At 45.0% G+C, this 283,177-nt stretch overlaps 10 protein-coding genes, 2 long non-coding RNA genes and 5 other non-coding genes across 38 annotated transcripts in view; 5 read left to right on the top strand and 12 right to left on the bottom strand.

Moving 5' to 3' along the window:
* Nucleotides 1-12,179, bottom strand: part of Adipoq (adiponectin, C1Q and collagen domain containing) — a 14,038-nt gene extending 1,859 nt beyond the window's left edge. The window contains exons 1-4 of one of the 2 annotated variants that reach the window (XM_060370137.1): nucleotides 12,142-12,168; nucleotides 5,604-5,706; nucleotides 3,858-4,085; nucleotides 1-2,573 (exon numbers count right to left, since the gene is read on the bottom strand). The exon at nucleotides 1-2,573 is cut by the window's left edge and continues 1,859 nt beyond it. In XM_060370137.1, coding sequence (XP_060226120.1) covers nucleotides 2,053-2,573; nucleotides 3,858-4,071 — 735 coding nt within the window. In that variant the 5' untranslated portion in view covers nucleotides 4,072-4,085; nucleotides 5,604-5,706; nucleotides 12,142-12,168 and the 3' untranslated portion in view covers nucleotides 1-2,052. Of the gene's footprint in view, nucleotides 2,574-3,857; nucleotides 4,086-5,603; nucleotides 5,707-12,141 lie in introns of both variants that reach the window. The other variant, XM_021636166.2, reaches the window with a different exon arrangement.
* A 16,533-nt stretch (nucleotides 12,180-28,712) lies between these two features.
* On the top strand, nucleotides 28,713-43,200 carry Rfc4 (replication factor C subunit 4). The gene is made up of 11 exons (XM_021636146.2): nucleotides 28,713-29,031; nucleotides 29,962-30,103; nucleotides 33,167-33,245; nucleotides 35,334-35,413; nucleotides 38,099-38,218; nucleotides 41,110-41,253; nucleotides 41,449-41,569; nucleotides 42,024-42,149; nucleotides 42,239-42,319; nucleotides 42,602-42,718; nucleotides 42,806-43,200. The coding sequence occupies exons 2-11, from the start codon at nucleotides 29,973-29,975 to the stop codon at nucleotides 42,896-42,898; spliced, it is 1,092 nt and encodes a 363-aa protein (XP_021491821.1). The 5' UTR covers nucleotides 28,713-29,031; nucleotides 29,962-29,972; the 3' UTR covers nucleotides 42,899-43,200.
* Eif4a2 (eukaryotic translation initiation factor 4A2) lies at nucleotides 42,963-49,421 on the bottom strand. Of its 7 annotated transcripts, none has more exons than XR_002476380.2 (12): nucleotides 49,067-49,421; nucleotides 48,257-48,302; nucleotides 48,043-48,175; nucleotides 47,631-47,770; nucleotides 46,742-46,910; nucleotides 46,545-46,654; nucleotides 46,171-46,314; nucleotides 45,632-45,769; nucleotides 45,316-45,405; nucleotides 45,006-45,085; nucleotides 44,444-44,554; nucleotides 43,651-43,735 (listed from the first exon to the last, which is right to left on the bottom strand). XR_002476380.2 is itself a non-coding variant. In XM_021636142.2 (11 exons), the coding sequence occupies exons 1-11, from the start codon at nucleotides 49,093-49,095 to the stop codon at nucleotides 43,591-43,593; spliced, it is 1,227 nt and encodes a 408-aa protein (XP_021491817.1). In that variant the 5' UTR covers nucleotides 49,096-49,421; the 3' UTR covers nucleotides 42,963-43,590. The 7 variants fall into 7 exon arrangements, 4 of the variants coding, with proteins under 4 accessions (XP_021491817.1, XP_021491818.1, XP_021491819.1 ...); XR_002476378.2 differs by having other exon boundaries at nucleotides 48,257-48,305; nucleotides 49,067-49,241; XR_002476379.2 differs by having other exon boundaries at nucleotides 44,448-44,554; nucleotides 48,257-48,305; nucleotides 49,067-49,241.
* Nucleotides 45,144-45,286, bottom strand: LOC132648817 (small nucleolar RNA SNORA4). The gene has a single exon (XR_009587220.1). It is a non-coding gene; the product is annotated as a small nucleolar RNA SNORA4 (small nucleolar RNA).
* LOC132648812 (small nucleolar RNA SNORA63) lies at nucleotides 45,468-45,594 on the bottom strand. The gene has a single exon (XR_009587215.1). It is a non-coding gene; the product is annotated as a small nucleolar RNA SNORA63 (small nucleolar RNA).
* On the bottom strand, nucleotides 45,957-46,135 carry LOC132648874 (small nucleolar RNA SNORA81). Its single transcript, XR_009587260.1, has one exon. It is a non-coding gene; the product is annotated as a small nucleolar RNA SNORA81 (small nucleolar RNA).
* LOC132648813 (small nucleolar RNA SNORA63) lies at nucleotides 46,386-46,510 on the bottom strand. The gene has a single exon (XR_009587216.1). It is a non-coding gene; the product is annotated as a small nucleolar RNA SNORA63 (small nucleolar RNA).
* Nucleotides 47,869-47,937, bottom strand: LOC132648875 (small nucleolar RNA SNORD2). The gene has a single exon (XR_009587261.1). It is a non-coding gene; the product is annotated as a small nucleolar RNA SNORD2 (small nucleolar RNA).
* A 27,650-nt stretch (nucleotides 49,422-77,071) lies between the features above and the next one.
* Nucleotides 77,072-104,399, bottom strand: Kng1 (kininogen 1). Of its 2 annotated transcripts, none has more exons than XM_021636148.2 (11): nucleotides 104,056-104,399; nucleotides 101,450-101,560; nucleotides 98,607-98,691; nucleotides 94,137-94,309; nucleotides 92,778-92,885; nucleotides 89,822-89,906; nucleotides 89,167-89,339; nucleotides 81,111-81,218; nucleotides 80,919-81,005; nucleotides 79,867-79,944; nucleotides 77,072-77,286 (listed from the first exon to the last, which is right to left on the bottom strand). In XM_021636148.2, the coding sequence occupies exons 1-11, from the start codon at nucleotides 104,251-104,253 to the stop codon at nucleotides 77,170-77,172; spliced, it is 1,323 nt and encodes a 440-aa protein (XP_021491823.1). In that variant the 5' UTR covers nucleotides 104,254-104,399; the 3' UTR covers nucleotides 77,072-77,169. The 2 variants fall into 2 exon arrangements, with proteins under 2 accessions (XP_021491823.1, XP_021491822.1); XM_021636147.2 differs by lacking the exon at nucleotides 77,072-77,286 and adding an exon at nucleotides 78,946-79,364.
* Nucleotides 104,400-109,163: 4,764 nt separating this feature from the next.
* Hrg (histidine rich glycoprotein) lies at nucleotides 109,164-119,496 on the bottom strand. The gene is made up of 7 exons (XM_021636163.2): nucleotides 119,254-119,496; nucleotides 116,960-117,070; nucleotides 116,154-116,244; nucleotides 113,266-113,432; nucleotides 112,992-113,072; nucleotides 111,397-111,498; nucleotides 109,164-109,830 (listed from the first exon to the last, which is right to left on the bottom strand). Exons 1-7 carry the CDS (start codon nucleotides 119,467-119,469, stop codon nucleotides 109,228-109,230), a joined length of 1,371 nt encoding a protein of 456 aa, XP_021491838.1. The 5' UTR covers nucleotides 119,470-119,496; the 3' UTR covers nucleotides 109,164-109,227.
* A 5,911-nt stretch (nucleotides 119,497-125,407) lies between these two features.
* On the bottom strand, nucleotides 125,408-141,200 carry Fetub (fetuin B). Of its 2 annotated transcripts, none has more exons than XM_021636129.2 (8): nucleotides 140,950-141,200; nucleotides 134,454-134,682; nucleotides 134,010-134,120; nucleotides 132,507-132,594; nucleotides 130,209-130,372; nucleotides 129,425-129,523; nucleotides 127,055-127,141; nucleotides 125,408-125,891 (listed from the first exon to the last, which is right to left on the bottom strand). In XM_021636129.2, exons 2-8 carry the CDS (start codon nucleotides 134,679-134,681, stop codon nucleotides 125,517-125,519), a joined length of 1,152 nt encoding a protein of 383 aa, XP_021491804.1. In that variant the 5' UTR covers nucleotide 134,682; nucleotides 140,950-141,200; the 3' UTR covers nucleotides 125,408-125,516. The 2 variants fall into 2 exon arrangements, with proteins under 2 accessions (XP_021491804.1, XP_021491803.1); XM_021636128.2 differs by lacking the exon at nucleotides 140,950-141,200 and adding an exon at nucleotides 137,265-137,416.
* A 73-nt stretch (nucleotides 141,201-141,273) lies between these two features.
* LOC110548124 (uncharacterized) lies at nucleotides 141,274-164,758 on the top strand. Of its 5 annotated transcripts, XR_009586902.1 has the most exons (7): nucleotides 141,274-141,486; nucleotides 143,868-143,976; nucleotides 144,079-144,184; nucleotides 150,602-150,681; nucleotides 151,105-151,576; nucleotides 155,233-155,775; nucleotides 164,339-164,758. It is a non-coding gene; the product is annotated as an uncharacterized LOC110548124 (long non-coding RNA). The 5 variants fall into 5 exon arrangements; XR_009586900.1 differs by lacking the exon at nucleotides 150,602-150,681; XR_009586901.1 differs by lacking the exons at nucleotides 150,602-150,681; nucleotides 155,233-155,775.
* Nucleotides 157,601-164,713, bottom strand: Ahsg (alpha 2-HS glycoprotein). Its single transcript, XM_021636162.2, has 7 exons — nucleotides 164,501-164,713; nucleotides 162,838-162,948; nucleotides 162,422-162,506; nucleotides 161,742-161,905; nucleotides 160,489-160,590; nucleotides 158,821-158,904; nucleotides 157,601-158,256 (listed from the first exon to the last, which is right to left on the bottom strand). Exons 1-7 carry the CDS (start codon nucleotides 164,711-164,713, stop codon nucleotides 157,969-157,971), a joined length of 1,047 nt encoding a protein of 348 aa, XP_021491837.1. The 3' UTR covers nucleotides 157,601-157,968.
* Nucleotides 164,759-173,360: 8,602 nt separating the features above from the next.
* Nucleotides 173,361-178,022, top strand: LOC132648512 (uncharacterized). The gene is made up of 2 exons (XR_009586898.1): nucleotides 173,361-173,495; nucleotides 175,003-178,022. It is a non-coding gene; the product is annotated as an uncharacterized LOC132648512 (long non-coding RNA).
* A 4,518-nt stretch (nucleotides 178,023-182,540) lies between these two features.
* On the bottom strand, nucleotides 182,541-199,209 carry Dnajb11 (DnaJ heat shock protein family (Hsp40) member B11). The gene is made up of 10 exons (XM_021636154.2): nucleotides 198,950-199,209; nucleotides 193,472-193,628; nucleotides 190,788-190,885; nucleotides 189,187-189,319; nucleotides 186,275-186,417; nucleotides 185,804-185,886; nucleotides 185,535-185,592; nucleotides 184,269-184,380; nucleotides 183,813-183,972; nucleotides 182,541-183,242 (listed from the first exon to the last, which is right to left on the bottom strand). Exons 1-10 carry the CDS (start codon nucleotides 199,015-199,017, stop codon nucleotides 183,178-183,180), a joined length of 1,077 nt encoding a protein of 358 aa, XP_021491829.1. The 5' UTR covers nucleotides 199,018-199,209; the 3' UTR covers nucleotides 182,541-183,177.
* A 144-nt stretch (nucleotides 199,210-199,353) lies between these two features.
* On the top strand, nucleotides 199,354-239,689 carry Tbccd1 (TBCC domain containing 1). 9 transcript variants are annotated; one of them, XM_021636153.2, is made up of 8 exons: nucleotides 199,354-199,473; nucleotides 213,681-214,059; nucleotides 224,819-224,974; nucleotides 228,547-228,913; nucleotides 231,149-231,335; nucleotides 231,639-232,136; nucleotides 235,613-235,760; nucleotides 239,038-239,689. In XM_021636153.2, the coding sequence occupies exons 2-7, from the start codon at nucleotides 213,724-213,726 to the stop codon at nucleotides 235,740-235,742; spliced, it is 1,674 nt and encodes a 557-aa protein (XP_021491828.1). In that variant the 5' UTR covers nucleotides 199,354-199,473; nucleotides 213,681-213,723; the 3' UTR covers nucleotides 235,743-235,760; nucleotides 239,038-239,689. The 9 variants fall into 9 exon arrangements, with proteins under 9 accessions (XP_021491828.1, XP_021491827.1, XP_021491824.1 ...); XM_021636152.2 differs by having other exon boundaries at nucleotides 199,451-199,565; XM_021636149.2 differs by lacking the exon at nucleotides 199,354-199,473 and adding an exon at nucleotides 199,572-199,717.
* Nucleotides 239,690-241,377: 1,688 nt separating this feature from the next.
* Nucleotides 241,378-247,262, top strand: Crygs (crystallin gamma S). The gene is made up of 3 exons (XM_021636165.2): nucleotides 241,378-241,526; nucleotides 246,016-246,258; nucleotides 246,891-247,262. Exons 1-3 carry the CDS (start codon nucleotides 241,506-241,508, stop codon nucleotides 247,161-247,163), a joined length of 537 nt encoding a protein of 178 aa, XP_021491840.1. The 5' UTR covers nucleotides 241,378-241,505; the 3' UTR covers nucleotides 247,164-247,262.
* The last annotated feature ends 35,915 nt before the right edge of the window (nucleotides 247,263-283,177 follow it).

Genomic DNA, 283,177 nt, shown 5'->3' with positions numbered 1-283,177 from the left:
ACATCATTTACTCTTTTTCTAAGCCTTTAAAGTGTTTTACTTAAGCAGTTTTCTCCCGAGGGTACGAGGGTACGTTTACCACTGTGAGCCACTTGTAACTCTTTTTTTTAAAAAATAATTTATACAAAAGACTTTTGTTAATGGCTGTAAGCTAAGTCATTTGAAAAAAAAAAAAAAAGCATCATTGTGTTTTTCAATTTCCAAGCATCTCTTGGCTTTGAGGGTCAGTTTTAAAATATCCCAATTCAGGGCTTGAGTTATGGCTCAGTGGTGAGCGCTTGACTACTGTGTAGAGGTTCTAGGTCTGATCCCAAGTAACACTTTTGCATCAGCCACATGTATCTGCCTGAGGGCTGCACGTGCCCACTGCTCACAGATAGAAAGAATGAAGAACTGTAAGACTGTGGGGGAGCCAGGGAATCCTATTCACAATCTTAGCACACATGAGGGCCAGGCAGTGTGTGTTGAGGTGATCCTTTCTTAAAGGCCTCATTAATCAAGGTCTTGGGCTAAGTATATTTAACCAGCTCCTATGGTAGAGTTAGCAGAGGGCTTTGCCTCTTATAAAGAGCGATCTGTAGCTTAAGATTTTTTTTTTTTGTTTATTTTATGTGTTTGTGTGTGTGCCTGGGTATATTTACCAGCACCGTGTTCATGCGATGCCTGAAGAAGCCAGGAGTTGCCCTGTAACTGAAGTCACAGGTAGCTGCGAGCTGTCAGGTGTGGGTGCTGGCAACAGAGCCCGGGTCCTCTCTAAGAACAGCTAGATCTCTTAAACACAAAGCCATCTCCCAGCGCTTCTGTCTGTAATCCTTGGAAAACAAGAATCAATTCAGGACCCTCAACTCTTCCTCCACTTTGTTGGTGCTCACAGAAAGAATGAGGTCCATTCCTCTATACTTTTTGTTCCAAGGCGAAATTACTTTTTTTGAGGGAGAATTCTGCTGGTGTTATGGAAAGCACTGTCATCCTTCACCTCAGTGGGAAAGGTGAAGCCGTCCCTTCGAACAGGAATTGGGTGCTTAAGACCACAGGGTTCCTCAATGGGATGGTTCTTTAGATAAGACTGAGTATTGTAGAAAGTGAAGTAAACTACAAATAACGATGGGATTCAGGAGATTGCTGGTGTTGAAGCACTTGTCAAAGCGTTCCTGAGGAGTCAGAGGGGAAGGAAGTTCAGCAACTGTTCCTAGGCTAAAAACATGTCTCACACAGAGACTTTTATCTGTGGAAAAACACAGGGAGTTGGGATGAGGCCACGTCAGAAAATCTCCCATCCAGGTGGCCTTGAGGGACAGGGAACAACGTACTTGTAGAAGTGGATGGAATTTCCCTAACTGGGAGTAAGAGCGTGAGCAGAGTCACAGAGAGGAGGATGTCAAAGTGGGGAAGGAGCCAGTGAGTATCAGTCCAGATGGAATAGGGCCTAGACAGAAGACCACCTTCTCTGAGAGAGCTCGGCTGGGGCAAACTCTGGATGGATGTAAATTGAGAACCTTAAATGAGGTGGGTTAAGAGACCTCCGCCAACACCCCAAACAAGCATGTGCTTTTGAAAACTGGTGCCATCCAATGGGAACAGACCATACTCTGGCTTCACTCTCAGCTCTGCCGCCTTCAAACACGTGAGACTTCAGACAATCACAAACTCAGCCTGAAGACCTCAGCTGTAAAATGAGTAGATGCTGCATTTCATATGTGCCTACAGGATTTGGGTGAAGATCAAGAGAGACAGTGAGCATAAAATAGCATCATCTACTTCCTATAGCCATGAGAGTGTTCCGAGGCTCCCTCACTGAAGGTTATTTTCATTCTGCTTTGCTATAATGTAAGACTAGTGGAGACCAGGAAATGCTTCTTTTTCTGCACTAGGAACACAGAAACTATTTTCTTATATATAAAGGTGACTTCATGAATGAATGAGGACACGTGTGGGTAATATTCAGAACCCTCAAACTAACCAATGAAATCAGTCTATCAAACTACGCTAAAAGCTTGTTGACTATTCTTTGATTCTCAGGTGCTTAGTTTAGAAGCTCTGAGCTAGTGGCCATCAGTTGGTATCATGGTAGAGAAGGAAGCCCGTGAAGGTAGAGTCGTTGACGTTATCTGCGTAGAGTCCATTGTGGTCCCCATCCCCATACACCTGGAGCCAGACTTGGTCGCCCACCTCCAGATGGAGGAGCACAGAGCCAGAGGCCTGGTCCACATTCTTCTCCTGATACTGGTCGTAGGTGAAGAGAACAGCCTTGTCCTTCTTGAAGAGGCTCACCTTCACATCCTTCATGTACACTGTGATATGGTAGGAGAAATAGTAAAGGCCAGGAATGTTGCAGTAGAATTTGCCGGTGCTGGCATCATAATGATTCTGTTGGTTGTAGAAGATCTTAGTGAAGCGAATGGGGACGCTGGGGACAGTGACTCGGGTCTCCAGCCCCACGCTAAACGCAGAACGATACACATAAGCACCTTCCCCGGGCTCTCCTTTCCTGCCAGGAATTCCGGGGAAGCCTCGGGGCCCTTCAGTTCCAGTCATTCCAACATCTCCTGTCTCACCCTTAGGACCAAGAAGACCTAGAAAGCGAGAAGAACTCTGTGACTACTGTGAAACTGCCCAGGCTGTTTCCATCCAAAGCCATTGTTTCCAGGGCCTCTACCACAATCCCTTTGACACGCCAAAGAAAGATGCCATCTCCACTTCCCACACTCCTCAAAGCCTGACAGATTCCCATAACTTCATCTCCAACCTTATTTTTGAAAGTCTCTATGAGCCGGACATGGTGGTGCAGGTCTTTAATCCCAGCTCTTGGGAGGCAGAGGCAGGTGGATCTCTGAGTTAGAAGCCAGCCTGGTCTACAGACTGAGTTCCAGGAGAGCCAGGGCTACACAGAGACCCTGTCTCAAAAACCAAACTCGGGGGGAAAAGCCTCTATGAGTGAATTAAAAGATGAATGAGCAAATTGATGATAATATTTGGAATTTTTGAGCTAGATAATACATCTTTGTTCATAGTTCTCTGCTTCACATGTGAATAACTTGGCCTGATAATTAACAGTGGTCAGTTGGGGTCAGAAGATGTTCTGAATGTGATGTATCCATCTACTCACTCATCTATTCCTCCCTTCATCTCATGCCTTTTCATATGCCCCATATATGGAACAGCAGGTTTCTAGAAATTAACATCCCATAAGTGTCCACCATAGATACTCTACCAACCAATGCTTTGTGTACTGGCTAACCAGCCACTGTGTTACCTTCTATTTCCTATGTCTATATGTCCTCCCACTTCTATTTTCCAAAACCATCCTTTGAGGTATGGCTCAAGCCCCCCCCCCCCCCAAGTGCAGCTTCATCCTTAATCTTTCTGTGTCCCATGCCTTCAGCATTTACAGACATTCAGACCGGCATGTTGCATGCTGGAAGACACCTTCCCTTAGGAAGCACTTCCTGGAGGCTGCTACATTAGACGTGTCTTCTTGACTAAACCAAGCATTCTCTAAAAGCTCATGAGCATTTTAGGAGTACAGGAAAAGTGATGATGAATGCTAATGGATAGAGCAAGAATTAATGCATGAGAAGTGTTTATATATACCAATGGATAGAGCAAGAATTAAGGGGGAAATGAAGAACATGAATACATTGGGAATATGGACAGGGGTAGAAGGAGATGCAGACAGAATAAGGTCATGGATACCTCAGTATGTTGCCACCTAATCTCACTCAAGGAGGACATCTCAAGCTGCAGGATGCTCATGAACCACATTAAAAAGGGTTTATTTCTTGCCCACATCTAGGCCTTCGTTAATAACTGGCATCACATATTCCACAAAGCCCCCCTCTACCCAGGACTCTTCTTACCTGCGTCTCCTTTCTCACCCTTCTCTCCAGGAGTGCCATCTCTGCCATCACGACCTGGTGTCCCATTGTGGCCAGGGTGTCCTGGGATACCAGCCATCCAACCTGCACAGGTTCCTTTGGGCGGAGGGGCAGGGACTACAGGTCCTTCGGGTATGGTTTCCTCAGCATGACTGGGCAGGATTAAGAGAAACAGGACAGCTTGCAGCAGTAGCATCCTGAGCCCTGGAACTGACAAGTGTATAGCCGTGAGAGGGGCAGATCCACATAGTACGTCCAGTCAGGACCCTTATCTTATTCTGGCCATCTCAGCAGAGTCCACCCCAAAGGCCTGCGCCCTTACTCTTCACCTCTCTCAGAAAGCCTTCAGTGGCTATCCCAATCCTTATCCCTCCCAGAAAGCCTTTACGTAGACATCCTTTTTCTCTGAAATCTGCAATGCATAGCAAAATCTCCTGCATACAATTTCCTTTCATCTTCAGGATTGTAAATTCACAGATGGCACGGATGATCTGCCCTGAGCACAGGACGAGACTCATGGAATATTCTAAGATCCTGCCCTCGGCTTTTCTGGTTCTTCCATTCGACTCTAAACAGCTTCTCACTCCCTGGCTCTTCTTTTCTCCCTCTTTTTCATATATACACGCACACTTTGTGAGCATGTGTATGCAAGCATTCACACACTCACACACACACACACATACACACACACATAAGCACTTACACACAAAATCTTTGGAGAGTACAGGAGAAAAGCAACTCTAATTCCAAAGAACCTGTTTATTCTTTAAAAATGGTTGAAATCATTCCTCACCTAAACTCTTCTCCTCTGTTTCGGTTTTGTCATTTCCTAGTTTCTGTAATCATCGTTTAGAATATATACAATGCAGTCCATCAAGTGGATACGGCCAAGATAACTGTGATTGTTTCTAACTCAGCTGACTCCTTTTTCAGCTCATTGCCATTTCAAAATATTATTTTATATCCAGCAACAAATTATCTTATATATTGATTTTAAAATAATATTGAAATGTCCTTAGGCAGACAGCCTTTCTAAAAGCATCTATTATGACATGTTACCAGATACAAGTTTTTGGGCCCAACAATCTCAACTTTTTGTTGAGATTGGTTTTTTTGAAACAGAGTTGCTCTAGGTGGCTCTGGCTGTTCTGGAACTCGCTTTGCAATCCAGGCTGTCCTAGAACTCAGAGATCCACCTGCCTCTGCCTCTCAAGTGCAGGGATTAAAGGCGTGTGCCACTATACCCAGCTAAATCTCTTTTTTAAAAAGACTTATTTTATTTTTATCTGTGTGAGAGTGTGTGTGTTTACAGGAACCTGAAGAGGCCGGAGGAAGATAACAAATCTGATAGAGCTGGGGTTACAGGCTGATGTGAGCTGCCTACTGTAAGTGCTGGGAACCGAACTCGGGTCCTCAAGAAGAACAGTGTGCTCCCTAAACCACTGAGCCCCGCCTTCAGGCCCCTCTTTAAATCTTTTAACAAACATACCAACACTGCAATATACCATGCTGCCACCCAACGGAGCAATAGCATGCACAGAAGGACCTCTCTCTGGCTGAGGGTGCAGCTCTGTCACAGAGCACCTGCCAAGCACACAAAAGGACCCGGGTTGCGTCCTCCACACAGCAAAGACCAAATAAATGAGCAGTTTTAGCTGAATTCGCCTGGCCAAACTTGGGTAGTCTCAGTTTTAGAAGTATATGTCTAGCCAAGAAAGTGGCACAAACCTTTAATCCCAGCACTGGGAGGCAGAGGCAGGTAGATCTTTGAGTCTGAAACCAGTCAGGTCTACTCAGTGAGTTCCGGGACAGCAAGAACTGCACAGAGACCCTGTCTCAGAAACAAAACAAACAAAAAAGATAAGTTGTTTTAAGTTGTTAAGTTTAGTGAGCAAAACAAATGGTTTTCATTCTTTAGTCATCAATAAACTGTGTATTTGATTGAAAGGGCTGTTTCTTAATTTCCTCATTATGTATCTCTGTAAGTATTCTCTGTCAGCTGGGCGTGGTGATGCACGCCTGTAATCCTAGGACTTGAAGGGGCAGAGGCAGGTGGATCTCTGTGCGTTCCAGTTCAGCCTGGTCTACAAAGTGAGTCCAGGACAGCCAGGGCTACACAGAGAAACCCCGTCTCAGAGAAAGTGTTCTCTGTTGGCTAATGTGTTTCTTCTGCACTGTTGTTGCTTTGATCTGTTTTGGTTTGGGTTTTTGTTTTTGTTTTTTTTTGTTGTTGTTGTTTTTTGTTTTTTGTTTTTCCCGGAGAGGTAATGTCCTGGAACCCAGCCTGGCCTCAAACACCTCATCTTTTTTTGATAGAGTCTTAGTATGTAGCTCAAATTAGTCTCAACCTCAAGGCACTCCTCCCGCCTCCTACTTCCCCAAAACTGAGATTGCTTCAGTGTATCGGCATATCCAGCTTGTGTAACTCTTGGCTGTTTTTATCTGGATGCTATTGTCCCCACTCCCCTATAATGCTGAGACTCAAACCCATTACCCACATCCACCCCTTATTAACATCTCTTCAAGCAATGGTGTGAGCCTGTGTCACCGGTCTGTTTTCTGGCATCACGCTGTTAAGACTGCTCTGGTGAGCAAACCATCCTTCCATTTGTTAATCCTCATTGTTAGGTGCACAGGAATTTTAGCATTTCCATGGTCAGCTCTGTTGACACTTTCTTTGCATCTAAGCATCAAACAGTTCTTATCATTCGGAAGGATTTGGTAATATCCCATATTCTTTCTGTTTTTCTTTCTGCTCTATGTATTTAAGACACCGCTCTTTAGTTTATCTATTACTTTTTTTTACTGTTGCTGTAAACTGTGATGTAAGATCATTTTAAACACCTTTAACTAAATCCATCTTTACATTCCTTGTTGCTCCGACGTGTCATTTTCTAAATACGCAATTCTAGAGTAACTGTACATGAACTGAAACTAGCAGGTGTGAGTAGGAGAGGGCTCTTGGAAAGTAGCCTGCCCAGGGCTGGCTTAGAGTGACTCTGTGTGCCTTTGTCGCCATCTACTGATCGGGAGTGCTCAGGAGCAGATTCTCAACTACTGCTCCAATAAAGCGAGGCAGAGATTAGGTAAAAACCCAGAGTAAGAAATAGGCAAACTAGAGAGAACCAGAGGAAAGTCCCCAAATACCCCTCTTGTATTTTGGAAGAATGCTTGTCCTGAAACTTTTTTGTTACAGTTAGTTGGTTGGTTGGTTGGTTGGTTGGTTGGTTGGGCTAGCTAGTTGGCTAGCTAGCTAGCTAGTTAGTCCACTGGTTGATTGGTTGGTTAACTAGCAAGTCTGTGTGTATATGCCTGTGGGTATATACCTACAGAAGTCAGAGAACACCTTGTGGGCAACAGTTCTCTCCTTCCACCAACTGGGTCCTGGGGAATGAACTCAGGTCATTAAATTCAGCACCTTTACCCACTGAGTTATCTATCTCGCTGGCCATTGCTTGGAGACGCTTAAGATTTTGTCTGTCTTGTGTCAACTCTGCCCTTTCTTCCTTCAGCTTCGGCAACTGAACTCCTGAGAATCTCAACCCTGCTTTCCACCTCCCAAGCAGTGAAGCAGAAAGAATCTATGAAGTGTTAATCTTTTCCATAGGAAAATGAAGAATCCAGAAAGTGTGAACTAATACAGGCAGTTAAGGAAGACCCCAAAGATACAGGTTGGCCCAGGGCTTAGCCCAAATGCTAGGAAAGAAGGCAAAGACAGACTTCTAGAGTTTCCTATTTGTCCCTTTCTGCTGGAAAACCAACAGCCTTCTTCATCTAAAAGAACACACTCTTCCCACACACCTCCATGTTCTCAACACTTTCCTCTGCTCACAGATGTGGTTGCTCTGGGATCCCCGAGAAGTGGCGTGGGGACAGACGTACTAAGCTGTACGCATCCTCAGTTGTTTCCTTTTGTAAACACTGATTTCATTTTTTTAATTATTTGAATGTGCATGGAGGCGTGCACCTGTGTACACACACCCATGGAGTGCAGAAGGCCTTAGACCCCCTGGACCTGGACTCACAGACAGTTGTGAATCAGGTCCTTTGCAAGATGTCCTCTGTCTGCACATGCTGTTAACTGCTGATGAGCTATCTCTCCAGCCCCTAAGCATCTGGGTGCCAAGGGCAGATGCTAATTGAAAAGGGCTTCATTTTTACCTAATTCTGGTTGTGAAGTCCGCTATAGATAGTCACTGAAGGACAACACAGAATGCCTCTTTAAAAAATAATAATAATTTGAAATTATTTCTGTCCTTTATGTAGACAAAGGAATTGTTACACTTTGATCCTGAAATACTATTGAATTGAATCGAGTCCTGTACATAATCTACAGCGAGAGCATGCTACTGAGGAAATGTTTTGGATAGGTCTTGAAGCTAGATGGCAAGAATCAAGTACAATGCTTTACATTTGGAAAGTCTTTGTCTCGCCCTCTCATTGAATCATCAAAGCCATTTCGGAGACGCTATGGGAAACACATGCTCAGGTACAAATAATTAGCTCTCAACCATTACGTGTTTGGTGGAAGATAAATGGCGTAACCCACAAACCATGCTTGGTGGGTGTCTGGAGTGAGCTGGTGAGCAATGACCGCCATTTACGATGACTGCACCTGACTTAGGGGTGACGAAAGGGGGCTGCTGAGTGGTTAAGTGATCATCCAGGACCCCAAAACGAAACATGGAGGAGACAGAAGTGGACCTCTGGCATAATGACACTCTATCACAGAAAGCACTACAGTTACAAATCCTGCCTTTTAAGACCCCTCTCCATGGGGAGGGAGGGGGACCAGAAGACCATGAACCAAATGACCTGGCTTCCCAGCCCCTCCTCCTAGCTGCCCCCAGCTGCCCCCCAGGCTTTATGCTCTTTGCCTAGAAATGTGGTTTCACAATATTATCGTGAGACCCAGTTGGCAGAAAGCGTAGAATGGTTTATAAACTTATGACATGATGCACACAAACGTGAGAGTAGGGAGGCAAACGTTTATGGCTCACCCACTGTGGAGAGCTGTTGCCTTTCATTTCACCCACACAGCCCCAGGAGGGAGACCTCCACGTAAGACATCTGGGAGCCAGAGAGGTTCAGTCATTTCTGCCCAGGGCTAAGAAGGAAACAAGGTGGCGCCGGAAGCACCACATGGGCCCCCCTGGAGCCGCCTTTCTAGCAGACCCCCCCAGGAGTTAGTTAGCAGATGGACGGCTTCCACGCTCCTAAAGGACCACAGTGTAGAGAAGTGGATGTGAAATTCCACTTTGACCTGCTGCTGGCACTTCAGCAGCAGCAGCAAGCAGCAGAATCTTGTGAAATGCAAAACTGGCGTTTCCTCTGGGACTGGCAGAGATGGCTACATTGAGAGGTTACTAAATACGATCTCAACACCCCCCAGCCAGGAAAGGCAACAGAGCACACAAGAAATGCCAGGGCCAAGAGAGACCCCAGGAATCCTCCCATCGTTGCCCTTAGAAACAGAAAGGCTGGGTGTGTGTTTCCTACACCCTAATGGAGGGAACTGCTCCATGCTCAAACTCTCGACATATCCGGTATTTTCACCTTGATGAGACTCCAAGGAAGGACCACGACTGTATAACAGGGGAGGGAGTTGAGAAAGGAGGAAAATGAGGCTTGAGAGGTTTCTGGCTTACAGAGCAGCACGGCTTGCAGCACGGCCTCTAAAGTTACCCACAGAGCTCGGGCTCAGTATGCTAAGCTGCTTAGTGGGGTCACGTGAGATGAGGAGCTTGAGAACACTTTTGACGCTGGTGACAATTCTGTGCAGTAGCATTTGCATAAGATATTTTTGGTTGTTTTTTGTGTTATGAGACTTGGGGTGCATATGGGGGAGCAATCCTGTCTGTCCTGGAACTCTATGTAGACTGGGCTGGCCTTGAACTCATAGAGCTGCACCTGCCTCTGCCTCCTGAATACTAAGTTTAAAGGTGTGCACCATCAAAGTACTTTTAGACCTTATCTCACTTAACTGTCACATACCTTTACTTCTCACTGTGCTGAACAAGAGAGCCTGAGACTTGCAGAGGCCAAGATGCTAGTTTAAGATCATGCAGTCTTTGGGTTGAATGACATGAAACAACTGTTCTTGAAAATCAAAGTGGTTGCTGAGGATAGAGCTCAGCGGTGGAGCACTCTCCTAGTGTGTGCAAAACCCAAAGTTCAATTCTCAGTAGCACAAAAAGAGAGAGAGAGAAAGATAAAAAAGGAAAATGAGTTTAATATTGGCAACAGTAAAACCCAATCATAAATGGCAGAACCAGGAGCTGAGCTATCTCTGTTTAGCTCCTAAGATTATCTGGAAGGTTTCACCACTCAGCCTTTGGAGAGCTGTTAGCATTCTCATGTCCATTACACACATGCACATTACATGCACATACATGCGTGCACAGATGCACACTCAAGAAACTGGCAAAGCAGAGCATCCATCCATGAAGTTTTCAGGACGAGTTCATGATTAAAGCCTTTGCTTTCCAAAAGCTATCACCTCCTGGCTTCAGCAGAGTCCATGGGGGCTGCTGGTCCTCTGGGTTGACAAATAAATAGAATGTCTGTCTCTGTAACTTCCTTTCAAAAAGACAGAAATGAGGTGGCTCAATAAAAGCACTTCCTGCGCAAGGGTGACAACCTGAATTCAACCCCTAGGACCCACATAAGAAGCAGGATGCAGTGGCACACGTCTGTAATCACAGCACTCCCCGGGCTCACCCCAAAGCTCACAGACCAGGCAGCCTGGAGTACACAGAGTGGAAGAAATGTGAGGGAGCTGCCTCAAGCAAAGTGGGAGGAGAGAGAGGGCTCCCCAAAATTGTCCTCTCACCTCCGCATGCCTGCCGCAGGGGGAGTGTGTCTACGCGCGTGCAACTTATGCACAAATGCACGCACAGCGATAAACAAATAAATAAGTTAGTTTTAAGAGATGGCCCAGCTGATAGAGTGCTTTCTGTGTAAGCACGAGGACCTGAAACCTGTCAGTCTTAAGCCCAACACTGGGGTGGGAGATGTCAGAGATGAGGGCTTCCCCGGAGGTCCATGACCCGTCAATCTAGCCTCCTTCATCAAGCGCTAGGTTCAGGAAAGACCTTGTCTCAAAAAAATAAAGGTGGAGATTAAGAAAGACACCTCGTACGGAGAGACACCACTGCCTTCCAATGCACGCGCTCACATGCTCACACATGCGCACAAGCCAAGAAGCAAGCCCCCTGTCTCAGGGAGGGAGGCATCAATGATTTCTCATTAAGCTTGGGGGACCACGCTGCTCCAAGAGCCAAGCTACACGCTCATGCTCCTCTGGCCTATTCTGCTAGCCTTCTTGCTCCCCAAATCACTCTAACCTAACGACTTGCCCTCGTTTTTAATGAAGTCCCAAGGAGTGAGATGACTCTTGTGAGGCTTGATTCAAAAACCAGCTCTCAGCACTAGCTAGCGAGGCAGGTGGACTCCTGTGACTTCAGTAACAGCCTGGTCTCTGTCGTGAATTCCAGGCCAATCAGAAATGTAGAGTGAGACCCTGTCTCCATTTTTTTTTCCCTCCAGATCAAGGACTTACATATCATAATACACAAGAGGCTGCCTTGACTTCCAAATCCCTCCCTCCTTCATCCCTTCTACCACTAGGGTTCCAACGCAGCGTTCATGGGGCAAGGATTGAATCTGGCAAAGATCAAGCAGGTCTAGTGCCTCGGTCAGAAAATATCTTTCGAAATACAGCTTTCCAGCCTTGCTGCAGTGGTGCACACCTTTAATTCCAGCACTTGGGAGGCAGAGGCAGACGGAACTCTGTGAGCTTGCCACCAGCCTTGTCTACAGAGTGAGTTCCAGGCCAGCCACGGCTACACAGAGAAACGAAGCGTTTCTACAGCATACGCTCCGCACCACGTATGTGCTGTGCAGAACGAAGTGGTTGAAGTGGATTCCAAACTCAAGCCCGAGGTCTGACATCATCTTGGCTTCCTCCAGCTGCCTCTGCCTGCCTCTTCTATCGTCTTAACTCACTAAAGCTACACATCCTTTTTCTCCAAACTGAATTTCGTCTGCAGCTACACCCTCCCACAGATTCTTTTCTCAGTGGTCAAATGAGCCAGGGAGATTTCAGGTCGGTCTTTAGCATTTGGACCAAACGAGAGAATTCTTTTCCTGTTGGAGCTTTGAGGAATTGAAGAAGAGCTCCCATGCTAACAAAATCTAAACACATCCCAGCCAGGACTGGGCATTCACACCCATCCAGGCAGGAATTTAGTAGAATTGTTCTTACCTTTTGGTGTAGTCAGGTCCACTGCTACCATACGAATAAAAATGAGGACAAAATGACTTGGTCTCATGAGTCTGGTACTCATGGGGACAGGCAGTCCCCATCTTGCCATTGGACAGTCCAGTGAGGGCCAGTAGCCAGTGAGTGGGCCCGTTGACCCTGGCAGCTGCCTTGAGGCTCCGCCCTGAGGAACCTGGCTTAGTCCAGCTTGGGTCTGGGAAGCCAAGTAGAGCTTCAGTCAAGCCCTCCTGTTCCCAGGCTTTGGCCATACTCAACCAGAGCAAGAGATGGGGCAAGGGTAAAGACAATAATAAAGAAAAACAAGATGTTTCTGAATGTAATGAAAAAACTCTCAAGTGAAATGAATTGTGCAGAGGTCAGGAGACCTCCTTCTCCCTTAAGTTTGCTCTGGTAAGTCAACAACATTAATTCTCACATAGTACCCCCGTTCTTTGTGTGAGGCTGTGTGGTTCAGACATTAATATTTCAGCATGAACTCAGGGGGACGGTACCAGGATAAGAAATAGAAAGTATCCTCCCCTCAAGAGCTGGGATCCCATACTGAAGAGAGACCATGGACACGAACCCTGAGAGCTGAGGTGCAGCAAAGTTCCTGATGTGGTATGGGACAGGTTCGAGGCTCTTAGCAGGTCCAGATTCTAAAATCTATGGTCCCTACATGATTCAAGCCCACTGTCACAGAAAACTTACCTAGATATTGGAGCACCCTTGTTAAAGACTTGCTGGCTCCAAGTATCAAGCTAATGTTTTGAAAACTAACTTTCTCTGTATAGATAAACCTCACCTTCCCAGCCCCCTGTGAACAGACCTCTCCTGTCTACAGGGAAGCCCAGCTGTGTGCACTAGACATCGCTACCCACTAAGCTACTCCTAGAAGGGTTGAGGTTGGAAAGATAATACCTTGGGACCGTTCGGCAAACTCGTGTCTTATTTTTGAAAGATCAGAGCCAAGGAGCACAAATCTGATGAATTAAATCGTGATTCCAAACAAGAGCACTGGATGCCAGCAGTAGCTTCAATGAGACACTCAGGGGCAGAATGCTCCCAGGCACAGGCTGGGCAAGCGTCTGCTGCCTCCAACTATCACTTTCCATTGGCCACATGGGGCCCAAGAGTCTTGCCTTTACTGGTGGATAAGACCAGCAGCACCAAGCCCCCCAAGAAGGAAAAGTCAAAGTCTGATCTTCCATCTTGTCTTCCTATTAATACATAGATGTTTGTAGAGAAATCACATTAGGTCATGAAGAATAAAGACATGAGCTTGTTTCCAAGAGCTGTTAGGTATGAATATGTGGATCTGGAAGTTTCCCAGGCAAACTGTATCAATCAAAGGAGAGAGGATCTACAGTAACTCAAAGCTAGATCACTATTTATCTTTACCATAGCATTTTTCTTACTTGTTTTGTGTCTGTGTGTGTGTGTGCGCATGCGCGTTGTAGCGTTTTCCTACTTATTTTGTATGTATGTTGCTGTGTTTTGCTCCTTATTAGAATGCAAACATGCTGGATCAGGGCTTTGCCTATTTGAGGTTATTTTCCCTAGCCCCTAGAGTAGTATCTTGTACAAAGTAAGTAAGAACCAGCCAGGCTTTGTGGGGCATGCCTGTAATCCCAGCACTCAGGGAGGCAGAGGCAGTTGGATTGCTGTGAGTTCAAGGCCAGCCTGGTCTACAAATCGAATCCAGGACAGCCAAGGCTACACAGAAAAAAAAAAGGTCTAGAAAAAAAGAAAGGAAGGAAAAGGAAAAAAGAAAAGAAACAAAGTAAATGAGAAGCAACGTTGAATAAAGGAATAAATGAATGGCCATGTTCAGTCTTCCCTTGGAGATAGCTATGGTTGTCTTCCACACAATGAAGAATCCAGTAAGAGTGAGAGAGAGACACACACCCAAGGCTTGAACCTGACCTCTTTGACCACAAAGGGCATACCCTCTCTAACTCCTCATGGTCTTCACCTCTCCTCAGTTCTACACTCCAGAGTAGCTTTGGACCCCTGCCCCATATAGGAGCGTTGCTGGTTTCAGCAGATTATAACAATTGCACAAGATAAAGGGACTTTTACCCCAAAACCACACCAATACTTTGCTGGGCCTGGTGGTCAGCCAGAAGCATTGTGAAAGCCTGTCATGCAGAGGCCCCAGAAGAATCCGCCTCCACCACAGAGGGCCTTCTGTGGAAAGCAACACTCGCCTTGAGACTAGAAGTGAAAACGTTCAACCACACATGTCTTGAGGCTGGTCTTTACCCAGGATGGAGGTATTCCTGTGCAGAATGAAAAAGCCACAGAAAGTTTATCACTTCCTTCAGGCGCTTATGTCCCCACTTTAACCCTCTGTCTACGTGTGAAGGGAGATATTTAAGCAAAAGGCCAGATTTTCCCCAAAACCCTGAGTTTCCCTTTAGTGTGGTTAAGTTTTACTGTGTGTCATTGCTTAGTCATGACAATTTTACTGCAATAACTAAGCATAAAATCATATCTTAAGACATAATACTAACGGAGGAAAAGTGAGTCTATCCTGCAGTACCCCAAATCCTTGGACATTGAAGAAAGGCAACATGCCTTTGATTTAGAAGTGTGACTTGGTGATAGAGTGTTCTACATTGACTCCTGACCTCTATTCCTGGAACCAGAATAGAAGAATGAAATAACAGCCAATGTGTTAGCCAAAAACAGATCCACAGTTGGTCTTCATCCAAGGCAGGCCAACAGCCACCCACTTCCACTGCTAACACTATGGATGATCTTGCCTGCGTGGTCTAGATGGACAACCTCAGGCTTACCCACTGAAACTCCATGTCCCTGGACCACCCTCACTTTTAAAATTCCGCATGCAGGTGTATGTTATTCTTTGAGCATGTTCCCTTTCTTGCTCTCCTACCCTCCCTTTTCTCATGACTCCCCCTTCCCAGTTGTGCTCTGGTCCCCCTAGATGCTTTCTCTTGTGTTTTCATTTTATATACACGTGCAGGATGTTGTTTATAAAGTCCAGGAACCACAGGTGAGGGAACACAATCTGTCTTTCTGAGTCTGGCTCCACTCACGATGATTATCTCCAGTTAAATACATTTTTCTGCACACAACGTGACCTAACTGTTCCTTAGGGCTGAAAAAACTCTACCGAGCATGTATGCAATCTATTCACGCATTCTCTGTTGTTGTTCACCAGACTAGAGCTGCAGTAAATGTCAATACGCAAATACCCCTGTGGTATGCTGACAGGTTAATACCCAGCAGTAGTTGAGTCGGGTTCTGTGTGGCAGGTCTAGTTTTTCATTTTTTGAGAACCTTCCAGACTGATTTCCACTGAAGATGGACTAGTTTTCATTCCCATCGGCACGTATAAGGGTTCCTATTTGTCTACATCCTTGACAGAATTTATTCTTACTTGTTTTCTTATGAAATGTTTTTGGTTTATATGACCTTACGACTGGAGTAAGATGGAACCACAGTTCGGTTTTGATTTGCATTTCTCTGATTCGCTACTGTGTCAGAGTCATTTGGGAAGAGAGCCTCAATTGAGGGAATGCTCCCACCAGACTGCACTCGTGGGCAAGCCTGTGGAGCGTTTACCTGCTTGATGATTGAGGTGGGAAGGCCCCGCCCATCGAGGGTAGTCCACCTCTAGACAGGTGCTCATGGATGGCATAACAAGCCCTGAGGAGCAATCCACTGAGCAGCACTCCTCCGTAGCTTCTGCTTCAGTTCCTGCTTCCAGGTTCCTGCCTTGACTTCCTGTCCTGACTTCCTGCAGTGGCCTGAGAGTTATAAGCTGAAATAAACCTTTCCTCTCCAAGTTGCTTTCGGTCATGGCTTTGTGTTTGTTTGTGTGTTTGTTCATTTGTTTGAGACAGGGTTTCTCTCTGCAGCCTTGGCTGTCGTGGACTTGCTTTGTAGACTAAGCTGGCCTCGGACTCACAAAGATCCGCCTGTCTCTGTCTCCCTGAGCGCTTGGGATTAAAGTTGTGCACTAACCATGCCCGGCTTGGTCATGGGATTTTATGTAAGCAATAGAAACTCTAACTGAAACAAGCCACGTAAAGACAGTGTTCCAGGGATGGTGGAGAAAGCAGATAAGGAAACCAAGAAATCCTGAATAACTCTGGAGTATTTCTTCTTATATATCCTACATGTCATGAGAGATAGAAATACACTTTTTTGTTTAAGGCATCCCATCATTGGGTCTTCGTTACAGCCAATTACTAATATACATGGCATATGACTTTGTACAAAGAAAAGAATTTTGCATTCGAAGGGTTAGATAGATAAAAGGGATTTTTTTTTTTTAACATAGAAGGGTTCTGGTAGAACTCAGAAGTTGAGCTCTTGTCCTCTATATGCAAGGCTTGCGCTACATCCTTACCCAGGAGAGGATAAGAGAAAAATGCAGAGAGGGGAGGAGATGATAAGGAAGGGATGGGACAGAATCTCTATCTCTGTGTGTGTGTGTGTGTGTGTGTGTGTGTGTGTGTGTGTGTGTGTGTTCCTTGGGGTGATATAGGAGAAAAACCACTGCTTTCTTGTGTTCTCAGGCTGGTTCTGAAAAGCTCTGGGAATGTTAATTTGGTTGATTTTTATCTAAATTCTGCACAACACAGCACTTAGTATGCATTCAAAACACCAAATTGCACAGAATTGGGGCTTTCTTCACGTTCTCTACTTCCTCTTGAGAGCAGTAAAGTTACTTACAGTAATATTGCAAAGCTGTAAAGGGTCTGATCTGTAACAAGCTCCCAGGATTTAAGAGGGCCTCAGACCTTAGCACAACTGGAGCCATGATGGAAGCGCCTTTCAGACCTTAGAAGCCAGCATGTAGGCAGCAACACCTGCCAATATGAGAACAAAGACCGAATCTGTCAGTCTTTAAGTATACTTACCTTGTTTTTTGGCTTCTGTAGTTCTGCTTCTGGCAAATTGTTCTTGCTAATGGAAGTGTCTTAGCCCAGGATATGTTCTTTTGGCTTGAAAGCCCACCCTGTAAAAGACTTGGAACTGAACTCAGGTAACAAACACCCAGCATAGTTAGTCACTGGCAGGCTTTCTGTTGCCTTGAACGCATGCCTGAGCACTCTTCCCTGGTGTATACCGCCCAACAGAATAATTCTTCCAAAAGTTTTAAGTGACTTATATCTCACTTTCCTGTGTTATTTTTCATTTTTTTTTAAATTGAAAAAATGGCAAAAGTTTTATTCACAGAGTTGTCTTTTCATCTCATTTACAAGCTGTTTTAACAATGTACCACAACAACAGCTCAGCAGACAACTTCTTTCTGAATGGTTATCATGCTCAAGACCTTAGAGATGAGGGCCAGATGTCTAATAGGCCAGAGTGGGGTGTGTCTCAGAGCACTTGATGAAGTACGTAGGGACATCTAGCAATGGCAGGTGCTGAAGAGGCTCCCCTAATCACATTACCTGTGACACGTGAGCATCAGAGACTCTCTGCTTGGTTGGTTCAGGCACCATGCCTTCTGCAAGCATTACCAAGCATGGACACTTTCATGGATTCAGGGAAAGGCTGAGGTTTAAAGTATTCTGTATTGTATTTCTATAGTAAGCAATTCAATGGCCAAAACAAACGATCCAAGCAGTTATTTCCTAAAGCAAATAAATATTCAGAATCCCTGAAGATTTTTCTCCCAAAGTAGCATATCCGCTAATGGAGCATGTCACATAAAAGGGGATACATTGTGCTCAACAGAGTAAGTAGATGGGCTGTCTTAGCCAATTTAGGCTGTTGCAACAATACACTGTAAACTGAGTAGCTTACAAAACACAAAGTTGCATTACCAACCAAAGGACTAGAAATTCAAAGGTCATGGTATCTGGGTAGAGACTGCTTTCTAGACTGTGGCAACTTGCTGTGTTCTCACATAATGGAAGGTCTAAAGGAGTCTCTCGGCCATCTACATGGGCACTGTCCCGTCCTAAAGACCCACCTTACATGTTAGGATTCCAGCCTATAAATTATGAAGATGAATTTATTATGATGGTGAAAGAAAAACCTCAGTGTACCCAGTGGGTAATTCCCTCCCCACTATGTGGGGGGGGGGGTTGTGTGTGTGTGTGTACATATATAATTGAGATACACAGTGTGAGTATATATTATAAAAACTGTGAAAATACGTCATCATCGATTGTGTGGGGTACACTGTTGACTTGACAGATGTGTCCATGTTAACACAGCAAAGGACTCTGTGTTTTCCTGACCTGGTGAATTCTTAAGCTGAGTTGGATCCTGTTGATTGGGATTGATGGAGGCGACGTGGGCATAAAGGACAAACAGTGTCTCCAGAAATAGAACCGTTTCTTTAATTATGTCTGAAGGGCCACAGTTTCCCTGTGGAAGAGGAGGCTGTGGGCATCTGGAGCTGATGAGGGGAGTGAGGGAGGGGCGGCATTTAATAGGAGAGGCTTTTAGGTAATTCACCCTTTAGATCCCAAGAACTTCCTTTGAGGATGGCACACCCTACACCCCAGTCTTCCAAAGCTTCCTTAATGTAGCTCAGAGGAGAGCATGTGTGGTTCAAGCCATCACTCCACTCCCCCCAAGAGGTTCTCACAGCAACACTCCTCTGGCCCTCTCATCTCTATGCGCCTGCTGGTTGCTATTTATCTGCACCGCACAGCTGGCTGGTCTCAGCGTACCTCCATCTCTACAGATGTGTGAGGAAACAGGGATGAAGAGGTGACGAGGACAAATAAACATGCAGGTGGGAGAAGGAAGGAGCTGGGGGGAAAGAAGTCTCCAAAGCTTGTTGGGAAAGCAGGAACTCCGGTCTCCTGAGTGGCCTCCCACTGTCTGCAGACTTGCACACAGAACCATGAGGTGCAGCATCGGCCACATTCCAGGCCAGCCGTTCATGTCTGTGCTACCCATGGTGCCTTTGTGCTCCTGTCCCTGAGCACATGCTATTACCAAAAGTCAGGTCCCGTCAGGTCCCATCCTCCCTCTTCGCCTGGAGAAAGCCTGCCTACATCCATTTCATACATCATCCCTTCCCAGTGTCCCCAGGGGATTTGTCACACTGCGCTGCGATTCTGGGTTTCCATAGCTGTCTCCAGAAGGAAAGGCCTCTCGTTCATCTTCATACATCTGTCTGCTCACGTGAGGCCGTACCTCCCCTAGGAGAGAAGCGCTCTGAGAACAAGTGCCCAGTGAGCGAACGCAGAGACATAAAAGCTCTTATTGTCACAGTGGGGCAATGTCACTTGCAAGGAGTGAGAAGAGGCCATGGTTATTGATTTGGGGAGAACTTTATTTTATTTTGCTGTGCAAATAGTCCAAAAATTTAAAACATATGTTATCACAAAAATTACTTTATTGCTAGGGAATGGGACAGAAAGACACAGTTTCATGGTCACGAAATTTTCAGACCTGCTCTGTGGACAGCAAATGATGGGAAGCACCTCCCTCATGGTCTGCCCTTTAATCACAACAGAGTTTTTAAAACATTTATTCGATTGTTTATTTGTGTGTGTGTGTGTGTGTGTGTGTGTGTGTGTGTTTCTGTGTGGGTGTGTGTATGTAGAAGTCAGAGTACAATTTTCAATATTTTCAGGAGTGGGTTTTTCTCCTCCGTCTTGTGGATTGTAGGACCTCAAACTCTGATTGTCAGACACCGTGGCAAGCAGCTTTCCCTGCTGGGTCATCTCACCAACTCTGATCTCTGCCATTTGGGGGGCCACTATCCTGGCTAGTTTTATGTCAACTTGATACAAGCCAGAATCATCTGAGAGGAGGGAACTTCAATTAAGAAAATGCCTCCATAAGATACAGCCTTAGGGCACTTTCCTAGGGATTGAGAGGGAGGGCCCAGCCCACGGTGGGTGGTTCCAGCCCTGGCCTGGTTGTCCTGGGGTCTATAAGAAAGCAGGATGAGCAAGTCTTGAGGAGCAAGGTAGTAAGCAACACTCCTCTATGGCCCCTGCATCATCAGCTCCTGCCTCAAGGTTCCTTGTTTGAGTTCCTGTCCTGACTTCCTTCCATGATGAACAATGATTTGGAAGTGTAAACAAAAGAAACGCTTTCCTTCCTGGGTTGCTTTTTGGTAATGGGGTTTCAGCGCAGCAGTAGTGACCTGAAGAGAACCACCTAGTCAAAGGTGCGCTTACGAGCGAAGCGAGGTACTTTTTGTTTTCTCAGTGGTGATGGTTTGGGGGAGTTTTGTTTTAGTGTTTGTTTGTTGAGATAGAGCTCTCTCTATGTAGACCCAGATGACCTGACCGGAGAGCCTTCTGCTGAGATTGTTAAGTAGGAGCCAACATGCCCACCTGCCAGTTATTGCTGGCCCACTCCAATCCAGAAACTGTCAGGAGGCTAACAAATGAACCAATTCCGCATCTAGGAAAAAACCTAAAACTAAGTCACCTAATGATTCCAAATAAACCACATTCCAAATTAATGCTAAAATTAACAGCAGGGCCTGGGGACACAGGCCAGTTGCTAGACTGTTATCTAGCGTTACAAGGCCCTCGGTTCCACCCCTAGTCCCACACAAACTGGATGGGTGGCCTGTGCCTGTAATCCTAGCACTTGGGAGGTGATGTCATAAGGATCAAAAGCTCAAGGTCATGCTCAACTACACAATGAGTTTGAGATCAGCATTAACTACATGAGACTCCATCACTAAATTAATTAATTAGTTAGCTAATTTAAAAAACAAACTCTCTCCAAAGCTGATGTCATTGGCTACAAGCTCCGGTTTGGCTCTCACTTCTGTCCTCCAGCGGTGGCCACAGAAAACACCAGGAAGTGTCTCTTTGGGGCATTCAGGCCCTAGAATTTCCTTACAGTAATGTGGTAGGGCTAACAATCTTACCATCTGTGAAGGAGATGTGGAGGGGTGGAGAGAACCCCTTGGTTACTCTCTGTATGAACCGAAAAGAGCCATATCTCCAGGGTCAGTAGCTTCAGTCTCCCAGATGCTGCCAAGGACCATAGAGCCACCACGTACAACTCTCCTCCATTTAATTCTGCAGGAAAGGAAATAGACTCATGAGAGTCCAACAGCCCAGTCACTGAAATTCTCCACGCAGGGATGAACACATCTGAGATGCTCCCCCAAAAGGACAAGAGGCCCTGTTCTTATTCCTAAGGTGAGGACAACTCTACTTGGACAATGGGAAGATCACAAAAAAACGCATGTGACAGCATCTGGCACCTCAAGAAGCTGGGGAAGGCAAGCAGCTCCTGCCAGTGCTGTTAATGGCCAGAGCCATCCCCCATGCATCACCAGATACTAAGTATGCTGCTTCTCCTACCATTTGGGAGAGATTTGGCTACCAACGCCTTCATCCCGGGAAGTACAGAATTCTTAGGGGCACTAAGGAAGGGGCCTTAGGGATCAAGACACAGGTCTCGTGCCCTAACAATTCAACTTTGTTTGTTACGCCAATATTTTAGAGGTTTGTAATTTTGTTTGGTTGGTTTGTTTGGTTTTTGGGACCCAGTTTCTCTGTGTAGCCTTGGCTGTCCTGGAACTTGGTTTGTAGACCAGGCCGGCCTCAAATTCAACAGAGAGCCACCTGTCTCTGTCTCCTGAGTGCAGGAAGGATTAAAGGTGTGTGCTGCCACCGTCTGGAGGATTTGGAATCTTTTTAAGTGTAATAGTTTTGTTTACAGTTTTGCTCAGTGTATTGGGAAAGTCATGACCCTCAAGGGCTCCAGGCGATTTCTAGTCTAGGGACTAATAAAAATGTGGGAAATGTCAGGAAAGAGGAAGGCTAGAATGCTTCCTCTCTCTCCCCATTTCCTGGCTGTGAATGCAATCTAAACAGCTCCATTTCATCCCTGCCACCGTGTCTTGCCTGCCATCATGAACTATACTTTCAAAATTCAAAGGGAAATAAGCCTTTCCTTCATAGAAGGAGGGGGACAGGAGGAAAAGAAGCATCAAGAGCAAATACTTCTACAGTCTTTAAGCTTTGAAACTCCAAAGTACTTGAAGAACTTGAAGAACTTGGTTTGGGAGCCTTGGGGCTTAGAATAGTTCTTTCCAAACTTCAGCTTAGTAAAGGGATTAGTAAAGGTTTAACCTACGCTAATCAGAAAACACCTGATAAAATGACGATGCCAGCGAAATCGTGACAAAACAATTTTGGTCTGGCCTGGCTTTTCTCTTCCCGCCCACTAGATGGCAGAATGAAGCCACATTAGAGTACACCTGCAAATCTTCCCAAGTTCTTATTAAACTGTTTTTGTTTTGTTCCTCTTTTGTCTGGTGGGAAAGGGAAGTAGAGCAAAGGTCCTATGTACAAATACAGGGCCCTTTTCTACTATATGAACGAGACAGTTTGACTGAGTGAGCTGGAGCCGCCTTAAAGATCCTTCTCATGGTAGCATAACACCTAAATACCCGCAGCATTTAGGAGTCTGAGGCAGGAGGGTGGTGATTACAACACTCACCTGGGCTAAATAGCAACTTTAAGGCCAGCTTCTTTAGACAGACCATTAGACTGTCTAAAGAGAACCCCACCACCTTCTCCAAAACTTATTAATACTACGTAACGATAATAGCATTTAGAGAGTGAGTTAAATGAAGTCCCAGACAGAGGACTCTGGGATAGAATGTTTTGTGTGTTCAAAGAAGAAAATAGCCCTGAATGAAGAAACAAATCAACAGCTGAATGAAATAAGGTGGACAGTACAAGAAGTGAAATAGAAATTCAATAAGATATAGAAATATTGAAAAAAAAAACATCTAAAGTAAAAACCAATAAGTCAAATTAAAAAATCTCCTGTGGAACATTTCCTCAATAGACTGTATCAAGAAAAAAGACTGTCCAAGCTTGAAGAAATGGTAAAGGAATTGGAGCAATCAAGCAAGGACCAGTATAGAATAAGGTAGCAGCAAGGATTCTAAGATATACACAACACTCTCACAAAACCAAATCTATGTGTTACAGGCATAGAAAAAAAAATCTTGTTCTAAGTGAACTGACAATATTTTCAAGAGAATTGTAATATAAAATTCCCTAGAGATAGGAAGAGCTACAACAGGCATTTAGGACAGCAAACAGAAACAACATCTCCTCATCATAGCATCATTACAACACTGAGTATATGAAACAACGAGAGTATATTGGAAGCAGCAGAAGATAAACACTAAATCACACATAAAGGCAGGCTCAGGGAGCTGAAGAGATGGCTCGGTGGTTAAGAGGACTTGCTGATCCTGAAGAGGACCCTGGTTCAGTGACCAAAGCCCCCATGGTGGCTCACAACCACCCATAACTCCATTGTCAGGGGATGCAACACGGGTGCACACATAACGTTCACATGTGCCTGCAGGCAAAGAGCTCCTAAAACAATAAAGCTGAAAGATTTCTAAGGCAGGTCTGTCAGACTAAAGGCAAATTAGTTTGATCACTAGCTCAAACTCAAACTTTAAAGGCCAGAAGATCTCGGAATGATGTATTTCAAATTCTGATCTAAATGCTTTTAAAGAAATTTCGAGGAAAAATAGATGGAGAATGGAGAATATTATACTAAATGAGATAGCTCAGGCCCAGAAGGACAAATGCCACATGCTTACTTACATGTGTGGATCTCAGCTGCCAATTTTAGAGTTGTGTGTTTAACTTAGAGCGCCTGTAAAGGTCAGGTAACAGAAGAGGCACATGAAAATGAAGAGGGGGTGGGGAACCTTAAAGAGGAAGTAGTGTAGCACGTGTTATGAAAGGGAGGGGAAATACTGGGAGTTAATGGTTTAAACAAGGACGGGACAAGGGATGGGAGGAGGTGAGGCGGCTAAGCAAAACTAAGGATCTATAAAAAGTCTTTGTGGAAACCCACTATTTGTACGCTAATTTAAAAATACAATTAAAAAGCTGGAGCGGGGTGCACACCTTTAATCGGGAGACAGTGGCAATGAATCTCTGTGAGTTCAAGGCCAGCCTGGCCTGCAGAGCTAGTTCTAGGACAGCCGAGGCTACACAGAGAAACCCTGTCTCAGTGTGTGTGTGTGTCTGTAAATTTAAAAATGGAAGTTTGAACACAGGTTCCCTTAATGGGTAGACAATGCTTTCCTCAGAAGAAATGAGTTATTAACCAAAAATAAGCACCTGCCATAAGATATCTCTCTATGAGTTATTGACCAGAAAGTCCCCAGCAGTACCCTAGATGGCAAGACCTGACTGCTAAAGACACAACGCTTTGGTTGCGGGTCACAGAGCATCAAACAGGAACTGGCATGGAAATTCCTTCCCTGCTGACTATCTTTCAGGGTGCTGGAGATAGAGCGCTGAAGGAGAAAAAAAAAAAAATGATCAAGTGAATTCACCCAACAGTGGACAATGAATGCTGACCTGCCAGGCAAGATACACCTGGTGGTGCAATTATGGCATGGCTGTCCTGAAGGTTCTTCATCACTCTCGGATGGGATTTGAGGCCTGCTCAGAGGAGGAAATGTATGCCTGGTATTACAAACATAGTCAAAAGCATATGGTTCAGGAGTTTATGGATCCTAGAGAGGAACCGATTACTGTTTTGTTGTTATTGTTGTTAAGTGTGTTTTCAAACTGCCTTCTAAATAATTATGTCCATAGACTAGTGTAGCTTTCAACCTTGGTCAGAGAAGCTTCTTTTTACAGTGAGCAACAGTCAATGCAGACGTGGAATTGGTTGAAATGCTGAGGATAAGCAACTGTTGAGTCTTCGGCCCTAAATGGAAGCACACACCAACACCGCACATGAGCCAAAGTTCATGAAACATCGTAGAAAAGAGAGGATAACAGGGATGGAGAGGAAGTGTGCTGAGAAATGCTTTCTGGATATGACACGGTCATTGCAGTCATGAACCCATAGCAGCTGGGGTTACCTGCATAAGATCTGAACAAGATCAAACCAGTCAACAAGCCAGCATCCTCGAGAAAGCTCATGCAGCTCTAATCCGAGCTGAGGAGCTATTTGCAACGGAGGTGGATTAATCCTGCTTGAGTATGGCCCTAGAGGTTGTCGTATGTTTGGGTGGATGGCCCCCACACCTGTGCATATGTGAGTACCACTAGTCGGACTCAACGACTTATCTTAAAAAAAAAATAAAAGAAAGAATGAAAGAAAAGGAGAAGAAGGTGAGAGGAGTAAGTATTGGAAGGGCCTGGGGTGTGAAGAATTTGATTGTAAACGTGTACAAAACTGTCAAAGGATACATTTAAAACAGTCAAAAGAGAAAACCCAATATGGAAACTTACTAATTTGTAAGCCACCTAAAAAAACAACTTTTAAGAAATGAAAATTAAAGTAAAAATATTAAAATAACAGAAATAAAGATGAACAATAAAATTAGATAGAAGGAATTATGCCATTAGGCAATGCGTCCTCCTGACTGGAAGGTCCCATCCTCTTGTGTTTACTGTGTCTGTCTGCCAGATTGCTGCAAGCTCCATCACACACTTCCTTTGATCTCAAGGCAGCTTCACAGTCGTCACCAACTGTGCTTACTTAAAGGCAGCTCTGTGATCTTCAGGGATTCCCGGGATCATCCAATTATTCATGTGACTGCTACAGGTTGAACAGCTGCAGCAAGAGGGTAAGCTGACTAATTTCTGCCTGCATTGGGGCCTTGCCTTGAACCCCACCTAGGTTGTTGACCCCGCATAGTTGCCCATTCCCAAGGCCTTTCCTCTTAACCTCTCTCTACCCTCCCCACAGATGGTCCATGTCACAAATGAAAAGACTGTAATGAGCTCCAATGCCCACCATCTTCCTTGACTGCACAGCTGTATCCCAACCATCAGTTTTCATGTGCCCAAATCTCAGCACAGTACCGTGCTTTCTTCTTCTGGGCTGTCTCCTGGAGGCCCTGTTACTTCTAAGAATTAATTTAGGTAGGTAGGTAAGTAGATGATAGATGCATAAACAGATTATATATATATATATATACATATATATATATATATGACAGAGAGATATAGATGATAGATAGATGCATAAACAGATAAACAGATAATATATATATGACAGATAGATAGATATAGATGATTGATAGATAGATAGATAGATAGATAGATGATAGAGTTATGTGTTTGTGTGTGCACACACACATATGCTTGATGTTGGAGGGATGATGCATGTGCCATGGTGCATCCATGGATATCAAAGGACAACTTTGTTGAGTCAGTTTTCTCCTCCCACCTTTCCATGGATACCAGAGATTGAACTCACTTTCATTCCATGAGCCACCTCACTAGCCCTTTCTACTGTCAATCCCTATGGGCCTAAGGTTCTTCTATAGGATGTGCCCAGTATAACTATGCCAACAATCCCCACAGCTGGAAAGCAGTCTAGAGTGATATAAGAATGACCTGAGTGATGCTCGTGAGTTAGGGCTTTGCAAAGTGCTAGAAAGATCTGGGGTGTTGCTATTCTTGATTAGAGTACTTAGGGAATCACCATCTCTCTGTTCCCATCCCATCACAGGGGCCAACCTTAGCTACTGGCATTCACGGTCGTGTGACCCTCTCTAGATTCCTATAATCCTGTTTGCATTGCTCCTGGTGACATTTCCTATTTGGCTGGAGCTTCCAAGTGTGAAACTGACCCTTGCCTAGACAGACAGATAAATAGACAGACAGACAAGTAGGCAGGCAGACAAAGAGACAGACAGACAGGTAGACACATAGCTAGATCTGCAAAATGAAGGGGCTGACACATTCTCTTGGTTCTAACATTATATGCTTATTTTCCTCTATAGCTAACCTTTATGTTTCTCGAAGTTCTCAACCTGTGAGGTCACCACACCTTTGGGAGTCAAAACGTTTTCACAGGGGTTATGTATCCTATATCCTATGTATCAGATACTTACAATTCCTAACAGTAGCAAAATTACAGTTATAAAGTAGCAGCAAAATAATTTTATAGTTGGGGTTCACCACAACAGGAGGAACTGTACTAAAAGATCACAGTGTTAGGGAGGTTGAGAACCCCTGGCCTAGAGTGTATTGCCAGGCTCACATGGGCCTCTTGTACATGTAGTTTTCTATTTCTTCATAAGCAGTGGGCTTTTCCTACTAACATGGTATCAGAACACAGCTCAAAAATGAAGTCATGGGAGAATTCTGAGTGCTTGTGGAACACTCCAAAAGAACAAGACAAGAGTTTTGTGGCTATTCTTCAGAACACTGAATTGTTCTCGGAATGTGCTTCCATGCCTCTCCCCGGTGTACCAGTTAGGAGTTCGTTTACTTCAGATTATTCATTACAGCTGGTTATTTGTTTATAAGCCTTTATGGCAAAACAGGTTTTTGCCACGTGTGGCTTATCCTTGTAATTGTTCACATTACTCGTGTGATTCTTCTTAACCCTCCTAGTATAAACTATCTAATTCTCTGACTAAAGTTAGTTGTTGCATGAGACTCATTTTTAGGCTCCATTCTCCCAGGCTCCAACACCTTGAGGGTGGTAAACAACATGGTGAAAAAAAATTTTTTTTCCAGATAGGATGTTCCTGTATAGTTTGTATTCTCATCCCCATTCATCATAACTGGGCTATTTTCTGGAGGAAATTCAGTTAGGATATCAAATAGTGTAGTGAAAAGCAACTTAGCCTGCTTTGTGCTGCGTAATTTATAATGAATGGATGCTTGCTTAGTTCTTGAACCTGTTAAGTTTACTCTTAAGGTGCCATTAGCTAGTGAGGACCCCCTGCTGAGCCACCTCAAGAACACACTCTTTTATTACAGTATTAACCCTAGAATTACTGAGGACAACACTGGGGATGGCTTACATTGGGGTTCTCCACCTGAGTTTGGCAGGAAGCAAAAACATAACGTCCACTAGCCAAAAACCTTACGTGACAAACACATGTAGATCTGTGTAAGGACTGAAAATGTACTTCTGCCAAACCCGTCACGTTCTTCTGATGAAATCCGGCCTTTGAGAATTGTGGTTCTAGAAAATGAGCATGATTAGACAAATCTAGAAACATTTTATCTCTGGAAACAATGACACTTCTTCTACTGCGGGGCAAAGGTTGGTTGATCCCCTTGAAGGATGGTAGGCCCAGGAAGGGTAATTACCTCTCATTCCTGTAGACGGCACGTCCGACTCCCAGAAATGCAGTAACTAGAGCAGTCCTTGCTGTAGGATGTAGGTAGGGACCATCTCTGCTAACATGGCTGCTCTTTGTGAACTTTACTGTGTTAACGTGAGGTCAACTGCAGACAGAGGCTGGCTAAGAAGTGATAGGTTCATTTGGGCTAGTAAATCCACAGGATATGCTGTCTGTTGACATATGCTACAAAGATATTCGTATCCCTTTCTCTTTGGTTTAGCCCACCGAAACTGTTGTTTTTTTTCAGGGCGCTGAGAAGCCAACTCGTGTGTGTGTGTGTTTGTGTCATCAAACTCATGTCCTCCACAAAAGCAGACAATGCTCTTAACAGCTCTAACTTCAGACGCCGTTATTTCTGAAGGCACTTTGCCCTGTACTTATGGATGGGGTTGGGGAGGTGGGGAGGAGTAGTCCTTTCCCCTTCTGGCAAAAGGTCGAGCAAGCACATCCGGCCCCGACCTTTCGGGGGACTGTGCCAGCAAACCCAAGAAGCTGCTTGCTTTAATTAAAGCAGCTCCCAGCCCCGGCCCGCACTAGACCAGATCCTTCGAGCCCTTCCTCGCAGAGCATGCCGGGTCCGCGACCGCGCCATCCCCGCCGCACTTGGCAGTGACTGGCAAGCCGGATCTGGCCGCGCGGTCTGCACAGGACCAGAGCTCCGCGGAGCCCAGCAGCTGGCCCCAGGACTTCACGCCAAGCCAAGAGGGCGCGCGTCCCTCTGACCCGCGCGCCGGAAGTGACGTCACGCGCGGCGCACTCCCGCCTTGCCTTTCGTCGCCGTCCTGTGGCGGGAACCGAAGCACCCGGGGACGGCGGCGACTGTAAGTGTCGGTTCTGGGTGATCCCAGCCTGGGTGAAGGCTGGCGGGGACCGGGCTGTGTCCTTCGCCTCCGCGATGGTCACTGCGAACCGCGGCGCGGCGGGAGGCAGCCCGCAGCGGGAGGCGGCAGTCCAGCGAGGTGTAAAGAAACTGGCCTTTTCCCTGACAGTGACCGCGTAGTGTGTTTTCTCTGTGTGCAAGCTCAGAGCTACGTGTTTGAAGTCATTTACGTAATGCATTTGCTTTACGGAATCGGCTTTAGCTGCTTTCACCTTTCATGCGGTAACACGTACGCCAAATGTTGTGAAGTCATACGTGTCTAAGCATCGACTGTACAGCAGTGGGGGGAAAGAGAAGAACGTTGCCATCGTCGCTGAGAGTTATCAGAGAAACTGGTGATAGAGGAGAGGTGATGGTTTTGAAGCCCCTGAAAACAGCCTGGAAATGCGCTTATGTATTGGTAGTTAGGTTTTGTGTGAATCTTCACATTTTCTCATTTTGATTTCTTATTTTGAGTTTATCAGAACAGTAGATAGCAACACGCTTCTTCAAAGGCCTCACTTTTCCCTCCCTGCCCCCAAATCTCTGAAGACCAGCATTGGCTTTGCCAGTACAACTGGCCATAAAGAATAGTGAAGGTGATCTTAACACTCCTTGCTAAAGTGGAGGAGAGTAGTGCTTAGTGACTTGATCTTGGTCAGCTGTTTATATTTGTCCCAGAATTCCTAACCTATAGACAGATATAAGGCCTTTGAGGACTTTAGCTTCTCTTATTGTGAATCTGAATAGCCTCGTTCAGAGCATCCTAAACCATGAAGTGACACAGTTTATTCAGTCATTGTTGAATGCCTTTGCTCAAGGTTAGGTGTCCTTTCAAGGGGAACTTCCTCACAATGGTTTCTTTTTTTCTTTTTCTTTTGTCTTCCACCAGGAGAAGAAACCATGCAGGCTTTTCTGAAAGGTGCATCCGTCAGTACTAAGCCACAGTTGACCAAGGACAGGGGGACACCTGCCACTGCTGGAAGCAGTGGAGAAACCAAGAAAGTCAAACCGGTTCCTTGGGTAGAAAAATAGTAAGAACTACTTGTACTTTTGTTGAAATAACTAATAAGTTTTCTCTCTAATCAGTTCTAGTCGCTTTTTTTCCTAATGTAAGAGGGAACTTGCTGTGTTTTGATGCTGTCTTTGGCAGGGGAGTCACCTAAACATAAGTCATGGGACCTTGAACCTATACAGTAGCCTAGTTTAATTCTCTTATTTTTTTGGTTGTGAGCCTATCCTTTAATGGCTGAGCCATCTCTCAGCTCTAATTCTCTCTATTTTGTAGATGAGCTAAGATTTTTTAAAAGTGTACAGTTTTTGAGTTTTAGATACAGAAATGAAGAAAGCAATATTTGTATAAGGCTGGCTATAAACAGTTCTACTGAAATTTAGATTTTACCTTTTATTACTATGCAGTGAAAACTGTTGGTTTTTTTTTAAGATTTATTTATTTATTATTTATACAGCATTCTGCTTGCTCACCAGAAGACAATACCAGATCTTACTGTAGTAGATGGTTATGAGCCACCACATGGTTGCTGGGAATTGAACTCAGGATCTTTGAAAGAACAGCCAGTGCTTTTAACCTCTGAGCCAGCCCCAACTGTTGGGTTTTTTGTTTGTTTGTTTTTTAGCATAAAAAAAGTAAAGCACCGCTAAGTTGTCATCACCTAAATGATACTAGAAGTATTCATAACCATTAGCTAGATGTAGCTTCTGTGATTACCAAGGATTTTCAGGTTATTTATAAGCCAAACAAGACCTTCATGTGTTATTTTGCTGTTCTAATTTTATTGAGAAAATTAAATGTGTAACCCTTCTTGCCCTCAACTCATTCCATCCCCCAAAGCCAGTGCTTATATAGCAATCTAGATTTTGATCCTTCCTGTGCATTCTGGAGAGTAAAGGTGCGTGTGTGTGCTGTGGCCTGCATGTGGGAGTTGTCACCTTCCACCTTGCTGAGGCAGGGTCTGTTGTTTCTCTTGCTGTGCTGTAGTCCAGGCTAGCTGGCTTGTGAGCCTCCAGGCAATTCTCCCGCCCCTCCAATCTCACTGGAGGAGTGTTAGTATTACAGATTTGCACCACTAAATTTGACGCAGTTACGTGGGTTCTGTTGATCAGGTTCAGATCATCAGAGTTTGAAGGCTAGTACTTTGACCTGTTGGGCCATCTCCCTGACCCTAATCTAGCTTTTTTAATTTACTTATTATTAATGAGCTGGCCATTCTACATGCTAGGCAAACACTACCACTGAATGGGCTGTTGTGGCTCGCTATGCTATACTCCAGCCCGTAATCCTACATTTTTCCACATTTGTAAAATTCATTGTTGAAAAAGGAGGATGCATGCCATAGAAAGCGAGCCTCGACTCACATGTGTATTCCACGTATCTAACTTGAGTCTTCAAACTTGGGGGATAAGTGCCTTTGCCTGCTGAGTCACCTCACTGATGCAAAACTAGATTTATTTATTTATTTATTTATTTTTAATTAAAAAGTATGTGGGGAAGGGAGGAATCTAGATTTCCAGCTTCTCTGATCAGACATAGCTCTGGCTATGAGCTCTTTCGTGGTGCTCAGACTTGCACACTGCTCCTCCTCTGCAGAAGGCTTTACCTCATCATATATCTGTCATACAACCTTGGCAGTTTCATTGTTATCTGTCTAATCCTTGCAGGTTTTTGGATGAAATTCTGACTTTTATAGCGCGCGCGCGCACACACACACACACACACACACACACACACAACCATTCTTGCCCAGTATTAACCCGATTAAGGATCAAAGAATTTGGGGGGCTGCGTGGGTAGAGACTTGCTGTGTAAATCTGACAACATGAGTCTCTTCCCTGAACACCCCAGTGAAGAGAGAAGTGACCCCTGAAAGTTGTCCCCTTGCATCCTCTGTGTGCCTGTGACATACATATGTACACACACACACACTACAAATAGAAATTTTCAATTGTCTTTAGTTTATGAGTGTTTACTCTGTGTATATGCCTGTGTGCTCTGTGTGCACCCGGTGCCTTTAGAAGCCGGAAAAGAGATCCAATGCCATAGGACTAGAGTTTATAGATGGTTATGAGGTACCGTGTGGGTGCTGGGAACTGAACCTAGGTACTCTAGAAGAGCAGCGGGTTCTCTTAACTACTGAGCCAGCTTTGTAGCCCCTATAAAACTTTCTTAAAAAAAAAAAGAATGTTTTATTAATTTACTAAACAAAATCCTCAGACTTTGGAAGGACAACTTTGTTGTAGTTTCTCTTAAAATTACTAATTAGTGGCTGGACGTGGTAGCTCGCCCATTTAGTCGGAACACTGGAGAGGCAGAGGCAGGCAGACATCTGTGGTCCAGATAGGGCGTTCTATGCCAGCAAGAGCTACATAGTGAGGCCTTTTCTCAAAAAATAAAAATTACTAATAAATGACTTTAAGATAAAAGTTATTAGCAGGTCATGGTGGCACATACCTTTAATCCCAGCACTCAGGAGGCAGAGACTGGTGCATCTCGGAGTTCACGGCCAGCCTAGTCTACAGAGCAAGTTCCAGAACAGCCAGAACTACACAAAGAGAAACCCTGTCTCAGAGGGAAAGAAAGTGGTACTGACCCTTTAATGTATTAGCTGAGAATGTGTGTGTGTTACTTATTTTAAACCAAAGTAGTTGCCGGTTGTTAGAGTATTAAATAGTCCTTTATAGCCCAGGTTCATGAGCTCTTTTTGTTTTGTTTTTCAAGACAAGGTCTGACTGCGTATGTAGACTTGACTGGCCTAGAATGCACTATGTAAACTTGGTTGGCCTTGAACTCAGGAGATCCTGCCTCCCCCTTGCTGGGATTCTAAGTTTAGTCTTTATGGTATATAAAATTACATTTCTCTGCTTAATATTTTATCGTGCAGTACAGGTAGAAGGTAAAAATAATTTTATTCCATAGTATGTATTTGCTTAAGGTAAATACAAATGAAGTTTCTGCCTACTGCCATTTTTTAACTAATATGTGAGAGCTATCCTCATGTTATTGTAGCAGAAGGAACACTTGAGACTTTTCTGTGGCTGCCGCAGTATGCTAAATAACCTTCCTTCCCTCCATCTTCCAGTCGTCCAAAGTGTGTGGATGAAGTTGCTTTCCAGGAAGAAGTGGTTGCAGTGCTGAAAAAGTCTTTAGAAGGAGCTGATGTAAGTAGATGGTGTTTGGTGGCATTGGAAATTTGAAGTATTTAGTCACCTTTTCCTTTGTTCACCTTTTGTCCATATTAAATATTCGCAGTGGGTCTTTATTATTTATAAACCATAATTAGTTTGGCACATCTTCTGTGTAGTATTCACATAAAGGTATTCACTAAGAAAGGCTAAGACCCTTCCTCCATGAGCTTTGATTTATAAGAGGAAAGAGACCAAACAAGGAAACCAAGTAGACATAAGCATGGTACAAGTAATTACAGATATGTGCTATAAAAACAAGTCAGTTTTTTAAATATATATTGTTGGCTGGGTGTGGTGGCATGTGCCTTTAATTCCAGCACTCTGGAGGAAGAGGCCCGTCTGGTCTACATGGTAAATTCTAGGCCACTCACCGTGAGACCATGTCTAAAACGTGTGTAGGTCCTACTTTTTCAAGCACTACTTTATTTGTGGATTCCTTAAAGCCTATACCTCTCTTCCAACCCCCAACCCCGGGTAGGGGAGAAAGAAGGTTGGAAGGGAAAGGGGACATAGACCTCTTTACTTCTTCTGGATGGGTAGGGTCATAGGATTCTTTTCGGGGAAATACTTTCTGGATATCCTGACAAGTCTCAGTTGTCAGGGTATCCAGAAGTCCAGGTAACCAGAAAATGCAGCAAGCCAACCAACCAGCAAACGTAGTAATTAAGCAGCTGCCTTCTTCCTCAGGGCTATTGTATTTATATCCCTCAAAGCCCTCAGAATTTAACTAACTCCAGCTGTCAAAGACCATGCCCCTGAACGAGGCAATTATCAACTGTGGACAACCTAAAATCCCATACTTATAACAAAAAAACATGTCTGCATAGCATAACTGAGTTTTTAAGGAAATAAGAACTTCCATTACACGAGTGTATGCATGGGTGCATTTTTTTTTTAACCTAACTTTGAAAAAATAGAGCATTTGCTTCTTAGAGCACTACATTTCCTGCCATATATAGGATAAAATATCCTGGGTAACTTGTATTTTAAAATATCAGAGACAACATAAACCCATTTGAAGAATTAGGTTGGTTTTGCTTAGTTTTGTGACACTGAGTTTTATGTACTCTAAGCTACCTGTAAATTCCCAGCATAGTTGAGAATAACCTATTTCAGATCCTCCTGTCTCTACTTCCCAGATGGTGTGATTGCAAGCATCTAGCTGAGTAAGCAGTCGTAAATTGTATGTGAAGAAAGTGTCCCCATGCCATATGAGCTCAGTAAAGAAATCTGAAATGAGCGTGGGAAATAGTTTTTGCTTTGTCCTTAAATTGTTTCCTAAACCTGGCTGCCTTTAGAGATTTTTGGTTTGGGCTACCATTGTTCATTTCTGAAGTTATAATACAGGTTAAGGAGTATTGGTTTTCCAGAATGATTGGAACCAATCATTTTGGATAGATTTGGATTTTGTTTTTTCTGATTTTTGGAATATTTGCTCAGTTCGGCAACTTTGCATCTTTTTGATAAAATGTCTGATACAAACAAATTTAAAGGGAAAAGTTTGTTTTGTTATAGTTCAGAAGTTTTATTACCCATTACTATCACAGGTTGGGAAACATTTAAAACCCAAGCCCTAACATTTCCATAAATCCAAATTAAGTATATTTTGAGATGAAACTTCCCCAAATCAACACAGAATTCATTTATGTTTTTGTACCATCGAAAAGAAAGTTGTAAATATCGTATTTGTAGGCAGTTCTGGATTAGTATCACATCATTGTTGACTTTATTTTTCACCACTTCTTTTGTTTGTTTGCCTTTTTGTGACAGGATCTTTCTACCTGAATTAGAACTTAATGTACTATCGGGATACAGTGGCCTGAAATTCTAAGTGGAGACGAGAGGGTCAGAGTTCAAGGTTATTCACAATTACATATCAAGTTCAAGGGCATATTTAGAACTTTAAATAATATGATGCCACTTTTATTTTAAAAAAATCTTTTGACATATAAAAATTCTCTATTAGGAAAGTCATCACACCATTCCACAGAGTTGGGATTGTCAGTTTCATCTATTTGTGACAGCATCTTATCTACAAAAATTAAATTTTAATTTCCACAGCTCCCTAATCTCTTGTTCTATGGGCCACCCGGAACTGGCAAAACGTCCACAATTTTGGCAGCAGCTAGAGAACTCTTTGGGTAAGTTGAAGTTGGTTGGTATTTTAGGCTCTATTCGTTTGCTGAGAAGAGGCACATGACCAAAGCAACAATTATAAAAGAAAGCATTTAGTTGGAGCTTGCTTAACAGTTTCAGAAGTTCAATCTATTATCATCATGATCGGGCACCTACATGATGCTGGAGAAGTAGCTGAGCGCTAAGTCTAGATCTGTCAGCAGAGAGAGAGTGCCTAGGTCTGGCGTGGGCTTCTGAATCAAAGCCACCCTCCACATACTTCCTCCAACAAGGCCACACTTCCTTTTCAACTAGTTCCATTCCCTGATGAATAATCATTCAAATAAATGAGCCTGTGGACACCTTTTTGTTGTTGTTTTGTGGTTTTATTGGTTTTTCCAGACAGGGTTTCTCTGTGTGGCTCTGGCTGTCTTTTGAACTTCCTCTATAGACGAACCATGTTAGCCTCAAGTGTAGAGATTTGCCTGCCTCTGCTTCCCAAGTGCTGGGATTAAAGGCATGTGCCACCACAGCCTGGCTTGGGAACCATTCTTATTCAGACCACCACAGTTGGTCAGTTCTGTTTTTAGAGACTATACACCAGAGGCTGAAGAGATGGTTTAAGGGCTAAGAGAGCTTTCTGCTCTTCCAGAGGACCAGGGAGAGTTTGGGTCCCAGTACCCACATCTAGTGATTCACAAATGCCTGTAACTCCAGCTCCAGGGGATCCAACACCTTCTTCCCTCTGAGGGTACTTGAATACATGTGGCATACACTCAAAACAAGAATAAATAAAAATAAATCTTTAGAAGAAAGAAAAAGTGTTTAAGAGATGACTCAATGGAGCCGGCCACGGTGGTGTGTTTGTAATCCTGGCACATGGGGAGGCAAAATCATGGGAATCTCTTAAGTTCGAGGCCAGCCTGGTCAACAAAGCAAGTCCAGGACAGCCCAGGCAACACAGAAAAACCCTGTCTCAAAAAAAAAAAAAGCAACAATTTGGAAGGGGAGGGAGAAAAGTATAAGGAAAAACAATTTGGAAGGGAAGAAGTGTAAGGAAAAACTGTTTCAAGCCTGACATTTTGTATGAGAAGGCAGTCTTTGTTTCTCAAAGATTCAGGCTGAACCAGCCTTAGCCGAGTAATGGTAAGGAAATTCAGTATCATTTTATATATCTTTTATTATGTCCATTGCCAATCTTTGTACACACTGTAGCAGTCAGGAGGCTGAGGCCAGGAAGCATGAGTCCAATGCCAGCTTGGGCTATATGACAAGAACAGGTTTTTTTTTGGTTTTGAGACAGGCAGGGTTTCACTTTGTAGCTGTGGCTGTTAAGAACTCTCTGAAGACCAGGTTGGCCTTGAACTCACAAAGAGTTGCCTACTTTTGCCTCCCAAGTCCTGGCTAGGATTAAAGATGAGCACCACCACCACCACCACCACCTGACAGTAATATTTGTAAAGAATTTACTTTAATTGTAAATACCATACTTAGTTGTACATGTGACTTTTAAAATGTATATACACTGAGCTCCCTAAATGTTTAGGCCCATAGAAGAATATTAAGGATCGTATGCTAATAATGAAAAATACAGAATAAACTAAAACATTGACTTAGAGAGATGGCTGAACTTTATCAAAGGTATCAATGGGCCAGAATTCAGATCCCAGCCCCCACATCAGGTAGCTTGTATCAGTTTTAGGGGATCTAAGACACCTCTGGCCTCCATGGGCACAGATACCTAGGCATACGTGCATATATGCCAAGCATGGTGGGACATTCCTATAATCCCAGCAAAATAATCTCACATTTCAGCAAAGCCGTTCCCAAGTGAAAGAGTGAATGTGCACATTTGTCTGTACAGAGAAAGGACTAGAGAGAACTTTAAAGCAATTCTTTTCTGGAACATAATTTTATTTTTATTTCTCAAATCTCTATAGTGACATATTACTTTAAATATTCATTTAAAATTATTTATATGCCAGGTGTGATGTTGCAAGTCTATAAATCCTGCACTAAAAAGTAGAAACAAGAGAATTTCAAGTTTGAGCCACCTTGGCCTCATAGGGAGTTCTAATCTAGCCTGGCTATAAGAAGCTATCTTTTTTTAAAAAAGGTTTATATTTAGAGTTGGTGGCATAGCTCGGTAGGTAGTGTATTCACCTAGCATGCTCAAGGCCTGATCTCTTGCCATGTACAACCTACCAATTCATGGCTTAATCTCGTAATTCTATGGAAATAATTTAAAATGTGCTAAATTATACATTTATAAAACTTGATGTCTAACAATTAAAGAGTAAATTGCATAAGGAATACATTACTATGACTTTAGTAGAAAAGTATTATACAACTGAGAAATTAATGTAAATACTTGTTATATATTATATATATTATATATATATATATTTTTTTTTTTTTTTTGAGACAGGGTTTCACTGTATGTAGACTAGGCTGCCCTTAAACTCACAGAGATCCCAGATCTGCTTGCCTTTGCCTCCCAAGCATTGGGATTAAAGGTGTTAGCCACCATACCTGGTTTCTAGGCTTTGCTTTTAGCCAAAATGTTAAATGCGTAGCTCTACAAAGAAAGAACAGGTGTGATACGGCTGTGCCTTCTGTTTCGCTCGCCAGGTGGGCCCTCCAGTAAGACAGTATCGCCACCTGGTCTACTTAGTGCTGTATGTTTCATAATGGTTTTCATTTTTAAATAGGCCTGAACTCTTTCGATTAAGAGTTCTCGAGTTAAATGCATCTGATGAACGTGGAATACAAGTAATCCGCGAGAAAGTGAAGAATTTTGCTCAATTAACTGTGTCAGGAAGTCGTTCAGAGTAAGTAACTTGCTTTCTCCTCACCAAAATACAGTTCATTGTATTTGCTTTAAGTGTAGACTGTGGTTTGAATTTGGCCTCCAGTAAAGTATTGGAAATTTAAACTGCAAGTTCACAAGTGGATGCTATTTAGAGGTCAGGGAGGGGGTGGGAAATAACTTGGTGAGAAGTTGTGAGGGTTAGTTATTCAGTCTGGTCATGTGATTGATTTTATAGGGGTTTGACCAGTAAATCCTCAACAAATAAAATGTCACCATCTTGGGTTTCCCAACTTCTAGAACTGTGAGAAATAGATTTCATTTCTTTAAATTACCGGTCTCAGATACTGTGATATAACAACACAAACTAGACCAAGACAAAATGTACACTGACAGTGGAAAGTGCTTACACCTCGAGTGAGGGGGAGAGTGGAAGGGAGCTGTTGATGCAGCCCTGCCTGCATGGTCCTAATGCTACTGCAGTCTGGCCTTGCTCTGAAAGCCAAATCCCTCCCCTGCACACTCTGTTGGCTCTGAAGCTGGTTCTGCTGCTCTCTGGGTGGCTAGTGGACATGGCCCTTCCCTCCCTTTGTTATTAAGTAGAAGACGTTGGTGTCAGCCAGAGCCCCACATAGTGGCTTTTATATATCAGTAACAGCCTGGCAGCATGAAGACTGAGAAGTAGTTTCCTGGGTATCATAAAATGACCCTGGAAAAGAAAAATGCTATAGGGAATAAAAATGAAGCAAAATCAATGTACAGAAAAGAACCCACAAAATTGTAATAAATGTTTACAAACCATGTGTCTGGAAAAAGACTTCTATTCAGAATATGTAATTTAAAACTCAATAAAAATACATCTACAGTGCTGGAGAGATAGCTCAACGATTAAGAGCACTGTCTGCTCTTCCAGAGGTCCTGAGTTCAATTCCCAGCAACCACATGGTGGCTCACAACCATCTATACCCTCTACTGCCCTCTTCTGGCCTGCAGGTGCACGTGCAAATAGAGCACTAATATGCGTAAAATAAATAAAAATATTAAAAAATATATATATACAGCTACAAAAAGGGCAAAGACCATAGACATTTCTCAACTACTACCATGGCTGAAATTTAAAAAGAAGATAACAAACACTTGTTAGGCAAAACATTGTAAATATTGATTACTGTAATATAAAATAGTACAGTTTTGGAAAACAGTTTGTCAGCTTCTTTAAAGATTAAGCATAATTGGGCTTCATTAAGGTGGCCAACAGTGAAGAAGCCAGCTTCACAGACCTGCAACCTGAGTCTAATCCCTGGACTATAAAAGAGGGAGAGAGAAAAGGTTGTACTTTGACCTCAAGAGGAATGCTGTATACACACACACTGTTTGGTTTGTTTGGTGTTTTGTTTTGTTTTGTTTTGTTTTTCTTAATTTTTTATTTTTATTAATTATAGTTTATTCACTTTGTGTCCTAGCAATAGCCTCCTCCTCCATCCCCTCCCAATCCCATCCTCCCTCCCTCTTCTCCTATGCCCCTTTCCCAGTCCAATGATAGGGGTGGTCCTCTTCCTCTTCCATCTGACCCTAGTCTATCAGGTCTCATCAGGACTGGCTTCTTTGTCTTCCTTTGTGGACTGGTAAGGCTGCTCCCCTCAAGTGGAGGTGATCAAAGAGCCACCCCATGAGTTCATGTCAGAGATGGTTCCTGTTCCTATTATTGGGGAACCCTCTTGAACACTGAGCTGCCATGGGCTACTCTGTGCAAGGTTCTAAGTTATCTCCTGGTTTGGTTTTTTTTTTTTAAGACAGGGTTTCTCTGTATAACCTCAGCTGTCCTGGACAAAGCCGAGGCTTTGTAGACCAGGCATTGAACTCAGAGATCTGCCTGCCTCTGCCTCCATGCCTGCCTATACACACATTTTTTCAAAGATAGAGAATTAGCACATGACCCAAAAATTCCATTCCTGTTATGCATGCCTAAAAGGTGAAAATTTGATTGCCTAAAATGTGTATACAACATTCATAATTGTTTTTGGTAGTCAATATACCAAAACATACCAAACTGGTTAGTGGGTAAATAAAATATGAAACACTCATCTATTTGCCAATAAAAAAATCTATTTGGTACATGCTGTTGTGTAGATTAACCTTGAAAATACACTAAGAACCCAGTGATAGAACTTCCAGAACAGGCAAAGCTTAGGAGACAGGAAATCAACTAGTGATTGGAGCTGGGAGTCCTGATACACAGCTGCTTTGAGGTGAAAAAGAGTCTAAAAATAGACTTGATGGTGGCTTTACAGTTCTTGAATACAGTTCCTCCCCACCCCTATATTAGTTTACTATGGTTAACTGTGTTTTTAAAATGACTGACGGAGAATTTCAGAAGTTTTTGTTTTAAATTGCATACCATTCGTTCAGTAGCTTGGAGAAGCGATGTCATTTTGACCTGTCTAGCACATAAGTCATTTGTCTGAGTGTCCACCCTGAACTGTTGGAGAGTGAGAGGTGTTACTCCCCTTTCTCTCCCTAACCCTAAAGCACAAGAATAGTAATGTTATTGTTATTTAATTTCACTGTATCATTTTATAAACAATATAGAGATGACTCAGAGGGAGAAGTACTTGGCATGCAAGCCTGAGTTTGTTCTCCAGAGCCCATGTAATGGTGGAAAGAGAACCATCTCTAGGGTTGCCCTATTATTTCCATGGAGTGCTGTGGCATGCATGCACCTTCCCAACACACACACACCAGTAGAATTCTAAAGGAGACTAGTTATGTACGACCAAGAGTTTATAAGGTATGGGTTACCATACACTAAAAGATATATACTGTGCTTGTGCACTATAAATAGGAGAACTATGTTTTCTATGTGTATTGTGCAAAGGTACTCATCAGCGTTCAACTTCTTTGTTTCTGATGTAGTGGGAAGCCATGTCCTCCCTTTAAGATTGTAATTTTGGATGAAGCAGATTCTATGACCTCAGCTGCTCAGGCAGCTTTAAGACGTACCATGGAAAAAGAATCAAAAACCACCAGATTCTGCCTCATCTGTAACTATGTCAGTCGGTATGTATAAGCCCCGAAGACAATAAGCAGCCTTCTTTAAATTGACACATTAATGTTACATATTTATGGGGCACCAGGTGATATGTCTATACCACATTTATGTAATCAAGGTCACTGACCTATCTTTCACCTTGGATTTCCTCTTTCTGTGCTACTTTAAGATATACCATCATGATTGTTTTCAATCTTTTTCAGCATAATTGAACCCCTCACTTCCAGATGTTCAAAATTCCGCTTCAAGCCTCTGTCAGATAAGATTCAACACAAGCGATTACTAGATATTGCTGAGAAGGAAAATGTCAAAATTGGCAATGAGGTAATTACTAATTGTTATAATAGTCCCTTTTATGAATCTTAAAAAGATCCAAGTTAATGCTGATTGCTTAAACTCTTAGGTGAGCAACAGTTGAAACAAGATTCCACACATTATTTTGAATTCTATAATCAGGGTCGATAGGACATTTTTAGTATCCTAAAGCGTAGATTATCTAGATTGGTTGTTTTTTGACAAGGTTTACTCTGTATAGCTGTAACTGTTCTGAACTCTTTGTATACCAGACTGGCCTGCCCCCTAATATTGACATTTTGGACAGATGCTATCTCCATGAACCCTCTACACCCACCCACACAAACAGGGTGTTTTGCTTATGTAGGTCAGAGGTTCACTCCTTAACACTGGGTTCTGGGAACTCAATTGAGTTTGTGTGACAAGCACCTTTACCTGGTGAAACATCTGGCCAGCCCAATTTTCTTGCAAATTCTCTCTTCAGGAAATAGCCTGTCTTGTTAAAGTATCAGAAGGAGATTTACGGAAAGCTATTACGTTCCTTCAAAGTGCTACTCGACTTACAGGTGGAAAGGAAGTCACGGAAGATGTGATCACAGACATTGCTGGGGTTAAGTACACTAGTTACTTGTTAACTTTCCTGGCTCTTGCTGGCCTTCAAGCTAGCGACCTTGTCCTGATTATTATCTATTAACCCAGGTAATACCAGGTACGGCCATTGATGGAGTATTCACCGCATGTCACAGTGGCTCTTTCGACAAACTAGAAGCTGTGGTAAAGGTAATGCTGGTCAGTCCTGCTCTTGGGAGACAAAGACCTGGATCTCTATTAGTATGAGGCCAATCTGGTAGACCGGGCGAAGGCTAGTTCTAAGACAGCTAGGGCTGTCTCAACCAAAGAAAAATTATAATGGAGAAAAAAAGAGCCAGAGCCCAGGGAGGAGAACAGAAAGGTGGTTGGAGCCGAGTCACCATGGGTAGAACAGACCCCACCCCGTATTAGATGCTCATCACCCATGGACGACAGACACAGGTTATTAAACTAAAACTGGGTCTGTTGCAGGACCTAATAAATGAAGGACATGCAGCTACTCAACTTGTCAATCAACTTCATGATGCAATTGTAGAGAATGAAAGCCTTTCTGATAAACAAAAGTCCATTATTACAGAAAAACTTGCTGTAAGTATTGCACACACAAAAAAAATTACCCTTTGTGGTAGAGACCTACCAGCCTCTGACCCAAATCCTAATTTTTTTCCTTTATAGGAAGTGGATAAGTGCTTAGCAGACGGTGCAGATGAACACCTGCAGTTGATGAGCCTTTGTGCAACTGTGATGCAGCAGCTTACTCAGAATTGAAGACACTGAATCTTTTGTATATAAAATTACCAAACCAGCTTTGAATAAATGACCAGATGGCGTGTAAAGTGAATATACAATTTTATTTAACATTCAAACTTCATTAAGACATGTGCAATATGGCAATTTTACTGGGGGTTTAACCCTACCTAGGATGATTGCTTGCTGAGGCCTAGCAACAGGGTCCAGTTCACACTTAGCACTAATTATTTTATTGAATAAATACAATACCAACAAAATGCATTCAAATTCTAAAAAAAAAAATCACTTTTAAAGGCCTTTCTAATCAGGCTAATGACAAACACAATAAAGGCAGATATGCTAGTTTAACATAATTGGCTGATTTTATACAGCACTTATATCTTTTAGTCCACAAGTATATTATTAAATGATAGAGAACATCTAATACAACCATTTCTACATAACTAGTAAATGAATTTCTAAGAAAAAAAGATTTTACAGACCCCATCTTTTATACCCACCCCCAACAGTCTAACTCTAAAGAGGATGAAGCCAATGCCTTTCCTCACAAGAGCTCAGGACTAAAGTCGCTTTGCTATCAGAATCTGTATTTGTGATCCGTTATGAGCATTGAGACAAGATTCAAATATTCTCAAAGAAGCACAATGCACGTTGTGATCGCCTAGTCAGCAACAGCGAGCACTGCATTCAAAACTATCTCATCCCAGGAATTAAATAAGGTCAGCCACATTCATGGGCATTTCCTCCACTGTAGTATTGTAGAAAGTCTCAATGTCACGAAGAATCCTCTTGTCTTCTTCAGTAACAAAGTTTATAGCCACACCTTTCCTCCCAAATCGACCCCCTCTGCCAATTCTGTGTAAGAAAGAAAAGAAAACAGCAGTCAGGAAGTTGCTTTAGTATTATTTAAAACTACTGAACATGACGATCCACTTGTTAACCATCAGCTGCTGCTTACTTATCAGGGTTATAGTTCGTGCTATAGTGGAGCACTAGCTGCTAAGACCAGTATCCAGGTGGAAAAAACATCTTCCTTTGCAGTTAGTGCCAAAAGATTTCAAGGCTTGTCTGGCTGCAAAATGAGATAGGCGCCTTGAGCATTATAATAAAGCAGATGACAGTATTGTGTTTGGGGTGAAATTAAAGCCCATACCAAAGTGGGCCAGCCAGGAGCAGTTGTCAGCCTGGGACAAATGTAAACACCAGGGATAAAAGAAAAGTTATAAAATCCATTTCGACGCACTTCTGGAACTGTAAAACTGTAAATACAAATGCTGCAAGGTTAACTATTTTCTAAAACTTACTTTTTCCAGTGGGAAAACAAGTATTTGGTATGGTAACCCAAACTTATCACTGCTTTTTGCTCAGCTTCTTTTCACACGTTATACTCAAATTACTCAAACGTGTTACCTCCAAAACAACTCTACCTTCCTACACTAGAAGTACCAGACAATACAAACCATCTAATGCTCCCTATCAGAAATGCTAACATACAAAATGCCTTGGGCTGGAACAACTTAAAATATCAAATAATCATGACAAAAGAAAATCAAATATAAATACCGACTCGCTCTTTATTCAAACAGTGTGCTGTTTCGCTTATGATTCCACGTCCTAAATTACGTCAACGCCGTTTCTGAGTGCCATCTCGTCATCAACTGCCGCTATCGACTCCTGTATTTTTTAAAAAGTCTTTTTTTACATCATATAACAAGGTACAATTCAATTTATTTAGGGATAAAAGCCACTATAACTAAACCAGGGAATCACTCAAAAATGCTACCAGCAACACCAAGAAAATCCCAACTATACAGACTCGATCACCAAGAAAAAGAAGCACATGGCCACAAGAAAATCACTAATAAGGCTCAAACATAAGCTAAGACCAAAAATAATCTAAAGCAACCTATTCTGCACGTATGTTCACAACCTTAGCCACATTACAAGTTTTCCCACTTTGTTCTGACCAATGTTCCCAAATAGAATTTAATTAGACCTTGGTAAGTTACTATGCCTTTTTACTGCAATCTATACCCTCATTTGCCATTACCTTATATACAAAACACCGTAGAAAAAGTTTGAATTTACTTCTCCAATACAAATATTGGAGATACTTTCTTCTCACCTGTGAATATAGTTTTCACGATTGGTAGGTAGATCATAGTTTATAACCAAGGACACTTGTTGCACATCAATTCCACGAGCCTGAAATAGAAGAGGTTGTTAAATATTCTAGCTCAATGAAATGTGCATCCCTATCATCAATGTAGGCCACAAGATAGTAATGAACCATACTAGGTGGTATAGCCCACTGTGGAGTGTGGTCTTACTCATTCTGCCAAATAGCAGGAGATGGTTAAGGTTATTTTAAAAAAACCTTCCCCTCAAAAATCTAGCTTTTGGTATTTTGGGGAGGAAAAAAAGAAAAGACTTACCAACAAGTCAGTAGTGATCAGAACACGGCTTGACCCTGATCTGAATTCCCTCATGATGACATCTCTTTCCTTCTGGTCCATGTCACCATGCTGCAAATACAACAACCCTTTATTCAAGAACCTCTAATTCAGGTATACATGTTACTTCTATCATGTATGAGACCAAGCGTCCCTGGCTGCTACATGTCTAGCAGACAGGTATAGTTAAGAAACAATTGCTTTAAGCAGGGGGAACGACAACACAGCACTGAGCAGCCATACTGTAGTTAAATCCTGCTTAATGGACAGCATTAGCATTACTAAATCCAACTCTTACCAGAGCAGAAACTGTGAAGTCCCTGGCATGCATTTTCTCAGTGAGCCAGTCCACCTTGCGCCTTGTATTGAGAAAAATAACCGCTTGTGTGATAGTCAAAGTCTCATATAAGTCACAGAGTGTGTCCAACTTCCACTCCTAGAGTAAACAAAGTCAAGTCAAACAAAATTTCCATCTTAAAAAATTGTTTCCTCATGTGTTGGTGAGCCCTCAGTAATAAAAATTATTTTCATTGCTACTTCATAATTTTGCTGTTATGAATCATAAGCATCTGAATAAGTGAGCCCAGGTCACAATCTACAGGTTGAGAACTGCTGGTCTAAAGGCTTATTGCACCAAATCTTATGACAAAGGACACTGGACATTAAGAAAGAGGTCCACCCCTGTCTTCAGGATCCAGTGCAAGTTACTTTTCTTCTTGTGTGTACTCTGCTATCATTATTACAAAAACCAAGATAAAATCCTGGTTTCTGCAATTTTAGCACAGTGCTTATACAAGAAGGTGAAAAAAAATTACATTTAACAATGAGAAAAATTACCTCTCGCTCAACATTTATATAAAATTGTTTGATTCCTTCAAGGGTCAATTCTTCCTTCTTCACCAGAATTCGAATTGGATCTCTCATGAATTTCTTGGTCACTTCTAACACATCAGTTGGCATTGTGGCAGAAAGCAACACAACCTTTTAAGAAAGAAATGTTTTGTTTTTATATACATATTTTGTAAACCTCAGCTAATACTACAGAACCAAAAATGTTTGAAACCAAGCGTCTCTGCCATACTATGGTAAAGCTAGGCAGAGATAGTAATGTGTCAAATGCTTTCAGCAGGGGGAACGACAATAAAACACTTCAGTTATATTGTAACTGTACCTGCATTGAAACCAAACCCCAAATGAGTAGAAAATCTTACCTGAATGCTTGTATTTAACTTTTGGAAAATCTCATATATTTGATCCTTAAACCCTCGGCTCAACATTTCATCTGCTTCATCCAAAACAAACATTTTGATCCATTTTGGAGCTGTTAAAAAAAGAAAATCATACTGCATCTCTAAGTTCTTGTAACCGCTTTTGATAGTAATAAAGAAGGACCTTAAGGAATACTTACAAAGGTATCTTCTGTTTAGCATGTCAAACACTCTCCCTGGAGTGCCAACTACAATGTGAGGGGCTTCAGCCTGCAACTTCTGCATTTCATTTCTAACATTTGTTCCTCCAATGCAGGCATGACAAGTTGCTCCCATATAATCTCCAAGAGCCAAAATTACCTTTTGGATCTAAAAGGTAAAAATCCTAGTTACCATCTTGTAAAACTCTAAGGTCAAAGACTAAGCTCCAAGGCATAATTGTACTATATTGTATGCCAATAGCTTTTATGCATGCATAGCAGAAAACTTAAATTCCAAGCTAAAATTCACTACTTATTCTCCTTTGTCTTCCAACTTGGGACCCTGCTGTTTCAAGCACCAACTGGGGAACTAGAGTATAAAAAAAAAAACTACATTCTTCACTGAGTAGGGCATAGAATGAAATATATTCTCTGAAGCCAGATGTTAATTTTTCCCATGGCCGTATAATCTTGACCTGAATAAAGCACACAGCTTTATTAGGAAGTACTACTTCAAAGCCAATAGAGCAGTGCTTTGAAAACATAGCATGCAACAGATGCATCACAAACTACTGAGACAGTCAAATACTTAACATGTCACTGCAGTTTTCATGTTGCACAACTGCATTCCAAGTTTTAAAATGGGTACAGATCTAATCCACCCTTTGAAAAACCTATGGGTTAACTGCTGAGGCACAATCCCTAAAAGCTATACCTACAATACCCGTTTCCTGCTTAGCTTTCAACCAAAAACTCCCTTCATGCATGAACAAAATGGGGGCTGATAGGACTAGGACAATTTATATGGTTTTAATTTAAATTGTTCACAGTTGTGAAACCTGAAACCTATGCAACACGCAAGCAGTTTTTTGAACTACACTATCAATACCTGTTGAGCCAGTTCTCTGGTGGGGGCCAATACTAGTGCTTGGGTCTCCTTGAACTCAATCTCCAACTGTTGCAGGATGGAAATAGCAAATGTGGCTGTCTTGCCAGTACCTGACTGAGCTTGAGCAATCACATCATACCCTAAAAAAAGTAGGATACATATTTACCGATCCCACACCAAATTGTCACTTCTACTATACACCATGTATTCCAGTTGGAACATTAAGTTATGCCCAAGTAAGTGATCAGCATAGAGTATTCTCTTCATTTCAGGTCAGTCCCGAAAGATGATTGCCATCATTTCACTTTTAAGGAATACAAACAGGTGCTAGTACATCCCCAAAAGTTACTTTCCCTCCTATGGTCCACATATATGTAAGAACACTTATCTAAATGTCAATTTTGAGTTTTACCTTTAATACAAGGGATAATAGCTCTCTGCTGAATAGCTGAAGGCTTCTCAAAACCATAAGCATAGATGCCTCGAAGAAGAGACTCCTTTAAATTCATATCATCAAAGTTATCAACAATTTCATTCCAGTTGCTCTGCAAGTTAATAAGACGACGATGAGTAAAATGAAAATTATTTGCCTTCCCAATCCTTTAATGTCCACACCCATGTCTTACCTCGATGACACCATCGGGGTCCATTCCCTCTGGGCCGCCATGTTCTCTGCTGACAAGAACACTGCAGTTAGACAACCTTGTTTGCTCCTTTCCAAACCACTAGCAGACCCTTCCCCACCCCGTTCAGTACCCTCCGTGGACATATACCTTTACTGAGAATACCCCAAGAAGGGTGGCACTCCGGGTAAGCACCACTCCCTTCCCCAATGGCTGAGGATTTGGCCTCCTTGCGTGGAAGCCCTTTTAGTGCCCTAGGAGCAGGCCCTCCCGTTTGGGAAGCGGATCTCTCGCGAGTGCTCCGCGCGCCGAGCTCCGCCCCTAACTCTGCGCAAGGCGGCGTGATTGACGCCGAGAGGCCCAGGCAGGACCATGCCAACGGTCCCGTCGCCCCGTTTACGGTCCAGGGCTGATGGTCCTCCGGCCGTCCCATCTCCCACCTCGACAGGACCCCTAAAAACACCAGTCCGCGCCGCCGGCCGAAAATAAAAGCTCCGGGACCCCGTTTCCCTGTCCTAATCAGACTGCGCCATGGCCCCGTTTGCCCCGTCCCGCACGGGGAGGGGCAGCGGCCAGGATGTCACAATGTCTCCTAAGAAGGGCATCCCCAACACTCCGTTCTCCTACCCGTCCTGTCTCCCCACCACCCGGAGTCCCACCATCATGGAAGCTTCTCGAAGGACACAAGGGGGCTGTGTGTGCCCTACAGGAAAAGCCCGCACGCCTCCAGGTGTGGGCGCCGAGCGGCCCACCTCAAGCGCGGGTCCCAGTGACCTCCCCTACAGGCCGCGGGCCGCCCCGGGAGCGCCGTACCTGTTGTAATCCGCGGAGCCACCAGACATGATCCGAAAACCCACTCAGCGCTCGACTGAAAAGACAGGCGGACGGCGCCGCCCGTTTTTTATAGGCTCGCGGCCGGATCCCGTTTTTCCGCGGAGGAATTTTCTTACCGCCGCCCGGGAGCCACAAGACTGCGCTCCTAGAGCGTGCTACCGCAGGTGAAATCCTAAGGGAGGCGACGACAAAATTCACATTTCATTATGGCCTGGCGTAACAGCGTTCCCGGGGATCGCACGAATCGGGTGCGGGGCTGGGACTCTTTGCTCTCGGCGGAAGAATATTGCAGCAGCGCGACCGCGCGCCGCGCTCCTCGGCCGCCCTGCTCCTACGGGGTTTCCGCGGCCCTGCCGCAGAGGCCGGCGGAGCCGGGGGGCGCCTAGGGCGGAAGCCGGTGGCGCTGTTCGCTGGCGGGCGGCGTCTCCGGGACGCAGCTCCGGGCTGCCCGCACGTCAGCGTCGCCTGCGGGCCGGCCCGCCTGCGTTCCGCGCCGGAGCGGGATCGGGTTACTCCGCCCGTTCTCCCCGCTGCTTAGCGTGACAGTGAGGGCGACCTCGGCGTTTCGCCCAGCCATTTAGATAGCCATTAGGATCTGGACCGTGTGGAAACCCCTGCCCCGGAAAATGTCGGCCACCCAGCACCTCCGAGGAAACCCGGGTCGCGGTTACGTTTTGTAAGACGAGGGGCAAAATGTATAGTAACACGTTAACAGATGGTCCCGGAATGGCCATTTCGAGTATCGTGTCCTTGTGGTTTGCCTTTAGCTCTGGTTTAAAAAGAAATAATGCTTAATAATAACAGGTGAGAGAAACGATCGGTAGAATCATTACTAACTTTTGCAAAGGACCTGTCGTTTCTTTGTGACACAGAAATTTAAATGGGTGCTCCTGACTTCAGCCCTTAGCACTTCATGGATTGATTGCCTCTTTTGGTAAAACAAGACAAAAGCAACTATTTTAATCGCTTAACGTTGCCTTCTTGAAATTGAGAGCAATACAGTTCTTATTGCCCGTAATAAACCTGGCATGGCTGCTTAAGTCCAGATATTTCTAGTCAGTCACAACTCAGGCCCCTTGCTAAAGAAAATGGAAGATATTTAATCATTGAATTTTAAGACATAACTCTCATCGCTGTTCAGAATAGCATCATGAACACTCAATTTTTTTTTCTCATTAATTTAAAAGACCAACACCAAAGGCTGATTTACCAGAGAGGGGAAAAGTTCAATTTTCTACTTTAAAGAAAATATTTGGCCCTAAGTAGCATTCTTTTTTTTTTTTTTTTTTATGATTACATTGTATTTGTTTATTGAGCCTGCACCTCGGCGCCTGTGGAAGTCAGAGGGCAACCCTTGAAAGTTGGTTCTTCTCCTACCTCGTGGATCCCACAAGTGGGTCATGGGGATGGAATTCAGGTTATCAGGCCTTACGACCAGCACTGACCCACCTTGCCAGCCCTAGATACCATCCTTATTCAAAAATAAAACGTTTAATTATTGTGTCAGAAACTGTTACAAAATCAAGATGACACAATAGAGGCCGGGCTAGAGCAGGCCTTTCAACCCAGCACTCCGGAAGCGGAGGCCCGGGGATCCGGACAAGTCTTATTGGTTCCAGGCCAGCAAGGGCTGTATGATGAAACCTGCCTCAAGGGAGGGGAGAGGTGTGTGACCAAATGGACAGGCCATCGTGTATATAGTCTCATTCAGAGTCGCTTTAAAAAAAAAAAAATTTTTTTAAATATGCCTGATATAAGAAATGCGGGAAAGTACTAAACCAAAAATGTAACTGTTTACTGTTCCACTAGGGAGAACTAGGTCGACGCACTCGGCTGGTGGATGTTTTTTTTACAGTTAGTATTGCCATTAGATGTCCTGAAGGATTTTTTTTCTAAGTCTCTTAAGAGGAAATACTTAAGGGCTAGCCTTTAGACTACAACTGTGGGAGAAGGTTTGTATTTAAAAAGTTAAGTGTAGCCTCGCATATCTTTAATCTCAGCACTCTCCGAGGCTGGTGGATCTCTCATGAGTTTCAGGCCAGCCTGGTCTACAAAATGAGTTCCCGGACAGACAGTGCTACAAAGTGAAACCCAGTCTCAAAAATACCAAAAAATAAATAATAATAATAACAATAAAAATAATTTAAAAATAATAAAAGCAAAACATCTGTCATCTTACAACATATTTACAATAAATGTGCTTATTCTAGTCTTACCACAGAAGTAACATAAGCAAATAAAGTATATATTTTAAGATTTTGCAAATCTGCAAAAAAAAGATGCTCAGTATTTTCAGTTTAAGGTGAGTGACTCTACTTAGTGTCTGAAATTAGCCTTCTCCAAGTTAGCCATAAATGTTCCTTAGCAATCTTGAAATTTGTGAGACCAGTTCTACGAATGATTTAAAAAAAAACAAACAAACAAAAAAAAAAAAACAGGCTGGGCCAGTTTTGGCACTCGCCTTTAATCCCAGCTTTTTGGACGTAGGGGCAGACAGATCTCTGAGTTTAATACCACTTTGGTCTACACAGAGTGAGTTCCAGGAAAGCCAGGCAGGGCTGCACAAAGAAAACCCTGTCTCAAAAAGCAGAAACACCAAAACAGAAACCAGATTCTAACCAGGCCATGGGCCTGTGATCCCACCTTCACAGGAGGCTGTGCCAGGAGAATCACAAGTTTGAGGTGCACCTGAGCTACAGCAGGAGCTAGGCCACCCCGCTACATAAAATACTGCTTCAAAACAAAACAAAGAAACAAATTAGAGCCCTGCATAGCACAAGCGGTTAACCCCAGCACTCAGGACACAGAAGCAGCCCGGATCCCCACAAGTTGGAAATCAGCCTGGTCTAAAATAGCAAGTTCTAGGCCGGCCACTGTTGAACACCATACACATATATTAAAATTTTAAAATAAAGCAGCATTTTGGTAATCAATTGACCAACAAAGTTTTTATGTGTATTTTAAGTCCTAGTTACTACTTGTGAAAGTTTACTGTTTAATAAGCTCACAGCCCAGTACCTGCTGCTTTCTTAATCTGTAAGTATCAGAAAAGACCTATGCTAGATCAGAATGGCTGTTGCTGCTACCTGCACCTTTGAATTATTCGGCTGCTGGAGCAGATTACAGGACAGATTCTGCTTGTGCGTAGCAAGGTTTCCCGGAGCTGGTTAGCATTCACTGTCCTGTCCTTTACAATAACTGCTAAGCATGTGTGGGCCAGCGAGATGGTTCAGTGGGTAAAGGGGCTTGCTGCCAAGCCTGATGACCTAAATTTGATCTCCCTGTGCAGTCCAGAATGATCCCGAGCTAGTGGTCATCCTGACTCAGCCTCCTGAGTACCAGGATTATAGGTATCCACCATCATAACGCATGTGTCCTTAAGACAAACACATTTCAGAGGCCAAAAGTACTTCAGAGCTTTCAACTGTGATCCCTGTCCTCACCCCCAACCCCCCAGCATTTTGTTGTGGATGTAAACATGGTTTTGTTTCCATCCCAGGTGTAGGATATAGAGCTGATTCAGATTGTCCACAGCAGCAAAGTTTTTGCCTCATGTGGGCTCTGAGAAGGGGCTCTTTCACAGCTGCAGATAGTTTAATTCTGAGGGCTCTGGAGAGGGAATAAATGTCCGAGCCCAGAGAGTGTTGGGGAGCTGCTCGTGCTTTCCCCCTGCTCCTCCTCTCCTGAGAAGACCTTGGAGACATCTTGAAATGAAGATTGGACTTTCCACAAGGAACCTGACAACCCTAACCAGCAGGAAGTAGCTAAGAAAAACCACACCCCTTTTCCGCACTAACCTTTTTTCTCTCCTACCAGGTGTTGGAAGAGATTGGGGTGGGGAAGGGAGGTAGAGGCATAAGAAACCAAAATAAAATAGTTAAAATTATACTAACAGGGTTTCTCTGTGTAGCCTTGGCTGTCCTGGACCCCAGGACAGGCCTCTCACTTTGTAAACCAGGCTGGCCTCTGCCATGTGCCACCATGTCCAGCTCCCCTTCCTTTTTTTTTTTTTTTAATAATGAAAATATGTGTTACTCAGTTGTCATTTTCCATTCTGCTGCTGCCCACACCAAAACCGAAGTAACCAACCACCTTTTGAATTTTAGGTTTTCAACTGCTTTTTCAACTCTCACAACAGTTCTAAGTTTTAGGAGATAATACGCTTTTTTCGTGTAATTAGAAGTTTAGGTCTCCGGACGGTTAGGGCGGACTGAGCTGCCAGGAACTTGGTGTTTGTTAATGATAAGACAACTGGGGGCTGGAAGATGTCTTAGCTGGCAGCAGGAGCCTGATGGCCTGAGTCCTGCTCGCCAGAACCCACTTCAACAGCTAAAGGTGGTGGGACGCAGCTGTAACCCCAGCAGCCCTACTTCCTGAGGCAGGATCGCAGAAACAGTCCTCCAGCCAGCTACCAGGGAGCACACAGCCAGGCAGACGCAAAAAGAGAGCCCGCCCCAGCAAGGTGGAAGGCTCTCCTGAAGTGAAGCCTTCAAGGACGGCTGAAAGCCATCTATTTTGACCTCTGACCTCCACACATGCCCATGCTCACAAACAGGTAAAACAATTGGTGTACAGTTTTTAAAACATTTATTTATTTGGGGAGGGAGAAGGAGGAGACACAAAATGCCAGCCTGATCTACAGCTCTAGTTCTTCTAGGACAGCCAGAGAAATCCTGTCTCAAAACAAGTGAATGAATAAATAAAATAAAAATGGGTACGCTTGTTTTCACACAAACAACTAAATCTTGACTGAATTTGTGATATCTCGGGACACAGCATATCAGAATTTCCAAAATTAACCAGTATTTGATTTTGCAACCATCATTTCTGATGGTTTGTTTTTATAAATGTATAGTATGTGATAGCAGCAAATCAGTTAGGTCATTTTAGAAGCTGTTGGAAATTATCCTAATCCTAAGGCAAAATACATTGCATGGGAGTTAGGAAACAAGTTAGGAACTCAAGCAGTTACTTTTAAAGTCAAGCACTCCTACACAATATGATACAAAGATATTAATTTGGTGTTTACATGTTGAAACATGGTAAAAAAATAGCGTTTCTTATGATTAAGCCATTATCCCTCTATAAGAGCAGACAAGTTCAAATGCACAATAAAAACATTCCCTTCATGGAACACATTAGCCTTGAATTTGAGTTCAGGTGTTTTTCTTTTTTACTGAAAGTAGATTTTCTTTTCTTCCCAGCCCCCAACCCCCTCAGAGTTTCTCTGTGTGTAGACCTGGCTATCCTGGAACTCAAGAGATCTGCCTGCTTCTGCCTCTAGAGTGCTGGGATTAAAGGCATGCACCTCGGCCCTGTGGCTATATTTCATTTTTTCATACAGTCTCCATTTTTGAAAGTAGGATTCAGTCAGTATCACACAGAAATCAAGGAGTGCACACCTGTAATTCCAGGGCAAGAAGGCTGAGGCACAAAGACCTGGTTGGTGTTCAAGGTTAATCTAGGCTAGACCAGGTTGATACAGAAGAAGAAAATAAAATTGATGCGATAAAGGACTAACAGATTTGTTGAGGAGACAGTCACACAAGTGGAATCTAGCTAAAGGTGAAATACCTCCAAAATACCCCAAGATAAGCAGTGTGCTAATTAAGCCTGCTGCTAGAGATAAAAGCAATCTAGATGATAGGGTATAAATGTTTACTCAGCAGGGCTGACCAGCTTTTGGGCTAACCCACCGTAAAGGAGATTCACCACTAGCTGGGCCCTGAATCCATACCGAGGACAACCCTCTAGCTCCCGGGCAGTTCACATGCGGCAAAGCAGGGTCACAACCATATTTAATTCTGCCAGTAAGTCCCTGAATGCTTTTACAAGGAAAACAATTCTGCCAGTTGGGCAAGATGACACTGGGCAACAACTGTTAAAGGACTGGTACTTAAAATAATTCAGACAATCCTACATCTGCCTAACAGACCAGACATGCAGTGAGTTCCAGGCTAGCCTGTTCTACATAGAGTTTTGTCTATTAAAAAAAAATTAATGAAAAGACTTTTCTTCCGTTTTTTTTTTTCTTTTTTCTTTTTTTTATTGTTTTGTTTTTGAGTTACTTGCCGATTTCCCAGTCACTGAGTTGGTACACATTTTCCATTTGACATGTAATTCTGGGTCAGCTTCTCTGGTAATCTGAGCACTGGGGAAGCTGAGGCAGGGGGGCTGAGAATACGAAACCAGCTTGAGTTAAATCGCATGGGTGGTGGGGGTGATAAGTAGGACCGATCCTAAGTCCTAAAGTCCCAACGTTGTTTGCTTGTCCCTTTTCCCCATCCCCCTGCACCCTCCACCCCTAAGCCTGCACCTGCCTACAGCCGGGACACAGAGCCGAACACACAGCCGTGGAGTGGGTGGTGGAGGGATGCGGCTGAGAATAGCTGATGATAGGCCCAAGGTTCTGGCTGTGTCACATAAAGTAGCAGTAGGGGCCATGCTGCCTGGTGCAAAGAAATGCCCAGACAGCCCTGCTGTTTACATCCGAGTGGAGGTAGGAAGAAGGCAAGGAGTTGACCGGGCGGGGCTCTGAGCCTGGGGCCAAAAGACACCCAAGAGGCAAGCTTTCTCTTTGCTGTCCTCCATCATAACCTTCAAGGGAGGGGCACAACCAGGTTAGAATGGCGGCCTTGCTGGGAAAAGGGCCCAAATGGCAGATGGTTGTGGCCTTAGCAGAGACACCTCAACTGTAAACTGCTGGGAACCGCTGGGATTGGAGGCTACCCACACCAGCAGCAAGATGGAGAGGGAGAAGCCACAGGGTCCCCGCAGGAGCCCTGCTCCGGGTCCCCACAAAGGCAGCCCCTGTTCGCCACAGGATTGAAAGGTCTTGGGGTAGGAAGAGGTGTGGGACCAGGTCACGTGCTGGAAGTGTCCTGGGCTCGTGCCTCCCACTCTCTTGGGGTGCACAGGTGGGTTCCCCTGAGAAGCCTCACTTTCGGGGGTTGGGGGGTGGCTCAGCTTCAGAATTTGTCCCTGGTTTCTCTGTATATCTCCGTCTCTCTGTAGCCTTTCTCGTGTTCTTATTCCACCATCGGATCCATCCTCGCAGCTGGCCACCTCCTGCTTCCCCCAACGTCCCGGCTCCCCAGTCCCACTCCCCCCCTCACCCTCACTCCCCTCCCCACTGTAGAGCAGGTGCAGAGCCCACCAGGACCCACCACCCAGCCTGCTGCCGCAGCTCAGCCCCCTATTAGAAATACCTTGCATTTGCAAGATACTGCTAAAATAAGGATAAAAAGACAAGCTACACCCGAGGAAACATTTGCAAACCAACTGTACTAGTATCTAAAATACGACGAAAGCCCTGAAAGCTCTCAGTAACTCAGTAGAAAAATTCTAACACACAAGCAAAAGCCATTAGTGTGAGAAGGAGGCAAGGCTAAGAGCCTCCTGAATTGTGAAATTTGACCCAAAAGTATAAAATTGAGATTTTGCAACACACACACACATACAAATACACACACAAACACGTGCACTGCTTGAGCACTCACACACACATAGTGCAATAGACACAGTCTCTATTGCTTTGAAGAGTAACAACAGTGTGACAGGAAGTCTCCTGGACTCTGCCCGTCAGCAGTTCTGCTACCATCAATACTGACATTAGGTGACTAACCAAATCCAAAGCTGAGCCTGGATCACTGACTCAGCGCTCCTTAGACCCAGCCACCGTCACCCAAGTTGGGGTGCAGCAGATGGAGATAGGAGGCAGCAGACTAGCGGGGCTTTCCTCTTCAACTGCTCTGTTTCCAGACCGCCTGACTCATTCACTTGTCGTCTTCTTAAAAGGAGGGTCTTCTGCTGGCGAGGATGTGGAGCAGGAGGAGCACTCCTCCTTCGCTGATGGGCGTGCACACTTGTACGCCTACTTATGGCACTCAATACTGTGGTTCCTCAGAAACCGGGGAATAGTTCTACCTCTCCTGGGCATATGCCCAAAAGATAGTCTGTCCTACCGCAAAGACACATCCTCAGCTATGTTTGTAGCAGCTTTATTCATAATAGCCAGAAACTAGAACTAACCTAGATGTCCCTGAAGAACAAATAAAGACAATGTGGTACATTTACCTAATGGAATATCACTCAGCTATTTTTAAAAAACTGGATGGAACTAGAAAATATCATCCTGAGTAAGGTAAGCCAGACCCAGAAAGACAAATGTGGTACGCACTCACTTTTAAGTGGGTATCAGCTGTAAAGTAAAGGCTAATCATGCTACAATCCACAGATTATCGGGTAGACTGGGGCCTGGTGGAAATGGGAGCAGGAGGGATTGGATTGGATTCAGTGAGGGAGAGAGTCTGAAAGAGATGACTGTTCTTGGAGGGATTTGGGGGTGAATGTGGAAACAGTGCAGTAGAAGCTCCCAGGATTCCACCAGGGTGACCCTAGCAAGAACTCCAGCTAATGGAGGATATAGTCTGAGCAAGCCTTCCTCTGTAGCCAGGCAACTTCCAGGGGTGGGACTGGGACACCAAGCCAGCCAGAAAACCTTTGACCCACAGTCTGTCCTGCCTGCAAAGCATGCTGGGGCAGTGGAGGCACAGGACTTGTGGAAGTGGCCAGCTGATGACTACTCTCATTTGAGGCCCACGCCAAGAAAGGAAGCACGTGCCTGACACTGCCTGAATGATCAGGAATCACAGGCTGGATAGCCTAGAGCCCTAAATAGAAAAAAAAAATCAATAAAACGATTTTTTTAATTATATGCTCATAGGATCAGTGTCTGGCCTAATTGTCATTAGAGAGGCTTCTTCTGGCAGCTGATAGGAGCCTTGGGTATAGAGAGAGTCCAAATTAGAGATCTCCATCAGGTCCCTCCCCTTGGAGCTCGGGAACCCTGTGGAAGACAGGAAGAACTGTAGGAGCCAGAGCAATGGAGGACACCTGAAGAACAAGGCCCACAGAATGAACTAAGCAGGGCCCTGAGGGCTCACAGAGACTAAAGCAGCAATCACGGAGCCGGTGTGAGTCTGCACTAGGTCCTCTGTGGATATGTTACATTGTTACAGCTCTTGGTGCTTTTATGGGACTCCTAGGAGTGGGAGTGGAGGGTGTCTCTGACTCTTTTGAGTGCTCTTGGGACCCTTTCCCTCCTCCTGGGCTGCTTCCCTGAGAGTTTGTACCTAGTCTTACGGTAGCTGTTATGCCATGTTCAGTTGATATTCCAGGGAGGCCTGCTCTTTTCTGCCGCAAAACAGGAAGCGTGGATCCTAGGGGAAAGGGGAAGTGGAGGGAGGGGACTGGAAGGAGCAGAAGGAAGGGAAACTGTGGTTGGGACATATTGTATGAGTGAAGGAATTAAAAAAGAAAAAAGAGGGACTGGAGAGATGGCCTAGAGGTTAAGAGCACTGGCTGTTCCTCTAAAGGTCTTGAGTTCAATTCCCAGCAACCACATGGTGGCTCACAACCATCTATATTGAAATCTGGTGCCTTCTCCTGGCATGCAGGCAAACATGCAGGCCAGGAGAATACTCTATAAATAATAAATAAATAAATCTAAAAAAAAAAATAAAAAGAGGAAGAAAGAAAAGACAACTCCAACAAGTTGTCCTCTGACCTTCATACTCACTCTATGGCATGTGTGTTCGCTTCTCATATAGATATAAATATGACAAAAATTAAAACAGAAACAAAACAAAATAGTAGCTTCCTATGTAGACCAGGCTGAACTGAACTCACAGGAGTCCACCTGCCTCTGCCTTGTAAGGACTGGGATTAAAGGTGTAAGATACCATACAGACGTATTAACTTTTTCTTTACAAATATAACTACGAACTACACTTTGGATCTACTTAGCTCCGGTGACACCATGGGTTTGTTTTCCTTTTCTTATGAGGATTAAATAATTGCATAAACACTGGAGAGAGAGCTCAGGGATTAAGAGCACTTGACGCCCTGGGTGGTGGTGGCCCCAGCACTCAGGAAGCAGAGGTAGGCGGATCTCTGTGAGTTCCAGGCCAGCCTGGTCTGCAGAGTGAGTTCCAGGACAGCCAAGACTACACAGAGAAGCCCTGTCTTGAAAAAACAAACAAAAAAGAGAGCACATGGCTTGCAGCCTCTCACAATTCCAGTTTTAGGTAATCTGATTCCCTCTTCTGACAGGCACCAGCCAAACACACAGTGCACATACAAACAAAACAAAACAAAAAAACCCAAACAAACAAAAAACTCAAAAGTTGCATGGCCGTTTGAACACTGGGTGGTGATATCTTGTGTCTGCAATCTGCCTGTTTGGGACACAGTGGTGTAGACAGTCTCTGTTCTCTAGGCTCTGCAGTCAGTAGTTAGGCTACAGCACAGGCAAATACAGAGTTTGAGCTCCAATTCAAAATTTGGACTGTGGGCTTGCTAAAGTCTGTGACTAGCTAGGTAAATCTTGTCAGTTACTTTGGTTTTGTAGTTCCTAGTTGACTACAAACTAGGAATGGTGAAAGCCTTCAATCCCAGCCCTAGAGAAGCAGAGGGTGAAGTGGCTTTAGATCTTAGTGAATCTAAAACCATCCTAGTTTACATGGCAAGTTTTCAGGCCAGCCAGGGCCACATAGTGAGATTCTGTCTTCAAAAAAAAAAAAAAAAAAAAAAAAAACCAAAAAACAAAAAACTGGGCATGTTGCCTATGTTAGGTTTCAAACCTGGGACCAAGTGCTGAGGTGCTTACTTACTTAACATATCAGATAGAACTAGGCAGCTGGTTCCCCCAGCAGCCATCAGTCCCTACCTGTTACAGGGTCCTTCTGGATGGCAAACCCCGTCCCCACCCTAAACCTCTCCAGCCCAAGGCCTGCGTTGCCCTTCCCCCAACTGCCCATACCTATATAATCCAATCATTCTGCTTACCTGGCCTTTCGACTTCCTTCCTAGACCTGGTTTCCCTCTCTCCCTCTCCCTTTTCCACCCCCTTTTGGCCCAGCTCAGTCTGGTCATGTCCACTCTGGACCCTCCCAGAAGTCCTTGCCTGTGATATACTCATATATATATATATATATATATGAGCATATAGTTTATATATATATAAAGTTTATATATATATAAACTTCCTCCTCCACCATACCTAGGAGCAGTTATTATGTCCTTTCCTTTTTTATTTTTTTTCATTCATCTGGTGCTGAAACCTGACACCAGTCATGTACTTTCCTTCTTCATTCACGTCTAATTCTAGTAGTTGGGAACAGAGGCAGATCTTGAGTTCAAGACCAGTCTGAACTACCAAGTAAGACTTCGTTACAACACGCACACACAAAACCAGAAAAATAAATTTGGAATAAATTTGGATAAGGCAACCATAACAGTGCCTGCCAGACTGTTAGCCCAGCCACACGGCATCTCTAAGGCTATTTCTAAGGTGCTGTGTGACTCACCAGTGTCTGGAAGCCCTGGAGAAGTTGAAGTCTTCCCTGCAGGTAGAAAAGACTCAAGGGTGCCACCCCTTAGCTGGAGGCACTCGCCTATCATTTCCACTACGTCATAGGCAGAGGCAGGAGGATCTTAGGTCCAAGGCCTGTCTAGATTACATAGAGGATTCAAGGATAGCCTTGAGAAACTTAGCAAGACTCTGCAATAAAACTAAGAAATATAGGCCACAGCCATAGTTCGGTGGGCTAAGTGCTTTGTTTGATGACCTGAGTTTGATTCTGGAATCCAGGTAAAGTTGGAAGAAGAGAATTGACTCCACAAAGTTGTCTTCTGATCTCCATATGGGCCCAGTCACCGCACACATACACAGATGCACGCATGCATGCACAGCATACACAAAATCTTTTGAAAGGCAATTTAAAAAAAAATTAGAGCTAATCTTTTAACCTCTGCATAGAATCTGAGTTATAATGACATTTAAGACGCTCTGGGACCAGAAAACAAATGTCAAGTACTCCAAATATTCAAAATATTGGGCACTATGGTGGTATCCAGCATAAAGAGACCAGCCTGAGTGGGAATGAGTGATCCTAAGAAAGGCCCTGTCCCTGTATATAAGACACCAAGCTCCCACTGCAAGGGGCCCAGCGACTTGTCTTTCCTGGGCTACTTATTCAATCTCTCTGTTCTGCAAAGCAAACATGACTTTCCATTGTTTCTTGTGTTAATATGGGTGACAGGCCAGTGTACAGGGAGTCAGGAATGTTTGCTGTGTCACACACATACACAGAAGTCAAACTGGACTCAAACAATCCTCCTGCCTCAGCCCCTGAGGAGAAGGGAGAGATTTTAGATGCTCCACCACAGCCAGGTGCATTGTTTATCTACAGACTGTGTTTGCAGTAGGAAAATGGATTTTTTTTTTTTCAAGACAGGGTTTCTCTGTGTAGCTTTGGCTGTCCTGAATTTGCTTTGTAGATCAGGGTGGCCTGGAACTCACAGAGACCCACCTGTCTCTGTCTGGAGTGCTGGAATTAAGAGCACGTGCCCAGTGAAAAATGGATTTTTGGGCTGGGGCTGGAGAGAGGGCTGAGCTGTTAATTGGGTACTGGCTGCTCTTCCAGAGGTCCTGAGTTCAATTCCCAGAAACCACATGGTGGCTCCCAACCATCTATAATGGCATCTGATGTCCTCTTCCATCATGCAGACCACTCATATGCAGGAATTATGTAAATAAATAAATAAATCTTTAAAATTACATTCTAGATAAACTTTAAAGATTATTTTCATTTAGTTTTATGTATATGGGAGTTTTGCGTATATATGTCTCAGATCCTCTGGAGTTGGGGTTACAGTTGTTAGTTGTCATATGGGTACTCAGAATAGAATCTGGGTCCTTTGGAAGAACAGCAGACTCTCTTAACAACTGAGTCAACTCTCTTGCCCTCTAGAGAAATTTATAGACTTGATTTAAGATGACCTAGCTTAGCCGGGCAGTGGTGGCACATGCCTATAATCCCAGCACTTGGTAGACCAAGGCAGGAGGATTTCTGTGAGTTTGAGGCCAGACTGATCTACAAAGGCAGTTCTAGGACAGCCAGGGCTACTCAGAGAAACCCTGTCTCTACAAAACAAAAAACAAACCAAACAACAACAACAATACCAAAAAAAAAAAAAAAAAGAAAGAAAGAAAAAAAGAAAGAAAAAAGAAAAAGAGAAGAGAAAGTCTAAGACCTTTGTGTGTAGCTATTTTTTTTTTCTGGTTGTGCAAACACCAGGTGTCTGTGTGTGTGTGTGTGTATAACATGTGCCTAAGGAAAGGAAACAACTATCTTAACATTTGCCATATATGCTCTTTTGGTGGCTTTAAGGTGACATCTCAGAAGATTAAATAATAAATGGCCTTCTCCCTCCTCTGTCCCTTTGGATAAAAAGAGGTGAGTGAGGTAGCTCTAGAGATCCTTGGATGGCATTATAATCTGAGCCCGAAGCCACCAGGATTGCATAAAGGAGTTTAACAAATATGTAAATGAGATGCCTAGAAAATTGCAGGTTAATGGCAGGGATGGGAGATGGCCTCAAGCACTTATTAATTGTGCTGGAATTCTTCCTCCCTTATCCCCTCCCTTCCTCCCTTCCTCTGTTGTATTTTTTTGCTTGTTTTGATATTAAAAGCTCTATTCATGTGTACAATTTATCCTGATCACATCCACCCCCACCACTTTCCCCAGGATTCCCCCAACCCTTCTACCTCCCACCTTCATGCCCTTTTCTTCCTCCAGTCGCCCAAAGGCACACAGGCATGGGGCCATTCAGTCATGCGTGGGCAATTTACCAATCGTGCTGGGATTTCTGTTACAACACCGGTAAGAGGCCTCCACTAGGTGCAGCCTAGGTGAGGAGCTCTCTCTCTCTCTCTCTTCTCTTGCCTCCCTCTCCTACTTTTCATGTCCCCCTTCATCCTGGTGGCCAGACTAGAATTTGGGGCAAAGCTTCAAAGGCCCATGAAGCCCTTTACACACAACTCTTAGGCAGCTAGCTGTGTTCTTTGGGTTGCTATGGAAAAGGAGAAGAAAGATGAAGAATGAAAGAAACCAGCACATCCCATGAGGGTAGAGGGACCTGTAGAGGTGGGAAGATGGTTCAACAGATAAAAGTACTTGCCCCACCTGTGAAGGAGAGAGCCAAGTTCACAAAATCATCCTCTGATCTCCACACATATTTCATAGCACACAAACACACACACACACACACGCACCACCACCATCATCACCACCACCACTACCAACAACAAAAAAACAATGAAGTTTATTACTTTTTAAAGAAAAGCAGAGCACAGTGTTTGTGTCCCTAAATATCTCTGGCCTCTGGGCAGGCAGAGCTGGTTGTTAAGGAGGAATTTCTTTACCATTTTCTCATCACTGGGTTTTGGATAAGGTAGTACTGTAATAAACTTAGTAGGCAAACTCCCCACAGAAAACTCCTGTGGGAGACACGGGAAGATCTCAGGCAAGATACTCTGAAGTACAGCACAACAGCAGACCAAAGACACCCACTCACCAAGACAGTAGGCTAGGATCAACGCCTGATTCTGATCTCCATAAGCATGAGGTGGTTTCTCCCCTTTTCTCTCTCCCTCTCTCTCTCTCTCTCACACGAATATGCCTGAGCACAGTGGTATCCCTTAAATTTTGGCAGAGTACATATCTGTTCATCCAAGTAGAAGGACTCTCTTCTCCTGAGAAAGCAAGCCCCAGATCAGTGGGATTCAATATCTGTGCACGTCAAATGATAGAGGAGTCCACAAGGAAGCACAAAAAAGGAAGTTTGAAAATGGCTAAAAAAACGAGCTGAGCTGGGTGCTGTGGTGCATGCCTGTAATTCCAGCACTCTGGGAGGGAGAGGCAGGCAGATCTCTGTGAGTTCAAGGCCAGCCTGCTGAACAAAGCAAGTTCAGGACAGCCCAGGCTACATAGAGAAACCGCTCTCAATAAAATAAATAAAATAAAATAAAATAAAATATGGCTAATACATACAATAATCAGATCCCTAAGAAAAGAATGGGACACTAAGATTGTATCAAAAAAAAGAACATGAAAGTGAGGCGGGTGAGGACAGTGCCTCACCCCTGTTCTCTGCCCTTCCATTTTCTCTTCTCTTTTGTTTGTTTTTCTTTTTAAATTTCTGTGAATGTGGGAGACAGGTAAAGGTCTCTGCCTCTGGTAAGTCTCCTATTGTTGTGAGGAAACACCATGACTAAAAGCAAATTGAGGAGGAAAGGGTTTATTTGACTTATACTTCCAGATCACAGACCTTTATAGGAGAAAGTCAGGATGGGAGCTCAAGCAGGGCAGGAGCCTGGAGTCAGGACCTGATGCAGAGGCCATGGAGGGGTGCTGCTTACTGGCATGCTTCCCATGGCTTGCTCAGCCTGCTTTCTTGGAGAACCCAGGACCAGCAGCCCAGAGATGGCACCACCCACAAAGGGCTGGGCCCTCTGCCATCAATCACTAATTAAGAAAATACCTTACAGCCAGATCTTACAGAGGCATTTTGTCAATTAAAGTTCCCTCCTTTCAGATAACTCTAGTGTGTGTATCACGTTTACCTAAGACTAGCCAACACAGTTCTTTGCAGCTTAATTAAGAAAGACCACAAACATTTATATCTTTCATGAAAACCCACTAAAACTGACCAGAGTATTATATGTCTCAGGACAAACCACTATGACCAGAGCAGTTATTTGTTTTGTTCTGTTTCAAGACAGCATACTCAGTATGCTGCTGAACTCCTAGGCTTATGTGATCCCTCTGCCTCAACCTCCTGAGTAGCTAAGGCTAGAGTTGCTCAGGTCCAAAGGGAGTCCCATCCTCCATTCCCCAGAAGGGCAGGGTTACTGACTCAGTCCAGATTGAGTCTAGGTCCAGTTCAACCTGTCCCATAGAAGGATTTGTGGAAGTTAGGAAAAACAAACAAACAAACAAAAAACAGCATTCCAGGTGGGATACAAAGTGAATAAATTGTAATAAATAAAGAATTATATTTAAAAAAAGATGAATGAAAAAAAAAAAAACAGTATTCCTCGGGAACCTGTAAAACCAGTTCTCATCTGACAAAAGGAATCATTTCCTCTGGCAAAAGGGACATATGGCTCCGCTGACTCATACCTGTGGCCCATGCTGGCCTCCAGGTTCCCTCAGTCCCTAGTCACAAGTATTTGTCACCTATTTGGAAAGTCTGGCTTCCCTCCACCCTATTTGAAAAGTCTGGCTTCCCTCCACCCAGACACCCCGGTCGTTCTCTTTACAAAGGAAAGGTTTCCCCCAGTCCTGCTATTCTCCCTTTGCTTTCTCTATTCCCTAAATCCTACTAGTCTCTCTTCTCTCTCAGATAGCCCTGGTCGTATCCAGTCTGCTTTCTTTTCTCTCTGCTATGGACCCTATCTTTTCTCTCTCTGTCTCTGTCTCTCTGTCTTCTCTCTGTGTCCCTCTGTCTCTCTTTCTCTCTGTGTCCCTCTGTCTCTCTTTCTCTCTTGCACAATAAAACCTCCCCCTTGTACCACGGAGCAGTTCCATCAACAGTTTCTCTGCTGTGCCTTGTTTGTTGTACTTTGCTTGTTCGTTTTCTGCATTTCTATATTGCTGCAGAAAGAGTCTGGAGCTTCCATTATCTAGGCCCACACTCTGAGCTACACCCATCCTTTCAGTCCTCTCCTTTTTCTCATCAAAACAATTATTAAATTAATTTATTTTTAGCCGAGTGTGGTGGCACATGCCTGTAGTCCCAGTACCCTCTCTTGACAAAAAAGGAAGAAAGAAAAACAGAGAGAGAGAGAGAGAGAGAAAAGGAAAGAAAGAAAAGGAAAGAAAAGAAAAGAAAAGAAAAGAAGAGAAAAGAAGGAAGAAAGGAAGTCAGGCAGGCATGAGTTTAAGGTCAGCCTGGCCTACAAAGTGAGTCCAGGATGGACAGTCAAGGATACACAGAGAAACCCTGTCTTCAAACAAACAAACAAACAAACAAACAAAACCCCCAAACCCAAACCAAACCAAATAAAAACAAAAACAAAGCTTAAATTGATTTATTATTTTGTGTGTATGTGTGTGTGTGTGTGTGTGTGTGTGTGTGCGTGTTTTGAGACAGAATTTCCTTATGTTGTAGCTCCTGGCTGCCCTGGAATTTGTCATGTAAACTAGGCTGACCTAGAATTCGCAAGGAATCTGCCTCTGCCTACAGAGTGCTGGGATTATATAGGTGTGTGCCACCACCCTGGCAATTCTTTAAATCTTTAACCTTCAGAGTCCCAATTTCTAAGAACATGGATTGCAGGATAACAGCTCCTTAAGTAAAAGGCCACCACTGCTGCTCAGGGGAAGTTTACACTGAAAATGGTTTGGGGTGAGTGAGGGCTGGAGAGTTGGTTCAGCAATTGAGAGCACTGGCTGCACTTTTAAAGGACCAGGGTTTGGTTCCCAGCACCCACATAATGGGTGCTCACAACCATCTGTAACTAGTTTCAGGGGTCTGACACCCTTTTCTGCCTTCTGCAGGCACCAGGCATGCACATGGTACACATACATACGAACATGCAGGCAAAACACGCATGCACATAAAAGAAATAGAATCATATTGTCTATCTCCATTGAGCAGTTCTGTTGAAGCATCCCTCCTAATCCAAAGATATGGCCAGACAGAGACCATTTTCTTGCTTATACTGCTAGGATCAGCCCAGGGTCTCCACTGCCGAGCTATATCCTAAGCCACTTAGATCATTGTCTGTTTGTTTTTTAGAACAGGGTTTCTCTGTGTACCCTTGATTTGTAGACCAGGCTGGACTCATTCTCACTGAGTTGCCCAGATGCAACTGATCTCTTATTAAGATCTCAACTGGGCTTTGGTTGAGGTATTTATTTATGTTCCTCTTCATAATTTTCAAGGGGTTTCCCCTCCATTGTTTGTTTGTTCATTTGTTTGTTCATTTGTTTGTTTGTTTGTTTGAAAGAGGGTGTCAGGCTGGAGAGATGGCTCAGTGGTTAAGAGGACTGGCTGCTCTTCCAGAGGACCTGGTTCGATTCCCAGCACCAATGGTGCTATAATTACCTTGTAACTCACAACAGTCTCTAATTACAGTTTCAGAGCTGACATCCTTTTCCAGCCTCTACTGCATGTTTGCGGTACTCTTACATACATGAAGGCAAAACACTAATATTCATAAAATAAAGAAAGGTGTTTAGCCAGGCAGTAGTGGCACAGGCCTTTAAGCCTGACACCCTGTCTTGAAGAAAAAAAAAAAAGAAGGAAGGAAGGAAAAAAGGAAGGAAGGAAGAAAAGGTGCTAGAGAGATGGCTCAGAGGCTAAGAGCACTGTCTGCTCTTCCAGAGGTCCTGAGTTCAATTCCCAGCAGCCACATGGTGGCTCACAACCATCTATTCTATGCTGGGATCTGTTGTCCTTTTCTGGCACAGGTGTACATGCAAATCGAGCAGTCACATGTATTTAATTACAAATATTAAAAGAAAAAAGAGAGAAAGAAAAAGTCATTATGTAGACAGGCTCCCCTCGAGCTAAGCTCCCCTGCCTCCTGAATGATTTTACAGCTGTGACTTACCATAGCTGGGGCCTTCAGCAATTGTATTGATTGGTTGGCTTTTATGAGCTACATTTGATTTGTTTGTTTATTTAGCTATATGTATGTGAGTTGATTTGGGGGGCCCAGTGTGTGCATTGCAGAGGCCAGAGGCTCCAATTCCCTGCGGCTGGAGTTGTAAGCCATCTTGTGAGTGCTGGGAACCACACTGCGGTCCTCTTCCCGAGCAGTGAGCTCTCTCAGCTGCTGAGTCATCTCTCCAGCCTCTCACTTATTCTGTGCTCAGGTGTGCTTATGCATTTGTTTGCAGACTTGCGTAGCACTTGGTTGAGGATCAGGTCCTAGAAACCAAACCCAGATCTTCAGGATTGGCAACAGGTGGCTTCACCTGCTGGCATCTTCAATCCATTAATTGGTTTTTGAGACAGGGCCTTGCTATGTAGCCCTGTCTGGTCTAGAATGTAAAGTCCCCCCTTTCCTCTACCTCCCGAATGCTAGGACTGTAGGGGTGCATCACCACAGCTAACCCTTGATTTCGTTTTTTGAACAGACAATATTTTCACAAGAATTACCCCATCTAGGGCTGGAGAGAAGGTGTAGAGGTTAAGAGTGCTGAGTTCAATTCCCAGCAATCAGCGGGGGCTCACAACTCTCATGGTGAGATCTGGTGCCCTCTTCTGGCGTGTAGGTATACATGTAGACAGAACATTGTATACATAATAAATACATTTTTTTTAATTACCCCATCTCCCTGAACCTAATTATTTCCTCAAGATTCAACCAATGATTTCTTCTGCGTGTTTAACATGTATTAAAGCATAAGCAAGAAAATGTGATAATGCTCTTTCTCACAGGAAATGACAGCCTACTCTTTCTTTCTTTCTTTCTTTCTTTCTCTCTCTCTCTTTGTTTTTTTTGTTTGGTTTTTCCAGATAAGGTTTTTCTGTGTAGCCTTGACTTTTCTGGACTCGCTTTGTAGACCAAGCTGGCCTTGAACTCACAGAGATTTGCCTGAGTGCTGGGATTACAGGCGTGCACCACCGCAGCAAATTTCTCTATCTTTGTTTTAGTTTTGGTAGCTTTGATATGTGATAGCCATGGCTGGCCTGATACTCTTAGGCATGACACGTGTGCCTGGTACCTGCTGAGGTCAGGAAGGAAGAGGGAGTCAGATCCCCTGGGACTGGGGTGACAGACAGCTGTGAGCCGCCGTGTGGGTGCTAGGAATCAAACCCAGGTCCCTTACTAGAGGGGCCAATGTATTTGGGACATCAGTTCGACATCATTAGCTAACAGACTCCTTCATGCTTCCTTGGGTATGCATCACATTCCATTGCAGGCGTACTTGAAGTCTGACCACAGACATTTACCTGTGGCCATCTTTAATTATGACAACCATCGTCATAGCTAGCACTGAGTCATAGGCCAAGGATGTGAGACTGCTTTAGAAGGGAGTTATTTCATTCCCTCTGTGAGTATGCAAAACAAACAAACAAACAAACAAAAATCCTTAGTGCAAAAGGACAAAAGTGGAGGAAGTAGGGCTTCCTGTTTAAAAGTTTTGCTTCTGATCCTTTCCATCCAGCAATTTCCCCTGAGAGAACACAGCCTCCCTCTCAGATTCTTGAGCAGCAAGGTGGGCCTTTATTCCATTCAGGTTTCTCTTCCCTCCTCCTTTTCTACAGTTTACTAATTGTTGTCTTTTTCTTTTTAATAATTTATTTAATTTTATTTTATGTGGATCAGCGTGAAGGTATCAGATCCCTTGGAAATGGAGACAGTTGTGAGCTGCCATGTGGGTGCTGGGAATTGAACCCGGGTCTCTAGGAAAAGCAGGCAACGCTCTTAACCACTGAGCCATCTCTCCAGCCCCTAATTGTTGTCTTGAAGTACACATGCCTGCCTTTAGTCTTTGCTTTGTAACTGAGGTGGGTCATTCAATGAAAGTAAAAAAATAAAAAATAAAAAACATTTTTACACAGTATAAAAATCTAGACCACTTCACCAATTTTCATGTCACACTCTAGCAGGCAGCTTGCTAATCTTCTCTCTCTCTTTTTTCCTTTTTATTATTTATTACAATTTATTCACTTTGTGTCCAGGCAAATTAGATTTGTGTATCTAATCTTTGTATTGGTCCAGTTTTACTACACGTGCTGCTGAAGAGGGCACAAGAAAGTTGAAATTAGTTGGGCAGTGGTGGCTTGCTCATGCCTTTAATCCCAGCACTTGGGAGACAGAGGCGAGTTCCAGGACAGCAGAGCCTACACAGAAAAACCTTTTCTCAAAAAACAATGACAACAAAAAAGTTGAAATTTTTGTTTTTCTTGATCTAATGAATACTTTTTGAGTGTCTAAATTAGAAAATAGTAGACAGTTTACATTTTATTAATAATTTAATTCTCTCCCTTTTTCAAGACAGGGTTTCTTTGTGTAGCTGTGCCTGACTTAGCAGTCACTCTGTAGAGCAGGCTGGCCTTGAACTCAGAGATTGGCCTACCTCTGTCTTCCAAGTGTGGGGATTAAAGGTGAGAGCCATTAGTACCTGGCAGTAAATAGAAACTAGAATATAATTTATATTTGTAAATGTTATTTTTGTTATTACAGATAGACTGAGACGCCTCACCTAGAAACAAAGACACCATCTGTTTGCTCCTGGTAGAGGAGACTTGAGATTTCTGTCTTTGAAGACTCAACTTCCCTGTGGATTTTTAGAAGTCGCAGGGTGCAATTTCACAGATGAGCACTAGGTGGCAGAACACCGCTCTTCCCTGTGCTGTAGAGTTTTGGACTGACTTGAAGTCGCGTTTCTTCTGATAATTAAAAAAAAAAATAATTTCTTTATTTTTATTTCATGTGCATTAGTGCATTGTTGTTTTTCCTGCATGCATGTCTGTGTGAGAATGTCAGATCCCCTTCCCCTGGAACTGGAGTTAGCGATAGCTCTGAGCTGCCATGTGGATGTTGAGACTTGAGTTTGTAGAGAAGGGCAACCAGTACTCTTTTTTGTTTTTGTTTTTAGATTTATTTATTATACAGCATTCTGCCTGCATGTGTGCCTGCACTCAGAAGAGGGCATCAGATCTCACTGCACTGTATATGGCTGTGAGCCACCGTGTGGTGGTTGCTGGGAATTCAACTAAGGACTTTTGGGAGAACAGCCGGTGTTCTTAACCTCTGAGCCATTTCTTCAGCCCCCAGCCAGTGTTCTTAACTTCTGAGCATCTCTCTAGCCCCTCTCCTGAGAATCTTTAAGGCTGAGGCTACAGAGCCTGCACCACTATACCCAACAGAGTTCACAAAACAAAACAAAAAACAGCGATGCAATCCTAGCATTCTGGGAGGCAGAGGCAGGCAGATCTCTGTGAGTTTGAGGCCAGCCTGGTTTACAAAGAGAGTTCCAGAACAGCAAAGCCAGCACTGTTACACAAAGAAACCCTGTCTCGGGAAAAAAATCCCTACAGGCAGATTTTATGGAAGCATTTCCTCAACTGAGGCTCCCTCCTAGCTTGTGTCAAGTTGACAGAAAACCAGTGAGCACAGCATGAAATGCATTCACCAAGAGGAGAGAGCAGGTTCTCAGAGTAGCCACAAATCCACAAAGAACGCCACTGGCGAACTCACCCTCTGGGGGTGGGTGGGGTGGAGTGGGCAGCAGTTCCCTGCCAAAGCTGAAGGACAGCCTCAGCCAGGGGCAGTCTCCTGGAAAGCCATGTCATCCCATTGTTGCTCTCTGCTGGGACCCCAGGTTCACAGAATCCTCACATATCGAATGAAACCAAACACTTAAGAGAAATCACCTTTCAGGCGTGGGAATGCCTGTTGGTGTCTCTTCAAGTTATTATTATAATAAAATACCTTGCAGAAGTTTTAAAATGAGTTTATAGGATTTGAATCTAAAGACACACCTAAAAAAACTATCATTTGTCTCACTCAGTGGCTCCAGCTAGCCTGGAGCTCCTTATATAGACCAGCGTGACCTTGAACTCAGAGCTCCCACCTGCCTCTGCCTCCTGGGTGCTGGGGCTGAAGAAGTATATCAACAGGCCTGATCCTCATTATGTTGTTTTTATATTTCTGAATTTATTTCATTTAATGTATATGATTTCTCTACCTGCGTGTACCCTTACAGATTGAGCCACCATGCAGTTGCTGGGAACTGAACTCAAAGACCTCTGGAAGAAGTGCTCTTAGCTGCTGAGCCATCTCTCCAGGCCCGTGTTTTTATATATATAGTAACAACAGAGATTACAAATCGCCCTTACAGCATGACTCCATTTGTGGGAAACACACACATAAAGACATTTGGAAATTATATTTCTTAAGAGCTATAACCAGCCTGGTGTGGTGGCACGGGCCTTTAACCTCAGCTGGAAAGGGTAGGGGGTGTGGTCTGCAAACGATACCCTGTATCAGGTAGGGATGGAAGGATGCTGGGAGAACACTGGAGGCCCCATGGGCTTTGATATGTTAAATAGGCACCTTAGCAGCTTGTCTCAGGTTTGAAATTTAACATAAATATTTAAAATAATAATAAACAAGGGGCTGGAGAGACGGCTCAGAGGTTAAGAGCACTGGCTGTTCTTCCAAAGGTCCTGAGTTCAGTTCCCAGCAACCACATGGTGGCTCACAAGCATCTATGTGATCTGGTGCCCTCTTCTGGCATGCAGGCACACAAGGAGGCAGAACGCTGTATAAATAATAAATACAAATAATAAACAACAATTTAAAAAACTATAACCAAGACTTCCAGTCATTTCCTTTGACTGACCCCTTTACTTTCTTTGAGAGACAGGTTCTCTCTACATAGCCCAGTCTGCTCTTGAACTTTCAAACCTCTTGCCTCTGCCTCCCAAGTGCTAGAATTACAGGCATGCACTTCCGTTTCCATTACTAGTATTATTATTTTACATTTTTCTGCCTTTTCCATATTATACATTAAGATATAAGCTATGAATAGTAAATATAGCAGAACACACACATTAGGAAACAGAAAAATAGTAATGAGCTTTTAAATAAATACATAAATGCAAAGTATCTCAGTCCTGTATTTTCTTTTCTTTCCTCTTTTCCTTTATCTTCCTTCCTGCCTGTCCCCCTTCTTTCTCTCTGCCTCCCAGAGTGCTGGTATTACAGCACTCTTGCATAGCATTTTCAAGCACCATGAGCACTGGTTATCAGGGAGGAAGCTTCCGGTCCATTTCTAACTTGATCTCTCTGTGTTCTGTATCTGAAGTGTGTTTTCTCCACCAATAGGTCTTACTATCTATCGTAGTTTTGTTGCTGTGATAAAACACTGACCGGGAAGATGCTGGGGATCAAAAGAGTTCATTTTAGTTTACAGGTTATAGTTTGTCATTGAGAGGAGCCAGGACGGGAGCTCCAGGCAAAAGCCCGGAGGCAGGAACTGAAGCAGAAACCACGGCGGAAGGCTGTTTACTAGCTTGCTCTCCGTGGCACGCTCAGCCTGCATTCTTACACAACCGAGGACCACCTGACCAGGGCTGGCACCATCTCAAGTGGCCTAGGTCCTCCCATATCAATCATCAATCGTCGAGACAATGCCCTACATATTTGCCTGCAGGCCAACCTGATAGAGACAGTTTCTCCTTTAAGGTTCCTTTCCCCTCGTGACTCCAGTTGTGCCAAGTTGACAAAAGCCTAGCAGCCCTGGTGGGCAACCAGCCGCTGTAGTAATAATCGATGTTGCCAGATGTAGTGGCACACACCTCTAATCCCAGCCCTCGGGAGGCAGGTGGACCTCTGAGTCCCAGGCCAGCCTGGTCTGCAGAGTGAGTTTCAGGACAGCCAGGGCTACACGGAGAAACCCTGTCTCAAAAAACGAAAATGAAAAAAGACAAACAAACAAACAAACAAACAAAACCTATGTTGTTTTGTATCCTCTGGGGGCTTGTGGCCAACAACTCACAGGAAGGCATCCCGTATCTGACACTGGGATTTTGTTTTTAAAACCCGTGACTTCTGGGACCAGCATTATCCATTCATTCAGGGAGGCTTTATTCAAGAGTCTGATGTTTTTAAACATAGTTTTTGGTCACCTCATGAGATAGTATGTTCCTACAAGATTTTTTCATACGTCTTTAGCTTTGGTTAACCCTCCCCAAACCTGCCCTTTTCTAATCATCACCCCCGTTTAAACCTTCCCACTTCCAGCTTCTCTCCTCTGCTTCCTTACGGCATACATTTTTACACTTCTCTCATTTCAGTTTTCTTCCCACACTGCCACCGCCTCTGCCTCAGGCCTCTTTCCTTCATTCCTGGCCTCTACAGATTCTCACTTGCCTTTAAACACAGAAATCTAAACTCGGAATCTAGGGTTCAACATCTGAGAGCCAACCTACATGTCTTTCCAGGCCCTGGTTACCTCACTCCGTAGAGTTATTTTCCAGCCCCGCTCACTTTCCCGCAGTTTCTTGTGCTTTTTAAAATGCCAAGTAGAGCTCTCTTGTGTAATTGTGCCGCATTTTCATGATCCATTCATCTGATGAAGGCCATCTAGGCTGACTCCATTTCCTCAGTATTGTTAACAGGGAAGCAATGGTCTTGGTTATACAAATCTCTGTCAGAGGACGGAGAGTCCTTTGAGTGTTTGCCCAGGATCGACATAGCTGGGTGATAGTTACTTTTAACATTCTTAGAAACCTCTCTGCTGATTTCCGTAGTAACTGGGCCAATTTATATTCCCACCAACAGTGCAAAAGTGTTCCTCTTTCCACACATTCTTGCCAGAACTTGTTATCATTATATCCTTGATAATGGATATTCTGACTGGGGTGAGATAGAACCTCAGATTGGCTTTGATTTACATTTTCCTGCTGGCTAGTGATGTGGAACACTTAAACATTTTTGTTTTGGATTTATTTTGTATTTTATGGGTATTTTTGCCTCCTTGTATGTATGTATGTATGTATGTGTGTATGTGCGCCATGTATACATGGGTGGAAGTCAGAACAGGGTGTCAGATTGCCGGAAGCTGGAGTTACAGATGGTTGAGAGCCACCATGTACATAATGGGGCTGAATCCAGGTCCTCCTCAAGAATAGCAAGTGCTCTTAACCACTGAGATGACTCTCTCGCCACTGATGTTGAACATTTAAAACAATCCTTATTAGTCACAAGTCTTTCTTTCTTTCTGAAGACTGTTTAATTCCGTGTTATTGCTATTTATTTTTTGAGTTCTTTGTATAGTCCAGGTATTAACACCATCGGATGTATAAATGGCAAAGGTTTTCTCTCATCCTCAGGGCTGCTGCTTCACTTGACTGACAGTTTCCTTCGCTGTGCAGAAGCCAGAGTCCCAGTTGTCAGTGATTGGCCTTAGCAACATGGGTCCTACTCAGAAAGTTCTTACACTTGCCCGTGTCTTGTTCTGGACACCCTACTTTTTCCTCTTGAAGTTTCAGGTTTTACATTGACACCCTTGATCCACCGGGAGCTGAATTTTGTGTGGAGTGAGAGAATAAGAATCTCGTTTTAGTCTTCTTCGTGTGGATATCCAGTTTCTCAGCACCGTTTGTTGAAGATATCTTGTCTCCAGTGTGTGTTGTTGGCACCTTTATAAAAATGTCAAATGGCTATAATTCTATGGACCTCTATCTGCAGCTCCTGTTCAACCCCATTGATTGGCAAGTCTGCATTTATGCCAGTACCATACTGGTTTTATTCCTATGGCTCTGCAGTATAGTTTAAAATTGGGTATGGCGATGCCTCCATTAGTGCTCTGAATTTCTTTGCTTATCTGGGGTCTGTTGTGCTGTTATATGAATCTTAAGATTTTTTTTTCTATTTCTGTGAAGAATAGCAAGGAGATTTGATTGATATTCCAATGAACTGCAATCTGCAGTGATAGCTTTTAGCAGGATAGTTATTTTCACAACATACATTGTAATCCCTGAACACAGGCGATTTTTTTTTCATCTTCTGTGTCTTCTTCAATTTCTTTTCTTGGAGATAAGTTTTCATTGTAGAAGCAGTTCAGTCTCTTGTTTAGGTTTATTCCAGGATATTTTCCTAGACCCTATTGTGGATGGGATTGTTTCCTGAATTCTTATTTCTCAGTATGTTTTTCATCAGTATATAGAAAGTTACTACTTTATATATTAATTTTATATTATACTACTTTGCTGAAGAGTTTTTTCTTCTTCTTGTTCTAAGGGTTTTCTGGTGGCAACTTTAAGGTTTCTCTTAAACTTTTGAAAATTACTTTCATTTATTTGTGTGTGTGTTCACGTGCCATGGAATGCATGTGGTGGTCTGATTGATAGGAGTTGTAGGGGTTGGCTCTCTCCTTCCACTATACAGATCCTAGAACTGAACTCAGGTCCCCGGGCTTGGTCATAAGGACCTTTACCCACTGATCCTTCAGGCTTGCCCTAGAGTCGTTTATGTATAAAATCATACCATGTGTAACCAGGAATACTTCTATTTCTTTTCCTATTCATATACCTTTTCTTCTCTTATTTTAGCCAAGACTTCCAAAAACTATACTGAATAGTAACGACAATAATTGTCAGCCTTGTCTTGCTCATGATTTTAGTGCTGTTGCTTTAAGTTTTGCTCCACTTGGCATGATCCTCCTATTCCTGTATTGTGTTGAGATACATTTGTTCTAAAGTAGTCTTTCTTTTATTTTTCAATAGGGTTTCACTATGCACCCCTGGCTGGCCTGGAACTTGCTTTGTAGCCCACCGGGATGGCTTCATACTCATAGGGAGGCCCCCTGAGTGCTGGACTAAAGGCACGTGTTCCCATGTTTGGCTCCCACCATGGCTTTTATTAAGGGATATTGGACGTTGCTCTGTGTTGAGATAGGGTGAGAACACCAGAGGGAGATGGGGTGAGGTCACTATCTGTGCAGCGAGCAGGTGTTCCAGATGTGTCCTAGAACTCTCTTTAGACCAGGCTAGCCTCAACTCAGAGATCCACCTGCCTCTTTCTTCCCAGCACTGGGATTAAGGGCAAGCCACTACCATGCTTGGCTTGTTTTGTTGTTGGTGGTGGTTTTTTGTTGTTGTTTTGTTTTGAGACAGTGTTTCTTTACGTTTTCCAGGCTGGCTTTGAACTCACTATATAACCTAAGCAAACCTCAAGCTCTCAGCAATTTTCCTTTCCCAGACTCCCCAGTGCTGGGATAACAAGTATATGCCGCCATGTTCACTGGGCACCTTCCAGTAATGAGAAGTTGGTAGATGTCATATTGGCATAGATTCTTCTCTATTTGGTAACTACTCAGATTTAGAAATACTAGCGAGCAAGTCTAATTATTCCTAGAGTTGGCTTGGTGAACAGAAGCAGGGTGAAGAAGAAGAAAGAACAAGTTCTTAGAAGTGCGACTGCCTAAGCCTTCCTGTGGCACCCGCGGTGTCTCGGTGGTAAAGTTCCGTCTAAGGATTCCCGTAGAATTTAGAGAGAAACGTTCCACGGTGGAAGCCAAATCCAACTGTGGCCAAATCCAAGCTCTGGTGATAGCTTCAGTCTGCTACAAGCCAGGCATGGCTGAAAGGAGACCACCACGGTGAACTCATCACGTCTGAATTTTATTTCACCCAGGAGCAGAGTGATGAGGGACATTCTTCCATGTTACACATATCCCAGGATGCTTCGGTCCTTCCACTCAGGGCTGCTGCTGGGGCTGTTGTGCCACGCGTGAAGATCCTGACTCCATCTCGGGCGCTGGCTCTGCCCCTGCCTTTGAGAGTCTGCCCTCGTACTGACAGGAGTTCAGGAGCCTCTGTAAGTATAGTAAAATGCTGTTAATCTCGTGCTCCTGTTGAACTTTGGCAAAAGCGATGCAGCTGGTTGACAAGGTGAGAATGTTTCCTAATGTCATTAGTTCTTCTGTTTGAAAATGTAGACCGACCATGTTTGAAATGAAAGAAGCACTCAGAGCTCAAATGCCTCCAGGAATTTCAAACAGCAGCAACACATGCATACACCCGCAGGTTGGTGTAGTTTTTTTAAGGCCACGTCCGCATTTTTTTCTTCCCGCACTTCACTCGATTGCATTTTGTAGATATTTTGCTTTCTATAAAATGCAGGTTTGTGGCAGCTCTGCATTAACTGAGCCCCTTGATAACATATGTCCAGTGGGGGAAAGCTCACTTCCTGTCTTTTTCACATTTTGGTAATTCTTAAAGTCTTTCAAACCTTTTTGTTTTTATGTGTTTTGGTTGTTTATGATCACTAATGTGTGTGTGTGTTTTGTTTTGTTTTGTTTTGTTTTGTTTTGAGACAGGGTTTCTCTGTGTAGCCCTGGCTGACCTGGACTCACTTTGTAGACCAGGCTGGCCTTGAACTCATAGTGATCTGCCTGTCTCTGCCTCCCTGAGCACTAGGATAAAAGGCATGTGCCACCATGCCTGACTACGATCACTAATACTTTACGTTAGCTAAATTTGTTCTTTGACAGTTTTACACACACACACACACACAACACACACACACACAGGTGTACACACATATATATTCTTCTTCCCCACTCACTTGTTTTCTCTCTCCCATACCTGTCAGTGGTCCCTCCTTCCTACAGGTCCATTTCTCAGGTTCAGGTCTTTGTTTGTTTGTTTAGTGGCCACTGAATTTGACCAGAGTATCTCAGTGCCCATTCGTATAGAGCCATCTAACAGAGCCTGGGGGAGCTTAGTGGGTAAAAAAAGCTGTATCTTGTTTTTCTAAGCAAAAGCATGGCATGGGTAATAAAATGCACACTGCCCTTGGATTACAAGACAATGAGACACAATCCAAAATCAATGGTCTTCAGTGCCATGGCAAAAAGTTGAAGTGATTTTAAGGCTAAGAACTTGGCTCATAGAAGGAGGGAATTTGTGTCAAATCCTATGGCATGCCCTGGTCACAGTAAATAGAAGGTTGCCTTAGCAAACCTGTTCTAATATTCTTTCCATCCTCATTGTTAGAACTCCTGAGAACTAAGGATTGCTTAATCTAACCTCAGCAACAGAAAACTCCTGCTTGAAAGTCTTGAGGCAAAGACAAGCTAGTGAGTAGACTAGTGAGGCACACCCTCACCCAGAAAAGGAATTCCAAGAATAAGCTGCTCAAGTGAGAGCCTCGTTTGATATAATGAACCTGTTTGAGAAACAAAGTCAATTCATTTATTTTCCCCATTCCTCCCGCTTTCCCCAGCCTGTGTTTCTGTTTCCTGATCAATCTCTGACATCTAGAAGTTTTGCTGTCATTCCCCACCCCCATCCATAAGCTCAGCATTCTATGTCTTGATTTTCCTTATTTTCTAGACACAGAGAGCAGATGGCACAGTTCTGTAAGGACATGCTAACGTGCATCTTAAGATACCTACTCATCAGAACAGTGAATTCTGGCAGGCTTCTTCCTGTATTGGTCTAGAAAGCATGTGAGGCAGGCTCAGAAAAGCTGCAGACTTATGGCAGTTTTATTAGTCCACAGAGATTTATGGAGTCCTATGAGAGGCTTAGTATGTCTAGGCTGTTCTAAGCCTCATGATTTGGTGACTTATATAGCAATATTTGTGCTTGGGCACTAGGGAACGAGGCTGGGAAAGTGTTTGTAAAGATACCCAGGCTCTATAAGTTAAGAAAAAGCATCAACGAGATCAAAATCAGAAAATTCTCCCGTTTCTGTGGTAGGATCCTTTGCACTAACTGGCTTCCACGGGCGTCCGGGACACTTGTGGGAAGTTGCTTCTGGAAAATCAGATATCGGCTTAAATGAAAGGCTGTCTGGCTGTACGTGGATATCAGGGATCAAATCATCACGTATCTCTGTGGCATGTGGTGATGTAGTTGTCATCACACCTTCAATGAAATCTGAGTCCTGAGAGCGAGAAGGGATAACCATTACACTTGGCTGGGCTAGGGGAGGGTTCAGGGTGGTTCCTTCTGTCCTCCCCTGGGTCTGTATGGGAGATGCATGCACTGTCTTCAGAGGAGCTTGTCAAAGGCTCTGCTCTCTGGTCAGTGTGCTTTCCATTGTTTCTGTCTTTATTTTTGTGTTTACCATTGCCATGACCATGACCATGACCATGCTTATGACCATGTCCCACTGTATGCCCATGGCCAAAGCCATCTTCCCCTTGGTGTTTAAGATAATCAAGTTTAAGTTGATGTCCATGGCCAACACCATGCTGTTTGTGATGTCCATGGCCAAGGCCCTGGCTCTTTGGGGGCTGATGGCCTTGGTCATGCCCATGCTTGTGACCACGGTCAATCTTATGCTTTATTTGCTTTTCGTGCAGCCAGCTATGCTCATGAGCGGGTCCAAGTTCTCTTTCTGGATCCTGCCCTTCTTGCACCACAGCAGTGTAGGGCGGACTTACAGTTGCTCCTTTATTTGTTTCTTGTACTTGGACTGCCCGGAAAGGTGAAAAACCTGGAGGCCTTATCCTCAGTAAAGCCTACATAGGAAATATGAAGATGAATACATTGTTAGAACCACGCTGTCAGTGAAGGAAGAGGAGAATAAGAAGCTGATGAGGCCATTTTGGTTTACAATGAGGTGAGTCTTTACCAGATTCTAAACCAGAACCTAAACTACAACAAGAGAGGTGGCAATTTGCACAGAAGTATGGCTTTGTGGATAACTCTCCACGTCCACTTTTACCACCTGTGTGAAGGTGATGGCTAAAGCCAGTATTCAGAGGTAAAAGAACTTGGACTTTTGCATCAAATCAGATCTCTTAGTCATCAGAATCACGTTGGAAAGGGTGGCTCTGATTTAACCCGCACTCAATGCTCTACATACTAACTCCACTTCTCTGCAAAACAAAAATAACAGCACCTGCCTCCCAGGGCCCTCCCAGGACTGGGAAGGATGGAGGATGCAGTGCTGTGATTCGCTCTGGAGCCTCAGAGCATTTCAAATCTTGGTGACTGACAACAGCGTTAGTCATACTGGGCGCTGTTTAAAGACTTAAAAAGAGGATGGAGAGTACTGCCTTTCAGATTTGAATTGTGTGTGAACCCTCTGAGGACCTTTTTAAAATGCAGGTTGAGATTCATGAATCGTGGAAGGGGAGTGTGTCCATGTTTCTCACAGAGTCCTTGAATGTACAAAGCAGAGCTCAGTGCAGTGCCTCATGCGCCTCAAGCATGTCTTGGGGGTGTGTGGCTAGTGTTAGCGCCTGGGCCGCCTCCTCACTACCAGCCAAAGAACTTCCAGGGAACACTGACAATGAGTTAGGTGACCAAAAGGCCGCCTGTTCTGCCTTCCAGTCATAAAATCAAGATCTGCTTAGAAATGTATGGCTTCTCACTGTTTTAAAAAGATAGCCCCTCCCCCAGTTTATTTCAGTAAGATTCCCTTTTCAATCTCCAGAATTTTTCAGAATAGGCAGAGGTGACCCCAAGATGACCGTAGTTAAATTCCTACCATGTTTGATGCATGGCAGTTGACAGTCGGCTGGACTTTGTTCTCCCACGGTCTCATGTATACGTTAGCTTTGCACTTGAGAATTTGCTAATCATGAGAGCAGAAGCCAAGAGAAAAAAAGAATCTGCTTTAGTCATGGGGCACGTGAACAAAGTGATCATTAAAGTGTCACACAGGTACAGTGCTACTCACACCAAGATGCTTGGTCTCACAATTCTCTGTCAGCTCAGTGTTACTCTCCTTGGTACAGTTGGTTTCTCTGGCTATGAACTCGATAAAATAATTCATTCCAGCCACCACCTGTAAAGTTAATTAGAGCGAAATAAGTACTTAATGAGGATTGGTTTAATAAATTATACTTTTTCTTTTTACTCCAATGAGTTTAAAGTTAGAATCTTGAGATGTTAATTGTATTCTGACCATCTTAAAATGGTCATACTTTACAAGCTAGCAGGATCTTCAGTTTGTATACATGGCTAAGATTTTTGGATATTAGTGACCAGCTTCCCTTACTGAGGAATATACATATATTACTTTTGATATTCAAAAGCTGCCAACTGTACCCACTGGTAACTCAAGGGCTTAAATTACAAGTCAATCCGAGGGATGGGAGGGAACACTTAAAATATTTTCTTTAAACATTTTTTATTGTCTTACTGCCAAATACTGAGTCAGTAAATCCATATGTAGATTAAATTATAGAATTAGGAAAATATTTGGATTATCTATTGCTTCTCCTATATATCCCTGAGCGCTGGGATCAAAGGCGTGTACCACTGCCTGGTTTCTTTCATATATCTAACATGAATAAACTTTTAAACTCCTTAAACAAGCAAGGTAGTTGTGGTGCACACCTTTAATTCCAGCACTTGGGAGGCAGAGGCAGGAGCATTTTTGTGATTTCAAAGCCAGTCTGGTCTACAGAGTAAGTTCCAGGACAGCCAGGACTGCATAGAGAAACCCTGTCTTGAAACGATGCCCTTCCCCCTAAAAATCTTTAAACAATTTAGAGATTTACTTATTTGTTTATCTGAGACAGGTTTTTCTCAGTGTAGCCCTGGCTTGCTCAGAACTCACTCTATAGACCAGGCTGCTGGCCTCAAATTCACAGAGATCTCTCTGCCTCTGCCTCTTGAGTGCTAGGATTAAAAGTGTATGCCAGCATGCTCAGCCTGGGATTTATTTATCTTTACTTATGTGTATGGGTGTTCTTGTATGTACATATGTGCAACACACATGTGCAGCAGTATCCTCAGAGCCCAGAAAAGAACATCAGATACCCTGAAACTGGAGTTGCAGATGATTGAGACCCACCATGTGAGTCATGGGAGTTAAACCCCAGTTCTCTGTAAGACCGGTCATACAGAGACTGACTAGTCACTTAGAGACTAGTCATTTAGTCTAAAGACTAGTCATTTAGAGACTGTAAGACCAGTCTCTAAACCACTGGGTCGCCTCTGCCACTCTCCTTCCATTTAAGTGTTTAATAACAGTTTTAATCACTACATGAAATGTTTATAAACAGCCAATTTTGTGATCTAATTATATATTGTAGAATTTAATTAATTAACTAATTAAGTTATTAATTATTTTTGGGTTTTTCAAGACTGGGTTTCTCTGTGTAGCCTTGGCTAACCTGGAATCACCTTGTAGACCAGGCTGGCCTCAAGCTCACAAAGCTCGGCCTGCCTCTGCCTCCCCAAGTGCCAGGATTACAGATGTGCACCATTGTGCCCAGCTCTATAGAATTTAAATGTATGTGGGCCTCACATAGCTACTGAAAAGAATGTATCCGGACAGCCAAGCAAGTCGAGGACAGCCAAGGCTTCATAGAGAAACCCTGTCCCAACAAACAAACAAACAAACAAAAACAAAAAAGCATCTATATGTATTGACCTGGAAGGAAAGCTCTTACTGGAAAAAAGGGAATTACACAGTGATAGCACAATCCCATTTTGTAAAAAAAAGAACTGAAACCTTTTCTAAATCTTTGTTTTCTTTTTGTGTACCTCTATCTGCATGTACACATGCATGCCAAAAGAGGGCATCAGATCCCATTATAGATAGTTGAAAACGGGACTTGAACTCAGGACCTCTGGAAAAGCAGCCAGTGCTCTTAACTGCTGAGCTGTCTCTCTAGCACACTCTTTATGCTTTCATTGTTTTATTTTTGTTGTACTAGGGATGGATGGGTGCTAGGACCCAGTCAGGGACCCACTATTAAGCTATATTCTCAATGTTTTTAATTTTATTTTTTTTAATTTGAGATATAATTTCATTATGTAATTCAAAGTGGCATGTAATAAGTGGTCCTCAAAATCATGAATCTCCTGCCCTAACCTTCCAAGTGCTGGAATTATAGGTGTGAGCCACCGTCCTGGCTTCCTGATGCTGACAGCTCGGCTTAACTCAGAGAGTGGGGGGGCAAATTTGACGCACCTAGGAGGGTTTCAAGACCGCATCCACACTGCCACCCCGAGTGGGGTTTTTATCAAGGTTTCCTATGTATGAAGTCTGAAGCCTCTGTGCCCAAGTTTGTTTGCTTGTTTGTTTTCTGGTAGAGAACACTGTATGTCAATATAAATTCCAAATGTATTTGAGGTTAAAGAAAATGACTAATGGATAGATATTCCTCTGAACCCAGGATATGGAGGGGGCACTCGTAGGAGAAACGTAAGCCTCAAGTGGAAGGAAAATGTTCAAACTGATAGACAGTGGTAAAAGTCATTTCTCAAAAATCAAAGTGGTTCACACTGTTAATTCCAGCATTTGAGAGAAGAGGCAGGCAGATCTCTGAGTCTGAGGCCAGTCTGGTCTGCAGAGTGAGTTCCGGCCAGTCGGGACTATATAATGAGATTCTGTCTCAAAAATAAGATAAAATAAAATAATTTAGGAATATATCTAACTAAAGAGATAAAAAACCTCCACAATGAAATTTTCACGGTATTGGCAAAGAAAATTACAAAAGATCCTAGACAATAGAAAAATATTCCATGTTCTTGGATAGGCAAAATCAATATTGTGAAAATGACCAAAATTAATGTACAGGATTAATGCAATACCTATAAAATTCCCACGTCCTATTTCATAGGCTTAGAAAAAAATAATACAAGAATTCATATGGAATCACAAAAGACTGAATGGCCAAAGCAATCCAAAGGAGTAAGAACATAAGGCCGAAGGTATCATAATACTTGACCTCAAATTATACCATAGATCTATAGTGACAGAGACAGCCTGCAACTGGCACAGAAACAGACAGGAAGACCAATAGCGCAGGCAGGAACCAGCCCCCGCCATCAACAGATGGGACTATGAAAATTCAAAGGCTCTTCACAGCAAAAGAAACCACTGTTGGAACACAGCCTGCAGCATGGCAGATGATCTTGACCAGCTCCTTTCAGGCAAGGAGCTACTATCCAGGATTTACAAAGAATTGCAGAAATTAAATACCAAGGGATAAAACTGTCAATCAGCAAATAGGCAAACAAACTTATAGGCAGTTTTTTTTTTCTTTTCTTTTTTTTTTTTTTTTAACTCAAAAATGTCCAATAACTATTCTAAAAAGCCATCAGGGGCTGGCTCAGAGGATAAGAGCACTGACTGTTCCTCTAGAGTTCAATTCCCAGCAATCTCATAACCATCTACAATGAGATCTGGTGCCCTCTTCTGGCAAATATGCAGGCAGAATACTGTATAAGTAATAAATAAATCTTAAAAAAGAAAAAAGTGTTCAATATCCCTACCCATCAGGAAAATGCAAGTTAAAACTACTTTGAGACAACACCTTACCCCAATCAGAATGGGTACCATTAATTAATCCAACAACAAAGTTGTAGAGGTTATGGAGAGAAATAAACCCTCATTCACTGTTGGTAGGATGCAAATTAATATGGCCATTAAGAAAACCAGTTTGAGCCAGGTGTGGTGGCACATGCCTTTAACTCTAGCACTTAGCAAGGCAGAGTCAAGATGATCACTGTGAGTTTGAAGCCAGCCTGGGTTACAAAGTGAATCCAGGACAGCCAAGGCTACACAGAGAAACCTGTCTTAAGAAAAAAAAAAAAAAAATCAATTTGGGCATTCCTTAAAAAAATAAAAGAAAAGAAAAGAACTACCATATGATCCATGGATTTCATTTATGTACATATGTCCAGAGAACTCCACACCCTATCATAGAGATATTTATACCTGCCTGCTTATTACTGTTTTACTTATTATAGCAAAGAATTAGCATCAACCTCATTGTTTATCAACAGATGAATGGATAACGAAAAATTGCTATATACCACGATATTCTCTACTCAACTCTAAGGAAAAATAAAATGAAAAATTTGCAGGAAAATGCATGGACTTAGGATGTGTAAAATTAAATGATATCTCAGGAAGAAATATACCACATTTTCTCACAGATGCAAAACTAGCCAATAATGTATGTAAATAAATGTACATGTGAGTATGGTATAAAATGAAGAGAGGAGAACAAGAAAATCGAAATATAAAGGGATGAGGAAGGATTGAATGCAGGAAATGAACACAAGTCATGAAAGAAGATACAAAGCTAATTGGGTTTTTTAGTGTTAATTCTTTCATGGACTTTTAAAAAGATCTATCTATCATCTATCTATCTATCTACCTACCTACCTATCTATCTATGTATTTATTTATTTATTTTGTGTATGAATGCCCTATCTTCATGAACACCTGCAGGCCAGAAGAGGGCATCAGATCCCATTATAGATGGTTGTGAGCTGCCATGTGGTTACTGGGAATTGAACTCCAAACTTCTGGAAGAGCAAACAGTGCTTAATCACTGAGCTATCTTTCCAGTCCTTCTCAGGGACTTTTTGATTTTGATGATGAATAACTACATAAAATACATTCTATACCGAAAGTATAAAACTTAATGTGAAGCATCACAGCTTTTCTTTTGATGCCAGTTACATTTGCATAAACTCATTAAGTTATATAGACTTTTGGTCTGGTTAATCTTGGTGTGTGATGTTTTTATTTGTCTATTAAAGTCTATCAAAATGATAAGTAAAATATCACAGTGAGCAAAATGAAAAGGTAAGTAGGCGAGGCTGAGATGTAGGGTAAATGTCACATGCATAAAGCCCAGTGTTGATAAACAGACGTGGGATCTGAGTATCCCAGACAAGAAAATCCAGTGTGTGCCAGTCTGAAGAAAGTTTAATGTTGCTGATAAGCAAAGACAGGTGCCTTGAGAAAGAAACATCAGCCTCAGTTGTCCACGTGAGCAAGGACTGAGGACATGCCGGCATCTGCTGCTGGCTAAGGGCACATTTGGTCCCTGCTAGGACTAGTAGAATTGAATCTGGATCCTTTTCAATGCTCCTACCTCAAGGGTTGGATCTTGTCTCCCAAGTCATGAGGCATTCTCTTCTAGCACAGAGCTCATTCCTGAATCACACACACACACACACACACACACACACACACACACACATCAGCTCCCTTCTTAAATCTACCTCCCATCTCTCCTTTTTGTTTTTTCAACATCTTGGTAGTATGGTAGTCTGCATCAAAAGTTTCAGCTCTATGCAAATTGAGTTGGGGGTTTTAGTTCAGCATGGCAAGCCCAAGGCTTTGGGTTCGGTCCCCGGCACCACAAACAGACACATAAACAGATCCCCCCGAATCAGATATATACAAATTACATTACGACTTCTGTGAAAAGAACATTCTCCAAACTGTACACACATGCTCAACATTTCCTCATCGGAGCAGATGGAGAAAGACATTCACGGCCCCAGGGCCAGCCGCACCAGGACAGGGACAACTGTAAGCTGCAGAAGCCTCAGTCTCTGAGGATGCAGGCCCAGTGCTGGGTGCTACAATTCAGCCAGCCTGGATGGACGGACGCACATTGTAGTAGGACCAAACAAAGCCAAGGAGAGGTTAAAGCTATTAAAAACCTCTTTAGGGCCTTGATGAGACAGGCGCGTGGAGACTGCATTTAGCAAGTTCCTCACAGTTGAGCGATTGCCTGTAAATTGCTACTTCCACCTTGGCTGCTTTGAGTGACCAATCTAAGTGGTCAGATGGTTCTTTCAAATGAGGGGTTGTCTGCTCCCTCAGGCAGGCTTACCCTGCTTTCTCACAGTGTACCCTTGGCATCCTTAACATAAGCACACATGAGAGAGGGAGAAAGAGAGAGAGCAATAAAAGGTTCTCTCCTTGACCCCAAGCTCCTGATGTGCAATACACGATGCACAATTCTGACATCATTAAGAATAAAGGAATTTCATAGGACAGCAGAAACAGCCAATAAGAAGGAAAGCCCCCCCAAAGAGGAGCAGTGTGAATCGGTGGCCCCTTCAAGGAAGCTGGCCTGGGTCATGGGCAGTGAAGTCAGTGAGGCACGGTGGTGCCAGAGGGATAGCACATCAAGTGCTGGCTGAGATTTATTCTAATAAAGTTTGTCTACTCTTTTTGGTCGATCAGAAAGCTGAGGAAAGTAGGTGGGAACAGTCCACTGTGTCACCACCTAAAAGCCACTCCTGTGAACAGTCGAGGCACGTCAACACTGCACCTGTTTCTCTTGCTTTCTCTACTTTCCTATCACACAGTTGAGAGCAGAGCATGTATTCACTTTTGTGGTCTGCGTTGGTTGAATACTAAAACATGAGACATCCCTCCCTCCCCCATCAAACACTCCTTACGAAGATGCCTTTAAGCTTCTGCCTAATGGTCCACTGTGGGGATCTGCTAGGCTTTACTTAATCATTTCCACATTGTTGATCCTGTTGTTAGTGTGTGGGGTAGGGTGTGCATGCCATGCATGCGTGTGGAAGCAGAGGACAACTCTGTGGAAGCGGTACTGTCCTTCCATCTTTATTTGAGTCCCGCGGGTGGGATTCAGGGTGTCAGGCCATTGCAGAAAATGCCTTTCTCATCCAAGCCATCTCCCTAGCCCGGCTGATCAGTTTGACAGTTTACTGTATCTTTTGCTTTCATAATTGAAATGACAGTAACTTGTCTCTTGTTTTAGATTCCTAGAAATCCAACTACTAAGCCAAAAGAATGAACTTTTAGGTGAGAATTTTCTTACTAGATTTTGAATATGGCATCGGCTTCCGCAACAGTTTGGTTCTATTTTGATCGAGCGTCTTTCCCCTGTATCCAGGGAAGTCAGGCTCTAGCTATGGAATCTGTCCTTGAACATTCCGATCATAGACTGCCAGAGCTGTTAGAGATTTTGGCTCTTCTAGCGCAGCTTCTCATTTTACAGATGGTGCCACATGGGTGGGGCTTTGCTAACCACACAATCAACAGGATAGAGGCGACGGAAGAGCTGATCCTGTGACCCCAGACGAAGGCAGACAGCCTTTGTTGATAGAGTGTGAAAGGAGAGCTGAGTCCTTAGAGACATAGTTATGAGAAATGAAGGCACCCAGAGCAGAGGGAGGAGAGGGAGAAAGAACATGGCCACGTGAGAGTGTAGGGCAGTTAATGAGGACAGACTAATGATGTCATTGAGGAGTTCAGGCGGCTCAGCATTTGTGTGTGTGTGTACACACGAATGCATGTGCGAGTGCACCCATGTCCATGTGTATGTGTGTGTGTGTATGTGTGCCTGTGTGTTAAAGACAAGATCTTGCTATATAATTCCAAGCTGACCTAGAACTTGTGGCAATCCTCCTGCCTCAGCTTCTGAGAGGTTGGATTATAGATGTGTACCACACCTAGCACTAAGTGTTCTTATGAGAGATGAGTCTGGGAAGGCAGAGAATAAAAATCTTGCTTTTTCCAGCTGGTATTTTGCTAATTACATAGTGCTGTCTAGTATCTGAGTATCTGTATAGCCTTTCAGAATTTGGAATTTACACTACATTTCCTAATCTGAGCTCTGTCCCAGACATTTTCAGGTAGAGAACAGCTAACCTTTTATTTTGTTCTTAAAAACAGGGTTTCTCTGTGTAGCCCTACCTGTCCTAGAACTCACTCTATAGTCCAGGCTGGCCTTGAACTTAGAGACCTGACTGCCTCTGCCTCCCTGAGGGCTGAGATCAAAGGTGTGTGCCACCACAGCCCATTGAAGACAGAACATTTTAAAGATAATTGTCCAAGACATTCAAGTACGCAGCAGTGTTGGGACTTGGAATTTAAACCAACAAATCCTGTAACCAAGTACTGTTTTTCCAACCAGAGCCAAGATCAGGGGTCAAATCAGCAATCGGAATACACGCAGGCCACGACCTCTCGCCTTTCTAACTTTACAGACCTGTGACGTTGCTTTTATCACACTGTCAATCTTGAAATAGAAAGGATGGTTATGCTCTGCGTTAAGCTTTTTGATGGAATGACCCAGTGGCTCCTTCAGATCTGGGCTGTCTACAGGTATGACTACGGGGCAGCCAGGGCAAATCTCGGGAAGTGGTTGCATCAAATCTTCTCCTGAAAAAAAAAATCATATTTAAAGTCAGTGGGTACATCAAAAGAGTAGTCTAGCCTGGCTCCTGTTACACACAAACCCAGCACCCTCACACACACACGGGCACAGTGGAGCTTCGCATCATGACACACGCACAACCGTGCTTCTCCTCATGCAAATTCACAACTATTGTAATGCAAGAGAAGTCAGCCCTTTCTATGAGAAACATGGACCTAACCATAAGCTTTCCACACGGCCCCCCTCCATCATAGCACATGGGGAAACCCACCTTTACCAGAAGAGATTCCATTGTGGGCGGTTAAAAACAAGACGCAGTTTTCTCCAACTCAGAAGGCCATACTTAAGGACAGTTGGTAGAAGTGGAAAGGCAGCTGGCCTTGTGCCCGACGACTACCTTGTCCAGAGAGCACACACTTTGGTCTGCCACTGGGCTGCCTTGGCCAGGCCCCACTGACCCCTGATGGCCCCGCGCCCGCTTTCTCACCTGGATAAAGGTCACAGCTCTGGGAGAAGGCAGCAATGTTTTGAGCAGTATCCACGTAGGCATTATCTCTACATTCACCAACATCCTGGTGGTTCAAAATCATACACCGAAATCAATTTTGAAAGCAAACAACTAGTCAAAATAAAAGGCAGTGTGCCTACTTTACCAATTGTTGCATGGACTAAAGGAAAAAAAAAAAGGAATAAAAGCTGAAAGCAAAAGAGAAGATCAGAAGCATCTGAGAGTATTGATGGCAACAGGTAAACACAGGGGAGTATGAAATAAGAATGCCCATGCACACATCTATACAAGTGTAGGTGCCCACGGAGGCTAAAAAAGGGTGTTGAATCTCTCGGAGGTTGTGAGCTTCCCGATGTGGCTGCTGGGAACCAAAGTCAGGCTCCTGCGTCCAGGTTCCTGTTTGACTTCGTGCCTTGCCCTCCTTCAATGGTGGACTGTGACTTGTGAGATGAAATAAACCCTCTCCTTCCCAAGGTGTCTTTGGCAAGTGTTTCATCACAGCAACATAAACAAAGTCGGATTCGTGTTGCTGGGCGTGTGGATTGCTTTCACTCTTTGGTTCTAGGAGAAGTGCTGCTGGGAACACTTGTACGCTTGTTTGGGCTGGTTTTAGCCCCCTTGGAAATATACCTAGAAGTGCAGTTGCCGGGGCATCTGCTAATTTTCTGCTTAGTGTAATTTCATTATTTATTTATTATGTGTGCATGCACATGGATGTGTGTGCATACAAGCGTGGAAGCTAGAGGTTGTCATAAGAGGTCTTTCCTGATTGGTTGGGATAGGGTTTCTCACTGAACTTGGAACTCTCCCATTCAGCTAGGGCCGGTGAACCCCAGGATTCGCATCTCCTCCCCACTGCTGGGATCGTGGGAATATGCCACCACTCCAGCCCGCCCCTCCAGTGATGGTGATGTGAACTCAGGCCCTCCTGCCTTCACAGCGAACATTTTACTGGCTGCAGCCCATTTGGTGTCATTTTATATTTGACTATTTGAGGAACTGCCGAAATGTTTCCAAAAAGGCTGTGCCCATTTACACCCCCATAGCAAAATATAAAACTCCCATTTCTCAGCACACCCCCCTTTTCCTCTGGGGGATTTTAACCATTCTGGTGCTGTGGATCTCCTCATGTGCTTATCAGCTCCCTGTGAGCCTGGAAATGTCTGCTCAACCCTTGGCTCATTTTAAAAGTGGTCTGTCCTCTTGTTGAGTTCTGGGACATTTGAATGGGTTCTTTATACTAAGTCCTTACAGAATAGAACATTCATAAATGCTTTCTCTCATTTTATGTATTTCTTGATGGTGACCTTCATGATTCTTCCTCGAGTTATAAATCAATGCATGAGCAACTAGAAAATTTAAGAAGTCTTTGAGAAATCCCAAAAGGTATGAAGAATCAGAAAAAAGCACCCACAGCCCTTCCTTAAAGCTAACTGTGTTCTGAATCACAGCACATTTATTTCCTATCACTTTTTACATTTTATATTACTTTTACTTTGTATATCTGAATGATTCTGTATCATAATTTTCCATTCCTTCCTCTCCCTTTTTAAATTATTTTAATTTTATTTTATGTGCCATTAGTGTGAAGGTGTCAGATCTCTTGGAATTGGCATTACAGACAGTTGTGAGCTGCCCTGTGGGTGCTGGGAACTGAACCTGGGTCCTTTGGAAGAGCAGACAGTGCTCTTAACCACTGAGCCATCCTTCCACCCTCCCTTCATTTTTCAAATTTAAATTAAAAAAAATTATTTTTTTGTGATAGTGTCTCTGTAGCCCTAGCTGGCCTGGAACTTAGTGTGTAGACCAGACTGCCTTAGAATTCACAGAGATCTACTGTTTCTGAAGGGCTGGTAAAGGTGTGTGCCACCGCACCCAGTCTCCTTGTTTCCTTCCTTTCTTTAATTACTTGTTTTGTTTTGTTTGTTTGTTTGTTTTCTTTTTGAAACAGTCTTTTTTCTAACTAATTTTTTTTTTCAAGACAAGGTTTCTCTGTGTAGTCTTGGGTGTCCTGGATTCACTTTGTAGACCAGGCTCGACTCACAGAGATCTGCCTGCCTCTGCCTCCCTGAGCGCTGGGATTACAGGCGTGCGCCACTACGCCCAGCAAAACATCGTCTTTTTAACCCAAGACTGGCCTCAACCCCACTGTGCCACTGAGGATGACTTTGAATTCCTAATCCTCCTGTCTCCATGGCTCCTGTGAGTGCAATTTGTATTTTGGTTTTTGCTTTTTCCTCCATATACTACAATGATTGGTCAGTGTCACTGAAGGCTCTGTAAGCAATGTAGTTTGCCCAACCATTTCCTAATGCAGATATAATTTGTCTCAAACGCTTTCCCAGTAAAAATACCAAAAATTATCAAAATGTGGTCTAGATATCCCACCTTTTCCTCATAAAATAGAATTCTAAAAGCAGAGATACTAGATTAAAGAAACATCTACAGTAATATTCCGGGAAGGTTCATCCTTTAGCCGCCTTGGCATTCACCAGCCACCACTGACATCATTGCAATGTAATTGTGGCTGAAATGACAAGATATCATCCACAAAGGGGGAGAATTCCCAGGGAGTGTTTACTACAATGGAAGCAGAAGAGGAAAGATGAGGAAACAGGCAGAGAAGAGTTTGAAGTAAAAGATGGCCCTGTCAGGACACTGAGCACACAAGAACAGGAAGGAGGCAAGGAGAGTGTGACCGCCCATCACTGCTGGGAACCCCATTCCTAATCCTGGACACAATGTAAATACTTAAATGAGACACATGCAGATTCCTTGACCAGAAACTTGGGGTCCAAGGATCCCCACTGGACGTGAATGTGAACTACTAAATGACATGTCCGTTTTAGTGTCATGTCCTCCCACGGAGCACGACAGTCCCGTACATGGTGTTAGCACAATGTGAAAGGCGATTGTTAAACTTTTGCCTACTTACACCATCCGGAGAGGCTTTGCAGCTTGGATTTAGTAACTGAAAATGCTCCTTCGAACAATTAGTTTGCACAATTGAGTAGTTAACTTCAAAATTCAGTCCAGCCACCACCTGAAACGATTTTAGGTTGAGTGAGTACTTGAAGCTCAGTTCGAATATTGGTGACAGTGAGTGAGAGTTATAAACATCTTTAAACATTGAATTAGATATAGGAAGTGCTCAAGAAATACAAACTATCATTATTACCAGGCAAAAGTTTCAGAATAAATATTGAGTATTGTGACACACACATGTACACACACACACCACTCCTCCTGATGCTTCTAAGTAACTGCAAATGAAAAACAATGTCTCTTCAAACAAAAACCCCACACTCTTTCCTTTACCAGGTTCCCAAGAGGGCATTTTTCTCCCAGTTTTGTGAAGCAATGTGATTTTCTGGACAGGAGCAGTGTGAAATGGGAGTGACCTTTTCTGGGGAGTCCTATAGTCTCAGGTAGCGAGATTCTCCCGCTTTGTTCTTGGCAGCCACCATCTGACTCCATGCTCGCCACCATCCCTACACAGGTAGGTAACGCACACATCTCACATCATGACAAGTTGAACTAAAAGCAGAGAATGTTACTGACTAAACGGAACGATTCTGAAGAAACTGAAACCCACAGGACCCAGTGAGCTCTCGGAAAAGCCTTTAATCCCAGCACTCAAAGGCAGAAGTAAGATAGTCTCTGTCAGTTTGGGGCCAGCCTGGTTTACAAAGTGAGTTCAAGGACACTGCCTCAAACAAACAAACAAACAAAACAAACCAAAACAAACCAAACCAAAACAATAAATGATCAGATTACTAGCTGTTTCTGCCTCACCACAAGGAGGAATTGAGCAGTAATAATTTAGGGTGTACCCAGAAAGTCATGTCTACTTTTTTTTAAGGAACAATTTAATATTTTGAGGCCATGTTTAATTAATGACAGCAAGATAATAAGATAGATTTGGTAAAACCCTACAGCCAGAATGACATTTCCAGTTCTCCATCTCTGGGAAAAAAACAAACAAACAAACATGTAATCTGACTACTTGTTCATTAAAGACAAACTCAAAGGGGATTTGAGAGTCATCCTCTCTCTTTTGAGTATCACACTGCTCACTTGGATCCTGGAGAAAGTTCCTTGTCTTGAGAATTATTCTGATGAACACACACAAGGACATTCTAGCACCATGCCAGCATGTTCCAGGCAGGTTCCTCCTGACAGTGGTTCATTTTAGGTGACAATGTGCCAACCTAACGGATTTTTAAAAAAATTTTTTTTTCAATCTAACAGATTTTTAACCATATCACATGTCAAGAAAAATTGAAAGACAAACCTGTCTGTTGGCCCTTTTTACTTCTCTAAGAGTGAAGAGGTGGGAATGATTTGTGTTGTTGTTGAAGTGTTCGATGGCGTGTTTCAGAATGGGCTCCAGGTCAGGGTTATTGGTCGATATGGGATGCACACAACCCATACAGGTGAAATTGATCTCCACTGCGGGGCCCTTCCCTTGACAGAGAGAAGACAAGGAGACAGTATTAGCAACTGCAAACACGTCCTGCATTCATGGTCCTAAAGCGAAAAGACCACCTAGAAAGGTCCTGATAAGCTGACCTTCCTGTAACTCTTATACGAGAAAAGATAATGAGAGTTTAGGACTCCTATGTAGTCAAAGGCAAAGAGAGTATTAAGAATAGTTACTTTTATGTTATTTTATTTATCTCACTTTTTTGACAGGGTTTCATATGTTCCAAGGTTGGTCTGGAGCTATCTCTGCAGCTAAGGCTGGCTTCGAATTTCTGATCCTTCTCCTTCTCCTATTCCCCGGAGGCTCATGTGCCTGCTGTATGAGGTAATGGGGATTGAACCAGGTCGGTCATACTAGCTTGCCAGACGCGACCCAGGAATGGAGCTCTTTGAGGAGAATTCTGAGTGCTCATGAGAATGCTCCAAGAAAACAATACAGGGGGCTTGTGACCTCAGTTTCTTCACAACACAGAGTGCGTTTTCATGCCCCTCCTGGGTGTGTCAGATGGGAGCGGTTCACTTCAGATTATTCATCATTGCTTGCTGTTATTTAATTAAATGTTTCAGCTATCTTTTCTATGTCTCTATGGAAAAACCCATTTTTGTCATGTGTGGCTTGTGATGTAATTGTACAGCTTGAATCCATGAGAACTTTCATCAGGTGACCTTTTTTTAACCTCCAGAGTGTGCATTGCCTGGGGCTCTGAGTAAGATGGTTATTGCATGAGACTTTAGTCTGCTTCATTTGTCAGCTCCATTTTCCCAGGTCCCATCACCTCTAGAGTAGTGACATTACCTGAGCTATATCATCAGGCCCCTACTTTAATGCTTTGTTCATTTGCTTTGTTTTTTGAGGCAGGGTCAATCTGTGTAACAGCATCTGGCTGTCCTGGACTGGCTTTGTAGACCAGACTGTCCCCAAACTCACAGAGATCCAACTGCCTCTGCCTCCCAAGTGCTGGGATTAAAGGCGTGAGACACCACACTCATCTTGCATTTGTAATGGTCACAGTAATACAATAACTCACCATCTTATAAAAGGAAAAGCATTAACAGGTATGTCATTGTTGTTCATCATCAGGCTCCTTGAGGCCTAACTCCATTTACCATAGTTCCTGTCATTGACCCTGTGACAAATTCAATCTGATGCTTTAGCTCTTGGAGAAGAAGCCTCGCAAACAGGTTTGTTGGTCCATTTTTATGCCAAACAATATCGTTCAACTTGTTCAGCTTCACGCTCCGGGTTTCATCATCTAAAACAAGTCATTGGCAGGTAGAAAGCATATGTCTGTATGCTGGCAAGAAGGCATTCTTCTCTGTTTTCATAGGACAGAAGGCAAGAGGCCTTCTCGTTCATCAGCCCAAGAGGAGCCTTTCCTTCAAGTCCATCTGCCCCTGCTATCACATGCCAGCTGCTGAGCTAGGGTATAGGGCGACATTAAGTGTCATTTCCATGAAGGAATGACAGTCAGGTAGGAAAGATAAGAGTGTAAACAGATCATTTATTGGTTTGGCAAGAGCTAGGAGGCCAGAATGGGCTCACAGAAGACATCAAAGAAAACGATGAAGATGCCTGCCCTAGAAGGAACAAGGTGGTGAGAGGTCTCAGGATGCATTGAGGAACGATAGTGCAGGAGGTGGCATCTGTTCATTTTACCAGAGCATCCAGTGTGACACAGAGAGGGCCAGTTTGAGTTATGGACAGTTGGAGAGAGGAGGCTGGGCTCCAGGCAGACCCTACTAACTGTGTTTAGAACCGCTATCTATACCTAGAGCCCACAAGTTCTTTGGCAGATCTGATGAGAGCGGTAGCCCTCGTCAGGAAAATGCAAGTAGTCACATTTACAGATGATTTTAGGGTTCACATAGACCCTCTGAAATGAGCAAAGAATACTCCATTGTAGAACGAGGAACCATGGAATGGTTTGCAATAAAACAATGTCATATCTTTTTATAGGTTTTTATATTAACATTACCAAGGCAAGTGCCCTAGCTGACAGCTGCTCACTGAGTGGTATGTGCAGAGACACCCCTTCAGGATTCCAGGCTTCTTTACCACGTGGGAACATGCTTCCGGGTGCTTACTGTCATTGGATCTCTCCCCCACTCCTCTGTCTCTGTCTCTGTCTCTGTCTCTGTCTCTGTCTCTCTCTCCCTTCCTCCCTCCTCCCCTCTTTCTTTTGAGGCAGGGTCTTATCTTCCCCAGGATAGCCTCCAGCTTGCTATGTAGTTGAGGATGAACTTAACCTCCTAATTTTCCTCCTGCCCCAAAGCTCCCAAGTGTGGCATTTACAGGTGTGCTTTACCACACACTTGGTTGTCGTGGGATCTTAAATGTGTCCCAAAGCCCAACCCAGGTAATTTGTTGCAGTAGCAGAAAGCTGGCTTAACACAATAGGAGACTGTCAGGAGGCTGTGGGCTGTGCTCTGATACCGGTGACCCTCCACATGGCTAGCTGCTCAACACTGCCCTCCTCAGGACTATTTTGGGTACTGCATCTCTACTGGCCTCAGATAAAAACTTAGTAAATAGGCATAATTTGCCCTTCTTGTAGAAGAGGTTGAATCTAGGGCACTGGATTTGATGAGAAAGATGGGAGAATTGATGGTTAAAAATGATTAAAACCTTAAAACCGCAGGAGTGGTGGAGATATGAGGGCTTTTTTTTTTTTTTTTTTTTTTTTCTCTCTAGCCAGCTCTCATTCAGAGTGGAGTAGGAGAATGTGGGAAGTTAAGAAGGCGGCCATTTCTTTCCTGGGTAACTGAGTGCTTTCTGCCCTACCTGGATGTTTCTATAGAGATGATTCTATAGAGATGGTTCTTTGTGGGCAGCTAAGGCCAGTGTATGGGAAACTTGTCCCAAGGTGATTTACCATATCAAAGCTCTGGGGGATTCTCTCTTTCTCTCTCCCTTCCTCTCTCCCTCTTCCTCCCCCCTTCACTTTGCAGAGGCCAGCTCCATGGAGGTTTTCATGACTGGCATGTACCCACACAACCTATACACACCCATCCCTCTATAAAGCCTTGACACCTTTACAACGTTATTGAAAGTAAGAATAATGGCTGTATTTGGTCATAAGTTGTTCCTTACTTTTATTCTTAAGGGCCTAAAAGAAAAATTTTTTAAGTAAGGCTTTGTTCTACCAACTCTACTACTGATTATCAGTAGTAGAGCCCCTTTGTCTCCTACCCAAGTGCACTAATGAAGAAATAGAAGTACAGTAAAACCTAGTACAATGGGCTCAGCCTGACGTGAGCCCCGGGCTGGGTCCCAGACGGGAAGGGGGCTTACATGGTCCCGAGGGTTACATGGTATAACCTTAGGTAAGTTACTTAATGTCTCTGGCCTCAGTTTCCTCATTTGAAAAATCAGGATATAATAGTACCCTGTTGGAGCTGTAATGGTTGGACGAGTTAATGTGTGTGAAGTCCCTAGATCCAGGTCAGCACATAATCGATCAGTGAGCATTAGCAATTGTTGTCATCTGGAGTCTGTCCTTAATGATGCCCAGACATTGCATCTTTGGGCTTATCATCTCATTTCTTAGCACAACAATCCTGTCACATATGCAGTTTTATTTTGTTTCTTCTAAGACAAGGAAAAGGATGGCGGAGGTAGAAATCTCTGTGAGCTCAAGGCCATTCTGGTCTACAAAAAATGAGTTCCAGGACAGCTTGGGCTGTTACACAGAGAAACCCTGTCTTGAAAAAAAAAGCAGGTCCGTGGTGATGCATGCCTTTAATCCCAGCACTTGGGTAGGCCCGCTCGATCTACAAATTGAGTCCGGGGCAGCCAAGGCCACACAGAGAAACCCTGTCTTGAAAAACCAAAACCCAAACCAAAACAAAGCCAAAACAAAAACAAAACCCAAAATAACAACAACAACAACAACAAAGTGTGATTCCAGGTTGGGCCAGACCTCAAAGCCCACTCTTCCTGTAGGGTGCTATGTGGGATTTGTTTCCTCATCTTTGTCAGCCAGCCCCCACCCCAGCCTGCCCCTGCTGACACCACACAGGGAGAGTTAGGATAGTTCTGAGGGGATGACTGACACAAGCCTGGCCCAGTCCAAGAACCTGCTGCAGCGCTGCTCCTGACACACAGCTACCGTAATCCCAACGCTGCAGACGGCGTGGCCACTGCCCCCTTCCGGGAGGGTGAAGTGGTCTGGCCCAGGTTGTGTTCTCAGTATATAGGACCAATTAACACCAGCATACCCTACCCCAGGCTCCTGCCTGCTGCCGCCAGCAGGACAGGGCCCCCAGCTGCGTCACCCACCTGGAGTAATCTTGCAGGTCTGAGTAGCTACGGAGAACTTCTTAGGTCCCCTCTTCCCCACAGTTGCTGTGCATTCTCCATTGGCCTAGAGGGGAAGAGAGAGGCCGTTTGCCCCGATCCTTCTTCCTAATGAAGACATCTAGCTAGAGCTGTTGCTGGAGGAGGCTTTTTAAAAAGAAAAAGGTTTTCTAAAAGAGGTCTGGTTTTGTCTTAAGGTGTGTTTATGTATGTGGGGGTTTTGCCTGTATGTATGTCTGTGTCCCACATGTACACCCGGAGCTTGCAGAGGACAGCAGCAGACCCCATGGGAATTCTGAGTGTCCATCTGGGTCTTCTGCAAGAGCAGCAAGTGCTCGTAATCACTGGCCAAGCTTTCCAGCCCTCTAACAAAATCGTGGGACGTGAGAATGAATGTTTACATGACCTGGTGATTTTTTTTTTCTCCCCACTGATCTTCACGGGTCAGGGGAGAGGCGGAGCAAGGCTTCTAAACTAGAGCCCTGATGTGGGGTCCTGCAGCTGCTTCTTTGTCACCAGGGTGGATGCTGGGCCTCAGGACCAACAGTCTAAGCTTCCACTTTGATTTCCCTTTCAGTTTCAGTGGATGATAACTCTTCCCACCTGAGTGGAAGATCTTTCCACCAGAGTGGAAGACCCTGCTTCCACTCTGCTGTCCGCTGCTTGTTCCCTCTGCCCTGGTGCTTCTCATTGCCTCAGTTTACCCACCTTATGGAGATGACACCACATGTACTTAAAAGGTGGTGAAAGAATCAGACTAACTTTGTAACCTATGTTTCTTTAATTGCCTTATAACTTATATTTTCAAGTTTTAGGCCCATGTTAATTAAAGCCTCTTAGTGCTTCTCCAGAGAGGTGAGGAATGGTAAAAGTTCCTGACATTAGCCATTAGTGAGGGCAGAGATAAGGAAGAGAACAAGCAGAGATCTCTACTAAATGGAGAGAAAATCGCTGGCTGGCACCTGTGAGATGAGCTTTGTTTGGAAACTGGGCCAAATGGCCCCAATCCTTCTCCTGTATAGCTCCTGATCTTTGATCCAAAGCCTGAAACCCCCACTTCTCAGAACAGACACTCTCCCACCTTTAACTGTGGCTATATCTCATATGGCAAGAAATTCCAAACTGACTTGAAGATCAGATATTTACGACAAGGCTGACCGAACCTAAGGGTGCCCAGAACCAACCAATTATTTTAAAAGTTAAATACCTCATCCAATCATGAATTGCCAAGGCGGCAACCTCTGAAAATTCCGTGCTTTGTCTTTTAAAAACCCAAGGCCTTTGTCTCCCAGGGCCACTCCTTGCTGACCAGCAGGGGCGACCCCATTGTGCAATGGTCAAAATAAACCTCTTGCAATTTTGCATCGATGATTAGTTTCCTGGGTTCTCTTCATACCTTCTTAAAATTAGGCTCATGCTGGGCCTAACAGTGGCTGTGGAGAGTCAGTGTGCCAACACAGAGTGTGCCTCGCGGAGCAGCACACAGTGGGTGCTTCTACAGTGGCTGCCCACTGTTAGTGTTGAAGGGTGTTTTGGTTTGGTTTGGTTTTGGTCTAGCTTTGTCTTCTTCACTCTTACTCACAGTACTGAGTACCATATTGTGTGGGGCTAGAGGGCACCCTGATCCTCCCGGTAGCTCTGAGACACTGGTTGTGCAGGACGTAGCAGCTGCCAGACAAACTCACCGAGGGGCGGAGCCTGCGGGGCAATCCTGGCCTCCTAATCTGGAGTGCAGTGCTCTTTTACAGCTGTGGATGACCACAGTGAGTAAACAAAACACAGGACACTGACATCCTGTCCAAGAGGGGAATCCCAGCCTGTAAGAAGAGACACTAGATTCTCAGGCAGATACTCCCCTCACCAGCGCGGGGCAACTGGCAGGTGCTAGATCCAGCATTTCTCTAAGATGCCGATCGTTAACAAGATCTTTTGTTTAATTTATTTTGTCTGTCTGTACTGAGAGAAGCCAAGGGCAAAATCAAGCTTTGTACCGAGGCCCAGTATAGCTGAAACTCCCACATTCTTCCTTCATCAGACCCAGAACTCAGCTCAGATGTCTTCCTGTTGTCTCCCTGGGGTCTGACATACAGCTTTGCTTGGTCAAAGGACCACCTTCTCATTAGTGGACACAAGCCTGCTTAATGATTGGAGTATTTCTGGTTTTTCTGTCTTCTCAAGAATTCAGATACAGTGTGGCTAAATTTTCTACATGTGAGAGGGTTTATTCTCATCCTTCATAAACAGGCTCAGTAATATAAATCATCCTTTTGTAGTTGAAAAACAAGACAAAACAAAAAGCTGGCAGGTGGTGAGTGAGCAAGAAAGCTGAATACCATAACGGACTACCATTCGGGGGTAAACAATTAAATCTGGCCACTTGTAACGTGGAAGAAACCGGAAAGCAGCAGGTTAGTGTAAAGGTCTAGGCACAGGACATCAAACGCTGACAGAGGGTGATGTCAGAGAAGCTAGGAGCAGAACAGCAGTCAGAGTGGGTGGAGGCTGGGGACAGGACAGAGCTGGCCAATAATTACCGAGTGACAGGAGTGGACTGAATACAGATGACAATTTTGCATTGTTCATTGCAGAAAGGCTAAAAGGGTTTTGAATTTTGTCGCTATAAACAACTGGTGACTGCTAGAGGTGATCCGGAGCCAAATCATCAGGTGTACCCGCCCTCTCCTTCCTCCCCCCCCCCCCCCCGTGTATACAAGTTTCAAGTCTGATCTATCAGCTTAACAGTTGCATTTAAATTTTATAGGATCCCGAGGGTTACATGGAACAGGCTTGGGGGGGGGGGCTTTTGCGTCAAAGAATGTACTCACGGCTGCCTCAATGTCTTTGTAGTCACAGTCCTGCCAGGTGAGGCCGCTTTGAATGGAACAGTTGCCCTCCTTGATTTTATACTTGAAGGAATAAAATATGTCAGAGTCGACCTGAGGAAAGCAAGGGTGACACTTGGAGTCATTCAGTGGACCCAGCAACAAGCCTGTGGGACCTGAGGCATTACAACCTCCGGTTCCGATCACACTCAAAGAGAGCCAAGTGTTTATTAAAATGTAGATGTTTACATTTGCACAAATGCTCCTTGGAAGAAAGCTTGCATTCTTAATGAGTTCAAAGCAGTATCCATCAGACTAGCCCTGCCCTGTTTTTTCAAACCTGGCTCACATGTACCTATATGGGTCTTCAAAATGTCTGGTTGAATCTGGGCCTAGTGTGAAGCTTGTGATTCCAGAATCACACCTGGACTGAGACTGGAGGACCTTGAGTTCAAGGCCAGGAGAGCTGTTGGGGTGATATTTTTGTGCACCGTGTAAATGTTTTTGTGCTGTTCAAATGCTGGTTTCTGTATAGGCAGAGATCTGAGAACCAGCCAGACTTTGGTATTGTTACTCTTATGAGGCATCACCTCAGCATTTTGTAAACATCTTCATTACTTTCTGATTGATTTAATAAAGAGCTGAATGGCCTATAGCAAAGCAGGAGAGGATAGGCGGGGCTTCTGGGCAAAACTAGGCATTCTGGGAAAGAATCACCATGTCAGCTGCAGAGACAAAAGAATTGCTGAGCCACGCGGCAGGAATAAAGTTTTCTGAGCTAGTTGGGAACAAGCCTACGGTAAGGCTATAGTGTCATAGACCAGTAAAAGGTCTCTGTGTCATTCCTTGGGCAGCTGGCAGGTTGAGACAGTCTAGTGAAGCTAACAACTCAGAAACCCTCGAGGGCCCGGGTGCTGCTTAGTGGTAGAGAGCCGGCCTGACGTGAGCCCCGGGCTGGGTCCCAGACGGGAAGGGGGCTAACGTGGACACTGTCCAGCAAAACTCCCATGGGCCCCATGCCTCAGCCAATGGAGACACTGGGGGAGGGGGGTGCTGCGGCCCAAGAACACCAGGAGGCAGAATGCACACCGTGCTGGAGTGAGAAACAGAAGGCTTCATTTTACCTTCTGAAAACAAACCTCCATCCGTTAGGGTTTTCTTTTCATCCTTACGATGTCAAATGATTGGATTTTCTTTCCTGATGAAATAACTTGACTAATCCAAGGAAAAAGTCTTTTAAAGCAAAAATTATTGTATGGTTTACCTTTTTGAAAGCTTTGTTTTTTTAAGTAAATCTTTAAAAAAAAAAACTTATTTACATTTGAGTGCCTTGTCTGCTTGTACACATGCACGCCACAAGAGGGCATCAGATCCCACTATAGATAGATGGTTGTGAGCCACCACGTGGTTGCTGGGAATTGAACTCTGATCCTCTAGAAGAGCAAGCCAGTGCTCTTAACCACTGAGCCATCTCTACAGCCCTTGAAAGATTTTTTTTTCAAAGATTTATTTATTTATTATGTATACAATGTTGTTTGCATGTACACCTGCACACCAGAAGAGGGCACCAGATCTCATTATAGATGGTTGTGAGCCATCTATAATGGCTGGGAATTGAACTCAGGAATTGAACTCTGCAAGAGCAATCAGTGCTCTTAACCTCTGAACCACCTCTCAGCTCCAAGATTTTAAATTTAAATTTAATTTTTATTCTGTGTGTGTGAGTGTTTGTCTGAATGTATGTATGTATACATGAGACCAGCCCCTGGAACTAGAGTTATAGTTCTGTATAGTTGTGAGCTACCATGGGTGCTGGGAACTGAAACCAGGTCCTTTGTAAGCACACCCAGTTCCCTGAGCCACTGAGCCATCTCTCCAGCCTGTGAACTTTGTTTAAAACAAACAAACAAACAAAAACTCTTAAATGTTTAATTTTTTTCTAATTTATACATCCTGCTTGCATTTGTCTCCTACCCGAGTGCACTAATGAAGAAATAGAAGTACAGTAAAACCTAGTACAATGGGCTGGGGATGTAGCTTAGTTGGTAGAGTCCTTGCCTAGTAGGTACAGAGTCTGGGGTCTGGTTCCCACACAAACCTGTCATGGTGGCACATGCCTGTAATCACAGCACTAGGGAGATGGGGCAAGAGGATCGAAGAGTTTATCGTCAGCTACAGAGCAAGTTCATGGTTAGTCTAAAGCTACATGGCACCCTGCCTCAACTCCCCTGCCCTCCAAAACTAAAGAAAACTAATGGAAGCGTTACTGTTGATTTCAAAGAATCAGCCACACGTACTTGGTGGCATGTACTTGGTCCAGCACAATAAAGCCAACTCTCCTCGTGTGCCTGTGTTCGTCCCGTGCTGACTCTTGCTTACGGCTGGGAGATCACCCAGTTCACAGACACAGATTCTCCTGCTGGAAGCTGATGGAGTCGCTGGGTAATCCACTATGCGTTTTAACATTTCCATCTACTTCGGTTTCTTTCTTCCTGGGATACTGCTTTTATGGTCACCCAGGAAGCCTAGGGCCCAGCCATCTCCAGGTCTCTACCTCCGTGCCAGAGAGCACGAATTCCAAGCAGTTTCATGGCTAAGCAGTCACTCACCATTTTAGTGCCCTCCAACACTCGGTACAACACAAACTGGTTGCCGCTTTGTAGCGCCGAGTTATACTTCCTCAGAGCGGCATCCACGGCCTGAAACACATCCTCATCATTGCAGTCGATGGCCTGTGGGTCTCCTTCCTGTGTTAGACTTGGGAGGAGTAGCGTGGAGCAGAGGAACAGGAGAGCGAGCAGCTTCATGATGGAAGTTTCCCTCTAGAACCGGAGCGATGGTTTTGCCAAGAACGGGAAACCAACTCAGAAGCTGCTTTTAGCAGCCTCCGCTGTCCCGTCTCTCCCTGCCTCACCCCCTGGGGTCCCTATGTGTGTTCCTGCAGTCATCAGTTGTTTGCCCTCTTTCCCAGAGAACAAACACGACTCTGTTCGCTGTGCCAGCAGGTTTCGGGCTGGGAACATTGCAACACCGGGGTTGTTGACCTGTTGGCTCCTTCACCTTCGGGAAGAATATGGGAATGCAGAGCACATTTCTAAAACATTGCACAACTTCTTCCAGTGAATTAGAGCAGAAACCAATAAAAGAGGAGGTAGAACCAACAACCGGTTCCGTTATCCTCTTTCTGCTTTGCCGGACTAATACAAAGGTCTCTGCGCATGTGAACAATGAGCACAGCGTTCAACTCCTCCCACACGGTGTTGCCTGTGGGAAATCGGAGTGCACAGACGAAGGCCTCTATCAGTCCTGGTGCGTTCCTCAAAAGAACAAAGGCAGGAACTTCTGCCAAGTGCTGGGAGCTCTACCCGGGACACTGGCACGTCTGAAAAACCATGGGCATCCTGTCTGGCCTCTGGCCACACCAGCCTCTCTGCTCAGTAGTTTAAGGGCAGGAGGAAGGGAAAGGGCCAGCAGGACCTCAGCAGGTAAAAGTGCTTGCCTTGTAAGCCTCCTGCGGACATCCTGAGTTTAGCGCCCGGAATTCCCAGAAAACCTCTGGATGGTGACATAAATTTGTAATCCTGGCATTCCTGCTTTAAACCAGGAGGTCAGGACAGGAGGACCACCAGGAAGCTCACAGGCTAGGGAGCCTGGAGTAGGAGAGAAAGTGAAACAAAGAGACCTGTCTTGTCCTGAGGGCTCTGTGACACCCACATGGGGGCTGTGGCTTTTGTGTGCCCGCATTCAGATATTCTCATCCTCTCTATCTCTCTCATAAATACACACAACCATAATACTAAAGAAAGGAAAGGAAAGACAGAGGAAGGAAAGAGGGAAGGAAGAAAGAGGAAAAAAAGAAAGAAGAAATAAAAGACACCCCCCCCCCAATTTGAATTCTGTGTGGTTGATGGGAATCTCTAGTTCAGGATGGAGGCCTGGAGGCCTGGAGCAGGGTGCTGTCAGTGTGGGCTGAGTGCAGCAGGAACAGGTGCGTGGCTGGAGGATGCCAGCCTGGGTCTACCCCTGAACTCCTATGAGACTGTGTCTGTCTAGGCATGTGCATACAGGCATGTATGCGTTTTACGCTTGGCTGAGTCAGCCCATGGCTCCATGTATACGGGTTTATTTGTGAGTCTGGGTGTGAAAGAGTGTAAGTTTGCATGTATGCCCAGGTGTGTGTTTGTAAGGCAGAGGCACAAAGTCCTCCCACCTCAGTTCCTTCACCTGTCGAATGTTTTAGGAGTAAAGACAGAGACACTTATGCTTTCCTGTAAACGAAACAGCCTAACACCATGGGTCGCAGAAGCAAAGAGAAGAGAATATGGGACTTGAAAAGAAAATAAGGCAGAGAGAATGCCAGCTGTTGACTTTAGTTTTCCCAAAGCTGAATGTGGACGTAAAGAGTCTCTACAGTTAGAAGGTTTAGAGAAATCGCATTTTTTTGTAAAAGTCAGAGTGAGATGTTCTGCACAGGACGAAAGACATGCCTGAGCAACACGTCATATTTGTACAAAGCCACCAAAAGTCAGGGATATTAATGACGACAACAACAAAAGCTTAGTCGTGCGGCAGGATGAGTCAACTGTCCAGGCTGGCTCAAGATGGTAAACTGTTCGACAAAAGCAGCGACGGCAGGCACATCTGTGTAGGAAGTCATGTGCTCCTGGTTGGCACGTTATCTACAGACATTTGTAAAAGGTTGCCCAAAACTATTGTATTTACAAAAAAAAAAAAAAGTGAATGCAATAGTTAAGTGCATATGTACACCCATTCATGTCTCCAACAAAGACTGCAGATCCAAGGAAGAGCGCTTGCTTCAACAAGAGCTGGCAAGTGCTGTAGTCACACCAAAACAGGCAGAGATCGCCCGGGTTGGATGCCCTTGCTAAGGCTCGAACAACAGGTTTAAGGCCATCAAGTCTAAGCAGATATTCAAACCTTTTGGAGTCACATGCTTGTGTCTGAATTATGTGATTTGTCTTTCAGCCTGTGGCCAAAGCCTTCTGGCTTATAAAATCCCCAAAGGAAAAACACAGAAGTATTCAATACAACGGAGGTCCTATTAAATAAGAACAGCATACTACGCTGTAATTATGAGGAAATAAGGAAAACCAGAGCATTAAATCACCACCTTCATGATCCTCCATCCTTTCCCCGTGTAAGCGGCGTGCAAAGAAGCCCAAAGAAAAATGTTGAAGGGGCAGACGCTGCAGGCAGGGAAAAACGGTAGCTGAGATCCTGAGTCACCATGCGGTGACTCACATCGACTGTTGTAGGAGACATAATCAGACTGTGTGTCGTTAAGATACGGAACTGTCCTCTTACAACAGTGGACACGTTCTGATACAGTGCTATTACTTGTATATGAATTGCTGAGAGTTGGGTTTCATGGTACATGTATAGTCAGGGCTTGGGAAAGGCTGAGGTAAGGGGGTCTTAAGCTAGAGACCAGCCTGTGCCATGAACTCCATCTCAAACAAAATAAAACAAGGAAGATGGAGTAGAAAAGAAAAGGAGAGGAAGGAAGGGGAAGGAACACTTCCTTATATGTTTCCTAAAACTTCTACTAGAATGTAAACAAGCGCCTTATGGAACTGGGCCTTCTGTTTGCTTGTTTGTTTGTTGAGACAAGCTCTCCCTGTGATATAGCTCTGGCCGTTCTGGAACTCAACTCAGTAGACCAAGTTGGCCTCTGACTCGCAGAGATTTTCCCCACTCTACCTCCTGGGCGCTGGGACTTTGAGGCATGTGTCACCAAGGCCCAACTCATTTCCTGCTTTTAGTGCTGTTGTTTTTCTATAGCCACTGCAATAGGATATCAATTAAAATGAATCAGGGCTTTTACTGTCTATGCTTTCCAAGAAGTGTTTTCAGCAACTCAGAAATGTTTGTCAAAGTGCTTTGTAAATTACAAAACAAATGCTTCTGTGGGATAATAATATCTTGGATTATTTATTTGAGTTTGTTATTTGTTTTTGGGTTCATGGTGCCCCCTTTATCAACTCTTCAAGCGACTGATTCTGTGTTTAATCTTCTGTAAAAGAATGTGGCTTTATAGGGCAATATCCATCTGGCCCCCATAGGATGGTTGCACTGGCTATTTCTGGTTGGCAAATGTTCTAAATGGTTGTTGGAACTGGTCAGGGCCTGTCCCCTGCTGGTCATTCAGTATTTAGAGTACTAATGACCCCTGTGGCTGGAAAGTGAAGAAAATCTGACATTTTATTAACCTGGCTCCAGATGCTTACGTTCAGATTGAAAAAGAAAGGTGAAGAGGGTTAAAGTGCAAGAAAGAGAGTTGTTTAGCACCTAAAATAAATAAGGACAACTCATCTGAGACTGAAGAAAAGCCTTCTTGTGGAAGAGTGGTGAGGACAGCGGGAGTGGGGTCTAGGATCCCTGAGACGCAGAGCTCTGCCCACCCTTCTGGAAACACAGCCTTGGCCAGATGCCTGGAGGGTGTAGCCACGCGCTGCATCTCTGCACTCCTGTGTCTGGATGATCTCCCAGGGACTCCTTCATCCTTAGGCCGACATAGACGTGACAGTCAGGGTAGCCTCACAGAGAGATGTGCACGGGCCGGTGGTCTTCTGCATCACCCCAAAGAAATGGTCCCCTGTGTCCACCCACATGCAGCACTGTGAGATTTTAGAGCAGTGGTACAAATCTATGCAGAGAGAGGCAGACTGAACGGAGTCCCAGAAGGACTAGGGTTAGTTTCCCCTTAGTCCAGCAGAGTGCCTACGTGAAATGGGGATTAACAGGAACATAAGTGATATTTCTTGAACGTCTGAATTTATGATCATGATTATGCTAAAATTCTCTTTGCAGCTGGTAGCTGGTTTTGTTTGTTTGGCTGGTGTTTGGTTTTCCAAGACAGGGTTTCTCTGTGTAGCCTGGCTGTCTTGGAACTCTGTTGACCAGGCTGGTCTTGAATTCACAAAGACCTGCCAGCCTCTGCCTCCCAAGTGCTGGGATTAAAGGCGTGGGCCATCACTGCTGCCTGACCAGCCAATTTTACTAAGTGTTTCATAATGGAATTTTGACAAGAAATCACTAGGAGGCGATGTGAGTCACTCTTATAATACATTTTAAAAAGTAACATATACTTTCTTGGTATGCCCAGTGTAGTGGTTTGAATGAGACTGTCCCACAGGCTTAGTTATCTGAACTTTGGACCCCACTTTGTGGTTCTGCGTGGGGATGTTTGGAAGGTGTGGCCTGGCGGGGGTTGGGGGAGCATGTCACTGTGTGCAGCCTTTGAGATCACAAGCCTCGTGTCCCTGCTAGTTAGCTCTTTCTGCTTTGTGCTTGAGCTGTGAGCTCTCAGCTCCCTGCTCCTGTCGCCACGCCTGCCACTTGATGCTATGCCTCCCTGCCGTGATGGACTCTCATCTCTCTGGAACCATAAGCCAAAATAAACCGTCTTTCCAGAAGTTGCCTTGCTCACGGTATTTTATCAAAGCAACAGAAAAGAAGCTAATCCACTCAGCTGTAGCATAACTGGGAACAGAGACCCTAGAATTAGGGAGTTAGCCCAAGGAAGAGAGAACTTCTGAGCATCAGAGATTTGCCTCAGCTGACGCAATACCCAGTGGCAGGGCTCAACTGTGACTCATAGCATTGACGTCTTTCCTCTCATTTCCATTTGCCTGCCTTGTGCTGGCCTCTTTTTCATACTTTGCTAAGTAGGGAAATAAAGTTAAAATAGCTATACTTTCCATTTCTTTCACATTTTATTTATCCAGAACATTGTTCTCTTCCCACCAAGGAATCAGGTTTTATTTTGGAGGCACATATGCAAAAAACTTGTAAATCTGCGGGAACTCCATCTTGAATTTCCCAGGACATGACTCCGAGGCTGTCTGGGGGAAGGACTGAATCTTTGGCTGTAGGGGATTGTTGCAATTTGGCAACGAGAAGCTGGGGAAATTGGCTTCAGGAAGGGCGAGAACTTCACCTATTTTTAGTGGAGGGAGTCGGTAGATATATCCAATTTCTCGTTGGTGGAAAGGAAAGGGTCCTTTACCTAGACCTGCTTCTCTTGAGTGGCCATGTGGTGGGCCAAAGCCCCGGTGACTCTGACTTTGGCTATTGGAAGGTGGGTCACAGGGTCCATAATTATGGAACTCATGTCCGTGAGGGTGGTGTCCATGGGGACGGTGTCCAGGGGGATGGTGTCCATGGGGATGGTGTCCATGGGGGTGATGATGTCCATGGGGACGGTGTCCAGGGGGATGGTGTCCAGGGGGATGGTGTCCATGGGGATGGTCTCCATGGGGGTGGTGTCCATGGGGGTGGTCCCTGTGAATATGGTGTCTATGGGGGTGGTGCCCGTGGGGGTGATGTCCATGGGAAGGATGGACACTCATGTTTTGATGATCCTGGCAGAGGAAAAAGAGACATGAATGTAACTATGTAAGGAGTCAGATGTTAGACTTGACATAGGCTGGAGGCTCTCAAAGATTTCACAGATTGATTTAAGATGTAAGATACAAAAAAAAAAAAAAAGCCGTTGATATTTTAAATATTACCATTTTATGTCTGGGAGTTTACCTGCATGTATGTATGTCTGTGCACTGTGTATGTATGCAGTCTCTGTGGAGGCCAGAAGAGAGCCCCAGGTTCCCTGGAACTGGACTTAGAGACAGCTGTGAGCCCTGTGGGTGCTGGGAATTGAACCCTGGTTTCTCTGTGAGAGTAGCTAGTACTCTTAACTGCTGGGCCATCTCTCCAGTCCTGGTTCTTACTTTTTTTTTTTTCCTGGCCAAATTACATTTAAAATGAAATAGAAAACTGTTGTTGAATAGCATTATTATGTCCCAAGAAGAATACTATTTTGACAAATGAGAAAGATGATTACAGAGTAAGAGTATCCTTTGGAAGGACTTCATGCTGTCTTATGAAAAAATGTATTATCCTTATTTTTCTCACTTCAGTGACAAGTGATGAAACTCTGTCAAAGAATGATACCTGTCTATTAGATTATCATCTTAGCCAGGCATGATGATACATGCCTTTGATCCCAGCACTCAGGAGGCAGAGGCAGGTGTATCTCTGTGAGTTGGAGGCCAGCATGGCCTACAAAGTGAGTTCCAGGACAGCCATGGCTAAGAGAGAAACCCTGTATCAACAAAACAAAACAAAACAAAACAAAACAAAACAAAACAAAAAGAGTAAAGTAGCATCTTTTGACAGGTCTGACATTCCCAACACAGTCCTAAGACACTCTTCCAGACACTTAACCTCTAAACCCTCAACTTTAGCTTCAAAAAACAAAAACTCAAAAAACTGGGTCTTTCTCTGTGGCTCATGCTGGCTTGAAACGTGGCTGTTCTTCTTTCCTTTAAAAAAATTATTTATTTTTATTAATCACATTTGATTCACTTTTTATCACAGCTGTTAACTCCCTCCCTCATCCCTTCCTCCCTCATCTCCCCAAGTCCTCCGCTTTGGGTGTCCTTCTATTTCATCTGGAATATTTCAGTTGGAATTACAATTGTATACCAACACACTTTAACTAAAAAAAAAAAAAAAAAAAAAAAAAAAAAGTTGGGCTTGGTGATGTACATATGGTTTCATGTGGCAGAGTACATTTTTAATCCCAGCACATGGGAGCCAGAGGCAGGCAGATCTCTATGAGTTTAAGGCCAGCTTGGTCTACATAGTGATTTCCAGGCCAGCCAAAACTGCACAGTGAGGCCTTGTCTCAAAAACAAAACCAAACAAATATAATACAAATAAAGAAAATTTATAGGGCCATGTTCTGAGTAACAACAAACCTACCCTCTGACTCTGTCTCTGTATTTCTCTCTTTTACACACACACACACACACACACACACACACACACACACACAATCATAAGAGCCAAATGAACCAAATGTCGTATGTGTTGTATTATCACTTGGCCTGGTCCTGCTCACAATGAAGGATGCTTAGCCAACCCACCTCAAAGTTGAAGACTTCACAGGTTATGTCAGTGTTTTCTGGGGTTTCCAAGTCCGCTGCTTCTACACTGTAGGACAAAACTGCTCTGCAGAATCCAAAGACCTACAGAGGGAGATGCCTGTTAGTGTATGTAAGAGGAGTACACAGTGACTGTGTGTGTGTGTGTGAGCACAGGGGTGTGAAGGCTTCTAGCTGAGAAAAGCTTTAAATGAATAAGAGGAAAGGGCTGTATCTTCCTGGTGAATTCCTTGCCTCACATACTCGACACCCAAAGCAAACAAGGAAATCTAAGGGCAATCCATACTATCATACGCCCATCAGTCAATACTTGGGTAAGGTAAGGCCACACAGGCTTTTTTTTTTTTTTTCTCTTTTTCAGGCTTCTGTGGGTTTCTTCCATGAGCAGACACGAGTACTGTATGTCTGTATGTAGTATTAGGGACACATACGCCAGTGTTTCTGCACTAAAGACCTGGTTAGTTTGTGCCTGGGAGGATGGGGAATGCTGTTGAAGATAGATTTGTGTAACTTGAAGTGCTGGCAAGGGCAGAGCCATTGCAAAGATGGGTTTGCTTGGACCCTGTTAATGTGCATGTCTGCTGGCCCTAATTGGCTGGCATTTTGTGTTCCAGAAGCCCCTAAGCCCATTTGTCAAAGGACAAGGAGACAATCCATCTCTACAAAAAGCTATGCATTGAGGCTGCCTGTACAGTTTTGAAGTCAAACGGACTTATATGTGGCTTTACCCATTTACTAGCAGTGGGAAATAAATTGTGCAGAAGTTCTGAAATTCAGTGTTTGTAAATGAGGTGAGGCTGTTAGAATCCCTTCTCAGCCTTCACGATTCTGCAGTGGCTTTTTAATACCACATAAACACAGAGAAGGAGGAGGAATGGCTTGACTTTTGTGGCTTCTGAGCAGGGATCTAAAACTGGCACAAGTGGGAAATTTGAGCAGTTGGAACCTGACAGACACAGTGACTGCTTCCTCCCTTCTGGCCGGAGAAGGTGAATATGACATTAAACCCCAGGAAAGCCCTGGAGTTGAGATCAGAGCTGAGTTCCCGTTTGCTAAAACGTCCAGCTAAGGGTGCACAGGTTAAGTGGTTAAGATTTCACACGCCTGTAATCCCAGCAGAGGCAGAGTTTGAGCCTGGTCTACTAAGTGAGTGCAGGACAGCTAAGGTTATACAGAGAAACCCTATCTTGAAAAACAAAACAATACAGAACAAAACAAAAAAGATTTTAGGTCTTCTCATCACAGGGTAACAGAACCATACACTTGCATCTCTTTAGCAAAATTGTCATGAATCTCGGCAGACAATGACATAGGAGGAGGTGCTCTGTAAACACCAAGACACCAGTGTGTCTTGTTGCTTTCCCACCACTGTGACCCAACACCTGCTGATCGAGGACTGAAGTGAGGAAATACCCGGCATCATTTCCCCATCTGCAAATCAGAGGGAGTGTGAGTGTTACCTGCTAGGATGGTGTGAGTGTCAGTAAGTGAACAGGTGTATGAAACATTTGGTGGAGCCTCCTAAGTAGTGAGCCCTTTCTAAGTAACAGTGTTTCACAGGCGTGTGTCATACTTACTGGAGGGTACCTGGGGAAATGCTGTGTGGAACAGTTCCTGGCAGAGAATTCCACGTAGTAATTGGTTCTTTCCCCTCCTCTCTAGAACAGAGGAACCGACATAGTTTCAGGACCATAGAAAGTTAAGAGAAAAAGTAATAGGTACCCATCCTACAACATTTTGTAAAGCACTCTGGGAATTAAGATGATGAATGCATGCTATTTTCCTTTAGTGTCTTCCTTATGAAAATGCATTACATCAGTGATAAGAGATCAGCACTTGACAGAAACTCACCGCTCTTATAACTCTCTCTACCCGTTCCACTCTGAAAGAGGCAAAGTCCTCATTCTCCCTTTTGTACTTGTTGAGGGCTTTATTGGCTTGTTTTCTGTAGAGCTCAGAATCCTCAAAAAAGTCGAAGAGTACGGGACTGTCTTTGGTGTTGCTCAGTGCTGAATCGACTAGAGGGAGAAGACAGACAGCGATGCCACGGTGTCAAGAGTTGGAAGCAGCAGTGTCAAGGCCAGGTCTGAATGCGGCACATATAAGCCCAGCACTGAGGATGCCACTAGCTTCCTTATTACAGGCGGACTATTGAAGGTTAAAGTAACCTGTCAAGCTCAGTCAGCCCAGCAGCAGAGACACCACCTGCCCCTCCACCCCCCGCTGGTCCACCCATGACGCCCTTTCCACTCTGGCTTGTACAACATGATGTTTTAATTTGCACTTCCCACCTTTGCCAAAAAAGAGAATGTCAGCTTCCAGGTAAAGTGACAGAAAAGATTCAGCACACTCTTTCAGGACTCTCCCTCCCTCCTCCCCACTCTTTCTTTCTCCCTCCTTTCTTTTTCACCCGCAGGGAATCACCCTGCAGCTGCCCTCAGACTCAATGGCCTACAGAGTACTGGGAATACAGGCCTGTCCCATCATGCCTTGCTTTTTTCTTTCTTTAAGTAACTTTCTGTAGAAGCTGTTGGGTCATTGACCATGTCCAGTCATGCTCAAATTTTCCCTTTTAGAACCAATTCTTTTGGAAAAAATAAATCGGGCCCACACTGTAGAGATTTAGAGATAGTCATCTCTTTGCCATGTCTCCCTGTGCTTCTGAGAACACACTGTGTGTGGAACCTTTGCCAGCTGCTATTATTTTAATCTCTAAAAATGGGTAGTTTCACAGTGTCTACTTCAGAGCCTTGTGTGAGATTAACCAAAATGATTTAGCACTATATAATACAATATATAACTACCTTGTATACTGTAGAGTAATGTAGAACTTTTAACTCTTGAGGCCAGTTCTTATCAAGTGCTAAGTATTCTGCAGAGCGCTCATCCTATAGAGTTCCAACAAGAATTCTAAAACAAGGAAAGCCTAAAGGGGTTAGGTAACCTGTTCCCCAAGTCACAGTTACTTTGGAAATAAAAATAATTGGGGCTGGCAGCCATTGGGGATTGCATGGCCCTGGGGACAAAACCTAGACACAATGAAGACATGATTTCATCGCAACAGCGTTGACTCTGAGGTCACAGGTGAATAGTGAGGTTTGAATTCAATCAGGCCAGCCTATCATTAGAGCTAAGTCTCTTCGATGGATGCATTGCCTCTTTAAATCCCCGCATCTCTGTATTAAATCTCTTTAGGTGAGGTTTACCAGAGAAAGGGAACTGTCCTCTGTCTACTTTCAGGAGAATGTGTACTACTGGAGAAAGCCAGGGCAAAGGCCCTCTCTCATGTTCCTAATGTTATATAATGAATACTGCTGTATGATCAAGTTCAGTTCTATGTTAATTTGGAATTACTTAGCAATTCAGCAGATGACCTATTGGACCCTGCTGTTAAGGTCAAAGTCTGGCATTTTTGGACAGCCGCTGAGCCTGAGAGACCAAAAGATAAAGTAGCAGCGAATAGCAGCGATTTTAAGATGTAGAGTAGGTGCGATAAAATAGTTAGTAAATGCCCTGAGGGGAGAGCTACCTCACTGCATTCTTTCCTCACCCACTAGAGATACAGTTGCTAGGAAACTGGACCCTCCCCCTAGGGAGGGACACCAGGTCATTAATGGTCTGGGAACCTTCCTATAGCCAATCGATTCAAAATATAACATCTTGACCAATAGATGCTTGCCAGGCAGGAATTGCCCCTGCCTTGGGCATGCTGGGATGGACCAGAATTAATCACCCAACTAACCTGGGGACCGCGCGCTCAGCGGGACCGCGCGCTCAGCTCCCACCCTTCGGCTGTGGGGCTGTGTAGGCCCAAGCTGCAGCTTGTAATTTACAATAAAAAGACCCTCATGTGTTTTGCAACGGAGTCGATTCCTGGAGATCTTTTGGGGGCTCTCAAACTGGGTATAACAAGCCCCATGCTAAAATGACCAACTCCCTTCCTCACCTGAGTTCCTCTTTCCAGCTTGATCTGAGGAAACCCCAGATCCTCTAAGGAGTGCCTTCAGGAAGACCCTTTCCTGATAACTCAGTGTGCACCGGGGGATGCCTGGAAATACCCTCCCCCATGCTAATGAGATGTTTTGGTACCTTAGCTTTCAGCGAATGACCTTTTCCCATACCTCTAACAGTACCTGAGTTCTCCCCTCCCCCATAGGATAATTAAGTACTGCGTTCCCTTCCTAGGAGAGGACTGTGTTGCTGCTTGTAAATGAAGCATCTCTGGCCCTCCTAACCCCAGCCAATCAAACACACTCACCCCTGAAGCCCCTCCTACTTCCGGTTTCCCAAAACAAACCCTCTCTGTCTCTCCCTCCCTTCCTCCACCCTGACCGTCAGAGACTAGCTGCTTTGTCGCTGAGCCTTCACCTTCCCCTGCCTAGCCAGGCTTGCTCTGGGCCAAGCTCCCGCCTTGCCTTCAACTCGGGTCAAGGCTGTCGGCCGTTCCCAACGAGGCCACCAGATTTCCCGGAGCCAAGTCCGGCTTCCGAAGCCACTTGGCTTGGCTCAGTTGGAGCTCCAGGCTCCCTGCAGCCTGCTGCTGCCTGGCCTGGGGCCAGCAGCGTAGCCTAAAAGCTGTAACCCTCTGCTGCCAGCATGGCAGCTTGAAAAGAGCTATAATACTCGTTTCGGAGAAAACCCTTTTCTCCCGCACCCCCAGCGGAACCAGAGAGCGTGTGACCTAGAATACTCGTCTGTGTCCGGGACTTCCGGGAGACGCAGAACGACAACACGCTTACCTGAACTTGTGGTGCAGTTGTAGCCATTCACTCTGAGATCCTGAGACTCGTTCGAGTATCTTGTGGCTATTACCTTACATTGTCCAATCACCTGTAAAACAAGAGGATTTTAAGCCCGTACGGAGCTCTGCTCCCCAGACTGCTTGTGAGGGAACACAGAGGCCGTTTTATACCATCTCACTTAACATGCATTGGGTTTTTTTCCATCAGTCTTGTCACCTTAGGATGGTGCGCTGCACACCATTGGTACCCCAAACCCTTACAAGAGCATCTGTTTAAATGGATTGTGACCATACCCCACGGATTTTCAAAGGAGACAGCCGGTTGGCGTGTAAGAGTCTCACTTCTGGATCAGACATCCGGTGTCTGCCTATTGCTTTGGGTTCTCTCCTGTGACGGGGAGTCTGGCCTCAGTATCCAGGTCCAAAAGCACAGCAAGCCCTCATTCCTCCCTGCAGCGGTGGCCATAACTGCTAATGGGACCAGTCTTCGTGGCACACAATTCCCCATTCATTAATTCATAGACCGTGTGGCCTGGAAATGACCTCAGAGTCTACCTACTCCAACTCTCTCACGTTAGAGTTGAGAAGACTGCAGTCTAAGGATGATTGGTGACTTTCCCAGGACTCAAAGCTGGTGGCGCTATCCCCGGAGGCCACAAGAGTACTTTTCAAGGCTAATACCATCTTCGCGAGTCTTAAGGCATCAGAAGCTTTTCCCACTGTGGTGGCCCAACATGCCGCTCCTCTGAGTGAGCAGAGTAGATGGAAGAATGATAGGAGGGACAGGGTGGCCCCCCTACTTACTAATTCAGATGGCCATCTATTCGGAAGACAGTCATCCTGGGGTTTTGTGGACAGGACCCAACAATCAGATTCTTTCACATCTAGGATGAAGTAGTAGACAGTGGCGGCTCCCTAAGGACAACGAGGGAGATGAAGAACAGGTCAGTAGGGTGACGGAGCCCAGAAGGTTTCTGTTTTAGTCTGTTTTAGTGTTTAATGATTTGTTTATTATTTTATGTGCACTAGTGCTTTGCCTGCATGTATGTCTGTGTGAGGGTGTCAGATCCCCTGGAACTGGAGTTATAGACAGTTCTGAGCTGCTACGTGGGTGCTGGGAATTTAACCCAAGTCCTCTGGAAGAGCAGCCTGTGCTCTTAACTTCTGAGCCATTTCTCCAGCCTCTATTTTTGTTTATACTAAAAGCAATTTCTTCCTTTCCCTCCATTCTCCTCCACTCCCCTCTCTTTCTCTCTTCTCCCCTTCCCTGTCCCTTGTTTCTTCTCTTTCCCTTTAAAGAACAGGACCCCAGGACATAAGAACCCAGGCTGGCTTTGAGTTGATCTTTCTGATTCATACTCCCAAGTCCTGAGATTACAGGCTTCTTTTACCTTTAAAAATCTGCCACTAAATGGCCCATTGGTTTGAATAGGTGTTGAAAGTGCAAGCCCAGAGTTAAAAGTGACAGTAGCCACTGCCTCATCTGGTTTGTATCTTTGGTCCTGTCCTCTGTTCCTGAACTGTCTTTTCCCCTTTAATCTTGTCTGCAGCTAAACCTGTTCCCTACTCTTGATCTCTGTGGAGTTCCTTTGTCTTTCTCAATGGCTTCATTGACCATTTACTTGTGTTCTGGCTATACAGTTGTAAATTGCAAGGGCACTTGGCTCATACCTCTGATTCCAAAACTCAGGAGGATCAAGAGTTCAAGACCAGCCATGTGCAGTGGTGCACGCCTGTTCCTCCAGCACTCAGGAAGGCAGAGGCTGGTGGATCTCTGTGAGTTTGAAGCCAGCCTATCTACAAAGCGAGTTCAGGACAGCCAAGGCTACACAAAGAAACCCTGTCTTGAAGAACCAAAACAATAACAACAACACAAAGAGTTCAAGACCAGTTTGAGCTAGTAGCAGGAGCATAAGAAAACAAGCAATGAAAAATAGAAATACATCTTGCAATTATCAGTTTCTTTGGCCCATCAAAAACCAGGCTAACTGGACTTCCCTTGAAATGTCTCTCATGTCTTATCTGTTCCTATTCTCTGTCACTGCTTCAGTCTGGTCTTCATTTCCACATTCCTGGATACATGAACAGCTTCTCAGTTTCTGTCCCTGTCACCTCAGTCTCATTGTGTCCCTCCTCCCACCTCTCTGTATTGCCATCCAGAAGCAGCACCATGCTCTTTGATCCTGGGTCTGACAAATGTGGCAAAGAGCTTAGAGTGGGACAGGTGGTCATCACAGTGTTCATTGTCTTACTGTTCCTCTTTTCTGCATTTTGCAATACCTCCCCTTATCCAGTGTTGGGAAAACTACAAATTGTTTTGTGTGTCATCAACTGAGGCAGTTGTCCTCAGCCTGGCGTCCTGCTTTCAGACGCTCCACCAGAGAAGATGTACGAAATTGTTGTTGTCGTTCCTGTTACCGCTGTAGTGAGAGGAAACGGCATCTCTCCACAGTCCCCGTTAGCCCATCAAACCCGTTCATATAATCTAAATGAAGCAGTGAGCTTGCTTGGCTTCAGGAGAAGTCTGCACTTTCTTCCAGTGTCACACTCAACTCTAGCATTTCCAGAGCCCTGTTGAAGTTCCAGAATTCCCTACTTGCTTATTCAAAGTATTGTAATACACCTCCTGATTCCCTGCTCTCCTAGAGGAGATAATGCGCTTGGGAACACCTATTCAAATCCCACCCGTGGTCCAGAACCCACCAGCATGTTTCCCTTCATTAAATTGCTGCAATGCCTTTGGCACACACACAGTCACAAAACATAGGCTGTTTTTCACAGTTGGCCTATGTGCGTTTAGCGGGCTATTATTTCCTCGAGGTGCACAGGTAACTCTAGTTTTCTCTCCAAAGTGTCTAATGTTCTATGGGCTCAGCATAAAGTGCTTCTAGGTACTTTCAGACTGATGCATAGTTAACAACATGCCAATAACAAAAATTAGTTCAGAGGCAAACCCAACACTTTAGAGCGAGCCTCAGAAACTAAAGAGGAAGCCTGACAAAGCCGTTAATTATGCAAAGCAGTCTGCTCAGGGGCTCCATCCCCCTCGCCCTCACACAGGATCGCCCAGCTCAGCTTCTCTATCGGCTGTTTCTCACCATTTTGTCCAAGTGAGCGTCAGAGACTCTCAGCAGCTGGAAAGCATAGCCATTCCTCCGCCCTTTATTGATCAGGTCTAGAACTTTCTCAGCCGTAGCCTCGGAATCATTACAGTTGGTGGGACTCAGGGCGTGGACACTCTGCAGGATGACTAGAAGCAAAGCTGAGGTTAGCACCTTCATTGTGCTAAACCATCCCGGGCTTCGGTCCACCATAGCAGAGACTTTTATGGTGACACACACTCAATTGATAAAGGTCTTTATAGATTTTTGTTGTATAACTGGGGATGTTCACCTTGACCCCAGGTTCAAATATCTGTCAACAGTCTGTAAATAATTAGTGAAGAAAAAGTTGAGACATAACACTGATGAGTGGGTAAAATCATTGTTTGCCCAAACATGGCTATATCTTGTGGACAGCTGATTTAGGGTGTGTTTGACCATAAGTACTTATTGTGTGGTGTGGTGATGGAGTTGAGAGTAAGTTTTTTGTATCTGTCTCAGTTGGGAATCTCTCCCACCAGCTGCATCTTTGCATTACGGCGATAAAATTCCTCAGTGGAACTCAGCATTATCTGAGGGAGGTAGCGCATGCCTCTTGAAGGGCATGGCCTTCAGCTGTGGCTGTGGAATCAGATGGGAATCTCTAACCCTGGTGCTGTTGCTCTCTTGATGTGTAATGCTGCAGAACCCCTCGTTCTTAGTCACTGTTCTGTTGCTGTGAAGAGACACCATGACCACAAGAACTCTTATAAAGGAAAACCTTTCATTGGGGCTGGCTTATAGTTTCAGAGGTTTGGTCCATTACCCTCATGGTTGGGAGCATCGCAGCACACACAGATGAACACAGTGTTGGAGAAGTAACTGAAAGTTCTGCACGTGGATCTGAAGGCAGCAGGAAGAGAGAATCACTGGGTCTGGCTTGGGCTTTGGAAACTTCAAAGCTCACTCCCAGTGACGCACTTCCTCTAACTAGGCCACACCTCCCGATCCTTCTCAAGTAGTGCCACTCTCTGACAACTAAACATCCCAATATATATGAGCCAATGGGGGTGTCTTAGTTAAGGTCCCATTGCTGTGATGAAGCACCATGACCAAAAGCAGCTTGGAGAGGAAAGGGTTTATATACTTAATACTTCTACATCATTGAAGGAAGTCAGCACAGGAACTCAAGGCAAGAAACCGGAAACAGGAGATGATACAGAGGCCATGGATGGGTGCTGCTTATTGGCTCACTCCTCACTGTGTGCTCAGCCTTCCTTATAGAACCCAGGATCACCAGCCCAGGGGTGGCCTACCAACAAGGGTCTAGGCCTGCCCCCATCCATCACTAATTAAGAAAATGCTCTACAGGCTTGCCTACAGCATGATCTTGTGGAGGCATTTTCTGAATTGACGCTCCTTCCTCTCAGATGACTTTAGCTTGTGTCAAGTTGACATAAAAATATCCAGCAGAGGGGACCACTTTCAGTCAAACTACCACATCCGCTGACTCTTAGTTTCTTTATTTGTAAAGTGTGAATTGATAGTTTTTGACAGCTCTGTGCGGTGAACAAGAAGCCATGTCTGTGTCAGTGATTGCAAGCTTAGGCACAGAATAAGTGCTGGGCAACTGGTTCTGCTTACAATTCCTGGAGTTCATGCTATAACTAGGGGCCACTCCCATGCCACCCAAGTTACCTGTGGCTCTTAAAGCAAATGGTACAAAGGAAGTCAATGGGGACACAAAAAGGGGCTGAGAAGTTAGCTGACTATCCCATTTGGAGAAGGGCTCAGTGCTGGGAATAGGGCTGAATACAGGAGCCCCTCTCAAAGTCTTCCAAAGTGTGGAAGCTCCATGCTTGCAGAAGCTGCAGTTGCTGAAAGAATCCAAGAGAACCTGCCCAGGTTTCCTCCCCACGGCGGCAACAGTGTCCTCACAGCATCTCACTTCTTCCTGAAAACTCTACCGTGAAGGTCTGCAGCCATGGTGACCGACCTTGCCTTCAGCTTAGAAAACATTTGAAGAACCTTAAGAAAAACCCAGACTGAGATACTTCTTGGTGATAGACTCTTGCAGAGCATACAGTCCTGGGTCTCATGTCCGACAGAAGGAGAATGTTAGTGCGCCTGTGCCGATCCCTTCAGTCAGAGTTAGCAGTGGAGCTGGGGGTGGTGGCACATGCTTTTAATTCCAGCACTCAGGGAGGCAGAGGCTGGCAGATCTCTGTGAGTTCGAAGCCAGCCTGGTTAACAAAGTGAGTCTAGGACAGCCAAGGCTACACAGAGAAACCCTGTCTCAAAAAACAAAACCAAAACAAACAAAAAAGAAAAAAACTAACCTAACTAGGGCAGAGACACATTGATGGAGTCCGTATGTAGAGATACAGTATTATGAAAATATCTCTTTAATGCTAAGACACTGGAACTCTTGCTAAGCCTCATAGGCAGAGTTAGAAATAAACTTTGTGTCACTTAAGACCTAAGACTATGTACTCAGCCTGTTTATTCAATGTGCTTTTAAGAAGACACTATAATAATCAAATTTATGTGCTTGACACCTACGGTCCCAGAGCAATTAGCATTAGCAACCTGCAAACCACTGATTATTTGACAAGGACCTTGGTTGGCTTACTCACATGAAATATGCAGACTATAAGAAGAAGATTGCGAACTGAAAACTAGATAAACTGTATGCATCTAAGAGGTGAACTAGAGAATAAATGGAACTCAGGTTTGGAATTCTGAGAAGAGGGTGTTTCTGTCAAGGCAAGAGGCACAGAGACGTGGGAAGATGTCTGCTTGAGGAAGTTTGAAGAGTAGACCATTCAGCATGGCCACAGCTCGAAGAGCATGAGTAATGTAAATGAAGACTCTGCTTTGACCTTAGTCTAAGGATTGTAGAAAAGAAAAAACGGTGAGTAAGGAGTGGTGAGTATGGGAACAGCCTACTTCTTTAAGAACTTAGTCAAGAAAAGGTCATAGTTAGAGGGAGTCACAAAGCCCAAGGCCCTTCCCCACCCTTCTTTCAGTGTGGATTATAGACTACCCTTAGGAAAATCCTCTGCTGGAGCTGGTGATGATCTTTCTCTGTTTGCCCCCACATCTGCCTCTGTTTGATTTCTCTATCTGGCCCTATTTCCCAGGATTTCCAGGGATTAGTGAATACCAGCTTCCCTGTTAGCCGATTTACTATTGGGCTCAAAGAGCCAAGGTGGAGCGCAGATTGGAAGAGGCAGCAGTGTTTATCCAGGTGATCAGCCTCAGATCCTCTATGCTGTCACCGAGGCTGCTCCCCGAAGGCTGGCCCTGATCTGCAGCTCAGCTCACACTGGGCTTGGGAAGCCCACTTCTCTTCCTGCCTTCTTTGCCAAGATGCTAAAGGACTTCTATTGTGGCTATCCTCCAGGCACCTCAAAATCTTTTGTCCTTCCCTTCCCTGGCCTAAAGGGTTTATTACAGACCCTCATGTAGCCCTTCTGCTTCTTGTCAGATGCTGACTAATCTTGCATGCATATGTGCACCTGTGTTTTCAGTTGAGAGGAAACTGGTTCCACGATGTTTTTAAATATAGAAAAAAGGATGGTCACAACTGAATGTTATGATGAGTGCTTTGGTCTCTTCAGTGGTTGTTCTGAGGGTTTATATAAAAATGGAAAGTGGTGTACCTGGTGTCATCAATGGATGGCACAAGACAGACAGACAGACAGACACACACACACACACACAGAATTTTCTTCTTTGTGACCCTGTCTCACTGAAAGGGCCCACTGTCAAGACCCCAGGCAGATGAAAAGATGCTATAGTTTTGGAAATAGTTTAGGCACTCCAAGCGAGTACTTTAAGCATAGGGGAGGCAAAGAGACAATTAAGGAAATGTGTTTATTTGTAAAGCTGAGCACATACCTTGTCTGATATGATAAATGAGAGGTCAGAAACAGAAAATGGGGTAGGAGAGTCCATGATACAGTACTCAAGAGATTCTCATCTGTGATGGGAATGTTGGTGGTGATGAGCTGTTTTGAGATCACTTATTCCTAAACACCAATTTGAATATTATTCATTCATGGAAACACTTTCACAGGAAAACAGACTGACCACCACACTCTAGCAACAGGCTAGCTGTCCAACAACTCAAGCAGGAAGCCCATTTGTGGACCAAATTAGGTGGCCTGTCAAGAAACTACAGATGTTCTGACTACAATGACAGCGACAAGTTCCCACTTCTTCAAATATGCAGGCACTAACAAATGCCACATTGTTCAAATACAGTCATGGAAAGAAAGCACCAGAAATCTACCGTAAAAAATGCAGAACTATGAGCTGCTTGACAAAGAGATCAAAGTAATTAAGAGAAATGAAAGAAAAAAATTAGGTGGTTAGGGAGATGGCTCAGTGGTTAAGAGCACTGGCTGCTCTTGTAGAGGACTTGGGTTCAATCTCAGCATCCACATGGCAGCTCATGCCTGTCTGTAACTACAGTTCCAGGCCTTGTGACACCCTTACACAGACACAGACACTGACAAAACACCAATGAACACAAAATGAGGATCATTTACATATATATATGAAATACACATATATATTTCTATACACATATATAGAAATAATTCAATGAACTAAGAAACAAGACATTAAACATTCATGTTATCAAACAAGAAATTGACCTGATGCTCAACTAGACGCTTCTCCTTACTGACTAGCATTCCTGGTGCTGGGAAGGTACTCTGCACACTACTGGAGAAGAAAAGTAACCCTCAGTCTCTCACAGTTACAAACTCTGTGACCTAAAATGGCAGCTCGCCTGCAAGATAGATCGACTAGTGCAATCGTGGCAGAGACATGGGAGCAACCATCCACTTCTTGGGTGGACCTAAGTCCTGCTCCACAAGATGGAACCTGTACCCAACATGTTAATGAGATTTGAAACTTTGTAGGCCCTAATAGGATGACTTTCTCAAACTCCAGGCTCAGGGATCTGTGGAGAATAAGAAGTGGGAGGATTCTAAGAGCCAGAGGTGGTAGATGACTCCAAGGTGACAGCGGTTTCCAGATTTAGCAGGGCTAATGGGTATATGATGTCACAGAGAGTGTGGCATCACACACAAGATCTGCATAAGCTCAAGCCAGATAGAAGTCTAGCATGGAAAAGAGGGAAGCGGACACCCCTAACTAAGAAGCTGCTTGCAATTGAGGGTAACTGCTAGGAGTGACACTGGGTGATCCCACCCCAGGACAGACCTCAGGCTCAGGAGTAGTTAACCGACAAAAAATGGACTCCATGGTCTTCTGTTATTTTTGTTCCTTTGTTTTGTGCCTTTGGAGGGAGGGTTGGTTTTGTGTGTCTATGTGCCTCCCTTACCCTCAAGATAGGATTTATCTGTGTAGCTCTAGCTGTCCTAGAACTCACTTTGTAGACCAGGCTGGCCTTGAATTCACAGAGATCTGCCTGCCTCTGCCTCCTAGAGCGCTGGGATTATAGGCGTACACCGTTACACCTGGCTTATGTGCCTTTTTTTTTTTTAAGAGAAAGAATATGAATTTGGGAGGTGATTGGTAATGGAAGCAATGTAATCAAACTATACTTTATGAATTTTTCAATAAAAAGAGAAAGCTAGAGGTTTTCTACAGTGCCTCATCTAACAACATTGCCCTTTTATCATTAAAACAAACAAACAAACAAACAAACAAACAAAAAAACAAGGGCTGGAGAGATGGCTCAGTGGGTAAGAGCACTGTCTGCTCCTCCAGAGGTCCTGAGTTCAATTCCCAGCAACCACGTGGTGGCTCCCAACCATCCATACTGGAATCTGATGCCCTCTTCAGCTAGAACACTCATACATAAAATAAATAAATAAAATCTTAAAAAAAAAAGTTACCAGAGACTGAAGCTACACAACATTTCAGACAACAGCAGGTCTCATAGGTTACAACACACTCATTAGAGTGAATCACCTGGTGACGTTATAGCCGTTTGGTTTAAGTGTATCATGTCAGTTCTGCATGAGTAGAGATATTAAAAAGATTGAAAGGAAAGGAGAAGAAATGAAAGGGTGCTCAGAGTCTGAGCAGTTTGCCCAGGATGCCACCCAGCACACAGAACCCGAACGGCGTGGCCCAGCATGGAGATTTATTCTCATTTCCTCTTCCAGACAACACGTTGAGCTCAAGAAGATTCAAGAGGACATACTTTATTAGTCTGTCTACATTTGGTCATCTGTCCCATTCCCATCACCTCATCTGGTACCGGGGACCACACCCCTGTGGAGCCCTGTTTGGGATTCTCAGGGTGGGAGGAGCATGGGACTGGTCTCGGGGGCGGGCCCTGGGCACTCAGCAGAGCGCCGTCCCTTTCCTGGGAAAGGCAGTACCACCAGCTTCTTTTCCTCAGGCCCCAGGTAGAGGAAGGACACATCCAGCGTGTCCCCCTGGGGATTCGTGGTTAGATCCAGCTGCACGGGAAAGGCTTCCTCTGGACTCTTTTCCTCAGAGCCCTCAGGCTCATTCAGTTCAGGCAGGTGCTGGACAGATCCTCTCGGTGTCATTATGGAGGGGGAGCTGGTGGGGGCTGTGTTTTTCTGAGAGGCCTCATCCGCCGCCTCCGGGAGTTTCTTGGACTCTTGGGTAACCGCAGAGTTCTCACCTCCAGGGACCTGAGCCTGAAATAACAATGTTTTCAAAGGCAGAATTCTACAGAGAATGCCCCGACACACACCCTACACCACGCAAAACTGTTTTGTGACTGCATATTTGTAATATGTCCTTGGACGGCCCAGGTTCAAGTCCTGCCTCAGGTCTCTTGAGTGCTGGGATTACAGGCATGGGCCACCATACCCGTCTTTGCTTGGAGCCTTTCTGAATGCTGAGAGAAACCAGCTACCGCAGTGGCTCTCAACCTCCCTAATGCTGCGCGACCCTTTACTCCAGTTCCTTACGTTGTGGTGACCCCCCCCCCCCGCAAACCATAACATTATTTTCGTTGCTACCTCATAACTGTAGTGTTGCTACTGTTATGAATCGTAATGTAAATATCTGTGTACAGGAGGTCTTTGTTTTCAGAGCAGTGGTACAGGGGGGCTGAGGATTTTTTCGGAGGCCTCAGTGAGTTGCCCTGGCTCTCAGGAGTGGGAGCAGGTGGCTTCTTAAATTGTTTGTTTTGTGCCAGGCTCAGGACAGTACCCTCCATCCAAGTCCTCTTACTGGTCTTAGGGATAAGGACAGGCAGGTGATGACTGTGGCAAGACCCAGACGGGTAGGTAAATGCCAATGGTCACACGCGACAGAGCAGGGAAGAAGCAAGCCCAGGCTCCTGTGGGGGTAGGCTCAGGCTCCCTCACAATAAATACCTGGTATCTGTGGATTGAAGTGACTCTCCATGAGGCCACAGACGTTTCTTGGAGACACTGAATTTAGCACCTTGAAGGCTTAAGCTTTGCAAGTTTGTAGTTCATGGTTCCTGAGTGTCCCCCCTTGTCCTTCAGGTTCATACTGTGGCTAGGACAGTAGGTTACATTTCTCTCCTAGCAGTATGGACTTATATATAGGTCCCAGATCTTGGGAAAAACCAAAAGGGGGCACAGGAACCTAGACATACGTCACCTGATTCCACTGAAAAACACCTGGGGTTAGAATGATAATGCTCAATGGGGGAATGTCACACTTCTGCATGCCCATCGACCCTCAGAATGCTCGTAAAGGCGGAAGGAGAGAACAAACAGCACCAAGTTGTCCTCTGCCTCCACGTGTGTGCCATGGCCCATGTGCTTATACACGTACATTCTGTAAACACATAATAATAATGACATTAAAAAAAGATAAATACCTGAGATTCAAAAAAATCACAAGTCACAGTGACGAACTTTTTCGATCTTTCTGCTTGAACCAGAGAACCTTGGCAAAGACCAACGGGCTAAGAGAAAGAAAGGCGTCACATGAGGATTAAGTCACTTGGGAGTAGAAATAAATGAAAGCCCCTCACTGTCTGATGTGTGGACACACAGCTGCGCCGTGCTTTTCTGCTCTTGCCTTGGAAAGGCGCAGGCTCAGAGCTGGGTCCCTCTGAATTATCTAAAAACAACTGAGTCTAGCTTGCTTCTGGCAATGGGAAGAGCAGTTTTTAGGAAGCCCCCCCCCCCGTGTTTACATACTGTCCACTGCCTGGCCCTGGGTCTACCCTTGGATCAATTAGGAGTTTCGTGTTTTCTTCTGCACAGCAGCCCTTCATGTGTTCTGAGTGAATTTTTCACTATCTCAGTTCCTTAACCTTCTGTCCATTTGATAATAAAATTATTATGGTTTTTATTAAAATGTAATTTTTTATTTAGAACTATATAAATAACAAGAAAAAAAAAACATGAGCTGCAGCTCTACAAATGGTTCTCATCACTGGCAGTCCTTTGATCCTTTCTTCTAATCTCTTCCCAATGTACTATATTTTTTCACTTAGACACTAAGCTCATATTATATATGATATTTTATAACTATTTTGTCACTGAACAATGTATCGTAAAAATCTTTATACAGCATTTGATAGTCTTCTATTTTTTTTCTTCAATGATTATTTTCATAATGGCTTCCTAGTATTCCTCTGTGTTTAATAGTCTCTTTCGTCAAACAACTAAATAGAACTTTTTTTTTTTAAACACTAAAACTTTCTTTTCATATATTTCTAGTTTCTTCCTTAGAGTAAATCCTTATGTGATGTTTTGAATGCAAATGGTCCCATAGGTTCATACATTTGAATGCTGGGTCCTCAGCTGGTAGAACTGTTTGGGAAGGATTAGGAGGTGTGGCCTTGTTAGAGGCGGTGTATCACTGGTGGTGGGCTTTGAGGTGTCAAAAACCCATGCCATTCTCAGTGAGCTCTGTCCACCTCCTATTTGTGGATCAAGATGTGAGCTCTCGGACCATGCCTCCTTGTCTGGAACCATGCTGTCCACCATGATGGTTATGGAGGCTAACCCTCTGAAACTGTGAGCTCCACCAAAACTCTATCTTCCATATTTCTCGGTCATGGTGTCTTATCACAACAATAGCAAAGTAATTAAGACACCCTATAAGGATTATTTTGAGATCATAGTACGTGTACATTTTCAACAGTGAGTGTAAAAATCAACACTGCCTCAAATTTCAAAGGACTCCTAAGTATATCCACATAAAATTTATCAAAATCCATCTGAACAGCTTCTCTGAACATTACTGTATACCCTTCTCCATGTCACATGAAGAAAAGATGAGAAATTCCTCAAGGTGGGAAAATTTATTAAAGTAAAAGGGTGGCCCAGTCTTCTCTTTTCCTCATTGTTGCCATAGCTCAGAGGAGCTCAGAGAACCTTCCAGAAAAACTGCCAGTGGCAAGAACAGCTATCCAGGCTATCTAGAATTTTCTGAACTATCAAAATGTGTGGACCTTCTGGTGTGAGCACTGGAGTGGAGCATAGAGAGCAGGTCTGTGGGGCTACTCTTTAGTGCCAGCGTTCACTGGAGTCAATCATTTCAGTTTCTTTTTAAGAGAAATCTCTTTCCCTCACCACTGAATTGTGCATGATTCCATTTGTATGAAGTGTTCAAATGAACAAGGCTATTGAGACAGAACTCAGATTCACAGTTTCGAGAGGCTTCGAGGGCAGCGATGGGGATGGACTTAACGGAAATGGGGTTTCTTTTGAGAGCTAAGAAAAAAAAACATTTAAACAATTGTGAAGTAGTTATGGTGGCACAGGCTTGTGGATATACAACAAAAAGTTATTATATGCCTTAAAAATACAAATCTTACTGTGCATGAACTGTGCATCAATAAAGCACTCAAGAAAGTGCCCAGCTGTGATCCAACACACCGTGCTGATTTATGTTCCCAGTACCTTTCTGACAGTTTTGGGGTACCCATCTCTCGTTTACTGAGCGTTTCTGTTGTGAAGAGTGGTCTAAAGAACAGAACACCAGGCTCTGTTCCACATCCTCTCATGAGCTTTCCCCTCCTTTGCAATTGTATTACACCAATGAGGAAAATCACACTTAGAATCAAATAAATCCTACCACTGCATCAAGACCTGCCCAAGTTCTAACTACTTGAGGGAAGGAGAAGCAGCCCATGCTTTGCGACACCCCTGCCCCTCCCCGTGTAATTTGTGCTCTTCAAATATTGGTAATCTGTGAACACACATAGATTGCACAGACAGTCACCCACTCTCACCTCAGAGTCAGAGGGCTGGAGTGAACAGCTGGCCTGGGATTGGCTACACGGTGACTCTTTGATCAAATATTCCACAAAGTAAGCAGGTCCAACCACCCACTGTCATGAAACAAGAGTTAAGACATTAACACCTCACCCCAGGGAAAACTCAGGATTGGTAACGTTCCTTGTGTAGAACTGATCCCGGGGCACCGTCAACTCACAAACTCACTCTTCCTGCAAGTCCCCACAGGCACAAGACCATGCCAGTAATCCCGCTATTTAGAAAACATAAATCGGTGCCCTTCCCTGTTAAGGATATAAAGGACACCCTAAACATTTTCTCTCAGTCAGCTTATTTCTCCTTAGGAAGATTTGTCTTTTAGTTTGTATTTATATAAGAGAACTATCAACCCAACTTAAATATAAACGAGCCTCCGATTCTAGAACTGGCGAAGCTCAATATCTACCCCAGGCCTTAGCGAAGCAAAAGTTGTCTTGCTAACTGGTCCGTTTTCAGCCAGAAACGGTTCACCTGTTTCACCCCAAGCCCACATGAGACCGTGAGTCTGTCCTTCTTGCTTCAAGGTTGGAGAAACAAAACCAAGTCACCTGCTACTTGTACAAACTCCAAGGTATAACAGAAGCTGTAGGGTGGCTGAATGCACAGAGGGTCTACCAGAGATGGGAACGCAGGGAGAGGCTCTCAGGTCCTGAGCAGACAGGATGTGTAAACGTCCTTCTCCCAACCTGAAGCCTCCTGCAGCTCCAGTCTATGTGACTGACCCGGGCATTTGACTTTTACCTGGCTCGTAGCCTTGGTGACTTTGACGAGGGAGTACTGTTTTGAGGGGTGCTCGCGGTTGAATTTCCCGAGGGACTCCGTGGCAGCTTCCAGAACACTGGGGTTTGACAAGTCAACGGGGCTTGGGCAGTCAGGGCAGACAGAATGAATCTTTCTTCGAGAAACTATTGATGAGAATAGTTTGTAAATATTATTCATTTTCAGTCCTAATGATAGTCATAATCATACAGCTATACCGGAGGCAAAGGCTGGACTAAAATGATAATACCCAGCCTGGCAAGGATACAGTGAGAAAGACATCCTGCACAGAAAACATTTAGTTGTTGATAATATGGCAGTTAGAGGTAATAGTACTTTTCTTTATCTTTGCTTTTCTTTTTTTCTTTTCCTTCTTCCCTCCCTTCATTTCCTTGTGAGACAAGATTTCATGAATCCCAGACTGGCTTATGTAATCAACTGATCTTATGTAACTCCTGATCTTTTTGCCAGGAGCTTGGCTCACAGGTATGTGCCATTGTGTTTGGGCTTCTATGGCATGAAGATCCAGGATCTTCATGCATACTTGATACTCTACCTCCTGAGCCAAAGTCCAGTTTCTAAGCAGTATTACTTTTGTAATTAAAAGGAAATCAAAGTGAGATAGCCTTGCCCCCTTATGGACTTATTCGCTATAGGAATTTTGTTCCGAACCACATAGGGAATGCCCAAGCAATAGTCTGTAGGCTACACAGAGTCAAAGATGGCAATGAATGTGGCCCAACATGAAATTATAAATACAGTTAAAACATAAGTTTTTTTCTCCAATGCCAAAACAGTGACAGCATCAGTCCCCTCCCTAGCTCAATGTCCTTTCTCATCACTGCTCCTGTAGACAAGGGCCTGTGAAAGGCTGGCATTTCATTATTGCCATGACTTACTTATCTGTCATCCTTAGCACCAGAAATAAAACCTAACACATCCTGAGTATCCAGTAGAAGCCTGTGAAGTAAGTTGATGACATTGTGACAGCGGAAGCATACCACCTGTGGTTAGAAAATGCAAAGAACTCAGAGAGCAAAACTGGTCACACCACGATGAGACCACAGAGAATGGTGACACCATCAGTACAGCTATGGCCTCTGTGGGAGGAGTTAGAGATGGCAAATGTGTGATCACGGAGCCAGGGAATTTGCCTCGAAGTGTTTTCGGGGAAAATCCACTGTCTAATGAATATTTGGGGGATGGAGGAGGGTGATGGGCGAGCTGTGTCCAGAGCTTGCCACTGGTGCCTCATCCCCAATTCCTGACACCTGTGAAATTACTGACATCTGAAAATAGGTGTCCTCCAACTTATTTCAGTCTAGTCCTGTGTTCACAGTGAGGACGCGTAAGCTGTGGCTTGTACAATGTTTGCTCTGGTGCTTCCTCCCCTCATTCCTTCATTCGTTCGTTTGTTCATTCATTTGTTCGTTCCTTCCTTCCTCGTGGCCATCTGGGGCTTGTTAGAAACCCAGGCTCTCAGGCCCAATAGGATAAGAATCTGCACTTTAACAATATTCGCAGGGAGAGTGAGTGCACGTAGCCTGTAGACATGCCCCACTTCTCGGTGGCCTGCTCTTATAAAAAGCAGGACCCAGAAGGAGGGCACAGTGTATTTCAACTGTCCATTCATTTCAGCCTTATTCCTGCCTGTTATTCAGCAACAGCAATGACGTCTGAAATTTGATGTAAATTGGGAAGTCCTTAAGTGGGGGGAGGGATGTGGGTCTCCTATGTTAGAGGATATAAGACTGTAAATCAAGATTGTGCGTGTTCTGTATTCTACGAGTGTTTTAGCCAAAGTGGGAAAAAAAAATGTACACCAGGAAAGCACCATCGTGAAAACGGCATCGGGGACATCCCTTAAAGAAGGGATATGGGCTCTGGGACAGAGGTCAGCAAGGCCGTACTTGGTGGGAGGGAGAGGCCTAAGCAAGTGCAGAGATGGCAAAGTGATGTGTGTTCAGACAACTGCGGCAGCCGGCTGGAAGGATGTCAGGACCCTGGCTCAGACAGAAAGGAACCTGGGACCCACTGTTGATGTTGTGAGGCTCACAGAAGACTGGAAAGGTAGGATTTGGAGCGGGACATAGCTCTTGCCGGTGATTTAGGAAGAATTCCTCGGGGAATCCAGTTGGGCTGCAGTACTAAAGAATTAAGCTGTGGTTGCTGTGATGAATATAAAGTAAGGAAGGAGAAACTTCATGCCAACTTGACAAAGGCCTCACTAAACGCTCTCTTCTATCTTTCGTTAAGATGTACAAAATTCTTGACTCTTACCTGGGCGGACTGTACAGTTATAAGCAAGCAAATAGAGAACTCTTCTTGGCTTGTTAATGTGAAACATTGCTTTGCATTGACCATACACCTAGAAAAAAGAAAACACTGTTGGTGGCATGATGCAGAGAAACCATGAGGTTAAAAACTTTCCCACTCCCAAGCAGAATTTTAATTCAATGTAAGGAGAAACGTAAAATCAAGGTCTGAGGTTTCTGATGGGAAGAACCGCTGTTTATCATCAGTTTTCCTCACTTAGATGTGTATTGTCACCTTCTGAGAGTTGAAACAGCTTTCCATTGCCATGTTAGCATGCTTGGTTTTTTTCTCCATCCTTTTTCTTTCGATTGCCCGAAGCCAGTGAGCATGGGAAATAGGGACTCACAGGTTGAAGGTGACAAACACAGGAGAAAATGGGGCCTCCAAATCATATTCTGGGCCACCCAGAATAAAGCTTCCTGGTCAGGAGCTTCAAGTCTGAAATTATTTGAGAAATAACCACCTAACCTGTGTGCTCCTGGTAGAGCTAACTTGTCTCTGTGAGGTCCCCATGTCACTATATCAGCTACAAGATGGCACACAGACCTTTGGTTTTCTAAATCAGGTGCAGGTTGGCATGCTCAGTCCAATAATCACAAAAGGTAATTTTGATCAAAACGTCTACTTCAAACCGCTGAAGATCCCACCTCGTCTTCCATGGTGGTCTGCATCGGTGCTCGGAAATGACGCCCAAATCACCGAGAGTCGGGTGAAAACTGACTCCATTGGTTTCAAGTCTTGTCGGTGGCCATCTTTGAAAGGTTGAGCTCGAGGCCGGAGAGACGGCTATCTTGCTAGAGGACCTGAGTTTGGTTCCCAGTTCCCTCAACAGATGGCTTACAACCACCCGAAACTCCAGTCTGGACACATGGGGGATGGGGCAGATGGTGGAGGGGTGGGGGGTGGTCTTGTGTCACCTTCTAGGCTCTCTAGGCACTGCATGAATGTGGTACACACAAATGCGTTCGAGTAGGGCACCCGTACACATAAAAAAATTAAATCTTTTTTTTTTAAAGGAGAAAGGCTGAGGTCTGAGGCCCTTTAGTGCTATCTTTTAGGAAGCTCTCCCAGGAGACCCCTGACAATCCTAACACTGTGAGGCCTCCCTTTCCTATCCAAAAACCTCACATTAACAGTCATTAAAACTGAGCAAAATAAAACAAGCCACCCTCCATCACTGCTGCTGTCTATCCTATTCAAACACCAGACTCTCTCTCTCTTTCTCCTTGAGAATATAAACATTGGCTCAGCTGCCAAAGGATATCAGGGTAGAAAATAATTTGGGGCGGAACTTTTGAAGTCTATTCAGCCAGACCCCAATAAGACATCACAGGACCCCTCCACCCCATACTCTAAACCTAGTCTCTAGTATTAGGATTAGCACCCAGGCCTTTTGCCTGGGAGATAAGAAAGACAAAAATGAACAGACAGCCGACACTGAGCAGGCACCTGGGAACAAGGACTTACCGACTCGTGCAAAATCCTCGGACTGCAGTCCTTCTGCGCCTTCCTGCTGAGCACGTGACAGACAGTCTCTAAGACATCCAGGGTGAGGTAGAACACAGATCCCATCTCCTCCTACAGTAGGGTTGGAGAAATACCCCACCCCCACATGAAACAATTCCAGGACAAGTAGACAGACGACTAGACAACAGACCGAATCAAAGTGCGTGTGGTGTGTGTGTGTGTGTGTGTGACAATGCTCCTATGCTACTGAAACCTAGATCTGGTGCAGCGGAGACTCACTCTTATGACTTGTTCCTATGGACAGCAAGAGAGTCCTAGCACACCTGCCGACCCCGGCAGTGTGTCCAGCCTGGAAAGCACCCGTTGACAAGTCACCTGAAGTTGCCACCCCCTGGCTAGTCTCTGCAGCCTGTCCAAACGCTGCCCCCCAAGGCCGTCACTTGCCTGGTAGTGCCTGCGGACATCATGCACTCGGCTGAGGCTCAGCACGTAGCCCTCCTTTTGGTCTCTGTTGATGTTCTGCAGGGCGAAGCCTGCAGCTGCCAGCACTTCAGAGTCATTACAGCTCAGGGGAGTCTGAAGTAAGGCGGCGGGGAATGGCTTTCCGGGAGGAGAGCGAGCCATGCAGCACGCAGCCAGGGTGAAGAACGCCACAAGTTGGAGCAGAGCCATTCTGTGGGGAACAAGATGAGGTGCGTACAGAGCTGTCGGGAGTGGCCCTATTGTGGGGCCGAGAGATTGACTTGAGCAGTTTTATAACCGCAATCAGAACGGCTGAATGTGACTTGCAGCACTATGTCCTAACACCACCTTGACCCAAACATGGCATTCTCTGAGTCAATATTTTGGAGAGGATTTGTTCGTGTTCGAACGTTAGACCTGGAGTGTGCCGTTCATGTAAATAAGTCGAAGTTTCCTAATTTTCCCAGTAATTATACCAAATGATTGATGAAGACACAGGAGATTGGCTTCCATCCAGGTCTCTGTCTGAGTTGAAACACGGGCCTCTCACCACTTTTGATTTTCCCTGCAGATGGTCTCATGCACACACTGTGACCTGGGCAGGAGCAGGGAGGCTTCAGTCTTACCCTCTGACCTCCCACCGCCCGTGCAGATGAGAGCCTTAATCCAACTGGAACTGAAAACAAGCACTACTCCCTTTCTAGGTCCCGTATCCGAGAGGGAAACATGTTTCATCTCAACATTGTATTTAAGGAGAAAAAGCTAATGAGACCCCAAAAGTTCTCCCAAAACACTTGGGGTCTCTTCTTCCTTTTGTGCACCTAAAAATAAATTCATTAAGAGACCAAAACACGATGCTGTTAGGAGAAAGATAATGGCGGCCATCAAGACTGACCATGATTCTTGCCTCTCTTCCGCAAGGTTCTGCTTAGGAGAGCTACATGAGAAGCAATTTATTTTTGTTTTGACAGGACTGCCATGTAGCTACAGACAGCCTTGAACTTGTAATCGTCTTGCATCTGCCTCCCAAGTACTGGGATTCCAGGTGCACATCACCATTTCTGGCTACAAAACCAAGTATCTCTCAAAATTTCTTTTCCTCTAAGCAAGGCCTCCCATATGCTGGCAATGTTCGCTTCCACTGAGCTACATCCCAGTGATTTTTATTTTGAGACAAGACCTCAGTAAGTTCCCCAGTCTGGCTTGGAACTAGCAACCCTGCTAATTCAGCCCCTGAAATTTCTGAGATTACAGGTGTCTATCACCATAAATGACACGTATAACATTGTGTGACTATGTTATGCCAAGAATCAAACCCAGGGCCTCACTTACATCAGGCAAGCATTCCACTTCTGAGCCATACTACAAGTCAGGTTAAAAAGTTTTTATTTCACACACACACACACACACACACACACACGCACACGCAAATGCACACACACACACACCATCCCCAGCAGAACTACCTCTTGATCCTGGACAGCCTAACTCGATTCCTGGCATTGTGCAGTTGCTCAATAAGAACGTGTGAGTGACAGGTAGCTGTAAAGCTGACCTTTACCATGAAAGCAAAGGTCCAAGCCAGAAAGGGAGCCTACAGATTGGGCTGTCTCTGAAAGCATTCTCTAAGATGAGCAAAGCCTCGGTCTCTATCTCCACCTCCACCCCTGCCCAGGCTTTCTGTGTCCAATAGATGGAGGCATTGCCGTGCCTACTGGTGCCCATCTGGTAGGCCAATATACATAGTATCTTAAAGACTCTGAAGCTTTGGGGACAATACTATTTCCGGCACAATTCTCCACAGCTACTAGAGCACACAAGGGCTTTTCTGAGTCGTGCTCATTTTTAATCCACAACTATATTTTGGGAATGTCTGTGTTCATAAATAAGGAGGCCAGTCTGTGAGATGTTTTCATGGGAATGTGGTGAGAGGGACCACATATTTTACGTGGGAATGGGATCTTCCAAGCGGAAGGAAAAAAAATGTCTCTCTAGTCTGGATGGAAATCCAACATGTAGTAAGCCATGGCTGACAACAGGGAACCAAGCAGAAGAAGGCTTGGTTCTTCTTAATGTTGCTAAAATGTCTGAATTTACTTAAAACTTTGATTTCATATTAAACTTAGATATGCTGGCTTACTCATGTTTTTAGCTAAGATGGCTCTTACTAAGAAAAACTTAATTTTATGATAAATTTACTAAATAACTTTCTATGATAAATTTAATCACATCATAGTCGAGCAGAAAACGGATTTTTGCCCCCATTTGATAGCTACTCATAGACAACTAGTTAACAGCATTTGCCTCTATTTGCTCAGTAAGTGGTGTAGACATTCACTGAAAACCAAAGATAGCTGTGAAGTCCAACCAGGTGAGAAAACCAGGGTTCAGAATGGGTAAAAAAATCCCGAATGAATCAATGCAATAACCAGCATAGAAGCCTTTCCTTTCCGAATTTTTTTCATCAAGGATAGGGAGATGGTTTAGCCAGTAAATATGCTTGCTGACAAGCCTGATGACCTGAGTTCAATTCCTGGGACCCTCATGTCGAAAGAAGAGAACTGACTTCTGAAAGTTGTCCTCTGACCTCCACATGTACACAGTGGCACAGTGGCCCACATACCCCCATCCTCCACCCCATGCATAAAACCAACCAACCAACCAAACAAACAAACAAATAAACGAAAAGGTTTTTTTTTTTTTTTTTTTTTTTTTTTTATCACAGTGATGATTAGAACACGGCCTGAACTACTCTTTCATTTACGAACCATCTGAGTTGGGGACGCCACTTACCTGCTCTAAGCCAAGCTGCCAACCCTGTCAAATGCGCGACTCGTGAACCTGCAGAAAGGCTAGAGCAGCAGCTGGGGCATTGCTAGATGTTGCATAATACAGCTACCTGTCACTCACAAGTTCTTATTGAGCAACTGTACAATGCCAGGAATCGAGTTAGGCTGCCCAGAACCGAGAGGTGGTAAGACTGACGTGGTTCAGACATGTCCCCAAAGCTCAGATGCTGGACATGTAATACGACTTATGAAACCTTTAAGGAAAAGATTAAGTCCTAGGGGCCCGGTCCATGTCGGGTGAGTGAGTTTGTTATGCAGTGTGACACAGCAGGAAGGCTGTCCCCAGGGGACCTCCCAGCCTCCAGAATGGTGAGCAAGACTCTGCGACAGGACGGACCACATAAAGAAGATGCAGCGCCCACTTCAAGTTGTTAGTAAAGACTGATTGACAAACCCAGATCTGTGGGCTCTTGGCTGTGCTTTCAAATGGGAACGAGATGAGAAAATGGGTATTAAAACGCGAGGGGGTTACTTTAAGAAACACAAATTGAGAGGCCATTAAATTGGAGAGGCTCTGGAACTTACCTAAAAAAAAAAAATTCTTTTTAACAACAACAGCAACAAAAAAAAAAAAAAAAAAATCAAAGTCCGGTGTAAACACTGGGACTAGAAAACAATAGCTAACCTCTAGACAGGAGCTTTCTACTCTTAACCAATAAAATTAGTTTTGTTTTCCTTGTTTCTGCAATTACACTGTTCAAGTTTACCCTCTCGTAATCCCGGACTCTTACATTAATGAATGCTTTATTTATTTATTTATTTATTTTTTTTTTTAAGTTTAAATGTGCTTAAGTTTTCCTTTATCAATTGAAAAAGATCAGATATTCAAATTCCGAGGTTGAACAGATTCAGTTTCAGCCAGCAGTGGACACGCAGTCATGGGGCTCTCTCTGCTGGCATGTCCAAGGCCTGAGGAAATGTACCCCATACACTCAGGTAGAGGCCACTGGGGCAGCATTAATGAGAGGCAGTTACAAACGGGGTAAAGCGATCCCAAACCACATGGTAGACTGGACGTTACCCAAGACCCTGCATCAGCCCTTGTCTGTGTAGCTAGGCTAGTGGACATCCCTGTTTAAGCCCAGTTTCCTCCTCCGTGAGGGGCTTCAAACCATGCAGTGGCTAAGGGCCCTTTCAGCAGCCTGCCTCTCTCTGCACTGGATGCCGTTCCATCCCCGGCAACTGCTGCTCAGAGTCTTTGGGATGGAACTTGTTCACTGCTATCAGGGGCTGTAGGTTTTAATATACCTGAGCCCAGCCTCCTTCCAGCTTGCGGCGTGTAGGACCCTGGGAGGGGTGGTATAGGGAAGAGGTCAGACTGGCTGCCCTAGCTAGAGGTGGTCTCATAGCTCATGGATCTGCTCCTTCCTCCCCACCTTCCAGCCCAGCCTTTGTCTTTCCTTCCTTCCACAGACATTGAACAGCTTCTCCACATGTGGGTGAAGGACCAGGCCTATGTAAAAGAAATGCTTGGTTCTCAAACCATGCCCTGCCCTGTACTAAATATTGTGTTTCTTCTCCTGATCCAGGGATTTAGGAGGTAATATGATTTCTATGGTACAGGGAAGCTTAGAAAACTTGCCCAAGACTTTCAGCGAGTTCCTTCCCTTAAGGAGTCTATACTATAAACATACAGTAGGAGACCTTCCTGCAAGAGGTAGCCTTCAGCCGGAGGCTGGAGCCATGGTCCAGAGGGTCCTGATGGGCAAGGTGGGGAGGATGGGCCAGGGATGAGGGTCAGGGCAGTGCTGTGTAACCATTTGCCTACAATCTAAATCTTCCCTCCTGGAATTTGAAGGGAGGCCGACAAGGCCCAGGAAGCTCAAGAAGCTTAGGAAGTTCACGAAGTTACAAGACTCACCAGGCCACTCCCCGCCACAAGTAATTGCTAAGATCTGAGGGGACTCTGGAGTGAGGATTGCGCAATTTCTGTGGGGGAAATGACACAGCTTTTGCGAGCCAGAATAGAAAAGACAAACATTGGGACCACGAGGAAGAAAAGGAGCCCTCGGTCTGGAGTCTGGTTGAAGCCTCTCACCAGCTAGGCAGCAAGACTTTTGACATAATTAAGTTTGTTGGGAAGGGTGATGGCACAGAGAGAATATTTCTTTCATGTATTGATGTTTCATATCAAAACGGCAATGAACCAGAGATAAAGCCTGGCTGCACGTGACCTGGGGTTGACCTATTCTGGAAGCTGTTAACGTTGTTTACAGTAAGGACATCTCTTCTTCCTTTAGCCCTGTCATTCATACTTTTACCCCATTGGTTTTGATTCTATCAGCTGTCCCCAGGAACTGCCCTGTTCCCATGGAGGCTCATTAGCCACCCCTTGAAGACAGTAGCCTCCAGAACCACAGAGCCCTGTGTGTGACTATTGTTGAGACAGTGTAGCATATCTGAGAAGCTCACACTATCTCAGGTGTGTCTTTCTTTCTTTCCGAACCTTTCCTCTTAACCCCGGTATTGAAAAATCATGTGAGAACATCCCTGTCAAATCCTGGCTGCTTCATGCTGGCTTGCCCTGACATCAAAGCCAAGGATCTGGTTCTCCCTGGGTCAGCTTATGGCAGGCAGCAGAGTGACCACCTCCAGTGACAGTCACTGCTTTCCAGCAATGGAGCTGCCTTTGAGTCACCCCCGTGCTTTCGTGAGTAACTTCTCACCCATACATAATAAGTTCATAGGTCACCAGGAATAGACTCCGGTAAAATGGTTTCTTTGCTCTGTCCTTGATGTGGTTTCCGGGGTGAGTATATATTTATTGACATCTGCCCAGGAATAGTCACGATCAAGCAATTAAAGAAAGAAATGAATCGTGACATCTGTAGGAAAATGGATCCAAAAGGAAATCCTTTTAATAAGCAAAACAAGTCAGGCTCACAGAGACCCCATATGACATCCTTTCTTTACAGTGTGGAACCTAGATTTAAAATTGTGTGTCTGTGTGTGCTTGCCATGCTTTTCCTAACAGTCTCAACTTGCTTTCTATAAACTAGATGCTGTTTATTCTGCCAACCCACCGAGTAGCTTGAGGCCACCTCTTGGCATTCTGTCTCAGGTCCTTCCTCCTAGAACCTGGCTCTGTGTTACTTTAATCACATCTAGCAACATAAGGAAAAATTACTGTTTAAAGCACATTTTCTCCATCAACCGTGTCCCGAGGAAAGTTGGCCTACTGCACTGCCAGTAGGATATCTTGTTAAAAACAAACAAACAAGACCCCAAACAAACAATCCTTTTTGTTGAGTGGTCAGTAGTGCAGACGCTGGCTTCAAGCAGGCATTGGTTTAACTCCAGTTCTGTGCTCGCCAATGGGAACCCAGGAAGAGTTTTCCACACCACGCACGTAGGCTGTGCGTGAGGATCAGTGAACAGGGTTTGACCCTGCATTTGACCTCTGTACTGCACCAAAAAGATCAAAGGGGAGGTCCACCCACATCACATACTCACAGTCCTGTTGATCTCAGAGATGTCTTCCCAGAGAAGCAGCACTGGGGCGGGGTGGGGGTGGGGGTGGGGGGCGGCTCAGCCTTGTGGCTTGCACCGCCAGGCTTTCCTGAGGAGCCAGGTCACTTAAGCCGGGAACCAACTCACACAAGCCACTGGTGTAAAAACAAGAAGCTCACCTGTTAATTTACAAACCGGAGGGATCCTCTCCTGGTGCTCCCAATAGAGCCTCAGAGATCTCAGCAGGAGCGCCCTCTGATTGCCTTTTTATAGCCAGCAAATGAGTGAGCCATCCCTTCAGAACCCGGAGAATAATTCACGGCTTAGCTGGGTTTCAGGGCTGGCATACACCCTAGACGTGAGTTGGAGGCAACGTTCTAGAGAGAATAGGCTCTAATTAGGTTCCGTGTCTTCCCAAGGAGACACCCAGCACTTTGTTCCCGCCTGGGCTTTTCCCAGAGTGCTTCACAGGCCCACCCATAGGGCGTGGCTCCTCTGCAGAAGGCCTTCTACAACCAGAGGTGCTGAGCACAGGTCTCATTTAGTAGGTGGCTTTATTGCTGCATCCCACCATGATTGGTACCGTACACACACCGACCCAGAAAAGCTCTGGCTTGCCAGTAAGTCCAGAGCGCTCACATGGAATGACAAGAGTGAGGCTACACTACGAGAGCATACATGAGAGACAAGAGCAAGCGTGGATGGGAAGACGTAAGGTGAGAGGTGACAACCCAGGCTGGGGTGACAGACAAAGACTTTCTTACTTCAGATCTAGTCCGGTGAGCTTTTTCATTTCCTGCCCTTCCTCACCACTGTTTAGTTAACTTTTAGTTAGTGGAAACTGAGAAACTTCTCTTTTCTTTTTTAAAGCTGCAGTCTTCCCACTTCTTAGTGTTCATGAAATGTGTTTAACACCCTTCACTCTCCTTAGCGTAGTGTCCAGATTCTTGGAGCACACAGAATCTAGTCTGTAAGAGGCTTGTGCTTGGAGACAGTGTTCTGCAACAAAGTTTACTTGGAGGGAGAGAAGTAAAGAGTCAGCATGCCCCTTTATCTTTGCTGGAGAGACGGCCCAGTGGATGGGAGCACCGGCTGTCTTCCAGGGAGGTTGGGTTCATGTTCCAGCACCCACAAGACGGCTAATAACTAATCACTAGAGCCAGTAACTCCAGTTCCAGGGGATCTGATGCCCTCTTTTGGCCACCATGAGCACTGCATACATATGGTACACAGACATATATGCAAGCAAAACATCAATACATATTAAAATAAAAATCTTAAAATGAAGGCTTTACGAAGCCTTTAGGAAAGCTTTAATTTTCCAACTCCTAAGCCAGGCTAACAGCTGAAGGCCTGGTGGCTGAGCTGAGCAGACCCTTGCAACTCTGTCACAGGAAGACAATGTGTCAGCCTCTTTGTCAGTGAAAATCCTAACTTACCCTTCCTAAATCTCCTAGGAAACACAGAGGTATGCTCACCATGGATGTTTAAGGACATGTGCAGAAGGGAGAGAGAGAGAAATCATTGAGATTCCATGAAGGAAAGTACTCAAAAGTCTGACTAGTTATTTCTTTCTGAGAAGCAGTTTCCTCCCTCCTCTGAAGGTTGGTGACAGGAGACTGTTGGGACATTAGACGTCCATGCTTCCATCCCTCTGACGTCATGCCTGTCATATGATCCACATTTGATCATAATCACAAGGTTTGACAGGCCCTCAGAGTTGGCAGGCCAGGCTTACTGTTTTGAAGTGATATAATGAAAATCCTGAGAAAGCAGACATCCGTCTAAGAGCGCATCTGACCATGGAGTCAGGGAACACCAGCATTCCCAACCTAGCGCACCTCACAGCCTGGTGTTTGCTGTTCTTGGTCATCATGGGTCTTGGCGGGTCAATCCTCAAACAAACGCGACTGCCCTTTAATACAGGGTAAACTCCGCATGGCTTTGATCAGTGTCCTGAATGGAAGGATCACTGGCCTCTGGTGGGCTTACATCCAAGGACGGTGACCTCAGGCCCTGGGATCCATGTCGGTGCTGACGCTGGCCTGGGTGGCGGGGTGCTGGGTGGGGGGAGGGAACCTGGAGGGATGCTCTGTTGGGGTGGAGCGAGCCAGAGCTTACAGTCGGATGGACTCTGTTATTAGCTGTGTGACTTCAGGTACAGGTTTGTTTTTTTTTTTCTCTCCCGATATCAGTTTGCTCATCAATAAGAATGTAGCTAGGGAGATGGTCCACGGATAAAGGGCTTACTGCCAAGTATGACAGCCTGTAACCTCCAGAATCAACCACAGAGGGAGAGAGCTGTCGGTCACGTGTTGTCCACTGACTGCCGCACTCTGACGAGCACACATCTCCCCCAACTCCTGTGCACATGAAACAAATAAGCAAAAAATGTAATTTAAGAAAGTAATTAAGTTAAAAATATAGACAACATTCATATTTACACGAGAGAGACCATACAGACAGCACATGCCTAGTGAAAACAGTAAGGTCTAATAATTCATTTTTGTTCTTTTTTGCCCTTTGTCCAAAAATATCAATGCTTATAATGGAGGTCAATCTGCTGAGACAATGTTCACTCTCAGTTATTAAACTTTTCTTCCCATTAGAAGGTCATCACCAGGGTGATTTGGGTCCTATTAGAAATCCCAGGAGACCCGCAAGCTGGTGGAAAACAATGCACACTGCTTAGTAAATAATTTTTCACTGAGATTTTCTTCGACGCACATACCATGCCCATTTTATACATAGGTAATATAATGCTATAATTTTGTGTTGTAGCTTGATTAAAAAAGCCAATAGTAGATTGTGAATAACTAACATATAGATAAACCCATTTCTATAGTTTAAATTTTTAATTACTACATGGAAGCTTTCGGACAGTTGCTGCGATTCTCCAAACCAGAGTTTTCTTTGTGAGACATTTAGATTGTTTCTAGTGTTGTTTTACTATGGTAAGCATTGTTTCAGCTAACATTCTCTGTAGGTAAATCTGTTTAATTGTTTAGTTATCTTCATTATTGTCATAGTATAAATGACGCAAAGGGAGCCACTGGGTCAAAGGTAATCTCCAATGTGAATGCTTTCTCTGTGACAGGTTCTCCAGCAACATTGTAACGACAGAATTCACAGTGGCAGTGAGTGAATCACCAGCGGAGAGCCTCACTGGAATGCTGCAAGCATGGGAAACACCAAACATTCCTCATGTGAGGGCTGGACGGGGCTGTGACGCTCCCTGGATCTGAGGGATAAGAAGGCTGTCTCTCCACGTGAGTAATGTCTTAAGCTCTTCTCCATCTTTGTGACAGGCATGGTGGCAGGTGCTGAGGATGAAGAACTAAACAGCTTATCCTACTGGCAAGATGGCTCCGTGAGCAAAGCGCTGGCCGCGTGAACCTGGTCAACCCAAAGAAGGTGGGAAGGGAGAACCGATTCTGAAAGTTGCCCTCTGACCTTCAGGCATGTGCCCTGGCATGCCACTCACACATTCTACACACAAAATACTAATAATAAGGTCCTTTTTTTTTTTAAGCTTTAGAAAGCAAACCCATGCCCTAGGAGACAAAAAAGTTTAGTTTTTGAGTTTAACCACAGATAGTGTAAAGGTTAGGCCCTGACTCAGACCTGGGGGACTTGGGTGGGGATTAGCAGTGATTCCTGAAGTTCTGATGTGAACTTTGAAGAACCGATAGGAGTTAGTTCCATGAAGACCTGGGGAGTTCAGATGGATCTCATGGTCACGGCCTCCAAGTGGGAACAAGTATTACAGGTTCAGAGAATAGAACCAGGAGTCTAGGAATCCAAACCCAAACCTTCAAGGCTTTTTTAGGGTCCAGGGAGATGGCTCAGACAGTTTGTTTGTAACCATGAAGATTTGGGTTCAAGCCCTCAGCACTCACTCGGAAAGCTGGGCGTGGCTGCAGATGCCTGTGACTCCAGCTGGGAGGGCAGGGGAGACAGGAGGGTCCTGGAAGCTCACTGACCGGCCAGCCAAAAAGGTAAAGGTCCGGCTCAGCGGGACACGCTGTCTTGTGTGAGTGAGGTGGATCACAATAGAGGCTTCTTCTGGTTCCTTCTGCATGCCTGTGCACAGGCATGGCTACCTGCATACACATCCACATACAAGACACACATGCTCACATAGCATCCACACCCATGCACACATATATGTAAAACACATGTACACACACACACACTTACATGCACATGCTCACACAAGCACCGCACTCACATGCATATGTACTCACACATACACACGCTTATTCATACATATGCACATTCGCACACACTCACATACATACATACAAAACGCATGCACACTCTCACATATACACACACACATATACTACACACGTGTGCACACACACACACAAACATGAACCCTTTTAAATGAATGTCTGAATTTCAGCCCATTCCATGGTAAGAACTGAGAAACTGCTTGCTCCCGAGGCTTGCGGAAGACCTCAGTCACCACAGGACTGCCAACAAGGAGTCAGGGATGAAAGAGAAGACAGCTTGCCTGATGAGAGCAGGCTGGCACGCTTAGTGATGACCTCCTTGTACCGGGGGCATCTGACTGGGATGTTCAGCAAGTAGCAACATAATCTTGAAAGTGCTCTTCTTTGAATTAAGATGCCTGAATTAAAAAAAAATAATAATTTGATTGACCAGGCCCCAAATAGTGTAAGTAGCTTTTTGTTTTGTTACTGGAAATAGAACTCAGGGCCTGGGACATTCTAGGCAATTGCTCTGCCCCTAAGCCACAATATCTCCATATGTGTATATGTACATTTTTCCCCCATTATTTCTGTAGTGTTGGGGATCCAGTTCAGGGCCTTGCACGGGCTAAGACAGTACTCTGCCATTTGACACATCTCCAGCAAAACTGATGGGCAAGCCGGAACCAGAGGACCTTCTGGGCTGTGATGATTAGCATAGGCCTCTAAATTTGAAGGGCCCAGGATCTGTAGGATACCCTTCTCACCAAGGTCATGGCCAACGAGACAGGCACAGGCCCTGCCTAGCCTGTGGACTTTGGCTCACACGCATGGCTTCCAGTCTGCCCTCAAGTCCTCTGTTCCAGATGCAGCCCTTTTCCTCAAAGGCCATTCTGGACCTCGGACCCCACCACACAGCACGGAGACAGCTTTCCGGGGACCATATGTGTAGGCCCCATAATTAGATAATGAGGTTCCTTAGACTCTCCCTGGGTTTGTTGAATCTGGCTGGACTCTGGCTAATACAGTCCTGAGTGAGGGAAACCTCAGAGATGGAAATAACCATGGGACGGAAGGGATGGATTTGCACTATTTTTGAAGAGCCAAGTCCCCATGGACAATCAAACATGGTGGCATGGGGGAAAAGGTTGAGAATGACTCAGAATGTCTGAGGGTCTGTGACTGTGTCAAGGGCTTTTGTTACCAATGCCAACGTGCTATGGAGGGTTGCTGTCTGGACCAGCCACGCACGGCTTTTAGACGCCTTAGCCAAAGGACGGAAGAAGCACACACAGGCTGCATAGTGGCAAGGAAGATTTATTCAGATCAAGGAAAATGATAAGTGTAGATCAGATGTGCTGCGGGTGATCAGGGGGCTCCCTGGGTTAGAATCCTCAAGGGCCCAGGTTACTGTCTGGGGACTTTATGGTATCTACAAGGAGAAGCTGCTTGCTAAGGGTGTGGCTGGGGTGGTTCTCTGTCCTGGCTGAAAGACTTGGGTTGTATAAGCAGTTCTACTGAGCATGTCCCTTTCCCATGATGCATGCGGCTTTAATCACATGAGTGTTAATGTATAATCATAGGCGTGAGATAATAGACTCTCCCTAAAAGTCGATTCAGAGGACACAGTTTGCTGTATTGTACACGTATCCTAAATAAGCATTGCTGACCTTACTTGTCCATCTACCACATAGTTTCAGGATCCAGGACTTGTCCGAATAGAATCAGGAAGTAACTTTTCAAGGGATTGCTAGAGGGAATGAGTTATTTCCACTGTTTAAGTAAGTATCTGCACAGCCTGACGCAGGTGGGGGTTCAAGTTGCACACGGGTTGTTATGTGTATTGCTCAGAAGAGGTTGTGCTGATTGCTCAAGCCAAATGTAGTCCCAGGATGCTAAGCTGTTCCTACACTTGCCTACCTCAGGAGCCCAGCAGAGTTGAAAGGGAGAGGTGTGAAGATTGTAGTTTTCGTCTTAAATTTAATGGGCCCAAGGGATGCTTGAATGGCCTATGTGGGGATTTATAATTGATGCTCGCTTTATGAACCTGAAGCCTTGTTTTTTTGTTTCGTGGTGCGATTTCATGTGTCCCAGGCTGGCCTGGAACTCGCCATAAAACAGAGGATGCCCTCAAACTCTTGATCTTCTAGTTCCTACCTACAGAGGGCTGGGATTATAGGCACACATCACCACACATAATGTGGACCTGAAGTTTATTTATTTTTTTAATGTTTTAATTTTTTTAATATTAGTTACAGTTTATTAACTTTGTGTCCCAGCTGTATCCCACTTTCTCATTCCCTCCCAATCCCACCCTCTCTCCCTCATCTCCTCCCTGCCCCTTTCCAAGTCCACTGATAGGGGAGGACCTCCTCCCCTTTCATCTGACCCTGGTTTATCAGGTATCTTCAGGACTGGCTGCCATGTCTGCCTCTGTGGCCTAGCAGGCCTGCTCCTCCCTCTCCCCTCCCCCCTCCCCCGCCGGGGCAGAAGGTCAAAGAGCCAGCTATTGAGTTCATGTCAGAAACATTCCCTGTTCCCCTTACTAGGGTACACACTTGGATACTGAGCTATCATGGGCTACATTTGAACTGAGGTTCTAGGTTATATCCATACATGGTCCTTGGTTGGAGAAACAGTCTCATAAAAGACTCCTGTGCCCAGATATATTTGGGAGTTAATATGACCTGGAGAGGACAGGAGCTCCACAAGGACCTGAAGTTTAAAGAGAACAGCAGAAGCAACATATGGGGATTAGGACATAGGCTCTGTCAGCAGCAGCAGAGATGAGACACTAAAAAAGCTGTGTTTAAGGGGAAAGCAGAGGAAGATGAGCTAGTGAAAGAGTGTCAGGATGAAAGACTCACAGGAGAAAGCCCAGGCCCAAAGGCAAGGAGAGATTGGATCGTATAAAGAAAAGGGCGGTCAGAAGGTGAGTTGCCATAGAGAACTAGACCAAAACCAGGAATTTATATGTATCCACTGGTTTCAGAGCCCAGGAGACACCTGGAGACAGACCTTAGAGCAGCAGTTCTCAAGATGTGGTTATCGATCCCTCTGGGGAGAAATGACCCTTTTCACAGGGATCACTTAAGACCATTGGAAAGCACAGACATTCAGAGTATGATTCTTAGCAGTTGCAAAATGACAGTTATGAAGTAGCAACAAAGTGATTTTGTGGTTGGGGGGGTCACTATAACATGAGGAGCTGTATAAAGGGTCACAGCGTCAGGAAGGTTGTGAACCACTGCTTTAGAGGATCTTCAGAGAGTGGTGAGGGAAAACACCAGACCGTAGTGAAATGCTGCATGGGAATGGAGGCATCGAACAGGCCATGTGTAGACCATGTCTTTAAAGCCTGGCTGTAAAGAGGAGAGCAACACGCAGAGGGGTCATGGGGTTGACAAAGGGTCCAGCACCAAGCCGAAGACTGAAATTTTTATGAAGCCCACTGGATACATCAAATCTATAGGATTCGGTAAGACTAAGAATAAAAGCATAGGTGAGAAGAGTAAAATGGGAATCTTAGGTGTGTCAAAAATTTAGGGGTGGGTCAGGAGAGATGGCTCAGAGGTTAAGAGCACTGGCTGCTCTTCCAGAGGTCCTGAGTTCAATTCCCAACACCCACATGGTGGCTTCCAACCATCTATAATGAGATCTGTTGCCCTCTTCTGGTGCAGCTGTACATACAGGCAAAACACTGTATACATAATAAATAAATAAATAAATAAATAAATCTTAAAAAAAAAAATCTAGGGGTGGCAGAGGAGATAAAGACAGAAAAGGATGTCCCAGTTGGAGACAGACCATGAGACTAAAGAGCATAAAGAGGAAACACACCAATGGCTTAGCAATGAGAATGTCAGTTCTTCCCCCTTCTCTGAGCAATCTTGTGTTGGTATGAATATGAGTCAAAGTAAGTGGCTTGAGATGTAATATAAATAATCAAGGCAGTTAAAAGTTGACACTTCGGGGGAAAAATAATGCCAAGTCCAAGTAATGGTTAAGGATCCCCGAGGTAGGAAGGGAACACTCATATTTTGGCTGTGCTGGTGAGAAAAATATGTTTGGAAAGTTGGTAATATATATCCAGGGTTAGGGGCTGGAGAGATGGCTCAGAGGTTAAGAGCACTGGCTGCTCTTCTAAAGAGGTTCCATTCCCAGCACCCACATGGCAGCTCACAGCTATCTGTAACTCCAGTTTCAGAGGATCTGGCATATTTACATGTAGACAAAACACCAATGTACATAAAATAAAAAGAGAAATAATTAAAAAATATCAAGTTGTGTTGATATTACTTTGGAATATTGTTTATAGTTATGAATTCTGCCATAGAAAGTATTCGTTTAATGTAGGAAAAATTATGCAACATATCTATTGAAGGCCATGGAGGGTGCTGCTTACCAGCTTGCTTAGTCTGGTTTCTTATAGACCCCAGGACCACCAGCCCAGGGGTGGGCCTTCCCCCATCAATCACTAATTAAGAAAAATGCCTGATATTATGGAGGCATTTTCTCATTTGGGGCTCCCTTTTCTCTGATGTCAAGTTGACACAAAACTAGCCGGTTCAGCATTTAGAAAATTTGTTTTTTAAAGGCATTAAAAAAAAAAAAAAGACTTTATCCTCTAAAAGCATGGAGAGAAGTAGTGGAAGTGGCCTGAGGCAAATGCAGGCCACTGGTCAAGGAAAAAGTAACTTTTGAGGGTTTTCTGAAAATGCTTATAGTAGTTGCAAAGACTGAGGCTAATAGTAGAGAGGAGGGAGATTGAGAAGGAAAATCACCGTGATAGGCTGTAGAGATGCTGTGGTCAATTATGGAGCATATATGACAGTGGCCCCTTAAGATGATAACAGAACACAACATTTCTCATCACCCAGTGACATGATGACAGTTGGAGCATCATAGCAACACATCTGTCATGTTTTGCTGATGATGCTAAGCAGACTGTCAGAGAAGACTGCTCCAGCAACAGTTCCTTACTTAGCCCTTGATAATGAGAGCAAACGAGTTAGTTTCTGTGTTTACGACTCTATGCTTCTGTCATGAGAGCGCAGCCCTTCTGCTTCTTACAGGAATTTACTGTCCAACAGTAGGCATGTTCCAGCAGCTGCAGCCGCACACAGCTTCTGTTTACTAGGTCTCTAGACTGTGTCAAGAGACATGTCTGAGCAATTGTGTGTAAATCATGTCTGTGACGTTAACCCCATGAATCCCCTTCCTTTTCCAATCTGGACTTGGTAGAATAGCCCTGGCCGAAAAGGATGCTGATATAAAGAAGGATCCTTCTGCCGTCAATGAGGTAGGAACCCAAGAAAACACTTCCAGCATTCACAAGTGCTCCATTCCACACAGCGGGCTTCAGGACATGTTTTCCCAGCCAGGTGTGCTGGTTTTTAATCCCAGCACTCAGAGGCAGGAGAACCCTCTGTGAGTTCAAGGCCAGCTTGTCTACCTAGTGAGTTCCAGGATAGCCAGGGATATGTAGAAAGAGACCCCTCCATGTCTCATGAGATCTAGAGATTTGCCGATAAGAAATGAGGGACTTCAGATGTGTGCATTGGTGCCAACTTCAGCAAAGTATCTGAGTATGTTCCATGCTTGACCCACGTAGGTTTGTCCGGAAGACATAACAAAGAAAAGGATTTACTGAGCAAGCATTACACTTTGTGTTTTATTTCAACTTGACACAAGGTAGGTGAAGAGTTTAAGTTAGCCTGGGTGACTCCATTTTGATTGGCTTGTGGGGCAAGCCTGTGGTGCATTTTCTTAATTTGTGATTGATTGGGAAGGGTCAGACTGACTTTGGGCGGAGCCATCTCTGGGCTGGTGGTCCTCAGAGCTATAGAAAGTAGGCCGAGCAAACCATAGAGAGAAAGCAGATACGCAGCAGCACTCTTCCGTGGTCTCTGTGTCGGTTCCTCTCTCCAGGCTCCTGCCCTGCTGCCGTTATTGCCCTGACTTCCCTCAATGAGGGACTGTGATACAGAAGTACAAGCAAAATAAACCCTTCGTTCGTTATGCTGCTTTTGGTCATGGTGCTTTATTTGAGCAAAGGAAACTCTAAGTAAGCCACTTTATAAGCTATAGCACCATTACCATATTAAAAACCTACAGACCATCCATGCGGATGAGGACTGTGGAGTGCCGGATAAAGTTACAAAACTGCCAAGGAAGGAAGAAATGAAGGAAGGAAAGAAAGAAAGAAGGAATGTCCCTGATGATGCACTCCTCAAGAACCATTACTTCTGTTACAAGATACACAACTATAATCCGGGAAGGTGCAGGTGGACGCTGTAACCTGAGGCAGGTAGGACTTACTCAGAGCTGCAAAGAAGGTGAGAACGGGTGACTTGAAAATATACTGGAGGAAATTCTTTGCTGATAATAACTTCATTTGGCAACTGAGCTATTCATCTTTTGAAGGTTGCGACGTAGGCATGTGATTGGGGACTTGAGAGGGGCAAACAGATCAGCCATTGAAGGGACTGGGAGACAGTCAGAAAAGAGATGAAAAGAATGCTGACAGCTTTCCTGTGGCCTCGTCTAGAAGCACAGAGCAACTCGGGTCAGTGCATCAATAACAGAGGTAGGAAAACCCTTCAGTGGGATGCTCAGGCTGGAAGCAGGGAGGAGGGAAAGTAGAGGAAAGGTCAAGACCTGCAGAGCATGCTTGAGCGGGTGTCACTGAAACAAATGATGGGGACATAGAGCCCAGAGACAATGAAGTGAAACCAGGCTGTGTCTAATAGATTGGACAATGTGGAGTCAGAGGGACTGGCACGCACGGTGAGGCTGAAAAAAACAAGTTGAGCTGATCAAAATCAATGAGAGATGGACAAAAGGTGTGTGGGAAAAGAGAAAGAAAGAAAAATGAAGGCAGAATGAGGTGGGGCAACCTTTGTGACCAGGATAAAGACATCTGCTCCGTGAGGGTGTGACTGAGAGCCGAGGGTGGATAACAGAGGGTGACTAACGAGGTCTAACAGTAACAATTAGAAAGAAAGCAGAGGTAGAGAAGACAAGATGGCGACATTGAGAAGATGGCTGAAGTGGGCAGGGCATTGAAGTAGCTGGGTAGGGAAGGAGAGTGGCCACGACTAATGGTGAACACGGAAGGGTCCCTGAGGGTCAGAGTAATTGAGGGAGGATGAGAATGGCAGCCTAATGGCAGCGACACAGAGAATTTCGCTGCACACCCGTCTGACTGTCAGTGAGAATGTAGAGACCTGCTTCCTCCTTTTAGAAGGTGGAGGCAGAAGGAGTTATTTTATTGCAGTTAGTTACAGCAATTAAAAACATGGAGTCTTTCTAAGTATAGGACCGCGTCTTAGAAGAACAAGTAGAAAATAATGGAAAGATGAATTAAAACAGATCAGACCAGCTGCTGCGTGTGCACACAGGGAGACAAAACCTCTGCAAGGGTTCTGTGCCATCAAACAGGTCCAGAGAGAGAGAGAGGGAGAAAGCTTTTCCAGTTGGATTTAGGGAAGGCTTTCTGAAGAGGGGGCATGTAAGATGGTCTGTGTCAGTGATTCTCAACCTTCCTAATGCTGCAACACTTTAATACACTTCCTCATGATGTGGTGACCTCAACCACAAACTTATTTTTGTTGCTACTTCATACCTGTAATTTTGCTGTTGTTATGAAGCATAATGCAAATATCTGATATGCAGGATATCTGATATATGACCCCTGTGAAAGATTTGCTCTACCCCTAAAGGAGTTTCGACCCACAGGTTGAGAACTGCTGGTATTTAAGTGGATGGTGTTGGTGGGTGGGGGAGGAGGGTGGACGTGGCACAGGAATTTGCATGGAGACAATGCCTTGCCTTGGGCATGTGTTCAGAGGACTTTTCTGGCTGAATTTTATTCAAGTACAGTATGTGCCAGAAATAGGATAGAAAGGGGGATTGAAGCAGATTCTGTCGGGTTGTAAGATTCTATAATGGCAGGGTAAGGAACATAGATCTTATTTATACATTAAAACTTGTCCATTATGTAGTCATCAGTAAAAACAGTTTTTGCTTGTTTTCAGCACTGAGGATAGAACTCAGGGCCTTGCTTGAGCTGGCAATTCTCCTGCCATGCCACATCTCTAGCTCTGGAATAGTTTGTTTCACATTTCTAATATATTTTATGACTGTTAGTTAATTACGTACTTGTTTATCAATAATTTACATGCAGTTATAGGTTGGACCCGGTGTCTCTCAAAGGTATCTGATAAAGGCCAGATCGCCAGGTGGTGGTGCTGTTAGGAGACAGTGAGTTTGTTTTATTTAGAGCACCGGCTTTCAACCTGTGGATCACGGCTCCTCAGACACCCTTTCACCGGGTCACCTGAGATATTTACATTGCAATTCATAACAGTAGCAACATTACAGTTAGGAAGTAGCAACAAAAAATAACTTTCTGGTTGGGCGTCACCACAACTGGAGGAGCTGTATTAAAGGGTCACAGCATTAGGAAGGTGGGGGACCATTGGCTTAGAGGAAGTGGGAGTCTGAGGGGAATATCTTGTCCCTGGTGGAATCCACTTCCGGGTCCTTCTCACTGCTGTCTGCTGACCCTCTGGGTCTCTCCCTCCCTGTGGTCAGTCCTCAGCCCCTGGCTCGTACATCGTACACCTGCCCTCACTCTCACACTGCCTTTATTTAGGGGAGTTTACCAGCCCACATAGCACATCCTAGCTTTTGCCTTGTTTGACCATCTGAACTCCAGGAGCTAGCACCCAATACTGTGTGAGCCCTGCCCTAGTCTCTGACCACGCATCTTTCTCCTAACCTCACCCACCTCCTTTTTCTTTAATTTTGGGCCATTTTGGAAAAGCACTCGAAGGCCAGTGTCACCTCTGCGCTAATTTTTGACACCAGCTCTAACTGGAAGCAGTCCGCATCAATTACACTCTGTCCACACTGTCTCCCTCCCAATGCGACACAGCTGAAGGGCTGAGGCAGAGACCAAGTGGCTCATGACCTGGAAGTATTACTGGCTAGCCCTTTACAAAACAGAGTTGGCTACCCCTGCTTCTGACATACAAAATAAAGTAAAAAAAAAAAAAATGTTTTTCTTCAGAAGTAGCACAGGAGGGCTGGGAACACAGCTCCATGGCACAGCACTTGCCTAGCATGTACAAGGCCCAGTGTCTAAAACCAGCAGCACACAAACAAACAAAAATCAAAACAGTAATGCTTGAGAGGATAGAAAAGTTAGCAAATAGAAGTAAATTCTCATTGACTAAAGAAAAACCCTTCACATTCTGTAATCCAGACACAATCTCTGCCACTAGTTTAGCATTTCCTCCAGGACCTCTGCCTCAGTTCCTGCCTGTACGTTTCTACCTTGAGTTCTTGCTCTGTCATTGCTTTCCTCAACCATAGTAATCAGGACTTGTAAACCAGATCAATCAGTCCTTCCCAAGTTTCTTTTGATCACAGTGTTTATCACGGAAACAGAACACACACACGCACACACACACACACACACACACACACACACACACACACAGAGACAGAGACAGAGACAGAGACAGAGACAGAGACAGAGGAAGGCCAAGCTGTGCAGCCCAGCTCCTGCAGGACTGTCTGACCTTACTGCCTCCTGGAAAGTCATGAGGTAATTATATGTGTCAGCTAAGCAAGAAAACTTTGAGAATTTGAACTAAGTCAAATGGAACAAACCAGCCTTTCCTACCCCAGTCACAGGTCCCACTGTCCACCCCAGTTTGCAAAGCCACAGTTCCAGACCTTGTCTTTTTTTTTTTTTTTTTTTTTTTCTGTACATTTTTTTCCACACCAAATCCAACAGCAAGACCTGGGGCCTCAGCCTCTAAATGTGTATCAAGTCTGCTGCTCACCACCTCAGGCCAGTCACATTCATCCCCGCCCAGAAGGTTCTAGTCCTGTTCTTACCTGTGGCTTCAATCTACTTCCCAGCAAATGACTTTGTAGGCACTATTAGCATTCAGCTAATGACTAGACATTGATTAATCATTGCCAGGGTTGTTTTGAACATTTCAGAATGTTTGCCAGCTCTAACATCTGACCTCTAAATGTCAATGGCATCCCCCCAAACAGTCTCCACTTCCAAATGATTCTTGGGGTGTGGTATGTTTCCATTTTATCCCATCCCCAGGCTGAAAAGCGCCGTGTACATAAGTGATTTTTTAAAAATTTTTATATTTTATGTGTATGTTTTTTTCTGCACACATATATGAATACCACATGTGTGCTTGGTACCCACAGAAGCCAAAAGAGGATATTGGATCTCTTGGAATGGAGTAACAGACCAGTGCCAGGAACTGAGCCTAGGCCCTTTGCAAGACTGGCAAGTGTTCCTAACTGCTAAGCTGCCTCTCTGGATACCTCATTCCCCAATTCTTTCATGCAAATCAGCCCATATCACCACTCCCATTTAAAATCATAAGTGCTTTCCCCTCTGGACTAACATTCCAGTTTCCCCTGGGGATATCAAGGCTTCTTGTGGCCTGGCTCTTGTTTTCATCTCCAGTCCCTCCCTTCTCTTCTTCAGCCCAGCTTTTCTTCTTGTTCTTAACCACATCAATCTCTGTCCTGCCACAGAGTCTCATGTGCCTGGTGTTCCGGCCCTGAGTCTTCCTTCCTTTGATGTCTTGGCTTGTTTTTCATGAAGGAGAGTTGGGTAGATGTGAGGCTGTTGTTGGTGGCTATGCTGGAGGGAGTGAAAGCAAGGAGAGAGAGGGACATGGCCAACGGGTTGGATGAGACTTGAGGACATCTTTTGAACTCCTGGATCCAGCTGTTTCTTAGGTAAGAACAGCTCAATAAATTTTTACTTAATTTGGGTTGTGCGCGTGCCATCCCCCCTGGAGGACTGCAATATTCAGCGTGTTTTCTCACAAACACTCCGGTGTGCAGCAAGAGTAGAAAGGAGATGAATCTTTGGTAGTCCTGTGTGAAAAGAACTTCTTTGGGATTCTGTGGGCTTCCTGAAAGACAGACTAGAAGTCCCATGAAAGAGCCCATCATCCCCCCCCCGCTTTTTTTTTATTTCTCAAGACAGAGTTTCTCTGTACAGCCCTGGACATCCTGGAATTCACTCTGTAGACCAGGCTGGCCTCAAACTCAGAAATACGCCTGCCCCTGCCTCCACAGTGCTGGAATTAAAGGCATGTGCCACCACCGCCTGGCTGGAGCCATTTTTCTTAAAAGAGAAACCTTTCTTCCCATTGTTTACTCTTTCAGAGGATATTTGATCTCTTGTACCCTTGATAATCTGCTTGACAGAGGGGACCTTATCTGCCCTCTATTTCCTCACTATGTCCTATTGGAAAACCTTTGACCTTAAAGTTACCCCTCCTGGTGCAACCACACCAGCCAATGATCACCATAATCTCTCAGTCATCAACTAAGCTCAAGTCCGTATCCCATCTGCTCTCCCTGCAGCACCCATCACAGCTGCCCACCATTTTATCTGGATGCTATGAGCCCCATGATTTTTTTCTTTTTTGCTTTTCTGGACATTCCTTTCGTCTCTGTAAAAAGGACAAAACTTCAAGGCAGGTGGCAAGGTAAATGGCAGTGCCTGATTTGGTCTTCTTAGTTCAGTGTAGCCGCTCAGCTAGTTTATATATGAAAACTCTCCTTGGAAAGGCCCTGGAGGGAGGCATCAGAATGACTTGATGCAAACAAAACTGACACTGCCCAGGACTCACCCGACACTGGGGACTTGCAGTGAGGGTTTCGGTTTCTTTGAAAATCCAGTTCTGTTATGTGAGTGTTTTTGTTTTAATCCCAGGTGTGGGGTATGGGGCTGCTTCAGACTGTCCACAGCAGCGGACTGTGATTTGTTTTGTGCTCTGGCAGGGCTGTGATAGTTTTTGTTTGGAATTCTGGGGACTCTTGAGAGGCTATAAAGATGCCAGAGCCCTAAGAGTAGTGGCTGCTGCTCCCTTCCCCTTTCTCTTTCCTGTTGTTGCTGTTGCTGGTTGCTGGTTGGAGATCTCCTGACTAAGAGGGGACTTGTCCCTAGGAACTTGACACCACTAATCAGCAGGAAGTAGTCTAAAGAGATCTACACCCCCTTTCCCCTCTAACCTTCTTTCTCACCTACCTAGCGCTGGGGGGTTGGAAGGGATTAGGCGCCCACAGGAGGTATTTGTAGACGGAATTAGTTCTCTCTCTGCCTAGCCTGGGCTCTGGGGGGTTTGACTCAGGGCACTGGGCTTACAGGGCAATCACCATCTTACCAGCCCCATCAAGAACATGCATAATGAGGGAACCCAACGAAAGTGAGACTCCTGTGCTGACTACCAATCAATCCCCTTGTACCTGAGAGTTGGGAAAAGCCAGAGTCTCCTCGTATTTACAAAGTCTACTCTTGGGGCCCTGCTTTAACAATGTTTTTGATTCTTCACCCATGAACAGAATTGTTTTCTCATCAGCTATGAGCTTCAAGCCCATCTTGGTCTCATACTTCCCTGATTACTATAACCCAGCAGATTTTTTTTTTCTCCTGCTGCTTCTCTGTTTCCATCTCATGCAGACTTTGATAGAGTAACATTGATGGGCTTGTGGAAAAGACAGACCACACACAGGGAGACAGGAGGGAGGTAGACAAAGATCATGACCACACTTTGGTTCAGAACCTTCTTATGTAAGAAAGGTCCTCCAGGCACTTTTATTTATGGGTAGATATAAGATTGGCAAGAGCACCTTTTAAAGTTTGTTTTTTGTAATGAGGTCAGAGAGAAGGCAGAGAAACAATGGCATCAGATTGTCATCACAGCAGTGGCAGTGTTGCTGCTTGCTGGCTCTATGCCTTTCGTCAACTATAACCATCACCCTTCTGCCCCTGTTCTATGAGCAATGAAAAGAATTGCAACTCAAGCTGTGATGCCATACTTGCCTTGTCAGTGGACAAGCTCCCCCACTTCACATCCAATCCTGGACGTAATAATGGCTATGTCCTCTCTGCCAAAACCGTATTTCACTGAGTCTAGCCTAGATCTTGAAGTGTCTGACCCTCCCAGGGCACAGGGGAACAGCTGGGCCAGCAGCACCAGCATTGCCAGCCTGCGTTGGGCTCTGAAATGCTTCTCCTGAGGCTGACTCCACGGAGGCCACAGGTGAGAAGGCGTGGCGCAGGTCATGGTGGGTTTTGTGGGGTAGATGTTCTGCAGGAACCACCATGGGTCCTACCACCAATGACGCAGGTGGGGCATCTGGTAGGGCTACAGGTATTCCTTTTTCCACCGCGGGTGCAGGACTTGCTGGGGTGACACCGTTTGCCTGGGGTTATAGGGGCACAGGTAGAAAGAGGACATTTTCAGTAGGGGGATGGTTTCCTCCATCGGGGCTCCCCATGATTCTGGGCTGTGCCCCTCCCTGTTTCCTCACAGTGATGATTTTTAGCTGGAAAGAATCCAGCTTAAAAAGAACTGGAGAGCTAGTAAGGATAATCATAGAAGAGGTAACTGGCCTATGGGTTGCCAGCATTACCCCAGTGGCAGTATTTCCACAAACATAGTCCCATTTACAAGCTCCTTACTCAGAGACCCTTCCCCCTTCACCACATGGCCCTGGGAGCTGCCAAGTAGACCGGCCCTCTTGGTCTCTGTAACTAGGATAAGTGCTCCTACCTTTCACAAGTAACAAAGTGGCTTTGTCAACTACAGCTCTGCCCTGTAGCCACCAGAGCTTGAGAGGGAAAAACGGGGCTGAAACAGCCTTTGCCCAGTTCATGTGTCCACATACTGGGGTGTCACATTCTTCTTGGAGGCTTACGACAGGACAGCGAGTATCCACTGCCAAAGGGTTAGGGGGTCACCGTTCTAAAGAGCATCATGAAGTTACCTGTGTTGGGAATGCCGTGCAGGTCACTGTAACCTCTTCCCCACCAAGGTTTTGGAAGAGACTTGCCTTGCAGAAGCTGTATTGCTGTTCCCAGAAAGAGAGGGGTTAATTTAAATAACATAAAAAGTAGTCTCCCCCAGCCTCGGTGATGGCAGAATTTACTGAAGCAAAGAAACCTAAATGTCTAATCTTTTCCTTTTAAATTTTATCCCTTTTAAGTTTATAATTTCTGGGCACACCATGTCCTATGTAATGAAAGTCAGACACTTAAATCTAAGCTATCTCTTTCTTCCGTCCTTCCTTCCCTCTCTCCCTCCTTCTCCCTCCCTTTCTTTCTTTTTTTCTTTTTTCTTTTTTTCTTCCTTTCCTTTTCAAGACAGGGTTCCTCTATGGCTGTCCTGGAACTCACTCTGTAGACCAGGCTGGCTTCACAGGCAGAGATCTACCTGCCTCTGCCTCCCGAGGGCTGGGATTAAAGGCGTGTACCCTCAGCAGGCTATCACTTTCTTAACAAATCTTATATCTCACTCAATAAACCCTAACTTTGCTTCAAATAAAATTTTTGAGTTTTGTTTATAAAACAAACATATGGCATGTAGTTTTACATGTAACCCTGCATATACAGTAATACCATGAGATGAGATTTCTCATTTGCCTGTAATCCCTGAGATGGTGGTGACATAGGGATTGCTACTGCTAATACGGGTTTGCTTTTTTAATAAATTCTGCTAAACTTAGACTATGACTTAAAATCATTGTGACTATGACTTTGGTGCCCTGCGTCATCCACATATCCAGGCATGTTTGTCTCACACCTGTCATTACCCTGTACCATTTTTCTGTTCACTTTTGTGCCACACATTATCCGATGACACACTCTCGTTGAACACTGGGACCCTTTGACCATTAGTTATCGATGATACATCGTCTTTACAGGTAGGTGTACTTTGGTACTCTCTTTAAGCCTCACATCTCTACAAATGGTTATGACTAGCTCAAAGACTCGATGTTTCCAAGTATTGGAGTCACATCTAGAGAGTCTACTCCTCACAATCCCAGTGGCCACAGGCACACCTGGCTGTATTGGGAACTGTCTTTCCTCTGACTTCATGTGCTTCTAATAGGTAAGAGAGTTTGATGACTACGTTCAAAGGGTGAGGCGAGGCCAGAGAAAGGTCTGGCATGGCCCAACCCCATAGCACATGGACACTTTTTAAAAATTAAGATTTGATTTTTATTCATAATTATGTGTATGAGTCTCTCTGTGTTTGTGTATTTCTCTGTCTCTCCATCTCTCTGTGTCTCACTCTGTCTCTGTCTCTCTGTATCTCCCTCCTTTCTCTCCACTTTCTTTCTTTGCTTAGAATCTGGAGGTTTCAGGAGGCTAAGTTCTTGACTTCCTCTTATGTGCGGGCATGTTTGTAAAGATGCTTGCAAAGGCCAGAGTGGCAGAGCTGGAGTTGAAGGCGAACCACCTGACAGGTGCTGGGAATTGACCTTGGGCCCTTTGGATGAACAGAAGTATGTGCTCTTAACTGCTGAGCCAATCCTCCAGCTTCATAAGTGGACAGTTTGCACTGTTTTGTTTTGTTTTTTTCTGTAAAAAGATGCTTTGTGCCACAACCAGGTTTGCCTGGTGGCGGGGGCCCCAGGGTCTGGCCTACTCACCTTTTCAGCCAGCAGGTTGCATTTGGCTGGATCTGCGACCTTGGGAGCAGCACAGTCAGTGGCAGCTATTACAAACTCCACGTGAGTAGAAGGTGGGAAAGGCTGAGAACGAAAAATGAAAACACATGTGGGGCAAGAGGATCTGGTATGTGAGAGGCAAGAAGAGACTGGAGGGGTAGAGGAAGCGAGGGAAGGGGAAGGAGGAAGGAGAAGAGGGACAGAGAGAGGGAGGAGAGAAAGGACAGAAGGCATGGTCTGGCACAGTTTGAGAGAACACAAATCACACACTCTATGTGTGTAGCCCTGGGCAGCTGGAAGGATTGGGTTCTGCAGTTTGGGCTTAGGATGTAGGAGCTGAGTCCTCTCCAAGTATTGGCATATGTTCCCTGTCCATCACTCAGGGCAGAGGTAAGCTTCCACAGATGAAACAGGAAGCCAAAAGGCCAACTTTAGACGGGCAGGGATGGGAACCCAGCCTCTTCTGGCCCTCGACCATTGGAACCCAATGTTTGGGTCATTCCAGGCTGGGCAGTGGGGAGTCAAGTGATGGCCCCACAGCAGTTTCATACGCCAGGATCTGGTGAGAAATACGCTAGATGAAGGGATGGAAGTCATCGCTTATGCTTCCTTCCTCATAATGTTTGAGGACTTGCAAGCACAAAACATCTGTTACTTGGTGTAGTATGGAATGGGAATTTCCCAGGAATTACAGAAGCACTGCCTATACTAATGTATTTGCAAGTATGTGCTGGCTTCCTTCTAGACTTCTGGGTTTCTTAAACACCAGTTCTTTTGCACCTAAATAGTTAAACTTTGGCTGTACAATCAGATGGGCCCCCTCCCAACCTCAACATCTCTGGACTTGAAGGGCAGTTGGTTTGGGATCCTTCTGTGATCTGCCTATGTATGTCTAGGCCTATACCTTTGTGGCTACTGACTCCCAGCCTGCTGCAGATGTTAGTGGTGGGTGGGGTGCTGCATGTGTGGGTGAATGTTCTATGTATTAAGTGGTAAGTGGAGCCAGGAAGCCAACTTGTTCTCTGCCTGCTGCTTGTGGCTGATTTATGTTGGAGTGGTCAGCTTGGAATAGGGTCGCTGAGAGTTTGGGGTTCCTCACAGTCCTAGAGCCCCTCCTCCCCAACTTTTCAATCAACGCCCCCTTATCTAATCTGGTTGTCACCCCCCCACCATCACCACCACGTTTCCCAAGGACCACCAAATTGCAGAAACGACCAAAAGTCTCAAGTGTTTACCACAGTTTGAGCCCGAGCGAGCTCCACCAGTTTAAAATAGGTTTTGTTATTCTTCTCATTGAAGGCACCCAGGGCAGCGTTGACAGCGTACACCACGTTGGAATCATTGAATGGGGTCAGGAGCGCACAATGTGGGCACACCTTACGCACATCCTCCGCAGAGTCTAGACGGAAAGATGCACAGGGTCTTAACTGCAGCTTTCCAACTCACCATGGCTTGCTTATTTAGAAAGGGCCACTCATGCGCTAATGCAGCACGCCTTTTCTCTAAGCCTTTAAGCAGCTATATGAGGCTTCACTAAGTCACAGCCACAGGGATAATGTTCACCCATTAGAATGAGCTCCTTAAAAAAAACTGGTGTTAGAAACCCAAGACTCGGAGCTAGAGAGATGGCTCAGTGGTTAAAAGCACTGTCTGCTCTTCCAAAGGACCCGGGTTCAATTCCCAGCACCCACATGGCGGCTCACAACTGTCTGTCACTCTCACAACTGTCTGTTCTACTCTCACAGAGACATATATTCAGTCAAAGCACCAATGTACAAAAAATAAAAATTATTAAAAAAAAAAGAAACCCAAGACTCAGAATCCTTACCAACAAAGAGAAAACTATTTGAGTTCAAAACTATTCTGGTTCATTTCTCATTCTACAAGATAAAAATAAGTGGAAGTATCAACTGACCTGGGTTGGAATGACATTTGGTGTGCATCACTGAGAACTGGCCATCTTGTTTCAGAATGTGGAAGTCACAATCTCCCTCCACCGCCTGGAAAAAAAAAAAAAAAAACCCGTGCTGATGCCCAGGAGTGCTGCACCTTGGCTGCTCATCTGGAGAGCATCCTGGCAGGGCTGTGGGAGGTAACCCTTCCAAGGTCACCTTCACAGGTCTTACTGAAACAGTATAATCTGCTTTCAGGGAGGGCTTCAAGAAGAAAGGCTCAAGTGTTGTGGAAATCAGCCTCAGGGAAGGCGGCATCCAATGGCACTTTTTAAAATGGCGCGCTGGGTAGCCAAGATGGCTGCTGGGAGTCAGCTAAAGCTCTCTGTGGAGCCACGGTGGCTGGGCACCACCCACCCACCCATAAGGTAGCACTCACATGCTGGGCCAGCTGCCTCACAGAACAGTTTGCCAGGGGGGTGGGGTCCAGAGCATGGCAGGTGGTCTCCAGTGTGTCTAATTCCAATTCGTACACCTCTCCAAAGGGCCTCTGTGGAGACAGATGAAAGAGGTGAACAAAAGAGAACCCCTGGTGGAACTTGGGAGGGTGGGGTGAACTTTGGGAGGAGTGAGGAGAGACCAGCCCCAACAGTCTCAAACCCCTTCTAGCTCTGCAATGTGTTTTGGTTTTTATCTTTCACAAAAACCGCGGAGCAGGTGTGAAATGAGGAAAGGAGGGTGGGGGGCTTGGGTGGCTGTCCCAGACATACTCCTTAGTCTGAGCTCTCTTTACAGTTTATTATCTTTGCTATGACTTTTCTATTCCTCACTCTGCTTCATTCTTTCTTCTCTCCAGTTGTCCACTTTCCTCCCTCTCCTTTTGGTTTTCTTTTCCTTCAAGGTTTCTATTGCTGCCCTCTTGGCTTTTCCTATCATCTAGCTTATTGGCCCTTTGGGCGCACAGAGAGTCCTATCTCCTGCTTCCTTCCCAGCTGTCTATTCTGAGGCTAGCAAACTGTCATCACTGGAATGGAAGCAATCTGAGAAACTTGCAGGACCTTGTGAGGAGTTCAGTACCCCACCTGTTTCTGTATCCCCCTTTTCACACCCTGAAATGCCCCCAATGGTCTGAAAAGTCTCAACTCCTCTTGGTTTACCCCTGGCCTCAGCTCTGCCTGAGACCTCAGCACTGCCGTGAGTAGATGCACTGTGTTTTACATGCAGGGATGTCCCAAATGACTCCCTGAAGACACAGAGCTTCCTGCTCCACTTGGGCATCCCACGGAGAGCAGCCCTCAATCTCTGCATATGGCACACACTACTCAGTCAGGGCTTTTCTTCCAGTAAGTATCCTGGGTGTAATCTGCACAAAACTGGCATGTCTTCTGCCAACTTGCTACTAAAACTCACCCAGAAAACCCTGTTTTCAAATCACTGTCCTTTGTAATGCTGTATGTCAGTCCTCGTTCTGAGCATGCTGTTTATCCTGTTTTCCCCTCCAAATCACAAGTCTCAAACTTGTCCTCATGTTTATGTTAAGCTGAAACATATGGAATTTCCAACTTTGCATCTCAAAAGCAGACAAATATTGGAGGTGTTATGGCTTCAAACTGCCAGTGCCATATTAGTTGCACGAGGACAACGTGACTACCGCGCAGGCCTGGAAGGAGGGAAGGTGGTTTGGTGAAATGATCTGTGTTCAAGGTCTGTCACACGTAGGCACTGGTCAAATGCCACTTCCTATTTCCATCAGAGATAAATGGAAGCTGAGAAAGTGATTCTCAAATTAGCAAATAGGAGCCCACACTTTCCCAGGCAGCCTCACCTTCCGCCTGTGGTCCATGTACTATGCTTCCCACATGGAGCATCCTCTGTGAGACTCACGTCTATGACACTGATGTGGCCCCTCCTTCTCTCCTCTTTCCCTTTCCTGCTTCTAGGATGAGACCAGTCCTGCTGTGGAGGACATCATCCATGCTGGGAGACGCTAGATCCCATTACAGATGGTGGTGAGCCACCATGCGGTTGCTGGGCATGGTTGACGGGTACCGCGTAAGTCCCGAAACAGAATCTTCCAGCTCATTCCTGGCAGACTCACTTACCCGAGACCACACCTTGACCTTGTCAATCTGATTCAAGATATGCTTGAATCCCTGGAGAAGATGTTGATTGAGGTAGTCCACCGCCGTCAAAGCTACTTGCTCTACTTCCGGGTCATCACAAGCCACTTCTCTAAAACCCAGCCCTGTCCCCTGTGGAGCGGATTGGCATCCCCAGAGCAGAGTAAAACAAAGAAGCAGGACCAAAGTCTTCATGGCTGCTCCAGAGAGGCCCTGGAAAGCGGGCAGATGTCAGGAGGAGCCCAGATGATCAGCTTGAAGAGCTAGACCAATAGGAGGGGCAGACGGTTTTATTTATCCCATAGAGCCTGTCAAAGGAATTGCATAAGAAGCAGTTGTTCTGGTTCCAAATAATCCCTGCAAACAACAGCTCTGGAAAAGCAAACAAGTTAGGACATCGGCTATCCCCAGTAAATGTGCCAAAGTCAATGCCTCTGTGGGGGCAGATATTCCAAAGTCTGCTGCTTGGAACATGGTGATAATAGCAGAAAGAGGGGGCGGCTGATGGATGAAACGAACATGGCCGGCCCAGGGCACAGTTGGGTGTCAGCAGAGGGAGGACCACCTACCTGAATGTGAGCGTGCTAGGGCCATATGTCACAAATGGAACAGTCTGAGCTCTGGCTGTCCTGGACTCACTTTGTAGACCAGGTTGACTTAGAACTCACAGAGATCCACCTGCCCCTGCTTCCCCAGTGCTGTGATTAAAGGTGTGTGCCACCATGCCTGGCTTCCTAAAATTTCTTTTTCCTTAAAGATATTTATTTATTTATTATATGTATATGAGTGTTCTGTCTTCACACACACACCAGAAGAGAAAATCAGATCCTATTACAGATGGTTGTGAGCCACCATGTGGTTGCTGGGAACTGAACTCGGGACTTCCGGAAGAACAGTCAGTGCTCTTAACTGCTGACCCATCTCTCTTGGCTTTGATAAATCTTTTAATGTCGGTGATTGAGCTCCCTTGGAATCCTTGAGGGGGAATTAAGGCCCACATATTCAGTGAGCCAAGGGAGATGCCAAGGCCCTCAGTAGGGAGGATGGAGGTAAAAGGGAGGAGTTCTGATGGCAGGGAGAGGTATAAGGAGCATAGCTGTGTGGACTTCTCTTTACTCTCCTCCCTGCAGACCTTACCCTTAGGCCCGGCAGGAAACAGTACAGACAGTCGCTGCTCTGTGTCTTCTGGTAGGCTGTTTGGTATCAGTAGCACTCTTGTTCCAGCCAGGGCACAAGTGGAGTGTGGTGGAGTTCTGACCTATGAGCCACTCATTTGACACAGATCTGGGTTGGACTCCAACCTTCCAGGCTGAGGTACTTCAAGGGCAGTTATGAACAAAGGTCCGCTTTCTTGGCAGCTTCAGCAAGGTGATAGTGCGTCTGTGTTTGACAGTCCCCAGACCTCCAGGGAGCGTGGGCAGGACAGTGACAGGTTTCAGGAATGTCGTGCCAGGGCCCCGAGCTAAGAAGCCTTCACATGGAGACCACCGTGTTCTTCAAATACTGAGAAGTCCTCATTGTGTTTGGGTGGATTTACCCTGTGGTTTAATATTGCTTCCGGGGGGGGGGGGGAGGGAAATCCTACTTTTTATAAAAGAAGAGGAAGAGAAAACTCCTGAAGGAAATCTTAATGGTATCGACTTGTAGGATATGATCGGGTTGTGGGTTGCGAGGGAGGGTGACAGGGAAGGGACGGTGGCTGCAAGCACCATCTACGTCCGCTTCCAGCTCTGCACACGTGTAGACCTAAACGGGAACTCTCGGTTCTCTTGGAGAGGAATCACACTCTCAGAGACATCTAGCTAGCCAACTAGCAGAGTCGGTTTTCCGTTAGCTGTGTGCCAGTTTTATTTAAGGGCATGACATAGGAGCCCTCGGGGAGGGCTAAGCTTTTCTTTGAGAAACGCTAAATCTGGACATTACTGAATATTTGGAGAGGACGGGCAGCGCTTTCAAAGTTGTAAGCTCGGGCGATTAAGCCACCGCTCTCCACGGCTTGATTGAAACGTCGACTTTGAAACTTCTTTTGTGAAAACCTCACCTACTCTCTTTCACATCACCCAGTTCTCAGACACGTGGATTGAAACCTGTCCCCTGTGGTGCTGCTTGTCCCCCACTGGGGTTAGGATAATCCCCAAATGAAAAAGGGATACTTTACGGAAGCGCTTCATTAGTCAGAGGTGGAGAGGTGTGCAGACGTCTGCTTGTTCCGTAAGGGCCTGTTCTGGGCTCCTCTGTCAGGCAGCCCGTATCATCCATCACCAGCCAGGCAGCTCTACCTGTGAGCAGCATGATCCTTGTCTCTGCGATAGCCATAGCGAGACAGCTCTCCCGTCAGTCAGCTCCAGGTCGCAAGCGCTCCCAAACCCAGCCTTTCAAGCCTTCTTGGGACTCCTCCTTCAATCCTGGGGAAATGGAGATGCTTTGTCCAAATGACAAATGGGGAGCTTTAAAGAGCAGTCTTCACGCCCCCGTGCGGGAACAGAAGTAACTCGCTGCTCTGGTGCCAGCCGGCCACTCAGGGGCATCTCCTAGTGCCGCACCTGTCTGCCCCGGAAGTGATCTAAACTCTATTAAAATTAGATTTTGAATGAAAAAAAAAAAATACAAGGTGGCAATGCTGACTTCCTGTCACCCGGTGGCATGGTGAGAAGGCTAGCAATCACTCTTAACCACATGCCCCACTCTTCCATAGCATATGGAACGTAGAGCTGTTTATTTTTTTCCGTCTAGCATTACCATGTGACTATTGCTCCACATTACTCAAAACACTTAAAAACATGTTCGTAATGACTGCGTGCGATTCTGTCGTGCACCTGTGTTATTTTAATGGCTTCTGTGTAATTCCCCCCTCCCCCCACCCGAGCACACATGTCACTATGGGGCAACTGTGCTCTGTGCTCACACTAAATATGAAGCAGCAAGGTAAAGCTTGCTGAGGGGAACAGGTCCCAGGCTCAGGAGCACAAGAAGAGCAGCTATTCGTAAGATGGCATCAAGGTAACTAGGCAGAGCTAATGGTGGCACAAACCTCAGAACAGAAGTTAGGAATGGCATCAGGGCCTCTCTCCATGCGTCATTAAACTAGGTGATAGGTTTGAATCATTCTGACACAAGAGTTTAATATTTAAACCAGGCCCTGGTAACACAAACCCGTTATTCTTAATCCTAGCTACTAGGAAGGCTGAGGCAGGAGGATCACAAATTTAAGGTCAGCCTGGGCTGCAGAGCAAGTTAAATGCCAGCCTGGTCAGCTTAATGTGATTCTCAAAGGGGGAATAAAAAAAGACGGAGGCTGGGCATATAGTTCAGTGAGAGAGTATTTGCTTAGTTCAATCCCCAATTTCCTGGGTTCAACCCCCAGCTGATAGAAGGGAGATGAGACAGGAGGAGAGGGAGAGGAAGTGGGAAAGGAGGAGAGAGAGAGAGAGAGAGAGAGAGAGAGAGAGAGAGAGAGAGAGAGGTGGGGGACGGATGAGAATTCAATATTTACAGCTGTGAATGTGACCCAGGAAAATAAAGATTAAAATTCAGGGCCAGAGCTCTCCGAGGTGGGTTCCCTCTGTGTTCCTACCATGGAGGAGGGATCTCAGTAGGGAAGGATAGTGCTAGAAGTAGGTGAAATACTAAGAGAGGCAGCAGGAGGGGTGATAGTTAGGAACATAGCTTCTGACAAACCGGAACATGAATGTGTGCATGCCAGCAAAAGCCAGCAGGCTGACTGGTTGCCTTGGCTGCTGGGGTGGGAGGGTGTGGGGAAAGCCTCAGTGGTGGGTTAATCACAGGCCAGTTACCTGACTCTGCCCTTTATGGTTCCTGAAGGACCAAAGTCCTGCAAAGGTAGACATTGGGCCTTCTGATAGACACACTGTTTCTTCACAGCTATGTTCAGAGAAAAAGGCTTTTGGGGCATCTGCTATCTTTGAAGTCAGGTGCCTGGACACAGAAGGAGGAGAAGACACCACCTATCCTGAAGCTCTCTCTCATCACACTGGGGTCAGCAACATCTGATCTGCTAGGAACCATGGGCCGTTATACAAAGCTGTCTCACTGCTAGTGTATGAATTATCGCAACATGTGCATGCCAGCCAACAAAATGCCAGTTAGCCTTGCCCCAGGATCCACCAGGTGTCTTGGGAAGGTAACCCAGCAGCGGTTGTCCCAGAAGACACTGGAGGAACCATCCACACAGCCAGTGCCAGCACACTACTGTTGGATAACCGAGCCTGACCACAGAGGCAAAAAGATGAAAAATAGTATCTTGGTCCTCATGGTCACAAGCCTGGCTCTGCGGATCAAAATCCAAAAGAAGGCTGCGAACGAGGGAGTCTGTGAAGGGGGAGAGCAGGGACAGACAGAAGTGCGGCAAGGAAGAGATGAAGGCTCCAGGTTTTTGGAGAAGCCCTCCCCCCAAAACCCCCAGGGGTTGCTCGCCCTGCCCTTCCATTCTGAGCACTAGGGTCTTCCTTCTGGTCCAGCTTTACGGAAGAGGCAGGGTGTCCATACAGAATGGCAAGGAAAGCCCTCAAGATCTCAACAGATCTTTCTTCTTTTTCTCTCCTCTTCCCTCTCTTTCAAGGGACCTTGTCATCGCTGCCACTGCTTTTATCCTTTGCTCTGGTGAGATGCACCCTGGGGAAACCACCGTGATTCATGTGGCTGGTTTTACTTGACCCACAGAAGGAATGATGGGAATCCTCCATTCTCTTTTGTTTGAAAGAAGGTTTCCACTCAATGCTATCAGTGTGGCCTTGATGCCTGTCACATGCTCCACCTCACGAAAGAGAAAACCAGTTTAGTGTCAAAGAAATGAGGCGTGTGGCTGCTGAGGCTGGAATCTCACCCCACAGGCAGCCAGGATCGTCTCCATCTTGGAGAGGAGAAAAGCAGAAGCTACACTATCCCCGTCCCCGCTCCATTTTTTTCCTTTTTGCTTTGGTTTGGTGTTTTCGAGACAGGCTTGCCCTGTGTTTAGCTAGCCCTGGCTGTCCTGGACTTGGTCTGTAGACCAGGCTGGCCTTGAACTCACAGAAATCCACCTGCCTCTGCCTCCTACAGGCTGGGATCAAAGGCAAGCAGCAACACCGCCCAGCCCACCCTTTCTTATTTTTACCTCAGAGGAAGCAGAGGCTCCAATTAGAACCTGACCGTGGCGACACATCAAGAAATCAGAGCCTGAATTTGGCCCAATCAGGATGCTCCTCTATCAATCCCAAACCAGAATAATATAGAGCCCAAAGAAAGCTGGGGATTTGGTTTCTGGCCACTACTGATCAGCTAGAACTTCTTAGCAGTAAAAAACAAACAAACAAACAAACAAACAAAACAACAAAAACCATGACTTTTTGAGGGGGAAAAGGCTAAAGGAATATGACACTGGAATGAGTTTGGTTAACAGTAGGGAGAAGAAAGATTAACAATGGGTTTGCCCACATAATTTCAGTCAGTGACAAATACTTTAAAATCATTTTTTTCTGCCTGGGGGAAAAAGAAACTCTCTAAACTTCAGTGATGACTTGGGTGGTATTGACATTTATCTCAGCCGCAGGTTTGGAAGGTAAACAAAAGGTAAATGATTACACTATTTCCAGTTGCATGGTTTTCAGGGAAATTCTAGCCAGTGAAGAAGCAACCCGCCCCCCTCCCCTGCAGCCTTCTTCATCACCCTTTGCCAACTTCAAGGTGAGCGTCACTCTTCAAGAGAAGAGAGGCGAGAACGATCCACGTCGTGTGCTTGCTGGGATTTGCACAGCAAGACTTTCAGAAGAGCCGTGGCCTCACCCTTGAAAGTTATCTGGGGCCACCGACCCCAAGTAACTCCTGGCACGTTGTTAAGTTGGACACTCAATAATCCCCTCTGTTGCTAGCTGAGGTTGCAGTGGGTCTGTTCACGAGTGAGTTAAGAGTCTGCGAATTTTTGTACTGATGTGCAGAGACATCTCTGGACACACAACAATTCACTCCAGAAATGTCTATTTTCTTGCACTTGTATGACGTGCTGCGTGCTAAGGAAACACAGCTGGAGAGTGTTTCTTCCAGTTGCTCCATGCTGTGCGCGACGGCATGGCTCCCTGCTGCCTGAACACAGAGAGGTTTCCGCCCGGGACCCAGAAGAACACAGCCCTGGTGTGGGAAGAGTTCTCCCTCATAGTCAACCTTTTGACCACAGAACCTGCCTCCTACCCTGCACAGATAGAGTGAGGCCCACAGAGGGGCTGCAGAACAGCCGCCCACACAGGAATTTTCTCTAGTGCCTGAAACCCGCTTGAGAACGTTCAGATACAGGGACATCTCTTCCGCTCTGGCAATCCTTTCTGTTGTTCTCTCACTGTAGCTGTGAAGGAGCTCTTCCCTTTTACACCAGCCTGATTTCAAACCTCACCAGGAGTACCAGGTTTTTTTTGTTGTTTGTTTGTTTTGTTTGTTTGTTTTGTTTTGTTTTGTTTTTTGATTTTTTCCCCTCAGCGGTTACACAGACTAAAAGCCCTCGGGCTCCAGAACATCATGTTGTACCTGCTCCTGTTTCTAGCCTCTGTTATCTCTCTTCTTCCAGTCACTGCTCAGCTAAAGCCGTGTTGGGAAGATCTCGTCATCTGATTGAACTGGCGAGACTGACTCCAATGGCTAAGCAGTGAGACAAGTCACCCTGTAGACATGAATCATTTAGTTACACAGTTGGGTGGACATGGCTTGTGTCTGTAGAAGTTCTGTATAGTTCACTAATGAACTGATGGAAGCTGGCTGTTACAGAAGGGGTTCTCCTGCTTCCCAGGGATTTATCTGGACTCTCAAAAGGGTTAGCAATGAAGCCAAAACACAGACATTCCTCTCTGTGGATTGCCTAGATCAGGTGTCTTGAACATGTACGGGGAATATACAGACTTCAGTGAAAGGCTTGTGAGTTGGCATTGGTTCTAAATGTGGCAAGGCTCTAGGCTGGTAGCATTTCCCCCTTGCTGTCTGATCTCTTGACTACACTTGGAAAGGGGACCCATCTTTTGTGGCGTGTGTTCTTATCAAACGTTGAACGGCAACAGGACACTAGAGAGACAATTTGTGTTGAAGTTGCAGATTACGGGGCTCTGGTAGCCTTCTTTGTGTGCTGAGATTTATAACCAGAATTGCAGCCATTTGATGGCTAGTAAAGATACCCCAAGGAGTTCCTGAGATAAGATTGGCAGAGTGCTAACTGTGAAGCCTGGCATGGGGTTGGCTACCAAGAAATAGTAGTTCTTAACAGTCCTAATATTCCAGTATGGAGAGTACACAGAGGTAGTGCGGAGAGTGCTAAAGAGGTGGTCTTTGCCTTCATACAGCCCATGTCAGAAACAGTATTGCCTAATGGCTAAGGGTAAAGGATCTTTGGGTTTTATTCCCTTGGGCAGGTTGCTCAAACTCTCAGAGTCTCATTTTACTCATCTGTAAGAAGAGCAATTATAGCAGTGAATCCTTTCAAAGATGGTTTCCAGTACGAATAAGCAGCACTCTTAACGTTCCTGGCAAGCACCATCTAAACATAGATGCTATACCAGTCACACAGGAGGGATATGCCAGGTGAAAGTGATACGCACCACATATGTGTTTTACCTTTGTATCAATATGCTGTCCCAGAAAGCCCTTGTGTTCGTAACGTTTGGCAAAGGAAGGAACCAGAAGAAGGAAGGCAGCCAGCGTTATAAGAAAACAGTTGGTTTCCTACCCAAGGAAATCGGCAGGACAAGGTCCAAGATTGTGGGCAACAGGTGTAAGTGGCCAGAGAAGCGGCATCTAGTGGGCACAGACAAGCTTCCTGCGGCTGAGCTGGCTGTGGCTAAGCTTTCAATGTCTTCCTGCTGCAGGTGCTTTCAAGTCACGGGATAAACAACAGAAACCTCTGCTGGGAGTAGTTCTCCAGGGCACGGCTGTTTTGCTGTACTTTTCTCTCTGTTAAAGGGATTACAGGGATCGGCCTACTCCCAGATAAGGGATATTGGAGAACACTTTCAGACAAACATGCTTGGGTCTGAAGCCCTGCTTCCAGAGGCAGCTTTTCAGTGAGCCAAGCAGTGAATGACTATTTAATGCATGCCACACTCAGCCCAGGAAGCACGGCCACTTTTCTGGGGACAGAGGGGACAGAAAACCTAATGGAAGGGTGAGGAGCTTGTGTGGTTTGGATGAGAATGGTCCCCGTAGGCTCATATGTCTGGATGCTTGGTCATCAGGGAGTGATGCTACTTGGGATGAATTGAAAGTTATGGTCTTGTTGGGGTAGATGTGGCCTTGTTGGAGGTGTGTCACTGGGGTTGGGCTTTGAGGTTTAAGGAGCCCAACCAGGCCCAGTGGCTGTCTCTTCTGCTGCCTGTGAGTCCAGATGTAGGACTCTCAGCTACTTCTCCAGGAGTAGCTTCTTGGGCACACCATGTCTTCTCAGAATAAAGCCTAGGCTAACGGGCTTAGCCTGGGCCTGGAACCTCTGTGATCAACTGGAAAAATGCAGCAGTGCCCATCACTTGGATTTGCCTCCTGAAATAAATATTCGAGCTCTGTTATAGGAACTGAAGAGGTGCTGTCTCAGAGGACTTCAGAAGTCCAAATACTCTTGTTCTGATGCTCATTGCCAGCTGGGGACAAAGGGAAACAAAGAGGCATTATCCTACAATCTTTTGTAATGCGGTATGGCCTTGGTGTTCAAGACCTCAGCCAAGACAGGGACAGGCCAAGAGCCAGGAGAGTGCCCAGGGCAAAGGCCAGCAGGGCTTAAGGCAGCCAGCAGCATGCAGTGGCTGACCAGCGCCAGGGAGCAGTGTCCAGAGGCAGGCAGCTGTGCCCTGAAGTGGGTTAGTGCCCAGTCACAGGCAACAGTGCCCACAGCCAAGCAGTGGTACTCAGGGCAGGCAGCAGGATTCTCAAGCCGAGAGCGTTCCTCAAGAGAATGTGGTAGCCAGGCAGGCGGTAGTGCCCAGGAGACGGCAGCAATACCCAGAGATGTGCCAAGGTACTTGGAAGGGAACAGGCAGGAGTCCTGGGGGAAGCCAATTGTCAAGAATCAGGCAGTAGTGCTCAGGGGAACGCTCTGGTTCCCTAAAGAAGGAATTAGTCCTTAAACCCTGGCACGAGTCACCAACGTCAGACAGCAGTCCCTGGGTGCAGACAGTGCCATCCATGGACAGGCATCCTGGGATAAGCGGTGATATCTGCAGGGTGGGAGAGGCCTCTAAACTTAGGCAGAAACATCTTGAAGAAGGGCACAGAGCAGACGGTGGGCAGCTCTCTGCAGGGGAAGGCAGCAATGCCCAGCAACGGGCTGTGATGCCCAGGGACAGAGAGCAATTCCTTAAAAAAAAAAAAAAAAAAGACATGGCACTCACGTGAGCCCCAAGTCTTTAGATCACTCTTAAATAGTATCTACTCATATAAATAGGTCCCATACAGCATATTTTAAGAAATACACAGATTATAAAACATTTAAGTAGAGACATCTGGGAACATCACGTCTCAGAAGGGACAGGAAATGGTTACTGAGGACACCGAAACCCAGAAGCTACGTGTACCAAGTGGGTGGCTGCACTGTCTCTTGTAGACAATCCAAAACTAACAGGTCAAGGCTAATTTACTTTGTGATGCAATGGAATGCAAGCCCACAGTCAGCTTGTTGTTCATGTGTCCTCAAAAACAAGTCCAGGGGAAAGCTATTGACAAGGGAACCTCGGCGGGAGATGAAGGAAACAGGTGACCCCGACTGGGTCAGGGGAGGCTTGGGCCACTGGTTCAGATCAGCAGTCTCTCTTCCTTTACCGTGACTGACTAACATTTTCCCAGTGCAGCGTGAAAGGTCACTTGACTGCGTCTGGTCTTAACCCATTTTGGTCTCCTGCACCTTGTCAGAGTAGAGATTTCATTCAAGAGCATGCCCCAGCCTCTGTCCTCCTCTGCCAGTGTCAGATGAGATCCTAGTCTCCCTCCATGGTGCGAGCCATCAGTACCTACCCTGGGGAGGACATCCCTTCCCCTTCAGACCCCCCCAGATGCTTCCCCTTTGCAGGCCAAACCATCTTGGGATCAGGAAAAACAGTACCAGGAAACCCTGTTTGGGATGCCCTAATGAAAACCAGATGCCAAGCCAGGAACCACACAGACCAAAACAGTTCTGAAACCTCTGGACACATCAAGGAGGCTCTTGGTCTCCAGACAAGAAAAATCAAAATATACTAGGCTAGGCTCTGGCGAGGCTCTTGCCAAGGTCATTTTAAGGGACCCTGCCCCTACACACACACACACACACACACACACACACACACAAGCAAGCATGCACACACGCCAGTATTGGTTGTCAGACCTGGATTTTTTTCACTATATCTCAATTACTCATTTTTTTTTTTTTCCTCAGTAAAGGCATTTTGGTCAACTATTTAAATAAGCGTGGTTTAAAGCTGATGGCATTCTTCTGCTTTCTATTCAGATAAATGTGTAAACAGGTGGGGGGTGTGCGTGTTATTTTTCAGAGCCCATGTGATGTGCTGTGGCAGCCCAGCTGGCATGGGACCTGCTATTCCTGTCATGAAGAAGCCAGGATCTGGCTCGGGGCTATAGGTATATACCCAGGAGAGGTGCTGGTGACATTGCCAGAGAAGAAGAATGTGTGTAAAGGAGGGAGAGGAGAAGGAAAGCAGAGAAGCCAGACTCCAGGAGTGAGGCAAATGACCTAACAATGGGCTCGGCATGCCAGTGGGAGCAGCCTTCCCCTGAACCAGAGCCATCTTCAGCAGGAACTGGACCATATGGCCTCATGGGTTGGAAAGCCCCCACCCCTCCATGATCTGTATGCTGGGAAGGTATCTGAGCCCAGAGACCAGTTAATGGAGGACATGGTAGAGTAAGGCTGCCCTCCACCATTCACTGGCTAGCCTCAGGCCATCCTCGGTTCCCCAGGATCTCCTGGTGATTGACCCAGCAGCAACTTAAAATACTCAGTGGATCTCTAGAGTGCAACGTTCTCATACCAACCCTCCCATGGAGAAAGGCATTCTCAGCTGCTTTTTATACCCACAGTGATGTGTTTTGGCTCCTCTCTCACTCTCTGCACCTGAGACCTTGGGCTTTTCACCTGCTAGAAAGATCACGAAGAACCCCCACCCGAGTCAAGAGGGAAGGCAGGCACACGCAGACCTGGCTATTTCCAGAGAGGAACTGACTTGACAAACACCGGGATGGACTCAAAGCCAGGCGGGAAGATTACTCTCTGTGACTGTATAATATGTCAGCTCCTGTCCATTACCTTGTCATCAGCATCCCCTCCCCGTTCTCCCTACCTCCACCCCCCAGAGCTTGCTCCTCCTTGCCTAGGAGATGCTTCATGCTTTTGGAGTCTCAGCTTTGTTTCCTACACTACGAGCGATATGGCTTTCCTGTTCCTGCTTTGGCATCCTACAGCTTCAAAGCTTGCTTGATCACCCTTTGTGAGCACCTAGGATCTTCTTTTCTAAAAATGGTCACAGTAATGCTCGCAACTTTACAGACTCTTTCAAGATTTGAAGGCTTTTGTTTTTACTTTCTTTTTTGGTCAAAAGAGCAAATCAACTTTCTCTCCCATGGATGAGCCCTGTGACCGCCTTTGTGGGCAAAAATGCAGCAGGGTAGTTGCTGACGGGTTATCGGGCCAGATCATGGAAAAGACCCCATCCTGGTCTCTCTTCTTTTTGAGGTATGTGTCTTGAGACTGTGCATCACAGGAGCTGCGTCCTCCTAGAATCAGCTGTCACATATGAGAAGAGGGCCTTTAAATGAATCCAGTCCCCAGCCCCTGAACTACCACAGTGACACCAAGAAGAACAAAGCTGTCTCCATCAAGCCCAGCTGTCATGTGGACTTGAGGGGATTAAAGAAAAACCTGCTATTTTGAGCCGTTATGTTGGTAATTGGTTCCATAGTAACTGAATAGACACAACCCTTATTGTCTCATCCGCCTGTCCTATCACCTGGGCTATCCTGATCTCTCTTTTCTGGCAGCTGCCGAGCATACTGGGAGGAAGTCTTCTGCTCCTAACAGTCAGCATTCCTTTACCAAACCACAGAACACACGGTACTCAGGCTGTCAGAACGTGAGGTCCCACAGCGTCTTATAGTGCCCCTGATGTTAGGCCCTTCATTCAGGTAGCTTGTTACTCTGACCACTCGTGTAAGACAAGCTTGCCTGTAACTGTGTCAACAGACATCAGTTCGGGGGGAAAACCTGAGGGTGCTGCAGTCAAACCGTGCCTCCTCACCGATGCTCCTGAGCTAAGGTGCTTCTCTGCCCTGAAGCATCAAACCGTCTTGCCTGGCTGCTGTTAGCGTATTCTGCCCTTTCTTGAGCTCTTCCAACTGGCAGGAGTTGTGAGAACTCCTTGCCAAGGAGCAGTGGGCTTGCAAGTGTAGCGGGCACTTGACGCTTAAGCTCTCTTCGTGAGATACTCAGGGCCAATAGAAATATCGAGCTGATCAGAACACCACTCCTTCGTGCTGATGGACTCTGCTTTCCATATTGGCTGATCCATTCACCTACTACAGCAGGTGCCCCATAATTAGCAAGGAAGGAATCCCACCATATGCCTCCCCAGGAATATTCTAATATGGCCTTCAAACACTTCACAGAAACTTTGTCTGTTGCACACATTCCCTGTTCTCCCAGTTTAGCAAGGTAGCTCACAGAGAAGGCCAAAGCCTTAGCTAGCTGGTAAGCTTTGTTTTTGTTTACACAATCCAGGCCTTTGCAGTGGTCTCCAGGACTGCCATCCATGGTTCTCAGAAGTCGTCTTTGCTTCTAATTTCGTGTTATTGCTTTTATATTGAATACAAACCCAGCCCATGTTGGGCCTGCAAGATGGCTCAGTCTGTGAAAGGTCTGATGACCTGAGTTTGGGATTCCCAGGACCTCAATGTGGCAGGAGAGAGCAGACTCCCACAGGTTGTCCTATGACCTCCCAACGTGTACCGTGGCACCCATACATGCACACATGGTGCACACACAGAGAAATAGATAAACAGAACAACCAAAAAACCCAACCCCGCCCATGTGGAATTTGCCATCTCTGCGTTAGCATTAAGGGAGACTAAAAGGAGGGCAGGCACAGTTAGGGTACATTATGTATTTGAATTTGCATTTAGATTGTTATTTGTTTTACAGAATAGCTTGACCTTCATTGGCAATTATAGAAATATGTCTTTAAAAAAATCTATAGCCTCAGGGCTGATTTTTTTTTTTTATAGCTCAGGCCATTATTTTAGCGCCACCTGGGGGCGAACATTGTTTACTGCAGCGGGAAAACCGAAACGGAAAAAAAAAAAAAACACAAAAAACAAAGTAAACCCACCAAACCTTTGATAAACAGAGATACAAACTTGCTTCTTTTTGCCTGTCTGTCCCAAAAAAGGTACCCCAGTTGTGCAGTTGTGAGTGTCTAATTGTTCAATAATTTTATGAAATGTGTTTGTTAAACCCATCATCCTACAATGGAGAATCGGGGCACTTTGTGATAAAACTGAATGTGGACATACTGACTATGAGTCTAGATACATATTTTCCCAGTACGGCGTGAAAAGTTCGAATTCTACTTCCCTCTTCCTTCATCAAAACAAACAATGCTAGAAACACCCAGACAGAACGAACACCGGTAAGGAGAAAGGGAAGACTCTTGGGGGAGCAGGGATTGATGAGACAGCGGGAATATTTGAGAGAAGACGGTGTTGTCGTACAAAGGGAGGTGAGTTCTGGGCGGAGGGCAGTATGGCCATCGGCAAAGCGTGTTGAGAAGGTTGCTAAACCTGTCTGTGGCTTGAAGACGTTGTGAAGAGAGTGCGGATGGACTGGGGATCTTCGGATGAAAATAGACCTCGGCAAACACAGTATTCAGATTACAGTGCAGAGGCGGAGACGGAATATTGGATCGCCCGGTGGGAGGACCCCAAACAGCCTGGGATGAGGGACGCTGGATGCAAGCCCCTAACTACAGTTCTTACCTGGGCAGCCTGGGTACAGACCTACAGTCAGCAGGAATACAGTGTGAACTACAAATGTGCTTCAACAATTTTAGTAGTCACATCTTGAAGTTTCAGAAGAATTTTAGGTGAATTTTAATCGTACATCCTCTTTTTAAAGCTGTATTTTACTTTACCCAATATAACTCAAAATAGTATAGTTGTAGTATAGTCAGTATAAAAAAAATTGAGATTTTTACATTTTACAGTTAAATCTTCAAAATCCAGCGCAGGGGAGATAGCTCAGCTGGCAGCGTGCATGCCTGGCATGAACAAAGCCCTGGAGCTGACTTCCAGCACTAGTAACCTGGGCATTGTGGCTCATGCTTGTAATCCTAACACCTGGCAGACGCAAACAAAAGATTCATGCTCAAGGCTAGCCTGGGCTACACAGTGAGTCTGAGGCCAGCAGGGCTACATGAGACTCTGTCTCCAAAACAGAAAAACCCAGTGAATATCTGGTACTTCATCATAGCATCTCTTGAACTCGGACCACACCCTCGGCACCCAGTGCTCCAGGGAGACTGTCTTGCAATTATGTCAGGAAGCCTTCTCAGGAAGGCTGCTTTAATAGGGGGCCTGTGTCTATTTACTATTTGGAAGAGTTTTGTCTTTCAGTGGTCCGGTGTTTTGATTTTTAAATTCCATTTATTTGCTAATGTTGAGGGGGAGAATACATACAAGGTTTTCTTGTGGTCAGAGGATGACCTGGAGGAACTGCTCCTCTCCTTCCGCAGTGTGGATTTCAGGAATCAAACTCAGGTCGTAAGGCTTGGCAGCAGATGCCCATTACCCACTGGGCCATCCTCTTGGCTGGACATGGGCTTTTGGTGTATAACATTCATCTAGGAACTGTACTGATGATCACCGTCTATGACTTTATTCAAGCTTTAATCACTTGTGCTGGGGCAATTATGGTGGGCAGAATTGAAGAACACGAACATCACATAATTTTTTTTCCCCTTTCTTATTTTGGAGTCCCTGAACATTCTTGCCTTTTCAGATCTCTAGAACTACAGTTTTGTTTTGTTTGTTTGTTTTTAAAGAAATAAGATTCTTTTTACTCCCACTTGTAGTAACACCAAAAACTTTCCATTCGAGTGTATTTAAAAGAACATTATAATTATGCTGTGTGTAGTGGAAGTTTTGGTTTCTTTATAAACTCAGTTATGTGAGCAGGTTTGTTTTGTTTTGTTTTAATACTATCTGTGGGATATAGGACTGTCTTAGTTTGTCCACAGCTGATAATTGCCTTGTGTGGCTTGGAGAGGGATGTGGTCTTTGCCAGCTGCAGTTAGTGGAATTCTGAGGACTCTGGGAGGGTATAAATACCAGAGTCCAGAGAGAGGAGGGGCTTCGAGGAGGAAGAAGGCTGCTTGTCTGTTCTGCTGCTGCCATTTGCTGGACTGCAAGATAGCGTGATGACTGAGATTAGTATTTTCCCAAAGAACTTGACATCACTCACCAGCTGGAACTTAGTCCAAAGAGGTCTACATCCCCTTTCCATTCTAACCTTTCTCTCCCACCGAGGGTTGGAGGGTGGGGAGGTTAGAAGGGAGGCAGAGGCTTAAGGAACCCCAAATAAAGGAAAGTTTAAAAAGTATTACCTATAGTCATGTGTGTAGTTATATGCCTGCATGAGCCATGACACAGGTGTGGAGATCAGAGGACAACTTTCGGAATTCTATTCTCTTCTTCCACCTTGTTTCTGACCTGATTCATCTTCCAAGGCAGGTGGCCTGCAACCTTCCCTGTATGACTTTCCAGTCTCTGCCTTCCACCTTGCAATAGGAGTATGTGAATACAAGCCACAAGCCACAGGGCCTGGCTTCTGGTGGGTTCCAGAGGTGGAACTCAGGTCATCAGGTCTGTATAAGCCCATAGAGCTACATCCAAGACTTCTGAGCACAATATCCAACTACGCTGGGAATCTAAGCACTTAGCCAATGACCGAGGAGCAGGGAAAAAAATACAATGTGTAAAGGGCCAAATTAGATCCTAAGAGAGGCACAAAAGCTCAAGTTAAAAACTTAGCCTTTAGCTGGTCAGTGGTGGTGCACGCCTTTAATCCTAGTACTCAGGAGGCAAAGGCAGGTGGTTCTCTGAGTCTGAAGCCAGTCTGGTCTGCAGAGTGAGTTCCAGGACAGCCGGGACTACGCAGAGAAACCCTGTCTTGAAAAAGAAAACCCAACAAACAACAAAAAACCTTACCCTTCTTCACCTTCATTTGGCAGAAAACAAGGTTCAAAGGGGTTAGATGGCTTCTGGCATCCAAGGTTAGATCGGTTTCCAGGCCATTTTGCTTTACAGAGCTCCTTCAAATGCTATTTTTCCTTGTTAATCTGAACTGCAAAGAACACGTTTTCCCACAGTCTTTACCTAGCACCCATTTAAAATCTTTTTATTGTTATTATTGTTTACTGTCTATGTGCATGCACACATGCAACATGATGCTTTTGCAGATGTCAGAAGACAACCTGTGGATGTCTGTTCTCTCCTTCCACCATAGTGCAGGTCCCAGGGATTGAATTCGGGTTGTGGTGCTTGCTGGTGTCTTTATCCACTAAGCTGACTTTTTGGCCTCTACCACCCGTTTTCTAACAATGTTCCTGTGCTTACATATTCGTTGTACTAAGCACATTTTCAAGCGCAAATTGCATTGGTTCAAATTCTGGCCCCAATTTAAAGCTGAGTCTATCCGTATAAAATACTTGGAACAAAACCTAGCTCATAGAAGGCCCCTACCAAGCCCATTAGTCCTTCTCAACGAACAGAACAAGTTTCCACTGGTCTTAGCCTGCAGCACTGTCGTCTGGCAGCTTCCTCCCAATCCAACATCCCCCAGAAAGGAGGGGTTGTGAATCCCAGGGCTCAGGAGATAAACAGAAGGCCACATCTGGAAAAGGAGAAACTTGCAAGATTCTTAAAGCTCCTACTCCAGCCTTGGATGAGAAAAACAACTGCCAGGTGGGGGTGGGAGGGGTGTAGAAATGACCAGCCGGCCTCAGATTTCTGCAGATTTCCTCAAGCTGTCTGCAGGTTGTACAGTACCAGGCTAGCAGGCAGTGCCTTTCCTGAACTGTGCCGGGTAAGCTTTTGTTGATGCAGCTGCTCTTTTGAACCATCCCTGTTGCTGAACCTCCTCACCCATTCTCCTGTTAGCAACCCCAGTAAGAACGCATGAGTTCCCCAAGCTGGACTTTTGGTGCAACTATTATTTGTGTTGGTCTCCGAGAAAAGGTCTCTTACACGACCATGTGGAAATTTCTGGCTTGGCGGGAATGGCCGTGACATCTACTACAGTCTCCTGGGCCTAGAAATCCTTTGCAACATCTTGAGTAAGTAGATAGCTATCTTCGGTATGGTGGGAGCTTGCCATCTCAGAGACCACAATGCCTTTGGAGGGCACTTACTCCTTGTGCAAAAATCCCGAGCTTTGGAGCCTGGCATTAGGATCTTTCTAGCATTCCCACCTTGATTGTCACTGCAGTTTAGCGTGGGGTCATGGAACTTTGACATAAATCTTTCCAATACACTTAAAATGTGAAAATACCCACTGACCTGAATATGTGTTTACAAATAAGTAAAAAGCATACTGAACCCCGTGCATGTGGCATATGATGTGCTGAAAGCCAGCAGGATCCACGTCTGTGTCTCTGTGATGTGTTAGATTTCTGTCAGGTCTCAAATAGCACTGGCTGCTGCACAGCTAAGGGCAGTGAGACTGAACTACACCGCTGGTTCAAAAGCAGCTTCCCACACACTGCCACAGCAGCTGCTCAATTGCACTGAACTACTGATTAGCTGTGGCAAGAAGTCCTACATACTGGAGACACAAAGAGGACTCAAAAGTCAAGTGTGCTCAAGCTAAGCTGGCATCTGAATCTGATGCCACTGGGAGAAAAAGCCACTTGCAATTCTACTTCTAATATTTATTCTCTAGAGCCGGCCATCTTAGCTTCTAACTCGTAAGTTTCAGGACATAAGGCCATTTGGGAGAGATACGCAAGAAGTACTTTCTAAACAGTAAAATACCCATATCAGATTTTATTATCACCAAAGAAAGCGAGAAAATATGTTCTTTCAAAGACAATGAGGTCTCTGTGTAACTTTAATTCATGTAGCTCAGCCTCTAATCTATTCGGTTTCTTCTAGCTGGTTGCTATTAGACACCATGTGTGTTTAGTGGAGCCTGGATGCAGGACTCTCATTCCTCTGCATGCTGTGTGTCCATCTTGCTTGATGGGAAGACTACCCATCCACTCACAGGAAAAAGAAACAGGAGTCAAGAAAAAAAAAAATAACAAGATGTATTTAAAAACAGACTTCTCCAGTTGGCATTTTGAAATAGCTAACAATTGTCTCTAACCCTCATCTGGTTTCCTCTGCTCTGGCGTCCTCTGAGACTTTCCTCCTTGAACCTCGGGCAGCACCAGACATTAAATCCCCAGAGGGAGAGGTATTAGTTAACCTTCTGCTGGTCATTCTTGTCTGAACGCTTATTCTAAGCGTTCTCAAGCCTCTTATTCATGTCATGACGATCGTCAGGGAAAAAAAGATTAATTCAAACTTGCATATTGAAAATAATGAAACACACACAGAAAAACCCCTGCAGATAATAAATACCGCTGATCCACCTCTGTCCAAGTCCGATCTCTTCACTCTTAATAACCCTGCAGCCCATTGTATACCTTCTGCATTGGTCCTTGCTTGAGCAGCTGCTTGACACCTGTAGAAAGAGCGAGTACATAACTACATTAACAAAAATGTGACTTCCCTAGAGTTTTCAACTTCACCTGTGGATGTCGCAAAGCAAACACAGGTGTGGTCACTTGTTTCTTCCTCTCAAGCCCCACCCCCAACCATTTCCCCAAGCCCCAGGAAAAGGGAACAGGGAACAAAACAAGGGAACAAAAATCAGTTCAGCTAATCTTTCATTCTTCCCTTCTTGCCCTTTTGTCAGTTTTCACCCTGTTTACACGGTTTCTTATTATGTTATACACTTACACCATAAGCCGTTTACAATTGGCAGAGAGATGTTCACCCCCGAGCCTCCAATTCCCCCACTGTACATCTCATCTTCCCTTTTGGTTTGGTCTATCCTCCTCACTTAAGTGACTCTGTTTTGCGTCCTTATTTCTCCCTAAGTTTCAGAGCCCAGCTCATACACTGACAGCAGGATTTCTTATTGCCTTTACTGAGGAAGGCCGACATCTACATCTCATGCCTCCAAAGGACTGTGCTACTCTGCTTTCAGATAGTCATCCCACACACAAATGTGCGCACACACACACCATACCTTCTTTTGCTTCCTCTGTCAGTTGTTCTTTTGGAAAGTCTACATCAAAAGTGATTATCAAAGAGCCCTTGATGTTATTGTTGTCAAAATTAGGAAGGCCTTCCCCTTTCTTCCACAGTTTGGCTCCTGGCCTGGTAATCTTATCCCGGGAAATGTGTACCTGGAAAGCAAAAAGGACCAGGGTGGAGCAGGTCTGGCACACCTTAAGTCTATTACGCAACTTCTAATGAGCACTGGGGACAAAGCTAGTGTCACAGCTCAGCAGAGAAGAAAGGATGAAGGGCAAGAAGAACCCTCAAGCTGACAGACATAGACAGACTTAAAAAATGCAGCAGCTGCTACTGGAGGTTCAGCAGCAGAGAGAGGAGAGACTGGGAGAGGGCCAGAACGGAGCTTCTGGTTCCGATGTCCAAGTGGCTGAGATGACCACAAAGCTGGAAAGTCTGTCGTGTTTACCTTGTGACCATCCAAGTGAGTTATGTCCATGTCAAAGCCAACCAGAGCCTCCACCAGTGAGATTGTCACATTTGTGTACAGATCATCCCCTCTCCTCTCAAATATCCGGTGCCTGAAACAGACGAAGGTAAAACATATCAGTTTAAAGTGCTAGAAAAGTCTTGGAAAACCATGAACACCATTCTCAAAGAGTAAGTATTTGACTTGCCTTTGCACATTGCTTTATCTGAGATTATAGAGCTGTGTATGGCTTACTGAATGCTACTCCTAAGAAGTTAACAAGTTAGCAGAAGTATATAAACGTAAGGAGAAACATCCATCATTAGGTTATAGACAAGAAAGACAATGCTTGGTTGGGTTTTCTGTGCTTTCCCAAGTCACAGAGAAGGAGAGGAAAGGGGCAGGTGAGAACAAGTTCAAAGCTAGCCTGGGCTACAGAGTGACAGCCTATCTCTCATCTCTCCAACCCACCTTACCAAAGGTGCTAGGTTTACTGAGGGAACAGCAACTCTTCTAGTTTCTCAGGGAAGCTGTGAGGGAGACAAGGTATGCAAGAAAAGATCACCCCACACAGACTGCAGAGAGGGGGGAATCTAGTACAGTCCATTGGGAATAATATTTTTAATCAAGTCTTAAACACAGATTTATCACTGCTTTCCAACTGGCTAGTAAGAGAAAAGAAATAATAATAAGAAGGCCCAAGTCCTGGGCAAAATCAGTGTGGCAACATGCCACACTGGAGAGAAGCCTGTAGGAGAAGCTGGATATCATGTGACTGAGAGGCCTTTTTATAAAAAACAACCGCAGCACTTTTTGATTCCTACTGTAGACTGCCTCTCACAGCTCTTTTCATTTCTCATTTGCTTGTTTTGAGGCAAGATATCATGCATCCCAGGCTGGACGATCTTGAACTCCTTCCCGATCTGCCTGTCTCTACCACCTGAAAGGCACTACGGGGCATGTGCCACCCTGCCTGACTTCCACAATGCAGGGTCCGAACCCAGGGCTTTGTGTGTGCTAGACGAGCCCTGGACCAAGGCCCAGTTCTCTTTTCCTTCCAGCTTCTCTTGAATCTTTAAGTCCTAGGTACGTAACTGGGCTCAAGGGCAGACCTGAACTATTTCCAGTGTTGTTGCAGGGTTGGAGACAACGACTTATGGTACTGTAGGCATAGACAGAAGAAGCAGCATAGATGCTTTAACTCCACCTTCACCCAAGCGACAAGCTGGGCTGAGAGGGCACGTGCCGGCCCCAGCTGACACTCACTTGACAACTTTGATCCGGAACCGTAAGTCTCCAGGCTCCCCGTCCACGTGAGGCTCACCTGGTCAGAGCAGTCCAAAGAAGACTGGGAGTTACACAAGCTGAACAACGATTTGCGTGGCACTCGAGTAATCTTTACCTCCCCGGCCTCAGGCAATGCCTCTGTCAAGTCTGCCCAGGGAAGGCAAGGTCTCCACCCCCCCACATACTGTGTAGCCATTTAGTTATGGGATAGGGCAGAATGAGTTCTGATAATAAACACAGTATCTCACCTTCTCCAATGAAGGGGTATTCCATGCCATCTCTCACTCCAGGTTCTATTTCTACTTCTAGTGTTCGTTCTTCATTCACTAGTCTGAGACAAAGGGAATTAAAAAAAGAAAACAGTAATGAAACCCCAGATATAATCAGCTTTACCACCGTGCTCCCTGAGTCTTTTCTTGGATAGCCACATTGTGCTGTCTGCCAAAGCTACCTGGGCCTGTTCAGAGCTTCCAGATGCCAACACTCAGAGCAGAGGGACCCTGCATCACAAAGACATCAAGGTCTGTTCTCACGGTCAGAGCTGGAGGGAAACGTCTGTCTCATGTAGCCCATAAATGAAAGGCGCTGCCTAGCAAATTAGAGACGTGCACTGCTCTTTCCTTTGGTGAAATGTGGGGAGGAGGAGGGAGCCAGCCAGGTACAGACAATCAGAGCATTCAAGTGTTTCTCAAGAGACACACAGAGGGCCTCCCACTTACTTGACATTGGGGCACTCGTCACACACCACCTCCTGGGTCATCTGGAAGCGCCCTGGCCCCAGCTGTGTGGTTCGCATCTCCTGCCGACAGTTGCATTTCCGTTTGCCAGGAGCCTGCCTGGCTACAGGCTTGTTTCTAACTACCTAAGAACACAAAACACAGTCTTTAGTTTCCTCAGGGAGCAGTGTTCTGCACGCATGTCTTCTCTGCAAGGCATTCCTCACAGAAACCGAAAGCTCATAGAATCTGGAAGTGCAAATACACCCCCACACAAGAATGACGAGAACATATACTCGTATGACTCTAATCTCAACCACAGCCTGTAGGCGTAGAGAGGGGGAAAAAGAAGAGGCTCCAAAACAAGGTATTAGTACCAACATTTCCAAGATACACTAAGGGCTGCTGGATTAAAGCAGTTCACAGGATTACAATGCTATTAAGAAGTGTGATTTGTGTAAGGCATGCTCCCCCACCCCACAAAAACAAAACAACACAACACAACCAGTCATGATGGTCAATAGCTGCTGTGTGGTTACCACCCAGCAGTGTTCTCTGAGCACTCTCCCCAAACCACCTCTTTGTGTTTTAGGCAACCCAGTCCAAGGCTCATCACCAGTGCTGTCACCATTCGGACACTGACATATAAGGAGAGGCGACAACCACTTCTATGTAGGTAATTGTTTTCAAACATCCAATCCCGCTTAGTACATGAAATTCATATTCATACACAAATATTTGTACAGTCATGTCCTCAGCTACATAGTGAGCTTGTGGTCAGCCTGGGCTATGTGATACTTCATCCCAAGAGAAAAACCAAAAGAAACATATTTTGGGCCTGGAGAGACAGTTGAGTGGTTAAGAGTACATTTTGCTCTTGTAGAGAATTTCCAGTTCAATTTCCAGTATCTACATCTGGTGCCTTGAATGCCTGTACTCTTGCACACACACACACCCACACAGACATACACAAAATTAAACATAAACTAAACCTAAAAAAAAAAAAAAAAAAACCTAACCCACATTCTTCTACTGGCATAAGCTCCTGGCATTGTGCTCATGTAGAAGTGACACAAACGTCTGGAGAACATTCAGACAGGCACACATCCATCTAACCACAGCTCTATGTGTAGCTCCCATCCTTCTCATGCACAGCTGAGGAAACAGCAGCACATACGGTTAAGTAAAATGGCAGGGTTTGAAGGAATGTGGTCTAGCTGCAAAGTCCATTCCAAACATTAAAGAAAGACAACCTCAGGTTAAAGATTGATGCCTTTCACTCAAGAACATAGAACAGCTTTCTCATTTTAGAGAAAATTTTTAAAATGTAAGACTCAAAAATTAAAGCTTAGATTTTTGCACATCAAAATGAAGACTTGCATGAACTAAAATGAACCTTAAGTATCATGTAAAGACAAGTTGTACTATAAATGAATAGATGTATTTATGCTGGGGGTTGGTCAGGTGATATGTATTCAAATGCTGCTTTCAGTGCCTTGAGATCTGGTTACCGTCTTGCCATGGGCATTATTAATGCTGAACTATCTCCTGTACCCAGGTGATGAGAAGGAATGGTCCTCAATTATCCCTGATTGGCTGATTAAAAGGCCTATACCTGGGAAGGGCAGAATGTGGTAGGTATGGCTAAGATCCTCAGGCTTTGGAGACAGAAGGATCTTAAGAAGGAGACAGGAGGAAGAAGGCAGGAAGCCATGATGGTTAGGTGGAGAGAAGCAGCTGGCCTGCATAGATGGAGGAAGTGATCTATTTATGGAATTATGGATGGGTGATAGTCTGGACTGGGGTTAGGAGGTAAAAGTAGTTTAGAGGGTTAACATCTGCCCTTCCCCAGGTAGGATAAGGCTATTCTAAAATCTATCAGGTGTCTCTGTTGCCATAACCATTATAGGGCTAACAATAACATTATTAATTGGCCTGATACCTTTTATTTTCTGCTACATACCTGTATGAAGGCTAACAAAAACTTAGCAAAAATGAAGCAGGCTTACAAATCAACAAGAGAAAGACCAAGAAAGCAGAGTACATGGCCAAGGAGTATTTCACAGAGGAAACATACAGGGCCAATGGAAGAGATGCTCACCCTAGCTGGTAAGTAAGATGCACAAACCAAGACCACAATGAGAGAGCTTCCTATCCCCACTCTGATAATTCCAAATATCAGCGAGGGAGCAGGGAGTATCCCATATGGGTAGAGTACCTGCCTAGCATGTATGAAGCCCCACAGCTGGGGATGGGGGAGCAAATATGAGCAGCCCTAAGAACTGCCAGGGCATGTTAAGTGCTGGCTTGGACAATTTCAAAGATAAGATGGCATGTTCATGTAAAGTATGAAAACATGTGACATAATCCAGCAATTCTATTCTTACACTTACCATGTAAGAGACATCCTTGTTCATGTTTTTTTAAGTAGAATATGTCCATGTGTAGGACTCTTTGGGAGTTAAAAAAAACCCAACCCTACTGATGGTCACAATGAGATTTTATCAGCAGACTGACAGCTGTAAGCAACAAGGATGACTCAGAGGGACAAAAGTCTGCCTCAAAAAATGATACGCAGCCATCTTTACAAATTTATAGACAATGAAAAAGCATTGTTTAGGTTCATGTATGTGTAATAATCCAGAATAGCAACGATGAAAATTATGCCTGCAGTGAAACAGAATGGGATACAGAAGCGGCTGAGGCAGGCGAAGGCATGGTACTGTTTCACTGAGTCCCTGGGCTAGAGAGTGAGTAGTCTGTGACTATTATGAACTAAGGGTTCTGATTAATTCATTGTGTGTCAGTTACTCCTTCTTGCCCTCTAGATGACAAGAAGTACACTAAAAATCTCTGTTCTGTGGTCAAAAGTGCAAGTTCTGTAGTCAGTAGGAATTAGCGTACTGTCAACTTACTTCCACAAAATTTCCAGCGTACACTTCCTCCAAAGTGACTTCCAGGTCTACGATGATATCACTTCCTCTTGGAATATTTCTGTCCTGCTGGCGAGGGGTTCCTCCAAACATGAAGCCAAAATCTCCAAAGAAGCTGTAAATATATGCAAATTCATCAGGAGAAAGAACTTCATCCTACATCCCACAATGATTTATTTTCTTCACATTGATAAAATATTGTTCCTATCAGCACACTATATAAAACAGACATGCTTAATATACTGGAGTTGGATATCATAGAAATTTTAATATACATAGCCCACTACAAAAAATATTTACTCTTTAATACAGTACATTCCATACATAGCAGCCACACAAGAATGTCAATGGATTCAATGTTGGACTCAATCAATGAAATAATCCATTCCAATACTGAGGAAAATCAAAATGACATATTGAAAAAGGGTATAATATGGGGCTGAAGAGATGGCTCAGTGTTTAAGAGAATTGATGGCTCTTCCAGAGGACCCGGGTTCAATTTCCAGCAACAAAATGGCAGCTCACAACTGTCTGTAACTCCAAGATCTGACACCCTCACACAGACACACATGCAAAATACCAATGCACATAAAATAAAAATAAATAAATTTGAACTTTCTGGCTAATTTAAGGAATTTCTTTTTTTTGTTTTGTTTTTCAACACAGGGTTTCTTTGTGTAGCCCTGGCTGCCCTGGAACTTGCTTTGTAGACCGGGCAGACTTCGAACTCACAGAGCTCTGTCTGCCTCGCCTGGGATTATGGGTGTGCACACTACGCCTGGCCTAATTAAGGAAACTCTTTAATGGTAACCCTGAACATTTTGAACACATTGAATATGTGCTCTTTGTACAGGAGCTACCACTCTGTACAAAAACCTTGGGCATATGCCTAAAGTTGAAAAGCAAAGCATCAGGACAGTTCCAGTCTTTTAGGGAAATTAAGTCCTGCCTGGACAAAGTCAAAAGTAGTGTTTGAAGGTAACAAAAGAACTCCTGTGAGGTGGATAAAAATAGTGTTTTTCAGTTATACTGGTGCTAATTTTAACCCCTGGTGCACGTACTCCTAAACCTTCAGCTGAAGAGAGGCCAGAGCAGGGAAGGAAGCTTCTCCTTCTGACAGTTCCAGCATCATTTCAATGGTCGGGGGGAGGGGTATTTCCCTGCCGGCTCAACAGACTTGAGAGGAGGCTCTACATCTTTGAGAATCTGGAGAAATGAATGTGCAAGGCTTACAAGTGCAGACGCAAGCATTTTCCTGTTTATAATTACAGAGCGGAACTCTACATTAGATCTAGTACAAGACATTATGATGTATGGTGATTCATGTGTCGACAAGAAGGGGTTCAAAGTGAGAAGTAGTTATTACATTCCAGCTATCCTAAATTCCCAGAAAGCCAAGTATGACACGTGATCAAGAGACCCCATGAATTCCTTATCTGGTGGTGACTGTGATAGCCAATCCTCTCTTGTCCACAGGATAAAATAGAGACAACTCTTCCCTCTGCTTCCAGGAATAATTTATTTTAGTGCCAAAGTGGCCCAATCTCAGAATGCAATACTTTGCAAATGGGCAAATTACTTACTGTGAAAAAATGTCCCCATGGGAGCTCTGATGACCATCTTTCAAGCCTTCTTCACCGTAAGTATCATACTGTTTCCGCTTTTCACTATCCGACAGAACCTGGGGATAAATGCCAGTGGGGAAAATGTCATAGGTAACAGTCAGTTGAAGTACATTCACGTTTATAGCTGTTTTCCACTCTGACCGTAAATTCCTAAAGCTTTCCAGAGAAGGATATCTTCTATTTGTTTTGGATTTTTTGGAGATAAGTTCTTGCTCTGTGGTTCAAGCTGGCTTAGATGCCAAATGTAGCCCAGGCTGGCCTCAAACTCATGTTCTTGCATTTTAGCAGACCGAATTCTTTGGTACGCTGCCTATTGCACACTGCCCAATCATGTGTTTAATTTCACGCTATCAAATCTGATTTAGTACCTCAAAAACTGTATTGAAGCAGTGGGACTGTGAAGGTCAAGAACGCACCAGGAAAGAGGGGAGATGGACCACTAAAGTTTTTTTCAGGCAACTTAATTCCAGGGCTTATTCTATAAGCTCTGTGCTGTATATACTATGTTACTAAACTGTGAACTAGAATATCACCATGACAGGTCATCATTGGTGACTGATGCGCTAAATGAGTAGCCTTAAAAACAGTTCCCTCTACCCTACCCCTGCAACACACACTATACATCAGAAGACTAGAGTGCCAAGAGAGCAGGACTGTGGGCCCTGACGTAAAATCCATAGCTATATTTTCATGCGTTGCTATGTGTATAAATCCATTTGTAGAAGTTTGCAATATCTTGAGTTCAAACTGTTGAGAAAGTGTTATCGAATGCTACACTATGAACATTGCGTAGAGTCAATTTCTTTCACTGAAAGAACTTTGCTTAATGCTTGTATGATCTAAAATACATAAGAGAAAATTGGTTTCTAAGCATGTAAAAATTTACCTTCAAAGCATAAGAAGAAAAAAAAATGTGTATAGGGGCTTAATAAAAACTAAGTATAAAAATATATATATGACATTCCCACAATGAGGGTGGGACTGGGAGGAGAAAAGGGGGGACTACTGCTAGGATTTAAAAGTGAATAAATTGTAATAAGTAATAGTAATAATAATAATAATTAAAGAAATTTCCACAATGAAATACACTACTTTGCATGTTAATTTTAAAAAGGGCTGGAAAGATGACTCAGCAGCTAATAGCATTTGTTGTTCTTGTGGGGGACCTGGATCTGGTTCCCATAACCACATGTTGGCTCACAAACATCCACAATTCCAGTTCTAGGGGATTCGATGCCCTCTACTGATTTCCATGGGCAATAGGTATGCACAAAGTGTTATTTACAGACAAGCAAGCAAAACATTGACCCACATAAAAAACAAAAACAAACAAACCCCAACTTATTAATTTATGAAATAAAACAAAACAGAATGGGAGCTGAATACATAGCTTAGCAGTTAAGAGCATACCCTGCTCTTGCAGGGGACCCAAGTTTGATTCCTGGCATCCACGCTGGGTGGCTCAGAAACACCTATAACCATACATCTGGAGGCTTCTGATGCCTCTGGCCTCTGTGGGCACCTTCTGTACATGCATATGAGTCACAGGTGCTTTCCGCCATACTCAGCCTACTTTAAGGAGGAGTAGGGTTAGGGGCAGGTAGTTGATCAGTCAACTAACGTGCAGACTCTCAACTAACTAAAATGCTAACATAATCAATCTTACCTCAATATAGGAAAAAAAAAAGTGTTTTTTTTTTTTTTTTCCTAAAGAGTCTTTGTACTATATTAATGTTCTGATTTGTGCACGTTCATTTACCTGGGAGAAATGTAATGAGGCTTGAATGATACAAAGAAAAGAGAAAATCTGCCACAATGCCACAAAGGTAGTTAGGGTCAAATAATCTTCAGTTTCACAAGTGAGACAGGTATAGCCTTCCCAGGTCATGGATAAAGAACAGTGCAGATTCACTAACAAGAGCAACACACGAAGCTAGGAATGGTAAGTCAGTGGCTAGCCTAGCCTGCATAGAGTTCCAGAGTAGCTAGAGCTACATAATGAGATCTTGTCTCAACAAAACAAAACAAAAACAACAAAACAACAACAAAACCCCGCACATGTGCACTGTAATGCACTGGGGAATGTAAATCTAGCTTTCTCAGAAAGTACTGGGTTCCTAGCAAGTAATGATAATATTCACAGGAAACAGTACAAAATATGGAATCTGTATCTCACAAAAAAAATAAAATGTTGTGTCATTGTAGGGGTCACCAACCCACTCAGATTTACACATGGTTCCAGGTTAAGACTTTCTGTCGGAGGGGCCGGCAAGGTACGTCAGCCATTAAGAACTCTTTGCTGCTCTTGTGGAGGACCTGAGTTTGGTTTCTAGCGCCCACATTAGGCAGCTCACGATCACCTGTAACTCCAGGTCCAAGAGATCTGACACCTCCTCTACCATCTGTGGGCACCCACATATACCTCACTTACATACACACAAACATATACATATAAATAAAAACAAATCTTTATAAAGGCAGGAGATGGGCTCTATGGATAACGACTGTACAACCTGGGCACACATATATTTTCACTTTTATGTACCATCTGGTCTCAAACAGAAATGACCTGAGGGGGGTCCCTCGGAGTCTGGTCTTTTCCAAATCCATAGGTTTGGTTTCTATTTTTGTTTTCTACCCACCTCATAAGCAGCACCTAGATCCTGGAATTTCTCCTGTGCTTGGGGGTCGTCAGGATTCCGGTCAGGGTGAAGCTGCAGGGCCAGTTTCCGGTAGGCCTTTTTAATATCCTTTATGGAGGCACTGCGCGGCACCCCCAAGATCTTATAGAAATCTCGCCTGAGAAACAGATGGAGAGGAAAGATTCCATTACAGAGTTCTGTACTGCAGGTTTTACTTACTTTTTTTATTCTTTGCACGTATGTAATGGCCTTTGGTCATTTTCCCCCGACTTCTTCACCCTCTCTCACCCTGATCCCTTCCTTCTTCCCGATAAGGCCCCCTTTCTGCTTTCCTATGCTCTGTTTGGGACCCACTGGATTTAATTAGGGAGACCTGCATGAGTGCGGGCAGGCAGATGCTTACCAGAGCCTGACAACTCAACAGTGGCTACGTCCCTAAAGAAAAATGACCATCCCTCACCCAGCAACTATTAGCTGTCAACAGCTCTTCTCTCAGGGAGGGAGGGATGAACCAGGCTTTTGTTTTGTTTTTAACTCATATATTTGTCTGAGTCATCTCTCTGGCTCCTTATTACATTAAAAAATGGAGATGTGTGTGCACCACGTGCAGCTGCTTGTAGAGGGCCGCAGGGAACCTTGGCAGTTGTGAGCTGCCTGGTGTGGGTGCTGGGAACTGACTGCAGGTCCTCTGCAAGAGCAGCAAGTGCTCTTAACGGCACAGTTATCTCTCATTTTAGAAATATATTATTACATTTTTGCAAGTGGAAAGTATTTTTTCTCCCTTTACAGTTAGCTCTACTATTATAAGCATGTAAGTAGAAATATGAAGGTATATGTGACATGGGATACATACATTAAAAAAAAACTAAAAAGGGATATGCCAGAATTTATAGTCTCAGGTACTGAAATAATCATAACGAGAGACTATGATCTGGAGGCAATTCAAAAATATTCAAAGCACTGGTGCCATTTTTCTTTTAGAATTACCTTCACTATAGAAACTATTCTTGTGCGTTATGGCTCCATGTTACTTCCAGCTAATAACCAACAAGAGAGAATTAGCTCTCTCTTTACTCCCTACACTGGCTCCAAATAATTTTTAAAAAATACTTTAATTTTAATTATGAGCAGATGTGTGTGTTCCCGTGTGAGTGTGCAGGTACTCTTGGAGTCAAGAAAAGCTGGATCCTTGGATCTGCAGTTACAGGTGGCTGTGGACCACCATGTGGGTGCTGGGGTCCTCTGCAAGAGCAGCAAGCACCCTTACCTGCTGAGCCATTTTTCCAAACCCACCTCAGTGACTTTTGACTGTTTCTAAAGGGCCAATAATTTCAAAAGATAGTTATCTTTATTCACCAAGATTATGCCACATAAATGTCCTAAACAGTAGCACTTTTGGAACATTAAAGATGGACTGGCTTAAGGAGTTAAAATAAGGGTTAAGCAAAGCCCAAATAACCCTGAAGGAAGAATGGCACTCATCTGGATATAAGGATTATGGTGTATTTTGCTGAGAGAAAATACATTTCATAATTCACTGCCGGTAACTAGATTTGTTAAGATCAAGTCTTTATGATCGACAGCTTCTGAAGTCCACAAGCAGGAGCCTCCACATCCTGGTAGCTGAGAATATGCATATGATATAAACGGGGACATAAAACAGAGAACACTGCCAGGCACTATGCTAGAATCAGCCATAAACGGGTTCTTAGCAAGAAGTGTTAATGGAAAGCTAGAGTGAGACTATAAAAGACATTCCAGGCAGGAGCCATAACCAGCTCATTGAAGAGGCCAGTAAACGGCAGCCCCTGAGTGAGGTGACCACACAAGAATGCTCACAACACCTGCTCTTATTGCCAGACTTGTAGCTACTAGAATTTATTCTGAAAACATTATCTCAATAAAGGGGCTAGGAAAGTCACATAATAGACACTGACATAGTACGAATGGTAATTTAAAAATGCATGGGGAAAATGAACTGGGAACCAAGACTTAAGACAGAATATTAAAAAAAAAAAAATGTGTTTTAGTTTGACCTATGCCTGCCTCAGATTTATGAAGTCCTGAATTCATGATGGCACATGACTACTATCCACTCATGAGGCCACAGTTTTGTTTTTTAATAACCTCCTAGTCATAGTTTTTGAAAAGTAATTTAGTTATTTTAATAATTCTGTTAACGTTTTGAGTTGTTTGTTTTTTTTTTGTTTTTTTTTTTTCAGAGAAGGGCTCATGTAGCCAAGATTGGCCTTTAACTCACCATGTACTTAAAGTTAGTCTTGAACCCCTGATCCTCCTACCTTTACCTCTCAAATGCTGAGTTTATAGGCATATGAAACCATGCATAGCCCAACTATATAATTTTTGTTTGCTTGTTTTGTTTTTCAAGACAGGGTTTCTCTGTAGCCCTGCCTGTCCTGGAAGTCACTCTGTAGATCAGGCTGGCCTGAAACTCAGAGATCCACCTGCCTCTGCTTCCCAAATGCTGGGATTAGAGGCATGTCATGTATCAACAGGCCCAGCTTAACTATATCATTTAACACTTGTCACCTACAAGAAGTCCCTACCTCATCTGTGGAGTCTTGGTATCTCATGAAAAAGGAAGCAGCCATTTAATAATGAAAAGGCTAACTAAATAGAGAGTGAGGCTTAATTAGGTAACATTCTCAGGACTATGCTTCCGGAGAGTGGTGGTAGGTCAAACTAAACTAAGGATGCTTAAAAAAAAAAAACAAAAAAACAACAAACAAACAAACAAAAAACTACGGAAAGCCACTACTTTGTAAGCTAATCCATAAAAAACAGAGCCTCCACCCCCACCCCAATGACCTTAAAGTGCTAATTACTCTTACAGAGGAGCTGAGTTCGGTCTTCCATACCCACGGTGAGGGATTTACAGCCACCTGTAACTCAGCTCCAGAAGTTCAACATACTGTCCTTGCTTCCGTGGATATCTGCACTCACATGTTCATGCCCACACACAGACACACATCTATACATGAACTTAAAAATAAGATCTTAGAGACAGATGGATATACAGACACAGGGAGACAGAGGATTCTGCACGTAGGTACCCTGCATGAGTGGTCAATGCTTCTCTTAGAATACACGGATTATGAAGTGGAAGTCTCAGTGCCTCCCTATGAGTTAAAAGTCGGGGAGGCCCCCAAAACAACGGAAGGCATTGCAATCACTGTTGGGTGCTCACCATAACTAGATGGAAGACCTTATTGCTGATGACACTCACTTTGGTCACAGGACATAGAGAAATCAGGCTGGAGATGCTATGAAAACTTCCTCCCTCGTGGCCAGCTTTCGCAGCGCTGTGAAAGTGTTTACGCAAGCTGCTTGAGAAAAGTCACTAACACTGATTAGCCAGGCAAGATGTACTCACCTCTGGTACAATAGTGGCATAAAGACTATGGGGTTAACCTACTGTTTTCTGATGGGATTTGAGGCCTGCTCCACAGGAGGGAATTCAGACCTGGTACTATAAAGCTGCCTGAAAGCCCATGGCTACGGTGATCTGGGGGAGTGAGGAACATGTTACTGCTGTTTTGTTAAACAGACATGCTGTCAAACAGCTCTGTACATATTTAGGTTGTACCCATAGATTCATGCCACTCTCAACTTTGGTCAGAGGAGCCTCTTTCTACAGGGTCAGTGGCCAATGCATCAACATAATTATTCAAAATGTGGAGAAAAAGCAAGTGACTGTTGAGTGATCGGTCTTAAATGAACAAGTACTTCCACCTTCCACCCCTCTCCCCAAATCCCCAAGGTTCAGGGAAAGGAGGAACAGAAAGAACATAAAAGGAGAGGATGGGGGGAGCCTTGTAAAATTCTATCTTCTGAAAATGGCACTCGTGAGTTCACTCAAGTCACAGTTACCTGAACAAGACCTTCACATGAGCAAGCCAATACAGCTGGTCACTGTCCCAGCAGGCAGCACTAGCTGGAATCAGAGGATTACATGCAGGTAGGAGGGAACATATTGAGACATGCCCAGGGGAAGAGTGTGTGTCTGTGTGTGCGTGCGTGAAACTGTTAGAGAATAAATAAAATATTTAAGAGGGAAAAGGTTAAATGACAGCTCAGAAAAATACAAGATAAAAATGGCTGATAAGAGTTCAATGTCAACCTGATAGTCCCCAGAGGCTACTTTACAAGTAACTTATGTTTAAAGCTATAGTATTAAAAATATTAGTATCTGCCAGGTAAGGTCACTCACGGCTGCAATCCTAGCACTTGGGAAGTGGAGGCTTAAGGGTCATAAAGGAGTTCAGGGTCACCCTTGCCTACACATTGAGTTGGAGAACAGCATACCTCACTCAACTCCCAACTCCAAAATTTTATGTTGATGTTTTTAAATACCTTGGGTACTCATGGCTTAATCAAACTAAGGAAAAAAAAAAACAATTAAGCATATGTAAGAAATGTTAACTTTTAAGAAATTAAAACATTTCACAAGGAAAGAGTGACATTTAAGAATACATGCAAACAGCAAAACAAAACAAAACAAAACAAAACAAAAAACCATAAAGAAAACAACTTTAAAAGCTATGCTAGGTAGTACCTTTCCCATTGTGGACAACCTATAAACTGTCAGAATCTGATAACTACTAGTTTGAGCTGTGTTTTTACTTTTGTGGTTACTTATTTATTTGAGATAGCTTGGAACTCACTCTGTAGCTGAAAATGACCTTGAATTCCGATCCACCTGTTCCCCCCCCCCCCCCCCCCAAAGCTGGGATTCAGGATGCAGGCACATCCGCTATACCATACCCTGAATCATCGGAACTAAGTCTCTAAGTCTGCTCTTTCTTCCCGAAGGGAGGAACAATGTTATCCTCGGTTTCAGAAGACTCATACAGTTCCTTTAAAGTTGTATGATTCGTAAGAGTAGCATAGGCTAGGATCCCTCCCAGTTTTTATTGACTGTTAGTGAACTGCTTCTCCCACTCATAGCATCCAGCTCAAGAAGGAACCACGGAGAGACAGTGAGGCTAGCTCAAGAAGTTGGGAAGCAGGAGGGCTCTCTAAAGGGTCCTGTTGCTCTCTCAAGCCCACTTTCTTCAGTCTGAGCTTGGCTTCCTTACCTGCTCTACTCATCTGACTTGGCATCATGGCCCACACACTTTAGGGTCAGCTTGTCGTGGGCTGGGTAAGCCACCGTCCTACTCCGGAACTCGGCAGACAGACCAAAGAGCCCAATCCCCGCTTGGCACTCATCTCCATCAGAAGCCCCATTCCCCAGACGTCCGGATCCCCACTCCTGCTCACAGGAGCCCCAAACGCGTATCGGGCACTGCAACCAACTCCTGCTCTTCCGGGGAAATCTGGCCCCGCACGGCCAGCCTGGCCCACGCTACTCGTCGGTCCCTCGGCCCGGCAGTGCCCCCTCCTCGATGCCACCCGCGTCCTCCTCAGCAAAGGCCGCCCCTCCGACCCCGTGCCGTGCGGGAGCCCGTTCCTCACCCGGCGATCACAGCCCCGATGAGATACAGCAGCAACAGGCAGAAGGTGCTCAGGTTCTGGGGGGCCATGGTGTCCCCTTGTCCAGCACTCTCAGCCTCCCGTGCCGCTGAGTCGGCTGACCAGCCCTTCCGGCCCAGAGAGGCCGCCTCACGCCCGGGTCTCCTACCCGGCCGCGGAGACAGCTAGCGCGCCCCCTCCTCAGCTGCCACTTTCCGGGAGCCCCAGAGCCGGCGAGCAGCCAGGCGTGGGCCAATCGCCGGCGGGGACATCACACGCGGCCGCCACTCCGCAGCCAATCAGCGCGGTACACTTCACCTCCGAGGCGGCGCGGGGAGCCAATCATATAGCGGAACTGCGGCCGCGGCTGCCGGCCAATGGCAAGAGCAAACGTCATAGCTCCGCGCCTCCCGGAAGCTCCTGCGAATAGGAGAAAATTAGAGGCGGCCAAGGGCGCGCTGCGAGAAAACCCGAATATCCACCAATCACGAGGCTCCTTCCCTGTTCTCACCAATTGCTGGCGAGAGGTATTAACTTGGTTACCCGTCTGGAAACTGTACGTCGTGAGCTCAGGGGACGCGCGCGCTCGCCGAGGCGCAGCTCCAGGAGGTGTCACACAGTACGTGGGGCGTCTTGTCTAGGGACACGATCTCACACTACAGACTTATCGCAAATGGTCTCGATTTCGTAGAGAATAGGCCTGGTACCCTATAGGGAAGCCGTCGTGGAGACCGACTTACGTTCAGAAACGGCTTTCAGCCTTTCGTAGCGGTGAGACAGCCCCATTCCCACCCCGCTTCCGAACCTGTTTTTGACACAACTAAGGCAAAGCGTTCACTGGCAGCGTTGGGGATGAGTTGAAACATTTTCTGTAAGTTTCCTGGCGGTGTTGTTGCATACAGTAAGCGTGCAATGAATAAAAGCCATTATTATTGTTAGGCGTAGAGCGTTCTGTTCTCCCGTCTTGTTTACCGCAGAAAAGCTAGTTTAGGGAAGCCTCTACGCTTAGTTTTCCTTCCTTCATCCTGTCCGGACCTTCACCAATGAACTGTATCTTGAATATGTCCACTTACAGCTTTATCTCGGCATCTCTTGCCCTAGTCACAGTTATCTTGTGCTTGCAAAGGTCTCCCAACTTATCTTCCTGCCTCCAGAACTTTATATCTCGATACGACACTTTAAAACACTTCCCTCCATCCCATGAATGTGTGCGCGCGCCAGCTCACTAGGGACCTGGAGAACACAGACCCGGGAGCCCAAGGTCCCGTCTCTGTCTCCTGAGCGCCGGCATTTCAGGCCACTGTTGCAGTTGCTATGGGTGGATTTCAAGGCCTTCTGCTTGTACAGCAAGTAAGTGGCAAGCTTTACTACCGAATTGTCTCCCGAGTGCCCTCATGATTTAAAAAAAAAAAAAAAGTCAAATCATGTCACTGTCTTGCGTAAGGGCTTCTAATGGCTTTCCGTTGCACTCAAAGTTAATGTTAACTTGCAAAACAGTGTAAGTTAACGATCTGTATCCTCACCTATTAAATATCTTAGGGTGTTCCAGAATAATCAGCTGCCTCCTTTAAAAACTTTTCATTGTGTGTATTCATTTTATATGGTACTTTCTTGCATAAACAAAGTATACAAGTGTATAATACACATAGAGCATATTCTCCTTCTTACCTTTCTTTTTTATTTTCCTCTGACCTGTTATTCCCTTTGTTTCCCTAGACAGTTTTGCTTCTACTTTCATGCCATATATGCATATGTGATTTTAAGTGCCTGTAAAACAATTTTAGGAACCACAAATGAGAGAAAACTTTCATTTCTTCCTCTGAGAATGGTTTAATTTCCTTAGGATGATTATCTCCAGTTGTATACATTTCCCTGTAGACAATATAACTACATTCTTTATGGTGAGGCGGGGACCATTGTGTACATAAGCCATGCTTTCCTTATTTTGTTGTTGAACTCCTAGGTTAGTTCTATAACTTAGCTATTCTGAATAGTGCTAATACAAACATTGATGTTTTGCCAAAATCCTTTTTGCTTGGGGGCTGATCCGTTGTAGATGTTGAGAAGACTGGATTTGGATGCTTTATAGATATCTGGTAGGTCTATTTGATCTAGGATGTTGTCTAATTCCGGTGTTTATTTCTTGTCAGGGTAGCCTGTGTCTTAATGAGAATGGGGTATTGAAGTCACCCACTATTGTGCTGGAGCTAATTTGTGTTTGTGTATCTGTTTCATATAATTGGGTGCACCTGGGTTTGGGGAATATTTGGCATAATAATGTCTTCTTGATTGATTGGTTCCCTTAATCGATATGAAGTGACCTTATCTTTTCTGAATAGATATGGTTTGAAGTATATTTTTGTCAGATACTAGATTAGCAACATCCATTTGTTTCCTAGGTTCATTTTCTTGGAATACTTTTTTCCATTCTTTAGTACTAACCCAAGGTGGTTAGTACTGTCCTTGATGGTGAGATGAATTTTTTGGAGGCAACAACAAAGGTAGATCTCTCTCTCTCTCTCTCTCTCTCTCTCTCTCTCTCTCTCTCTCTCTCTCTCTCCTCTCTCCCCAGTCTGCTAGCCCATGTCGTTAAATTGGGGAATCAAGACAATTAAGATTCAACTACCAACGGAAAGTATGTATTATTTCCATCATTTTGTTGATTTGCAGTGTTAGTGGTTTTCTGTTTTTGCTTGCTTAGTTTCTGTTCCATGGGGGCTATTCTTTCCTTTGGCCTGTGGGTGTGTTTATCTTTCTCTCCATTGTGAAGGCTGCCTTCACATATCCTCTGTAGAACTAGCCTATTGGTCATGAATTCCACTAGCCTGTTTTTATCATGGAAAGGCCTCCTTTCTCCTTCAGTTATGACAGATAGGTTGGGTATGACAGTGTGGGCCAGCAGTTGTCTTTTAAAGCTTAAAATATAGGATTCCAAGCCTTGACCCATGTGTTTGGAGTACTAGGTACAGTACCCAAACTGCCCTGAGAGTAAATGTCTGTACAAACAATCACTATCAAGGTTTATGTTCGCTATAAAAATACAGGAATAGTCAGAAAAACGAAAAGCCAATCATCCCTTGAGTTCCAGTTATTCTGGATGCAAAGGGACACTGATGGTACTGAGATAGTCATGAGTACTAAGCTACTTCACTGAGTTATATTTACTGTGCATATGAATGGAAAGAAAAACAGCATAGTAAGATGAGTGTGTGTGAACTTTACCTGGGGTCTTTGCACCTCTCCAAAGAAACAGTTCTACCTAAGGATGACTTTTAACTAAAATTACTTACAGAAGCGTGGGCAATTCTGCAACTGCAACACAGAAGAGAAGTTTCTCTTACCAGCTCTTAATTGCCTGAAGATCCTCTGGGAGGCACAGAGCCTGGTAAGCCCCTGACTAGCAACTGTTAACTCCCAGTTCATCCTCAGAGGGGCAGCCTCCTGAGCCCCTGCTCCATAAAAAAACGCAAGTGGGCAAGTCTCTTAGAGATAATAATGGGCTGTGCAGATCTCCTGCAGTTAATCACAGCTCTTCAGAGTTCAGGAGCTCAGTGGCTGCTTCATGCTTGGAAGACAGCATTCCGTGACATGTGGCCCTTTCCTCCTTTATGAGTCTTCTCCCTCTTCTGTGTTGGAGCCTTATGTGGATGAGTAAGTGATATGGATGATATACCACCGATGATACAGATATTGGTGGTAGAGATGACCCCTGAGCATTCAGCAGTCACACTTTTCTACTTTGGCCATTTTTGTTTCTATAGAAGCTTCAGAAATACACTTCATGGTCCAGAGATGACAGCAGCAATGATCTTAGCATAAACATAAGCAGGTCAAAGGCAATTTGACTAGCACATCATGTTAATTTAGCAAACCCACAGGAGTAGCTTCCCACTAGCCCCAGCCACAGGCTTTTGACTGAGTTTAAGTCCTGGTTTTACAGTACCAGCCATGAATTTCTTAGGTTTCTTTCTGTGGACCAGGCCTTAAGTCTAATTGAAAAGAAATTGGTACCAGACGGCATGTTGATAGGTTAAACGGCTGGTGAAAATTCTCAGCTTAACAGTACCTTTCAACACTATGAAAACTAGCTAACAACAAGGAAGCTTCCAACTTAATCCCAGCTTGATCTCTTCATGTCCTGCAACCAAAGTGTGCGATGTCTTTAGAAACAGGGTCTTTTCATCTAGTTCTGTGGGCATCCAAAAGCAATGCTAATAGCTTGTATTTTTGGGGGGTCGCTCAGGGATTCCTTGGCCAAGAAGTCTTAATGAGGTAATCTGTCCCCTGGTTTTAGATTCTCATTAATATCCCTATTAACATCCCTATCTGGGAGTATCTTTTTCCATCAAAACAGGCCACTTAAGTCAAACTCTTTGTTGTTGTTGTTATGTTGGTTTTTTTTTTTTTTTTTTTTTTTTGAGATAGGTTTTCTCTGTGTAGCTGTGGCTGTCCTGGATCTCGTTCTATAGATAAGGCTGGCCTTGAACTCATAGAGAGATCTGCCTACCTCTGCCTCCCAAGTGCTGGGATCAAAGGCATGTGCCACCACCGCCCAGCTTTAGCCAAACTCTATAACTATCGCTTCAACACAGGCAGAGGCTTGTTGGAGACTTTTCTCACTTACTTACATGTCTTCTGTATCTTTACCCAACTGTAAAGTTTCTAAGAATTTTACAGCTGTATCTGGCTGGCATTCTATATAAACTGATTTATTATCCTCTTCTAGATGTGTTTATGTCTTTAGGTTCTTTTTAAAGTTGATACAACATTCAGGGAAGCCAAGGAATAACTCAATGCTGGAACCTGGAGGCAGGAACTGAATCAGAGACCAGGGAGGAGTGTAGCTTACTGGCTTGTTCTGATACAACCTGTCCAGGGTGGCATTGCCCATAGTGAGCTAGACCCTCACACATCAATTATCAATCAAGAAAATGCACCCACAGGTCAGTCTGACGGAGGCAATTCCTCAGTTGAGATTCCATCTTCCCAGATATGTGTAGGTTTGTGTTATGTTGCCTAAAACCAATCAGCACTCCCAGCTTGGCCCTTTGTCTACTTTTTCTTGTTCCTTCTTGATTGTTTAGCACTTTACAACCTTGATTTACATGCTAGTCTAAATAATTCAGATGTGTTAGAGCCTCTCTTACCTTGTAAAGATTATATCTTATTGTGAACACAGTCCTCTGGTCCAGTGAACTGGACATTGTATTATGTTGTGATTAAAAACAAAACAAAACAGAACAGAACTCTGACAAAAAGCCACTTAGGGGAGAAAGGGTTTATTTTGAACTAAAGTTCCAGAAGGATAGAGTCCGTTGTGATAGGGAAGACATGACAACAGGCAGAGAAAGCATGGCTGATCATCTGCATTCAAAAAGTAGATGGAGAACAGCAAGTGGAACCAGCCTATAAAACCCTAAGGTCTGCCCCTTGTGATTTATTTTCTCCAGCAAGGCTCCATAACTTTCCTGAAGGTTCTGTAACTTTCCTAGACACTCCACTAGCTAAGGACCAAGTATTCAAACCCATGAGGCTATGTTGCCATTCATATTCCCATCACAACACTTGTCCCTTGGGCTCCATAGGTTCATGGCTCATGCTGCAAAACACATTTAAGTTCACCATTCAAAGCTCTTGTAGTCTGTTTTATAACACCAACACTGCTCAAAAGTCCAGAGTTTCTTCTGAGACTCATGACAATCTTTGAACATATACCGAACAATACAAAAAACAAAAACAAAAAAACAGATTATATACTTCCAGCATACAATGGGACTGAGTAGACGTTCCTATGCCAAAAGGGAGAAAAGGTGATTAAAGATCAGACCAAAGCATTACTAAAATCCAGAAGAGAAAATAACAAATCTTTTAGTGTCATTTCTGGTACTTGGGACTTCAGCTACAAGGCCTAACTCTGCCCTTCCAGCTTTGCTGCTTGCAAAGTGGATCCTTGGGCTGGTTCCACTCTGTATTTAGTCCTCCTTGGAAGATGTACGATGATGATGGCATCTCAGACATCTTGGGGTCTCCATCACAACCCAGGCTTTACCTTCACAGCTTTACACAATGGCGTCTCAGGATTCCGTAGACTCTCAACCTGCCACATACACACATTACTGGGCCTCAGATGCTCTCTGAAACTTTGAAGGAAAAAAAAAATACATGATCTCCACAGTCTTTTATCTTTCATGCATCCAAAATCAGTATGACGTGGGTGATACTGCCTATTTCTTTCAGGATGGCACCTGAGCCCCTTGGACCACCACTGTAACAACTTGGGTATGCTGCAGCTGGTGAAAACTTACCTAGGTATTTGATAGCTTTGCAGTGGAGACCAGAGGCCTCTCTTTTCCTGGGTTGGGATCTTACTTGAGGGTTTGCCTTCAGGCCTCCATCCTTTCCTTTTGTTCTATGAAGAGCAAGATGCTTCTCTTTGATGGTGTTAATCCCTTAGCAATTACTGCCTCTTTTCTAGGACATGCTTTGGAGACCGGTGTAAAGCTTCTTATTGCTTTTTTCCTTCTGTCCAAACAGACACACATTTCTTTCCATTTCTTTCTGCCCCACTGCTCTTCTACTGTAGATCTGCATCAGAGTAATCAGTAATAGCCATGCAACTGGCTCAGCATTAGGCTGTCTTGGAACTTTAGTCTATTATTTTAGAGTCAGGCTTACTCAAATTTGTAGGAAAGGAGCAGAATGCAGCCAGATTCTGTGTCAAAACATCACACTAACGGCCCCTAGTCTAGGTCCTAATAGGGTCCTTGTTCCTCTAATGAGCATCATGTAGGCTACACTGCTTTGCTCTTTTAGCATTGCTGTTCTCTGTCCTCCACTAGAATGACCTATTACATTTTGCTTCCAGAATTCAATGCTTTTCCAGAGTAGAGTTCCAAAACCACAACATTTCACAAAACAAAAACCCAAAGACCATGTGGTCAAGTTTACCACAGCAAAGACTCCACTTCTTGATACCATTTCCTATACTAGTTTCTTTTCTGTTATTGTGATTTAAAAAATATCCTGGCCAAAAACAAAACCAAACAAATAGTTAAGAGGAGAAAGGGCTTATTTTAGCTCACAGTTTTAAAGAAATAGTCTGTCATGGTGGGGAAGGCAGTAGGAGCAGAAAGGTAGCAGACCATGTTGTATCTACACTCAGGAAGCAGTAGAGACAAACAGTAGGGGACACACATACACATACACATACACAATTTAAAAAGTTATTCCCAATTCATACAGTTCAGTGACAGAATATTCCCTGATTATCATAGTTTCTTGTATTGGACCATTAGTAAAGCCTCCATCTGCATACCGTATTATGAATTTTCCTCTATATTAAAGGCTAGGTCTGATTGTTAGGTATCTTCTATCACTGCTGCCTCATCCTCAGTGTTCACTTACTATGGGTTCCAAATTTTGGGATCCCATGAGGGGCAATGTGAGGACTAAGTGAAGTTGTTACCAGGGAACCAGGTATCACTGTGAGAGGCCTGACCATCCTTCTTGTTGGTGGAACGTGGATTTGGGGACTTTGGATCAGGAAAGCATTGAATGTGTTAAGGGGGAGGGGCTAACGGGCTGTTACTAATAGGAATATGAAGACAAGATTTGAACTGTGCAGCCCAGCTCAAGAAATTTCAGAGGGAAAGAATATTAGAAGTGGCCTAGATACCATTCTTGTGATATTTTGGCAAAGAATGTGTCTGCTTTTTGCTCTTGTCCAGAAAAATTTGCCTGAGCCTAAATCAAAGAGTTTTAGAGGAATGGCATTAGCAGAGGCGATTTCAAGACAGCCTAGTATTGACTCTGTTATAGGGTTGTTAGTGGTCCCTGCTACACAGATCTACAGTGAAAAAGAGCAAGCCGAGCAAGGGCAAATACAAAATGTTCAGTTTGAGAGGAAAAGGAGCCCCAGGCAGTGTACTAAAGCTAAAAAGTTTAAACTAAAGAAAAGCCCCATGCTAAGTGGAATAAAGGGAGTGGTGAGCTCAGGGCAAGACCCCACCCAGCTAAGCTTCTGACTTGTGGAGAGGAATTAAGCTTAAGCAGTGACCTAAACCGTCTAAAACAGAAACCTGATGCAGATGTAACTGAAGGAGGGGTTATGTTCCAGTCCTAGCAAGCAGCAGAGCTTGGCAGTTTGGGCCTTATGGTTCTGGCTTTAGAGTCAAGGGGTTTTGGAATCACCCTCTGAGCCTAGGTGTGTATCAGGGGTGTCCCTGCATGGAAGCCCAGAGAAGCCATTACCTGAAGCTGTGAAAGTGAAGCCTGGATTGCCTTGGAGACTCCAAGATTTGGGAGATGCCAGAGCATGGGATGCTTGCCAAGGAGAGCTGCTAACAGTGTTTTGCAGTCAATAATGCTGGAAGGAGATGGGAGATTGGAAGAGCACTGTGACATCAGACATGAAGATGCAAAATTTAGAGTTTTCCCTGCTGGTTTTCTGTCTAGCTTTGGTTCAGTATTTCCTCACTATGCTCTTTCCTCCCCTTTGGAATGGTAATGCACATTCTATGCCATTGCATGTTGGAAGTATGTGATCTCCTTTTTTATTTTGATTTTAAAGGAGGTTACAGTTAAGAGATTGCCATGAGTCTCAGGAAAGGCTTTGAACTTTGGCCTTTAACTGGTGTTGAGACTGTGGGGACTTTTGAAATTGGACTGAATGCATTTTGCATTATGATTTGGCTACAAGCCTGTGGGGTCCAGGGAATGGAGTATGGTGAGTTGAATAAGAAGGGACCCTGTAGGCTCTTATGTTTGAATGCTTAGTTATCAGGGAATGGCACAACTTGGGACAGATTAGGAGGTATGTCCTTGTTGGAGTAAGAGTGGCTCTCTTAAAAGAGGTCATTGGGTGTGTCTTTGAGTTTTCAAAAGCTGCTCAGTCTCTTCCTGCTGCCTGTGGATCTGGATGTAGAACTCTCAGCTACTTCACCTGTATGATGCCATTGTCCATGGTGACAATAGGCTAAGCCTCTGAAACTGTACGTGAACCCCAACTAAGTGCTTTCCTTGATAGGAATTGCCATGGTCATGGTGTCTCTTCCCAGCAACAGAACACAGTGACAGCCATTTACCACAGGTCTAATCTGCACTCTGCCCAGTTCCCCTGCCACCACAAGAAGTGTCAAGCTTGCTCTTCCATCTCATTGTCTCTCACTACTTCCTTTCCTGACAGGTCAGAGGAGAGTGTAGATGTCATCTGCATGTCTTTTTCTTATAATTCCCCCATTTTGACCTCAATTTTTCTGGGAAAACAGCTCAACTTTAATTGCATGTCTTACTGTCTAGATAAGGGCTCGGGCTACAGTTTACTTGATGCCTTGTCCCATACATGCTACTTGGAGGGATTGTAGTATATTCTCTAATCCACCAGCCATTTTGGAGGTGTCTGCAAACTCAAGTGGACTGGTTTGTCAAGGAGGCACGTCACTCCATATCTTACTGAGGAAGATAGCCACCTTGAGATCCATACCACTCCTCCTTCAGACACAGCAGATTTCGTGGTATGTCCTTTACCCACAGCACAGACAATGGAAGACATGCCATCCTATGCCACATTTGGAAAAGTCCTGGTGGAGTCTCCACTTTCAAACAGCCTGCTTCAAAGACAGTGCAAATGCACCTCACAAAGTCATCTTTGGTTCCATCATGTCGCATGTTTGGGCAACAAGCACTGTGTGAACTTTTTCTGGGAGTGGGAACAGCTGTCAGTCCAGTAACAACAGCAAAATTGCATACAGGTCTGGTGTGATCATGGTTTTGAAACTATTTTATTTGGGGTTCCTTAAAGCATCTCCCTTCCAGCTCCCCAACCCTAGGTAGAAGAGAGAAGGTTAGTGGGGAAAGGGGGCGCAGACCCCTTGCATCTCCCAGCTGTTTAGGGTCTATGGGTTCCCTGGGGCTATACCAACCTATGTCAACAGCAAATGCAGCCAGGAGATGCTGCATTGAAGTGTTTCTCTCCATCTGTTTGTCTGTAAACCCCACACTCTGGTCTCTCCAAACTGCCATGGGCAGGCCCCATGCCCCATGCCCCTCTTTCCCTCTCTGGGCTCTCCTATTTCTCTTCCTCAGAGTCCTAGTCCATTTCCCTCTCCGTCCTGCACAAGGCAGGCCATTAGCTGCTAGCAGAGACCACGCCCTACAGGAGGCAATTATCAGCTGTGCACAAACTAAACCCCAAACTACAATCCCACACTTGGGATTAAAACAAAAACATATTTACATAACATAGCTGAGTTTTTAAAGACACTAAAACTTCCATTACAAGTAACCAATGAATTTCTTAGGGTTATTTACAGGAATATGAGTCAGAGATTTCAACAGGAGCACAGGCAACTTACAAGCAACTGCACCTTGAGGAAAAGCTCTCTCCCTCTCAGCAATTGTTCACTGCCTAGAATCTTCATTGAGGACTTCTTGAACCTTTCCACCCTAGCAACCATTAACTGCCTGAGTATCCTTAGGGAGGGGCAGGCCTCATGAGCCTCTGTACCCTCCACAGTAGAACACCAATGTCGTCAATCTTGTGCAGGTCTTTTGCAGATGAGCAGAGCTGCTGAGAGTTTAGAGGCCAACATCCACGCCATGGTTAGAGGATAGCAGTCCTCTGATGCATAATTAGTCTGTAATTATGACTAGTAATTATGATTAGTGTTGGGTTGATTAAAAAATAGAGGGGGGGCAGTAAACAGACTGAGTGAGCAGTGGGTGCCAGAGGGGAGATAGAATGAAAAGAGAGAGGTAAAGAAATGCAGTCACATAACCTGAAAGAGCCTGAACGAGACTCAAGAGACACCACCAAACAGGCCAGCCTGTGTTCTTGGAGAAAGCCTGTCAAAATGAAAATAGAAAAGGAAGTAAGAGGGGGGAAAAAAAAAAGACAGGATGAGAACAAAACAGCACTGGTCTGTAAATTGATCCTGTGTTTTGAATAAAGGGGTAAGTATAAAGGGGAGAAAACTGGCTAAGGCACTGTCTGTGTGCTCTCTTGACCTATTGATGGTGTCAGCCTGGATTCTCTGTGTCCCTTCCTAGGTTCTCAGATGCCAGGCACACCCGTAGACAGTCATTTGCAAGGTTGAGCCATAGATACTGATCCTCTCAGTTGGCTGTCTTTCCCAGGATGGCTCATAAGTGCTGGGCAGTCCTTCAGGGGTCAGGCTGTGAATACTGTTCTTATCACAGTGCTGGGCCCGTCCTCCAGAGCCAAGTGGCAGATACTGTCTGGTCCTCCCCCATGTTGACACTCCACTTGAAACCAGGCCAGCTCTGGCTCTAACCATGTTTGCCACTTGCTGGATAGGCTTTTTGTAAAGTTCCTTCCCAACAGTCTAGAGGAAATCTGCTCTTCAGGTTTCATCATGTAGTCTTGGGCATTTATTTGGAGTTCCCACAGTGTTTGGGGCAGAGACCTTAAATGCTTCTTGCTTCTCTTTTATTGAGCAGAAGAAGAGAAAGGGTTTTTCCAGTGTCTTAGTCTGCTTTCTGCTGCTGTGTTAAACACTATGACTTAAAGCAACTTGGGGAGGGAAGGGTTTCTCTAACATACAGGTAACAGTTCATTTTATGGAGGGAAGACAAGGATGACTCTAGGCAGGAATCAAAGCAGAGAGCACGGAGGAATGCTGTTTATAGGCCTGCTCCCAAAGGTTTGCTCAGCCTGCTTTCTTATACCACCCAGGGCCACCTGTCCAGGGATGGCACCGCCACAGTGGGCTAGACCCTCACTTATCCATTTTTTTGTCAAGAAAAGGCCCCTACAGACACGGCCACAAACCAGTTTGATGGAGGAAATTCTTAATTGAAAGCCCCTCTTTCCTAGGTGACTTCAGTTTGTGTCAAGTTGACATTAACCACCACATACTGTTGTCCCCTTCCCCCAGTGTTTGCTTCTGAGAGTACTGGCGTGGGGGTGGGGGAGAGGAGGGCCATCTTTATGCTCTAGCCCCTCCTTCTCACTGGAAGGAGAGAACTTATCTAAAAGGAACTATTACTTAAAGAGCTAGTGCCACTGCTCTGGCTTCATTCCCTTGGGATCTGACTCTTGCTTCGGAGCTTCTTGCTGTGTAAGACTTTGCTGGGTGGAGTTTACCTTTCCACCCTCGGTTTGGTTTACCAGAGCGCTTAAGAAGACAGGAGCTTTACAGGTACCCACCCAAAGTAGCTGTAAACTGCCATTAGCCTTGTAATTACTCGTCAGCACCAGCCACGTGGGAGGACCACAGTTCTCCGGAGCCATAGAAAACTTCCCATCCCTGGGGTAAAGGGCACAGCGCCAGAAAGTTCCCAATCCAGGGAACCAGTTTGCCGAACCAGTTTGCCACGAGTCGCTCTAGCCTTGGTCAGCCTGGGCTCTGTGGTGGAAGGCCTGGCGCTTGCGCACTGTGCAGCGGCGGCGGAGGGGAGGGCGAGGGGATGCTCCGCCAGCCGCTGAGGAGAAGGGAGGTGGTGAGTCCAACGCCGCTGTCCTTCGGCCCCCGAGGAGGGAGGGTTGGTTGCCCCGAGCCCGCGGACTCGGGTCTGCTCCCTTGGCCATTTCGCCTCCATGGGGGACAGCCGCAGGGCGGCCGACCTCGGGGAGGGTCCCCGGCCCTTGCCCTACCCGCCCGAGCCAGCGCCGCCCAGGTAGCAGTCGCCCGGGTTGTGTCTACTGACTGCCCTTGCTGAGCGAGAACAGGGGTCGGCAGCATCCTGCGCCCAGTGCCTTAAAGACACCCTGTCCGTTTTGGAGATAACCGAGAGCTTTCCGATGGTTCTGTACTCGGTCATTCATGGATTGGAACAGACCGCCGTGGACGTTTACCTCCTCACATCCCTCCTTTGAGCTGGCCCGTCCATGTCCAACTCTAGCGCTTAAAGGACCTCATGTCTAGACCCATTCACTTTTAGAAATCCTCCCTGTATGACTTCCAAAAGTATTTTTGTAGCCTTGCAGTTCTCAAAAGCAGACCGGAACCCTAAATCAGAGCGTGCCAACTAAATATATGGACTTAGACAAATTCCCTAACTTCAAAGCTACCTGTCTGAACTGGGGGAAAAGCCGGTGATTGTGTGAACGAAAGGGGGAGCAGATAACGCTTTTAGCATCCTGCTGCCCACATAAGCACCCTGCGGGGCATGGAAGTGCCCTGTCGATTACTTCTTTTTTAAAATATTTATTTATTTTTATTTATATGGATGTTTTGTCTGCTTGTATGATTATGCACGTGGATGCTGGAAATTGAACCCAGGACCTTGGATAGGGCAGTCCGTGCCCTTAACCAATGAGTCATTTCTGCTTCCCAATTCTTTTCAAAATGCAGTAATAACATTTCTCATTGGCCCTACGGAAAGTTCTTTTCAAGTGATGTTCATGTTAAGGAGTGCTTCGTGAGATGGATGTTTTGGTTAAACGATGGTGCAGTTTGATAGTTGTTTTGGGTAGAAGGACCAGATGTTAGGAGTTACAGAAATGTCATTTTTTTTAAAATGCACGTCTAAAAATCCCTGGGAAACAATTCGTAGTGCATGATATACGGGAAGATGATAACCAGAACGTTTTATGTAATAGCTGCAATATTCGAATTTTTTTAAATGGGACTTTTAAAGCTAAGGGAGAATAAGAGGTAAATAGGTTCCTCTGTCCGTCTTTATCAACAGTCATCAATATTTTGCCCATCGTGTTTTTATGAAAAATTGGGAACTATTAAGTGTTGGAAAGTAAGCTGGAGTACATTAGGAATGCTTGAATACCTTGAAAACAATACAAAATTGTATATCTGCACCACAGCCATCAACATTCAGAATCAAAGTATCATCCAGTCGAGAAAAAAAGACAAGGACTAAAATAAGACAATAGCAGTTTTCCCTTTAGTGGTGGGAAGATGAGTGACCCTCACTTGTGTTCTATTATTATGTGTAACAAGTCCGGAAGTGCTATACCAGGACTGAGCACAGCAGCACCTCAGAGCCTGCCCACTGCTACGGAGAACTCATTCATTGATGTTTTCCCTCGCCCTGGTCCATCTTCACGTTCACATGTTTGTCCGCCGCCCGAGCTGACCGCTTGGTGTTGAGCCCTATGACCGACTCTTCAAATCTTCGAGAATAATTTTTAATTTTACTTTTATTTATTTAGTTTTGGGTGGGGTGAGGAGCTGTGGGGATTAGAAAATAGCCTGCAGAAATGGGTTTGCCTCTTCAGCATGTGAGTCTAGGGTGGAACGCAGGTCATCAGGCTTGGTGGCAGGATCTTTATCCCTGAGCCATCTTGCTGACCCTATATATCCCAATCATTATTGACCAACTGTCTTCTATATTTCATTGATATTACCGTAACAACTTACCCACTTACCTCTACCAACGTTTTTGTATCAAGATACAGCATGGCATCCTGTGGCAGTATGACAGTCCCTCCCCCATGCCACCACCATTCCTTTTTTTTTTTTTTTTGTTCTCTAGGCAGAAATATAACCCAGACCTTATGCATTTATGTAATTTGAAACAACCATTTTAGACAATTGAAATAAGATAATTTCCTCATAGGTTTTTGTTTGTTTCTTTCTTTCTCAAATAGATTGCAATAGAGTTTGAACAAAACTCTATATTTTGTTTTTGGCAAGGGCGATAGCTGTTGTTAAACTGAGGATACAGTACATTTAAAGATAATTAAGGGAGGGTCACTTCTTAAGAAAATGGGTATGGGAGATCTGTTTCATGTCTGTCATGAAACTTTGTTTCATAGGTATGCAAAGAAGCCTCTTTGTCCTGATGTGCTCAGAGAGACTATGGATCAGTCTGGAGTTCTCCTCTGGGTAAAGGCAGAACCTTTTATAGTAGGTTCCTTGCAAGTCCCACCTCCATCCAAATTCAGTCTTCACTACCTCAGGAAGATAGCCAGCTACGTGAGAACTCGGGCCACAGAAGGCGCCTACCCACGCCTCTACTGGTCTACATGGAGGCACATCGCGTGTGGAAAGCTGCAGTTGGCTAAGGATCTAGCATGGCTTTACTTTGAAATTTTTGATAGTCTTTCAGCAAGAACACCCGAGGAGCGCCTGGAATGGTCTGAAATTTTGTCCAACTGCATCACTGAAGATGAAGTTGAAAAGCAGAGAAATCAGGTATGCGTTGATACATATCTAGTTACTTTGAGAAATAATCCATTCTTAATTTTTGTACTGACAGTTGGAGGTTTTAGGTTGCTGGCCACTGTGATTCTAAAGTACCATTTGAATTTCAGCATTTCCAGTTTGGAAGCGTTCTGATGGCTGTGTTTGATTAATTAGCCCTTACTAGCCCGTATCTCCCCACTCCTGAAGGAACCATGGATTGGAAACTGGTCCACTGATTTCCAAAGGATTCTGGGGCACGTGAATGTACTGCGCTGCTGACATGTTCCGTATGGGTGTGGCAGGCTGTTGCCCTCACCTTACTCAGCCACCTCGTTCTACCTTGACTGTGTTAAGATGACATCTGCCGTATGCCAGCATTAAACACTTATCAGGACTGTGTGTTTATTAATCTACCCATTTTCTGTTGCAAATAAGATAAAGCAACAAACCAGGCCCGTTTTAATGAGCTATATTGTGGCTCATAGCTCTGGAGAACATTTGCAAGAAAAGCTGTTTGGTACTGGCACAGGAGACAACTTCCTGAACAGAATACCAACAGCTCAGGCTCTAAGATCAACAATTAATGAATAGGACTTCATGAAACTGAAAACCTTCTGTAAAGCAAAGGACACTGTCAATAGAACAAAATGACAGCCTGCAGACTGGGAAAAGATCTTCACTAACCCTACATCTGACAGAGGGCTAATATCCAGACCTGAAGCACTATGGGCAGGGCATCACGTGGTGAGAGACACTGTTTGCCTGTGTCTGTATGAGAGTCTCCCTTCCTCTTACAGAGGAACCTCAGGGCTCCGATCAGAAATCCTTGTTTAATTCTAATCACTTCTTAACCTCCAGTGCTATAGCCACATTATTTTACCCTCATAGTCCCTCACCATAATGAGTAAATTTTCAGAATGGGCAAATCATATTCAAGCCATAGCATTCTGCTTCTGCCTGTTGAAAAAAACCATTCTTTCTAAATTAATTAATGCAGAGAATTATTATGACAACAGTTTTTTTTTTTCTTTTTTAACCAGCTAGTTCCCCAATGACTGACACAGAGAGACTATGATTTACTATTAAGCTGTAAACACTATGCTGGGCATATTCTGAGCTATTCTCTTCCTAATACCTTTAAAACTTACATAAAAGTCAATCACTTGCCAAACTGATAACTCCCAGGTGGCTTCTGCTCCATCAGTCTGTCCTTCCTGATGTTCATCCTCCATCTTGCCTCATGTTGACTCCTTTCTCCCTGGCTTCCTCTCCTTCTGCTTCCCCTTCTTCAGAAAGCAGGATTCTATTGCCTGCTTTCTGATTACTCTCCCCTGTCAGGGCTGCCTCGACAGGCCACAGGGGAAGAGGATTCAGTCAGTCCTGATTCTACTTAATGAGCTGGGGTGGGTGGGGATCTCCCCTTATCTGAGGAATGGGGGAGGGGTATTGGGGCAGAGGGAGGGAGATTGGCAGGAGAGGAGAGAGGGGGCTAAAAAGGATGTAAAGTGAATAAATAATTTTAAAAAGAAAAACAAACTACAGTTGGACCTTCCTTCAACGTCTGTGAGTTGCTCTTCCCAACCTATATGCTCACAAATAGAATCATACTCTATAAATAAACCCTAAGTCTATTCCAGCCTCAGTTAAATAAGCTAGTGTTTCATTTGGGGTTCAAGATTTACTCTTAAGTTGTGAAACTCTAAAATCAAGTTTTTTACTCACCATACACAGTGGGATAGGCTATGGTGTGGGTAAATGTTTCCATCCCAAAGGGAATAGTTAAGCAGAAAGTAGTAACTGGCCCAGAGAACATCCAGATGCCATCAGAGCACACACAAGCTGTTAAAATTCTAAATTGTCTTGTCTTGGGGTTGTACCCCTAAAGTCTCTAGTAGCTCTTCCTCTCTATCTTTACTGGGCTCAGCCCATACTTCAGCTTCCAAGACTACAGCTTTCCCAGGTTGGCACTGAAGGCTGGTAGTTCCCAGCTACAGAGCCCTGATGGATGTCCCATTATTATAGCTTCAGTAGTGTTAACCCTCTGTAGCGGGACCCCTAAGACAGGCCTCTATGGGGCCTCCTAAGTTTTGTCTTGAACTCTGTGTGGAAGCTCCTCTGCCTCCATAGCACTTCCTTTATGCATGCCTGCAGCATACTTTGCCCTAAAAGCTGACACTTGATTCTTTGGATTAGTGTTCTCTATCAGCCACACCTGGGTCTGTTTGAGCATAGCTGAGGTAGCCAGAGAGTGCTCTTTTGGACAGCAGGGAGCAGCAGGTGAGAGCTTCTGGAGAGCTCACTGAGCCTGTTCACTGACACAGTTCTCTCCTTTAAGCCCCGCAGACTTCTGAGGTGCCCTCCAGGCCTCTTTCCTATTGTGCGGATGCATCTGGCCTCATTTTCTCCATGCTGATCTCTTGCCAGGTTACTGGATGCGTTTTCTTTGCTCTTTTTCTGGATGGTCTGCAAATCTTTCAATTCCTTTGGCTTTGTTTCCTTTTAAATTAAGCATTCTATGTTTAGATGGTACAGTTCAAAGCTGACCCAGGAACAGCCGGACTCCTTTGTTGTTTCAGTGTTTCTTCTTATAGGCACCCCAGTTCCTCACTTTGAAATTCTGCCTTCCATAACTCTCTAGGTAGGGATGGGCACAACCCTCTGGCAAGAGCTAAGTCAGGAGGCCTAAGAGAACCACATATCTGGGGAGGGCGGTACTCAGTAAGACCTAGAGACTTCGTACTAGAGCCCACCTCTCACAGGTCCTACCGTCTCCTTGCATGGCCACACAGGGCTCCAGCTTCAGCTCATGACTCACGGGAGGACAGACTACATCCAAACCACAGAAGACAGCATCTTTGCCGCCATGGACTCCATAGCTATTAGGAATGACTGGTGTGCAAAATGGTCACACATGAGAGTTCAGAAAGAGGCTTGAGAGTTATTCATTCTTATGGAAGGAGTGACTTCACAAAGAATATTAATTATATACAGTAGGCTAATTATGGTAACAGTGGCTTAGGCGGATAACAGCTTGCTTCTCATTTGTCCAACAGTCCTACACAGCTGCACTTGATGGAATGAATCTCTGGGCTCTTGTCCAAGCAATGACATAAGGAACCACGTTTCTATGTTTTGTAGTTATTTTTCGTTAAATGGCTTTGCTGGGGTGGGGGTGGGGGACACAATGAAAGTCAGTGGTTTAGGGTAACAACAGTTTATTTCTTGCTCATTTTGCATAGAGGCTGCACTTGAGCTGTGGCTCTACCCCAGGGTATGCTTGGCAGTATTCATCTTCCCCTGTGGGAAGAAAGAGCTTCTTTGTAGATCATGCTTATTCTTACCACAGATAGGAAGAACAACAGAGTGAGAGGAAACTGATGCCCTTTCTTTCCGTGATGAGCTTGAGAACAGGTCTTTATTGTGAAGCCATCACCTGCTATTTTAAAAACAAAACTTCAGACATTTGATTTTATCTGTGAAGACTCAGGAGCCAGATGCTGGGGTAAAAGTCTACTAGCTTGGAGAGGCAGAGAAAGCACCCAGCTAGCCCTCCTACTCCACTGAAGTCCCAAAAGGGAGGGGAAAAAAAGTCTCTCCTATTCAGCTCATGTTCCAGAAGGAAAAAGCCCTTCCTACTCAGCTCAAATCCCAGAAGAGAAGAGCTCTGTTGTGGAACTCCTGTCCTCTCCAGGTCATACTAACTCCCCCTTCTTTCATATGATTCCCTGCACTCTGCCCAAGGTTTGGTTATGAGTCCCAGCATCTGTTTTGATACACTGCTAGGTATAGTCTTTCAGGGGCCCTCTGTGGTAGGCTCCTGTCCTGTTACTTGCTTTCTCTTATTTTCAATGTCCATTCATTGTCTTTCTAAATGAGGATTGATCATCTTACCCTGGGTCCTCTTTCTTGTTTATCTTTTCTGAGATTGTTTCTCCAACCAAGGACCATGAATGGATATAACCTAGAACCCCTGCCCAGATATAGCCCATTGCAGCTCAGTATCCAAGTAGGTTCCCTAGTTAGGGGAACAGGAACTGTCTCAGACATGAACGCAATGGCTGGCTCTTTGACCTCCCCCCTCTCCCCACCCCGGAGGGAGGAGCAGCCTTGCTAGGCCACAGAAGAGGACATTGTAGCCAACCCTGAAGATAGAAGGGGAGGAGGACCTCCCCCATCAGTGGACTTAGAGAGGGGGAGAAAGGTGATGAGGGAGGGAGGGTGGGATCGGGAGGGAATGAAGAAGGGGCTACAAAGTAAATAAACTGTAATTAATATAAAAAATAATAAATAAAAAAAGAAAAGAGCGCCGTTTCCTTCTCCACTCTGTCTTAAATATCCTTCAACTCACTGTCTCCTCTTTCTACTTCCTGTCCACTGGTTACTTGCTCCACTGCTTGAACTAGGGTTAACTTTATTTAATCCTATTTACAGAAAGTTCTTGAATCTTATGTGTGCTAGGGCTGAGCCACACCACACCGCCTGTTTACAATAAACAGAGAGTTCTTGGATTAACAGTGTGTACTACACCACAACCACACCACAACTAGAAACATGTTTTTCTAGTACACAATCTGGGGGTTCACAATGGAATTAAATGTCCTGCAACAGTCAACACTGAAACAGCCATAAGGCTATCTGTCACCTTCCTAAATTTCTCCCACACCCATTATTATATAGTATATATTAAGAACACATATTTCTAACTTTTTAGAATGCTTTATATAGTCACCTCAGTATTGTTAGCTAGAGGCATGGTACTATATTACAGACCTGCAGAACCAAATTACCTTGTGCAACTGAGGCTTTGTTAGCATTGACATTGCCTAATTCCCTCTCCTTCCAGCATTTGACAGTCACTGTTCTACTGTGCTTCTGTGCACTTACTGATTTTTCAACTTGGTATGAATATGGTTTGGAGTGTCTTCCACAGTGTCTTGTTTTGGGTTTTAATGCTCATCGTGAGAAATTAGAATGGTACAGACTTAGTCTGAGCAAGGTTTCATGGCACAGGCTGGTATAGGCTTAGATTTTCCACCAAACCTACTTTATTTAGGGTTTTTAAATACCTTTACCTCCCTTTTAATCCCCTGACCTTAGATTAGTAGGGGAAAGGGCTGTAGACCTGTTTTATATACTTCATGCTGATTAGGGTTGATGGGTCTTTACTAAACTCAGTCGTCAGGATACCAGCAATGCAGTCTAAAGGCCAACACGAAGGAGCAACATAAAATCAGTATGACAAGTCAGCAAAAAACACAAGACTCAGTTGGCTTGCCCTGAGAAATTCTCTTAAACATTCCTCTCTGCAAAGTCAAGTGTTGATGCATGAAGAACAGCATAGTGATGTTGATCTAAGAAGCGGAGCCTCACTGTATGTGGGCCTCTATATATCTCCTCTCCACAGAGTCCACCCACTAATGTTCTCAGCTGGCTTTGCAGCCCTCACATGAGAGAGCTCACAGCAAAACATCATGTGCCCAACTTGCAGTAAAACATCACATGACAAACTCAGTCTTCAAAGAAACCAGAAACTTACACTTAGGGCTGGTAATCCCAGCTGCTAAACAGACACGATGATCACAGGTTCAGGGCAGCCTGGCAACTTAGTCTCAAAATAATAAATAAATGAAATACATATATTATCTATAAAAGATCCTAATGACTCCCACCAGACAAAATACTTTCAGAAAAGTAGCAGGATATAAGAACAACATACTAACATTCTGTATACTAAGAGGGAAGTTGCTGAGAGAGGAAGGAAGGAAAGAAGGAAGGAAGGAAGAGGAAAGGAGGAGAAAAGAAGGAGGAAGAGGAGGAGGAAGCAATTAAACAACCTTGAAATAAATGTAACAAAGGTGAAAGACCTACAGTAAACTTTTAACACTGAAGAAGGAAACTGAAGAAGACAGAAAATAGAAATGGCACCAACATGCATAAAAGATGACAGTATTATCAGAAGTGATCTACAGCTTCTACATAATTCAAAGTTTTGATGACATCCATCAAGAAAATGATCTTAGAATTGATGTAGAAGCATAAAAGACCCTGAATAGCCAAATCAGTTTAATGGAGAAAGAACAAGGCTGGAGATATCACAATACCTTATCTCAAGTTATAGTAAGGAACCATAGTAACAAAATCAAACATGTAGACTAATAGTTAGAACAGAGGACCCAGAGAAAAACAAGCACAGCAGCCCCCTAATCTTCAATAGCGGTGTCAGAAACACACCGGAGGGATGGTATTGTCCTTAGTTAGTGGAACTGGGGAAACTGGATACCATATGAAGAAAAATAAAGCCATACCCTATTTTCTCTGAACAAAACCAATTAAAAATACATCAGAGACCTGAAACTCTAAAAGTGTTAAAAGAGAGCAGCATAAGGTGCAGGCATAGCCAAGGACTTACTGAACAGGACTCCGAAGCATAGGAGTTGATAATGAGGAGTGTGTGCCATTTAAAACACAGTGAAGGGAATATTCAGAAAAGTGAGGAGACACCCCAGAATGAGAGAAAATGCAAAATATACCTTTCATGGAATTGATACCTAGCATCTATAAAGAACTAAGAAAATTAAACAAATGAAACAACCAATAAATGGATAGATGAATTGCATAACAAGCCCCCCAATGGAAACAAGCAAACAAACAAAACAAGTGGCAGCCAGGTGTGTTGGCACACACCTTTAATCCCAGTGTCTGGGAAGCAGAGACAGTCGGATCTCTGTGAGTTCCAGGCCAGCCAGCCTGGTGGTCTACCAAGCAAGTTCCGGGACAGCCAGGGCTACACAAAGAAACCTTGTCTTGAAAAACAACCAACCAAACAAACAAAACAAACACACAAGTGGCAATAAATATATGAGAAAAATGTGACGTATATTTAGCCATTAAGGAAATGCAAATTGAAACTGTTTTGAGAATCCAGTTTATCACAGTCAGAATGACTGCCCTAGAGGACAATTGCAAGGAATACCGATGAGGATGTGAGAATGCTCACTGCTGATGGGAATGTAAACAGGTGCAGCCACAGTACAAATCAGCATGAACGTGTGTACCTAAGGGTATCTTAAGTGAGCACACCAAAGAGATACTTGACAGCCGTGTTTATTGTTAGACTGCATAGCAGCCAAAATACAGAGTCAGCCTAGTTGTCCACCAACAGATGAATAAAGAAAATGTATATATGCCTGATGGGACTATAGTCAGCTGTAAAAGAAGAATGTTGTTAGCTATTACTAGTATATATGATTTATGTGTATGATAGTGTCATAACAAAGCCCATTGTTTCATAATGTGCTATTAAAAATTAGCCAGACACAGTGCTGCACACCTTTAGTCCCGGCACTCAGGGAGGCAGAGGCAGGCGGATCACTGTGAGATCGAGGCAAGCCTGCTCTACAAAATGAGTCCAGGACAGCCAAGGCCATACAGAGAAACCAAAAAGAAAAAGGAAAAACAAACACAAAAGAGCCTTACACTCAAATCTAATCTAACTATAGTGTTTAGAGATAGGTGCCTTTGGAAAGTGATTAGGATTAGGTAAGGTCATTAGAGTAGACTCAATACTGGTGGATTTTTAAGAGAGAGCAGTCAGATAACATGCCATTCCTACCCTTGCCATCTGATGACCCTGTGCTACCTTGTGACTCTCCCAGCAGAAGACCACTATGAGATAGACACCCCTTTACCTTGTGCCTCCAGAACTGTGAGCCAAAATAACCCTGTTTTTCCTTCTTTTCTTTTTACTAAGTAGCCTGCCATGCATATTTCATTGTAGTAACAAAAGTAGGCTGATGCAGCCTACAGAGGATGTCATGTCTAACTTTCTACATCTGCCTTACTTAGCATCGTTTTCATCTCATTTATAGCTTAGGCTATATGGATCTCTGGAAGGATGGGAATCAGACAGTTACAGATAACAGTATGGTTGCCCCAGCCCTGCCAAACAGGACCTGAATTTTGGCTTCTGTTTTATGGGCCAGTTTTGAAAGTGGCAAATATGCAATTCGTCTACATCCCATTGACTGTAACTCATAGCATATTAGCTGCAGCAGAGATGGAAATGATTATCACCTGGATGTGTGCCCTGGAAGACCAGAAGGACTTACCATCTATCCTGTGTCTGCAACATTGGGCTAATTGCTAAGGAAGGTTTTGGAAACTGAAAAGAAGTTTGTCCCACAACCAAGAGGGCAAGGACACTGCAGTTGGTCACTAGTGCAGTTGGTGACTAGTGACTAGTCACATGTTTCTTCCAGTATCTGTTACATGCTAGGTGCAATAGTAGTTAGTGCCTGGACAAAGCGATAGTACAGATTAAAGAGTGATACACTGTCAAGACTGACAGCAGGCCACATGAGTGAAGACACTCAGGGGCCTTGGCTGTAGTTGGGGGTCTTTCTTTGGGGTTGAGGGAAGGAAGAGCTGGTTATTAAGGGGAATAAGATGGTTCTTTATTTTGATTGATAGATTTGGTCACATATTCATTTTTCCTGCTCCACCTCCCACAATGCATTTTAATCATATATGTGTCCAATTATACATAGGCATAAGACAGTAAATAGGGCATTATCCCTAAAATTTTTTACCTTATTCTGCATACATCCAATCCCACTTCAGGCTGAATTGACCCTTCTATTCTTCTTACCCGTATACATAGGGGACATGCTTGAATAGAAACTGTAAATGTCATTGTTACCAGGGGCAGGGAAATGCATAGTATTCAGATATAGGAGCAGGAGTAAACCAGTACAGGTGGGGAGTTGAGTTCTGGGGTTGTTAGGTGTATTGCTTGAAGAGGGTTACATGTGCATATTATATGTAGGTGAAGGAATTGGGGTGCTGAGTATGCTGTTGTATGATGGGGATGTACATAACCCAAAATCCAATAAAGGTCCCAAGCTACATGAGGTCCTGTGCCTGCCTGTGTCAGTGTGAGTCCTCTTGTATAACATTCTTAAAACATGGAGAAGAATTGGTAAGGGGATGCCAAGGGCCAAGGGAGGGGTGAAGGTGATAGGAAAGGAATCCTCTTGATGGGAGCATTCTCTTTCTGGACTGTTTGAGTGTTGATATCCTAGCTGAGATACTGTCCTAGTTTTAAAAGTGGAAAGCTGGGTAAAGAGTATATGAGATCTATATCATGTCTTAAACCTCTGCAAAATGTTTAAGAAAGTAAAGAAAGAGTACTTGCCTAGAATTGCTATACTAAATAAACTAGAGGTGATAGTACATGCCTGTAAATACAGCGCTAAGGAGGTAGAGGCAGGAGTATCAGAAGTTCAAGATCATCCTTGGCTACATAGCAAAATAGAGGCCAGCCTTGGACATATGAAACCCTGTCTTACTTGTAAACACGTGTGTTCACAGTTGACAGTTGGTTGAAAGGATTGGATTTGACTCATGGGAATATGTGTTATTCAGCTTCTTGGGTATGTTTGTTTTCTAGTGCTATGATAAAACACTAACAAAAACTAACTTGGAGAGGAGAGGCTTTATTTATTTAAAGGTTATAGTTCCTCCAGGGAAGCTGGGGCAGGAACTCAAGCAGGAACCTAGAGACAGGAACTGAGGCAGAAGACAGAGAGTAGTGCTGCTTACTGGCTTGCTTCCTCTGGCTTGCTCACTGTGCTTCTTTATACAAGCCAGGACCACCTTCCCAGGCCTGGTATGACTCATGCTAGGCCAGGCCCTCTTATATCAATCAGTAATCAAGACAGTGTCCCACAGACCTGGCCACAGGTTATGCTGATGGAGGCAAATCCCCAGTTCAGGGTCCCTCTTCCCAAGGTACTCCAGTTTGTGTGAAAAAAAAAAAAAAGCCAGATGTTGGGTTAGAAATACTCAAGATTCAGGACTGGGGTGGATCTAAGTATAGACCCAGATACATTACTTGACTGTGAATATAAAAATCATGAGCTTCAAACCACACCTTTTCTTAGATAGGATGACAACAACAGAACAGTAGTGATTTTTGGTTTTGGGTGTGTGTGGTTTTGTTTATTTTAAAAAGGGTCTCACTGTGTAGCCTAGGATGGTCTCAGACACATGGTCCTTCTACCTTAGCTTTCTGAGTTCTGGGATTATAGCTGTGCACTACCACACCGACATTTTCTTTAAGTCAAACAACCTTGTAAGAATGTTGCAAGAGCCTGAGGCCCATTCCCTTCCAAATTGCACATACATGAAGAAATGGCATAGTTCCAGTTCCCACACTGATACCAGTGTCAGTTGTTAGACTGATGCGCTGGGTTTTCTTGATCAGCCTGTAAATCTAGGTTAAACCTTTACACTGGTCCAACTATCTTTTCCCCCCTTCTGTCTGTTCACTTCCTTATTCAGATTACCACAGCTGCTTTTTCCCTATAATGTATTGTTGGAAAGTACGTTGGTTTTCAGAAGTAACTCCAGTTACTTAGTTTAGAAATTCCTCTGTCTGGGCATCTGGTTACAGCCATTTCTTTCTTTCTTTTTTTAAGATTTTTATTTATTTATTTAGAATGCTCTATCTGTATGTACACCTGCAGGCCAGAAGACGGCAGTAGAAGGTATAGATGGTTGTGAGCCACCATCTGGTTGCTAGGAATTGCACTCAGGAACTCTGGAAGAGCAGTCAGAGCTCTTAACCACTGAGCCATCTCTGCAGCCTGACAGCCATTTCTAAACTTGATGTTTTTAAGATGAAGAAGCTAGTTTACTGTGTACCGAATTGTAAACTAGTGAGTGATCTGTGGTGTCTTAAGGTATTCATCTCTTATTTCCTGAACAGCTTTCCGTAGACACTCTGCAGTTTCTGCTCTTCTTGTACACCCAGCAGTTAAACAAGATCTCCCTGCGGACTTCATTGATTGGGGAAGAGTGGCCTAGTCCCAGAAGCAGACCTCAGTCTCCGAGCCTGACTGAAAGGCCCAGCCATCACAGTAAGGTACTGCTCATAGCTTGTAGAGGAAATGCTTAACCCTTCACTAAAAAAGTGTGTTGGGATGAAGCTAGGCATCATAGGGCTTGTACCTCACTTCCTGGGAGCCAGGAGTGTTATTAGTTCAAAGCTAACCTGAGATATTGAGTAAGACTCAGAAAGAAAAAAGAAAGAGAGAGAGAAAGACAGAAAGCTTTTTTTCTTCCTTAAATTGCTTAAGTAATTTTATGTGTTTTAATGACCTGTCTCACATAATTAACTGTCAAACACGAGTCTTAGGTAGGGTTTTTACTGCTTTTCCTTTTCTATCGTAAAGAAAAACAAATATTTTCATCTGCTTTTTATGTGTGTAAAATGTTGAAAAACTTCAAAATGAAAATCATAGTACCATGTGAAAGCTCTTTTTCAGTGTGGATGTATACACTTGTGGGTGTGCCATAGATGTATGTGGAGGTCAAAGGACAACTTGTAAACGTGATTTTTTTTTTCACTCTTGCCCTGAGGGTCTCAGGGATTGAACTCAGGTGACCACCCTTGGCAGCCAGCATCTTTATCTGTGGAGGCATCTTGCTAGCCCTAGGCACATCTTGACTAGCTAATCAGTATTTCTGTATTCAGGGTCTGGTTCACTGGTGTCTTCTCTGTCCCTGCAGCCTGCTCAGCCCCTTCAGGCACTGTTAAAGCCAGCCAGCAGGGAGGTGTTTCTTGGTTGTTGGAGGTTGGGCTCTGTGTGGGTTAGCCGAAGGGTAGTATCCTCAGCAGCAGGCTCTCACCACGTGGTTGTGGTGAATAACCAAGGGCAGTGGCCATGGACTGTGTTGTTCTGGAGGCTCCTGAGACCTCCTTGACCTGTATCTCACAGGGAGGTTATCTGCCCCTCTCTAGCTTCCTGGCTTCCACTGAAGCTCCAAATCACACACAGAAACAAAAGACTTGAAGCTAGGCTTGACGATGAGAGAGGACATTGGTATTTATCTTTCTGGACCTAGGTTACCTCACTCAGTATAATTTTTTACAGTTCCATCCATTTATCTGCAAACTTCATGATTCCATTTTTTTAACAGCTGACTAAAATTCCATTGACTATATGTACCACATTAATCTTATCCATTCATCTGTTGATGGACATCAGTTTGATTCCTTTTCCTGGCTATTGTGAATAGAGCAGCTAAGAATATGGATGTGCAAGCATTTCTCTAGCAGGACATAAAGTTCCATGTGCCCAGGAGCAGTATAGCTGGGTCATATGTAGACCAGGCTGGCCTCCAACTCATTGAGATCTGCCTCCCTCTCCTTCCCTGAGATTAAAGGTGTGTCTGGCCCTCTTTTCTAGTTTTTTTGAGAAACCTTCAGTGGTCTGAAGTCTGTACTCCCATTGACAGTGTGTAAGAAAGAGTACTTTTTTGCCACATTCACAGTGTTTGCCGCCACTTGTGTCCTGATGATGCCCCAGACTGTGGTGAGACAGAGTCATAATGTGGTTTTCATCTGCATTTCCCCTGTGACTAAAGGTGTGGAGCACTTTTTAAGTATTTCCTAGCCATTTGCATATCTCCGTTTGGGAATATTTTGTTGATTCCCATTGCCCATTTTTAATTGGGTTCTTTATTTTCTTTAATTTTTTGAGTTCTTAGTATATTGTAGACATTAATCCTTTGTTAGGTAAGTAGTTGGCAAAGGTTTCCTCCCATTCTGAGAGAAGGAAGTGTTTGTTTTTCCATAACTCTCATTGTTATACAGAAGCTTTGTAGTTTCCTGAGAGCCCATTGGTTGATTATTGATCTTATTTCCTACACTTGGGAGTAGTATGCAAATATGATTTAATATATAATAAATGGTAAAATTGCAGTTATTCCAAAGAATTGTTGTAAAGTAAAATTTTTCATCAGTACAAGTCAACCCATTTTTTAAACAACAACAAAAAAGTATATTTGCATCAAGCCAAAAAGACCTTAATTTTTCAGTTTGACAGTTCCTTAAAAGTGAGCATTTTGTCGAGCATTTCTATTCCATTTTTTGTCATGTTGTTCTCTACTCCTCCCATTTTCCATCATATACCCCCGGACTCATGATCTCCCCACAGTTATTATTGTTCATATTTATATGTGTGTATGTGCGTATACCCACTTAGTGTTGCTCATACACACACTCACATGTATGCATACACACGTTTTGTATGCGTGTGCTTAGGGCTACTTGGGATTGGATAACCTCTCGGAGGGCTTATCTCTAGAGAAAAAGGATTCTCAGCAGCTGTTGATTACTTGTAGCTTTTCATCTAGGAGTGAGACCTTCTGAAATTTCCCCCGTCCACATTGGCATGTCAGCTGGTATCGTTTTGCAGGTCTTTTTTTAATGCCACCATATTGTTACGATTTGATAGATATAGCTTCTCTGTCATGCCGAGAAGATAATATCTTGCAGCAGGCATTCATCTTCACCCTTCTGCCAAATACAGCAATGACTGGCCTGGCAGGGTATCTCCAGTGGTGTAACAGTGGCACTTAAATCTCAGCAGTAACCAACAACTATGTAATTGGATTAAGGGAGGGAATTCATGCTTGGCACTGTAAATCTAGCCAGCTAACTTCCTGTGGCTGGAGAGGTCATGAACCTTAGAGAAGCTACTGCTGCCATTATCCTAAATCAGTGTAGTTTAACTGTGTTCTAAACATTTACCTTTATAGTCACAGGTAAGTGTATCTCTCAGCCCTCATCAATCAGCTTCTTGCAGCTAATGCAGGCTATTTGCAGAGATCCCAAAGGGGTCAAAATACAGGAACTAAGAGAGTATGGAGGGCCAGCCCCAAAGGGCACATCTAGAGCATAGTCGCTATGCCTGAGGCTCAGGGAAAACTGAGAAATGGGCTCTTGAGTAGAGTAACTCACTCATTCATGGCTATAACTTTGACTTTGCTGAGACAGAATCTCATTATATTAACAAAGCTACTCCCAAACTCCTGGGTATATGTGCTCCTCCAGCCTAAGTGTCCCAAGTAATTGAAATGATAGCCCGTATTGCCACGCGTGGCTCTCATCGGTCTGACTTGAAATGAAGACCTGGAGTCATCAGTCCTTTAGATGGTAGAACTTGCTAGCTAACAGTGAGTACTAATATGGCATTACAGTCTGTTAGAACAGCCACAAGGCCCACAAGTGACCTTCATTTAGGAGAGACTAGGAACTCTGAATGAGTGCCTACAATACTTATATTTAATCAGATTGCAGTCAAACAAGTATACAAAAAATGTTGCATAGAACTACCGTTAGCTTGTGTATAAAGGTATGATGACTTGGTCCCATCTCAAGATAGCTCTTCAGGTAAAAATGTAAATTTTACAAAATCTGAAAATATTCAGAACAGTTCTGGTCTCAACGTATTTGATAAGGGGTGTTGAACCTATAATGCTATTGAGTCAGTTTACAAATATTACACATACAAAGGTCACTTTTACATAGCTGCCTACTTTTTTTTTTTGAGGGACTGGAAAGCATATAAATGCAATATAATTGAAATGTAAGGTTTTTATCTTAGAGTATCTCCATACTGTTGAATGTTGCCTCCTTGTCTGTTTTAGAATTGGGATGACTACAGCCACCAGGCTTTTGTCTGTGATCATCTGTCAGATCTCCTCGAGCTGCTTCTAGACCCAGAGCAACTCACTGCTTCCTTTCACTCGTCCCACAGTAGCCTGCTCTCTCGAGAGGCTGTCAAGGCCCTCAGCTTCCTCATCGAAGGCACTGTGAGCAGAGCCAGGAAGGTCTACCCCCTCCATGAGCTGGCGCTGTGGCAACCGCTGCACGCAGCAAGTGGCTTCTCAAAGACCTCGAAGACCTTCTCCTTCTGCAAGCTGGAGGCCTGGCTAAGAGCCTGTTTGACTGTGAATCCATTTGGTCCATCCGCTTGCCTCAAATCTGGGAAGAAGTTGGCCTGGGCTCACCAAGGTATTTAAAAAAAAAAAACTTTACCTAATATTAAATTGAACAACAAGGAAACCTACTGTTTCCTGATGTATTAATGGTCAGGCATCTACTAGCCTGATGCACTAGCACATACCTGTAATCTAGCACTCGGAAGACAGGGCAGCAGAATCACAGCATAATGCTCAAATTGGGCTATATGGTGAGACCCTGTCTCTGCACTTCATGCATGTGGTACACATCATATATGCAGTGGAAATACCCATACACTTAAGATAAAAATAAAGGGGGAAAGAGCAAGTAAGTGTCTTAGTTAGGGTTTTATTGCTGTGAATAGGCACCATGGTTATGATAACTCTTAGATAAGGAAAGCATTTCACTGGTCAACAAGGTGGCATGCAGACAGACACGGTGCTGGAAAAGTACCTGCAAATTCTACACTTGATCCACAGGCAGCAGGAGAAAAACTGGCATGAACTTCTGAGACCTCAAAGCCTGTCCTCTAGTGACACAGTTCCTCCAACAGGGTCACACCTCTGGTAAGGCCACAGCTCCTAATAATACCCCTCCCTATGGCCAAGCATGAGTTCACACACATGAGTTTATGGGGCCATTCCTATTAAATCATCACAGTCAGTAAGTCATTGTCAGGTGCTTGCTTGAGGCTTTTTAGTTTCTATTTAGCAGCAGAATTTGACAAGTCAATAGACATCACCTGAGAGTTGGTGTAAAGATGAGTGGCTTTTAGCTGCATAGACATAAGCAAGGAATATATTTCCTTTTGTTTTACATTAGAAATCATATGAACAATAGTGAGAGTCTGGCATTTCCTGTGTTGGTGAGAAGAACCAGGAAAACATGTCTGCAGATATCTGTGCTACTAAGCTAGGTGCCAGGGCCAAGTTGTTGAGAAAAAATATAATAGGTTATGTTTCCAAAATCTCAGAATTTCATAAATAGGCGTACAGAAAACTTCATATATATGTTTTAAAATACGTTGGTTTACCTCAGCATGATATTGCATCCTTTAATCCCAATGCTCGAGAGGCAGAGGCCTGTGGAGCTCTGAGTTTTAGGCTAGCCTGGTCTCTGAGAATAAGTTTCAGGGCAGCCTGGTCTACACAGTGAGACCCTGTCTCCATGCCCTTCCTCTGCAAAACTTAATCTTTTTTTTTTTTTCCTAGGACATGCTAGGGGATTGAACCCAGACCTTCATGCATCCCAAGCATGTGGTCTGCCATTGAGCACCGCCTCCAGAAAGAATCACTTTTTTTCATATTTTTATAACACTGTGAAACAGAATGATTGCACATTATAGACTCTGAAGGGTGTTTGTTTGTTTGTTTGTTTGTTTTATTTTAAAAAAGGGATCCAGGAAGTTTATGTCCAACCCAGCTATTCTACCATGCATCGGACTCTCTTTGAGATTCAGGGATTCTTTAGACATATAGGTGAAACTGCATAATCCTTAGCTGCATGAAAACACTTATGCTTAAGTGAGCTTTTGAACCTTGATAGAGTCGGCCTTATTAGGAAAATTAAGACTACTCAGTCTTATCAGATTATAATAAAATGCCAATAGTTTGATAACAAACTTTTCACTATTATTTTTCTACATAAGCATGTATTATGTATATGTTGTATGTGCAATTTGAAACTAGGTCTTTAAAAAGAATAGTTTTATCATATATGCGTGTCCTTTCCACACTGGACCAGTATGTGTGCATGGCTTGTGGGGAGGACAGGCTGTGATGCAAGTCTCACACTGACGAGGCTGTGTTGAGTTATGTAGGACCCTGGGAGGGGAAGATGTGCTCCCAAGCAGTAATGATCTTGGGGGTGAAGACATGAGCTCGAGTGGGACTCATGGGATGATGCCCTTAGTAAACTGAGATGGCTGCAGAATTTATATGGTGACGATCTGGTAAGCCCATGTGACCGGGATGGCACAGGGAGGCGTCACAGAGGAATAGCTGTTCAGATTTGTCTCTAGTTTCGGACCTTAAGCACGAAGGTAAATGAGAAAACAGCTTTCCCAGAGATCTTGTATGTGTTTCAGGTTTACATTTGTTAATACTTTTAAAAGATTATGGACATGTAGAAAAGAACTGTAAACACTTCTTTCTCATTAACTCTTAAACCCATTTTCTTCACACGTATTTGAGTTTAGGCATGGGTACATGGGGACATGTATAATCTCATGGTTGTGTTTTGCTTTGATTTGAAACTATCTTACTATTTGTTTGTTTTCATAAATAGTTGAAGGTACGACCAAAAGAGCTAAGATTGCATGCAACACTCACGTGGCCCCTCGGATGCACCGCATCGTGGTGATGAGCCAGGTTTACAAGCAGACACTGGCCAAGAGTTCAGATACTCTCGTGGGAGCACACGTCAGGATTCATCGCTGCAACGAGTCTTTTATATATCTGCTCTCCCCCTTACGGTAAGCACAGGCTCCTGATAATGTGATATTTTCTTTGGATTGGGATTATTTATTTATTTATTTATTTATTTATTTTACATATATGAGTGCTCTCTCTGAATGTACACCTGCATGCCAGAAGAGGGCATCAGATCCCAGTGTAGATGGTTCTTAGCCACCATGCGGTTTCCGGGAATTGAACTCAGGACCTCCAGAAGAGCAGACAGTGCTCCTAACCGCTGAGCCATGTCTCCAGACCCTTAAGAAGGAATTTTATTCTAGGTAATTCATTCAGAAGAATGTAACTCATTTAACATTTTTCAGATCCGTGACAATTGAAAAATGCAGGAATAGCACGTTTGTGTTGGGTCCTGTGGCGACGGCTCTTCACCTACATGACTGTGAGAACCTGAAAGTCATTGCTGTCTGCCATCGACTGTCCATCTCTTCCACAACAGGCTGCACCTTTCATGTCATGACCCCTTCACGCCCACTTATTCTCTCTGGGAACCAGAGAGTAACTTTTGCCCCCTTTCATACCCATTACCCACTGCTGGAGGACCATATGGCCAGGACTGGCCTTGCTACGGTGCCTAACTATTGGGATAACCCGATGGTTGTGTGCAGAGAAGGCAGTGACACCAGCGTCTTCCAGCTCCTGCCCCCCTGTGAATTCTACATTTTTATTATTCCCTTTGAGATGGAAGGGGACACAGCAGAGATCCCTGGGGGTCTCCCCTCTGCTTACCAGAAAGCACTGGCTCAAAGGGAGGAGAAGATCCAGATCTGGCAGAAGACCGTGAAGGAGGCTCGCTTGACAAAGTAAGTGTTTTCTAGAGCCAGTCTTTTGCTGTTCTTTCCTCCACAGTTTAGTATTGTAGAGCTGTGGTGCAGGATGATGGCAACGAGCAGGTAGGTACTCAGGCATTAGGCTCCCTTCCTTGACGAAGTTGAAATTGCCCTGTGGCATAAGCCTGTAATCCCAGCACCTAAAGGCTTGAGGTGGGAGGATCACAAATTCAAGGTTATTGGGAGCTGCATGGGGAGACCTTGACTCAAAATAAAAATAAGCTTACATTTCGTTGGTGGAGGTAAGGCTGGCACGGAGTAAAGCAATCTTGTCTAGAAGATGGTGACTTAGCTATTAGCATCTGTTTGCACACTCTTCTATATTAGTGGCTGCCTGAGAGTCCTCGCATCAGAGTCCTCCAAAAACCTCGTTGAAAACACAGATTTCTATGGTTCCCACCACACCACATACCAATAAGCCACATTCTTGAAGGCTGCTTTTCCAAGGCTGACCCATGTATGATTGCTAGTTCTGTTCATGTAATTCCTTAATCCACGCTAGAATGGAAGCAATAACTAAAGCAGTTTGTTTTTAAAGGTAGATTTGCAGTATAAAATATGCTCCATTCTGCTTAGGGGCACTGAGATAGCTTATTTTTAATTATATGATTAGGATAACAAACACAGCTGTAGATACTATGCTGTGCCCAAGTTATTATTTAAGGGATACTGGTCTTTGAACTCCAGAAGCCAGGAACATGGCATGCCCTTTCCAGTTAGTCAGAAAAGATCAATGTGAACAGTTAATTGGGGGTGCATCAAGGATGTAGACTTCGTATCACAAAGTCCTGAAGAATGAGAGACTTGCATAGCAAGTGAGGGCTAGTCTGAGTCCTGGAAAGTACTGGAGAAGCAGATGTCGGAGCAGAGACCAAGGCAGGATTCAGAGTGCAGTACAGCGATCCTTAAACTTGATAAGTGACCTGAGTCAGATTGTGTCATGTTTTGACAATCAGACAGAGAAAATTCCATTAGAATTAGGCAGTAGAAGCCTTTCCATGTTTGCTTTAAGCAGTGGAATGAAGTCCAGAGAGGCGTTTATTTCTTCAGGAGCACCTGTCAGCCCCACAGCACAGGGAGTGCTCCCTAGAGGCCGTGGCAGGGTTAAATAGACAGAACAGTGGGGCTGCCAAATGGGCAGTCAGAGAGCGAATTGAAAGAGGAGATGGTGGTTGCGTGTCTGGGCGAGAGCAGAAAGGAGGGTGGAGGACAGAGACACTCAGGGCTCAGTGTGGGATTTTGTGAAGACAAGAAAGTAAATGATTCTAAAAATTGGGCATCAGCTTGGTAAGTTTTTATTAGCCAGTTTTCGTCTCGGCAGACCACTATACAACTTCAAATTACAAATGCTGAGTAAGTAATCATTATTACAAATATGGTGGTGGACAAGTTTTATTTGTTGGAGATGCTAAGGGGGGATATAAAAAGGAAATACTGCAGTACCAAACATTGTGAAGGTGGCTGCTTTATCACTCCAGTTGGTACTGGGTCCAAGTTCTTTTTGTAAATCTCAATCCGCCTCCCTCAATGTGTGTGTGTGTGTGTGTGTGTGTGTGTGTACATACATACATCATATACATCACACATATACATGTGTATCTAATCAACAACAGTCGCAGCTTCTGCTTTAATTAGGAAGCCATATTATAATACTACAGTTACCTGTATAAACACTGAACTCTTACTCCATGAGTTAAGAGTATAAATTCTTACTTCATAGATCATGTTACCAGAGTGGTCATCCCATCATACTCAGGGCCTTCTGAGTGGAAAGTACTCACCTTCAGTAATGGTGGAGATGGTCACAGGGTCTCAGCTGAGCTCTTCGGATGTTCTAAACACTGACCTGAACCGCTGTACTGACTCACTGATTATTTTAATAGCTAAACCCAGTTGCAGAGGGAGAACTAAGATCAAGTACTCTACTCAGTCACAAAGGATTCAAGTACCTCCTGGTTGGCCTTGTTCTAGAGATGCTCTGTGTCTCTGGTGTCTTTATTATTCCTTTCATTTATCATTACACTATATAGTACAGTAGTAAAATTATAGTGTGTAAAAATTGATCGTCATTGAAAAAAAATTCCTTTAGAACACTTACTTTTAAAATTTTTCTACCATTCAAGTGTTTAGACTTTCTTACACACGTGAAAAGCTCAGGAAGATTTGTCCATTCTGGAGTGTGGTGAGCACTTATCACCCACAGTGGTGCTAGAAATGGTGAAAAAGCAGTGAGTATAACCCTGGGAATGAAGGTGCACCTTAGCTTACACTAGGGTTTCGTCCAGAGCAAAACTCATTGTAAGCCAAGAATCCATTTCCTGTACCCAAGCTACTGAACTGATCCCGCAGTGTGGGAGCACGGTGCACTGCAGCGCATCCGCTCTCCTGGCCTGTGGTCGGCACTTCCTGGCCACTGCCCAGCACTAAAGTGAGAATCACATTGCAGATTACTAGCGTGAGAAAATACACGCACTTGAAGTAGAGATTTCTGCTACTAGACCAGATACATTGTTTTTATCCTGTCATTAAGTTAAACATGAACTGAGAACTGTCTGAGTAGAAAGACAGAAATCAGATTGAAGACGAACCCCCAGTGTGACCCTGGTTCACATTGTGTGGAGAGTTGTGGGAAGCAAGGCCTTGTTGCAGGTTGATGCTATCTACAAGGGAAAGTGGCTACACAGTTGTAGCTTAGCAGTTTATCTGTAAGATGGGTTGGGATGAGGTGGTTCCGAAACTACAAAGATGGCAGCCACTCCTCCAAGGGAGGGCGCTTCTTTTTATGGTCTCAGCACACTTATTTTCTCTTTGGACTTCAGCGGGATTGTGGGAGTGGGATTGTGGAGTATCCTGTTCTTGCTCTGGGCTATAGTCATTCCAGAGTGCCCTGTCAGCTGCTGGTGTCTGTGGGTCCAGTGGATTGTGGAAATGTGTCCTGCGCAAGCACGGCATAGCCAGGCTGACATGCGAGCTGTCCCCAGCTGTGGGGCTACTTTTCTCTTTTTTGCCCGCATCATGCTTTCTGTTGCATTAGGCCCTTTATCATTTCTGTTTCTCCTGTCTGGTATGCATTCCACGTAATCCTTCCGCTCCTCTCTTCATTTCATGTAGACTTCTGTCCAAGTGTCATATTAGAGAGCATCTTCTTCCCTACGAGGGTGGACAGTGGGTAGGAACACAGGCACAGAGATCACAGCGTGCCGACCCAGACAGCAGGACGGTCTCTTTTCCTTCTGCGTTTACACCCATCAGTCAGAACACTGCCTCCTTCACTTTGGCCTCGGGGAGAATCTGGCAGTGGACGAGGCTTTCAACATTGTATCTCACTGTGCCTTGAACACTGAGAACTGAAGGGTAACTAGAAATGGTCATTGTTTTGAGAGTTTTAGGTAATTGTGGGAGTGGAGTCTGCTGGGGTCTGTCTTCAGTTGATTTCCTCTCAACTTCAGGGAGCAGAGGAAGCAGTTCCAGGTCCTTGTGGAGAACAAGTTCTATGAGTGGCTGATTAACACAGGACATCGCCAGCAGCTGGACAGCCTCGTCCCACCCACTGCAGCCTCCAAACAAGTGGCCGGCTAGGACTCCGCGAAACCACTGGTAGGCGTTCAGAACACAGCAGCACTGAAGGGACTCTTCCACCAACTCTTTGATGGCCCAGGGAACAGAAAAGAAAGTGTATTATGTTCTGTTCTTCCCACCGTTCTCTTCTGCTCCCACCCACGGGTAGATGCATACCCACATTTTTTTTTATGAGAAAATTAAAATATTCAAGTGGTGCCTATAGAAATTTGGGCAAATATAATGGCCAAGTTTTATTTTATTTTGCAGTTTGTATAGCACCAAAAAATGCATCACTTTCCCCCATTGATTATGTTTTTGTTTTGTTCTTTAACGTTTATTTTATTTTTAATTATTGGCATGTGGGTATGTACACCTGAGTGAGGGTGTCCAGAGACGGTCAGAAGTGTCAGATCCGTGGAGCTGGAGTTACAGGTGGTTGTGAGCTGACCGGCGCTGGTGCTGGAAATTGAACTCAAGTCCTCTGGGAAATCAGTGTATGTGCTCAACTGCTGAGCTCTCTCTCCAGCCCAAGCATTAGGTTCTAGTCCTCCTTGCTAATGTATCTTTTTCCTGTCCCTGAAAACTCTTTAATAAAACTGGTCTTAATAATCACACATAGAGTGTTTTAATAAGCTAGTTAGAATTAATACAAATAAATATTTTATTACTAAAACACTAGAAGAGAGTCATGAATTAAATATGTGGATGAGAATATAGACAGAAAAATTACTGAGAATTCCTTAATCCAAATGTTTTTGCAGCATTTTGAAAGATTTTTAAAAGAATTATTTTATGCATATGCTTTCATGTATGTCTGTGCACCACATATGTGCTCTCCAGAGAGCAGAGAGCATCACGCCTCCTGGGACTGGAGTAGTGGACCGTTGTGAGGCACCATGTGGGTGCCGGAAGTTGAAGCTGGCCCTCCACAAGAGCAACAAGTGCTCTCAGCTGCTCAGCCAGCTCTCCAGCCCACAAACCATTTTTAAATAGAAATTAACTTGCTGCTTTCACATTTTTAAAGACTAAAAGAAAAATAGACACAGAATGTGTGGATAGGTAGTTCATAGGAAAAAATATAGAAATGGAAATGCTCACCTGAAAATAGAGAAGTGTGGCCAGTGAGGTGGTTCAGAGGAAAAGGGCAGCTGCCTCACAAGCCTGCTGGCCTGGTGTGATGAAAGGAGAGAACTGACTCCCCCAAGTTGTCCTCTGTCCCCCACAGCCACACTCTGGCGTGGATGTGCATGCACAGGAGCACACGCCATAAACCCGTGCGCAATAACGAAGACTTACTATCCCTCACAGCAGGTCTGTGGGGCTGATGGTTGCTGGGGGGTTGGGAGGGCATTTCTTCAGTAGTCTAGCTTTTCCTTCGGTGGTCTCGCCATTGCTAAGCTGCCTGTGTGCCAGTAAGTACCCTTCCCTGCTCTGATCAGAGCAGGACCTCCCCTGCAGAGTGCCGTGACTGGAGGACAAGGTGGAAACACTGGGGGCTGATTAACATAATCATTCCCACTAGAAAGCCAGCCAGAACAGAGAGATTTTTTTTTTTTCATATTCATGCTGGTTATACGCTTAAAGAATTTCTGGAAGAGTATAAAAGATGTAAACAACGTTTGTCTTTCAGAGATGAGACTGGGAATCCAAGGTAGGAGAAAGCTTATTTTTAGAGAGATACAAGATACAACTCACCTTTCTGTTTGTTCGGGGCCTTCTTTCTTTTCTTTTTCTTTTCTCATTCTTTTGGTGGTACTGAGGATGGAACCTTAGGGCCTCACACATACTAGGTAAGCATCTTACCATTGAACAAGCTGTATGTACAGCCGCCTTTTGGTTATTTTTGAACCCAGATCTTGCTAAGTTTCTTAAATTAGCCTTGAACCTGCCCTACAACCCGAACAGACCTTGAGTTTGTATCATCTTGCCTTACCCTTCCAAGGAGCTGGAATTATAGGCATGTACCATCAAGCCTGGCAAATCACCTTTCTAAGATGAAGAATTCTTTGTTTTTTGTTTGTTTGTTTTTTGTTTTGTTTTTGAGATAGGGTTTCTCTGTGTAACAGCCCTGGCTCTCCTGGAACTCACTGTATAGACCAGGCTGGCCTCAAACTCAGCAGAGATCGGTCTGCCTCTGCCTCCTGAGGGCTGGGATTAAAGGGGTGTGCCATCATGCCTGGCCTGAATTCATTGTATTTTATTATGTTCACACATTTATGCAACTGCCACCTTTTAAGAAAAGAATATTTCGTAGCACATAGTTAAAGCCCACTTCCCCCACCATCAATAGTCATTTCCTATACGTTTAAGCCCCCGAAGCTTCCTTTACCTCCAGGCCCTGGCAAACAAGCATTTTCCTTGTTCATTCTGGATATTCTTATACATGGGACCAGTTGGATTACTTTAAGCAGTCCCTTGTTACAGCTGGGTAGCAGTGCATCGTGAGGACATGTGACAGCTGCTTCCGATAACATCGCTTGTCTGTAACAGGGCTCTGCACAGCATGAGTCTCCTCTCCAGTTGTTTTTCAACCCAGGAGTGGGCCACACCGACATATGCTTCCCTCCTTACGGGACTGCGGTTTTCCAAAGCCACAGACAAAAACGATTACCTTTCTAAAGTGTATGCCTTTGCTTTCCCATGTAGGGCAGGCTGGCCTTGAACTTATAGCAACCCCCCCCTGCCTCGGTGCCAAGTGCTAGGATTGTAGGAATGTGCCACCATGCACACTTATGCTATTCTTTAAAAGAAGCATAATTTGGGGGACTGCAGAGATAGCTCATTGGTTAGAGCACTTGCTGCTCTTTAAGAGAACCCAGGTTTAGTTCCCAGCACTCACCTGTTAACCCACTACTGTGTTTAGCTCCAATTCCAGAGGATCTGATGCCCTCTTCTGGTCCCCAAGGGTACTGTGTGCATGTGGCACACATACACAGGCAAAATATCCATGCACATAAAATAAAGATAATCTTTAAAAATAAGCACAATTTCACAATAAGTAGTTAATAAATGTTGGGTGGGGATTGGAAATATGGAGACTGTACAAAGAAGGGATCAATGTTTCTGGTAGTCTCCACTCTATCAGTTTAGTGGGGATCAATGTTCCTGGTCCAGTCTATCAACTTTGAGTTCATATTAATTTCCCCCTGTTAAGAAATAAGTAACACTAAGAAGGATACAAAGCCTATTTTATCACTCCGAATTGTCATGATCTTCGTAACTTATGTGAGTTTATAAATCAGAGTAGTTTTCTTACTTGTGTAGAACATGAAGATGAATTTATCTACATTGAATTCTCTTTTCTCATCTGCAGGGCTCAGAGAAGGTGAGGATGGGTGGAGCATGGTGCCCACAGAAGACTGTGCAGGAACGGCATCCCGGCTGCCTGGGAGGCCTCGAGGCTTTTCTCTCTGCCCAAGACCTTCTGCTGTTCCTGTTCTGTATTGACTTAGGTTGAATTTCAGCCACGCTCTGACTTTCATAACAGCTTCTTGCTGTAGAAGGTCAGAAGATTCACACGTGTCAGGCCCGAGTGGAACACTGGGCAGAGCAGGTTTGTGTGCACGTGTCTGAGTGCTGAGGAGTCCAGGCTTGCCAGCCGACTTCACATGTTAATTTGTGCGCATGCCTGCAGTCTCAGGACTCCAGAGGCAGAGGCAGAGGCAGCAGGATCTCTGTGAGTTCCAGGCCAACTTGATCTACATGGTGAGGCCTCTGTTGTCTCAAAAAAAAAAAGGAAAGAGAAAAAGAAAAGAAGTTGTATGGTTCTTTGTAACTATTTAAAAGAAAGTTGCTATTCCCATTTAAAAATAGTGACAGTATGGTCTGTCAGTATACAAATATAGCAGAGATAGTTTTATAAAATGGTATTATAGGCCTTAAAGTATAAAACACATGAAATTGTGTAAAATTTTTTATTTTTCATTGCTTGCTTCAAATTTCAATAAACCCTAAAAAGTAATTTTCTCCTTTTGTTAAAAAGATGTTTCACTTTGAATTTTAATAAAAGGTTTTCGTTGTTATTCTGGTACCGTACCAGAGCTGGTTTCTTTGTGGCCGGAAAGCCCTGCTCTTTAGGACAGGTGAGATGAGTTTACTCGTAGGTATCACACAGAGCAGCACGCTTACAGTCCTCGGGTAAAACGAGCTCTCCTGATGCTTCGGGACCTTCAAAGCTTTGGTAGTTCTTCCTTTAACATGAAACCGGAGTAAGCAATGCGCGACCAAAGGGAAAAACCAGGAGGCCTGATGACACTGAGGAAGCCTGATGACACTGATGGATTCTGTGGATTAATCTGGTACTTCAAACGTGCGTAAAACTGAGGAAGCAAGTACAGTGCGGTTTGTCACTGGCTTCTCAGTAAACTGCACATCAAGGCACGTTTACAAAATTTTATGTATCATTATTATTAAGTGTATATGTGGGGGCATGGGGGCGCACTTGTGAGGGCAGCTGCTGGCGGAGGCCAGGTCCTCACAGCTGCAGCTGCAGCAGGTCGAAGTCCAGTCCTCCACCAAAGCAGCAAGCTCTCCCACCTGCTGAGCCTCTCCAGGCCCCACAGCTGTCCTTCTCAAACTGAATGCTCTTGTGGGCACCCATTTCTAGAGAGATGTGTTGGAGAGCCATTGGTGGAAAGGGGAAGCAGGACTGGGAAAGTCAAAAGGGGGGAGAGTTGACTGAGTGTGTCTCTGAGTTTGTATGAAGTCTTCATCTGATTCCTAACACTGGAGACAAGCGTGTTCTCTGAGCAGAACCCAGTGGAATGGGCAGACTGAGCGTCCTGCCGGGGAAGTTCTGGAGTCACAAGGCAGCGTTCTGCCCTTGTGAACTTGACACTTCTCTTGTGAGTCACAACTCTGACTTGAATGGCATTCACAAGAATCGGTGAGCTGACCTTGGTGAGGCAAACCTGAACTTGGAAGCTGTCTTGCCATAATCTTGAAGCCAGCCTCACCTACACAGTGACTTCCAGGCCAGCCAGACATATACAGCATAATAGGACTCTTTGAAAAAGATAAAAGTTTGGTCACCGAACCGCTATATGCTTCCTGAGTAGAGCACCTAAATGCTAACTTTTTGCCACATTCATTCTTCTACCTTCTGTTGTTAATTTTACACCTCGAGAGCAGGTTGCCCACATCACCTTACCCCTAGAAACATTAGCAGGCATTTGCCAAAAACAAAGACATTTTCCTACCTGTTGCATGGCAGTGATCAAATCCAAGAGCCAAACTGGAATATCTAACATAGATATTACCCCACGAATGTTTTCCCGTAGTTAATTCCTACTCCCCTCTCCACCCCCAAAGATGAGCATTTGTGACTGTTGGTTGTTAGTGAGCTTGTTTTCAGCCTCCTTTAGCGCAGAAGTAGAGGGTGGTCTTTGGATTCTTCTACAGGCTCTCTGATGAAGAATAAAAAGACATTAGGAATGTCCAAGAGGTCACTGGCTGAAAAAACAAACCACACAGAGAAAAACTTGTTTTGAATTTTTAAAACTTTGGCTGGGTTTTGGTGCCTTGATTCAGCAAAGTCTACAATGCAGCAGGGCTGGGTGAGCATTAGAGGGGCCGTGAAGCCTTCCTTTATTTCATAATCCCAATTGTTTTTCTAGCACCCATCAATAGACTCTAAATGACTGACTCAAATTTTGGATCCAGTTCTCATGATTAAGCAAATGTTTGATTTGAAAGCAGCCCCGTATAAATGTCCCTGTGCCTGTAGCCCCGGAGCTGTCCTGGGTTTCTCTCAGTAGTGCGGAATCAACCTCAGTGCTTACAATGTCTAAAACTGGAGCCAAGGTAAGTAAACACCAGGCGGAGCGGTTAGCTAACCCGCCTTTCATCTAATCGAGTGTCGAAAGCAGCTGCAGGAAGGCTTTTGTTTCGGTATCCAGAGGTGAGTAAGCCAGAGCCTGAAGGACAAGGATGGGGAGAGAAGATGGAAAAGGGCTTGTTTTGGGGTCGAGCAGAGTCATCTGAGACCACCTTAAAGATTCACCTTTAGCGATGGCGCTGTGCTAAAGTGCTGTATGGGTAAACAATACCTAAAGCATCAACGAGGGCTGCCTCCCAGCCACTGAGGGTGTCATTCTCATAGGAGCGGGACGTGGCAAAGACTGCCGCAAACCTCCAGTAGCCGGCGTTCTGTTGCGTATAATTCAGCCTCGACTATTAAGGATCCAAAAGACCAGTGGATAGGTCAGGCCAGCAAACTGAATCTTGCAGTACCTTTTCACTTAGTCCTCCTCCCAGGCAGAGCCCTCACCAACGTTTGCCTCAGCTGCCTGCCTGGGGGCTGTGCTTTTGTGTAGCCGAGGACTAAAGGGTCACTGTGCAGGGCCTGATTCCCCCGCTCCAACTCTGCTTCGAGACGCTCAGACTTACTGATCTTGAAAGAGTTAGAAAAATGTGTAGTGAATGCATCTGGTCACGGCTGATCTCTGTTACATCATTTGAAAAGTAGCTAACTTCATGGCACTGTTGGCTGAGATATTTAGATTATGTATCTCCTAAAAACAAAGTTCTCTCCCCCCTGGATAAACAGATCCCCAAGGTCCATCCTAAAGCTAATACCCGACACTGAGATCATACTTAGTTTCTCTAGTTGACCCCAGAACTGTGCTGATGGAGCATGTTGAGGCCACGTGATACATGGAGTCGTATTTGTGTTTGCTCACATTCTTTCCCTCCCCCTATGCCTGTACAGCACACTCCCTCCCCCCCCCCCCCCCAGCTTTTGTTGTTACTGAGACACGGATGCTTTTCAAAGCTCAGGCCAGCTATGCTGTGGAAACTCCATCAAGACTCGCCTCACGGTTTCCTCATCTTTAAGCTGAGCCTGGCAAGAGGTTAGGCAGGCGGGATGGTGTGCTTTTCAGTGCAACGGCAGCAGGAGGTTGCTGTCAATGTGTTCTGTGATTGGCTAGTGCCTGAGCACCTTTTCCTTGTTTGACAAGTAGAACAAACAACCATCTATATGTCATAGGTAGGGGAAAGGCTGTCGGGTGTTTGTAAAATACACCACTCAGATCCCACTGACAAGTCTGAAGAGCCTTGAGGGAAGGCTTTTACGTAAATGTCATGGAAACAGACACCCGGTCTTTCTCATTGCTTTTCCTTTCTCACCATCTTGTTACTGGCTTAATCAGAGGCAACACAGGCCTTGGCAAGAGCAACAGATTTTATTAAGCATTTATTCGTTAACCTCTGGAATAATAAAGATATTTTTCTTTCTGCTTGGATTGGTAGGCTATTTTTCAAAAATAATTGTGACAGGCTTTTTGTAGGAATGTCTAGGAAAACCAGCACTTTTTTTTTTTTTTAAACTCTTCAGGTTTTATGTCAGAAGGACCACCTTTCTCCTTCTGCAACAGAATGGACAGATGTCACATTTCCTTTATAACAGGAATTGTGAATAAATGGAGCAGCCCTCACCCACCGAACAGAGAGCTTGGGCTGGAGCCCAGAAATGGCTCCATTAAAAACAAATGCACACTCGGTTTGACATGGAATGACCAGCTGTCCTAGGAAGGTGGACAGCCTGGTGACCCTGTGTCTATTTCACTTCTGAGATTCTGGTGTCAGGCAAATGTGCAGAGGACAATTAAGTGCTAGAATTAATGGATTAAAACACACAGGCCACATTTCCCATAGCATAGCTCCTACGAAATCATTTTTGCTAAGTCACAGCTCAAAAGCAAACTCAGCATGCAAATGTGGGCACATAGAACCTGTCCACTCTTAAGAGAAGGTACTGCGTTTTCCTGAAGATCTCTTCATCCGTCACAATAACAAGGCTCTTGGACGCAGGGTCGGTCCTGCTGAGTGCTCAGAGTGTGAATGCTGCCGTGTTAAGTCACATGGGGGTAGGAAGAGGGAAGAGAAAGAAACTAGCCCACATGAGAAGTGAGGATCTTGCAGTGCAGTCCCCGGGCTTATGGCTATCCTTGACTATTCAGCCAGCGGTCTGTGGAAGTCATCTCTTTGTCCATGAAAACGAAAACAGCTTCCTGTCTTTTAAAATATTTATCCTGGGCTGCCTACACGTGACCTGCACAAGAACAATAGTAGACATGCTAAGGCGAACGGGTGAGAGCTCATGAGATCTCAGCCCTATACAACTAAATGCTGACAGTGGGAGAAACAGCCCTCCCCAGAGAAGGTCTTACCAACTGGTTACCCAACGCCCAAGGGTCAGCCCTGAAAACACAGGTAACATACGGTCAGAGCCAGATGTATTTGAAAGAGTTTTAAAAATGTGCTTTACAGTTTTGCACATGGGCGTAAAGTACATTGATCATATTCATCTCTCGTTATTCTCCCATTCCCCTTCTACTCCCACCGACCCCTTCCCTGTAACCCCCTTCCTAATGTGTTACGTAGCGTGTGTGTGTGTGTGTGTGTGTGTGTGTGTGTCCGTGTGTCCCATTGCATTTATTTAATCAGGGTTGCTTGCCTAAGTCTGGGTATGGGTTATTTACCTGAGAAGGACAACTTAGAGCAGCGGTTCTCAGCCTGAGGGTCTCGACCCCTTTGGGGATCACATCGGATACCAGATTCTCTGCATTACAACTCACAGTAGTACCAAAATTAGTTATGAAGCAGCAACAAAATAATTTCACGGTTAGGGTCAGCCCAACACGAGGAACTGTATTAAAGGGTCACAGCACTAGGAAGGTTGAGAACCGCTGTCTACACCACCCAGGAGTGTGATTCTCCCTTTCCCAGAATGCATTTGATTGCCTGTGGCTCTTCAGGCAGGGCACGCCCCTTCTTCATTGGCAGTTTAGAATCAAGTATTAAACTTTGTACTTGCCGACAACCATTTGCCCTCAGAAGACCCCATGTAGAAAGATGCTCTTACCTTGTTTTACAGATTAGGACCTCTAAAGGAAGGCTCGGTCGGTGCTCTGTTCAAAGTCATAAATAAGCTGTGCTGGAATTTCCCCCTCTCTTCTGTAAACCTCTAAATCTGCTTTGCTAAAATGAGAGGAGCGGAAAACAAATTTGAAGAGGGAAAATGAAATAAATGATTTTTTAATGGGAAAGGAAATTTGTTTTTTAGGGAACTGAAAATAGAAGTGAGAGAATGGGAATAGGAAGGGAAAGAAAGATTAAGGAGGAATGAAATGGCTCTGAGTGCGTCACCCGGGGAAGAATCACCCAGGATGAAAAAGAAAGCATCTTGTGTCTTTTGGGAATCTGTCCATTCTCTCCATCTCAGCAGTCACCAAGACTGGAGTCCCTTCACGGGGCTCTCCCATCGCAGCTGTGCGCGTTAGCTCCTGGCTCGGGGCGTTCACAGGCACGGAGGGAACTCCACACACTCACTGTTCACTGGTTCCTGCGATGGGCCCTGTTTCCCGCGTATTTTATTCGTTTGAACTGCCTTGTCCCCTTTTCTTGGCTTCTGGAAAACTACTCACCCTTCCGCCTCTGCTCCTTTAAGACCGTGCTTTTCTGAGAAATCAATAACTCAAATCAGCCACAAGGTGGCAGCATAATGCAAAAAAATCTATTTTTGGATTTCATAGTGACATTCAGAAACTATTCATGAACCCCCCAGAGTTCCTATCAGGCGTCCCCCGTCTCAACCAGAAAAAACAAACAAACAAACAAACAAACAAACAAACAAAAAACTCCGAGCTCTGTTTTACGTCAGCACTCAGTGTATTTGAGTCACGCCTTTGGAGCAGTGGGAAGCCGAAGCCAGGCACTGTGGTAGAAACTGATCAGGCTTTGAAGCAGAGACCACTTTTGCCTCGCTCTCTTGGCCTCACAGTCCTGCTGCTGGCGACACTCTAACAGGAGCTTGCTGTGTTTTCGGCCGCGCCTAGGCTCTGCAGCCATCCATCATGGACTGCTCTTCATCGAGCATCTGTTGAAGGTTTGTGAGCTGTTGCTGGGCTCAGGAGATCTGAGGGCTAAGGAGGCTCGGTCTTTATCCTTGGGAGAAACCTAGTAGGATTCTGGTTGGGGTCAGAGGCTTAAACGGCCATTTATAACATAATATATCAGTGGTATAATGTAATATAATGTGGTAAGTAGAGGACCATGGGAACTTAAACACGCCGTTTGGTCAGGGGCTTCTCTTAGGGTGTTCTTTAATTCTGCACCACTTCGAGAAAGATCCCATCCCACTTGTTGACAACAAAGTTGCCAGAAGCCAAATGTGAGGTAAAGTAGAAGGGAAAGCAGTTTGCTGTTGTTGTTGTTTTTGTTTTTTTCCACTTTTATCTGCGTGCAAAGCTGCCCGGCTCCTCAGCCCTCTAACTGCTCTGTGCTTCAGATCAGCTTCTACGAAGAGAAAAACTTCCAAGGCCGCCGCTATGACTGCGACTGTGACTGCGCAGACTTCCGCTCGTACCTGAGTCGCTGCAACTCCATTAGAGTAGAGGGAGGCACCTGGGCCGTGTACGAACGGCCCAACTTCGCTGGACACATGTACATCTTACCTCAGGGCGAGTACCCGGAGTACCAGCGCTGGATGGGCCTCAATGACCGCCTGGGCTCCTGCAGAGCTGTTCACCTGGTGAGCCTGGACGCTTGCTGGGGCCACAAATCCCCCATCTTTTCTTCTTAGGAGTGTGTGTGTGTGTGTGTGTGTGTGTGTGTGTGTGTGTGTTGCAGGCGCCCTCGGAGGCCGTTACAGGATGTTGGATCCTTTAGAGCTGAGGTGGATTGACAGGTGGATTGGATGTGAGCTGCCTGATAACAGTTTTTGGGAACCGAACTCGGGTCCTTTGGTAGAGCAGCAGGCACTTAACTGCTGAGCCATCCCCCCAGGCCCCTCTCCCCACACAGCCTTTCCTAAGTCTTTCTGCCTCTTCCTGCTTAGCTAGAATGTGTTGACTGAAATACACATCTTGGTTTACTTCATCACTAGACAGAATGATATTACTTCTCAGCCTTTCGGCTGAGATCAAGCACAGGCTAAATGCTAATTGTTCTAGGACTCTGTCTCTACCTCATGGATGTTTATAGAAATTGTACTTTTCTTAGTACAGGTCAGATTTTTTTTTTCTGTATTTCACGTTGGAGACAGGAGCACTGACGAGCCTCCCTTTCAGGAGGATAGGCGGGGCACCGTGCTCTCCTCCGAGTGCCCAAGTGCTAACCACATCTTAACAATGGCTGCCTGTTTCTTGTTGTGGTTGTTTTCAGTCCAGCGGAGGCCAGTATAAGATCCAGATCTTCGAAAAGGGCGACTTTAGCGGCCAGATGTACGAGACCACGGAAGACTGTCCCTCCATCATGGAGCAGTTCCACATGCGGGAGATCCACTCCTGTAAGGTACTAGAAGGCACCTGGATTTTCTATGAGCTCCCCAGCTACCGCGGCAGACAGTACCTCCTGGACAAGAAGGAGTACCGGAAGCCCATCGACTGGGGGGCGGCGTCCCCCGCGGTCCAGTCATTCCGCCGCATTGTGGAGTGATGGCATGAACGGGGCCGTAGAGTTCGCCCTGAGGGCTGAATGCTGGCTGGCTTGTGGTCCAAATAGGCATCATAAATAAAAGAATTGGAATGCATCCCACTGCTGACTACAGTGCCTCTCCTTAATTGCTTTTAGGGACCAGCCGTCTAGTCCTGCCACCGTGGGCAGTTATGCGAAGCAGTCCAGACCTTTGTGCAAACCAAAATAAGAGTACACTGAAGGTTATAAAAGCACGCTTTCACGTACCGGCTCTTTTGGGTTTCCTTTTGCCTTAGTTCAACAACGACAACAATAACAAAGCAGAGCTGCCTTTTACGGAGTGCCTATCCTAATGGTTTGTTTCTCTCAGGCACCCTGTAAGAGCAGTGCTCTGCCTAGACTTTACAAATAGGAAAACGGAGACGTAAGAAAAAAACTGAAAGTGGACCACATTCACTGTGGGGTGAGTGGAAGTAGAACTGCCTTGGAGATGCTGATGTTTCTGAATCCACTCTTTAATTTCCACTCCATCCATTCAGCTCATGATACCTAGAGAGCTGTGTTGTGCAGTGTGAGTGCAGGACCCTGAAAGATGTGAAAGTGGTAAGAATAGGGTTCTACTGCAGGTTGTTTTTTTTTTTCTCTCTCTCTGGAGACAGGATCCCTACTGGGAACAAGCAGTGAAACCATGGCTATCATTTGCAAGCAGCCAAGCTGCACGAGGCCTGATGTTCCTCATTTAAGATCCAGTGAAAAGGACAGGTTGCAACTTGTTCCCACTCTGTGCTATTTGAAAGGAAGATGAGCAGAGTCTTGATGCTCTGGGTAGCCCACGGCATCCCTTAGCTGGTCCTGATACAGACACAGCATCACCAGGAGTGTTAGCGGGCACTGGAGAATTCGGGGAAATGCTGAAAGCACTATCTCTAAAAGCGATGGCAAGGCTCACGTCTTCGAGTGTCTTTCCCCCAACATGACACTCGAGAACACTAAGTTCCAACACGCACATCGATAGTTCATTTTGTTATCTTCCTTTAAAAAAAATGTCAGTGAGGACTTCGAGAAAAGTGAGTGGAAACAAGGAGACACACACTGAGGAGAAAGGATGTGATAGTGTACATTGAGCTGAGAGGGTCCTGGCCCCTGAGTTGACTGGACTGTCAGTTCTGGACCTTGCCATTCTCCCAAGAAGCAATACAAAAGCCCCAAACCAAGTGTTCTCCATTGAACACATTGGAACCCTCTGTGGGGGCCAGAGACGATGATGAAAAAAAAATACCCAATATTTTGCCCAATACCCAAGATTACTGACATGGCTTTCAGAAGTGTGGTTTCTGGAAATGACCTCAAGGATCTTACAGTCACGTTCCACTGGGGAAACTGAGACTATGGTAACAGTGAGTTAGCGACAGCCTCTTCTCTCATCGCAACCACTACTCTGTTGCTTGGGCGTTCACCGCAGCGTGTGCAAAGCCACCAGAAAAGCAATTCTGGCAGCAATACAAGAAAGCAGTGTCACGATAGCTACGCGCAGTCTGAGAGAAGCAAATGATGGCTGCTGAATAAAACAATTTCCGTAAAATAACAGGCCTGGTGGCTCATGCCTGTAATCCCAGCAACTCGGGAGGCAGAGGCAAGAGTATCTCTGTGAGTCTGAGGCCAGTCTGGTCCACAAAGCGAATTCAGGACAGCCAGGGCTACACAGAGAAACCCTGTCTCAATAAACAAACAAACAAACAAACACAACAACCCAAAACAACAAAAAACAGGCCTGCCAGTTAATGCTCTCCTGGTCACAGGTGCACCCCTTCACTCTGCTTAAAAGGAATTTTACAAGCATTTGGTATGAAAGGTCAAAAACTTTTCTCTCCTCCATTCATAAATCCAAGATATTTGGGGTAGAGATCATTCTCTCTGCTGTTAGAGCCAGGGCCTGGCATCCCACCCATCAACCAACCATACTTCACACAGAGAGCTGACTGTCCCGAGTTACTCCTCTTAACTTTCAATTTTTCTGAAACAGCATCTCAGGAAAGCAAAGCCTCGCTATACTAAAACCCCGTTAGCCGTTTGCTATCCAAAACATTCCACCGAGACAAAACTCTACATACTTCCCAAATATGGAGCCCACTTCCTCAACGTGCAAAGTCAAACCTCTATGGTGGAACTGCCAGATTAAATACAGAACAGGATTCCTAAATGCCAAATACTGGGCTAGAAATATAAGTGTCACCTAAGTTCTGTAAGGGGCCTGCTAGGATTTATCATTTGTCTGGTACTGTGACTTCCTCCTCCTCCTCTTCTTTTTTTTTTTTTTTCTTTTTCTTCTTCTTCTTTGCATTTGGTATATCCAGGCACCCTATAACAAGCGTAAGGCAAGTCATAACAAACTATGTGGGGCTTTATGCACACGGTGACACTGTAGGCTTCGGAAACGGGAGTTTTCTTTCCTTTCGGGCCCCACAAAGGACATTTAAATACATTGTTTTAAGAAAGAACTGTAGGCATTCCTGTGGACAGACCGTGGACCACTAGTTTCCAATGTTGGCTGTCAGAGAGCTCTGAATACCACAAAAAGCTCCCTTACACAAAGCCAGCACCTGGCCCTCTCGCCCCCAGCCTTAGCTCTGGTCCTTCTTGGTCTCCAGCCATAAGACTCAAGGATGCCTCCGTTTCCACGCTCAGCAGCATCTTTCCCCTCACTATTCTCTTGGTGTGTGCCAACGGCAATTGGTGTCTTCTGTGTGGTCTGGCCGATGCACACTCCATCTGGATGGCTGTGTTTCCTTTTTGTTCTGTTGGTTTGGGTTTGGTGTGTGCTTGCACATGTTTTGTTTTGACTGAGTGCCTTAGTTACTTTTCTGTAGCTGTGAGAAGATCATGATGAAGGCGATTTACAGGAGGAGGGGTTTATCTCGGCTGCGGGTCCAGAGGGTTAGAGTCCGTGTTCGCACAGTGGCGGGAAGAGGAAGCTGAAAACTCACCCCTTGAACCACAATCACAAAGCAGAGAGTGAACTAGAAATGCCAGAGCCTTTAAACTCTTAAAGCCTGCTTCCAGTGATGTACCTACTCCAGCAAAGACCACACCTCCTAACCCTGGCCAATAGTGCTACCAGCTGGGACCGCGTGTCCAAACTCCTGAGACTGTGAGGGACGTTCATCCTTCCTCATCTGAGCTGCCACTCTAGGCCTCCCTGTCCTGTCGGAGTGCTCTGAATACTGCAGCCTCTGTCTCACGCTGAGTCAGCAACCACCCCTAGCTCCCAGCCTGCTGTCCTAGCTCTCACTCACCCACAGGACTAAACGATGCCTCTTAATAATTTGCCAGTTCTGCTACAGGGTCCTCTACATTTTCCTACGTAAATGGGAATCAGGTACAAAAGCTAGAGAATCTGTTTGTTCCTCTCTGGGAGCGGATTCAAATCCTGCCACTTAAGATACTATGAAATAAGTCAATAGATGCTTAGGAGTAGAACTAGCATGAGCGCAGCAGCCACTGCAGTCCGGTGGGCCCTCACTCCGTCAGGGTCTGTATTTGCTAATTCTAACCCCCAGTCACTTTGTAATCCTCAAGCCACCAATCACAGCGGAGTTGTGCCTACTTGTGGACATGCGCAGAGGACCGAAGATAGGTGACCCAACGCACGTGATCCCAGTTGGACTGGGATCTATTTCTTTCTGTCTCAGCTCTCTCGAACTGTTCTAGGCCCACCTAAATATATATATATCTAATATATATATATTAATAATATATATATATTAGAAATGAGCACATCGCATGTATGTAACGTGGGTGCGTGTATAGAGGTATATTCATATATAGGGGTGCATATATACATGCCTGTTTTTACTCATATACATGTATGTGCATGCTTGTGGAGGTGCTAGATTGTGGTCCAGTAGCCTCCCTGATTCCCTCTCATATATATATATATATATACATACATACATATGTATGTATGAGTAAGAACAGACTCTTTTGCTCACCGTTTATCTAGCTGGACCCAGACACTCCTTGTCTTTTGAGTGCTGGGATTATGTGTCGGCTGCCCAGACCACTTGGCTTTCTCCTCAGGTTCTGGGGGCCCAGACTCTGGCTCTTGTGTTTGCACAGCAAGCGCTTTACCGACCGCCTCCACAGTCCATGCCTGTAATTTTAGCAGATGTGTCATGGCTGGGGGAAATATGTCAGAATCATTTAACCCATTCCATGGCCTTGAAAAAAAAAGTCACGTCTAACTGTCACAGGCGTCTGTCCCATTCGCCTCTTCCCTGGTTCTAGCGCCCAGCAAGTTTCCAAAGCCAACGAGGCTGTCTCTAGAATGCACACAGGTTAGAGGTTTTCAGACCTCACGTTATCCTCATATTCAACGCAGCACAAGCAGCTGTGTTGGTGTTAGATGAGACATAAGGAAAAAAGCCTTAGCCTTGTCAAAAACTCAAAGGGGCATACACTGCATAAAGGCAGCTACCGTAGAACCCAAAACCTTTCAAATACGAGATCCCTTTAGTGGCGAAAGGAGTCAGAACCCACAGACTCAGCTGGCTGCAGTGACTTTATGAGATTATTTATTATGTACACAGTGTTCTGTCTGCACGCCAGAAGAGGGCATCTCGTAGATGGTTGGGAGCCTGGGAATTGAACTTTGGACCTCTGGAAGAGCAGCCAGTGCTCCTAACCTCTGAGTCATCGCTCTAGCCCGTTCTTTCTGCGGTGTAGGTGGGAGTAGAGGAGTCAAGAAGAGGAAGATGGGGAGAGCTGGTGAGAAGGAGGGGGGCCAAGGGAGCAGAGGGGAGTTTGGATTACTTCCTCCATGTGATGGGGGGAAAAATGAGGGATTTTTCCTGCCAGAATGGAAAGCACCCCCTTGACCCTTCTCAGTTCTTTCTACATTTTAGTCCCGTTTTTTTCCAGTACCTGTGGCCTTCTTTGTGAACCAGCGGCCATAATACTGTTGGGTGACTGTGGAATGATTAGCTTTCCGGGGAAATCCTGCCAGCATTTGTCTCTTGGGAGTAAAGCCCTCGGCAGGCCGGGATTTGTCCGCGCTGCTGACTGAACAGCCGCATCAGCCTGCGCGCTGAACCGTGTGGCCAGAACAATGGTGGGCTCCGGTGGCAGGGCTGACCGGGATGCTTTCCCAATATGCACTGGCTGGCCTGCCCGGAGCTCACAGGAAGCCTGGTGGCCCTGGCAGGCTGGCGCCGGAGGGCCCCGTGCTAAGAACAGAAAGACAGATCTTCAAACTGTTCTATGAGCAGGAGCAGGCCCAAACAGAGTCCGGAGGAGCGCTGCTTGTGGGGCATTATGGGCCAGGGTCACTGATGAGCTCCTGATGATTCCTCTACAAGGCCAGGCACCTTTGCGGTCGTGAGGGAGTCGCTGAGTTCCTGCCCACTCAGTGTCTCACAGCTCCCTGGCAACGGCTCCATCTACTTTGTTTGACTCTCATGGTGATTTTGTGAAGAGGAAGCTTTCTGCTTGATGGGTGAATAGACTGAGTCACAGAAAGTCTGTTGCTTCAGACAGTCTTCAGACTTCCTAGGCCCTAGAGTTGTCCCCAGTGTCAGCGCCAAGCAACTCTCTGCTTGCGAGAATGTAAAGAAGAGAGCCGGTACGTGCTTTCTGCGGAGACGTCCCTTGCGATGTAAGTGGGAATTAGCGTGCTGGCCTCGGAGGAGAGTGAGCATGCGCTGGACAGACAACCTGATCAGCTCAAATCCATTATCAGTTATTATGTCCCTCGTCCACCCCCCACCCCCTGCCCTCCACTTCTCTGGTTTCCAATCACATTCTTTTATAATAAAGAAACATAGCAGATAGGCCCAACAAAGAAGGGCCTTGATGGCCTGGCTTTTTGGGTGTATCCTCTTCAGAAAAGAAAGGAAAAAAAAAAATCTAATCTATGAAAAGAAATCTCAAAATCGGAAAGCAAGAAAAGGAGGCGAAAATATTCGCTTTGAAATGACTACCCATGGGGCTCCTTAAAATTGGAAGGAAAAATTCAACACTCCTAGAACTGTCATTACTAAGGAGCCGTACAAGCGAGAGAACAGTTCCAGGGTGCCTGAGCTTGGTGACCCCTCAGACTTGTCAAATCGGATGTCGGCCTGTGACCTCACACTGTCCTCAGGTCCTGGAAAGAAGAGCCCTTTGCTTGCAAGGAGTCCTGTACCACCACGAACCCCGACAGGACAGCACCCCCACCCCATCCCACGCGCCACACCAGTGCTCAACTGGGTAACGTACAGTGAAGAATTAGAGCGGATTAGAACTTCCTTCCCTCCTGAAGGTTTGATGATTTTAGTCTATGAAGGAAATTCACCACAGACAGGCAATGGGAAAAGGACAGACATTTCAAACCATGCCTGAGGCATAGGGATATTTGGCGTAAAGGAATGGGGAGGATGGTCGGAGGATGCGCCTGCTAAGTGTTGCTTCGGCCACACGAGGTCCCCCAGGCGACAGGCACATTCTCTAATCTCTGCTCAAAGCCTTGTCTTCCTGCTCAAAGTTTCTCTTAGGCAGAGTTCAAGGTATCAGAAATACCCTGGTCGGTTACATACACACGCACATACACACACACACACACACACACACACGAAAAGGTATGGATTTCTTTGTTGAAAGAAGATAGCTTTCAGAGCTATGAAGATCTATGGAGTTGCTGAACAGCCGACTCAAAATATGGCAGAGAAACATTTGGGGTGGGCTAGCCCACTTTCCCACACAGGAACAGCTGGGGACTGTGAACGTGGTGGGGGGTGGTCAGGGAGAAAGATGCTGGGCTTTGCCTAGGAATGGAGGAAGTTCTGACCAATTGCTTGGGAGGGTAAGTTCACTGAGACATCCTTCCAGCATCATAAAACCCAGTTTTGAAAACTTTCGGTATGATGGCTTTTTAGAGTTGGGTAAACACCAACAAAATCAGGATTGAACATTGTCACCCGCAGACAGACTCCTCTGGGTCCCTCAGGTGTCTCCGCTGGAAGCCTGTCCTGACATACCCCTCTTGGGCTGGGGCCACTGTCTTTTTTTCTTGGCTCACCTTCTCCCGATGTTCTGAGTGGGATCAGGCAGTTTATAGGTTTGTGCCTGGCTTCTTCCACACAGATAATGCTTGGGGACATCTGCGTTGGAGCACAGATCAGCAGTTCCCTTTTATTACTGAGTAACAATCTCTTTTATAGCCTGTACCCTTTTATTTTTAATAATTCAAGAGTGGAGAAAATGGGGTTGTTTCCCAACACTCTGCTTTTGTTTATAGTGTCTGTAAAGTCTCCAGAACCAGGTGTCTAGCCAGCCTAAATTCCACAAAATAACTGTGCTTTTCCCTTTCCCCTTTTAGGGTGATGTGCTTAGACCTGCCTGGAGATTCTAAGTTGGTGAGCCGACACACACCCCTGCTTGCCTTGTTTCATAGACAGCTTGAGGGCAGCATCTGGGCGTCTTAACCTGGATTAAGCCTCCCTCTCTCCTCCGAGCAGATCTGAACACTCCTAGGGGCCCAGGTGGGCCAGGATGGAGAGAGAGAGAGAGAGAGAGAGAGAGAACAACAGCATCCAAGGCAAATATTCCCATGAGCAAATCGCTCCATCAGCACCGTTGACCCTCTGCTGGCTCTGGTGAATAGTTTTGCATATAGAGGTACCTGCTTCACTAATGGGGTGTAGCTTCTGCACTGGGAGAGCCTCATCTTTTTCCATCTGGTCCCCTGACTGATGACAGCTGTCAGGGCAGGAAAAAACAATCTGTGCTTGGCAGCCCTGCTCGTGTCCCCAGTCAGCTCCTTCATGCACTCCCCACTAGCAACAGTTTCCCCCTCAGATCCCATCACATGACCTGGTCTCTACTGATATCACCACCTCCTACTGAACAGAAAAGATGAAGGGCGGTGTCTGTTTGCTCAGCCCCCTCCCTGTTCCTGCCCCTAAGGCATCAGAATTTGCAGACATTTTGTTCTTGGTTCTCTTCATATTCCATTCTCTCTGGACTAGGCTCTATGACTCCAGAGATTCCTCCTCTCCTCTCTTCCCTCCTCTCCCCTCCTTTTTCTTCCCCTTTCCCCCTCTTTCCTTTCCTCTTCTCTCCTCTCTTTTTCTCTTCTCTCTCCTCTCTTTCCTCCTTTCCCCTCTCCTCTCATTTCTCTTTCCTCTTCTCTCCTCTTCTTTTTTTTTTTTTTTTTAATTTTAGCCATTCTGATGAGTGTAACATAAAATTTCAGGGTCGTTTTGATTTGTATCTTCCTGATGACTAAGGACATTGAACATTCCTTTAAGTGTTTCTCTGCCATTTGATATTCTTCTTTTGAGAATTCTCTGTTTAGCTCCGAAGAAGCTCTCTGGCTTCTTCAAATTGGATTACTTGGTTTGTCGGAGTTTAAGTTCCTCTCCTCTCCTCTCCTCTCCTCTCCTCTCCTCTCCTCTCCTCTCCTCTCCTCTCCTCTCTTCTCTTTTTCTCCTTTTCTCTTTCCTTCTCTTCCTTCGTCTCTCCTCTTTCTCCTCTATCCTCTCCTCTTCTGTTTCTTCCCTTCCCTCTTTTCTCCTTCCCTTTCTCTACTCTCTCTTCCCTCCCCTCTCTTCTTTTTTCTTTCTCTTTTCTCCCCTCCCCTCCCCTCTCCTCTATCACCCCTCTCCTTTCTCCTCCCTTCTCCCATCCTGCTCTACATGATCTAGCACTCCTAGGTAACAGGGCTGACCCCTCCTCTTTCTCCTCTCCCTCCCCCCTTATTCCTTCTTTCCCCCTTTTTTCGCTTTTCTCTCTCTTCCTAACATTAACATGCAGCCATGATGTTGTCCTCATCTTTTTTTCCTCCCAGACTCCATTGGTTACAAAACTCTGTCCATCCTACTTTGCAAGGATATGGCAAAGCCATCCTTTGTCCCCCACTTCCCTGACTTGGGCGCCTGCTGCAGACTTAGATGTGACACCTCAGCCTGCTCTTCCTGCTTTTCACTAATCCATCATGCTCAAGTGCTCTTTCTAAAACATGTGTTATGTGTCATCTTCTTGGTAAATCCTTCCGGTCTTTTGGGTTCATGTGTGTGCAGAAAAGAATGGCAACTCCCAGAGCCATAACACACATTCTTCGTGATGCTGTTGTGGAGTTCAAGACCACCAGGAAAAGACTCTCCCCCGAGCTCATTTCAGGTTATAATTAAGCAAGTTTATTAAAGCTGCTAGCAGAACCAGTCTCTAACCCAAATCAGAGACATGTACCCAGAGGTGAGTGAAGGAAGGGCTTTTAAAGTAAAAAAACCCACAAGGGGTGTTATGCTCTGCCAAGATTAGATGGTCAGGGTGACTTTAAATAGTCCTTGAATGTCTGTATAAGCAAGTTACAGAAGCCAAAATCAGCAGTTAGTTATATCATAACAAGAGGATGGTCAGGGCTGTACATTGCTACATGGGGTCTAGGAGACAGGGTGGCTGGGACTTATCTTCCAGGAACTTGAGTCAGAGACAAATGGTGATTAAGTACCAAAATGGATGCCCACTACAAAATGGAGCTTCTTTAGCCATCACAGGGTAAGACTAGTACCACAGTTCACAGCCTGTACACAGAATAATCTATCTGAAGAGAACACTACTAGAGAAGAGAGCTTCAGAAAGCCCAGCTCCAAGTGGACACCTTCACTCTAACTGGCGCAGGGCCTCATCTCACCCAGCACCCTCACACACCCCCCATATCCTGCATACAGGGAGTTGTTGGTAATTTTTCAAGAAAGTTGCGGTAGGAGCTCGCTCTAGCTTTCTTTAGGCAGTAAGGGAAGAGGCCCTTGGTGAAAACTACAACCTAGCTATTTAATGGCCAGCAGGGAACTAAGGTCAGCAGTATCAAAGCAGGAATTAGAGGTGGACAGAGGGACACTTCAACCACCCTTAACTGGTGAGCAGCCTGTGGCCATTCTCAGGTTGGACCAGAAGAGCATGCCGAGGCGAGGACAGTTTGACTGGCTCTACCAATGATGTGTTCTGAAAACTGACTAGTCTTATCAAATGAAACCCTTGTAAAAATTCTCCACAGGGCTAGCGAGGTGGCTTAGCAAGTAGAGGCAGTTGCCACAAAGCCTGATAACATGAGCTTGATCCCCAGAACTTACTTAGAAGAAAAAGATGACCACTCCTGCAAGTTGTCACCTGACCTCTGTTCACGCATTCACAAATAAATATAATTTTAAAAGTTTTAAATTCACTATTCAAGACATGGCAACCCTCTTGGGAGCCCACCTGCTGAGCTGGTCCTATGTCTTTCTTTCATTTTTCCTTCATAAAGCCCTACTTTACTTTGCTCACTCCCATCTGTCCACATCTTAATCATCTTTGGTGTGAGACACAGTGTCTTAGTTGGTGTTTCCAGTGCTGTGTTATTTCTTTTTCAACAAGATCTCTTTTCTTCTTCCTCCTCCTCCTTCTCCTCCTCCTCCTCCTTCCTTGTTATTTTTATTCAGAAGACCACTCTAGTATAGTGGTTATCCAGGCCAGACAGCATGTTTTTGACACTTACCAGCTGTATAACCTAAGTAATTTCTCTTTCCGGGCCTTGAAGTAGTAGTAGGAAAACAAACTCATTCTCTCAAAATCCTTAAACCCATTTAGGTCCTCTAGCATTTCTCAGCCTGTGCCTGGGGATGGCCAATAATTCTAAGCCATTAATTCCTCAGGAATATCCCCAACCAACGACAGAGCAAGTTAGTAGATGGGTACCACTTCTTCACAGCATCAGGACTGAGCTCCCACAGCATGACGTGGTGACCTTCTGAGTGACAGGATTCTCCTGTCCTACTTCCCTGTTCTCCTACCAGGGCTTCCTGCGCTCACCTCCCAATACTTCCTCGCATTCAAATCCTTGTCTTTGAATGAGTGTCCAGGTGAATGAATCACAAGCCATCCCCCTTAAGAGTGAAGAAACAAATGCTGGCGGGGGGGAGGAGAGGGGATGAAGGGGAGGGGGCTGGATTACCTCACGGCATCTCATCAACAAAGCCCAGATTCAAACTCAGCCTGCCCACCTTGCCTCCCAAGGCTCCGCTGCTTCCCTCGCCAGTTTTGTGAGCTTCTGCCTACATCATCTATCAGCAGCTGCTGCTTTAATTCACTTGGCAACAACTCCCACTAGCAAACAGATGCTTCCCAAAGGCAACCAGGCAGCTCCTCTGGTCCCATCAACCCAGGGAAGTCCACCGTGGCGAATGGTGAACAGTCGCCTTTTCCGCCTTTGCATAGTCATTGGTCTAGAGTTCCATGGCTTTAAGCAAATAGTCAAATGTTAATAAACTCAAACACGAGTTTTGAAAGACAAATCTCCTGAAAGGCAGATGACAGTGGGAGGTGTAAACCCCCTGGGGTGCTATTAGCGATTCGGCCTGTCCTGTCCAGAGGGAACGTTAATGGGGATCTTGCCAGTATGATTAAGAAACTGTAACTGTGTAACTGTGGAGAAAGAGGTGCGAACTGCAACACATGAACAGATGTCCCCAGCAGACCCTGCTGTGGTACCATCCCCTTGCGACTACTTGTAACCGGCCTCCTGGCCTCCTCAGGAGGACAGCAGCGCCCGTGCTGGGATCATATGGTGCCTGAACTGCTGGGTGCATGAATCCATCTGGTCAGCCACTCTTGCAGATAAGGAAACCCGAAAAGAGAGGAGGCAAGTCATGGAGGGCAGAACCGGGGATAAGATCCACGTTTCTTTGCTCCCAGACAAGAGCTTCCCTCCCAAACCATCTGTGCCCCATTGCTGAGTCTGAGTTTTCACCTCTGTAAAATGGCAGCTGTTAGGAAATATAGAAAATGTGGAGGTTCCACGCGGGTCCACAAATCACACCACGAGATCGGTTCCACGCGGGAGGTTTATTTGGGGAAGGGGGTTACAGAGAGGGAGATAGATAGAGATAGAGAGAGAGAGACAGAGACAGAGACAGAGACAGAGAGACAGAGAGAGGGACAGAGCCAGAGAGAGGAAGCGGAAGGAAGAGAGAGAGAAAGGGGAGGGCCCCAGTTCTCTTATAAGGTGACCCAGGGACATGCGCAGATAGTCTAGGTGTCTTCACAACTGCCTGATAACTGGTCTATCAAGTCCCTTGGGGCTGGCCATAGAAGTGCCTGCTTACTGATCCCAACAGCAGCCTAATGGAATTCATGGACATCAAGGTTCTGCACATTAAATGAGATCACGTGTGAAAGTTTGCAAACGTGCAACCGCAAGGAAGTGGAGTAGAGAGGGTTATAAAGTTTCTAGACCGGTGGTTCTCCTTCTTCCTAATGCTGCAGCCCTTTAACGCAGTCCCTCATGTTGCGGTGTCCCCAACCATAAAATTCTTGCTACGTCATAACTAATTCTCCTACTGATACACATCATGATGTAAATGGCAACCCCTGTGAAAGGTCATTCTACCCTCAAGGGGTCATGACCCGCAGGTTGAGACTACTGCTCTGTAAAGACAAATCAGAGGGATCCTTGCTTCCCATTTTGCTTAGCTGAGCACCAATTTACTCTGTCACCTTCCCGCCCAGTCTCTCCGTACAGTGTAAGTTGGCTCAACTTCTAGGTTTTGCTGCCTCAGCCTCTAGCCTATTGTAGACTTAGGTGTGGAACGCAGGGCCTTGCATGCAGTAAACAAGGACTCCACCAGTGGGCTATACATCCCTAGCTCTTAGTCACAGCCCTCCACCTTACTTTTGAAGGGAGCCTTGAAACTGGATGTTGGAAACAAAATAATGTTTTTATAACAGGAATCGGTTCCGATTACACGTAAAAGGTCTTTCCTTTTCAAGGGCTGCCTGTCATTTCCAAGGGTGTCAGCAAAAGCACAAAGTTTGGCACAATGAGCTGGCAGGAATGACTCCCCACGTGGTTGACAGAATGTCAAGAGCTGTCAAGAGTAAAACCCTGTCGCTCCAGCGATCAAAGCAAATGGCCTGTGCTATTTATGGGGCCTTGTTTACGGATGGAAAGGAAACTCTCCAGGTTTGCCATCCCTATAGCCAGGGGCAGAGCAGATTAGCCCTGCAGGGGTTCTGGCCAAAGGGTCCGAGCCAGGCTCTGCTCTCCTAACCTGTTAGCCCTTGCCCTTTCTGCTGCATCAAGATACTCTTGCCCTCTAGCTGTTTTCCAAAGGGGTCCTCCACAGATGATGGAGTGAGCTGTGTAGTCACAGCCCTGTCCCCCAAGTGACCTCAAACACAGTAGTGCCAAGTGACAAATAGATCAGTTTCTCTTGCCTCTGGAACCCCAGTCATCGCCCGGAAAAGGACACAATGGGACAAAACACCGCCGGGCTGCCTTCCGGAAGGATGTCAGCTCTATTTGTTTGTGGCCAGGACTTGGAAATCTCTTCCTATCCCTAACTACGTATGACTGGGCTCAGTAAATCTGTGTGTTCTCCACAAAATGAGGAATGCATGCGGGGCTCGTTGATTCCTGACAGCCAGATAAACAATGAAGACTGCAAACTTGAGCTTCTCCCTCATCCTCCTGTCTAAAGACAAACGCCTAATGGGTTTTTCTCTCACCAGCAGGGCCTCCCCTTTGGCCTGACCAGACTGGATAGATGCGTTCAAGGCCTGTGCTCAACATGTCTCAGCTTGTATGAAGCTATGGGCTCATCAGCGCCACTTTCTTTAAATTAACTAAGTCTAAATTAGGGCAAAGGGGGCCCACCCTACAGTACTTAAAAACACTCAATAGAACCAGGCCCTCTCAGGGGAATTAGGGTCAGTTTCAGAATCTCCTCACCACTTTACAGGAAATCTTTTCCTCTGTGTGCCTGCCTTCCCCTCCTCTGTCCCCCCTCCTTGCTCCTTCATGTTAATAGTTTGTTACCTGTTGCCTCTTGCTGTCTGAATGTTTTTTGTTTTTTATTCTTTCCTGCCTTTAATTTCATTTTTAAAAGGAAGAAGAAAAGAAAGGCTTCCCTGAGTCTCACAGCACCACACTGATTCCCGGTTCCCGGGAAGCCGTGTTTCTGCGAGGCCTTGAGCAAATGTTATCCCGTGTTCTTCTCTTGATAAGGGGGGCTCAGCCCGCACTGAGGGGAGCCTGCTAACCTCGCTCTGGAGCGCGCCGCCCCGCAGCTCCACCTGCACCTCCACCCACACGATGCCTCCCCGCTTGCCAACTTCCCTCGATGTGATCCCCGTCGCCCACTCAACTGCAGGCCTCCTTCCGGACCGCCCCTCACGATGAGTAGTTTGTCAGTTACTATACATCAAGCTGCCACCATCCAGCAACACAGAAAACCCATCTGTTCTCCGGAGCAGTCCAATAAGAGCCTCCACCCACCCAGCCACCGCCCACAGCCGCCTACAGCAACAGGCAGACTGTTGGTCCACTGTGGGTCCTTCCTCCAGGCCCGAGGGAGGCTCGACACTGACCTGGCCCCAGGGCTTGGCTTGGGGCATAGGACAGAGCACTCCTGGCTGGAAGCCAATCTGTAGCAAACGTAGGCCTCCTCGCTCTCAGAGCAGCCCTACCCTGGCAAGATGAGAGTGCTGAGCACGCAGTCCCGGGGAACAACAGCACAGGGGGCCAGAAAACTTCCATCAGTGTAGATCTGGGGGCGGGTGGGGGTGGGGGGAGGTCAAGAGTAAAAGTGCTCTCCCAGTATGTGTGAGGCCCTTGGTTCAAAGCCTGAGACTTGTAGTGGTGGGGGGCGGTGGATGGGTAAAAAAAAGTATGTATCTTTTCTCTAGCTCAGAACTGTCATGTAATTGCTACTGTTATCTCGGCTTCCGATCTCGGCTGCGCTGATTGCAGGTGCTGTTATGTAGATTATGTCCTTAACCTAGACAAGTTAGACATTTCCCCTGATAGCCACAGACCAGAGGTGGAGTAGTGTGCAGGATTCTGAGCTCCAGCTGCTTGCCTGCCCCTCCCCACGAACACACACACACACACACACACACACACACACACTCACACGCTATCCTGTCTTCTTCATCCCCCATATTCAATTCCTTCCAAATAAGTCTTCCTCCTACTTTCACATATTTTTTTTGTTTCTGTTGTGTATTGTTCCCCTCACCCCTTTGGGATGTTTGGTTTTTGGCTTGGTTCATTTTTTGTGGGGAAGGGGATTAATCTGAGCAACAGCAGCCTGTCAGTGGCTGTGCCAACAAGTATCATTAACTGCCTGTACCTCCTCAGAGGGGTGAGACCTTACGAGCCCCTCCCCCATTTATGGAATGTCGAGGGGCCCAATTCTGTGCAGGTAATCACCACTACTGTTAGTTCATGGATATGACAGCCATGTCCTGCCTAGAAGGCTGTTTCATAGCCTCATTACCCATCCCTCTGCTCTTACATTCCGCTCCTGTCCTCACAGTGCTCCTTGAATTGTGGGGGGGGGGAGGTAAGACAGATGTGCTTGGGGCCAAGCACTCTATAGTCACTTATTCTCAGCACTTGGACGTCGCTCATTGCAAACAGGAGCTTCTAACCAGACCTAGAGCAGCACTGATCTACAGGCACACACACACATATTTAGGAAGCAGCTTCACGTCATTCCCCTTTCCCAAACCAATAATAGTTGGTTCCCTCTTAGGGCCCATGAGTTCCCGGCTTTTGACTTGGTTTACAGTGCCAGGTATGAATTTCTTCTCTGAAGTGGGCTCAAAGCCAAGCAGGAAGTATTTGGTCACTTCCATAACAGCTGCGCCACTATTACATCACTGGCGTAGATTTCAGGATAGCTTTCCTATTGTAAGCTTTCAACATGAAGCTGAGGAACAGAGACCAGTGCTAAAGTCAATCTATATAAAGTCTACGTATACTTAGGCTTCATTTTGTCTTTTCTTAAAAAATAAAAAGTTTGATTAACACAAAGTTTCGCAACAGAACCTCACATAGTGACATGATTGTGGCCGTTTCTTGCTTTTATTTCATGCTTTGAAGACATGTTTATGCAACTGAAGCCATAGAGAAGAGACTGCAGGCCTTCTTAGCGTGACCTTTTCTCAGTTGCGGTCTTCAGGGCTGTCACAACACAACACACCACATTGTTAGACAGTAAATCAATAGTCTCAATTGAATTCATAGAATATGGCCAAGTCTGAGTTTACTCAAGACTCTTGTGGAGATAGCTTTATGCTTACCTGGTGTCCCTCTCATCCAGTCAGTAAAGGCTACATTTCCTAAGATGATTTGTGGTCAAAAGGAGAAACAGGACAGGGCAGGGCTGGATTTGCCTTCTCCTCCAGTCGGCAACAATGTTGGTCCACCAGAAGAATCATGAGGCTTTTTATGCTCCCCTTGGTGGGTAATGCGAAGTCCAATCCAGGAAAACTTCTCCAGCTACAGATGAACTTGAAAGGCCTGACTAGGGTGAGTTTCTGGGTTGGTTTGTACCCTACATGGCAGTTACCTCAGCCTTGGCTGTTCATTAGCTTTACACGGAGGTACCTTACACTCTCCTTACACCCAGGTTGTACCCCAAACCCTTAGAACGATAATTTGTGTGATGGAGAATTTATCTGATGGATGCCAGATATCAGCAGTTGGTAAAGTGTCCTAGGGATCCCAGGGTAAAGTTGCTGTGTTTTTTACTCATCAGGAGTCCTCTAGGACTGGCCATCCCATCCTGAGTGGTTGTGCGAAGGCGGAGGGAGCAGTGGGTTCTGGCGACAGCACATGGGACTCTCCTTGAGAACCTCCCTATGAATCTGTGAGCTCCTTGTTTCATCTGCTCACGATTTTCCCTCAGACCAAATAGGACTGTAAGAAGCAGTCTTACAGTCTAATTCTGCATTCCGTTCACATTTGGAGCAAGAATTCTTCTATAAAAAGAGAGAAATTCTTATCACTGCAGTCTATTGAGTTACTCAGTAGTGCACACTGCAGGCAAGGCAGGATAGATGCCTAATCTCTCTTCAGGAGTTATTTTACCCAAGAATGATTCCATCTTCTTTTCTGAAACCACTGAAGGAGATGGCTGCAGAGGTTAACTTTCTCCGACGTACACAAGGAGTTAGAAGTTCGGTTACATTATGGGGTCAGGTCTCAGAAAGAATACCGGAGTCCAGAGAATGCACTGTTGATGATCAAGGAAAGGGGAAGTACTGAGTGGTCAAGGGCCCAGCTGAGATTACGCGTGACTTTGTTTTAGAGCCAAGGACAGCCAACTTTTGCACCAGTCAGTATTCCAAAGGAGAACAGGTTTTTCCCAGTCTGGCTGGCAATGGGGTTTGCCCAGTAGGTACTGACGGACAGGTGGCTGAGGAAGCGAAGCCCATGATGGTTTCAGAGCACCGATCCCTCTGCTGTATGAATGGCTCCTCTGTTCCTAGACAACCCTTCCTCATCGTTCAAGTCTTGAGCTTAGCATGACGTCCCCCCAGAGCCACCCAACTTTCCGGGCCTGCATGAGCAGCCCTTTTTTGATGCCCAGTTGGCCCAGGCGCTGCCTCACCTCAAGTTCTTGGCAGCAGCACTTCAGCTGTTCTTTTAGTTGTGTCTTGTATTAGATTATAACTTCTGCGTGAAGGCGGCGGAAGTCACTGAGAGACAGTGAGGGCTGTCTTAGCTACTTTTGTATGGCTGGGACAAGACACCATGACCAAGGCAACTTACTAGAGGCAGCATTTAATTTGGGCTCAGGTTCCAGAGGGTCACGGTTCACCGGGGCAGAGCGAAAGCACGGTGGCAGGAACAGCCGAGCACTTACCGTTTGATCCACAACCGTGAGCTAGGTGGAATGGAGAGGGGCCTGTGGATGATGCCTGTGAATGATGCCAGTCTTCTGAAACCTCAGAGATTGCTCCCTGTAACCTACATCCTTCAACAAGGCTACCCCTTTCGGTCTTTCACAACAGTTCCACCAACTGTGGACCAGGTATTCAAACATTTAAGGGGCATTCACATTCAAACCACCATAGGGGCTTTGGAGAAATGGCCAAACATCACTGAAAACACTGCTATTGAGCTTGGGAACACACACTCAAACTTCACACACTCAAACTCATGCCTTCAAGCTTTTAAACCTGGGGCAGATTGTGTCAGTTTTGTGTACAATCTCCTTCGGGGGTTCCCAGTACATCTAGAATAAGTCCCCAGGTGCCTACCATGGCCTATGAGTATCTACATCATGTCGCAAGCACTGCCCTGGTTTACCGTACTGCTGACCAGTGGCTTCTTGTCCGTCTTCATCCTCCATGGGAGCCCACTGCAGAGCCTTGGTATGACTGACCCCTCAGCCTAGAGCCCTCTTTCCTAGACAGCAGCCCATTTTTCTCCTTCTCCTCATCAAGCCTCTGCCCCAATATCATATTCTTGGCAAAGCCTTCCCTGGTAAGATCACTCTCCCTTTCCTCTCTCTTTTCTCTTCCTGGCACTGACCATCACAGTGGCTCTATTTTGTCTTTTCAGTTATTTCTTCCTGTTCCCTGGCCTGGCATTCCTTAGCGATTTCCTCTGAGTTGAAACATTCTGTCCTGCAGGGATGTGCAGTAAGATGCAGGAAGTAAACAACTCAGAAGTTTCTGGAAGTCCCTGAAACTGATCAGATGCATTACCGGTTTCCCTCTCCAAATTTATGTAAGCAGTAAAGACGTTTGAGATACTCTCAGACAAGCCAAGCTCTTAGAAGAGACGGAGACCAGGCCAGCTGCCTGCAAGAAATTCAGACCACTTGAGCTACCTAAAAGGTTGTTGTCCCGGCTGGTTTTATGTTAACTTGACACAAGCTAGAGTCATCTGTAAGGAGAGAACCTCAATTAAGAAAATGCCTCCCTAAGACCTGGCTGTAGAGATGGCTCAGAGGTCAAGAGCACTGGCTGTTTTTCCAGGAGTCCTGAGTTCAATTCCCAGCAACTACATGGTGGCTCATAACCATCTATAATGAGAACTGGTGCCTTCTCCTGGCGTGCAGGCAAACATGCAGGCAGAATACTGTATACATAATAAGTAAATAAATCTAAAAAAAAATAATCTGGCTGTAGGAAAGCCTGTAGGAATTTTTTTTTATTAATTAGCAATTGATGTGGAAAGACCCAACACATTGTGGGTGGTACCATCTCTGAACTCTTGATCCTATTCTATAAGAAAGCAGGCTGAGCAAGCCACGAGAAGCAAGTCAGTAAGCAGCACCTCTCCATGGCCTTTGCGCCAACTCCTGCCTCCAAATTCCTGCTCTGTTTGCATTCCTGCCCTGACTTCCATCAGTGATGGTCTGTTACCTAGAAGAGTGTACGCTGAAATAAGCCCTTTCCTCTGCAGGTTGCTTTGGTCATGGCGTTCCATCATAGCAATAGTAACCCTAACTAGGACAGGTTGTACAGCATGCTACAGATTTCTGACTTTCATGAGCTGCCACCCATGCTGGGGTGGGAGTCTGCTGTGGATACAGATTCCCACAGATGTCTTTGAGTCACTTATTCTTTCTCATCCACACTCCTATAAGTAACACCAATAAAATTCAGCGCCTCACCAAGTTGGACTTTGGTGACATCTTTACTTTAGTGTGTGATCAGTACCCTAGCTGTAAATATTTATCCGCCTCTCCCCAGAGAAAGGATCACACCATGCCTGTATAGAAGTGCAGTGGTGGTCTGAAAGAGAAATGTCCTGGGTGGACTCATTCATTTGAATTCTTGGTTCTCGGTTGGTGGTACGATTTGGAGACTTAATAGGGAAGTCCAGCCTTGCTGGAAAAACTATTGTCACAAGGGTCAGGCTTTGAGAGGTTAAAGACTTCCATCTCACTTTCTCTCTCGGCTTTCTGTTTGCAGATAAGGATGTGAGCTCTCAGCTTCAGGATCCTGACACCATGCCTGCCTCTTGCTACCGTGCTTCCCTGTCTTGATGAACTCTTACTCCTCTGGAACCGCCCGTCAAATAAACTGTTCGAGAAGCCGCTTTGCTTACACGGTTTTGTCAGAGCTGCAGAGAAGTTAACTAATACGCTTGTCGTGATGTTGAAGAGTTTCTCTTGTGTTTATTGTTGCTCCCCCTGTGCTTTCAGCACCGGGAACAGTGCCCAGTCCACTGCAGCCACCAAACATATGTGCTGTGTACATACTTACCTCGTACCTTTGAAACTCCCGGAAAGACTGACTCGGAAACGGGATGTGTGCCTGTCCTCTACCTATGCCACCGTTTGAGTCCCATAGGATGAAGCAGTACAGGTCCCGTCATGAACAGGGCTAGGGACACGAGTCATGAAGATGCCTAGGAGCCGTGGGAATGCACACCGTGACATCAGACATGGGGGTGTCCATTCAGCAGTATCCCATAATCCTGTGGATGGGCTACTGGGCCAGGCATGGATGCCTGTAGCACTCTAGATAGAAGTCCTCTGAGAAGTAACATGTGAAACGAGGCATGACTTGTGGGAGAATGACAGGTGAAGAAACCCAGTTTCTGTCTCTGCCGCTAAAGAACCTAGTGATATCAGGTAAGTGATTTCCCCTACTCTCTGCGTCATTTCAGAGGATGGTGAGGACTAGATAAGTGTGCACACACATCCACAGTTCTAAGAGCCGTGCTTGGCGAATTCTCAGTGCTCTCTGAATGATGATTGATGATGACTGGTGTTTACGTCAGGGATAACATCTACATGCAGACGGTGGGGACATAACACAAGAAGGAGACATCGTTGTCTGGGATGTGGCGTAGGCATGCATGCGAGGCTCCCGGACTGAAGAGGTAAAACACGAGAGATGTGTAGCTTCGCTACCTGGAGGAAGTGGGACCTCGTTCAAGTGTTGAAGGGCTTCCTGAACTCATGGGCACACGTGGAATGCTAGTTTGGAGGAGACAGGGGGATAAAGGTTCACATGTAGAACCAGAGGAGAAGATAAGTCTTAGTGAGGGGCCTTAAGGAGTCTTCTCATTCTTGGGGATCCAAGGACAGCTTTATGAACTGTCCAGACAAATGGCCACAGGATGGCCCTGTGTCACTAGTATAAGCCGGAGCCTTCTGCAGGCTGACTGCATTTTTTTTTTTTAAAGACATACAGTTTTCTGGAGGTGCAAAGGACATGAATTTTGTTCTGTGGACTGCGGGAGTCACCTAGGAGTGAATCCGGAGATGCTAGTTCCCTCTCCACAACCTTCTGTGTCACTCAGTGCTTATTTGGGGTTGGCCACTGCCTCAGGACACCCCTCTGAAGATGTTCCATGCTGAGTCCCGGTGAGTGAAGAGTCCCAGGGCTCCCGAGTCCATAACAAACCCCCAAAGGAGATTTTGTAAGCCCTTAAAGAGTGGAAGGAAACTGCCTGCCTCTTCTCACTTTGGGGTAGGATTTTAGAGACAGGTGTGTAAGTGTTTTCATCTTTGATTATGTTTCTTCTGTGACCTTGGGCAGTTTTTGCTGACTCCTCAGTTTAGGTTCTCAATGGAGCATGAGGTGCTGGACCCTCTTGTTGGAGGATGGAGGGAGAGGTCACAATACCTCAATGAATATCCACGGAAGTGATACTCAGCAGCTCTGGGTCTGGCCTTCCCACTAGCTGCGGAGCATGGAAGACACAAAATCTTATCTGCTGTATCTTCTCTACCCTCAAAACATCGTCCCCTCCCCCTCTCTGAACCTCTCCATGGCATCTGTAAGAAGAGGTACTTGAACTTGGTTGTCTCACAGCACTCGGCCATCTCCCAGGACTGATAATCCCAAAATCCCACAGCTGATAACAAACTTTCCTTGAGGAAACATGGGGATGAGCTTGTGCTCAACTCATTGGAGCTGAATGGGTTCTAAATGGAGGATGACTGAGTAATGGCCCCTAGCAGGTGCTAAATGAATCTGGGCTGTTGGTTTCAAAGGTCAGGCGATATGACTTTGGATTGAAAACAAAGATGTGTTTGGAGCACAGGTGGAGGAGGTAGGAGAGCAAGCAGCATAGATGGCCCCTTCCAGCTTGCAGTCAGACTTTGCCAGCTCCGTCAAAGAGAGTGGGAAGGACATTAGCTTTGTTTTGTAGTAGACAATTTGTAGCTGTCCAGGAGCAAGGAGGAAGGTCCCCATCTCAGAGCTGCAAGATTCCAGCTTTGTTTCAGGCCCAAGCAAACTCAGCCCCCTCCAAGACACAGCAAAGCCAGGCTTTCTTGAGGAGGAGAATGATATAAACACTTGCTTTGGGGCTGGGAATCTTCCCTGATGCTCTCTCTTCCTGTCCATAGAGCTCAGGTTAAGTTATTTAACTTTTCAGAGCCCTGCCTTCCTCACCTGTAAAGCCAGGGTGCTGACTGCACCTCATGGAGTTCTGATGGAGTTGAAACGGCATCTGCAAAAGCTGCTCTAGGCCCTGTCTCATTTGATTGCCTCGTCTCCGTGTTGCCATGGCAGTCGCTCAGTGCCATAGTGGAGCTGAGGACTGTTCAGGGGTCTCCCGACACTTGCCGTTGAGTTCCGAACTCCTAAGGACCAGCGACTGCTTCAAATCCTGTTAATCCCCTACCGTGCCTGGCACGGAGTAGGTGTACAATTAAAGCATTCTGAATTAAAAGGAATATGGATTCCAAGAGAAGAAACAGCATGTTTCCTTGCCAGCCTCTCTCAGCAGCCTAGCTTCCTGGCTATTGCCAGTCACCCGGATGCCAGAGAGTGGGTGTGAATGCAAGCCCTGGCCCTTGGGGACTGAATATGCCTTGTGGAGTCAGGGACAGAGCTGGCCACAGGGAGGAAGGCATCCTGGCATGATCCGTGCACGGGGCTCGTTTTTCTGTCTCTTTGGTGGTAGCTCTCAAGGTCAAACAATCCAGCCTGCCAGACCCCACTTAGGCCGAAGTGGCTGTTCTCATCGTCTATAATGGAAGCCTCCAGCGGAACATCACAGTTAATTGCCAGGAAGGGTGAGTCACACGAAGCATCCAGAAAGGAGCTGGCACTCATCATGAAAGGACAAAAAGACCAGCCAGAAAGCTGCAAGGCCCAACTCTGGTATCCAGGGAACTGCTGGGTGCAGAGGGAGGCGGGCAGTGAGCGATGCACCCACTCTGCCCACTAATGAGCCAGGAATCATGTGTGTAGGCGATCAGTTCACAGATGCTGTATTTTGCCTTTTGAGATTTTTAAAAACATGAAACACAGACAAATAATACAGCCATTATCTGTATAAGCGATTATGGAATTCTACGGTGGTGCAAGGGAGCCCCCGACTCGTCTGTGAGAGGGGAGACTTGGGGGTAGTATTCGGTGCTCAAGGTCATTGTGGTGGCCCCGTGAAGCGAAAGCCATCTGTGCCGAAGCCCACGTCAGGTCCCGTTTCCCAACCTGTACAGGAATTGCTTTTAGCATCACTGACGCCTGTTAGACATCCCAGGCCCACCTCTTTCAGCATTTCCGCTGCCTCACAAGCAGAACCGCAGCTAACGCCAGCACCTACACGAAAGTATATGTGTCCATCGGACTCTGCTCAGTGCCTGTTACAAGCGTGAGCTCATTAGTCCTTATGAATCCCTGGAAGTTGGAGCTATCTTCTCATTCCTTCCGAAGGTGGACAGAGGCTCTGTGTCTTGCCACAGTGTAACAAATGACCCTTCCAAAGCCAGGCTCTTGTCCCTTCTCCTCTCAGCCTCCTATAGGTTGTGCTGCTTTTCTCTGTTGAGAAGATTTAGCCCATTCTGAGTCAAAGCTGCTACTCTGAAGCTTCTAACCATTCATTTTAGTCATGTTCCTGAGGCAACAATGTTCCTGTCCCCTTCCAATGTGACAAAGATGGCTCCCCACTCCCGCCTTCCACTCCACAGGAATCTTCTTTCTTGGGTCCTGATTTTCCTCTATCTTTTGATGTTGCTGTGTCTCAGGTCGGGGGTGGGCAGAAAAAGTGTTAATATTCTAGACGCCACTAGGATGAATCCCTAGCTTGAATGAACTCATTGGAAGTCACATCCACTTGTTAGTTCTCAGGTCACTTAAACTCTCTGGTCATCTCCAACTGCACATGGCGAGTCTCAGGTACCCCACCTGTGTTTGTGTATTCAGCTGTAGGCAAGGGGTGCATGCCCCCAACATCTCAGCTCCTTTTCTTCACCAGCCTCAGTTCATCTCTTGAGCTTCCATACCACCCGTCCTGGTCCTCCTGTTTTGGCTTCCTCACAGATGAGGCTGAATGAGAACAGAGACAACCTGGCCAAGAGCTGTGGTGCAGTGGCAAAAGCAATGAAGCTCCCCCCCCCCCCAGCTAACGGCTGAGCCTGTTGCAGCCGGCGTGAAGGCGCCACTCATGGGAGTGATGAGGATGGAGTGGGAGCTGTCTGACTCAGCTTCTCGGCTCTTATGTGAATGTGGTTCATTGCATCATCTCTTCCTTCAGCCAATGACTAAGCAGCAACATTATTTTCTCGAGGGAAAATAAAAGGAGACAGAAGAAAACGTCTTTGACTTCTTGATGGCTTATCTTCTAGTTTATTTTTAGAAAATCAAAGTAATTCCAGAGAAGCAAATCATCTTTGCTGTTTGGACAAGTCTTTGAGGATGATCTAAGAAAAAACGAGAATGTATTAGGGAGTTTCTAGGGAATTCATGGAAATGATAGAAATCTAGATGAGAGCTTGGATACAGGCTAGAAACCAGGACAGGAAATATTGATGGGAGGTTGCTACTATTATTTTGACATCTCTGTGTTACCGTACTTAACATACGAAATCCCGGAAGAGGGTCTGTTTTGATGGCATAGATCACTTACTCATCTTTCTGCCTATAATTGGGTGTCAGAGTAAGAATCTGGTAAAGGGAGCATCCAGAAATTCTTCAGCTTCCATATTTAGGGTCAAGACACACCAATTCTACTGTACCCCAGTCTACACACAATGTGGGGGGACTGGCAGGGAGTGTGGTGGCGCTCACCTTGAACCCTAGCCCTCGAGGAGGCAGAGGCAGGCAGGTTGCTGTGAGTTGGAGGCCAGCCTGGTCTACAAAGGGAGTTCAGGATGGCCAGGGCTACGCAGAGAAACCCTGTCTCAAAAACCAAAACAAACAAACAAAACCAAAAGAATGCCAGCCAGTCAAGATGAGCATTAAACAAAACACTGCATCCATAAAAACTGGAGCTCAAATAAGTAGTAGCTAAAAAATAAGAGTCTTGCCTGATGCACACTTGTAATCCCATCACCTGGAAGACTGGCAAAGGATTGCAAGTTTAAGGCCAGACTGAGCTATGAGCAAGATCCTGTCTAAAGGAGGAGAGGGAGAAAGAAAGAGCATTCTTTGAAGGCAGAGTTGGTATACAGATGAAGCCATCCTATCGCCATTCCCTGGGTGGGCAGATGTTTTATTCTCCTTCCAGCACAACAAAGAAAAAGACCAAATAAACTGAGCTCTTAAAACAAATTCAATGTTCACATCATTGTCCAGGTGTTTGATCCAAATTGTCATGGCCACAAAGCCCAGACAGCACTTTGGTGAGGACCGAAAGCTGTGGCACAAGAGATGCTGAGTTGCCCTCTTAATTGTGTTCACGTTTCCCACATAGAAACAGACTGGTTCTCCTCATGTCTGCTCTGAAATACATCTACACAGGATGTATTCTTGCCACTTTTCTAGAGTGTAGGAAGGTGAGTCTCCATCAAGAGCCAAGGAAAAGCAATGATGGCCCACAGAGAGTACGTAGCAGCAGCCATCTGGAGTGGCCCTCCATAAGGCTCTCACCACATATGGTCCGGTTTTTCCAGCAGTGAGCCAATAAATAGTGTATATCCAGTCAAGATAAGTGTAGGCAAGGTGAGTGGCTGGGCCCGTTGGGCAAGGACCTGATTTAAAAAAAAAAAAAAAGGTGTAATATAGAAAGACCTGTCTCCATCATGTGGACATGGTTGCATTCAATGTGACCCACCAGCGTAGACCCTATCCACGGAGAGCCCGTGGGGGGTGGGCACCAATTCAGCCACTGACTGCAAGGAACAACTCAGAGGCTGAGACTCCCGATCGACTGCCGATCGACTCCCGACGAATGGTGAAAGTTCGGGTTCCTTCTGGTTGCAAGTCTGCCTGTTGCCACCTTATCTTTGGAAGCAATTAATGAGACCATTTATCACAACTGGTGTGATGCCCACCGATATGCCTGGCAGGCTCTGTCAAATGACAAGCAGCCATTCTTCTGACTCTTCGACCCAGTGCTTGCTCTGAGCTAGCCATTCTAGGGTGTCTGCACTCTGGATCCTAGCTCCTCCCTGACTTAGGACAAATTCCTCATCAGGGGGTAGATGTGCATGTATACTCCAGGAGCTCCCAAAGCCTCTTTCCCCCTGCCAAACACTGCCAGCTTCTTAAATCATCACTGGGGCCAGGAGGGGTGCCACATACACACAACACCAGAATTCAGGAGATAAGGGGGTTTTCGAGTTCAAGGCCAGCTTGGGGCTCTACCATGGCGCCCCACCAAAAAACTCACTGGCAGGGCTTCTAGCTCTCTGAGCTGATCTCGGCTTCTCTCATCAGGCCTGAAACTGAGTTGGCGAAAGCAACCTGCATTTTGGTATTTCTCTTGCTTGACCCACCTGGAAGCTTTGGATAGTGGCGGACACTGGGCTCTCTTCAGTCCTAGAGAGCCGTGGGTTGAAGCTCTTCTAGGCTTTGGCTGACATTCGAGCACAGCCTATTTTACTCACTCTGCCCTCGAGGTGGCAGCTGCCAAGACCTGTCCTCTAAGGTTTCAACCCTGCAGGGCTAGTTATGGGCAGAGGTGATGACCTGTGGAGTCCCAGGATTGGGTCCTCCTGTTTTTGTTCTCTGCCTTTCAAGATTCGCCCCCGTTTCCCACACAGCACAGTATAAGGCAGCAGCGGTGATGCCAGCCTCTTCTATTTGTCCAACACCCACTTTAGTGGAAGTCAGGGTTTTGTTTGTTTTTTTGTGGGCTCTGGGTCGTATGACAGGCTTGTACAGCCCTCATGGGAAGGGATGTAGGATCCTGCTTTGTACGGACCGCTCACTGGTAAGCGTGTGGGAAGAAAGGGGTGAGCAAGCATTAGATGAGAGAGTTGGGGGACAGCCCCCAGCTCCAGTTGCCAACATTGTCCCTGAAAACTGTGGGAGGTTTGTCAAAGGCTCACACAGGAGCTGTAATCTGCATTTCATTTTTATGGATGTATTTGTTTTCCTTTGTTCGCTTCCCTTTGTCTCCTCAGAGTTACTTTTCCTATAAATGTTTCTTTTGAGTATTTTTCAAGAGCACTAAACAGAGAAGTTCATTCCTGCAGCCCTTCCAGCTGGATGATCCCGAATGCTGTAGCTACATACCTTCCCCTGAGCAGAGGCCACGAGAAGGGTGAGGATTACTACCCCACTCTGAGTGCCAACACCTTCATGTATGTCATCAGCTGTTATTCTCACTGTAGTCCTGCACGTAAGCCTCAGCATTCCTCTTTGCTTTTTCAGACTAAGAAACTCTACAGAGGCCCAGGGAAGTTAAGCCTGGACTTCCCCAGGCTAGTAAGTAGCAGAGCTAAAACTAGGCCTCAGGTCTACCCTCAAAGACTGTCCCTTCCATGGTGTCCAAGGACTCCGAGAGGGAAGGCAAACCTGTTTTATCTCTCCAGTTGGAGCTGGTTCCCCCTTCTTTTTTTTCATCCCTTGAAAGGCCACGTGTTTTATGTCTGTGAGGTGATCTTTTCTTCAGCACATCCACAGAGATCAGACATGCCAATGGGAGGAAGAAGAATTCAAACATTTGTGACTGGGGTACCGGATCCACCCGTGTAGACCTGGTGGGGCCCAGTTATCAACATTTGCAGCTCATAGGAAAGCACAGGCTGGCATGAGGTGCTCTAATGGAGCCAAGGACTCAGCCTTAGGAGAGCGTTGCCCCAAGAACCACACGCAGGTGGACAGGTGTGGCCAGAGTCCTGGGCACTCCGTGTCTTTCTGCCCACCCAATAATTGAGTTATGACAGTTGTCAAATGACACAGCTATGGGATGTCCAAACTGGAGGGTCCTTTGGCATTATTCCATACCATTCTCTCTAGACACATGAGGGAAATAAGAGGTTTTGGTATCACACTAAGCTCACCTAGCCAGTTCCAAATTCTAAGTATTTTTTTAAGATTTATTTATTATTTACATGACATTCTGTCTGCATATTAGGTCTCGCTATAGATGGTTGTGACCCACCATGTGGTTGCTGGGAATTGAACTCAGGACCTTCAGAAGAACAGTGAGTGTTGTTAACCTCTGAGCCATCTCTCCAGCCCCCCAAATCCTAAGTCTTAGAAACCAGCCTGGCGCCCAATCCCTCCATAGCATTTTTCTCTAGACAGCAGGTTAGTTACATCAGGTTTCAACTCGGGATCTCCAGAACAGACCCACAAATCCATACTCTACTTTCCATGCAACTCTTATGCTCATTGAAGTTGAGCCTACTGGTTAAGTCATGTAAATAAAGTTGTATAAACCTCTAATTAATTGATTAAGCAAGCAAGCAGTTAATTAATTTAACCACACAGAGAGAAAAGGCTAGAATTTATGTACTTCCTCTGTCTCGATGGAGAGCAGGCTGGATGAAATAAGTATAGGTGACACAGCCCACGAAGGAAGAACTGCAGTGAGCAAGTGAATTTCCTGAAGATGGCCTCCATTTTGCATGGCTGTGATGGGTGTACCTTGGAGAGGCAAGGCCCCCCGGGGCTTCGTCTCTGGATTGTTTCTTGCTGCTGAGGTGCCTTCTTATGCTTGCCATTGCTGCATTCTTCATATGTCTGGCAGGTGGGCAAATTTCCTGCAGGTCGACAGGAAGATGTGCTTTCATGAAATAATGCTGCTTAGATGAACGGATGATTTTATAATTCCTGATAATGATTTTTGTAGGATCCCTGATTTGATTCAAGTAATTTTAAGCCCTCCTGCAGAATAGCAAAAACCGCATAGGAAATTGTGTGAGCCTTCTTGTGTCGCAAGCACACAAATTGTACTAGGTAGAAGAACAGGCTTGGGACAAATTTACATCTAAGAAAACATTCATGCTAGGTTAGATCCAGGTATGGGGTCACAAATCTCAGTGCACCATGATAAAAAAAAAAAAGGCCGTAAACATGGCTGATTACCTAATCTAACCATACAAGACTTCAAAGAAAGATGTAAGATTGACTACATGTTTCTTGGTAAAAGCCTGGTTAACCTATGACCTAAAAACTATTGCTCTGAACTTATTATGAACTTGTTGAATGAAAGACAGATACAAATATTAATTTGAACTTATAATGAACTTACGGATCATAAAGAAATGTTTAGTCAGGTTAGAGTCTTAATAGAAAGACATATAAACCATTATCATACTCTGACTCCCCAAACTTGTCAACCTTATTAACCTATGACACGAAGAGCTATTGCTCTGAACTTGCAATGAACATATCGAATGAAGAGATAGATAAGGAATGTTTAGTTAGGTACGAGTTTTAATGGAAAAACATGTAATCTGTAATCCTGCAGTAAGTACCTCTTAACGACGTTGTCTGTCTTTGTGATAATTGCTTTTATGGCCATGAGGTAATTTTTCTTCCGATGGAGAGAGCTTTGCTTCAGAGGCTATATAAGCCTAGAACAAAAATAAACAGGCGTTGGAGCCTCTTGGAACCTGCTTGCTCGTTGGAGCTTACTCTTTGGTGTTTGCTCCATCTACCCAATGTATGAATGTGTGTATGTCTGTCTGTATGCATGTATGTATGAATGTATGTGTATGTGTGAAGCTGTTGGAGCCTGATTTGCTTCATCCACCAAGTGTGTGTGCACACGCACGAGTGTGTGATCCTTCCCCCTTTCCTTTTTTCTTTCTCACAGGTCCCAGATAATTAAGTTTTGTACCCTCAGAGAAATGTCTGCTGAATGATCAATTGCCTACTCTCTGCACACCTTCGCAGTCTCCACTGACCTGACAAAGCTGGCCTTTGACATATAAGAGTAGAGACAAAATGGTCTCTACATTCCCATTCAACAGTCTCCACTGACCCCACTGTCCTGTTCTATGTCACCCACCTGAAAACCTGAAGTTTGTCCCTCAACTCTGTATTCACACCATAAACATGTTAGAGCCATGCTGTAGGTCCAGGTCTGACTAAGTCTTGAACTCCAGAGCAAAAACAGATAATGAAAAAGAGACCTTATGATTCCCCATCCTTTGCTGTCCACTCATTCTGGCCCCATTTTTCTTGGACAGTGGACACTGAATTAATCAGTTGATGTCTTCTTCCACACAGAACCTAGTTCAGGGTAAGTGCTTAATAGAAATTGACTGTCAGAAGAAACTGAAATGGGCCAGAAGCAAGACAGACTCAGGGCATACAGGGAAGACTCTGTGTACATATATGTATGCATATGTGTGTATTATATAAACACATAAAAGATGCTACAGGCTTATAGAAAGGAAGTTGGGATGAATCATGCTTCAGAAGAGTCTTACAGGAGAATTTCCACACCACTGCCATAGACATTTTGAAGGGGTCCTGAAGGGAGAGAACAAGCATTCATGTCAAAAGAAGAGCTTCATTAGGAGTGATGAATAGATCACCATCATGGAGAGAATTTAGAGGTCCTGAAGGGTGAGACAGACCCTTCAGTCCCAAAGGACAAAAGGATTCTTAACCAGTAGATGTTCAGGAAATGGGCAGTTCCATACCATGTGACCCAGCCTAAGGTGTGTGCATGCCGAAGTCATAGAGCCAGGCACCAGGCAGGATGATAAAGACATCCTCCAGCTGTCTGGGGAGCAAGGAGCTTTAAAGCCCTGGCTTTACCCACTGTCCAGAGAGAACTGCACTGGACATAGGTGAGAGGTGGGGCAGCCAGAGCGTCTGAAACAGCTTTGTTCATTGTGAGAGCAGTTACTGGTTGTGAGTGTCTTATTTAAGGTAAAGTATCTGCGGCGCTTTAAATGTGAAATGTCAGACATCGGCTCTATGCTAGGACACTTGGTCCTTAGCTGGTGGCTTTAGGAAGCTTATGGAACCTTTGGGATGTGGAACCTTGCTTAAGGAAATGTGTCACTAGGGAGAGCTTTGCTCCACTTCCTATTCTCTTTGATGCTCATCTTCCAACCTAAGATGGACTGTGTTCCTGATGGAACCGTGAGCTAAAATAAACTCTTCTATAAGTTTCTTTTGTCAGAGTGTTTTATCACAGCAACAGAAACAAAACTAACTCTGTCTCCTAACCCTGTCGTACCACTTGATACCGGACCACGTGTAAACATGAGCTAAATCAGCACCCTGCTTTGGAAATGCTCAGTTAGAGAGTGTAGAGCGAAGAGACAATAGGAAATCCTGAGCTCTCCCCAGGACAATGGGCTTGGATAGAGAGAGTCACCGGGCCACAGAATTGAGCTGACACACAATGGGGGCAGTCAGTGAGCGAAGTCTACAGCTTATGTCACAGCAGGGAGGAGAGCTGGCCGAGGGATCATGAGAGCAGGAGGACTGGTCCTGTCCTTCACCAGCTGCAGCACTTGGGAGAGTGGTCCCCGCACCTTGCCTGGGAAGCAGGGCAGAGCTGTCTGTCCCCGGTTGCAGAGGTTGTGCTGAGCCATCCCCAAGGGCATGAGAACAGGAGAGCAGGCCCAGCTTCTTGTGTGATGCAGTGCTTGGGAAAGTGGGCCCTGAACCTTGCCTGGGCAGGCAGAATAGCATAGTAGAGACAGCCTCATGCAGATGAGTGCAGGACTAGGGCATGTGAGTGGGAGAGCTGGTTCTGCCCATTGCTGGCTGGGGCACCGGATGGGTAGGAGAGGAGAGCTCTCCCCAGCGGTGTGGGGGTGGCGTGGAAGCAGGAGAGGTGGAGGGCTGACCAGCTCAGATACCTCTCAGGCCCAGATCCAGGGCTTGGAGTTGGTCCATCCCAACACCTGCCCCATCTAAAAACTGCTGCTGTTCATGAAGGGGCTGGTCCTACAAACCCAAAACTCCAGATTCTGCATGACATAGGGCAACAACGGCATAGCTGAGAGGAGGCCCAGGGAAGCTCCAGTGCTGAGAGTGTAGCAGACGCCAGACCAATGACTCATCGCCATGAACATTTGCAAGCAAAGAAGTGTGGACCCAAGGGTACACTGTGGGACACACTGTGACACGCTACAGCTTCCCCAATGAGATTTTTCCCACTCTGTTTGGGGACAGGTTGTAAGGATGGAGGTTGGGTGTAAGGTAGGGATGGGGAGAGATGAGTAGGATTGGGACACATGGTGTGAAATTCACAAAGAACCAATAAAAAATTTTTCGTCCCAAACGGGGCATCCAGGACAAGTGAAAGAAATGATTTCCTCCAAGGGAACCAGTTAGTGTACTGTGGCTACTTGTGGGAGCACAGGCAGAGGCAGCGCCTAAAAGCCTTCTCCAGCTTGTGACTCCTTAGAGCTGCAGCCCCAGACCTCTCTGCGCAGCTCACAGGCCTCTCTAGCTGGCCCACGTCTCCTCTCCCAGCAACTGTCAGGAGACAGGCTTTGTGATCTTTTGAGTGTCAAGAGTGTCTCGAGACTTGAGTTTTGTCTACTTCCTGGGTCTTACTTTACTTCCTGAGTCTTAATGAGCCTCCTCTCAGGAAGAAATGCTTCAGCTTTGAGCAAATAGCCACAGGACACGTAGCACTAGGACGAACCTGAATCCTGGGTCTGTGGAGACCAGCACAAGGCTGAGTCTGATCCCTAGACTGAGGCCACCAAGCCGGGCCAGATTGGGGAACAGTGCAGTCTAAGATCTCTGAGGTCAGGCAAGTCTTCTGTAATTTCCAGCTCATGGGTGGGCCTGGAGGTTCACATGATGCCCCTCAGTGTCCCATAGTGACCCCATCCTTCCCACATTGTCCCATAGCACTGAACTAATAGCAAACAGGTAGTGAGTCCCTGCTCTCCGCTGGGTACTCACTTTGAGTCAAAGCCACAGGCTCAGCCATACACATAGTTTAACACATGCCTTACATTCCCACACTGGTTGGTAAATTGCCTCTTCTACATGTCATACGAACGACTGCTCCAGCTGCCTTGGAACTGCCAAAGGCCAGAGCTAAGGTTCTCTTTGGTTGTGTGGTCAGCTTCCCCACAGTCCTGCTGAAATCTGCAGTTGGCTCTCCCAGGTGTTCGGAATATCAGTCTTTTCCTTGCTCCCACCCAGGAGAATCCCAGGTAGGAACCTGCAAGAATGATTGCTCTTCACGCAACTGTTGGCTTAGAAGCCAGACTGCTACAGCTCATATCCCCACACAGGTTGATCCTGCTTCCTGGATTACACAGGACCTCCTCCCCAAACATCAGCCATTGCCTACCACACAACAGTTTACTGTACAAACTACAGTCGCAGAGAGTCTTGGGAGGAGGAGAGTCTCTTCTCTATGACCCTTTGTCTACGATAATTTTCCTACTGCAGGGAGCAAAGACTCACTCTACTTCGCTCAGGAAAGAGGGTTCTTGTACGGATCTGTGTTGAAAATTAAAGAGACCCTCAAGAAAATCTGGGAGCAGGGATCATACTAAAGCTGGTGTCTACAATGGCTCTGAGTTTAACTCAAATCTAGTTTCCAACAATCATCAATGCACCCCTCTAGTTCAGGGTTGCAAGCACCAATGCTTACGTGGACATATACCAGTGCCCATATGAGCCTGGCACGTCTCCTAAGATTCTAATAATGCTGGGGTGGAGGATTCGGGATGCCAGGATCTTTCACAGTCCACGTGTGTACAACTCGAGGAGCTAAGATGCTAAACATTGCCCTGTTGTGTAAATACTGCAAGTTTCATACACAGATAAACAAACTGTCACGTGCATAAGTTGACATGTACCAAAGCCAGGCTCCAAAGCCCACCTTCAGCTCCTGCGCCATCTTGTCATTCAGGTCAGATGTCTAAACTTCAAACATGACTCTTGGAGGAGCTCTGCTGTCCAAGAAGGATGTGCTGATCAGTTTTTGTCAGGTTGACATAAGCTAACACCACCTGGGGAGAGGGTACCTCAACTGAGAAAATGTCTTCATCAGACCGGCCCCGTAACCAAGCCTCTAGGGGGCATTTATTGTATTATTACTGATTGAAGTGAGAAGGCCTAGCCCACTGTGGGTGGCGCCATTCCTGGCTAGTTAGTCTAGATGATGTAAGAAAAAAAAAGAAAAATGACCATTGGATAACCAACTGGGGGCCGATTCCCTGCAGAAAAGTATTTCTATTGCTCTCAGCATTTCTTAGTTTCCTAGAGTTCTTTGTCTAGGAGTGGTCAGCTTTGAAATCATATACATGGAAGTAACATATGGGCTAAGTAGACTGTATATATATATATATATATATATATATATATGTACATATACTCATATACATATATACATAAATATACCTATATATAAATAAATATACCTATATGTATATACATAAACATATATATGAATATATACACACACTCATATAAATGTTTACACACACACACACACATATATATAATCAATTAATTTTAAAACGGGGTCATTAATTTGAGAGAGAGCAAGGTGGGGTTGGAGGGAAGAAAGGGAAGGGAGAAAATGATGTAATTATATTTTAATTTTTTAAATATATTTCAAAAGAAAGTAGAGGGGCTGGAGAGATGACTCAGCAGTTAAAAGCACTGGCTATTCTTCCAAAGGTCCTGAGTTCAATTTCCAGCTACCATGTGGTGACTCATAACCATCATGAGATCTGGTGCCCTCTTTTGGCCTGCAGAGGTATATGTGCGGGCAGGGCACTATAACAAACCTTTTTCTTTTTTTCAGCTGTCTTTTTTTATCATTATTATTAATTACAGTTTATTCACTTTGTATCCCAACTGTAGCCCCCTCCCTCCTCCCCTCTCAATTCTACCCTCCCTCCCTCTTCTCCACCCATGCCTCTCCCCTAGTCCACTGATAAAGGAGTCCTCCTCCCCTTCCTTCTGATCCTAGTCTATGAGGTCTCATCAGGACTGGCTGCATTGTCTTCCTCTGTGGCCTGGTAAAGCGGCACCACCACCCCGCCCCCGAGGGGAAGGTGATCAAAGAGCAGGCCAATCATTTCATGTCAGAGACAGTCCCTGTTTCCATTACTAGGGAACCTACTTGGACACTGAACTGCCATGGGCTACATCTATGCAAGGGTTCTAGGTTATCTCCATGAATGGTCCTTGTTTGGAATATCAGTCTCAGAAAAGACCCCTGTGCCCAGATATTTTGGTTCTGTTGCTCCCTTGTGGAGCTCCTGTCCTCTCCAGATCTTACTATCTCCTACTTCTTTCATAAGATTCCCTGCACTCTGCCCAAAGTTTGGCTATAAGTCTCAGCATCTGCTTTGATATCCTGCAGGGTAGAGTCTTTCAGAGGCCTCTGTGGTAGAATCCTGTCTTGTTCCCTGTTTCTCCCTCTTCTGATGTCCATCTTCTTTTCATTTCTGAATGAGGACTGAGCATCTTTACCCAGAGTCCTCCTTCTTGATTAGCTTCCTTAGGTGTACAGAATTTAGTATGTTTATCCTAAATTATATGTCTAATATGCACTTATGAGTGATTATATACCCTGTGTGCTATACCACTCCTAGGCATAGATCCAAAAGATGCTTAAGTATACAATAAGACATTTGCTCAACCATGTTTGTAGCAGCTTTATTTGTAATAGCCAGAAGCTGGAAACAACCCAGATGCTCCTCAGTTAAGGAATGGATACAGAAATTGTAGTATGTCTACACAATGCAATATCACTCAGCAATAAAAAACAAGGAAATCATGAAATTTGCAGGCAAATGGTGGGAACTAGAAAAGATCATCCTGAGTGAATTATCCTGGAAGCAGAAAAACAAATCTTCTTTAAGAAAGAGGAAGAAAGAAAGAAAGAAAGAAAGAAAGGAAGGAAGGAAGGAAGGAAGGAGAAAGAAAAAAAAGAAAGTAGAATAAGCCTTTGGGAGAAAGCCAGTAATAACAGTGACCCTCTATGGCGTCTGCTTTAGTTCCTGCCTCCAGGTTTCTGCCCTGACTTCTCTTTAGGAAGGACTGTGATTGAGACATGGAACCCTTTCCTCCCCAGGTTGGTTTTGGTCAGTGTTTTATCATAGCAACAGAACGCAAAGAGGGACTATGTGTTTCAGCTTCTGAGGTAAACATCTGATTCTATTTGTGTTTTCTTTTTCATTGAT

Source organism: Meriones unguiculatus, chromosome 17, assembly GCF_030254825.1.
Source record: "Meriones unguiculatus strain TT.TT164.6M chromosome 17, Bangor_MerUng_6.1, whole genome shotgun sequence".
NCBI classification, from domain to species: domain Eukaryota; kingdom Metazoa; phylum Chordata; class Mammalia; order Rodentia; family Muridae; genus Meriones; species Meriones unguiculatus.
This window is presented reverse-complemented; position numbering and strand designations above follow the sequence as displayed.

Excerpts from the sequence above, each read along its gene's own strand:
- Rfc4 (XM_021636146.2), top strand. The coding sequence starts at position 29,973 with ATGCAGGCTTTTCTGAAAGGTGCATCCGTCAGTACTAAGCCACAGTTG. Across the intron at positions 33,246-35,333 it reads AGTCTTTAGAAGGAGCTGAT|CTCCCTAATCTCTTGTTCTA; the intron begins GTAAGTAGATGG and ends TAATTTCCACAG. Across the intron at positions 42,320-42,601 it reads AACTAGAAGCTGTGGTAAAG|GACCTAATAAATGAAGGACA; the intron begins GTAATGCTGGTC and ends GGTCTGTTGCAG.
- Eif4a2 (XM_021636142.2), bottom strand. The coding sequence starts at position 49,095 with ATGTCTGGTGGCTCCGCGGATTACAACAG. Across the intron at positions 48,176-48,256 it reads ACCCCGATGGTGTCATCGAG|AGCAACTGGAATGAAATTGT; the intron begins GTAAGACATGGG and ends ATTAACTTGCAG. Across the intron at positions 47,771-48,042 it reads TATTATCCCTTGTATTAAAG|GGTATGATGTGATTGCTCAA; the intron begins GTAAAACTCAAA and ends TACTTTTTTTAG.
- Kng1 (XM_021636147.2), bottom strand. The coding sequence starts at position 104,253 with ATGAAGCTGCTCGCTCTCCTGTTCCTCTGCTCCACGCTACTCCTCCCA. Across the intron at positions 92,886-94,136 it reads TAAAAAGGGCCAACAGACAG|GTGGTGGCTGGACTGAATTT; the intron begins GTTTGTCTTTCA and ends AAATCGTTTCAG. Across the intron at positions 79,365-79,866 it reads AAACAAATAAAGGAGCAACT|GACTCAGATTTCATTGAAGG; the intron begins GTAAGTCCGCCC and ends TCTCGCTCTCAG.
- Hrg (XM_021636163.2), bottom strand. The coding sequence starts at position 119,469 with ATGGTGGACCGAAGCCCGGGATGGTTTAGCACAATGAAGGTGCTAACC. Across the intron at positions 116,245-116,959 it reads ATAGATGGCCATCTGAATTA|GTGATTGGACAATGTAAGGT; the intron begins GTAAGTAGGGGG and ends CTTGTTTTACAG. Across the intron at positions 113,073-113,265 it reads TAGAGAGAGTTATAAGAGCG|AGAGGAGGGGAAAGAACCAA; the intron begins GTGAGTTTCTGT and ends CCTCTGTTCTAG.
- Fetub (XM_021636129.2), bottom strand. The coding sequence starts at position 134,681 with ATGGCTCTGCTCCAACTTGTGGCGTTCTTCACCCTGGCTGCGTGCTGC. Across the intron at positions 130,373-132,506 it reads TAACTGTACAGTCCGCCCAG|TTTCTCGAAGAAAGATTCAT; the intron begins GTAAGAGTCAAG and ends TCTCATCAATAG. Across the intron at positions 125,892-127,054 it reads GTGATTTTTTTGAATCTCAG|GCTCAGGTCCCTGGAGGTGA; the intron begins GTATTTATCTTT and ends TTGTTATTTCAG.
- Ahsg (XM_021636162.2), bottom strand. The coding sequence starts at position 164,713 with ATGAAGACTTTGGTCCTGCTTCTTTGTTTTACTCTGCTCTGGGGATGC. Across the intron at positions 162,949-164,500 it reads AGGTCAAGGTGTGGTCTCGG|AGGCCCTTTGGAGAGGTGTA; the intron begins GTAAGTGAGTCT and ends CTGTCTCCACAG. Across the intron at positions 160,591-161,741 it reads TCGCTCGGGCTCAAACTGTG|CCTTTCCCACCTTCTACTCA; the intron begins GTAAACACTTGA and ends TTTCGTTCTCAG.
- Dnajb11 (XM_021636154.2), bottom strand. The coding sequence starts at position 199,017 with ATGGCCCCCCAGAACCTGAGCACCTTCTGCCTGTTGCTGCTGTATCTC. Across the intron at positions 189,320-190,787 it reads CATGGGGACATTTTTTCACA|CTTCTTTGGAGATTTTGGCT; the intron begins GTAAGTAATTTG and ends ATATATTTACAG. Across the intron at positions 183,243-183,812 it reads GACAGAGGAAGCAAAAGAAG|GTGTCAAGCAGCTGCTCAAG; the intron begins GTATGGTGTGTG and ends CTCTTTCTACAG.
- Tbccd1 (XM_060370123.1), top strand. The coding sequence starts at position 200,151 with ATGTGTGCGCGCGCCAGCTCACTAGGGACCTGGAGAACACAGACCCGG. Across the intron at positions 214,060-224,818 it reads TTGAAAAGCAGAGAAATCAG|CTTTCCGTAGACACTCTGCA; the intron begins GTATGCGTTGAT and ends TTTCCTGAACAG. Across the intron at positions 224,975-228,546 it reads GGCCCAGCCATCACAGTAAG|AATTGGGATGACTACAGCCA; the intron begins GTACTGCTCATA and ends TGTCTGTTTTAG.
- Crygs (XM_021636165.2), top strand. The coding sequence starts at position 241,506 with ATGTCTAAAACTGGAGCCAAG. Across the intron at positions 241,527-246,015 it reads TGTCTAAAACTGGAGCCAAG|ATCAGCTTCTACGAAGAGAA; the intron begins GTAAGTAAACAC and ends TCTGTGCTTCAG. Across the intron at positions 246,259-246,890 it reads CCTGCAGAGCTGTTCACCTG|TCCAGCGGAGGCCAGTATAA; the intron begins GTGAGCCTGGAC and ends GGTTGTTTTCAG.